Below are 280,007 nucleotides of genomic sequence, written 5' to 3'. Positions count from 1 at the left end.
TCACTCCTGTTTCCAAAGGCCTTTTATCACTCCCATCACTCCTGTGTTCTAATGGCACATTGTGTTCGCTGATCCAAGTTTAAGTTTAAAAGGCTAGAAATGTTCTTATTTTCCATGAAAACAGCTGAGTGACTTTAAACTTTAGTTTTAGTTAGTGTACAGATATATATATTCATAAGTAGATGAATCCCCTCTATGATGCTTGTTGGGATCCAGTTTGCTCCAACTTCCCACTTTACTGTCATTAGACGCACTTCTTGTTGAGGAAAATAGGTTGGTCTGAGAAAATCTCATGGACGCGGGGATAACACCTGTATTAATAAACGGCTATTTAAATATATTGATTCCTTAGGACCCACTACCTCACTAAAATTCCCTAAACAATTTAACTATTTCATCTTAAATTCATCTCAAATTCCTCTCTCAGAGGATTATTCATGTTTTTTGTTCTCCTTTTACTTACTGATTCAAGATGTGAGATTTTTGGCATGATTTCAAGAGCGTTCTTTTGTTTTCCTTAAAAGCCCTGTTCCACCTGCTTGCCGAATAAAACAACTTTTAAAATGAAACAAAGCACCATAGACCTCATTCTTATACCCGTTTAATGCTCCGGACGGCCAAGAATTCATTACTTAGAATTGTTAAGCTCAGTCATGACATATCCTGATTCATTGTGTTCTTCCAGCCTCCATTGCTTCATACGTGGTACACGCACGGACAAATTATCGGCATTCCCGGAACCTAGGACCCTTCATACAAGAGACCGTGGGGCTCGCTAACGATGGCAGCATGCCATATTGTGGGTTGCACCAAAAATATTAAACATGTGAACATGTGTACTTTCATGTACATTGTAAATTTAAACGTATCTCTTATTCTAGTGCATTTAAACACAATTCATTAAAAAAAATATATAACAAAAAAACACACACAAAAAAAAGATAAAATTGCATACTTCAAACAAACAAACAAAATGGCGGCCATACATGCTTATATCCATTTTTTCATTAAACAAATTTACAATTTACATGGACGGTTTATGCAGTTCAGCCCACAATATCAAATCACCTTTATGTGGAGCGTCCGATGAATACTTTAGGTTGTGACCATGCTTTTTATCTGATATTTGATCCGTGGAAGACACTCCACATAATTCTTCATGAAAAAAATAACTACGTAGGAGAGAATGACATTTTTAATGAAGTCAATGGTGTGAACCATCAGTAAAAATAATAGGGTACTCTGCCGTTAGTAGACCGGCCATCTGGCAAACGCTTGGTGGGTTGGTGGCCGAAAAGGGCCGCATACTTACTGATATCGCTGCTCCGGGGACAGATCGGGTCCTGCATACCCAGCGAATGCATTCAACAAACAGCTAAGGCAAAGTGCAGAGCGGTCCCGCTGATTCAGCTCCTTGGTTAGCGATGTAGCCATGAAATATTATATAGGGCTGTCCAATATATGGCCATACGGTGTAACGGAATCCTCAATAGTTTTCTGAATGGTATTCGCTGGGTATCTTGCTTTGTTTTGAGTATTTATCGGCCATTATTATTCTAGCAGCAGCCCAGGAATCTGAATGTGTATTCCTTTTATGCTCTTTAGGTTGTGCGCGCCCCTGTTTTGTATATCTCATTGAATTATACCTGCGTATTTTTTTACTTCCAAACTCTAATGCCTTCTGACATCCAAAGAGAAATCCATACATTTCGTATTCCAAGGGCTGCTTTATGCATCAGAGAAAGGTCTGGAAATCCCATTGGCCGCCGTCTGTGAGTGGTTGTGTAAGCATAGAATAGGATTACATTGTATCGGGTGCCAACAAGCAGATCTCGCTGTGAAGCCAAAAGCTTTTTCCATCCCGCTGATTATTGAAGGGGAGGATGCATAGACACAGTATTAAAGAATACTATTTGTATTGACATATTGTTCCTTGGCATTATTAGGCAACATTTTTATATCAGGTTATTGATTGAAACTGGCTTTTTTTGCTGAATACAGAAATGTAAAGCACATAATTGAAGTCATGAAAGTTGTAGTCCACAAAAACTCAACTGTCCCAAACGTGCTCCCCGCCGTCAGTGGATCCCCAATCTACTGCTTTTGGGGCTGCACATCCTCCTGTGGAAGAAGCCCCATGGTACAACCACGCATGTGCTGAACACCCTGGTGCACCAGACCAGGGGCCCCAATCCATCCATCGGACTTTGTGAAGCCTGCTTGGCCTTAAAGCCAAAGACCAAGCTTTCCTTCTCACGACTACTCACTTGACCTTAGCCACAAGGCAGAGAATCGATTAAGTGACCGATGACGGCGAGCGTGCAGGGACAGTTACTCTTCACCCATCGACATCTCAATGTGTGCTGAATGAATCCATGCACTTGATGTGTTGGTCAAGTGAAAATTTACCGATCGCGATAAAAAGCAAATATTTCCATCGAAATAAAATGATTCTTGAATTTGTGTGTACCGTCTCCTATTGATGACATCACCATTAGCCACATAAACATGACAATGTCAAAAGTGAGGGGACACAAATGTAAATTTTTCCTTTCAATTTTTTTCTTTTTTTTGCTACGGTAATGTGATTTCTATTATTATATTAATGTTCACGATAATTTTTAGGATAAATATATTTAAAAATATCTGAGTGCTCCTTCTGGGATCTCTACTCAACGGCACTTTATTTGCAATTAAACCGTAGATGTCTTTGTAGAAATAGCACTCGGCTCAACGGCGAGTGCAGAGAATTCGGATCAATAAAAAGTTGGACGAGCATACTTATTTTATGAACGAAAAAACATTTCGATGGCATTTTTAATTTTTTTTTTTGTTTTAAAGAATCTGGCATAGTGCTTTTTTTCCCGGCATGCCAGAGATTAATTTTACGGTTATGGTCCCAGAGCTATTGTAACCATGCCTTTTCAATCTCCTTCTCAGTCACTTCCCCTCGTGTGACATATCTCTACGCTAAGTGACCTACAGAGAGTTTTTTTTTCGTTTGCTGGACCGAGCGCATGGAGCGCTTAAAGCCCCCGACGTATAGATTTATCATGTACTTAGCACTTGATTTCTGAGCCATGCCCGATTCTGCAAAAGCGTTTTAATGGAATACAGTCGCTCTAAACTGCCACCTGCGTGGCAAAAAAAAAAAAAAAAAAATCTCACGGATCCTATAATTTGCTCGACATTCTTTATTTTTTGGTGATCTGCCAAACCGAAAAATTCAGATTTTCATCACTCACCAAAGCTTCTTGAACTTATAACAATGAAATAATAAGCAGGGAACTTTGGTCGATTTTTCCAGGACATTTTGCAACTAATATAAACCAACTGCAGAAATCAAAGACTTGTGGATTTCTTTTAAGGACTTGCCCATTTATTTTAGTTTATTTTATGATTTGTCTAGTGTACGTGTGCTATTTTCTTTGACATCACTGACAAGGTTCACCAAAAGAGCTGTTTCATTTGTGAGGCCACGTTTCCGTTTCGTTCCGAGTCGTGCGTAGCGCTCGGTTTCAGCAGGTTATAAAGGCTTTAATTGTTCGTAGGAAAGACATGATATTCTGGTCCGAGGGATGTCTACCCTAATAATCATCTGTGAGCCGCTCTCCTCGCACTTAAAAGGGATCTAGCAGGAAAAAAATAATAATCAAGGGCTATTTTAAAACAAAAAAACAGTCAAAGTCAAGCTGTGTAGTGTTTCTAAAAATGGAGCCGTTCCTAAATGTTCAGATTCCCGTGAATTATCAACTTGTTCCCCTTCCTGATCTCTCCGTTGGTGACCTATTGGTTGTCTGATCTCAAGACCTTGTCATAATAGCATGACGATATAAGCTAGATAATTTTAAGATTATCTGTCCTATCAGCAGATATTAAATTATGTCCATGTAGCATGGCTCTTGGGTGCAATTACCTGGCTTACTTACTTGCCTGTCAATAAAACTCTCCAAAATCAGCTTAGACATCAAGGCCATACATATAAATGCAGATATTTTACTGGGTGGGATATATTAAAGTGTACCTTTTTACCCAAAGACTTTTACCAAACTTGCAACAGGTGGGCCAAAACTAGTATTCTGGGAACGTTTTCTTTAAATCACGTGGATGGCCCGGCGCTTGTGCGTCGCTTACCTGGAGAACGCAAGCTTTTGTCAACGTTCTGCTGGTCCTGCCGTTGATGTGGCTGTTACTTTGACACGCACCACCTACCTAAACATGTACCTTTTCATGGACACCCTGATGGACCCTTTCAGCGGGATAATGCCACAAAGCAATAGTGGCTCAGGAATGGTTTGAGGAACACAACAATGAGTTCAAGGTGTTGACTTGGCCTCCAAATTCCCCAGATCTCAATCCAATGGAGCATCTGCGGCATGTGCTGGACAAACAAGTCTGACCCATGGAGGCCGCACCTCGCGACTTACAGGACTTAAAGGATCTGCTGCTACCGCCGGATACCACAGCACAGCTTCAGAGGTCTCGTGTACATAATGTTACAGTTTCTGTGTATTAAATAGTTTCTTTGCATAGATGGCATAATAAATACCACAAGACAAAAAATCATATCGAATTTGGCCACACTATACTTTTTAGAAGAATGTACATCTATTTTTTTACTGCTAGGTATGATATGGGATGATTAACGGGTACGTACAGAACAACTCAGAAACATGAATCCTAGATGTTTGGATCTGTAGGAATTACATTGAGCTACAGTTTAGAAGTGCAATCATGTTAAATTAATAGCCTTAATATTCATCATATTATACGTCTTAAAACGTAGCAAGTAGCACATACACTTAAAGCTGAGAAGTTAAGTGACATAAACAGAGTAACATGTTCTGGGGAAACTAAATACGGTTGATCTACACGCACAGAAGGTCTCTTGTAAGGGAAACCATACTGACGAGTTTCGGTTTTCTCTAGTTTTAGCATCCGAATGTATACTAACACCTCCCCACAACTTCTCATCACTCTACTCCAGCGGAATATAAGAAGCTTGTTTTCGATTGCAGCCTCATTAATGTATGGGCAAAATTAACATCTGAGCAGTCATGGGTAAACTCTAGAACACCAACTGTGGACATTAACGCTCATCATGCTCAGCCAACCAGGGCTAGTGGACCTTAAGTCACTACGTTCCATTGTGCTCTAGCTATTCCCCACTAGACATTGTGTGTGGCCCTGGATGTCCTCATGCGCTGGTGGAAAATGTAACCTATAGAGTTGCTTCCAGATAAGACGGCAGCACAAAGCATTGTCCATCTGCCAGGGCCAGAGTGGCGATCGAGAGGCGACCCTGGCACGCTATGTGTTTAAGCCCACCTGGCGTGCGGCCGGGCATTTGCCTGGTGTGCCAGATGGCCCAGTCTGGGCCTGCCATCTGCCAATTCAAAATAAAAGAAAGCTAATCATATTATAGAAAAGATGTAGTGCTGAGATATAGCAAGTCAAGGTAGATATAAGTAATGGTGATTGGTGAATAGCAAGTGCAAAATCCAAGAAATTGTCAAGAAAATTACCACCATGTCTGAAGTGGGGGGAACTCAGCAGACGTTTGTATCAGTTCCTTAAAACACATGCTAGAACATCAGTAGCAACTATCATAGTTCCGAAATCATCACTTGCCTGCCCCATCCCTACCCTGCTCGAGGAAAGTGTCCACATCTATTAAGTCATCAAACAAAAGGTGACCTTGTAAAAATTAGCACTGCCCTTGTTTGAAGGTCAATGCTTGTTACCCTATTAAGACAATAGCTTGCAAGCACAAATATTCATATTTATAATCTAGTTTTAATGAAAGGGAGGTGTACGACTAAAAACCACTAGTTTTTTTCCCTAAATAAAGCATATTTTACTTTTGAAATATAAAATACGATCCAAGCATTACTAATTGTACATTAAGAATCTGATGTTGCAAACGCAAGTGAAACATCCAACTCCGGGAGAGATATAATACAGGGAAATGTCTAAAGACCATAATGAATAATGAGTAATTTGACTTTGCTGTCAGCTGTTAACCATGGAAAGGTGATTTCCAATTAACGTCCATTTAACTATGTGCTAATTGGAAGAGCTTTAGATTGGAAAGCAGGATAATTCTGTACATATGGAGCATTCCCAACACAACGTCCTTTGACCTCTTCACACTTTTTCAGAACACTGAAAAGGGCTTTTTTTGGTGCTTAAGGAGTTAATCTGTGTTTAGACTAGAAGAATCCGTTTGCCATATGAAGTTATGGAGTGTCAAATGGCACTAAGAGCATAGCAGCTGGCTCAGACCCTTGGGTTGTACGAGGAACTCATCAAGGTTGCGCTGGCTCCATTGCTTTGTTTTGCAACATGCGCTGACCTCTACTGACCAAAGACCCACCTGAGATTCTCCACGACAGATTCCAAAGGTCCTCTCTCCAGCACGCACAGCTGCTTCCACTAAACACCAACCACAGACCGTAACATATCGAGCAGCAGATGAAATTATTGTACAGCTGCTACGTCGGAGGAGGCCAAAAGCATTGCCAACCAATAACCAGTGACCTCTCTTGGTGGCCCAAAATGCTGATGCCTTAGGGGCTTCTAAATCTCCCCTTGGCTTTGTTATCCATTGACATTGAAGACTCCAAATTTCACAGAAACAATAGCAGATTTTGTGATGTAAGATAGACCAATATCAGTTATTGGAGGATTCAGAGAAAAATAAAATAAATGTTTAAAAATGCATCCAATGTAATTTTGTTTTTAAAATTACTAAGCATGTAAGAAGGACTAAATAGATTTCTTTTGCCGTGCACATATCAAAAACTTTAAGGATTGTAAAAAAAATCCATCATTGCTTATAAGAAATGGGGGTGCATATTTATTTTACTCCTTCCAGAAACATGGTGGAGCTTGGGGGCGCGTTGGTACATTGGAACATACAGTTACTAATTTTCACAGACCATTAATGTTACACGTATGCTAACAAGTGCCAAATGAGGCTATACACAACAATTCAGGTAACTAGTGGGTACATCCCTTACCTAGTCCCTCTGTTTCCAGGATAGTTTACATAATGTACTTTAGAAGCCATAAATCTTCTTAAACATGCTTTTGCTACGCACACTTACAGCATATGGACAAAAGTATTGGGACACCTGACCATTACACCAACAGGGACTTTTATGACATCTCATTCTAAATACATTAATATGAAGTTTGTCGCCCCTTTGCAGCTATAACAGCTTCCACTCTTCTGGGAAGACTTTCCACAAGATTTTGGAGAGTTTCTGTGGGACTTTTTGCCCATTCATCCAGTAGAGCGTTTGTGAGGTCAGGCATTGATGTCCGAGGAGGAGGTCTGGCTCGCAATCTCCGTTCCAGGTCATCCCAAAGGTGTTCGATGGTTTTAAGGTCAGAGCTCTGCGCGGCCGGTCAAGTTCCTCTGCACCAAACTCATCCAACCTTGTCTTTATGGAGCTTGCTTTGCGCCCTAGGAACAATCATGCTGGAATAGAAAAGAATCTTCCCCAAACTGTTCCCACAAAGTTGGAAGCAGAGCATTGTCCAAAATATCTTGGTATTCTGAAGGGGATAACCTTTTTATGTGCCATACAAGTCCGTGACTTTAAAACATAGCAAGTCCAAATTACACATATATATAAATACATATATAAGTATCAATAACACCGTTCTTAGTACATGAACCGATCTGCTGTCTGCATCATTTCACTGTAATATGTTGTGCTATGTACGGGTAAAATGAAGCCTGGTCCATCTGTACCGTATTTATACCAATGGGTTACATAAAGAAACAGTCTATTTGTATCACTTTAAAATGTAGCATATTCATTTTTGGCCAGTGCTTCATATTTTTTTTTTCTCTTTGAACATCTGCAGCTTTAAAAAAAAATGCTTTTTTTTTCTGGAATAGGAGGAGAAGAGAAACTTGATCTACTGTAATCGAATCATCTATAATATAAGATTTAACCTCGACAATGAAAACAGTTAAACATGTCACAACTGCTGTGTCCCAGCAGAATTATTTTGACTACATTTTTATAATAAAGAATATCTGAACGAATATGCCTATAAAGCCACATAATATGTTCTCTCCTTCTACTGTAGACTGTAAGCTCTTAAGAGCAAAGAACATCAAATTCATTCTTTCCACATTTCTATATTTTTTCCGTAATTGCCTGATTTTTAAATAAATTATAATGATGATAAAATAATTTAAAAATGCAATAAATTCCAAATATAAATGTTTACATCCATGCTTTATTAGCTATTTTTTTTAAAAAAAAACTAAAAAGAAAAATAAATTAAATCATTTTCTAGCCAGTGCTGTGTATAAAAAGTAAAGCTGCTAATTTGAAGTGTTAAATAAGTTGACCTTCCTCCGGGAATCCCCCCAGGATAAAAGTGACAGTGCTGTGCTAATTAGATTAACAAATTTATATTCTATGCAAGGGAGGGGTGGCTGATCCTGAATTACAGGCCAGTAAAATTCATACAGAGGTTAAATGCGGCTCAAACCTTTTTCTAGGACCAGAGGAAGTAATTATGTCTGTAAGTGACAGTATGTTTGTAGTTTATTGTATTATTTGATGATCTCCGCCGCCTGAAATGAAAAGGACTTCATGTCCATTTAAATATCCTGTATTCCCAAATGGTGCCAGTAAAATCCTTGTATCTCTATAACAAAGACCCCATGAACGTAACCAGGCTAAACGTCCGTCGAGCAACGAGTGACCATGTAGATAGAGCAGTTCAGTGGTCAACAATGACCCATGGGCTTTCTCCGTGTCCAAATGATCCGGCTTAGCTGTGTAATCCCCAGACGTCGGCCGAATTGGGGGATTCCAAGTCAAGCATATTCACGCAATCAGCGAGCATTAAAAAAAATCAAGTCCGTCAAGTTGAGTTTTCCAGGATATTCACGTGTTGACCTAGATGATGGCAAAGAAAAAAAATCCCCTAAACCATTGTCTGAATCCAGAAATAGGGAGACGACCCATCCATTATTCCAAGGGTATTGGAATGAATTTCATGATTACTATTCACTATTTAAAAGGGAAGTCCCACCTGAAGAATATTTTCTTCTCCGTGAGCAATATTGTCCGTCATGCGATATTTTTGGTAACCGCCGCAGCTCAAACAGCATAGACCTTCATAAGTCAGAGTGTCCAGTTGGGTGATTAAGACTTAGCTATTCTGTTGTTCACCACAGGCATTGTTATAAGGAGTCGGGGGTGTTAGTAGATAGTGCTAAGATAAGAGAGAGAGAACTCACTCAAATGGCTAATATGCAGCGTTATATTATTTCAAAGCATATATATATTGATTCTACTGGTGGGTACCACTTTAAACTAAAAAATGTGTCCTTCAGATCATATTGATCACCACCTCCACAAGCAGGGGCTTTATCTTCATCATTCAAAAATAAAGACAGGAGGGCATCGGTATCTGGAGACTTTTTGATGAAGGTGGAGGCATGCTCTTCATCCAACACCGCGGCCAAATACAATTCAATATGGTTGCTTCAGATCGTTGGAAGGACTTGGCAACTACCCAGCCTAACCATTAAAAGAATGGCCACATAGCCAGGATTTCTTAGACCGCTTATTACAAACTTATAAAACCTAAACCGCATAATTGCTGTGGGATTAGAGCCCTCTCTGTTTTTCTTTTCACAGAGTCTGTTCCACCCACTTAACCGATTATCCCGGTTACTGCATACATTATTTTACGAAGGTGCAAGGATATTGCACGGTTCTCTACAACGCTCAGGGGTAGAAGGTTTAGGACAGTTTTTTGCAAAAATGTACTAAATAAATTAGTCTTGCACACCCTGGCTTGAAATCTTTAAAAAGCACACAATCCAGCACCTTTAACTCCTTGCCTGCCAGAATAACACACAGCAATATGTTGTCCTCCTTGTGCAACCCTCGAAGGATTGAGTACGATGATCCTTGGACCTGTGACTTCCCACTTGGAGGAACAGACCTGTGTCTTGTTATTTGGAGACAGTCATGCCCTGATACCTTTATTCCCTAAATAAATATACTGATTTAACGGAATTCCATGCATATTAACTATTTAACAAGGCAGAAATACATACAATCTTTTATTTCCAGAGGGATTTCAGTTTGTCTTTCTCCTAAGAAGATCCAAAGCACCGTGTTGTATATAACTTTTTTTTCCCCTGGACTATTTTAATGGCAGATACAGACATGCATAGTTATGTGGCCCCAGGGAATATCTGGACTCACATGTCAGAATCATTAATGGATTTGTATAACAAACCAGACACTTAGGGCTGTAGCCTCACTGATTGTAGTGTTTAAGGATTTAACCTACCAGAATCACACCGTTTACCGCTGAACCATCTACTGTGTGGCAGATAGCACTACTGTTATCATATTGTGATGTCCATACCCCCCAAGTGACCCTCTTCAGGAGGGACAGTCACTCTTTGGGATCCAGTTCCCCCTGTCCCTCTTTCCTCCTCTGTCTTTTCTAGGGGCTCAGAATGTTTGCCAGGTATGAGTGTATCACAGTGTTCTATGGCCCCTTAAGGACAATGGGCGGTCCCTAAACCCATTGAAAACAATGAATTTTGAGCCCGTACATGTACAGGCTTTGTCATTAAGGGGATAGTTTGAAACATCTCGATACTGAGTATAGAAACAGCATAAAATGTTTATAAATGAAATTGTGTAAACGAAACGCATTGTTCTTCTACAAAATACATGAACACCTATTAAAAGGTCACAAAGTCCTATAAAAAGTATAGGTAAAGCCCCACCATGTAGCCACGCCTCTAACCACACCCCCTAAAACAAAAGTGTCTCCCGTTTGCCGTTTTAAGTCTTGGGAGGTATTCTCAAAACCATTTGATATGTGTAATGCTTCATTAAAGATGAAAATAGTTGGTATTGCTCTTTATCACTTAGTAGAAGTAGATGTTTATCCAACTTGTCTCTTAGCAAAAGAAATACTGAGACCCGCTAATCTGTAACAAACTTTTTGTAAACAAAAATATACAAAGCGTAGCGCTTTTCGCAAAAATATCACCAATTAAAATACATTTTATAACATAAATCACCAATTATAAATTGCTAGAAATAACACATTTTCCCTGTAGAGTAAAAACAATAATAAAATAATAAAATAAATAAAAGTTTTTGAGCATTGCATAGACGGAAAGTTATGAGCGCAAAAGCAAATTTATTGTGACCATCGGGTATATAAACAGCAGAAAATGTTTTTAAAAATTAAAAAAAAAATGAAAAAACATATACATTCTTAAGTCGCAAAGGCACTTAAATGTCTTGGTAACGCCCTTGACCACACCCATAGCCACGCCCCTTAAGATAAAATTGCCCATTTACAAGGAGGTGTCCCCGACTACAAACTTTTGTATGGTGTTTGGTATGGTCAGAAAAGCAACTGTAGGCTTTATTCTATTAAATGAATCTTCTATTACTTTCATGCCACTAGTCTATCAGTTTTAACAGATTACATAAAAATACCTACTTCCAGGAAAACCGCAATCAGCTAGGTTTCGAGTATCTAATGATTGCTGGCTCGCTTCTAGAATGCACATAAATAGATAAATGGGTATATTCTTAACTCCTCTTTCATAAGATGAATCTCTATTCAAAATCCATACAGTAAGCCCTTATGATGTAATTTATTGCATGCTACCCATCCGTGGTATGTCTGCGGATTAGTAACTTCATCCCCATTAAAAGAAATTTCTGCCGGGTTAACCCTTTCTACGTCGATATGATATAACCATATAACAAGCAGCGGCGGTAATGCGAGATGGTCCTCAGGACAGTGAGTTATTCAACATACAACACGAATATTAAATTCAAGACAAACAGAGCAGATGTATGTTCCTAAAAATGTATAACTGTGATTGATTTTTTTTGGGATATATGAGTCTCTAAACCAAATTATAGATTCATACACCACTGGTGATTTTTTTCGATTTGTCTATAAAGCCCGCTTGTCTCTAAAATCAATGTGCGCCATTTAGTTAAGCATTCGATCCGATGTCCTCTATCTGGATGTCTTTTTGCTAAGCCTGCCTGGGCTGTTCAGAAGATGGACCAAGAATAAGCGTTTGCTGTTCCTAGCTGTAAAGGGCTGCTTTGGATGGTAAATGAATTAGCGGCTTCTTTGAAGACAATCCTGCCTAGAGATTCAGATGATAGCTCACAAGTCACTTTCTTTTGGCCTATTATAGTTCTCTATTTCTACCATATTTCTTAGCGGGTTCTGTTTTTTTTTTTTTTCGGCTTGTGTTTCATAGAATGACTCCGTTTCATGAAATTATTAAGTGAACGGTCGCTCGTAGGCTGCGGAAAGTATGCCCTGTGTTTTCTGTAAGCCAATGAAATGTATCACGTGTGTTGAGTTCAAACGTACAGGTCCTGCTACTTACTGAAGATGAGTGAAACTCTCAAGTTTTGGGTTTCCTTTCCTAAACAGCTAAACTTCTATTAGTTTCAGAGAACTGAAGAAGATGTAGCATGTCATTTTGGATGACCAAAAACAAAGCAAGAATCGTTTCATTGAGCTAAGTCAAAAATGTCCGCATTACTGGGGACCCTGTGGGTAAAATATGGCTCACAAAACAAAATAGACTTACAATTGCCCCGATATCCATATTCTACTATGTCCATATGCTATGTATTTAAAGGAGGCTCAAAATGCATTGTTTTCAATGGGTTTAGGGACCACCCATTGTCCTTAAGGGGTTAAAGTTCTAATGTGCTTGACTTATTTGCAAGAAAAATAATAACACATTCTATCCCACCTGCTTCTGGTTCCAGCACCTTGTAGCCCCTTCATTAAAATGAAATGAGCTCTAGGGGGTATTCTTCGAAAAAAATAGCTCCTTCATTCTATTGAGGCAATAACTTGAACTAGGTGAATACTCCGATCCCTCACCCACCATATTTTTGGCCGCTGTAAAACATCTGCGGTAAAATATTTATGGATGCGACCCTAGCGGCCGCTGAAACTTCAGTAACTAGAAAATAGAGACAACGTTCTTCAAAACCATAACGGCATTGAAATAGTGTTTGCTTAGTAAATAGCTCTTTAAATATCTCTGTAGTGTGAGCTGTGAATCTGTGCATCTGTTTTCACCATCTACCCCGACAATGGATTCTACATGTAAAATAAAAAGTGTGTTAATCTACTCTTACCTTCATCCCCTTCAATTAAAATAATAGTATGGCAGATACCGGTAGTATCATGTGACCGGCCATGTACCCGTATGATGATGATTATAGATTTATTCATCCATCGTAATACGGTGGGAGTTCTATTTTTTTCTCATATAGGCACGCATTGTTTAGTCTATGCTGTGTACCATTTTTTCCTTCTGTTTTCCGTTGGATGTCATCCGTCGGTCACTTTGGTGACAGACTTGTAACCTTTTATTTTGTTTTTGATACCCGCCCTGCCGTGCCACACTCACTGTTTCCACTGATCCCAGTCCAAACAGCTGCACAGCAGGGGAGTAAGACCACTGTCTCTTTTGAAGCCTTGTCATTGCAGTAACTGTTACATGGTGGTCCTCTCAAGAGACGACTGGCTTTAAGATCTCAGGCTGACCCGGCTTTATTAAATGGCTGAATTACATCTTCTCTTTCTAAAAATCCATGACACCGTTCTTTCGGAATAATGTAGAATTATTACAAATGTATGCATGCAAATTATATATATGCATTCGTATCATACCTTTGTAGTGCTTGTTTTACCCATGTGGTGTTATATTTATTATTTTTTTAAGCTCTGATCTGGCTGATTTGGGTAAGAATGGCATCATGGAAGATGGTTACCGTATTCCACAGAAATTAACTATGACAGTATTTTACTCAACTTGAACATAAGTCCACCCAGTTACATATCCACCATTCCTTCTTATGCTTCCTCTAACTTAGGATGTTACTTTTATTATTATTACAATGTGGTTATGGAGAATTCAACCTCTAGGGCTGATCCTGAAAGAACAGCAGAAATGTTGTAAGTGGGCAGCTAACGGGATTGAAGCAACACGTCTGTCATAGGTAGCCCAGAGACCAAGAGATAAGAGATTAGAGGACATAACAAGCAGACCAAGAAAAATAACATATCGGGAAGACATAGCCCTTCTGGAAAGGCTAGAGTTCTATTAAGCCTGAGGTTGTCATCCTTCTCTGTAGATAGGTGAGGAAAGTCGAGGTGATCATGTCCGTTCATAAGGCCACAGTGGCCCACTGGGTCCTAAATCTTTCTCTTCTGGTGCCGCGCTGCCCCATGGGGATATGCGATCCCTTCCTTCTTATCTCAGCCAGAAAAAAACAGCAGGAGGCCAAGATCCTCTCGGCCTAACCCTGAAAAGCAAGCAGGGCTCTCTCCACCTAATGTATCGATTTGTCTTAGTCTGTCAATTCTTGTCTTGTCAGACCCCTTGAATTTATGTATTGTATTAAGCGCTGCGTAAACTGTTGGCGCTATATAAATAAAAGATAATAATGATATTAATAAAAGGCAAACCAGTGACATCTTCAAGCAGAGATGGTGGCCAAAAGTCCAGACTACCTCCTCCACTAAAGCCAAGTCTTAAGGGACCTGGCTGCGCTGTGGAGTCATCAACGCACGCACATCCAAATCAAAAATATAAATGAATTAATTCAATCAAAAAGTGTTTTACGCATGTGTAATGTGTGGCGCAAAAGGGACAAATAAAATAAAGGGCCCCAGTGGACAGACAAACCATGCCAAAGCGTTTCGCACTAATTTACCGCTTGCTCATGAGTAAACATTGTCTATCTGCTAACGTTATGTTATTTTTATTTTATTGTCTAAGCTTAAACACTTTGCTGTGGAAATGTTCTCCAGAACATACTTGAAAATGAGATTCTGAAAATTCCCATATATTGTTGATGGTTAAAACAACAAACATTCTTAATAAATGAATAAAATCACCACGCGTTCCGCTTCATAACATATACAGACAAGGTCAGGAGCCAAGGACACTGGTTTCAGTGCAAATGTCTCATGGACAATCATATCTTTCCCGTTGGAAACCTCGCATCGATGGCTCCTCGACTCCCTGCCCGCAAAATTCCCATTAAAAATGGACAGATATGGTGATATAACTATACAGTTGTAGTGCGGAGACTTACGGGGCTCTATCAGGTCTAACGTGTGCCATAAATGTATTATTACATGTTAACTTTCATTTCTGTAACATGTATAGGTCATTTACATGTCGTGGTTCCCTGTTATTTTGATTTTCAATGCATTCATTGATTTCTAAAGATCTAAACTTGTTTAAACTGGAAATACCCCTAAGGGAAATATCGTGGTGTGTCCTATATATTTGGCATCATGACAATGCATACAGCATCATATATTTTATGGGATTATTTATAACCTGGAACCCGGCCACATTTAAATGCTTAATCGCTTTGTTAATGATAGAAATACGCTACTTTTCAAGTTTATATAATCTTTAATATGTATCTGATTGTGTTATCGTATACCGGTACATTTTCTCTCTCCACCTAATGTATCGGTTTATCTTAGTCTCTCTATTCTCGTCTTGTCAGACCCCTTGACTATATGTATTGTAAGAAGCGCTGTGTAAATTGTAGGCGCTATATTAATAAGACATTAATAATAATAATATACATTTTTAGATGGTCCTCTACTATTTTTACCAAGATTAATTTGTGTTAGAAGATAATAATAATGTAATTAAGAAATAAATAAAGGAAAATATGCCATTCGTAAATTTTCTTTATGAATTTAATTTTGACAATTCAAATATATTCATACATGATATCAAGAACCTAGCCTTATATTCAGGACTTATTTCCGACATTCCGAACAGCATAAATCGCCCTACTGTCGCTCTACAGCGCTGCTAAACTGCCGTGATTCAAGAGACCCAAGAGGTCAAAGACTGGGATATACTAAACTTCAGTGAGGGTGTGAAAATAAGTATGCGATAACGCAAGTGAACCATCACGCCGTATGTTGTAAAGTGTTATTGCCTACTTAACGCCCACTTATCTCCATGTTATGTCCTGCTTGAGACGCCTATTGCCAGCCGAGAGCAGTGCAAAGTAAACCAAGCCTAATTAGCTCATCATTAAGCGTTCTGTCGAGATTTATTATCTGCATACATAATTCCTGATGAGACGCCTAACACTTTTCACCCTGATAAGCAAACGGTTTCTTTAAATACCCCCCCCCCATATCTAGATCTAGGTTTAATGGAATGTATGTAAGCGTGTGTGTGTGACTGTGTGTGTGTGTGCGTGTGAGTGTGTGTGTGTGCGTGTGAGTGTGTGTGTGTGTGTGTGTGAGTGTGTGTGTGTGTGTGTGTGTGTGTGTGTGTGCGTGTGAGTGTGTGTGTGTGTGTGTGTGTGAGTGTGTGTGTGTGTGTGTGTGTGTGTGTGTGTAAGCCTGTCCTACCTTAATGATATTTGGAATGGAAATCCTGGGCATTACTGATGCCTGAATTATATTTCCAGCAATATGATCAAATTGTAGGGTCTGTTTTTTTTCTGAATTACTTTCAATTATATTCAGTGATGTTATTTTCTTAATGAATGTTCTTAATGTTTAAAGTGAATGATTTTGTGAATGTTGATACTAGAATGATCGTGGCACATTCTGCCTGGCATCTTGTATGCTCGTGATCAGTGAATAACGGATTTTTGCTTGAGCGTTAGCCCCATGTCCATGGGCTTACACTGGCCAAGGCCGATTAGGCCGAGACTTAGGGCCACAAGTCTTGTGGATGCGGACGTCCTTTTCTACCATTACCAGGAGCAGATCACCCCTTTTGGGGTAGGACCCTGCTTATTGACTGCAGTGGGTCCTGTTGGTGGGATAAGAGGTTCCCTTTATAGCTGGCCAACCATGGCGCTGTAAATGACTCTCATGTGGAGTGATGGAATAAGAAGAAATGGCAATCAAGCCCCGAGGGGTGGTTGGGAGTGCCGCCCTGGGTTAGGCCTTAAGGCAAGGCCTCACCTAGATAACCCACTCTCCTTGTGAGTTTAAATAAATAATTTCTTCACGTGCAATCAGTATTAACTGATGTATAGAGAGCTAACGCGCGGTGCTCATTCCAACAACGTTCTCTATGCCTCTGTACTCAGAAGTATTTGACTTGCGGTGTTTAAAATTTATACGAACTACTGCAGAAAGAGACTCCCTTTAACTGGGGTCACCACCTGTTCAGTTTAAAGTCAGTCTGCCAGTTTTATCTCCCAGTCCCAGAATCTCCCTGGAAATCCCTTGAATCAATATAAATAATATTCCTATCCCAGAGCTGGCTCGGATCTATTACAGCCAACATCAGAAACCCCCGCGCTGCACGACAATACGGAAAACCACAGCTATTTAAATCACTGGAAAAAAAAGGTACATACATTAAATCTGAATTGTCATGACTAATCAGAAATTCCTTTTTTTACATTTACTTGATGGCTACATTTTGGATATGAGCCTTCCATCTGATTCCTCGTTCCTAGGTACAGAGTTCCCTTTCCCAAATAAATCAGTGGGGAAACAGCCATTATGAACCTATATGATGTTTTTTGTCCCCATAAAGAAATACAGAAAGAAATGTACATATATAAATACATCCATACTTGGAGTAACTGGGGTTGGAGTACCCTACACTGAATGTAGGACCCCAAAAATGTATGTCCATCATGGTAACAGTATTCTTACCCAATATGGAACATGCCACGATAGCCACTCTGCCAATTAATGGCCAATTAGGGGGACACATTCCCTTGTTAATGGCAAAATGTTTAATGTTGCTAAATGTTTGCAGAATAGATCTGATACCCAACAAATATCTAACACAGAAGTCCCCGGTGCAATCAAGAAGACAATTATGGTATATAATGGCTTTTTTGACACCTGATATGTTTTTATTATCTTATTTAATGTAGTGGATTGGAGAACAGTAGCTGAGAGGTTTGGGGACAATGTTTGTACACCCACCACCAAGATAAACTCATTGTTGAATTTTATATGAAGGGAGTAGATGTTAGGTGAGATTTGTCAAGTGTGTTTATTCGTGGAACCCATTCTCACACTCTTTATCTGGAAAGGCTGATTTGGGAATTTCGTTGTCTTGATATAGGTGATGGTGTAATAAGTTGTATCTCATGATCTAGAATAAAATCAAGATAAAACTAATGACTTCACATTATTACTGCAAAAAAGAATCCATGTGTGAAAACAATTTGCTCCTGTATTTTTATTTACCAGCGTTCCAATGTATTTTTTCTGTTGTATTTTGTTAAACATGGTTGTGCCGTTTCGGGGCATGCTACTTTATTATACATTTTACAATTGAACAATTTGACATGGCTCTGAAATGGGTTCCATGGCCAAAAGGCCTCAGCTTTGGTTTCAGATGAAACCACCATCACTGCTTACTTCTACAAATGGCAAAAAAACCATTCTGTGTTGTTTTGGGGGTAAATTCCACCATCTATATAAAAAAAAATGAAAAATCTTTCTTGGAGTCAGTCCTAAGTCCCCGTTACCCTGTATCTCTCCTCAATCCCCAGGTATCTGTCAACAGGCGTGGGATCTCTCAGCACCGCATTGTATACCCATTTGTCCATCACCCACCCCCTGTGGATCTGAAGCCTCACAATTAGCAGACGGTGAGAAGATACAGTAACACTCGGAGTCACTAGTTTGATTTCCCTATAATTATTGGATCTGTCAGCGCTATACCAAACCGTTTCGACATCAAACATGTTACGTTTTACATTAAACGTATACAGCCGGAATATCATTGTGCGGCACATTCTATATGTTTACTGGTTACTTCTGAAGACACTGTTGTGTTTCAATGCAATAGTTTGATGTCCAAGTGCGCTATTCTGGTGCGTAGTAGGGATCAGCCGCTTAACACGTGTGAAAGTGACCCAGAAGGGTGGAAATCGCCGTGATCGAGCAGAGTCGGAATGAGCTACCTTCACCTGATACTATAAGCTGCACATCAGCCACTATATGGGTGGGAAGTCAGAAAGGTCACAGCGAGGTCACTGAGAAAGGCAACACTTCAATGGAACATAACTGACCCCCTGAGACTCATTGATAGAAAGCTTCACCTTACCTGCCAGACATTGATTGATGAGAATGATGACTTATAATGAACATCAAACCTATCCTCGTTTCACAGGTAGATTAATCCATTCCTGTAGTTACGTGACGTCTGGAGAATTCTTGATGATAATTGAAGCAGCGTGCTCACAAGTGGATCTAAAGATTGTTTCTACTAGGAGAGCAATAATATTACTTTCTGTCCATCATGTCTTGCAGACGTTAGGCTACTGAGGAATTCTTCTCGGCAGCCAGAAGACAAACCTTATACTATAACTATAAATATAAAAATGTAAATAAGTACCCTCAAAAGAAAAGTTCTAAACTATTATTCTGATTTATTAATAATGATGGGTTTCTTACTGAGTTTGACAGAAATTATGGCGTCTCCACAGCTACTTGAAGTCCCTAATTACTCACCGAAATATTAATTTAAGATGAACACATCTGTGCTCGCATACAGCCTTCAAGTTAATGAACATTAGAAGGGCCAAAAGGGCCATCAGGCAACTTCCCAGCGAGCCGGTGCCTTATGACGCCCTCTCTATATTTATTGCCACTCATATCCATTGATACATTGTTTTGTGTGGGCCCACCGGCTGGATACACCTGGCTGCACACTTTAAAAGTATAAGAGCGCGAGTAATTTATCGGCCATTGGCCTTAAAGTGCCAGGATCCATTTTAATCCCCAGTCTGGTCTTGCACATCAGCCACTTTAGTCCTTACTATTACAAAAGTATTCAAGGACATCAGAAATCCCTTTTCTTTTTCTGTTTGTTTTGGTAACAACGGTCAACAGAATCTAAACTTGTGAGCCGGGCCCTCTTTACCCAATGGTAATGGTTCATCTCGGTCTGTCAATTCGAGTTTTGTCATACCCTTTGAATGTATGGATTGTAAGAAGTGTTGTGTGCATTGTTGGCGCTATATAAAAAAAAGACAATAATAATAGTACATTTTGTGACATTGCGGGGTTCACATGTACAATTCTGTCAGTAGAACACGGTATAATCCAGTATTATGGCCTCATATAGTCCATTATCCATGTAAATTCCACATACAGTGCCCTAGACCTGGTTCACTAAACCCTATGCAGACCATTAACATTGCTGCTTAATTTTATTAGTATATATGTATATATCTTCGCAATTACCTGTGTTTGTAACAGGTGTTAATCCATGTACTGTTTTCTTTAGTACAATGCTATATGTTTCAGAATATATTTAGAATAGAAATTTTGCATTACTGTCATCATTTTTAATATCGTTTGGCAAGAATCGAGGAGCGTGCCTCGTGCTGCATTTATCCATTGTTTGTCTTTAAGCAGACTGGAATCCGGGCTGAATAGATTGCATGCGGTCTGTACCTACATGGAGCTGGAAACATGATATATCAATGCCTCTCACGTGAAATAATGGCGAGATGGAAAAATACGAAATATGTTAAAAGAAGCTTTTGGTCTGCGTTGTGATTGACATGGGGAGCTTCTGGGACAGAGCTCCTGTCCATCACACCAAGCCCGTCACACTAGGGAACTCGAGTGAATACAGAAAGACCATCAGCAAACACCCCTTCTCAGGCATGGAATGTAAAAAACCTATTAGGATCTTCCTGACAGCCACACACTGGATACAATGTTACTACTTTAACTAAACTACTTAAGATATCACTATAGGACCCTTTTGTTGTCTCTAAAATGTAAAATGTGTTTAATCCTTTAAGCCTACACATATTCTGTGACCTGTGGGTCCAGCTGGCTCCCTCCTGACAGCTAAAACAATGAAGTTTAGAGACTGGCAATAAATCCGTAGATTAACAGTTTCTAATCTGGACCGAGGAGCAACCTTTTTTTTTTTTTTATACTTGTTTTTGAGGGTCTTTGATCTACCCTCTAAGTGTTGCCGGTTATCTAGCGAGAAGATACCCAAGAATAGGAAGGGCAAGGAAGCTCAAAAGAAGGATGAGGGACAGAGATCATTTTTTAATTATGGTGTACCTCTTATAACAAATTGTCCAGCGGTGCTTGGTTACCTTCTACTATAAGATTCGGTTGGCCCCCCAGTCATAGCACGATATGGCGCAATGCAGACCGTAACTGACTTATGGGGTCCTCACCAAAGGATGAGAGGATCAATGCACATAAATTTATCCTGATTATTAAATCACTAGAATTAGCAAATACTTTGTAAAGAAACTGTTCTGATAAATGAACTTAATAATGCTAATAGCTGTGAAGGTTACCATTTCCCATTAATAAAATATTTTTATAAAAAGAAAAAAGTGCATGCTAAATATATATATATATATATATATATATATATATATAAAAATTAAAATTCTCCATTACAAAAATATATGTTTTATACTATGTTCTACAGAATAGTGCTTTTTTATGGAGTAGACCTAAAAAAAAATAATACTAATAATAAAATTAGTAAAATAATATTTTTTTAATAATTATTTAGTGAATTTGCTTTTGTAAAAAAAGACAGTTATTGCACATGGGCAGGGAGCGATAAGCTTGTTCAAAATGTCACCCCCTTACTCAAGAGAAAATTGACCAAGGAGCTCTAGTATTATAAATAATCTTGGGATTTTCTGTTATCATCTTCTTATCAGTTTTTGGCATTTTTTGGTGTGATTGTGATGAACCTATCACCCGTTTGTATTTGTGGACAGGTATCAAGTTATCATGAAACTACTGACCAGCTAGATGAAGGTAGAAAAATGGGCAGACTAGATGGGGAGAATGCTTCTCATCTGTCATCAGTTTAGGACTTAAAAAGGCCTGTCTCCTCTGGTTTTCTCCTCTATTGTTTTTTTAAGATACCTTCAATGCATGATTTTTTTCTTTGCTGTTTTAAACCAGAAAATGTGAAACCCAAGGACTCTGTCCAACCTCAATGTCCCAAGCCTTGGATTTTCATCATCATCATCAAATACAGTGATGTATTTAGGCTGGGCGCTTTCCTAGACCTGACCCAAGGCAGCACCCCAGCCTCTCCAATTACTTACCCCCGTGGCTGTTATCCTGCATGCTAAGCAGCAGTATATAACATTATTATTATCTGGCTCGCAAGCTTACAATCTTCAGGGAACATCAGTAGGTTCGCTATGAAGCCTGTGCTCTATATTTTACGGAGACCTCTGATCTCCCCAACCAGCCAATGGAGCGGTGAGGTCCTGCGGAGCCAGATCACCCAACAGGATGATCTGCTCCCAGTTGTGTGGGAGAGGAGCTGCCTCACCCCTGGAACAGCCACCCCATGTCAGCCTAGGCCATAATACTCCACTAAAAATATGATTCATTAAATCTTTGACATTAGATCTAAATAATTAAATATCCCATACACAATGTTCTCATCTTTTGACATTCGGGTCCTTGCCTAGGTGGCAAGGAGCGGGGGAGAGAGAGGGGCAGGTTCGTAAAAAAAGTTTTCAGTAAATGCTCTGCGCCTCTCTCTCTCCTCCGCTCCCTGCCATCACCCGCCTCGGCGCGGCCCTGATTCCCGAGTTTCCCAATTATTATATACGCGTTCTATTCTGAATGAAATAATACGTTGCCGTTGACTGCATTCCTTTTGAATAGTATTAAGTAAGCCAAGCAAGCTTAATTATGTTTATGTTCTGCAACAATAAAATACAATCATAATACTTCATTCAGCTTTGGGTAACTCTTTTCAGACGCTTGTTCGTGTGATTCCATTTGGACCTGGAGAATTAAACTGAATTGTGTCAATAGTGTATACACTGTATAAAAACAATTATTTTGGGTTAAGTTTTTACAGTGTCAACTTTATTAAATATTATTTTAAAACAAAAAAATATTAAAAATAGTTATTTTTTTGATTGATATACTATAACAAGATGTGAGGAAGGATTTCCCCACGAAGGTTTTTTTTAAAAGATTTTTTTAAATGTATTAATTGCATTAGTTATGTCTTTAAAGAAATTCTTCAGATTGTGAGCAGAGATAATGATATTAGGGGTTGCCGATGGTGGGATGGCTGGGAGGGGTAAATAAGATAAGTGCGAGGATGGAGCATAATATGATTGAAGGATAGGGTATTAAGGCTAAGAGGTTTCAAAGTAATTTTTTTTAAAACTTGCATGCCTTTGTATACAGTCCCATCCTTAAATCCCACCCTTACTCCCCTACCAGTTAATAAACATTTGAGCAAACAGATGAATAAATATATATATATATATATATATATATATATATATATAGAGTCCAGAACCTCTATACAAAAAATTGCAGAAATAAATACTGGAATGTATGTTAAAAATTCTACCCTATATATTATATTATTTCCCTTATTTACAATGAAGGCACTCATTTTGCTCATATCATAGATAAGTTTAGTAGGCCAATTTTTGCATAGTCTAGATAAAATATTCTACAATGTATTATTCGAGAATACTAGATATATTAAATAAACCATTCTACCACCTTTTCGGTGAAAATACCTTATATATATATTACAATGAAATTCAAAATTCTACCCTTATATTCTATTTTCAATGAATATTTAACACGTGCCTACCCACCCCATAGTAATAGAGTAAGTTATCTAATGAATGTAGCGTTTTGTTTTGATTCATTTCTTTTTAGTATGCTCAAGACCAAAAATAACAAAAACTCGAAGTAAACTTTTGTTTTTATTAAAAAGTTCATAAAACAAAAAAAAAATATGATATTTATTACGACGAATTGCAAAAAGTTACCAATATTTGTTGTTTTTTTTCCAGATGATGCTCGATGCTTGGTCCCAAGGCGATGTGGTCTCAAGGGTAACTATGTAACTAGTGCTTATAGTGATATATACTATAGAATTCTATCATTTCGTACATGCGTACAAGTAAAAGTGGGATAAGAAAGGCACCGGGGCCAGCCAGCGTGGTGCACTTAGCGTGACCTACTAAGCCGTAGCACATCAGTAGGAACGGGAGTATGGGATTCCCCACTTTACATTGTGTGCATTAGGGTTTTGGTACTTGTGCCCTTGAGGAGGTATTAGCCAGCTCCAATGACCCAGGGACAGACATCCTGATCACAGATGTGGGAACACTTTGGTTTGGCTGATACACATAATCCATACTTGTCTGTTTGCCACTGGTATTTAAAATTAAAAGGAATCTGTTTTGAACTCCTTTAGCTCCTCCTGGTTTCTAAACAAGGTGACATTGGAAACCCTCCGCGACCTACTAATCCCCTACTCCCCATCATTGTGTGTGTATGTGTCCCTGTTCTCTCACACACAGCTCGCTGATTGTAATCTGAGCATTTAGCCTTTTAATCCATGTGTTTTTAAGATTAGTGGCCAGAAATAAGGTAAACACGGAAACGGCTACAGGTGATTAAATACCTTTTTCGTATTTTTTTTTATTTTTTTTTTTAAATAAAACTTGAAATTAAAGAAAGAAAGGAGAATATTGTTCGTCGGTGCTGTGTGGCTGAGACGACTTGCTTTGGTCGATATTGCAGCCGGAGAAATACAGATCCCGAAAATTCCTCGCATAGTTTCTGAGCTGTTTCCAGGAACATAGGAAAATCCACAAGTCTGGTTCAAATAGATTTGAACTCTTATAGTTTTATTAGCTTGTTGTGTTTGGTGTGGCTTCTAGCACAGCGCTAGGGTGGTTACCGGTTAAATATTCAAGAATTAGCCATGATTTTATCATTACTAAAAGAGAAAAATCCGTGTTTTTTTTTTGTTTTTAGAAAAAAAAAAAAAAGAAATACGCAATGGAAGAGACAAATGTAAAATAAATAGTATAATGTAGATGAACTGTCTGACTTTTGTTTTTTCACATAGGTTCCGAAGTTATGGGAATTTACCAGATTCCTAAGAAAATGTTAAAAGATACAGACAGCGTTCAGAATTGACCTGTTTGCTTTTCCCTTCATACATGTTTCTATTTCGAGTTCCACACATCTGGTATGCGGGTAACAACGTAACAAAAAGAAATGCACTTTTTTTATAATTCAAGTTGCTATTACTATTTACTATAGAAGCAATGGAGTTATTACATTCTAGTTTGAGAACGTTGTTTAATCCCATACTTTAAAAGATGTTTTACAATATTTTTATATTATGGGTGTTAACCCTGTAAAATGCATCTATCTAACCACGTATGTTACCTATCCACGATGGCCACTTTATCCTTTAGGGTTGTTGGCACTGCCCTCAGTGGTGGGGGTAGGGCAAGCCCAGCCAAAAGAGCAGGAAATGTAGTGGTCCAAAATACATTTGGCAGACACCACAATCAATAAACATTATTCAGTACTGGCCAACACACGGTTAGTAAAAGCCCAGACAAGGAGTGCAGAGAGGTCCCGGGTCTAAATGTTGCCGAATGTTTTAGTGAGGGCGTCCCGGTGGCTGTATGTGGAACTGCAACTAAAACATGAAAAAGGGAAAATGGTTCAACGGCCAAACCAGAGAACCCCAGGGGTAGTTTTCCCAAGCCTGCATTGCCATACTATCCTTCCACCCCATCTTAAGAAAATGTAGGAAAAGAGTCATCAAAAGGCTTTGTAGGCAATATATTCTGGAGACCGCAAGAGGAAGAAACATGCATAAAATATCTACGCTCTGATCTAAAAAGCTCGGAATATGAGTTATCAGATACCATCTGTGAGCCCCTGTGCCCAGGAAAAAGCTGTTCTCTTTGTAAATGCCTAGGCTAACGCAAGTCTAAACTCTCGCCACTAAGAATCATAGCAGTCTGATGGTTTTTCATAATTGTCACAGACAAAGGGGACTAGTAAAATAATTTCCAATCTTTAGATAAGGTAGATAGATAGATAGATAGATAGATAGATAGATAGATAGATAGATAGATAGATAGATAGATAATGCAATCATTTCCCTTTGTCTAAAACAATATACACATAGAAAAGTATGTTTTTAATAGCCCAAAAATTAAATTTTGCATATTATCATTATTATTGTTGTTTTTATTATTATTATTGTTATTGATACTTTTTAATATTAAACATATTTTCATTGGGAGATCTCTCTCTCTCTCTCTCTCTCTCTACATATATATAGATATAAATTTACTAAAAAAGAACACACACACACTAAAGCAAGGTGTTGTTTTTTTATCGTTGTCTTATTTTTGTGCAAAAGCCTCACCTTGTGTTTATTTTCTCCATACCGACTTCACGCGCGGATACAAGGGAATGGTAGCGGAATCGTGGCCTCGGAGAATCATCGGAAAATACATGAGTTTGGCTCAAAAATCTCTTGGTATCGGTTATATCAGTTTTATTCAGGCTGTGTGTGTTTGGCTTGAGCCAAGTATGCAGTAAACACTCTAAAGGCAATACATTGCTATACAGATCTTATCAGCCCATATTCAATGGCTAAATTGACTGCCTTTAAGGCACGTTGTGTATTTGGGCTTAGAAATCGATCTTCATTCTTTAGCCTCTCAGAATCACCATATCAAAGGCAGGTAAAAACATTACTTAGCTGCCGAGATGTACATGTGTTTATGCTGCATACAAACCATTCGACTGGGCATTTGTAACATTTTACGGCTCGGTAGCTCTGCTGCTGCCCGGAGACTTTCAATGCCTTGTTGTCAAGTTAGCAATTCTTAAGTCTGCGAAATATTTTATCAGCCAGCCCCTGGGCCTCCCCGGCCTCAATAGACCCTTCCCCTGCCTTCGCAGAAAAAAACAAGAAAAGGGGTAAATAAACAATAAAAACAAACAAAAAAAATTAGAAACACCTAACAGAATATACACCAAAGCAGAATAATTAGCTAAAAAAAAACAACCAGGACCGACCGCTATAAGAGTGATGATATACTCTAAGAGCTGTCATCTTTTGTGACGAAACAATTTTTATTATGTGATCAGTGAAAAAGAAAAATCCCTATCATTATTATTATTTATTGATTTATATAGAATCATCATATTGGCAGCTTTTTTCATGAATTACTCATTTTAAGCAAAGATGGAGTTTATACGAAATATGTACGGCTTGGTACTATTACTGCCTTTATGGATCAGCCACGTAAGTATAACCACTAGTTGAATAAATAACTACCATTTTTAAAAGGCAGAATAATATGGAAACAGGTGATTTTGATGATACAGCACTATTTTTAGACCTTTATTAACATATATTTCAAACATATAATATGCAGTAGTATATGTATATATTTATATATATATATATATATATATATATTTATATATATATTAGAGATATAAAATTCCAAAAACCAAACTGTGTATGTATCTATTTCGCCTGAGTTGTACAATTTTTGGAATTTACCTTGCGTGCAAAAGCACATTACTCATCTAACACCCACCCACCTTGTACCCTATCTGTCCGAGTCTCAATAAATTACACAAATAGTTTCATGCAGCCCTGTTTTATGTATTTCAAACACCTGACTTTCTGCTTTTGTAAATCATAAAACAGACTTAGTCAATATCATTTCTATGCAGTGAACCTTGACTGTCTGTACCTGACCCTGTAAACATAAGGACAAGTTTAGGCAGATTTAAGGTAAACTATTGAATATATTAGTAAATCAATATAAATTACAGACCCCTGGTGCCAGCCACCAGAGCTAAGATTTTAAATTTACACACGACTTCATCAGACACTTAAATAAATTCCGAATTCTTTCGTTCTGCGTAACAGATGCTCTGATGTCACTTCCCCTTCCGAAACATCTGTGAACCAAGAGGATATTGTTCTAATATGCCAATATATCATTTAACTAGGTATTTTTTTCTTGCATTCGGTATCATAAAAAATGTATCACTTAAGGCTGATGCTCAATAATATATATAGGGCGCTGGTTATTTTTATTATAACATTGGTTGTACTGAATATCTTGCTTATGGCATTTAAAGGGAGCGATCATGTTAGAAATATACTTTTATACCTTGGGATATTTTATTGTCAAGAAATATATATATATATATACGGTATATATATAATATTTATACATTATCTAGTGTTATGTATAGGATTGGAATGTTTCTCGTTTAATTTACACATCACGGGTAAGTGTGTATGAACATTCCAAAAAGAGATATTCATTTTGTATCCCTGGGCCCAATAGACAAGCAGGATCGCTATGGACTACAATCCAAATGATAATGGCTTCCGTCAATGGTAACCATAAGAAATACACTGGGCCCCCACTACCGACTGGAAGGTAGAATAGTAAGTTTATTTAGGCTCACCTTGCGGGCTTGTTGGAAAGCTTGTGGTGCATCCGTCCAAGGCACTCCGGGAAACGCTTGTGTGTTTAACTAAAAAAAAAGAAGATAAGGCAGGCACTCTTCCAATCCTCGTGATTTTATTTACAATCCAGTAATGGGTACATCAGTTGATTCCAAAGCCCATAGAGAAACGAAATGATGGGTGGCAAACAAACACAAGCTTTATGCGTTTCGCCCCTTCATCTGGAGATTACTCATAATCTCATTCCCTCAACAGTAGGCCACTCTAACTGAAGTGCCATGGATGGACTATCCCTAATCCTGAACCCAAAAGCATTACCACAAGACGCAGGAGAACCAGCCAGTGGCACGGTGCAAGCCGAGCCAATCAGATACGGCACTGCGGAATGTGATATAAATCATTAAATAATGACAATAACTCGCCTTATGCAATAAGAGACTGAAGAGGAGAAACCGTTTGAGTTGGCTTGGCTCCCGCCTGCACTCCTCCACATTTCACAAGCCAAGCTAAGCCAGACGTTGGTCTTTATTCTGTCTCCAGCCTGTGCTGCCTTGTAGAACTATAGCAATAACTTTATGCTTTAGGAAATGCACTTATATGCTATTTCTTTATACTTCACCCAATTCCCGAATGCCCCACTTCGATGGCCTGCAAGCCTATGATGGGTTTAGCTCAGAAGTCCCAGAGGTGTACATTTGGCCCCGGGAAATGCATGTACAGTCCAGCAATACAAAAATCTCAATGTAAAAATGTTCTAAAGACTCTGATATTCTTTGATAAGATCCGTTTCATTGTAAGTTCAGATCACAGTATAGTTCATTGCCTCTTGGAAATTAGTTCAAAATTCCAGTTTAAGGGATAATTCTACTCACTTGACAAAATAATAGGGATTGTCTTTGCTACAAGCTCATGTAACATATGCAGGAGGAATGAATCCCACAGATGTCAAATAGCTGCACTTATTAGGAATGAGCAATAAACCATTCCTAGAAACCTTGCTTTTGGTGTCATATTTAACATAATATTCATAAGGCTATATCCAGCGACTCCAAAGTAAACAGCCAATACATAATACGTGAAAGTTACAGAAAGGGGCTTTCTTCTGAAATAAAGACTGGCATTTATTAATAAGGTATGTTTCTGGATTTAACAGGCGGCCCACTCTCTGGACGGAAGGGGTTCCTGATACAATAGAAATGAACCAATGTCTTATTTTTTTGTAACAAACCCCAGTTAAAAAATAGAACCGAGGAACTTTTGGGAAATATAGCCCAAAAACTTTCGAATATAAAGAGTTGCTCCTGCGCCGGCAGTAGAAAAAGAATAGTTCTAATTCCACTAGAAAGATGACTGGCGAGGCGTGTTTTGGTGTCTAATCATGTTTCAACCCTTCTACATCTTGGTGAAGCTCCACACGAAGGTCTATCATGAAAACCAAAGGCTTAAAAGTCTACTGTGCCTTGCGTAGAACATCATGGACAAGTAGTGTTGAGCCATCCAGAACTCTTCTTCTTGAGAGTTCTTGGAACAGAGAACCAATAGGATCTTTCCCAGGTGACGTGATTACAAATAAAAGTAGTCATGCGCCATGATGTCACCTTTTGTGATCTCTGATACAGTACAAAGTGGTTCAGCACAGGAGAACATATATTTAATTATAAGAAAAGTTTGGGGTAGCTTTTGCCAGCTTCCATCATTGGGGTTCTCAGGAATCCGCACGTTTTATGAGAGATGCACCCACTGACTATAAAGAGAAACTTTTCCTTTGTGCAGAACCTCTCTTGCGTAATTGTGTAGTTGTGTAATTGTGTATTTTGCTGAACCATAAAAACAACAATTCAATAACCAAACAGCATTTTTGGAACTGGGAAAGAGATCACATGAATGGCTGGTTCATGCACGCCTCCGGAAACCAAAAATGTTGCATTATATGAAAGAAACATCAAATTACACACAGTAGCATCTGGGATGATATATAAATCATATGAACATATAATAATAACAAAGCCTGTCTTTTTCTTTGCAACCTCAGGTTCTTGGGTGATAAACTACTTTATTGAATGAGCTTTGGCCAAAAGGTTGAAAAAGATTATTTTTTTTTTTTAGAATTTGAAGGTTTTCCCCACATTTAGAAGAAAACCTTCTTTCTTCTTAGACCAATTAATGATTTTGTGAGTGTAGCAAAACTTGAAACAAAAACTCACCCAGCAGGCAACAAACATGAGTCTGGCTTGGTTTGGCCTGAGGAGAATGACTACTAATTACCACTTCGGTTAATTGGAAAACTAGATAAACGATCACATAAATTACTTTCCCCCCTCCCTTTTGTTTTCCATTAGGGTAGCTCATTAAAAATGATATACAACATGTTATCTACCTTGGGACAGACTTCTAGAACAAAAAAAAACAAAAAAAAGAACCCAGGCACTTAATCTTAAGCCAGAGGGCAGTAGATAAATCAAAACACCATTTTTAAATGCCTTATTGCTTTGTGATGTTGATAGAAATATTTTAATTAGATGAGGAATTTTGCCACACTCTTACACCTAATTGGTCTGAGACCAGCACCCGACGAAAAGTTTCTTCCTTTCAAGTGAAGTTCTAAATAGCAATCTTCTGTTGGATATTAATTGATGACCACGGCTGATTGGTTTGACAAAAAAGGACAACCTATATGTATAGAATTTTCGTCTGTGTCAAACTTAAATAATCGACACCAATTACACGCTATTTATTGCTTGTGTTTGCATATCCATGGCTTTTTAGTGCCCAGTAAAGGCCTGGCAAGCGGGCAAGTGATATCCCATCGCATGATATCTTCATGACATATTTTATTTCTATTGTCTGGAATATATATCAGCAGAACGGCCCAAAGAGCTATCTGCAAACCCCACGGTTAGGCGATTATGTTACACGCGAGTGATATCGCTTGCATATATATGACTCGCAATCAGCTTTTGGCGGCACAGTGATTATCCTCAGCATTGACGAATGGTGTTAGATAGGCGACAGGAGGCCACTTTCCAAACACCTGCCGCTTAAACAGAGACTATCTTTCTAACTGGTGGAATGCAAATACATGGGGACGGACGTCAACACATACTGTAACAAATAATATGCACCTATGTGCAACATATACACTCTATATAAAATGTTATTTATGCCTGTACACTCTCTGAACGTACTAAAGTAGGGTGAAAAATGCAAGCATTATTCAAGAAGAACTGTCACATGCGTATTTACCCAAAATTCTAACTCTAATGCCTACATGGAGTGTGTTTAGTACATTTTTCCTCCTATCGATACAAAATTGGGCGCTAGTCGTAAAAGCAACTGTATAACTGCAGCTTTGCACTTGGATAATAACGATGATTTTATCCTACTGAGTAAAGTTTGCCTCCACATAATGAACTCAAGCTGTTTGTAGCTGTAACGCTGCCGGCCGGCACCGATGCTCATGGCTGTCCAGGAGGCAAGTGCGGCGTTTGAGAAGATCTTCATGGCGATGGCCCGCTAGCTTGTTACACAAACTCTATCGAACTGCTAGCAGCCCAAGCAGTTATTTCAAATTGAGACTGCAGAGTTTCCAGAACATGGGGAGGCCGCGGCAACTGATCCACCGTAAACTGTCAAAAAAGTTTTTGCAAAGTATTTCGAAAGTAACCTTTTTATGTTCCTACAGAGTGGAAGCCTGATAACACAATGTGATGCTATTATCATTAAGAAATTAAGAAATAATTTCTCCTAATCTCCTAACTCCTAATCAAATTATTAAAACTACAAAAAAATTGTAAGAAGAAGCAAGAAAATCAGCCAATAAAATCCAGCCGCCAATCGGTCACTTGTGACTTTCCCTAGAATGTTCTACTTCCTAACTCAAGTAGGTTGCCCTGACTTTTCTCGCATGACCAGTCTTATCAATCTTTGTAGTACAGGCTTCTTCCAGTACCAATCTGCCATTATCATCCTTTTGGCCTGAACCTTTATCTTTTACAATCTCTTCGTAGCACTCTTGAGCGTCCTTGCATATAATCCACGTCTTGTTTTCACGACAATGACTATCTTACCTGTAATTAACTAGTAATGTATATTTTATTATTCATTCGCAAAGAGGGAACCTCTTCTCAAGGGTTATAGGTGTCATTGGCAGAGTATTGCTTTGATGCCCTCATAGGACCTTTTTTTTTTACCCTTGGAATTAGAAAACAAAATCTGCTTGAGTAAATGTTGACCAAATCTGCACCAACCCCACTTGTACATCAAACCTCCACCCGCCACCTTGGTGATATTTAGCTCTCAAAAAGCCAAAGTCATACACATGGAATCAAAATTCAAAACAAACACCCAAAGTATCAGATAATATGGCTCTTTGGTTTCTGCAAAGTCGTCCGAATTGCCTACAAGAAACAGAATAGTTCCAATTATCCTACAGAATTAAATGTGAAGGTAAATTGAAATATATTATAAATGCACTCAATTGAGAAAAGGTAATATTAAAATTAGAGAATCAAAACTATACACCATGATCCAATTTCATATTATTTTAGAAAAACAACAATGTGAATGATGTAATCTGATAGATGCAAATAATGTTTTTTCTTCATTGACCCCTAGGGAGAACCGAGATCTTCACTTCAAGCTCATCAAATTAAGATCAAGACATCAACGTGTAGTCACCCAAATAAACAGACTGTCACAATGTCCCAGCCTTTAACAGCTAGCTCACAGCAGGTCTCTGGAGGACAGCATCGTTTATTTCTGTCTTCACCTCAACTAAACCTCCTCCAGAATTTATTAATACAATTAACACCGTGAGCTAAGTGGTTTCGATTTTAACCATTTTCTTTAACTCCCAGATATTCCAATTATATGACTTTCATTTCGATTTTCAAGAAGAATTAGACTGCACATTTTCATAGATGTCATCAGTTGGGTTGCAAACTTTACAAAAACTCTACATTTCAATACAAAAATTCATGTTACATGACCCTGCTGGGCGCTGCAGTTACTGGGCACCGGGGTGCCATGCACCCACGGCACCTGCCTCAACACAACCCTGTGGTCAAGCAGGAGGTCCCGGCCTCCCTGGTCTTTCTGGTGCCCCTTTCCCTACTCGTTGCTAATCAATAACCTGGCTGACACCCGGTGTGTCAGGGTGTGAATAGAGGCAGCAAAGCTATAGGAAACATTAGGTAAAACTGAGAAAACTATATTAACCCCCCCCCTCAAGTGGTTGGCTCCATGGGCACTTCCTGTCTGGAGAGTGAGCAGGGAGTGCATCCTATCTGACACTAGAGGCTGCCTGCTTTGTGGTAAGTGAGAGACGACAGTAAACTCTGTAAGTAAATGAGGGCTTTATGCTTGCCATATTATAAATCTGTTAGTTGGTATTGTCTGTGCTGGCGATATCTGTTCGGTTCTGGATACTTCAGGATGGTTACAACAAATAGAAGTGTTGAACTGAATCAATGTATAAGTAACAAAAATATCCCCAAATACAATTTAAAGCTATAAGTTAGGAAGATTCTATTATAGACGCACTAGAATAGCTAGATGTATGCGTTTATTACATGTGTGGCGTCTATCAGGATGAACGAGGTTGAGTTGTCCAGTTGGGTTTTATGTGATCACATTGATGTGTGTTGTACACCAAAATGTATAGAATATACAGTATGTATTGGGCACAACAACAGAGGTTTTCACGGGGGGCTCCATAAGAATTAAACATGACCCTATGACCGTTGGCCTCAAAGGGCCAGGGGGGATTTTCAATCCCAGTCCAGTCCTGCTCAATATCCGCTTGAACCTATGGTCTGCCTACTTCTGTCAGCGTCTTAATCAATATATTTTCCTTTACTTTTTTTACAAAGGAGGAGCTGGGGTACCTGTAACATGTGTCTCAGCGTAAATAAAAACCAAGTATCATGTACGGAAACTCTCTGTATCATAAATGTTTTAGTTGTTGAGATAGGATTTGTTTGAATGGAGCTATTCCCTAACCAGAATTCACAGACAAGCTTAGATTCATTAAAACAATCGGCAACATTAATACTGCAGGGAGAAAAAAATCACTAAAACTAGGAGTATTCCGAGAAACCCCCAGGTATGATAATTAACTTTACCGTAATATTGTGAGCTTAGCAAAGGTTATTATCGATTTGTCTCCCCAAGCATTATACTTGCAAAAATAAACTCCAGTCCTTTCCCAGCTACTGAAAAACAGTTCAGAAAAGTGCTAAGACAGGTGCGTCCTGGGCAGATCTGAATAAACACGTCGAATTTGCTGCATGGTTTATTTTACTTAGATAATTTTGAATATTAATAGAGGCATTGCAGGCGGCAAGATGGACATGAATTAGATTGTTGGTGAACAACATGACTACAAGCTACAGAAAACCTTAAGGAGGACGTCCCATGAAAAAAACTTTTTTTTTACTAGAGCATAAAACTCTGTATATAACCTTTGTTCCAATAAAGTTCCTGTATCTGCAGACCTGGAGGCCGCCATTGTAGCCAGTCGTGATATTTTGGGTGGCTTTCCCTGTTTAGACACCACACTGAGCTTTGTTGCCCAGTGGATTGGGGTGAGATAACAGAGCTGGAACACATACAAATAGATAATGAAAACATATTATACAGAGCCTACAACAGTGTGAGCTCCACTTCAATGTTCAATTGGTTCTACTAGTTACTTGCTACTGACGACAGGCAGTTGATCCAACATGTTCCCAATCAGCTGTGAAATCTGGTATCATGGGCCATGATCACAAATCTTAGGGCCCAGTATAGACCAAAAGCCTGGGCCCCCATGGCCATACCATCAACCAGTCCCATGTCCATGCCATTGTCTCTCCCATTGTTCAACGTATGTTCCACCCATCACCTCACCTTATGCTCCTGTTGCTGCTGTTCTCCCATCGTCCTGACTTAGTTGGTGTTTTCAAATCCTCCTTCTGGCCGTCCACGAGGAACAACCTGATGGGATATGAGGTCTCGGCACCCGTATAGGAATAGCAGATATACTGACAGGTCATCAGCGCTGCCCGTAACTCCTGCTTGGTCATCAGGTCGGAAGAGATGACCTCTCTACACACCATGTAGAGGAAAATCTCATTCACTGGTGTCAGGAATGGTTCTGTGAGCCATTTGTCTAGCAACAGAACTCTGTCCACACTTAGAAGCCAGCGCACAGGGTCCTCAGGAGTAAAACATATTAACCTGGTAGCTGCCTGCCATTTAGGTGACACACTGTTGGGACTGGACAGGGTTCTGGCTGCTTCTTGAAGAAGGGAGCCACAAACCGCTTCAAGGGCAAGCCTGATGTGAATAAAGAGTGCCTATTGAGTGATTTCTTCTTGTTCTGGACATTAAATCCAATTAAAAAACACATTGCACCAAAACCACAAGTTGCACTATAGATATAAAGGAGAATGTCAGCTCTTAGGCATAGACTTGACTGCTGACAGTCCAGATAGCCTCATTGCTGCTCCAGTATATGTAGCTTCATAGACTTCAGTGTAATACACATGCGCGGTCATTTGATTAGTGAAAAAGCAGCAGGCGCGCCAGGAACCCACAATATATATCACAGGGAACATGGGGGAGAAAGTGATCTAAACCACCACTTGGGGGTGAAACATTCAAGGGTATGATCACTCATGCTCAGAATCGCTGGTTCCAGGTCCTGACAACCACAATCACAAAAAAACTGTAATTGGGTTAATTATTAACTGTAATAATTAGTTTAAATGTAAATAAATAATTAATAAAAATTAGAAAAGCAGTGGGATGTTCCAAATTTAAAAAGATCATGTGTTTCATTCAATTTTATATGATAAGCACAATATAATATGTAGAGGATCATCAAAATTAAATAAAATATATATATATATTTTATTAAGATTAGAAGCACAATCGAGTGTGCACCTTAAAAACATACATGTAACATTTCAATATATAAAAATATGCATTAATTCACAATTATTTATTGTTATTATTTACAACTTTCTATTTAATAAATTATTTTGGCAAAACATGTGTCACTATTTCAGTGCCTTCAGGGTTGGTCTGATACCTGATGCCAGTTAATCAACGTGCGAACCCCGGCGGCACCAAACCGGGGCATATTGTAGATGAAGTTCATTGAATTGAGAGACCATGATGAAAACGGAATGTCTCCATAATCCAATGTTCTGTGCAGTGGGGTGACAATGGGGGGTGCAGGTCAACAGTTATATTCAGAATATATGTTGTATCAGCTATTTTGTAAGGAATAAAATACAACTATGTAACAAGTAAAGTCACAACTATGGATCCTCAAGATGTGTAAATAATATTTTACTTTAAGGGAAGCTGCAGTCCCTGGGTGCTCCCCGGGAACTCGTGCATGAATCCCTCAATGCATTTGAAGCGGGGACCACAAAATAATATGCATCAAACTGTCCCTTCAATGAAATTATTGTACATTTTGAATAATTTTTTTTCTGTCCTCATACACATTATTGCGAGTTTGGCTGTGATACACACACACATACTCAGCCTTATTTCCTAAAAAAGAGGATCAACAGGGGAGGAAAAAAGAGTCGAACAGATCCCAAAGAGGGACTGTCCCTCCTAAAAATGGGCACCTGGGGGGTATGCCAAGTGCGTTATTAAAATATCTTAACGCTGCTGATTGTTTTAGACATTAGATTTTACACAGCAATTACTCGTTCTTACGTGTTTGTTTTTCACAAGACCGCTGTATAAACAAGACTGGGAGCAGTTGTTGTGAACGGAGTGTGTGTGTATGTGTGTGTGTGTATGTGTGTGTGTGTGTGTGTGTGTGTGTGTGTGTTTATGTATGTGTGTGTGTGTGTGTTATGTGTGTGTGTGTGTGTATGTGTATGTGTGTGTATGTGTGTGTATGTGTGTGTGTGTGTGTTTGTATGTATGTGTGTGTGCATGTGTGTGTGTGTTTATGTGTGTGTATGTGTGTGTGTGTGTGAATGTGTGTGTGTATGTGTGTGTGATTTATGTCCTCGTGTGAAGCAGCATTCTTAAATTATCAGTGAATTCCTTTGCCAGACTCCTTTTCCATGCCTATGAGGATTGAGTTAGAAGCATGAAAAAGCCCTTTTTTCCCACCCTCGTGTGCTTCACGTGCCCAGATTTTACAGGCCTAACAACATGAAAAAAAGAATCCCCCACAGAGCTATTACCAAGCACTTGGGGACTCTGCAAACAGATGTGCCGGGGCCACACAGAACACACAGCGTGCGGACATGCAAGCCTGGCCTTTTCTTCTCGGCGCTCTCTGTTCCGTTAGTCTTCCAGCGATACGCAGGACAGGCCATCGCTTTGTCGGCTGCTTCTATATATAAATATATTTAAGTGGGAAACTACAAAGCCTTTAGCGCCATTAAATTAACGTATTAACACCTTGAGTTCTTTTTATTTTCCAATGAGTGTATTTTTTCTGATATATATAGTTTAAGGGGTTAATTTACCTATTAAAGGTCTTTGGCCAAAGGTAGCAGGACTGGCATATCCATTAATTTCGGGTCCATATATCTGCTGCTTTTCCTCCACCCAACCATGCAAAGGTCTACCCATGCCAATGGCCACCACACGGAGACGGTTCACTCCGGCACTGATAAGTTGGTACTATAAGAACTGAAAAGGGTTTGCACAGGTTTCGCTGGTTTTATGGGATTAAATAAAATGAGAGCTATTCTAAGCTTTATTTGCTGAACATTGTAGAGAGTGAAATAATTTTTTTGCTTAACAAATATTGTTATTGTATATTCAACTCTTTCTAGACCAGTCGTAGATATTCCGGATTGAATTCCAGAAAATCCACCAATGTATTCTAGCCATTTGTTGCAATCATATGTTTTGCTTTTATATTAGTTATTAGGGAAAAATTTGAGATATAGGAATAGTAAAAAGCTCTGTTAAAGGTATATGAAAACCGAGAAGCGATATATGATTGTGTAACGGTATTGGTATAATGGTGGCAAGGTGGGCACCATCACTTAGCTACCTGCTGCCTGGGTATCCTATTTTGTTCACAAAAATATGACATTCCAAGTATTTGGAAGGTTTTCTGGTGCTCGTTTGTCTGATCCTCATCCCATCATCGTGGGAGTCAGGCACAATTGTGAAGTCTGAGATGAAGTGAATCGGGCTTCTGCCGAGGGTCCCTGGACATTGGGTGATACATAAGCTGCCATCTTCCCATTCTTTCAATCACTTGAAAAGATGCAAGGATTATGAACGTAGTTTGCTACCCTTAATGAGGCCAGTTCTTCATTATAATAATAATAAATCTCTTCAGCTGACTCTCGTGGTTATAGGTGTATTTTTATCTTTAATGGCTCCTGTTTCTTTACATATGGCCAAAAAGTGGTCAACCTGTTTCCCGTAATGCTTTTTACCGGTGATACATACATTTCTCAAATCAACAATGTGGATGATCACTGCTGGCAGGTAGGAGGCAAAAACACTGCCTGCTATCTGGAGGCGATTAACGATTGTGCCGTATGGATACAGCTGTGTATTGAAATCAGAACCTGCTGTTGGCTTATCAGCCGCTGAGATAAACCTAAGTACCTGCTAAAGTTGAATGCATAAGAGTTAAGAAGTTTTTTTAAATAACTTTTAAAAAATAGAGGCTAGACTGCTTACCACATGGGGGAATGCTAATGAAGTAATGATAATAAGGATGATGTGGATGATGTCATAGGGGTGTGTGGGAGGGATGAGACTTGAAACATTTGCATGGGATTCACCATATAATAGGAATTTGAATCTGAAGGGAGTATACTCGTGGAATTTTTATTCATACATTATTTTTTATCTCTAAATTTGACTCCCAGGCAATCAGATTATTTATTTTCTTATTATTTCCCAATTATTATTATTTATTTTTTATATAGCGCCATCATATTCCATAGCGCTGTACCATGGGTGGACAGGACATAACAAGTAGTATATAACATAACAATTTGACTTACAGAGACAACAGGTGAGGAGAGCCCTGAATTGGGCACGTTGGGCGCTCCTATCTCCTGTGTCCTGTATCAGAAATAAAGCATGTTAGAAAGGACCAATCAGGAAGCAGGTGGCCTGCAGAATGCTGGGATATGTTTTCAGCAGAAGAGATAGAAAATGTATTTTTCATAGCAAATATATTTAAACTACTATATGATATGTTTATGATAAAATTTTAAAGTTGTGTTCATTAAAAGGAACTTTCACCTTTGTATATTATAAGTATCATAATAAAAATACATTTTCAAAAAGATTCTGCTTGGGTTTTTTAGACGGTTCTAGTTATTGATTAATATTTTTTCCATTTTTATGTGCGTCTATGTCTGTTATCTTAGACCAGTCTACTAGACCAAAAACCAGACTCACCTAATACTAATCCTAATACTGCCTGATGGCAACCATTAGAATACCTCAGTCTTAACAGCCCAGGAATAACAGACTTCACTAGCATTGCCATAAAGAATCAGCTCAGTGTGGTGTCGGAGCAGAGAAAGTCACCCAAGATATCACATGACCGACAACAATGGCCGCCTCCAGTTCTACAGATAAAGGGTCTTCAATCCATCATTTCTATAGTGATTCCCACTTCCCATTCCTCCAAGAAGCATAAACAGGTGATTTGTATACAAATGCAAACAGATACAATGAATCATAAACTGGAACTAGAAAAAGATAAGCAAACGGCCAACCCAAGCGTTAGGTATTAGGTGTCCGTGTAAACAAGGTGATCATTTGGCTCTTATTGGACACTTGGGTTTCAGCGCAAGGTATTTACCTTCCAGCTATTTCTAGTTTCGGAACTTTTCAATAACTGTCTCATCCCTTCAGTACATGGTGTGACAGCTCTATTTAGTCTGTCTTCCTACGTATGATGTATGTAGGACATGAGGATGTGTATTGGCCTGGGGCTTCCGTTGGGAGTTGAGTTGTCGGAGCAGCGCTGCTGTTATTTAATGATTGTTTCCTGTACTGGGGGACGTACCTGATTTCTGAACTCCATTCTTACCCCACGTAATTCTGGACAGTTCATCTTTCTGTAACGCTCGCCAGAATTTAGTCAAACACTAAGATTTCGTGTACATCGTGAAATCTTGAAATATGTAGCATATGAGCCAATACATTGGGTTTTTTTACAAATAGATGATACGGTGTGTACTTTTTCTTCACTTATTATTCTGGTAAATCCTAAGCATATCACTAATTATTACCCATGAAGAAGGGGGTTCTATGGTACTTTCTAAATGCTACATCGAGTTATTAAGGGCATGGACATAAATGTGCGTACGGTTGTTGTCCTGAAGGGTAGCTATCGGTTTGGCAGCAAAAATTAATTAATTAACAGCTATCTTAGTCTATATCTTTTTGTTTAAAAGCAACAAACTTCTTTACCGCAAGGAAGATAAGATATGTGGAACAATGTGATAAAACTAGCATATCTAATGAACCCCATTAACCAATCAGAGTGAAGGGATAACCAAATAGGAAGAAATGAACATGCAGATCCTGAAGATGGCTGCTCCAATGGTATACAAATCAGGTGTGTTTTATATATATATATATACTGTAAACGCTATTATAGGGACTTACAGAGCGTATGGATCCATTAAAGGTAGGATTTAGGAAAAAATGACACATAAGCTTTAAGAGTAATAGGAAAAGACTAACATAATCTGACCTGCCGAGCCTAGGTTTAGTGACCCTAATGGACATTTGCCACTTGTATGCTGGGTTGTAGTCATGAGTAGAGTTGTTTTGCTCTCTTATTTGTCATTGCTACACCATGTTTTTAAAGTGGCGCACCGGCATATGACACCCAGAAGAAGATGACATCACATTCTAAATACATAGACAGTAATATGTAGCTGGTCCCCCCTTTGCAGCCATAACGGCTTCCACTCTTCTGGGAAGACTTTCCACAAGATTTTGGGGACTTTCTGTGGGAGTTTTCCCCATTAATCCAGTAGAGCGTTGTGAGGTCAGCCACTGATGTTGGACGAGACGCCCCGGCTCGCAATCTACCTTCCAGTTCATCCCGAAGGTGTTCAATGGGTTTGAGGCCAAGTTCTTCCTCACCAACCTCATCCAACCATGTCTTTATGGAACTTCATAGCGATGGGGCCTCTGTACACCTATAAAGATTTTCCATTAAAAATCTGTCATTTATAACATTAACAAAGTCTGTGCTGTATTTCTGATCAATTTCATATTAATTTAATAGACAAATTTTGCCTTTCTTTAAAAAATAAGGACATTTCTAAGTGATCTCAAACTTAAATGATAGATAGATAGATAGACAGACAGATGGTGCTATATAAAACAATAAATAATAATAATGATAGATAGATAGATAGATAGATAGATAGATAGACAGACAGATGGTGCTATATAAAACAATAAATAATAATAATGTTAGATAGATAGATAGATAGATAGATAGATAGATAGATAGATAGATAGATAGATAGATAGATTTGGTTACAAGGTTTTTATAATAGTCCGACCTGCATTACATTTAATAATAATAATATCCTGTCATTGTCTTGTGTTTTTGAAGTCACGCCAGACTACAGGATTTTTTTGCATATGAATAGTGCCGCTTGCGATACTCATTTAACTAGAGAATATATTATGTAACTAAAAAGAAGTACAGACCAATGTGTCACCAAATGCTTTGAGTTGTATTGTATTCCGCTCCTACGCTGCAATAATAGCCCCTCTGATCTGTCCTACGGGGCCAATAAACCGAATACAAAAAGGAGTGCTTCACTCCAGGAGCGCTTGCTCCATGCAATCTCTTTCCACCTTCTTAGATGCAGACGGAAGAATCCGCAGTAGTAGTTTTAATTATAACTTTAATGTTTCTGATGTGATAAAGGTGAAACTCTGCGTGAAGCAACGTCATGAAACAAATGCGGTCGTTTTAACTTCAGCGAGTAGCATCCAAGACTTGTGGCAAAGGAGAAATCGGGGCCTCATGCGGCTGAAATGCATTCTTCCTTCTCCCTGCATCACGCTATTACACACCATAAAATATGTCCGGTCTCATTAACAAAGGTGACTGTAGGCCTCCAATGGAGAACGTTAGGGTCCTGTCGCTTTTTGTGATACCTTCTACTTGCTTTCATCTGGTTGACCACCCATTACAGACATCCTTTTCATGCCATGGCCTCTGTAACACTGCCCCCTGCTGGATCATACGCTGCTTTATAACGAGGTATTTCCAGTTACTACTGCATTTTACCCCGATTTGTACCTAGATATCCGCTCTTCTCACCATACCTACACAATGTGCAAATGACTATATCCCTCTCGTTATTCATCGCCACTTATATTCTGTCTCACCTTCCTGATATCGAATGTTATCTAGCCCTGTGTCTACTGCAATTAGCCAAAAAAACAATCATATTAACTCTCTAATTGCCAAAATGAAGGAAGGAATACTCTGTTGTCATTTATGGATCATGGAAGACTCTTACCTGGAGGTCTACATTAGTTCTTCCTCCTTCCAGCATATCATTATTTTAGAGGGGGTATCTGCAAGGGGTGGATTTGTTTAAAACCAGAATTGAAGATGCCTTCTCTGGCACACATGTGGTTAACTTGATCCAACCTTCTGATAAATGGGCACTTGTTCCCCAAACCAGAAACTTCACCTTCACCTTCCACCGTACTTTGTTCCCCTTTTTTAGTTTCATTCTGCTATCAACTTCAAAGTTTCTTCCAAGAATTCCGCATCCTCTTTTCTAATGCCGTTAATGACATTAGGTACCCATTTCTCAGTACAATAATTAGGGGGGGGGGAGTAGAAAGATTTACAAAGATCAATTACATCTGAATTGGAAGGAGTAACCCGTGGTTGACCTGGAAGTTAGTCTTTTGTAGTTTGGTACTGATGCATACAAGGCCAGCTGGAAAACATAAACTCATTTGTGATACACAGTATCCTGGCCTCGTCTGCCTTCACACTCCAAAAAGTAATCTACCTGCTTCAACACCATCTTGTTAATTACAGTTTTAAAAATAAAATGTCATTGATGCACCGCTATTAGTAATAAACGACAATTTCCCCCCAAAAAATCACTTATTTGATTAGCAACAAATCAGATTACTTAAAGGGACAGTATTCTGTCCCAGGCAGTCTTATGAAGGAAGAATGTATATTATCTTAACTGCTCTAACTGTAAAAAAAAATAATTTGCTTGGTGGCCATGAGACACCTTTGCCGTTAGGGCTAGCCCAGGGGAGACGAGGCGGCCCTGGCACTTTATGGCCGGCGGCTGGCTATAAGATGGTTTTCTGCTCAGTATTTAATCACACATTTCCAGCCGGTAGCTGCACCCTGGAGCGGCAGATCCGTTGTGTATGGAACAACATGGCCAGAGGCCCACTGGGCATTTGCCTGGTGTGCAAGATGGTCAGTCCGGGCCTGCTTGCCATATAGGAACCTAATAAAAGGATTTAGATACTGGAGGCAGAAAATCAAAAGTTTCCCATATGATACATTTCGTAACATGTAATGTGCTTATATTTAAACAAGTTTATGTAGAATATGCACTCCACTGTTGCAGGAAAGGAATGGGTTAAAATCAGAGAAAATTAAAGATGCGCAATTGATCTTCCTCGTCGTCATCATCATCATCACTGATTATTTTTAAATGTAGCAGCTTTTGAAGAATCCAGAACTCCTCACAATTCCTCCTGGGGGTAATGCCAACCACAGCTTTCCAAATCAGTCATGAACCAGAGAACGGCTGTTGGGCTGCAGACTGTTGGACAATGCGCTGGAAATGGTTTAAAGATGTCTGATATACAATACTTGATGGGTACATTTGGTTACAATACTGCGTAGCTATACCCAGAGATAGGCACCAATATTTCTCATGGTGGACATTTACTGGGGGTCTGTGGTGGACACTTTTATGATGTTCTATGGATCATCACAGACACTGGTCTCCTTGCACAGACACTTTGCCTATCCCTGGCTATACCGGCAAGAATTATGGTTGAATATGAACATTTGTTCGTGCTCTGGTTAAAGGCTTCCATAAACTCTTATGGAGTTTCTATTATTCTTTTTTATAGAATCTGTCTCTGCTGCCGTAAGAGTCATTTTTGATCTGCCCTATTGCTTAGCGAGTCTCCTAATGCCTTTTTCCTCTTTCATTGTACCCATTCAGGTTGATGAAAGGAGACAAAAGACAATTAACAATGTATCACTTTCCACATTCCTAAACGTATATGCATTGTCTGGCTCTGGGAGAGGATTTGAATGTCTCAGAACTTTCTCCTTCTTCTCTGATCCATATAATTATTGCTCCTGTGCAGCTGGTTTCTGCAATGCAACAATTGCAGCAAAGTGTCGAGACACCAGATCACAGCTCAAAAACCAGCTTGGAACAATACGACGAGAGGATTTGAGAGGAGCTAAGAGTTGTATAGAGATGAGACAACAATCAGTGTGTTTGGCTTTTTTTGTAGGTTGATGGCCCTTCAAATATTAACTATTTATACTAATACTTAAGTGTCATTAAAAAGGTACTACAGCAGGTTCCATCAAATCATCAGTACCACATCTTAAATTTCAATAATCAAGAGAAAGTACCTTATACATGCTGATCAATATAGTAAGGGTCTTGCTGTCTTATGATCACCTCCTTCATATGTTATAATCTGTTACTGAAAACACAAAGCGCAGTTGTTCCCCCCAGACTTGAATATTTCATGCACCGTATTCAATTGTAGACTTTACACATTGTGGCATCAGCTTCTTATGCGGTTGTCTTCTCACAGGAACTTTGTGATCTCCACCTAACCGCTACTCTAACTTGTAGCCCACATTATGACATCAAGTCATCTTTTGACAGTACTTTCGCTTACTGGGGTAGGAAGTTCCTGGTTGAGCTGGGCTTGAGTTGTGGATGTAAATGTTCTTCATGATGATGTTAGCTCGATATACTGGTCTTCTGATGGTGCTCACTTTAGATCTGCCTGGTAAAACTGAATCGTTATAGCAATGCTAATGAAGTTTTTTCCTCCATAGACATTCATTAGTGAGAGTGTCAGGCTCGTCGATTAACCTCGAGCCAATGACAGATCCAAAGCCTGACCTCGAGACGGGTACTCACGCTAACACACACATCAAGACACCAACACTAACACACATGCACAGACACTAATACGCAAACCCAGACACACTCATACATCCAGACACTCACGTTAACACAACTAGACATTCAACACTAACACACACCCAAGTATTTTTCATAACTAATTGTTAATCTGATACTAGTCATCCAAAAAATGATGCAAGATCCTCTTTAACTGATGGCAGATGTACAGGGGACACAGAAGAAGACATGTTTTACGTGGCAAGAAGCTAAGCTGGGATCGTAGTCCGCTGTTGCTGGAAACTCAGACGTTGTCTGTCTGCGTTCACAGCCAAACTGATGCCACGAGCAATGGAAGATTAAACATTGAAGAGATATATGCATTACAATAAGAGAAACAGGTGCTTAGCAGCACTGGACCCAATTAAGTAGAAACGAAGACTGGAATTATTTCAACAAGTTCTATTCATAGCATGTTTCACATTTAAGAAGCAATTGCAAGCTGAGATCTAGAACTTGCGATGGAATCTCGACAAGTCTTAGAAAAGCTCGGTGCCAGCTTAGAGGCACTTTCTGTGCTGGATATGAAAGATTTTTTTTTCTTCTTTTCTTGAGGGGGCCTGAAATATTTTTAACACCTGGGATTTCTGGCGTCTGATCTAGTCAGATGTTACATAAATAGAATAGAGTTTAAGGATGCAAGAACTTTAGTGAAAATGAGAAGGAGAATATTGTATCCACCTCTACAAACATTTCCACTCTGCTTCTTTCAACACCCTCTGTTTGATCTTAACCTCAAAACATGTTATTAAAATAGTGCCGTTTTTTCCATTTAAAAAATGGGAGTGTTGATTTTCGGGAATGTAGTTAGGTCTCGTGTTGAAATGCAGCTGCCCATATCTGAACTAATATTACCCAAAGTCAAACGTGATCTAAGCTTAAGTCATTAAATCTGAACCCATTATTTTGTAGCCATTTAAGACGTCACGTTTGCATCCATTGTTTCCTTTTGTTAATAGACCTTAAAGTGGAACTGTCACAACTATTAGAATAACTAAGATCATTTATGGAAATTACCTATAACTTTTTTTATTTGTGGAGATATTTGGTTTAAAAGAAAGTCCAAAATTAGGACTTCTTAGTGGAGCACCATTCATGGTAAGAAAGCATACAAGCTTTGAAGAACATGGAGGTAACCTTCAGCTGTAGAAGGGACCTTGGAGATCTCTGAGTTCCCTGGAACCAGTATAGCAATACCCTTGTTTGTATTAAGGGACTATTTCACCTTATAGAAGCTGATATGTATCCAAAGGTGCCAGAAGTAGCATTGTAATTATGTTATTTTGTCACCTTCGCTCCCCCTTCATTGTCTAATCAGGCCAGCTGTCTCCAAAGAAGGATGACAAATTAACAAAAGATCCTGAGAACAGGAAGTGAAGATGGTTGATACACAAATAAAGCCGGCGTTTGATACACGTATATTGCTTTGTTTAATCTGTGAACACAGTTACAAGGATTACTTTGAAGTACGAAATATCATATTTTGGTGTCAATGTAGGTGAAGAACCCAAAAGTCACAGAACGCAACTGTTACTTGATTTATGGATTCCAAACGCTGACAGATTGTTTTATGGGGTTCCAATGATGGGAAAGTATTACATGTAATGATAATACTCAATGTCACATATTACCCTAGTAAAAATATGCATTTAGTTATGTAGTGATTTGATGGGATGAGATGGGATGGGATTAATCCAGGCCTTCCCAATATCATCTAATAATCAAGATTTCAGGGAATAATTTTATATTTAGGATACATATAAATTCATTAGAATAAAATGTGATGAATCCGAATCCAAGCGCCAGATTACCTGTAAGGAATCCTGGATCTCTGCCCACCCTAAATTGTTAAAAGCTACAGGGTGTAAATTTATTTACATTTCTTACTAAAACAACATTTTATGATGCTACTTTTTCTAAATATGACAATATCCACAAATCCGCACAATGTTGAGCTCAACCTTAGAAGAACAGGTATTTCCGGGATGGGCCTATGATGGACCGTTTGCTGCCTACCCCTGATTTATACTCCCTTTTTAGTTAATGGATATATAGATATACATGTAATTATTGCACAAGAAACTAATTTGTAATCCTAAAGTAAAAAGTAGCATATATGACAGATTTCGGGTTTATCCGCTAATCTTCTACACCAAAATACGTTCAAATCCATAGTCTATGTTCATATCTTGCAAACTAGCTCGTACTTTGATAAATAGCTTCCAACAAACAATAACAAACACGTTACCTTATGAAGCCGGTGGGCAAGGCAGAACTCCACTCCTTGACATAATATTCGTTCAGTCGCAGCCATGTAGCGTTTCTCGAGAATGTCCTTTCCGGTTTCAATGAGTCTGGAACTTGGGCTGATTCTAGATGATCAGAAGCGGAGGAGAGTGTTTCACATGCAAGTTGCACGAGTGTATTACCAATTATGCATTACATGAAGTAATGTATACATTACACAAGTAGCCAACGAGAGAAGACAATTAATTTCCCGTACTCTTTAATGTTTTGTGCCACCAATGATATAGCTGGACAACTTGGTGGCAAATAACAGCCAAGTGCAATATGCTTTGACATACACGGAAGGTTGAATTGTCCATTGGTTTGGCCAAAATTGCACCAAAATCTACATACGCAGCACAGTCCACATCAGAATATCGTTCAGAAGTCATCTCCTTGATCACGGTCCCATCTCACCAAAAAAGTTGAAATCTTTTTGCAGTTGTTTCCAGAGACTTTCAAATAAAACGCATCTGCAGACAAAACGTCCGACAGAACACTGACTTTTGATGTGGATATGTTATCCAACACTAAATAAAGATCCTTAGTATGCAAATGTTCCCAAAGTTGTCGATTCGTTTTTTTTTCCTTAAAATTTTTTTCTCCACATATTTGTTTTAAAAACCTCCTTAAAAACATTTTTTTTACTCATCTCCCAGTATGTTCCAACAGAGAATTTTCCGGTTCAAATCCAGCAAAGAGCACATACAGGCTACACGCTAATAAAATATTTGAAATAACGGATTACGGTGGAGCAGCGGTCTTCTCGTGTGATATCCGGTATGGTTCCAGCATCAATGATTTTGTTTATGTTCTCCTGAACTACTGGTGTTAAGTAATCAGTTCTATAATTGAATTAGCTGTAATTGCTCTGCCCTCTCCAAATTTAGATATTCAACATTTTTCCAACTCCACCCCAAGATTACATATTCTTTCAAAAACTTTAGAGGTTCACGAGAAGAAGAGAACCTTCTAAAGAGCTCCAGACCCAACCAAATGTTTTGGAACATGTTAGAATGTCTAGATTGCCCTCCAGCAAATTCCATTTTAGCAAATTACTTTGGAAATGTACAAAATTCACCCCGTTGGTCCTGTCCCCGCCACCTGTTTTTGGGAGCAGGCATTTTATATTAATTTGGGCCTTGAAACCTGAAATGGCAGATAGCTTTGTGCTTCAAAATGTACTAAAGTCCAATAAATGACCTGAAAAGTCTCACTTTAATGATACTTGGCATTGTGATTTTTTATGTTGTTTATAAGATAAAAAACCTAACTTGTATACAGACTGAAAAAAACTCAATGTGGAGGTTTATCTACTAAGGACCAAGCTGTCTCCGACATAACCTTGACGTTATAATTCTCTGGTAACAAAATAGGATTTATCACCTAACGAAGACACGTCGTTTCACTCAGGTCCAGCTGGACACAATCCATCTGCTGAACTTGGCCGTGTCCATTGGCACTCGGGACTTTGAAGTTTTCAATGGAAATAGGAAGTTGCTTTTAATAACACTTAAGGAGATAGCCACCAGTCGACAGAGTCAAGCGCTCCTTAACGTTTGCAGGGACTTCATTCTTGGCCCAGGGGAAGCAGGGATGCCCATTGAGTATTATTTAAGTAATGGTCACACCTTGGGACTGACCTTGAGATATAAACCCTTTATTAGCCCATCTATATAGTGACTCGCCAAATGCTTTAACCAAATGGCTCTAATAGCGGCCCTCGTGGAAACCTTGACTTGTCATTATATAAAGATACGGCTTAGTGTGTCACCTGCATTCAAGCAGGGATCTCAACCATAACATGCGGGTAGCAGTAGCACCAACGGGAAGTCTTATGATCAAAGCAGTGTAGAATAGGAAGGAGTCAGACTGTGTCACCCTGAATATCTGCCCCTTCATCCTGAGATTGGGTCAAAAAGCATGAGACTCAGGGGGCAAACCCTGAGAGTTCCCAGGTTTGGTCAAACATTTTACCCGAGTACCCGGCTACAGCTATGATAATCCATAGATTCCATTGCAGAATTTATTGTCAACCAATTGTATTTGGGCTAAATCTTAACATATTACTCCCCTGTTTAAAATGTGTTGGTAATAAAATGAATGATAAATCTTCTTACATGATGTAAAATGTGCAGAAACCTCAGGGTGAAAACACACAAAAAGCGCTGATAACTCATAATTACATATTAAAAATGAATATAAAACCAATATAGAACCAAACAGAAAATACAGAATTGCCAGAATACAAAGATTAACCTAAAAATCCTAAATCTGCTAATTTTATGGACAGAATCTTCCACTGTTACAATCCAACGTTTCCACCAACAACACAGAGCGGGTCTTCATCAGGTTATTGGGGGGGGGGGACGTAGTAAAAAATGACTCTGAAAATATGGCGCCCGCGTCCCATGAGGACTTAAACACTCTTTAACAATTCTTCTAATATGTCCAAAGGGGCCGAATATTTGTATATAGCTCCCTATTGTAGACTTCTGTGAAACGTGCAGATGCTTTACATTTCCACACATAATAAAAGCGACCTCTGTCTGCCTCCCGAAGAGGCTACAAAAGAGCCAGATAATCAAATTATCTCTTTTTATTCATTTTTTTTAACACCTACACACATCCTACAAATCCCCACTTCAGCCTGCGGCCAATCACCCCAAACGCCGGCTCAGTTGCATGTGAATGTACTCGGTGCATACATTGTCCGTACCGTACATAATAAAGTTGGTGTGAGGGGAAACTGGATGTTTGTCATTAACTCTCTTTCAGTTGCGATATCGCCGTAAGCAATTGGTATAGACGTGTGAATTCAAGCAAAAGAATCACCCTTCTTTTCTCCAAGGGTCTGATGTGAAGGTCGAAAGGTTATTTATTATTACCTGGCGTTATAAAGAAGAAAGCATGTTGTGTTTCATCTTTTTTTGCAAAGGATAAAAAAAAAAAAAAAAACACCAAACAGTATATAATATATAAAGAAAAGAAAAAAAAAAAAGATAAAGAAAGAAAACGAGGGAGGTTGATGGGGCAATTAGTAAAGACTTGCAAAGAGTCTGGGCCAATCTCGGCGAAGACTTATGGAGTCAGCATAAACACGTAAGGTTAAAAGGGAGGACGAGTGAAGCCCATTCAAATTCCTTTATTGTTATTCACTGTTTTTTTATTTGCCTTCATTGTTGCCCGGAGGACATTTCATTTACCCTCCATGTTTCAGGTAATTGTGAATTAGTCCCCCATTGTCGTGTATTTCGCGGCTTCCCCGAGCGAATTTCGCGGCTTCCGCGGCTTTTTTTTTTTTGCTTTTTTTCTTTGTTTTAACCTTCTGTTTCAAAAAAAAAAAAGGTCTTAAGATCACCCCGTCTTTATTTCCACCTGCGGAGGTGCAACATATTTCTGAAATCCCTTATGTTTTATGTTTTGAGAAATTCAAGATGTCCAGACACACAACAATGAAAATTCTTTTCGGTTATAATGCTGATCGGGTGGCCTCGCCAATGGCCAAATCTGCCACATGCGTTAGATCTTTTTCCTTCTCTTTCTAATGCTAAATGTTATGGTTTGCATAGAAAAGGCTAATGCCCACACAGATTCATTGCCTATTTATGCTATTTAAACAACAATAACAAAAAGGTCTATTTGGCAAAACCTAGACAGCAGAGGGCCCTGCGTGACCATTCAGGGCTCCGCTGGCACTCAGATCAAGTACATACTACCTTTTTGAAACACAATTAACAGTCATTTATAGTGCGAAAGACTTTGATGTCTGTGATTTCAATGGTTTTTGTATATTTTTTGTGCTGTGCATATTCTGATCAAATGTCCTTTTATCATTTCTGTTCTGTTCTTGGGGTGAAGTCCCCCCTCATAAGTATCGTATATGTATCTCAAATATATTGGTACATCTTGATGAGGTCACTACAGATGCTACATTTGGAAAGTAAATAAACTCGTTATAGCTAAACGCAGCCAAAATGCCCCATTTCCCATATAAAGTTTGTAACGCTTCTACAAAGGTAGTTATGAAAACTTTGCGGATCGTGGGTCAGATCATGGAGACATAAACTCTTTAAGGATTCAGGCATTCTGTATGAGTTCAGGAGCACGTTATCGCCTGCAGCACAAAAGTCAAGAGGCACTTAGAAATCTCAGCATATATATATCTGATGAAAGAGGGGAAATAAAGGGCATAAAGGGCCGCCGGACACACTTACACTACCATTCAAAAGTTTGGGGTCACTCAGCTGTTTTCACGGAAAGCAAAGAGATTTCTGGCTGTAACATAATCGCAAAAGGCTTTTCTAAAGATCAATTAGCCTTTTACACTTAAACTTGGATCAGCGAACATGACGTGCCATCGGAACACAGGAGTGATGGGAGTGATAAAGGGCCATTGGAACACAGGAGTGATGGGAGTGCTAAAGGGCCATCAGAACACAGGAGTGATGGGAGTGATAAAGGGCCATCGGAACACAGGAGTGATGGGAGTGATAAAGGGCCATTGGAACACAGGAGTGATGGGAGTGATAAAGGGCCATTGGAACACAGGAGTGATGGGAGTGATAAAGGGCCTCTGTACGCCTATGAAGATATTTAATAAAAAAATCACCCATTTCCAGCTATAACAGTCATTTACAACATTAACCCTGTCTGCACTGGATTTCTGATCCATTTCATGTTATTTTAATGGACAAAATGTTTTCTTTCAAAAACAAGGAAATTTCTAATTGACCTTAAACTTTTAAATGGTGGTCTACGTCATCCGGCGGCCACTGGCCATAAAGTGCAAGGGCTGCCCTGTCATCAATAATATAAATCAATAAATAATTCTAAGCATAAAAATACTCATTCTGGTCCTAAGACGATCCCAGGAACCAAGCAAAGTTCGGGGTCTTACAGCGGATAGTAAATGGGCCGTTTTATTCCACCGCGAAATGTGAGACGGGACGTGGAGAATACGCGCAAATAGTACCGCCATCTCTGCCTTTTTCTCTATTGGAAAAAGGCAGGGATGGCGGTACTATTTTAATTGTAAATACTGATGGCGTAAGAATTATTGTAAAAAATGTTTTTTAGTGAAGCGGGCTTTCCTGTTCAAATGTTAGCGCAGGACGTCGTCAATCAATTCGTTCGCAGCCGAGACTGTGAAATATCAGGCTTGTTTTTAACAAGATGCTAAGTAGCGCACTAATAGGTGTTAATCTCCAGATTACACGGGGTGAGACGTGTTCCCCAGGTCACCACGGAGCTTAGAAGATGCTCTATGCGCATAAACCAAGTGAGGAATCCAGCACCGGCCAAATCTCTTTGCTATGCCGGATGAGCTTCCCTCCATTTCAAAATCATACTTAATTCTGCTCTTCATGGGAGAGGAAAACCAGAGGAACGGTGTAGATTTTTTTTTTTATTCTGTGATGATTATGTGATGATTAAGCGGGTGTTTAGGTGTGAAATGCTCTGAGTATCAGCAACATATTCTGGCCTAGGCCAACATTTTTGGAAATCCCATTGGGCCGTCCAGTTGCCCTGGAAACAAGAAATAAACATGTAAAAGAATGTGATTGAAAATGGCGAGATTCTCCTCCTCTTAGTGTAGTTAAAATGGCGTCCGTGGCCGTATTGCGCACATTTATTTTATCTTTCTTTCATCCGATGTTGCATTCGTTTGTTATTCGGGCGAATGGACGAAACTTTAAAATTGGGCACGAAAACGCATTTGTATGAAGTCTACATAAAACTAGAGGGCAGATTTGGTCCCCCGGTCATTTTTATCATTTTTTTATGAAGCTTGTTCAGCGTTTATGGCAACAACCTATCCGTGCCTGCCTTAATGTCACATGACAGTTAAGCGTTCCCAATAAAAATTAGGCAAAACTTTACACAATCAAATAATTATTTCTAGCAACAGTACTATGAAAGACATTTGTAAGGCTGCCATTAGTGACAAAAGTGGGTTAATATGCCTGATTTTATGATATATTTTTACAAACGTCGGGGTGTGTGTTACAGATGAACTCATACCATCAAATAATGTTTGTTTTTAACACATGAGGTTTTAAAAATTGCTCTAAATGTCAAATTATTTAACCTCGAGAGCGCTGCAGGCTTTTGTTAAGTGGTTTCGTAGCGCCATCTACTGGCTTTCTGTGATATGTCATTCGTCATTTTATTTTTAATTAAAGAATTATGAAAACCTCAGCGTACAAATGTAATCCTTCTCATGGTATTAGGAATGCTGTTCCTCCTCTCATAGATTTAATAATTCTATAAATAAAAACAGGCATGGGAACATTTGTCCTATTCATTTAGAACGATCAAACCAGGACAGGAAAAACAGGCGAGTGAATTCATAAGAAATAAGCCAGATTCAAATTATTATAAATGAAAAGTGCTTACAAAGTACTTTAATATACATTCTTTATTGAAGTGGGTGCATTGAACAGACTGTCCCTTTAAGGCTGCCATGTAGGCTTTGTATATTTGGGTCTGAACCCGACTAACATGTAAAGAAGTGCAGGCCTCGCTTGCTGCAGTTAAGGTCGGAGTAAAGTATCCACAATAACCAGACTGCAAAAAATGGAATCCGTAGGAGTTGTGAAAACCACTGCTGACTTCAAAAGAACACAAAGCTCATCTCATATTTACCAAAACAAACATCTTGATGGCCCCCAAGACTTTTGGGATAATATTCTGTGGACCGATGAGTCAAAAATAGAACTTTTTAGAAGACATGGGTCTCGTCACATCAGGCTTAAGCAGCATTCCTCAATAAGAACATCACACCAACAGTCAAACATGGCGGTGGTGGACGCGTGATGGTCTTTGGCTGCTTCGCCGCTTCAGGACCTGGTGGATTTGCCGTCATATATGGAACCATGAATTCAGCTATCCTGGAAGGAGAACGTCCGGCCGTCAGTTTGTGACCTAAAGCTCAGGCGCAGTTGGGTTATGCAGCAGGACAACGATCCGAAGAACACAAGCAAGTCCACCTCTGAATAGATTAAAAGAAACCAAATGGTTTTGGAGACCGAGTCAAAGTCCTGACCTGAATCTGACTGAGATGCCGTGGCAGGACCCGAAAAAGGCAGTTTATGCCTTCAGTAAATTAAATGATCATTTTAAGGCTGAATTTTACTGTTTACACTCACATTATGTTTGTCTTATATTAAAAATAGATGGATGATCTGAAGCATTTAAATGCACTGTACACGCCAAGCTTCCTGAACTAATTCAGCCACGCGGGCTCCCGCAATATCAATAAAGCTGTTATTTTATATGCCCCCCGTCCGGCTTTCACATATAGGTGACCTGCATTAATCTACAGAATTAGGATTCGTTTTCACCGGGGCTTTAATCCAACATTTAATCCAGCACGGCTAACAACGCATTATTTATAATATCTATAACCCATCTAGTGGTAACATTGAATGCAGATCTTCTGTAAAGGTTTACCGTCCCTGTCAGCCTCACTAAAGACAAATGTATATGAAAGTATTTTCTCTCCCCAGAGGAATTCATGCTAAAGTAGAAGCTGCAGTTCCAGCAATTTTTAGGAGCAGCTTCCTGCAGAGTTTGCAGAGCCAGCACTGAAGCTGATGTACAATAAATATATTACGTGCACCGAAAAGCGTTCCACCGAGTACTTCTCCTGGAAGGAAAATAGTTTGGGGCAGACATAGCACCCCCCCATTCATTTACAAAGGGGGGACACCATGAAAACTTTTAAGGGCCTACACAACTACTAAAGCGCATGCGCTGGCTGGAGATTCCTTCTAAATTCCGATTGTCGGCAGAGGCTGCTCTGGAACCCTGCGGCCTTCCGGGTAACTCACTCCCCAAACGCTACCCGTGTTAGTCGGAAGCACCGCCAGCGCCTCTTGCCCCAGAGATCGGTTGCAATCGTCCATTGCCTCTCTAAGGCTCTCATCTCAAGCACACCAGGTCCTAATAATTAGGACAACACAATTTTCAAGAAAGCAGCAAGATATTTAATTAGAAATGTCGCACGCGTCAACGTGATGGCTTCCATAGGCGATAAAATGTAAGAATACCCTAAATACCGCTGAAAAAGATTTAAATGCGATATACAGGCAGTTTCACCCCGGTAGCGGTGGCCTTCCAGTGTGGAGGTCTACTTTAAAACATGTGGAATATGCCTATTGAGGGAGAAATCTGAACTTCATGATATCATGAATAGATCTTCTGCGATGAGCAATGGCGACAAATCGAGTGCGGAAAGACTTTACTATGTTTTCAGTGTTAAAATCCAACCGTTTGTAACCAATATGCAACGGATAAAATCATCCCCGTTCACAATGATTGTGTAGGACAAATAATGTTTCGTAGTAATAATTCACTTATTCTTCTGTATAGAAAATGTTTTAATATTTAGTATTAATATTTAAAATTTTTCTTTTTGTAACAATTTCCAATTCACTCAAAGGCTAGGTGATTTCATAAAGTTTGAAATAGGAATATATATTTATAAGGAGTCATAATAGTTTGATTTTTGAGAATATCTATATAGGTCTATCTATCTATCTATCTATATATATATATATATACACCCCATACCTTCCCCAGTTAGTTATTTCCATACATTAATTTAATGTCATTAAAACGGTATCCCGGTATTATATTAACTGTATTATAACTCGAAACCCTCCGCATGGCAGCTTTCACAGCTCGACATGTTACACATACTAACAGACTCGCCCGCCATAGGGGTCAATCTTGAACCGGACGAGAAAGCGCTGGATTTGCCTGAATGCGTTATACAGCCAGACCGGCGGCCGCTAAGAACATAGCCAAGCAACGTTAAGCATCAGCCCTTCTCACACACAACTTCTGGAGCCAATTGATGACACCAAAAAGCACTAGAGTATCCAGGAACAGAATCATACCCAAGCCGTTCTACATATTTCCTTTAATCGTTCTAAGAGCCAGGTTTTAAAATGTTACCCTGATAACGTTATTACATAAAGCCTTTGATATGCTGCATGGTACTTGGTATTGATTGTTATATCACAATAAGAACAGCAAGATTTTAAAATATAACTATTTTACGAACACTGCCCTCTTTAAAACTGTAAAAATACAAACCATAGAAAACGTGTAAAAATACATTTGTTAATAATCAGGCACTGTCTTCTCATTGTCAGAGTTACGCGTAAAAGGGAGCAGCAGCAAACCGTGTATAAATCAGTCCCGCACAGCGCTGTGTACACATTGGTCCATATCGCCCATTGCGATCCCGGGAACATGGCTGCAAAATAACACAGCTTGTTCCTTCCACCGGTCCGCAATGATGAAGTCATGTGTGGGCTCCTGAGGTCAGACTCCCAGGGCACTGAATCATTTTCTCATTTTTTTGTTGGCTGGCTTAATAGGGGTGATTTCTTCATCATCATCATCCTCATCCTCCATCTCTTCATCATCATCATCGTCGTCATCTTCATCATCATCTTCGTCATCCTCCTCTTCAGAATCTATCTGGTCTTCGCTGGTCACTGGAGTGAGTAGAATATAAAGACATAGAATTAATGCCAAGGAACTGCAGACCATTATTTCCCATCTCTACCCAGTCTCTCTCCTGCCATTGACCATCCTCATGATTTCCTAGCCTGTGAAGTCCATCTCTACCCACCAGTAAATATTCATATTTTTCTTGGGTTAATAGTCATAAAACCAACCACTACTTACTGTTAGACATCACATAAGAACAGACTGTATGCACACAGGTATATGAATATGGCTGTATAGGGCGAAGAGACCGCAGACTCTTTATTGGGCCAACACACAGTGACCCAAGCCAATCTTTGCCTATGCCGGCCCCCAAACAACAGCACCACATGACTAAACACATGCACTTCCCTGCTTCTATCTTACCAATCACATGGCGGCCGGAAAGAAGTACTGGTCCGGAGCCTGACTTCAGACGAAACGTCACTGGAGGCTGGAGTTCAAAGTTATCAACGTTCACCTGGAAGACAAAAGTGGGGAGAAAAGGGGTCAGCGGGCAAGATAAGCCTCAAAATACCCATGAATGGCATCAAACCGTAACAAAGGGAGTTACAGGAAACTCGAGACAGATGCAGCCATCGATCCCGATAAAAGACGACACTAACCATTGTCTGGCAAGACAGCTTCAGATTAGCGACCTGTACGGCAACCTCTTTATCCTCGTGATTCCGGCCAACCACTTCCACAACGTTATTCTCATCTTTGGCCTCCCCTCCGAGAGTGATCTGCAGAAAGGTTAAAATGAAATGTAGTTACCTGCACACCACAGGGAGAGAGGCTGCGATTTCTTAGGACGGTAAATCAAGCACATTCTTACAAACATGGAAATTGACAGGGGTAAAATTCTATCACTGTAATAGGATGGAGATTTCAGTTAGATATTATCGGTAAGCCATCCAGCTTACTGCCCTTTTAACCCTTAAGAGTGCCAGCTTTGCACAAACATATGTAGCTGGCCAAAAAGAGAAAGCGGCCTGTTCACAGACCAATCAGCAGCTTCTATGGCCATAAAATAAATTATGTGAAAGAATGGATGAACCGTAAACTAGCTATGAACATCCTAACGAGTCCTGAAAAAAATCAATATATAGGTCCCTGGCGAGTCCGAACACTGGCCTCGACCCTCAGAGGGTTAAACTATGGATAATACGAAAAAGAAATGGCATCGGCAGACTTACGGTGTGCAAACAGAAGGTGTGTTCACAATCATCGTCTTCGTCTACCTGAAACGTGTACTGGCGGGATTTGGAAGATAATTCACAGCCTGTTTTGAGGGGGAAACGGAAAAAATCATATTGCAAATTAATTTTTTTTTTTTTTTGGTTTGAAACGCATCTATTTGGGCAGTAATTGGTTTTAACAATGTTGACCTCTGCTTACCGAGTTCACCCAAGCCACTCGTGTGTTGAGCGTAAGCCTGCAAGCCTAGTATAGCCTGTCCATTCTGGTATTATCAGACCCTTCCAATGTATGGACTGTAAGAAGTGGTGCAGGAATGATTTCCTCTATAGAAAGTTATATTATATATACACACGCAATAATAACGTGTATATTTCATTTAGCGCTAATAGATGCTCATGCCACATACTCTGTACAGGGACAGTCTGGTGTCCCAGAGCCCCCAAATGAAGAAAGCCTATTAAAGTATTTAGCTAGCATTAGAATGGCGAGAATACACCAATTCATTCATTCACTCACGTGGAAACTTTTCATGGACAATATCTGGAGGGGGGGGCAAGCGGAACACCACGTGCGTTTAAAGAGCTTGTTTCTGGAAGGCCCGGCAGCACTCTCCGGTAGGATTCGCACACACCGGGGTTAGTAGCCGGCTGGCTCCGGGTAATACAGGGAAGGGAAGCAGATTACCCGGGGTTATAGGAGTGAGCAGCAGCCCTGCTCTGACCGTGCGCTGGCTGATGGTCCTATAAACACGTGCTAGCAAGACTGGGACGACCCGGATCCCGCTCGTCTCTCATAAAATAAATCCCGGGATAAATAATTTAAATCCCCAAAGTAACCAAATCCACGTTCTCTCAGCCACCCCCCGGTTACTAGCTCCCGGTAAAGCCCCGATCAGCACAACGCAGCGTTACTGAAGGCAGGGCGCGAACTCACCGAATAGAAAACTATCCATTGCAGGCTGCGGCATGTCCTCGACACTTTCGTCCATTAAAGAGCTCATGATGGTCGGCAACCGGTTGGGACTGTGATCGTGCAGGCACACCGCTCACCCACGTGTTGGTCTCTGAGCTCAACTACCGGCTTAGCAGGAAGGGGCGGAGAAGTCGCTGCGCACCCTAGCGGCAGCAGAGCGCAGGCGCAGCCCGAACACAATCAGGCGTGTTTAGGCGAAGCACGCTCTACCTTCTACGGCAGGAAGTGAGTGCCAGAGCATCATGGGAGTCGTAGTTCGTATCAACTTCCGTTTCTGCCAGATGTCTGTAACAGGATGTGGGGGTAATTGTGTATTTTCCAAGCACTGTATTTGGCTGCCAAACATCTCTGTAGCGGTTCAGGTGATTTGACGGGGCTCATATCACGTGGAAGCAGCCGTGCTTAATGTAATGGGAGTTTTTACCTCTGTAATGGCGCCAGACAGCTAAAACACGAGATGGTCCCTAGCAGGACGTCTCGGAAGCCGCTGTCTGTTCTTGGTTCTCATGCTCTTTTTGTATGGAATCTCCGATCGTCCCTGAATACCCCCAAAAACCAATGGCAGCGTTTTTGGATCAGTCCTGCCCCCTCTTGCCGCACCCATTTGCCCCAACAGGGACATCAGAAATATAAGCAGCGTAACCGATAGCTGGGGACAGATCACCCCCTCGGACAATCAGGTCCCCCCCGCTGCTCGATGGGCCGGTTACAGGGAGATATTTGGTCTCCTCCACGATGGAGGGAGCATTATGTATGGTCTGCGTTAGAAGGCACTGCGTGCCTTTAAGTCATGAAGCACAGGGATATGATGTCATATCCAGGCCCACCACGTCTTAAAGGACCGCAGCACCTTTTAAAGCAGTCCAGACTCAAACAAGGAAGCAGCCGTGATTGCTGGCAAAAAATAAACGCATCACTGCCAACAATCACGCTTACACGAAACATAGTACGTAAAAGCAACGGCATTCATAGTAAAAATAACACAAACCTTAATTACGAGGCGCTGTGGATGCTTTTTGGACACAAAGCCTCTGGTATCACTAACTCTATCAACAGGTCCACCTTCTTGCAGACAACTACAATCTGATGGCAAGGATTCGTAGCAAGCAGGTCCGACCCGGCCAGATAGCGTACAGAGGTCTTCAGGTGCCTGCTTTCACAAAGTTGAGTTTGCTGGGTGGGGGAATAACTCACGATAATATCTTACGATCTCAAGTTTGATTACGCCGAACGATAAAAGCACCGAACGATAAAAGCACCAAACACTGGTGTCACTTCCAAGACCTCTTTTATCCAACCCGGAAAAGAATTCACCCAAAATCTGCAGCAATGCACGCCAAATGTACATGCCCTCTACCGTCTACATACAAAACAACCAATGGTCTTAAAGAGAGAAGAATAAAGGAGATGGAGCCTACATGCCATAGTCTTGGCACCAGAGCCCAGCGAACTCTATGGTACAAATTAACTCACACGTAGTGTTTTCAGAACAGGTTTTATTAAAAAAAAAAACAAAAAAAACTTACATGATACCAAAAGTGTGCAACTGTAATGAAGCGTTTTCATTTATAGCATTACCAAGTAATACAAGTCTAAGGGATTCAATGAAGACGAAGCGTTAACTATTCAGGGTGAAGGGGGCAATCCAGCCCATCCCGAAAAAACGTAGATATCCATCACACCCCCAGGTCATCAGGTTCGTTCACTAAAACAGGAGTAAGGGGGAGTTTGTGGAAGAGCCGCGGTTCCAGCTCGCAGACTTCACTATGAAGAGCCAACCCCATCAAACTTACAAGGAACGGTCAGGAAACCTCCGTGATTTAATTTTGCATTGTGCAGGGCCTACCGAGCTCTTCATGCAGTCGGTGATGTAGGACGTTCATAACGTGAAGTCTGGGAGTTGGGCAGCAACTCTGAGAAACTCGCCCGCAAGCTCCCACTAATGAAAGAACGCGCATGACCCATTTATCCTGTGAGAAAGGCAGAGCAAACCCTTAAAGAGCGTAAAGCAGTGAAGTTAGCCTTTTCCATCCCAAATCACACAATTTAGTAAATGCATCCCTAATAGCAAACACGGCTATCATTCAGTTTTTGTACGTTCCATGAGCCTTAAATAGCCGAAGGATAGTGGGAGACGTAGTCAAGCGACAGCTGGAGATGGAGCTCTCGGCCGCTGCGGCAATAAGCTTTATGCATTTGGTGCAATTCATGTTATCTTCCAAAACGTTCAACCGAGCGCCTGAATTACCAGAGATGAGAAAAGCTACTACTGCTCACAATAAGTGCGATATAAACGGTTAAAGGGGAGACGGATTTGAAAAACCTCGGGTAACAAACTCGGTACAGAAATACCCCAGCGCTGCGGCGACTCACAAGACGGCAGGGAAAAAAAATCATAGCAGCAAAAATGTAAACTTTCAAAAGCAGTACCCTTTTCACACAGATTTAAAGGAACTTTCGAGGATATCTAGACTGGTGCTAGTCAATGGTTAACTCTTTGCAGCCCGCGTAAGACAACCTATCACAAGCAGTGGGAATGATGTCTGATCACCAGGAGCCCTTATTCGCATGCACAAAGGTACTCGGACCTGCGGCATTATATATGGTACGGCATGCAGGTGTCACTGCTTGGGATGATGCACTGGAGGTGATGTGAGTTGTAGTACGAGAGAGACTGGAGGGCCGTGTAGCTCTTATTTAGAGAAATTATTAGGGGAGATGGTTTCTAAGCAAAATCATAATGAGAACGTTCACTCGCCACATGACTTGCTAAATCTAATCATTGGCTACTAGATTATGGGATCCCACAACGGCCTCATATGTCTGATGCAGTCTGGAGATAGGAAAAAAAAAAATATATATATTTCTTTTGCATATAAGTACACAGTTACTGCATGCAAAGTGCAGGGTGCCGCAGCAAAGCACAATACTTCACTTCTAGACTTCAAAATCAAGCCGATGTACTTCTAAAAGCTCTATAGCGATAGTTGTCTTTCTATCCATTGGAGCCGTTAGCACCTGTTTTGTAAACAGCAATTCTGCAAGTTGCTTAAATCATTATTATGAGAAACAGGATTATGTATCTTCTAAATCTTGACTGTTAGAAAAAAAAAAAAAAATCAGCTTTTTGCCAAACTGAGCGTAAGCTTGGCGGCCGGCAGTCTTTAGGATCTCCCTATTTCACCATAAGCAAGAGAGGAGCAATCAATGAGGCTTCCCGGTCAAAGACCCTCAAAATGAAATTCTTTACCTTGGAATAAAAAAGGGAAGGGGGGGGGGGTTTACTGAAATCTGCTGTATTTGTGCTTTTCTTCCCAGGGATTTTAGGATGATGTAAAGCAAAAATCCGATTGTTATGTGTCTTGCGGTCAGGACGTCACGTAATGTGATAAACTGAAGTGCAGCCCTCCGTCATACATCTGTACCATCAGTTTGCTTTTTTTACCTGTCGTAATAAAAATGTGTTCCTGGCGCATGCAAAAGGAAAACGCAAAGGCTTCACGGGGTTCACAATGCAACTAAGAACTAAAAATAAGAACTAAAAAAAGGAAAACAAAGAGCTCCTGTCAGAAGCATGACTTCCCGGGAGAAGAACCCTAACACAGAAACAAAAGGCAGGTGAAACCCTTGGCCAGCAACATGTGCGTCGTGTAGCCGTTGCCGGCCATTCAAAGGGTTAAAGAGCACAAACCATTAATCTATAATCGACATGCTTAATCAAAACCTTTATAAAGAAATAACATCATAAAAATGGTAAACACTTAGACTGTACATACAATTTTCTACATAAACATTTACAGAAAAGTTGTCTCTTTTGTCGAAGACGAGCTTCTTGCGCCATCGCTAGCCTCGTTCTAACCCGCTAGCCGCCGGAGCAGTCCCCAAAACTCTCAAACCCCTCGCAGACCTTAAAGGAGTGCCAATTCTGTGACTTTCCTTATATTCTCCAAAACCGATAAAAAATCCCTAATTCTGGGGAAAAAAAAGAAAAGCCTAAAACGGAAGCAAAGCAAAGTTTTTTTTTTTTTTTTTTAACCTTTTCCCTGTACAGAAGCCGTTCTGTACGTTCCTTAACGATCTGCTTTGACTACATAATTCTTTACCGACCAAAGGGGTGGGCAAAGCATGGCTCTGCCGCCGTCCCTTTCTTCTGTAAAGGGATTAATGCATGAAAAGCTATGAAATGTCAAATGTTTAACTCAACTATACATAAAACGCTCAGGTACGTTTCCTTCTATATGGTACCCGGAGCACACGTTCTTCCGAGGGTGCAGCTCATGCAAGTAACCGGTAGCATCTCATATAAGCATTTGCCTTAATACCCTCGCTGGTTGGTTTTTTTTCAGCATTATATTGAAGACATAATATTCATTGGGGTAGTTTTTACCAAAAAAAAAAAAAAAACAACCTGGAGGTAAAATCTACAGTCATGATTACAAAAAAAAAACATAACCAGTTTAACCAGCTAGCAATCTTCTAGAAAATATTTTCACGTAAGAAAGCTTCAAAGGCTCCTTCCGAGGATAATTATATCTTTTGGAAAGCCTTCCATTTTGGCAATTTCAAAGCAGCCCAATTTGCTGTAAAAATCCAGGATTCTCTTGTCGTCGGGCCTGGCTTCGCAGAACGCACCTCGAGAACCTGCAAGAAAATCGCACAACAATACGTCAGCTTTTACTACGCAAGCAGCACCCAATAGCTGGAATTTAAGGACGTTTGAAAAATAGGAACACTTTATTATATTTTGTTTATTATAGGTATTTTGGGGTTACCCTATTAGTGTTTGCAGCATTATTTATATTCACTTATATATATATATTTATTTACATAATTTTTTTTTTTTTTTATAATTATTCATTTAGCGCCTGATCACTACTATTTTTATCACTATTAGAAAAATAGGAAGGAACAGATAAATAACATCAAAGCGCCATGCAATAACTATAGTTTGCCATGTCCTGCTGCTCATCGGTATTATGGGTTCTGAATCCTACATCATAATTCTTCCCTTTTCATTCTTGCTTTCCATTACTGGATCCATTAAAGCTCCCTCCAGGTCAAACAACATGGAAAACACTTATATCTGAGGAAATCATTTCTTTGACTTAAGAAACATAGGTCACAAATCACACAATGTTTAGAAGACGTCGTATGTTTCTTCATCCAAGCCCCCCCCTTACCGTTGGCTTTTAGAGAAGACAGGAGACACGCCATCATCCCTTTGGCCACGCTAGGATCGGTTACTTTTTTGTGAATGTCCACTTTTATTAGCGATGGGAAGCTGGCAAGGAATGTATCTGGCAAGATTTCCTGCTCTTCGTGAAAACTCAGCATAATTTTCTAATGAAACAAAAAACGTTGGAATCAGCACTCATCACGTCGCGCACACCGAAGCATTCTGTTATTCTAACCAAACCAGTAAAACGGCTCAATTTACATCTGGTCGCAAAGATCCCGAGCAATAAATTCACACCGGCACAAAATCATCAGCATCGTCACAGAACATCGTGCCATGAAATACCAGTCATACCAGTTCATTTCACTGAAAGTGGAGAAATTCTACAAAAATGTGTTATGACAGCAAAAAAACTAAATCAATGAAGTGATTCTGCAGCCAGGGGTGAATGTCTGGCAAATATTAAGTATGGGAGTGAAGATAAGCCTTAAGAAGAAATATCAGCAGTCTCAAGAGCTTGCCGTCAATTGAAATTCAGTTGGCAAAATAATCATCTTTACCAAACGTGAATCCCTGAACGTGAATGCTCCTTTTCTTTTCACGGCTCACACAGTACAATCCTATATGTCTCGTAGGAATACATGAGCCTTATGCTAATACTTGCGTTGGCCAGCAGTAAGTCTGCAGAAGCTCGTGCTCGCTCACGATTTGAATTTGGCTGCTGAATCAGAGTTGCATCCGACAACCTGAATCTACACCGACAGGGTTGGGCAAACCATGAAGAATTAGACTTGGCTGGCGAACGAGGTGACGGCTGCCAGGGGTCAGTTTGGGAGATCCGAGGACCTCCCCCGACTGTGCTGCGTAAATGTGAGGTCTGGGCTGCTCCTGGCACAGACTTTTGTAATGCGGCACCCTTGCAGTACTGACACGGGCTGAGAATGCAAATCTAACATATGATGTCATATCCGGGTGTCCCAGAGGCAGCAGATGAAAAGCCTCCACCGAAACGGTCCCTTCCAATGCTAAAGTAGGTAAACAGAAGGGCCGTACAGGAGCCTAAAAGGACTGAGGAATATGCAAACCCATATAATATGTCATTTTAGACCTACACTGACTACACCTGGTGGAATATACGTTAGTAATCAATATTGCTTGCATAACTACGGGAAACAAAGCCAATCCAGCACAATGGATACCGCTTCGTTTCTTACCTCGGCCGCAGAGAGTTCTTTGTCACTTTTTGGTTTGGTATATTTCTCCTGCATGAAAGGAATCCAGGTATTTTTGCATTTCTTAAGATAAGGTGCAACATCCACAGTGCCCACGGCATAGCCACAGATTCCATCCTCATCTTCAAGAACAAAACAGTAGTCGAGGCTATGAGAGAGAAGTCCGCCAACCAACCTAAAGATGCGGAAGAGAAATATTTTCATTATATATCTCATATATATATATATATATATTCAACGCTCATTGAATTGTGTCATTTTTGCTCACAAGTAAAACATTTCGAACCATGATTTAGTACATAATGCAATACCATAGAAAAGTATAAATCAAATCATAATTGGGTATTTGGCATATATAGCTATTTGTTCTGGTAAATAAGGCGATTGGAACTCTTACTTGTCTCCTATTAGGTCAGGTTGGCTTTCAAATGGTAGGTCGTCCATCGCATCATCATACATTTCTCTACAGATCTTGTACACAGAGGCCTTAAAAAGAATTACAGGACAGCTGTCAGTATCTGCTGAACTTTCCCTTAACTGAGACAGAAGTAATCTAACGTTGCCCATACTCACCTCATCTTTGGGATAATAAGGTCGAATTGTGTAGACTTTGGATGTAGGCGTAAGAGGCGGTGGCTGAAAAAAGAGGTCATTTGCTCCCTCAATCGGAAGCAAACGCTGTGGAAAAAAAGGGGGAAGAATATGCAATCAGGAAGAGAAATCTAAACGAAGTGCGATGAACAATGTCAATAAAATAATAAAGGAAAAAATGCCGCTGCTGAGATTTTGCCAATACGAAACGTATTGCGACTAAAGCGGCTACGCAGCAACTCTAAAAGGCTTTGGTTCTCTGCTTCTGGTTAATCTTTTACCAGTCACCATTGCAGGTCGGCACTCGAAACAACGTTAACACATGAAGGTTTGGTCTGAAGAGGGTTTACTGTAGACAAAAAGGAGACGTGTCCAACTTGGAAAGCAATATAAGGCAACATGCCGCGCAAACCTGCGGCACCTGTGAAGGGGAAAAAAAGTGCAGCGCCTGAAAATCCATGAGCAAATAGCACTTTACGCAAGAGTGATGTCAGCCATACGGACAGCTTTGTCTTCTGTAGGCTTTCATGCTCTTAACTTTCTATCACCATTTTTTTGCTTTAACTTCCAGCAGTGTTTTCTTTGGTCATGGAGCTTCAATTTGCAGCCAAGCCTGCGCATGCCGCGCGCGCGCCAGCGAAGGGGGAAAAAAACGCTGCGCAACCTGCAAAGGAATATAATGTGAAATGCAACTCAATTCGCAGCGCTACGCGGGCGCTTGGGAACAGCATCTCCTCCTCCACCTGAAAAACAGGAGGTTTAGTTAATATAAGTGATTTCATAAAAAAAGTCTTTACAGTCAAAGCCTTCAGCAGACCAAGCCTTCCAGACCTCAGATGTATGGAAATGTTGGCGGAAAATAAAGTACACAAATAAAGTCATTTAATTTGGAATTCATATTGATACCTGGAACTCTCCTGCTAGACCTCCTCTAAAGGCCCAGGGTTCTTGGTCTCCACTTAAGAACTGTGCTGAAGATTGACTACGACACCCTGTTGAGATCAGATCCAAGCGGAGAACGTTACAAGAAGGGCGTTTGAGAGTCTACATTTCCAACAAACTTTATTAAACGTGGAAAAGGCTCTCTAAACTCAAATTCTGTACCTTCTACCAAAGGAAGTGTACCCCTGGACGCAAAAACCTTTATAAGCCTGGGAAAATATAATTAAAGCCCCTTTTAAAGCGATTGAAGAATTTCGAAGTCACATTTATACACATTTCGTCAGACGATATAAAACCATATTGGAAACAAACAAGCGTTTCTTGACATGGCCATCGTCTAGATTTTATAGATCCAGCTCAAGGAGCCAAAAATGAACCGTATTCACGCAGCGCGGACCACTTTTATATTAAAGTCGCACGCTGGGTAAAAACCTGAGAATCACCACCATGGGTGTCCACTAAGGTTAACCCGGGATTAGTCCAGGCTGTATCCACATCGGTCCCTGATCAACATTTCATTTGAAAGTCTGCTCAATTGCTACAGCATAAAACTCCGGGTTTTAAGAACAATGGATTATTAATAATAGTTAAAAAATGTCCAACGGCCATATATGGACAATGTTCCAAAATTACCCTCATACCATACTCCTAGGTAAATGTACCGACACGCGCCGCTGTCTCACCAACAAACAAAGAAATTACGACACGGTCAACAAGAAAGCACGAAGACCTTTGAACTTCTGTTCTGTGAAGTCCCACATATGTCACCAATGCAGGTATCATGTAACTTGAAGGTTGGGCTGGGTAACTTAATGTCAACATAATTTACGCCCTTAACACAAAGTCAGGGGTGTCCAGCTCCAAACTTGGTAGGAGTAGTTCAGAAACGCACAAGCATCTATCAAACTGGATTTTGGTGGCCAAAGAACACGTGGCCCCCTTACTGTGTTGACGCATTTCATAGCGTGGTTCAGTGTAAAATACACGTGGTCCTGACACGCACACGGATGTCCACTAGATGCAAGACAAGTTATACATACTAAGCTCTAGAAACATTTCTGGAAACTATAAGCAAATATCTCTGCCGGCAGGGAAGATAATACAGTGAAAGGCTGACAAAACTTCTGATGCGTAGATTTTCGGCCGGACTTACTGCCCGGAAGCTCTGGAGCCGGCTGCTTTAAGACAGCCAATCCGTGGAAAGGATTGTCAGAGCAGGAAGTTCCGAGCAGCAGTTTCTCCCTAAGGTAAGTGTTTTTAACCCTTTAAAGAATACATATTAAAAGTACTTTAATATGCATTCTTCTTTGGTTCCATCTGGGACATTAAGCTGTCCCTCTGAGTGATCCGTGTATGAATGTGACTTCAATTCTTTCACATGATTAATCTGCACTTCCTATCCACTGCCCTCGTGTGAGAAACCCTGCGGAGAGCAGTACACATCTTGCTTTGTCCGTCCAATAGCAGAAGGCACTTGTGCGGAGGTTTCTCCCATCTGTGCACAATGAGGAAGACATAATAAGTCATTAGTAAGCAGGAGAATAGGACAAACTGCCTGTCATAAGTACTGAAAGCAATATGGGCCGTTCTGTAACTCTCCAGATCATTTTGGACAAAAAAAGGGTAAATTATTGGTTTACAGTCCTATTTCACGTGCAAAAAATACTTAAGAGGGTATAAGGCATTTATACATATAAAATGACATAAAGATAAGGGGGTTGGGGACTATATGGCCACTAAGTAGCCATACTGGTTTAACCAAAACTACAGTTCTAAAAATAGGAGGTAAGAGCCAATATCATATGCTTTTTATTATTTTGCTTTTAGAATGCACAAACATATGGTTTCATGGAATGGAAGAAGTGTTTGGTTTGTTTTTTTACCCTCTTGGTGGCTTTTAATACAACCACATGAAGGTAACCAACACAAAAAAGTGGGAAGTGTGCGTATTATGGAACACAATGTTTGGTGCTCTGAACACCGCTGCCTGCTGTGTACTTTTGAAAGCAAGTTTCCAGACCGCTCCTCTTTGGAACCTGAAAATAAAACGAGGCTACGTACGTAACCCAGGCCATGCTGGTGCACAGACGTGTAACCCAAAGCCGTGAAGCTGTACCGTAACACGCAAACACAAACCGGTGCACCTTGTAATGAAGGCACGCACCTTGTGGTTGCCCGGTTTGGTTTTTTTTCCAGTAACTTAACACTTTTACTATCAGAACGGTACACAGTGTATTGCAATGCACTGTGTTCCATCTGGCAATGAAAGGGTTAAGCAACCCCCCCTTTCTAATAAGTATATATGCTTTTACAAGTCTTTCAGCACCAGAATGGCCTTGCGCAAAGCTCGCATGCGCAGTGGATCGTCTCACTTCCCCACGATTTGAATTGAAGCTCTTCAAAATGTTCTGTTAAAAACAGCAATAAGTGTTATCGCCACACAGCAAGCAGCAGGCGGCTGGGCTAGAAAAGTCGGTTTTGGTTCACTGCTCTGGATCAAAAATGGTCACAGAACAAGGCCCGATTGCTTTCAGTTCAGTCCACAGTACCACATTAAACAAAGATCACATACTGAATAAGGTTGAAAAAGCCCAAGGGGGGGAAAAAAATTTGGTTTTTATTTAGTACTCGACTGGGACTGCAAAAAAAGAGTCCTTAAAATTATTTTTAACTAACACAGCTTGTTTTTTTCATAAACTGTATATTTTTTTTTCCACCCCGGAGTTTCAGTTTGAGCACTAAGAAAAATAAAGAGGAAAAAAAAATAAAAAAATAAAAAAAAAGAACCATTAATTGCATTGTAAACACCTACCAAGCCACTGCACAAAGGACTTCACCATGGAAATGATGCTCTTGATATCCCACACATATGGGTACAGATCATAGAGTATCGTCCTGTTGGGACAGTTTGAAAGCCGCGTAAACATGGTCATAACAATGTTACACATTTCTTCAAATTTAGCTGCACGTTCTCTCCATTCATTAATCTGAATAATAGAAAAGAAAAGAAAAAATTAGGCACAATTGTCACAAAGCACTTTTTTTTTAAAGATATTTTATATGACTTACAAAAGCTTTTTTAAACAACACAGACGTTTAGGTGGCAAATTAAGACTACTTTATCTAAAATAAAGCATTTTATGAGACGCAAAAAGGTTATGGGTTGTTTTTTTTTATAAAAAGAAATGATACGCAACAGAAAAATATTGGGAAATTACAAGAACAAATTCTGGTCTTTGACTTATTTTAGAAGATGAGAGCTCAGTGGGAACATAAAAACCTGCTTACTTTCTCTGAATCTTTGCCCGAGCAGTTAACGCTAACAACACTGCTGTTAGCTCTGAGCCACTGAAACTCCTTCAACATCTGAAGCCCTTTCGGTCCGTGCTCGTAAGGCAAGTAGAACAGATCAGCGAGTAGCTGCAAATCATCTAAAGTCACTGCCTCCGCTGTATAAAGAGGCTTTTCGTTTGGGCCAGGAATAAACTGATCTCGGATTTGCTCGTCGGTCTGCATGGGTGCGATGTCATTACACGCGTCCTCTTGCATGCAGGACTCCAAAGATTTGGCTTCCACTAAGTTCTCTTTATCGGTGTCCATCGGCTTCAGCTCCTCCGACATTTTGGATTCGTTAATGTCTGTTAAGATTTGACCGACATTTTTATTCACATCTTCTATCTTTTCTACCACCATCTCCATCGGTTCCTCGTCAAGCTGCTTTTTCTCTTCCTCCTTCGCCAACATAGGGGGCTCAATGCCCAGAGCTGCCCCTTGGCTCATTATGGGCTGCTGATAAACGGTTGTAACTATAGTTCCAGCGTTAAGAGTTGGTCCAGATACCAGAGGCAACATCCCAACAACACTTGCTTTAGCTCCACTGTGAGCCACTTGTCTGCCTAGTAAGATAATAAAAAAATGCATGAAAAAACAAAAGAAATAAATTTGTAATATATTATATATATTACATACATACATACATACATATACACACTGATTAAACAAGTAGTGATGGAGTCCAGTTAAGGTATTGACAGAATTAATGAAATGGCACATTTTTAATCAATTCCCATGTTATTGCGACACATTAAGTTGCTCATACGTAATATTATGGCATTGGTACTTTATGAGCACATAATCATTTGCAGAAAATAACGTACTTGCATACTGGAGGGGTACCCCAAATTCTTGCAGCCAGTCTGTTAAAGCCATTTTCAGAGCCATATGGGGGCTGTATAACACATCGGTTTCAAGATCTTCATCGCTGCCTTCATTCTCTAACCTTATCTGAATAGAGACTGCATTGTCTTCACTGTCAGCTGAGAAAAAAATAAAAGTAAATTATAGAAGCAGAAATTTCATCTCCAAAACGGAACATTATACTATGCTGCTCCTATAAAATAAGAGCGCCGCTGCGCGGCCGTGGCCTTGGCATGTCAAAAATCATGTAAACCACGGGAGCACCTGCATAAAGAGGTTCTTATATGCGGTTCAGTTTAAATGCACATATTACATATCTCCCACGTTAATGGCATTCAAAACAATCTAGTGATATCCAACTGAGGTTCAACTGACCTCCGAATTCCCAACTTAGTGAATATACACATTTTCTCTTGATTTTGCTTCAAATCCCTAAAATTGCTTGCAGAATAGAAAACACCTAATAGCCGCTAAACACAAGCTTCGCATTTTACCTGCGTCCTTAAGGTTTTTATTTTACACTACAAAGTGATCGATCGTTTTAGAAAGTAATATGTATCAGGACTCTATCATGATATATAAAGCGCGTGTTACGTTGTTTTGGGAACTTACTCATTACAACATCTTTCCTCACGCCATTCATATTGGATTTATACCATGTCGCCAACGTGTGGATGGCAACATAGTTAGATTCAAATTCACAGTTTGGGTTGGTCAAGACTCCTTGAAGCCGAGGGATGAGCTCAGTAGACCGGCCCTTGTAAGGTCCAAGAAAGAGTCTCTTCTGGTCGTAATCATTGGCATGTATATTGTCCCAAATCAATGGAGCCCTTTTGATAATTTTGGAAACTTCTTCGATAGATTCCACAGGAATGTCTTTGGAAACAACCTTTGGCCCTTTAAAAAAAACATAATACTTGTTTAAGTAGCTCACCAAAATGCCACACAGAACACCAACGTAAGGATCCAGTTTGCTTCTAAGGGTCTCTATCATATACACACATACATAGTGAACACTTACTACAAAGGTCTTACTACCTCAATTGAGCGGGTTAACCCATCATTTAACATGTATTAGGCAGGTTATATCACACTATTGTTCTTAGTCATTAGTTCTCGTCACAATAAACATAATGAACCAGATTCTTGAGCCCCCCAGAGAAAGCAAGAATGGAACAGCAAAACAGTCAGCATAACAAGACAGTCAAAACACAAAAGGAGCTCACCTGTCCAGAGAACTTCTATACCCGGTAGCAATTTCTCTCCAACTGTATGTAGATATGGGGATTGTGCAACATTTGGGTAGCAAAAAGTGCCACAATATTCTGAAAATCAAAGTTTAAACGATAAGCAATGATTGTCACAAACGCTGGTCGCCTTCACCAACAGCGAAAGGAATACATTTAAGAAATCATTTCACTTTACATGGAAGGCAACTGCTGCCCACCCCAGCATACGAGAAATCCAATGCATGAAATAAACAATACCTCACATTTACTGTAGAAAACAAGTTAACAAGTAGCTGCTTGATATAAATCCTTACCTGTTGGACAGAACAAGAACGTTTCTGGTTCATTCAAATACTGATAAATTTCATTTGTTATCGCGATTTGTGCATGTGCGAAGGAACTGAAAACCTCTTTGTCTGCTGGGCACATGTTGTGATCAATATCATCAAACAGGAGAGCAAACGACCTGCAACCAAACTGCGAAACCTACAAAAACAGACAAAGAATTGTTTAGAAACCAGCAATCAAATCAACAAAAAATATCCCCCTCGAGTTATGGCGGCTCTGGGCCAGTTATCCGCGTCAGAGAAACCGGACCATGGAGCACGGGGTGGGATTGCTCTGCACGAGGAGGCATGGAGTAATGAAACATCATCCAGTAACGTGTATGTTTGTACGGTTACCCATAATCCTCAGCGTGAATGAAAGCGTTTCGTTAAACAGGAGGAACATCAGGTATTACTGAAGTCTTGGAGGCCAAGGAACGTAGGTCCAGCTGAAATAATCCGCAACATACCTGATCTAACTTGCGTTTTAATGTGGCTATTTCTTTCTGGTTGGAAAATGTTATGTCAAGTCCAGGTGATATGGCATAAATAAATTCAATCCCATATTCTTGAGCAGCTGATATAAGAGTCATGAGCTGATCTGGAGCCAAAAAAAAGGCAGCAAAGCAGTACGTTAAAACAAACAAAAAAAATCATTAACAAACATTATAACATGTTGTATTTTATTAAATAAGAGTTAATGTTAAAGTAGGACTCAATCACAGAAAATAATAATCATGTAAAAATATATTCCAATTGCTGCAGTTCACTAAGCAGGATTTGTACTTCTACATAGAGTTGGGAGGGAACGTTCTCTAACGTGACAAGAAAGACTAAAGCAGAAATATTTGCCGAGGAATATAGCGCGGGCGAAGATAATTACCGGCTTCCTCCACCGAGTACATTTCTCTCCAGAACATTCTATGCTTGTAATCATCTTTTGGAGCATATAGATATGTATTCAGACCCCACTTCTGAAGCCTACGGTATAAAAAAAAAAAAACAAAAGAAATACTTTGGTATCAAAGTTACTTCAACGGCGTCTAATAAGGCTTCTTTAAACAAATGTCTGGTAAAACATTCATGTATGAAACGAATGCTTTTGGGGGTTCTCGTCATAAGCCGGTTCAGTAACAGTGGGGTTTATTGACTAAAGTTGGAGCTTCCCGAAAAGAGCCGACCCCAATGAGCTCCTCCTCACCAACTGAGGCTACGCAGGGCCAGCTTAGCACTTCTTCCAGGAGAAACTGCCCTTCATACTGCAGAATATCACAATTGTGATAAACTAACAGTAATATACATATGATAGTTGAGTGGTCTAGTGCAAATGCACACCCCCCACCCCCCAAAACACACTGCCCTTCTTCCTGGTCCCCAAACCCCAAGCTTGCATGAGATGTGTTCGGCTACTAAAGCTTTACGCGCCGCAAGCACGCTTCAGGGCTGGCTTGTGTGCGTTCCAGGGGTCTAACGAGACCCTCTGTGCGCATTCACCAGCAGCGCTTCCCAGTTGACTGGCAGCTTCAGCAAGCGACACTCATAAACCAGTAACACCCAGCGGTCAGAAACCCCTGATAAACCAATGTCAAAAAAAGAGGAAGCTTTTTTTGACATCTTACCTTCTAAAAAGCTCTTTTCTTTGTTCCATAGTCCAAGGCCTTCCATAAAACCCTGTTAAAAATAAATCATTTATTCTGTAAGACACTCATTTCAGCATTTCTAAACTTAACCGGTCACCTAATTTATCCCTAGCAATAAACAACCATTTTGTCAAAATATATAAATGACTTATTTAAAAAAATATATATATATAGTGTCCCAGCTAAACCTCAAGCCCCGTCTTCCAACTCAAGGAAAATAAGACGGTATCAGACGGGTTATGAATATGCCACATCGTACAATGCTTATATCCGAGTACGGCGCTGGGCACACTGATAGTTAACACGAGGGCGATCCAATGCTATAAAGGGAGACTCACGGATTTCATTATTCGGTTATCTCCAGAGCTGATTTTCGGAGGGTGAAGGGCAGAGAAACAAAGAGTTAGGGTAAAGAAGTAGAATGCCACAATATCCGGTATCTGGAAATCTTTGACATAAACAACTCACGACATTTTAACTGCATGCTGTGGGTTTACTCCCAGCTGGACGTTCCGGCTCGTAAGACGAACAAGATGTGGACGGAAAGCCCAGCCGGACCCCCAGCTGGAAAAGCACCGCAAGCCCGAATTAAAACGCTTTCGGTTTTCCCACTAACGGCTGTTATACTTTATTCCCCGAGAAATAGGTTGATCTCCGCTCTATTAGCACGTTTACAGCAGGACTCTAGACTGTCCTTCACCTAAAACACCAGCTCGGCTTTGCCATACCGTTTTACGCAGCGCTGCGCACGTTGTTGGCGCTATATAAATAAGAGATGATAATATACACTTGGTATTCAGACAAAGCCGATGGGGATATTGTTTTGAGTAGCTTTTCTACATACAATTCACAACCAAACCCCATCCGAGCCGATGCCTACAATGCCAGCGATGGCGGATGAGTTTTGTTGAAAACCCTAAAACACGAGGTTATTCCAGAAAAAGTTACATTAATATTGATGTCCAGGAGAAATATTTACCCCGGGTGTTTCTCCTGGCCGGTAACAGGAGGCATGATATTATAATATTATTAATTTACACAGCGCTATCATATTCTGCCGCACTTCTGTATTTAATGGGAAACTCTCAACAACTTTTTTTTTATTATTATTATCAAATTCAAAATACTTTTACAAAAATATTGAGCTGTTTTATTAAATTGTTTTTTTGCATAATATAATTATTTCAGCCCATCGTGTATTAGTCATTTGTACGTTTTCGCTCGGTTATTTCAGCCCAATCTTCTAGCCAAACACCCTGACTGCTTATCATACTGCCTGTGGGAAACAATAGAATGGCTCAGTCATAATAACCCAGTTGGACACTGACTAATGAAAGCCTATGGAGGAAGGGACTTCATTAGCATTGCCATAAAGAATCAGCTCAGTGTTGTGTCAGAGCCGGGAAAGTTACTTAAAATATCACATGACCGCCAGCAACGGCCGCTTCCAGGTCTCGGGATAAATGAAGTTTATTGGAACAAAATGATAAAACCCAATGGTGATTTTATGCTAAGGGAGTTTTTTTTGTCCCACGGGACTTGCCGCTTTAAAAAAGCTAACAGACAAGAAAAGTTTACTTTAACTGATAAATCCCCTCAGGGCGCCGTCTTGTTTACTGGAAACGATTGTTTGCTGACGAGCGACGTATCCCGGTGCATACAAAACCACAACAGCGCTCTCTGCCCCCATTTCTTGCCAAATCCCTGAAACCGATCCTGCAGGTCTTGGGATTTATAGAAAAGGATAACGTATCCGCTGCAAACGGAAGAAGCCGTCACTAGATTGTAAGCTCTTTATGACAATTACCTTTCCTCCCTCCTTGTAAAGATGAAATGGGGGCCGATCTCCAACAGTAACGTAAATCACAGAAGAGATAGACGTGTCAGGGTTATGTCGGCCCCCGGGGGTATCTGTCGGCACGTGTCAGGATATTACTGAATTTTCCCCCCAAACATGGCGAGAGCTGTGCTTCAAGGTACAAGACCTGGCAGGAGGCTCATTAATCAGAGGATGGAATAATGCGAGGAAAGACAAAGCGCCACTTGTTCATTTAACAAAGACGCTTGCAATGATTCCCGCTCTCCCTCAACGGGACTTATTCACTAAAACACGAGACTAAACTGTGCCAACTCCCCGACCTGACGAAGTGTTACGAAGAGCCTCCATACCACGCAGTGTTAATACGGTCACATGACATTCAAGAAATGGCAGTGATTTTATACGGGCGACGCTCGTCCCCGCTGGCAGGAGCCAATCACAAAAGTTACAAAATATCCCAAGTCCCTTTCACAGCAAGGGTTTAGTGAATAACTCACGGGAGTTTATCCGGAGATCTTTAACATCGAATGAGTTGGGAAAGGGGGGGGGAAGATAAATCCTCGCTTATTCATGCAGTTAACATACCGCCCGACGTCCTTTTAGTGTTTCTTTCATACGAAATTAACAATAGTACTTTCCTAACTACCCATCCCCCATCACCCCAAAGAATATTTTATGTCTCAGGACATTCGGAGGGCCGAGGCCGAGCGCTCGCAGACACGCAATCCACGCCAAACACAAGAGGTCTTAACAGATGTTTAACTACACGCAGAGGGTGGCGGAAACACTTAAGGGCCCCAAGTAACGGCTGGCTGTGATGAGAGTTAGACACTGTCTCACATATACAGCAGGATGAACCTAGTTGGTAATATAATCGCCTTTACTTGACAGCACGATGTCGGCTAGAGTGATAAACCCGGCAGCGACTTGGTGCAACACACAGATATCCCACGCCTCGCATGTATATCATATAGATGTATGTATATTATATATATAGATTCCACCGGTCACACATAGTAACAGAACATAAGCGGGGTTCTCAGCAATCCTTACACATTACATGCGAGGGTCACGTATGATGGGGCAGAATGAAGTAGTGAGGCTTTGCCCGGTATTGCGCACACTGGGGCAGAACATTGAGAACACGCGTGATGCTATAACATTGTTGAAAACATTCGCGGGTTACACTAGCGCAGTCAGCCATATTTATAAAGCGCAATCCTGGGGCAAAGTACTAAATACGGAAGAACGGCTCCGACCAGGGGGCTCCACATTTAGGACTTCATGCGGGACTTGCAGTTCATTTATATGACAGTTATCACTTATGCATACAACAGTAGCGAGTATGAGTGTGCAAGTGTATGAATGTGCGAGGGGGGGGTAAGGTGCGGCAGGACACAATAACTGGGACCCTACCCTGTGTTATGTAACCAGAGGGCGATAGTCGGCTGTAAACCACTTCCACCCCAGGCCGATGCACAAAATGGGATTTATTCACTAAAAGGCGAGTTGACAGGACTATACTTCATGAAAAGCCAACCGCAGCGAGCTTCTGCTATAGAAAGCGCTTGGCTGGCCCTGTATAATGTATAGTATATTCAGTGTGATTTCTCCAGTCTATACACACGTTTAAATTATGCATTATACAGGGCCAGCTCGGCCCTTCCTGCAGGAGAAACTTGTCTATGCCGGCCCTTCACAACGAATAGCTTAGAGAGGGCGTTTAAACACCCCGGACTCCCAGCAGTCTGCGGGGCATTTACCTCTGACCCGGGATAGTGTCCCCAGCCGCCCCTCTGTGGCTGTCCTCATGGGAGTGGAAATGGGCCTTACAACCGGCCCACCGAGCAGCACAGCGGGAGACACCCCCCCCCCGGGTTTTGCCAGCGTAGGCCTGGGCCGGACAACTTTGCTGCCTTTACCGAATAACCCCCAGTGTGTGCAGGATTTGTGCAGCCCCTCCGCCGGTTCGTGTAACCGGTAGCAGGCCGTGTGTGGAGGGAGGGGGTGGCTTCCCACCAGGATGAGGTAACTATATGTTATATGTGCGGATACAGTGCGCGGGGCGCGAATCACGATCACAACCTCTCCGCCCTATCCAACCAAGCGCCCCTTCTCATACCCTCCACCACGCCACACAGGAACCTCCTAGCGCAGGCGGTCTCGGTTTCAGTGTCCGTGTCTTCCCCTGCGGGTACCGAGGGGCCCATCTCAGGAGCCAGTGGGCTGGGTCCGGCCTCCGTGTCGGGCTCGGTGATGGTGACCGCTGCCTGTCCCTCTTTCTGCACCATTTTCGCCACACGGCTGTGGGGAGCCGGACTCGGATGACAGGGAGTGCTGGGGATGCCCGACTCGAAGCGCCTTGTCAGCGCCTGTCGGAGGGCTCTTCCTGCTCGGAGATCACTGCGCAGGCGCCTGGAACCGGATGAAACCGGTCGCTGCAGAACCGAGAACAACAGCCCCACCGACCGAGGCCTACGAGGCTGCCGCGAGTCACCTCCTGCTGCAACTGATCTAAACCGTCCCCGGCGCACCCACAGCCGCCCGCAGAATCGGTCACGGAAGGAGCGGAAAATACTGCAGAGCGCCCGTAAAGTCGCCTTGTGTTTACTTCACAGTGCGCATGCGCGGTGACGCCAGAGGGCGGTGCTTGCTTAACGCTTTACCCTCCGGACGAAGGCTAGTAGGTACTAGGTATGGCTGCGCTATGCAGTGCTTACCGCCTACCGACAGGCAACGGGTTGGACTGCAGAGGCGCCCTTCAGCCTGCCCCGCCGGGCACACGTGGGGGCGGAAGCAGGACGGCGACGGAAATTCCGTCCAGTCTGCCCGTTATTCCTGATGTAAAGACTCAAACCTTAATCAGGCTTTGGCCTTGTCTCAGATTCAGGAATCATATGCTTACCGCATACATGTTTAAATTATGTAACTGTATTAGCCTCTACCACCTCTGCTGGGAAGCTGTTCCATTTATCTACCACTCTCTCAGTAAAGTAAAATCTCCTTACATTACATCTAAGCCTCCGACCATCTAGTTTTAGATTATCACCTCTCGTTCTCCTTTGGAATAAACGTTCTGTACTCTGTTAAATCCCTTTTAAGTATTTAAATGTTTCTATCGCATCCTCTCTCTCTTCTCCTCCTCCAAGCCGTATATATATTGAGAACGCTCGCCTTCTGTGGCCGTGGATGTGATCTCGAATCCTGTGGTCTTACCGCTGCTCATATACATTCGTGTAAGCGTGTGTGTGAGTGTAAGTGTGTGAGTGTAAGCGTGTGTATGTGTGCTAGCGTGTATGTTAGTTACTGGCGGGGGATACATTCAGTAAGGGGCCCAGCTCGTGAATTTACAGCGTGGAATGTGTTCGGTGCTGATAAGCCCTGGCAGTCCGTTCGGAGCAATCCCACTTCGGAAAGAAGCACTTCACGCGCAGGCACGTGGCTGATGGAAGACATGAAATAGCTGAGAGCAGAAATTCCGCTCTGCAGCGCTTAACGCCTTCGCTGCCGTTGCAGACCATATAAACCCACACGCCAGATCAAATACTCTTTATTAACGGTTCTCCCTGTACCAACCCCACCTGGGCCACCCTTCCCCACACCAAGGTCATCCCTCGCCAGGCCAGAGGAGAGGTTTACCCTGCTGGATAAACCGTCACAATTTTATACTTAATAGCTTTATACTTCACACTGAATGCTCCTTAACCGTGTAGCGTTGCATGCGCTGCACCCGTGGGGGGGGGGCACAGTGACCTTGTATGGCCCCGTACTCTGCACAAAAGCACCCTGTGTTCTACTTCTATAGACTTTACACAAATCACAAATCTGCTGCACTAAATACATCATTGAGGGTAGAGTGATGATTATTCCCGGGGGGGGGGGGGGGGTTGCTTTGCAGGTTCCAGATTCTGTTACTGAACCTCCAGAGGGCCAGAGCAGCAGGCACCTCTATTTTGTTATAATCACAGTTACATAGTACATAAGGTTGAAAAAAGACCTAAGTCCATCAAGTTTTCCCCAAGAATATTCCATTCATAGTAAAGTTTGCATTTTTATTATTTTTACCATAATGCATAACTTTGCATTTATCTACGTTGAACCCCGTTGTTCCATTCATGCGCGATGCATTTAACCTGCATTCCCCCAGTCCCACTGGCCAGTGTCTCCTCCGTGGGGACCATTCAGCCATTACAGATGGACCTCAAAGCATACACCCTATGGTTTCATACGAATAACAGGTACTCAAACAGTGACAATTACTGTTTAACTCTTTTCATGCTGGGCTGCTCACCTTGGCAGGAACACTGCTTTTAGCCACAAGGTATTGGGGTCCTTGGGTGTTTCATGATACCATCATGTTATTTGCTCCATCCGTGGGCTCCATTAGAAGTCCACTCTTGTCTGATAGCTGGGAATTATGGTGGGCTTGATATATAACATCTGATTAGACCCCTGCAGCGTTTGCCAAGCCAGAGCTGGAGGCAAGTGGCGGTAAGTTAGTATATCACGTGCAAGGGGACGTGTTTGGCTGACAATGCATATGGGGGCTTCATTGTACATTTGCACGCAGTTATCGTATTTATTAAAATGCTTGTGATGGATGGAGTGTCTCTTTAACCAAAGTAACATCAAAGAGTGTATGAATATGAGTAAGCATTAAGTATAGTTAAATGCTAATATACTCATTTAAAATGTGAATTTTAAAGCTCCCTCTAGAACATGTAATATCAGTTGTAAAAAAAAACCCATTAATCTTGAATGCAGGCTGCCCTTTTTAACCAAAATCCCTTGTTCTGTATTGATTTCTTAAGTAGTTACCGTGTAGTTCCTTGATCTGTCACTAGAGGTCAGTCAAAGTAAACAGATCCAGTTGTGTGGGTTTTCTGGATGTAAGATTATTGATATTATTTATTATTGATATTATTGATAATATAGGATGATATAATCTGAAGGAGGTCTTCATAGATGATGTAACTAAATGATTGGGACATGTTGGTCCACTAAAAGTACTCACCTCAAGATTATAAGCTTGCGAGCCGGGCTCTCTCCCCCTCATGTATCGGTTTGTTTTAGTCTGTCAATCCTCGTCTTGTCAGACCCCTTGAATATATGTATTGTATGAGGCGCTGCGTAAACTCCGGAGTCCGGAGATGTGTTATTCCAGCCTCGTAGATCGGACAGAGTGAAGGGCAGTGTTAGTAATTACAGAGGAACTTCACAATAACACATTTCCAAAAGCGACAGGGGCATTTTAAAGTCTGCAGTGGTAGGATATACATGACAAGGACACGAATCAGAGCTTCCTCGATCTCAGGATCGCTGGTTCAGATGCTGGGGGTTCGTGGCAGCCACATTCACAAAAATAATCCATATGAGTTTACACTATAGAGGACGGCGCTGAGCTGGCAGAGCCTCCATAGCGCGCTGTTCCCGGGGCGCCGCGTATCTTCATAGCTGGAGCATAGAATATAACGTCATATCCGGACACTCAGCAGTAAGAAGCGGCGGCTGAGAAAATACATCATAGTATTCATGGTGATAAGTGCAGAGGAGCCCACCCCACCTAGAGCATTAACTAAACTGGCCTTGGGTCAGCATTCCCTCCACCCCGCCACTTTTTTCTTGTACAGTTGCAGTTGGTTCTTGGGCCGGCATGGAGAAAGGGTTAACCACCTTCCCGTCTGGTTCAACTCGTGGTGCACAGGCCCTCGGCCTAAGTGCAGGACACTCCTTGGGCTGGTGCCTTGGTGAATCCGGTGGCGACATGGGCTGCCGTGCATGGGACGCCGGTGGTTGTAACAGTGTTACGGTTTTACGCCTGTGCCAGCTCGGTCGGTGTCGGTAACGTTTAAGTAAGTGGTTGGTTTTAACAATTTAAGGTGTTGGCACTTAGTAGCCTTTCGGGATTTATAGTGAACATTTAACAGTTATTTCAAAGCTTGCACGTGTTCCAAGTGGGTCATGTGCTACGGCACATGCATTGTCACATTATGTCATGTTTTATCATGTGTTGCAATGTTAAAGATAACGATTGTGTTTGTCATTATTTGGGGGGAAGGAACGGCACCACATTGACGCTGCCTCGGTCATGATCTTTACCTTCACCCTGATCATTGCAATCAGGAGTCTCTTGATAAGACTGATAGTCACTGACCTCGCCAACCATGTAACTTTGTCCCGAATCCCCGCTGTCCGAGACACACGTTACATTATGTACATATTATTTTTATGTATTATGTACTTATTATAAATATTAAAACACACAATGCCGTGGGAAAACACCCTTTCTTGTGCATAGCTATATTTGTTTTTATTGTTGTTTTTTTTTGTACAAAATATACATATCTGAAATGCAAAGCAGCTATTATATATACTAACAAACTAGACACATTTAAATACAGTGGGTTAATGATATATATACAGCATACATGCGATTATAAGTGAGTAGTTGGTTTTTTTTTTTAGGTCAGTGCTGGATTATTTTCATATTTAAGATGAAACAGGCATTCAGTCAACAAAAACACCATAAATAAGTTATGATAAAACATTCCTTCAAATCAAGTCGTTTAGAAATCGATACAAACTTTCAATCCATATCTGTCATGCTGTGAAAGTCGACATTCCACTGCTCACGACTGAGGCAATCCTAATGTGACATCATGGAAGCCAGCTGTGACGGTGATGTCATTTTTAAGTAGACTCCAGCACTGGATATTGCTAATTGTGTATCTCAGCTTCAATATACATAGGCTGAGGTATAAGCAGCCGTAATAATCTCTGTAGTCCTAAAGCATGCTATTAGTTTGTTTCCTTCGCCGTCTCTATATAAAAACAGATCTCACGTTTATCTCTATGTCGCGTGCTGAGGTTATTGCACTAACCGAGAGAAAAAAAGTGCATAGGAACTATGACCCTCGCAAGTTCATTCTCACTATCCCTCTTATTATGGGTCCTAGGGAAATAGTGTGTGTGTGTGATTTCTTTTTATACATTAGATCTTATTGTACATTAAGTATATCCAAAACGGGTAAATAAATAGCCAATGCCATCAGGGGCAAGGAGCTTAACCGTTACAGAGGAGAACTAATAACCAGTATGGAGATTTACTGTCTCTATATATTACTTATGACTTTAAAAAATATATGGTTTGTCCATAGAATGTTTTTTTCCCGGTGAGGTGAAAATAATGATGCCATTTATAGTGTGCCACGTGGATCCTTCCTTTTAGATTAGTAGATATAGACCAGTATCCAGTAATAAGCGCTGGAATATAATTTAATCGAAAATAAAAAACAATATATATGATTTAAAAATATATGATTAAGTGCATGCCCATCATATTCTTATTTCTCTACTTAATCCCCAAAACAGATTCCTTTTCTCTTTTAGTCTCTTGGATAATTACCTCTGGATTGAGAACTTTCCTATTCTGTGTGGATTTTATGAGTGTCCCTTCAACAGGCTTTTTTTACCCAAGTATTCCTTTTGATGAATGTTAGTGTGTGCTGTGGGTCTCTTCGAAGCACAAGCCTCAATCACAGCTCCCATGTGGCTTCTTCATGACCTACTGATGCAGGGCACTGGGTTATGATGTCATATCCTGACATTTCTGTCTTATTAGGTCATGAGGTTGATGCAGACACAAAGTTCTGCCCCTACCCTGTCTATAACCAACTCCTCATGTCCCAGTTTGGCTGGTATTGACTTTTTTAAAATACATTTTAGACAACAAACTGAAATCTATACCTGTAAAAAATATCTTGACATTTAAAGAAATGTTTGACATCAAACAAAAGGTGGAAACACAGGAAAACAGAAATCAAGATAAAAAAAACAGCAACAGTAATCGAGTTATTTGGAATCACATGGTCGTCACTATTAATCAGTTTAGTATTAAGGTTGGGTGAGTCGATCGCTAAAGCTTTTCGAAAACTAGTTGCTTGGGGGTCACGTTTTCACGGAATTGAGGTATTTAGCAATTATTGTCGGCTTACCCCTGATAGGTAAATCACAAAAAGTACACTAATTAACAGTAAGAAAACGAAAAAAACAATAATATTTAAAGGTACAAAACAATGAGTTCCCCTTGGTTTTTTAGACTTTAGTCCAATTTTGGTTTCACACCATGAAAAGCAAGCAACGTCTCCAAAGACCTCCAAAAACCGCTGTCCAGGTTGTCCCCATGTTGTATCGTGACGAGACGCATTCTTGAGTTGACAAAGGTCTCTTGAAAACTATCCAAGACCCAAGGCTGGGTCCAGTTGGTGGCAGCGTGCCAACGTCACATGGAATTGTTTTTGAACCTTCGAGAGGGCGATCTACTTCTTAAGCCTTTTGATTTTACAATAGCCAGAAAAACAAAAACATACAGAGATTATAGTTGCATCTTAATTCTCTTTAAACACACTATTCTGTATTTGTGCAGTCAGAAGGAAGTCTGTTTGAAAGTTTGATCTTCAAGTAACGTTGGTGATTCAAACGGTCGCTAAATTACATTGTCAAATAGTTGCATTGACCTCATGATATTTTCATCCTGGGAGAAAATAAAGAATTTTTTAATTATTATTTTTTTTATAACAAGTGATATAAAGGAAATGCGATATTTACAATGCGATCTATTATTTATTTATTACAAATGCATGTGTAAAGTTTGAATAGAGGGCAAGATTTACTACCAAGAAGCCCAATTTATTAATGAAATTTATACATTCATAAATTAGTACTAGAAGGGAGAGTAGATTGTAGAAGTAGGCAACCTATTGTTTGAACTGTGGGGTAACAGTGGACAAGCTGGCTGTAGAGGGAAACAAATTAAGCCTGAGCCAAACCCAACCCCATGCTTGCCACACAAGGATTCGACAAAATGGCGGGCTTGGCTCTGGCTTGCACTTTTCTGCCACCGAGGAGCGAGCATCAACCTGCTTACCTGCCTCTAACCTTGCTCGGTATCTCTCTAGTCATAGCATTGGAAGATTTCCCCCCTTGGCCAGCGCTTAATGGTGGATACATGAAGGTTGCACCCGAATGGGCTTGGGGAGACAGGTCTCGCTGGTGGCTTATGGCACCCACTGGGGCAGAGCTCTTGGTTTGTCGTGCCGGGTCGTTCAGGTTTATGCATAGTTGTATGGTTTCATTGGAATGGGGGAAATCAACAAAGCTGTGGCCAACGTCATTAGCCACATCAACGTCTCCTGTCCTAAGTACAATGTGGCTGGGTAAAAAGGTTGAGGGTATCGAGGCTCTAAGCCTAAGCAGCCATATTAGAAATAGCTTCCAATTAGCATGTGATCCTTCCAGGGGCCACATTTGTACACCTTAGAAACGCTATCCAACACCTGTGTAGACTCAGGTACAGAAAGAAACCTATTGCATTATAGTAATGTAGTATTACTCACCTTTTGACAAGATTCAACAAACTCCTCAATCGTAACTACGCCATCCTTATTTCTATCCATTTTCTGAAAACACACACAGAAAACGCAGATGATTTTTTGGGTTATGTCTCAAAATCACATTTCCAGCGATTGGCGCATTTAACACACTGTAATCTTCATGGCATACGAGCGAACATGGCACAGCTTTCATTACCCCAATCCTAAAGCTTTATATTCCTCAGCATGCACCCGGCCCCCTATTCCCGGTTGAAAAGAATCAATGAATAACTGGTGTGAATAATAAAAAAAAACATGTGAGGTGGCTCACCTGAAAAAAGTTTTCCACGTGTTCCCTCGGGGCTTCCTCTCTCATATTTGGGTACGTATACTTGCCCATCATGTCATAAATGGACTTCATAATATCCATCATTTCCTGCAGAACGGACATCGGGGTAAGCGTGGTTATCTGTGTGTCTGTGTCTGTGTCTGTTTTTTTCATTCAGACATAATTTCACAATAAATGTATGGCGTTACAAGTAAAAATATTTTATGCGCTCTGGACGTGTCTGTGTGCACTTTCTTCTTTTATTAGGTCGGAAATATTTTTTATTTGAAGGATAGCATCAGATAAAATGGTCGGTTTAATGTTAAAACCCATTAACATTAGGTAAAGAGGCTCTGCTCGCAAGCTTACGCTCTAGAGCAGCGATGGCAAAGTGATGGCACGCGTACCACAACGTGCTAGGTTGACGACTGGCTGGTTACGTTTTTAAATGGACTTAAAATAAGGGGGTATGAAACAGACCTTACGCTCTCTTTATTTTGGGGCAATTTGGAAAATTAACCGGTTAATGCTGCATCATGAGATGTCAGCTATACATGTTATGATGTCATATCCCGCCGTTCAACACGGAAGTCGCGCGCACCAGGGAGCCTTGAGCCCTGCAGGAACAGACCTCTGACCTCAGGAATAAAGAAAGGTGAAGGAGAATGAGAGAACGATACAGGGGAGAGATAGAAGGAGGGAGGTAGGAAGAGACATGGGAAGAAAGAGGAAATATAATAAGAAGATGGCGAGAACGTTATGTTTAACATTTCTTTTTCTATTATGGAAGAAAATGTTAATTATATATGTGGGCAAACACCTTGCACCCACCCTGTTTAATCTAAATATATTTACATATGTAGGAGGATGTACGTAATATCATAATGCAGATTATTCTTCAAATGGCTGTATTTACCCCCAGCAGTATTTCTATGTAATTCCGTTGGAAGATAAGTGCAGCGATTTGAAGTGTCATGCGGAACTTGGTGTCATGCGGGAAAAATGGGCACTGGGGCTCAGAATCGTTCGCCATCGCTGCTCAAGTGCATACTGTATATGCGAGAAATTAAACACTGAATGCTCTTCATTTAATAGTAAGAAGCTGGTGCTAATTACACTGCATGCGCCATTGAAAAGGATGTCACTTCGTAGGAAGTTAACCTTCCACGAATACATTGTGGCTACCAAATATATAGGTGTAAAGTTGACTCATTAGCCACCCCAACAGCTGTCTACGGCCCCGGGGCCACTGGGGTCCGAGTCTGACATTCTAGAATGCAAAGAGAGCGCCGTTATCACAGAGCTCTCCATCTTAAATCATACCTCCTTAGTGATGCAGCCATCTTTGTTTAAGTCGTACAAGTTGAATGCCCAGTTGAGTTTATCATCGATGCTCCCTCTGAGGATAACAGATAACCCTGCTACGAAATCCTGCGCATGTAGACAGAAACAAACGCACATATATAAAAATGTAACCAACAGGATACATTAAATGGCTGAACAATATCTGATTTTGGTAATTTAACATTCCATAGTAGTATGAATACAATGTGATGCTCACACATTTGCTCTTATTCAGTTAAAGGAACAATGTAGCGTAATCAAATTTGTTTTTAGTTTTTGTCATTTTTTTATGCTTATTGGAGTTTACTTTTTATGTAAGCAAGAAACATTCCTCATACCCCCCACCAGTAAGAGACTCGCGTAAGAGGGTGCAGCAAGAAGCCCAAGCGCAGGGCCGGGGTTGGAAGTAGGTTAGTCTGGTGCCAGAAGTAGGACCAGAATGTCCTGTGAAAAGCTGGACTGTTGGGAGCAGACCTGGGAACCTTTCCGGGTTTGAAGCACCAATTCTCCGGGTCTCGGGGTGACGGCAGAAAATCTCCGGGTCGTGGGAGCGGCTCTTAGGCATGTCCACTCTCTGCCCATTTCCCATCCCCCACCTTAGAATGTATTATGATTTATTGTTTTATATAGCGCCATCATATTCTGCAGCGCTGTACAATGGCCAAACCTGGATATAACAAGTAGTGCATCACACAACAATTCGACCGGGAGAAACAAGAGGTACAATTTAAATGCATTTGGAACTGGTCCGGCCCGCAATGTCATTGGCCCTGCCCACTCCTATCAGCAGGCCCGCCAATTAATGTCACCAGCCCGCCCACTGATGGGAGCAGACCCGCCCACTGACATCAACGGACCTGGCCACAAGATAAGAGTGTCCGTGAAACTGGCTGCTGTTACTCCCACTGTGTAAAGTAAGAGTGTACGAGCGAATGTATGCGAACAGATTTCAGTAGAGACCGAAGTCCAGTAACTAATGAATGCATGCACCAAAAGTAGGGCTGGAGCGCTCTTCCGGGGGGGGTGAGGCAATTTCGTTTAAATTGGTTACACCCCAGTTACGGTTTCTAAACCTAGCATGTAAAAGCAAAGCGTATATGCGAGAGGGTGTCCAACGCTTCAAAGGATAAAATAAGTTGAGCATTCACTAGTTCTAGAAACCTCCAGAGACAAGTATGTCAGTCTAATTATAAAGCTTCTTCGTGCCCGGTGGATGTGAGGCGGACTTTTTTTTTTCTTAACACTTCAGGAACAGTTATACGTTTAAAATAGAAATGTTCCAGTTAACTTGACACAACCCAGTCTCACCTCAAAGCTGATGGAGCCATTGTGGTCGGTGTCGAATGCGTTGAACAGAAAATGTGCATACATGCTGGAGTCTAGAACACAGGCAGAACAGGAGTCCGTATTTAATGACAATACAGTAATAAGTGAATCGTTAACCCCAAGATATTTACCCTAAACAAATACTGGTCACTGTATATGCAATTCAATGGCTGTTTTAGAAGGTTTGTGCAATTTCCAGTAGAACCAAAAAGTTATATTTTTAGATTTATATGAAAGCTGTACATTTTCAGTCAGTTATTCTGTGACGTAGGGAAACAAAACACATTATTGACAAAAATGTTGTTATATGCAAAACCTGATCTAACACAGACCAGAGAATATCCTGTTCTCCACGTTATCTGAAGAGTTAATGTTTCATTTTTTTTAATATGTATTTTGTAACGATTACGCTGCAGAGTAAATGTTTTTTCTCCAGCTGGCAGAAGTCTCATTTAAAGATTATTACAGCTCAGAATGCTATTCAAAATAACCCGGGGATGTTTCACTGAATTCCCAAAGTGACAAACAGCCACATACGGTGTTTTCTTTATCTAAATTTAGGGCATTCAGTAAAAACACATCGGCTCTACTCAGCAGCAAAGTGTTTTGAAATCAGTTTTCGGTACATAGAGAAAACAGCATCTAGTCAGCAATGTATTCCGGCCTCGGCTGACTAGGGGGCAGGTCCTGGGGAGGAAGCAACCCGTCTTGGGCGATCTGCATACCCGGGAACTTTTAAGCTCCGGCTACTCGGAGCCCCCCTTGCGGGATGCAGCCAGGACTACCCACTGACATCAGTGGGTGGTCCCGCTTAACTCAGTGGGTGGTCCCGCTTAACTCAGTGGGTGGTCCTGCTTAACTCAGTGGGTGGTTCTGCTGACTTCAGTGGGTGTTCCCGCTGACTTCAGTGGGTGTCCCTGCTGACGTTGTGGGACACGCCCCCATTGAAAGGGGAAAGAGGTCGGGAGTGGGGCATTGTCGTGTAAACAATGCCATCCGTCCTTGCTAACTTTCATTGAGAATCAAAGGGACACTTCACGATCCCAAGGACTTATTTCAAAGATTAACACTTTTCCGAGTACGTATACCGCACGTCAAGAGATATGTTGGATCAAACAGATCTCCTACAGTAGCAAGTAGCTAGGGGCAAAAGCAGAATCCCCCTATGTATTTGCAAGGGGGATTTCATAAAAATGTAAAAGGGACACTCAGCTATCATTGGCATTAAAGTGTATATGATGAATGGAGATTACCCTGACCTCAAGATGTTTCTATCAGGCTTTCCCTAACATGAGAAGGTTTGACTTGGGCCTTAGAACTCTTTGGCACTCTACTGGTAGGCATTCTTGACTCTTACAGAATAGAACTCCAAGTAGAGTTACTCGGTTAAGGAGTGATAAAGCTCTTGGTTTCCCCTTTAATGCTGCTATACATCACAATATACTTACAGAATGTCTTGTTATAGTTTGAGCAACAGTAACTTACCTCCTTGTGGAAAAAACTGGGAGTAAATTTGTTTGAAATTATCTTCATTAACAAGACCGCTTGGACATTCCTGTTCCGATAAATCAAAATGCGTATTTTAATTGCGTTACCTTAATACCAATAAGGCGGTAAATTCAAAACATGAATACTAATATATTTTTTAAAAAAACATTTAGCTGTTGCACCTAACGTTAAAAAATTTCCCCACTTTTACACCTAAACACAGCATAGTAACCACCATTCTTTGTACTTTTGAAAGTCCAAACAAATATTTTAATTGTGTAAAGTTTTGCCCCCTTCACAGTTTTTCAGGGGTTGCTTAATTGTCATCTAACACATAAAACAGGCACTGATATGTTGTTGCTATAGAAACCACAGAATCTTCTTGTGTTATCTTAAGTGATTAAACCTTCAGAGTATAGAATAAAGCTACAGATTCGCTCAGGTATATTATGCTAGAGCCTTTAATTAAATTTGTGTGAAAGGAATAGAATTTATGAGTCATTTTGAAATCTCTGTATCTCCCGATTGGCTTTAACCCTTTGAAGGATGAGTTATTGCAGGACTGATTCTCAGATCATTTGAATGTAAAAACGGTCACAGAATTAGAGAAATGTGATAATCTGTAATAATTTACCCGATTATTTGACACTTACATTTTTAAAGCCTCGATAAAGAACCTGAAGTTCTTTTTTGGTGAATTTGGTTTGTTGTTGAAGCTGTTCCAATCCCTCTGGACGGTGACAAACTGTAGAGAGCTCAAATTCATCTTCCACGCTATCTGGAAAAAAAACAAAACAAATAGATCACATTAAAATGCAAAAATTATAAAACATCCACCACGCAACAAAAAGGTTCATTGTTTTATATACAAGAGCTGATAAAAAAAAGACTGCTTATTGCAGGTGCTGGTGCAGGGGTGGCGAGCTACTCAGAGGTGTGCGCAAAGCAGAAATATTAAGCAATCCCGGGAATAATCATTTTCCCCATACTATATACCAGATTTATAAAAAAGGCAAACGTCTTTTACTACATCATAATAAAAATGGACATGCCATCGAGCTCTGCTTGGTCTCGCTTTTCAGGACAGAGGTAGCACTTGGTGGGACACCAGGATTCGGGACTACAATCCCACGGTCATGCTCCCAATCTCTGCCGCCCAGCGCCCCAATTCATCGGGGGGTAGAAGATGGGATTTATGGAAGTTTTAATCCCTTTAATCCCTATGCGTGATCTCTTTATTTTTTTCTGCTTAAAAATATGCATTCACCCCTTCCCTCGCCCCAAGTTCGGCCCAACACATCTCCCGGCACATGATATACTTATCTCCAGCACTGACTCGGTGGACATTGCGGACGGGGTCTTCTCAGACCCCTATGCTCGTGAGCGGAAAACGTTCCCATTGATTTCAAGGGGAGCTCTTTCCTGCCAATAATTGGCTGTTTCAAGCAGCCAATCTGTGGCAAGAATCTTTGGAGCAAGAAGTAGGAGGGTAGCTGCAGAAGCAGGCCTGCAGCTTCTACCTCAGGGAATTTTTTATTGTTTCTTTTACTTTATTATGCATTCTCTTTAGAAGGGTGTCAGTGACCCCAAACCCTCTCTGTAAGAATTCCCATAGGCAATGATTGCTTCTGTAATGCTGGTGTTACTCAGTGGATATAACATTTCTGAAATGGACTAGAAAGAGTCAAAAAGACAACCTTTAACATCAAGTAACGATGAGTTTGTTGCTAAGGTGAAAGAAATAAATGAAAAATGTTTAACGATTAACCAGCCGAGAAATTGTTGATGAACAAGAAATTGCCTTTGTCAGGCAGGTCTGACCAAAGACCTTACATTTGTTGCGTTCAGAATGTGTTCTTAGATTGTTAATGGATCATCAAACATTACTTTTTTTTCGTTTTCAGAAATCAAAACGGGAAGGTGAAAAGAAGTCGCTTTTATAACATTCCAATAATTCACAAGAAAATGCTTATTATCGAGGCGACAGTACATAATAATGGTATCTGTACCAAATTCTTTCAAATAAGTGCCAAGTCTTACAACGTTCTCATTGCTCCCCAAAGCTTAATCTACACTAACATAATAAAAATAAAATATTTAAGATTTCTTATGTGAACAGAATATGGCATTTAGAAGAATATTAGATTTTATTTATATATTTTAACTGATAAACTCATTTCCTGCTGTTTCTATACATGATTGAGACTTTTAGGGCTTCCACAGGAAAATAAATACAGATAATTCATACATAATACATTTGGTAATTTCATATGGCCCCGGTGAAGAAAAACATATTCAAGACGAAATTGAGGAAATAAATCCATATTAACCACTTTCCATGTAAAGTTTCTCCAGCCTCGACTAATCTACTTGTTAAGAAAAATAGATATAGCCTATTAGTCCAAGAGAAAATGGATTGATGCCATCTACTGGTCCAACACAGAACAGATGTAAAGTTATCTCAGCTTCCGGGACTTCAGAGGTCTCTTCTTCAGATGGAAGCATTCTTCATTTCATCTAAAGAAGACACCTCTGAGGTCCAAAAAGCCTATGGAACGTCATATTTTCTTCTACGTTCATCCAATAAAATGAATCAACTTCAACTAAAGACTCCATAATCTGCTTGTGCAACCAATTTAGATGTAACAGTTGGGTCTAATCACTAATGGATGAGTAAATGTGAATTGGCAGTCAAAGTTAGTTGGCAGCAGAAGTCTACATCATGTGAATGCAGAATGCTTATTGTAAGCGTGTGTGCTGAGTTTCATTAGTTCATTCTATTACAGATCATGTACTGTGGGATTAAACCTTATCGGACACGTGTTACAGCGTGTAACATGACCACATTGACCCAGAATTCTACACCAGGAATTAAATGTGATTGGAGTGTCTTCTAGTTTCATGTCAGTTAATTTGTAAACTAGCACACTATTGTTAAGTATTAGCCAATTCCATTTTAATTAAATTAACAGATGGGCTATTTATAGTAATGAGAGCGACTTACCCCATTCTAAATGTTGTAGCTCATCTTATGAATATGTATTTTTTTTACACATATCAATTCCTTTTAGTTGTATCATTACAAGAACGTTTCTTTGTTTAAAACATCTTCTGTCACTTGTAATTATCTACTTGGCTTGGAAAGACTGGTTGTAACTGGACAAGGAGCCGGTGTAATCTAACAAACATATCTGGAAACTCTTCTGGTTGGACTCGGAGTCTCTGGCTGAAACACTGCTTCCCAGGGTCTTTGGGTCACTGTCCTCTTTCTCCAGGGAACGGTGTTTAGCCTCGTCTACTCCCTGCCCAATTCCGCTTCCACTCCCGTTCCAGGCCCCCTTCCCTCACATGGTTAACCACAGCTTCATATGTAACTAGCCTTGGCCCTTGTGAAGTCACTTCTTTAAAAGAGGATGAAATTTCCAGTTATGCTACGCTGTCCTTATTTTTTCAAGCACATACTTTATTCCAAAAACCTCACCTTTGTCACATGTCAAATTAAAGGCACTCACGATACCTGATTACACACAATCTACAGCAGTGGTGTTCAGCCTCAAGCCCCAAGGGCCAGTGGCCTTTGTGTAAATGTAGGAACATTGCAGACATTTTGGAACAGGCAATGCATTTCAGTATTGGTTTTTCCCGCCGTGGTGAAACGAAAGAAAAATGTACCGCATAATAGCTGACAATGGGTACCTTGCCTTCTCTCTGTAGTTACCAGTTAAACCAGTAGGTACCAGTTAAACATGTCAAAGTTAATATTCAAATACATCAGAGATGTCATGAATAAAATATCATCACATACTCAGCTTAGACCATTGCTAAAGACAATCAGTACCTTCTACCACGGTAAATTTATAGATGAGTATCAGTTCCTGCCTCCATTCAAAATGTAACAATGTCTACCTATAATCAACTTTCATTCTGCTTCATTTTAACTGGTACACCCCGTCCATTACTACTGTAATATGATCAGTATATATTATGCTAGCAAGTGTACAGATCATATACAAAGCTTTTCATTCCTTTATATTGAGGAGCATCTTGAATGGAGCTCCAGGTGATGGTCATAGCTGGGAACTTCCCAGGGTAGGCTCCCTCTTCTGGTAGAGTGGCTTAGTGGGAGGGAACTGGGCAGAAAATGGGTGGGGAGTAGGCATAACATGGGCAGGGTCACAAGCCGCTCTCCTGCCTATTGAAAGAAGAGATTGAACCAGAGACCTGGGTAAACCAGGCTTCATCTGGAGACTCTGGGTCAAACCTGAAAGATCCTACGTACGGCGATGTTATCCAATGTAAAAAGGAGACCTATGCGTTTGCTAGCATTTTAGGTGAATTTAACACAATAAAGAAATCATACAAGCATTTCTTAACATGAAATAAATAACATAATTCAGAAAAGTAAATTCACTTGCTTTCACTTATTGAGGGAGTGGATGTAGTGCCGCAGCAAGGCAAGAGTTTGAGGATGCGTTGTTTAAAAGCTTTTTTAGTTTGACTGGGCAGGTTGCCTGAAAATCATTAGAACAAAGCATATCATTAAGAAAAAGAACAACATTCCAAAATGTGTTAGAAATAAAATAAAGCAGCGTACCCGAAATAAAAATGTTGGGCTAAAAATGATTTGGACGTATAGGAAATACAATATTTTAGTAGAAGTTGTTTTATATATATTTTCTATAACAGCAACTACCTTGAGTTAAATTGTATTATTTAACATCACAGCCCAGAGCTGCTTCTTCCAGCACGTATACTGTCCCTGAACTTTAATTTCCTTAACGTACTTAATTTAATCTACAATGTTATCAGCGCTGCGGAATACGATGATTATATAAATCAATAAATATTAATAACGATAGTATTAATATATATTAGTGGATAATGTCCTATATGCTCCTAACACGGTACTTTGGCCATAAATATTTTAAGCAAACCTTTTTTTTCTATTACATTCCAAATCATTTAAAACCCAACATTTTATGGAACAGTTCACAACTTGTCATGAATCTGAAAGCTGATCATACATCGACTTTTATCAATAGTCGACATCAAAGTATCAATATTTAATTGTTTAATGGTCCCAAGGAGTGGAGGGAGGCACCCCAAGAAATCGGTGTTAAACAAGCCAATTTTTGAACCATCACGTATTAAAAGTGCAATGAAGAATAAAAAACATAAACAATAATATAAATGAATATTTACATTTCGCATATTTCTTTCATATATTTTTATTATATGTAACTCAAATATGAAACTTAAACTTCTTTATTACGTAGAAGGTCTTTTTTTTTTACTGTATGACAGTAATTAACCCCAATGCTTGCTAATTTATTTTAATAAAGCATACAGTGGCTGTAGCGTATAACAATGTGCATGTCGGGATGTGACAGCCCATTATAGAATAAGACGCACGGACTGAGCCCTTCAATTGCTTTCGTGTTCAAAGTCCCAGCAGCCCTGGACCCATTGGCAATTCGGAATACAGCATCAATGGCGACCTTCATCTGACCGTGGCAACACCTGACATATGACTTTCAATTCTGATATATTTATGCTCGAGGGCAACTTTGTCCTTATTAGCCAGGTTTTGCTAGCTGAAAATAACTCGCCTACCGTGGGTACTTTCTTACTGCGGGCTGTGAAAGTGCCTTCTCAATTTTACATTAGATATACGTAGAGTTCTTTAATTTGCTTCTGTTTCGTAGCTACAGCCCTGTATGCATGTGCGCCATTCTTCCTCGCCTTAAGATACCACACTGCGGAAGATAGGTTATCACTGGTTACGAAACCAATAGTGGTGCGCACATATTTAGAACAAAAATGAATTAGAACAGATTTAAGTCCATTGGTCAGTATCTTGTTTTTACATGTAATAAAAAATATATCATAAGTATATCTTGTAAAGTATTTCTTTAACGGCCAGGGTATGGAGGAATTATTTCCCTGAAGAACCAGCTGTGACATCATAGTATGTGATGTCAGATTAGTTTGTATAGATATAAAATATTCATAAACATAACATTTATTTTGTCCCTAAAGACCTCGCAGTATAATGTTTATTTTTACACCTACCATTTTTTCAAGCGTGACACTCGTCCCAAATGTTTCAGTGGCCCAGATATGTCTCTTAAAACAGCTTAATGAAACTTGAAGAAACTTTGTACCTGGTTTGACCAGAATAATACATGCTACTCAGTGGAGGGTTCCTAAAATAACATTCATGACAAGTTGTTTCCTGGTCTTCTCACACACGTGTGCGTGTGCAGTGCACAGTACAAAAGGCAAACGGTCAAGCAAAACAAAATCCAACATGCAATTTATTACTACAGGGGCATGGGCGGCAAACAAGGTTTGAAAGATGATTTGAGACAGCAAAACAATGACAACTATGATCCAGGTTTGTGTGATTATCAACAGCAAGCAAAACAGCCCATCTTTGACATGTTTCAAAATAATTAAGCATTTGTATACAGGCAAATGTAATCTCTCTCTCTTTTACCCCCATTGGTTTCCTTTACTTCCTTCATTCCTTTCCTTTTTTCCCTTCATTCCCTCCCCTTCCTTCCTTCATTCCCTCCCTTTTCATCCTTTCTTCCTTCACTCCTTCTTTCCTCCTCTTTTTGTCTTTCCTCACTTCCTATATATTTTTCCTACCCATTACTTCCTAGTCTTTCATTTCTTCCTTAATTGCTTATCTTTCCTTCCTTTACCTTTATTCTATATGTTTTACCTGTATTAAAACTTCTCACATGTTGATCACCGGGTTATGAGGGCCATGGGACACAAAATGTATTCTCCCGTTAGGCTGAAAGTTATCAACCCTCCCTAGGGAGATCAGATTAGAAAGTGTAATTAACGTTGCAAGCACGCTCACCATTCTCCATTTAGTTCAATTTACAGAGGGATTCATCTACCCTACATACAAACTTTCACCATACGCCGCCTATTTTTGCTTATGAACAAACACCGTCTTTGGGGCTTATGCGGTTTCATATGCCAGACTTCACTTTACATTATGAAATGCCAACCCCAGTGGACCTCTGCTCTAATATTAGCTTGGATCGCCCTGTACAAAGCATATTTAAATCTGTCTGTAATTACATCAAAGGAATCTTGTATTCATTGAGTTCTTCAAAGGTATGACATAAAACGTCGCCAGTGAATAAATAATAACCAAGTTAGTTACTTTATTTGTGATTTAAGGAACTCTAATAAATAGCTAGTGTTTTATTACTGCTAAGTATCTTATTTTCAATGGCTAAGGTTCATGGGTATAAGGTAACTCTCACCAGGGCATCTGAAACAGGAGTCAGGTGAACCACTTTAGGCTTTCTTAGAAGTCTTTGTAACTCATCCTCCATTAACGGTGTCTTTAGCTAATTAGTAATTACTATGCTTCCGTAAGATGTTAAAATATGTATTTTATAATATAAAGTAGCAGTTACTACATTGATGTGTTAGTAGCATACATTTTCCCTGCTAGTAGTATTTTAATTAACTCTGAAGGAAGGTCCTCTGTGGTCTTCATAATGTATCTGACCCTACATCTCATCGTATGAATGTTGACTCACTAATAATATTATGGTGCTATATAAAACAATAAATAATAATAATATTGTGCTATATAAAACAATAAATAATAATATTATGTGTAATATTAATAATATTATGTGTATTATTATTAATTTTACACATAATATTATTATTTATTGTTTTATATAGCACCATAATGGAAGGGTAGCAAGGATACAGCAGACATCATAATATTATTATTTAATATAACTGGCTTATTGCATTTTATCAGTTCCACATATATTGCCGTTTGGTTCTACGCTGTCACCTTGTACTATTTTAATATATTTTCGGCGCTGTGATATTATGTCGGTTGGTCAGTGGTAATGAGCAGTAATAACATCCATCCATGTGGCAGCTGTAGATCTGGGTCATTTAATGCTATATTACATTTAAGGATATTTAATGTAAAGTTAACGATATTTTGTTATTGGCCTTGATATTTCAAATGGCAACACCTTACATTCTAGCGCCATTCATTAATGCAAAGTAGCGTCATAAACTTATTATCCATCTATGTTCTAAAGAACATAGAAGGATAATACTGATGGCTAGAAGCGAATTAGCTTCTGTGAGTTTATGCGTCCCACATAGTGCTGAGTGGAAATTTATGATGTGAAAATTATACGAGTCCTTGAAAAAAGATGTTTAATGTGCCAAACGTAGGCGCTCAATACTACTGTGTCATATGGGAAACGATGGCCCGCTGTACTATAATTGTAACACGATTGTAATCAAATATGTAGTGTCTCTTCACTACATGGAGAGCTTGGAGGAGAGTTGTGTTTCAGCTCCTTGGCATCGCTATACATTATGAAGGTCCGTCCCCAGAGAGCGTCTGCTGCAGGAAGAGCTTGGCTGTCATTAAATCTGTGATTTTCACTTATACATTATACAGGGTCAGCTCAGAAGACCTTCTTGCTGGAGCAACCTGACTGTGTTGGCCCTTCATAATGCATAGTGAAGCGAGAGAGTTGAAACCAAAATTCTCCTGCAAACTCGCTATTTAGTGAATAATCCCCAATGTTGTCATTTTAGATATGGGGATGCATTAAGGTAGCAACGTCATAAACTGTGTTGTTTTATATATATTGCTTTAAGGTATTTAAGCGGTGGGTGCCAGTAGGTTAGGCGCCATGTTTTTGTTGTCACCAAGCCTCGTGTTGTTTGTTCCATCCTCCCTCCCTGTTGTGCTGGGTTTCACGTGGAGTTTGTTTTTTGTCACAGTTGTGGGGGGAGTATATCATGTGTCTAAGGGGTTAATGCTGCGGGGAGAAAATGTGGTGGTACTCCTGGTTGGAGGTTCCGTGTATGTCCTTCCCTGAGTGTTGTGGTACCTGGTAACTTGGTAACCTGGGGGGGGGGGTGTTATGTTAATTGTTTATGTTAATTTATGTTATTTATTGGTTTTCAGTTTGGTGGTTATTGCCCTTGGTAACGCACCTATTTTTGGTTTAGGTTTGCATGGAAAGGTTGGGAGGCCTAGAGCGGGAATCGAGGCTACATCAATCAAGACTGAATCACTCTGCACTGGCACACAGAGGGGCTTATTCCTTGAAATGTTAATTTTTAGTTTTCTTAAATATTTCTTAAGACATGGGTGAGGCATGTGGGAGGGAGGGAGATATCGGCAGGAAAGATGTATGGCTGACAAGGGAGGGTATGACAAAAATTAGGTAAGTATAGTATTTGAACATGCGCATTTGGCTGCATGTCCTTAAAAACATCCCTCTATGCAATGGCCTTGAATCCTGTCTTGAATGTGTTAAATGATTTGATTTTAAGTGTTTGTTTCGCTCGTATAATTAGCTCGCTTATTGTGTTCTATAATTTTGTATAGGCATGCATTCTGCAGAGAAGCACAGATCCTTTTAACAACGTGCAGCCCTCGGTGATTTATTACAGAATGCTAGTAGAAAAGGTAGCAATCATTAATAACTCCTTGTAATTTGTTTCTTGACATACATATTCATTTTGTGCCGCCAACTTGTCTTGTGCTTAGCTGTTCTTTAGGTCATTTGAAAGTGTTTTCTTTAAACCAAATTAACCAGCTAACATTCAGAGGTGCACTTGAGTGCACTTTGTGCAATACTTTGGTCATCTCTGGTCCACTAATTATGGTATACTGGGCCAACTCTGGTCAATAAACCCATTAATAATCATTACTGTTACTGTGATCCGCTGGATACTGTTATCAGAGAAAGATACTGAGTTTGGAGCTAACACCTGTCATGCCAATAAAGGCAAAACATCATCCACATACCGAGGAACTTCCCAGAGATGGCTCCTCTGCGCTGTCCTCTCCTAGTTCTTATAGGATATAGAAAGGGGCGTGGTCACGGTAATGGGTGTGGTTAGTCAGGGTTAGGGGCAGGGCTAGCTCTAGTTAGACTGGGATGTTCGAAGGGATGGGAACTGGTGGAACCTGAGACTGGAGTGACCAAAGACCACACGCTCGTCCTGTCTGTGTCTAGTGCTCTGCGTAAGCCCACCGAATCTCACCCAATGTGTCTTTGCAGTAATCCTCTACTTCAGACGAAGGATATTTCTTTTAAACAATGAGCTAATGTCATGGTTTGTGATGCTTTTTCTGTTTTTAGAATTGTAGAATATATAATGTTTTTTTGAAACACGGAATGAATAGTTTGAATATAAAAACACGCAAAACAAAAAAAAAAACAAAGCAAACAAACTGATACAAACATTATGAGGTGATGTGTCACATCAGAACTTTGAAAATGATATTAATTACCTTAATAAAGTAGTCTGTGTTTGCATTAAAAGTATCCCCATCACCAAGTGATCTCAGACAGTCCTTGCCTAACCAGAAGAGAGAGACGGAATTGCAGATTTTAGAATTGTGGGAATGTAAGAAGTTAAAACCACAGCTTTTTAATGTCTTATTGACTATTATCAGGCCACCTGAGGCATGACTGTTAATATATAAAGTTTGAGATTAAATTGTTAAGATCTTGTGTAGGAATTATTAATATTATTAGTATTATTAGTATTATCTTTTATATAGCACCGATAATTTACGCAGTGCTTTGTATTGGCATATGTATGTTAATTACTGATTCAGCTACACTAAGTTAAGGATTTAAATACAATTTAAGCAAGGAACCTTCGTAACACCGACCTGTACACCTACAGTAGCGTATGTAAAAAAGGCTATAGTCTTGCATTGTTTTGAGTATGTAACCCAGTGCAGTTATTTTGTCTAATAACATTACAGCTGGGTTGTCATGGATACTGACCTTTCCTTCCAGCACCAGGTTACTTGTCTCCTCTGAGCCAATCAGTATCTCAATGGGACATATGTCAGTTTGCCTAAGCTAGGGAATGTTTCTCAGCCTATCAGAGGAGAGGGTCTAGGAAGAAACTTCTGGAAGAGCAGAGCTAAGCAGGGGAGTGAAGGAGGAAGAGAGACAGACTGTCCTCCCTGTAAGTAGGCCTGAAATAAGCCTGCTGCCTTTAGTGTGTGTACTGCTGACATCCAAACAGTACATTGAAGTAGAAGTGTGCAGCGAATACAGCATGGTGCTGTATGCTTCCTGAGTGAGAGTGAGAGACTGCAAGTACCCAGAGCGTCCAAGTCCTGCATCCTGTACCAGTGAGGTGAAAGCAGAGCTGCAGACAGACATCTGTGTGGGAAGACAGTTATACTCTCAGCCAGGAGGTTAAAGGGGCAGCATCCCAGAGCTGCTTGAAGACACTAAGGAGAGGTACTTAACTAATATATATCAACATATATATATACTTTTCTCCCCGGGTAGCGCTACCTGCATCAAGGGCCCCAACAGTGCACCAACACTGGGACATCTGGGTGGGAAGAATACCTACATTTGGGGTGGGGGAGCGGGTGTTGGCAGTTATCTGTGTTAAATATATATATATTCTCAGGACTGTTCACCCACTGCTAGAACTGAACTGCATAGGCACAGCAGCTGGGTCTTCATATTATAATTCCTGTTTATTTCAATATAGTCTATAAATAATTTGCATTTTAGTTGTGTGTGTTATTTTCTTGTGTGAAAGGGGCCATTTCTCAGTGGGTGGGTTCCCCTACTCAACATAGTACAAATCACTGAGTGGAGGCACTGCATAAAGAAAGAAGATGTCCCGATCTCCCAGCAATTGCGGAGGCTCAGGTTTCCTGTCACCAGCGTCACTGAAATTTGTAACTACCAGCCTGACAACGGAGCAAGGTAAAAAAAGGGTTACAGATGGAGGCACTGCTGAGATCAGTTGGGACGTTAATAGAGTTATTAGTAGCATTTCGTACCCCAACTCCCTAGAAGTTCGGGAATGGGCACTGCGAAAATCTATTCCACCTAACCAGGCTGTGGCTATATGCAATATACCTCTTGCATTAAAAAGAAAAAGTTTTGATGATGCCATTCGACAGATACAAGGATTAGAGCATTTTCGTCTAGTACAGACCCGGAAGGATGAAACAGCAGGATTGGCTGTGGCTCTAGTAAGAGGCTATGGACCTCTGAACAAGGAAGATGGTCCTATGTGTATACAGTTGCCAGGGACACATATACCTGGCAGTCCTTTGATTTACGCTTATGAAAATAGCGACGATGACGGTGAAGTCAACGATGGGGACAACGACAACATTTTCAGCCCCGACTCTGATACCGAAATCCATAGTGACAGTGAGAGCGGTTGTGAAACTGTAAGGAAGCATCTTAAGCTGCCCTCGCGAGACAGATCTCGAAAGAAGTATCATACCACCCCTGTTACTCAGAGAAATGAGAAAAGTCCATCCTTAACTGAAGTACTGGCTCAGCTGTCTAAAAGTGTTGTACAAGCATCTCATGAACAGCACTACAGGAAGTTGAAAACCTTTTCCGGTGTTATGCCTGTGCCCACAGGTGAGGAGGATTTCTCTACCTGGAAAAGTAATGCAGTCCAGATGTTAGAAGAGTGGACCTGTGTTGAGAATGTTAAACGTCAACGAATCATTGAAGGTTTGAAAACTCCAGCATTGGAATTAGTGAGACATCATCTCTTGCTATACCCTGACTCAACAGCCAATGATATTATCGAGGTGTTGAATGAAGTCTATGGAGATGATGATACAGAGGATGAACTACGTACTCAGTACTATAATACCATCCAGAAAGAAAAGGAGAAACTCCCTGCTTATTTGGTTCGCTTAGAGTTGATATTAGGTAAGCTGTTTGAAAAGAAGATAATTTCTCGAGGTGAAATTGATGCATACAGAAGAAAACAAGTACTTAGAGGGACTCGTTCACAGGATAATAGAGTTATGTCCTTAACTGCTCTGTTGCGATCTAGAGGTCCCCTTAGCTTTTCAGATCTAATAAAGGAGGCTAAAGCCATTGAGAAGGAATTCTCCTATGCAGCTAGCCAAAAGGGAATTGACACCAAAGCCTCTGGAAAGGAAGAACGGAAAACTGAGTTCAAGGAAAAGAAAGTGGATGCTCAACCCAAAGACTCAGAGAAGACTCCTAGAGCGTGGCCACAGCCCGAGATGAGGAGAGAATTTAAGTGTTTCAACTGTGGACAAAAGGGACATCTGCTAAGTAAATGCCCTCTTAAGGCTGGTTCTGCTAATGTAGAAGTCCTAACTATTGAACAGAGTCCTGCAGAGCTTAAATATCAGAGGAAGAAGAAGCAAAGGAAGCAAAGGAAAAAGCTACCTAGTAAAAGTAATGATGAACTGTCTACAGATATTAGGATAGGCCCAAAGTCTCTCATATCTCTTATGGTTGAAGGGATTCATGCCTCAGCATTGCTGGACACAGGCTCCCAAGTAACTATAATTTTCCGTCCATTCTACGATGAGCATCTAAGCCATTTACCTATCTTGCCAGCAGATGATGTCAAGTTGTGGGGGTTGAGTTCCCAGGCTTATCCTGTCGAAGGAGTCGTCAAGGTGCAGATTGTGATTCCTCAGCTGGACACTGGAATGGTGTATCCTATGGATGTTGAAGCCTTAGTGTGTCCAAACCTAGGTCGGCCTGGTATTCCCATTATACTTGGGACGAACACTCACATGGTTCGAGGTCTGTTGCAAACCTACCTTAAGGAAGTGGGAGATGTCTATATGAAAAGGATGGAAGAACTAGAACCAGCCCTGAGACAGGAATGTCATAAATTGGCTCTTGAGACCCAAACTGGACAGTTTCATTATTGGGGTCCCCAACCTGTTTCTCTAAAGCCTGGAGAAATGAAGTCTGTTACAGCTGTTGCAGTCTTGGGAGAAGGTATGTTTTCTGGGGATTGTCAGTTCTGCCTGGAATCCCTTCCTGAGGAAGACTCCATTAAAGGTTGGACTATTATGCCAGAAGTGAAAGACTGGAGAAGTCAGAAGATCGACATATTTGCAGTAACTGTCTTCAATCGATCTGCTACTGATATTCGTATAGATCATTGTCAGCAGTTGGGAGTTATCCACCTTCTGGAAGAGATAACCCCTCTTACTATGCTTACAGTAAATTGTGAAGAAAATTCTTCCAGAGACCTAAAGTTCAATCTGGATGGGTCTCACCTATCCCCAGAATGGACAGAGAGACTGTTGAAGGCTCTTAGATCCCGAGAAGGGGCCTTCTCTACAGGAGATATGGATGTGGGCTGTGCCAAAAGTGCCCAGCATAGCATTAGACTGAATGATCCTGCTCCCTTTCGTGAGAGATCCCGACGAATTGCTCCTCGAGATATTGAAGATGTGAGAAACATACTTCAAGAAATGGAAGAGGCTGGAATTATTTGTGAGTCCAGAAGTCAGTATGCCTCTCCCATAGTCGTGGTGAGAAAGAAGAATGGTTCAGTGCGCTTGTGCATTGATTATCGCACATTGAACAAGAGAACTATCCCTGATCAGTATACACTGCCAAGGATAGAAGACCTCCTGAATGCCTTAACTGGGAGCAGGTGGTTTAGTGTCTTGGATCTACGGTCTGGATACTATCAAGTGCCTATGAGAGAAGAAGATCAGCAGAAGACTGCATTCATTTGTCCCTTGGGGTTTTTCCAATTTACCCGTATGCCACAAGGTGTAACCGGAGCTCCAGCCACTTTCCAACGACTAATGGAGAAGACATTAGGGGATCTGAATCCAAGGGAGTGTCTGGTCTACTTGGATGACATAATTGTATTTGGAAAGAATCCCGAAGAGCATGAAAAGCGGCTGCTGAAAGTGTTAGATCGTTTACAGGCTGAAGGTCTCAAACTTTCATTAGATAAGTGCAAATTTGCTCAGAATTCAGTTACATATGTTGGACACATCGTATCCGCTGAAGGAGTGGCCACAGACCCTGCCAAAATTGAAGCAGTTGTTAACTGGCCCAAACCAAGTAACATTGAGGAGTTGCGTTCTTTCTTGGGATTTTGTGGCTATTACCGGCGTTTTGTGGAAGGCTACTCCAAGATAGCCCGAAGTCTCCACAATCTTCTGCAAGTGGAACCTGTTAGAAAGGGGCGGAAAATTCTTCACCCCAAAGACCCTATTGGGGAAAAGTGGACTTCAGAGTGTGAAGAGGCTTTTCAGCTTCTTAAACAGAAGATGACTGAGGCGCCCGTTCTAGCTTATGCTGATCCTGACAAGCCATATGTTTTACACGTGGATGCGAGTTTGGAAGGACTTGGGGGTGTCCTACACCAACCATATCCTGAAGGGCTTAGGCCAGTGGCCTATATCAGTCGGAGTTTAACCGGAAGTGAGAAGAATTATCCAGTACATAAATTAGAGTTCCTTGCCCTTAAGTGGGCTATTGTGGAGAAGTTGCATGATTACTTGTATGGTGTTAAGTTTGAGGTGCGAACTGACAACAATCCTCTCACTTACATTTTGACTACAGCCAAGTTGGATGCTACAGGTCATCGGTGGTTAGCTGCGTTATCCAATTATGAGTTTTCATTGAAATACAAGGCAGGACCAACGAATGTGGGGGCTGATGCTCTATCTAGACGACCTGGATTGCCTGCAGTGAGAGATGAAGAGGAGTGGGTTGAGATCCCTGGCCCAGGAGTCAGAGCCCTTTGCCAAACCTCAACAGTGGAAAATGAGTGGGTAAATTTCTCAGAGTTGCGGTGTATAGACTCTCTCAGCTGTACGCCTGAAGCCATTCCAGAGGCTATGTGCCTTCCAGCCACAATTCCCCTGTGGTCCATGATTCGAATAGAGGAAAAGCAAAAAGCCCAGAAACAAGATCCTGTAGTTGGTCGTTTGTTAAGAGCTGTGAAGACTAATAATCTTAAGCTTTTGAATGATTTACCCGCTGAGCTACAACAACAGTTTAAGAAGGAGTGGCGTCGATTCCATATTGAAAATAAACTCCTGTATCGTATTATACAATACCATGATCATCCTGGCAGGAAACAATTAGTCCTACCTCAAAGGTATAGAGGGATGGTCCTGAGGTCTCTTCATGACCACCATGGCCACTTAGGAGTAGACAAAACCTTTGGGTTGATACGAGATCGCTTCTACTGGCCTGGAATGAGAGAATCTGTAGAGCTGTATTGCCGGAGGTGCAGAAGATGCATCCAGAGGAAGACCCTACCTACCAGAGCTGCACCCATGGGCCACCTTAGGAGTTTGGGCCCCATGGATTTAGTCTGCATGGATTTTCTCTGCATAGAAGCCGATTCTACTGGCACCAGCAATGTTTTGGTGATTACTGATCATTTCACCAGGTACGCCCAAGCATACCCAACAAAAGATCAGAAAGCTGCCACTGTTGCTAAAGTATTATGGCAAAAGTTCTTTGTACATTATGGGTTCCCAAACCGGCTGCACTCCGATCAAGGTAGAGATTTTGAAAGTAAGCTTATTCATGAGATGTTGAAGCTACTTCAGATTGAAAAGTCTAGAACGACCCCATACCACCCTGAGGGAGATGCTCTTCCTGAGAGGTTCAACCGAACGCTGCTTAATATGTTAGGGACACTTAAAGATTGTGAGAAAAGGTCCTGGAGTCGGCATGTAGAAGCGATGGTTCATGCATACAATTGTACACGGCATGAATCCACTGGCTTCTCCCCGTATTTTTTGATGTTTGGAAGAGAAGCAAGATTGCCCATTGACATCCGTCTGGGAGTGTCCTCAGATGGAATGAACCATGGATCTCACTACCGATATGTCAGGCAATTAAAGGAGAACTTACAAAAGGCTTATGGGTTGGCTGAGCAGGCCACAGCCAAGCTGAATGAAGATAACAAGCAAAGGTATGATACTAAAGTACGTTATAAGGACATTCAGCCTGGAGACAAAGTCCTACTGAGAAATTTAGGCATTCCAGGAAAACACAAGTTGGCTGACCGTTGGAAAGACATCTTGTTTGAAGTTGTTTCCAAGATCCCAGGGATTCCCGTGTACAGAATCAAGGGGCCTGAAGGCCGGATAAAGGCATGGCACAGGAATCACTTATTACCTGTGGCTTTTCCTGAAAATAGTCAGAGTAATGGAAATGAGGGCCCTAGTATGCAACCTCCATCAACAATTGACCCTGGAGAAGGTTCTAGTGGAGTTGTTCCTGTTAGCAGAGGAGCTGCTGAATCTGGCTGTGAACAAGACTGGTGGACTTTACCCCAACCTTCTGTCCACGATTCTCCTCCAAATTGTCTGAATCCTGAAAGCCCTAGCTTTGTCCCAGGTTCCTCTGAAAGAGACTTAAGTACTATGGGAGAACCAGAGCCTCAAGCGACTGGACCCCTCCCCAACAGTGCAAGGGGAAGACCTTGTGCTGAAGATACCAGAGGACTTCCTCAGAGGAATCTGGGTCGCAGCAGGAGAAATAGAAGGCCACCGAGGTTTCTAACATATGACAACATTGGGGAACCCACCTACTTTCAGTCCCAACCCATGTACAATAAATTGATAAATGTGTTGCACGCCCTAACCGAAATTCTTGGTGAGAGTGCTTTACTGTTCTAAGTCGCTGTTCGTGTATCACGTACCATGTTGTGTTTTACTGTTTTATACTTTGCTAGGATGTTCTGTTCCTGCCAGTGGGAGGCAGGATATTTTTTTTCGAGGCGGAGGGTGTAACCCAGTGCAGTTATTTTGTCTAATAACATTACAGCTGGGTTGTCATGGATACTGACCTTTCCTTCCAGCACCAGGTTACTTGTCTCCTCTGAGCCAATCAGTATCTCAATGGGACATATGTCAGTTTGCCTAAGCTAGGGAATGTTTCTCAGCCTATCAGAGGAGAGGGTCTAGGAAGAAACTTCTGGAAGAGCAGAGCTAAGCAGGGGAGTGAAGGAGGAAGAGAGACAGACTGTCCTCCCTGTAAGTAGGCCTGAAATAAGCCTGCTGCCTTTAGTGTGTGTACTGCTGACATCCAAACAGTACATTGAAGTAGAAGTGTGCAGCGAATACAGCATGGTGCTGTATGCTTCCTGAGTGAGAGTGAGAGACTGCAAGTACCCAGAGCGTCCAAGTCCTGCATCCTGTACCAGTGAGGTGAAAGCAGAGCTGCAGACAGACATCTGTGTGGGAAGACAGTTATACTCTCAGCCAGGAGGTTAAAGGGGCAGCATCCCAGAGCTGCTTGAAGACACTAAGGAGAGGTACTTAACTAATATATATCAACATATATATATACTTTTCTCCCCGGGTAGCGCTACCTGCATCAAGGGCCCCAACAGTGCACCAACACTGGGACATCTGGGTGGGAAGAATACCTACATTTGGGGTGGGGGAGCGGGTGTTGGCAGTTATCTGTGTTAAATATATATATATTCTCAGGACTGTTCACCCACTGCTAGAACTGAACTGCATAGGCACAGCAGCTGGGTCTTCATATTATAATTCCTGTTTATTTCAATATAGTCTATAAATAATTTGCATTTTAGTTGTGTGTGTTATTTTCTTGTGTGAAAGGGGCCATTTCTCAGTGGGTGGGTTCCCCTACTCAACATAGTACAAATCACTGAGTGGAGGCACTGCATAAAGAAAGAAGATGTCCCGATCTCCCAGCAATTGCGGAGGCTCAGGTTTCCTGTCACCAGCGTCACTGAAATTTGTAACTACCAGCCTGACAACGGAGCAAGGTAAAAAAAGGGTTACAAGTATTATAAAGAAAATGTACATTTACGGGCCCGCAGCCAGCGCTCGTCCTACATTTAAGACGACTCACCCTAGTTTTAGCTTCCTAACTAAGAATCTTTAAGTAAAGGCATCTGTGCATTGTATGGAAGTAATAAAGTCACCTAAAAATGTACAGCGTTGCTCCACGTATCTGTGTGAATATACAAAAAAAGCTCAGACATTTACCAAATAACCAAGATCTTTCTAACGCTTTGGTAAATTGCTGGGAAAAAACAGTGAAAGATGCTGCTCTTCTTCCTTAGAATTCGTTGGCTGACAAACTAACGGAGCAGCAGTTTGAGATATTTCTCTATAGCATTATTTAACTTTAAAAACATAGCTTATAGGCTATTGTAACTACACTGGATGTTTGTAAAGGAGCAATACAGATAATGATACTTTCCGTAGAGTATAATAATAGTAATAAAATAATTATAATAATAATATGTTAATATTCATATAATAATACTTCATTTACATATTGTTGGAAGCATTGCTGTATATAGAGTATACCTAAAAGTAACTTACACTAACACCTTGCGCTTATCAAATCTGGACACAAGAAGTGGAACAGTCTCTCAGCAGAAGTGGTAGAGATTTACTGAAACATGCATTGGATAGGCATATGGTCATACCTGGGAACATCAAGACTCCGGCGACCCGGAGTCTTCCCTTGCGGGACGGGACCAGGACCACCCATTGATGTCAGTGGCCGGTCCCGTGACGTCGGTGGGAGCTCCCACTGACATCAGTGGGACTTCCCTCTAGCGTCAGGGGGGTCCCACTGACAGTAGCGGGAAACACCCCCATTTAAAGGGAATCCTCCCTGCGACCCGGAGGATTCAGGTCTTGACCCGGATAGTTCCCAGGTATGCATATGGTTCCTAAATCTAAGGCCAACAACTGATTAAGGCCTCTACATCAGGAAAATGAGAAGACCAGACAGGTGAGCGGTTCTTATCTGACGTCACATTCTCTGTATCTGTTAGCCAGTCCAGTATTAACCGCTAATAATTAGAAAAGTGTTGACCTAGCGTTACATTATAGTTTGTTCTATCCTTCTGGTCTCACCTGTCAAGACAGTCCTTGGTCTCTCTATACAATTGCCAAAGCTCTAGATAGAAATATTCTTTTGAATAGCGAGGATTATAAGGTTGGTAAAGTAGCATCTTAGCCCCCTGTGTAATGTTTGAGTCTCTATAACATTTGAGTGTTTCCTTATATCTTATATCTACACACAAATAAATATTTTATTTCACAGTTTAAGGGCCATCAGTTCTACACAAGATTGCTGTTTCTTCCCCTATCCTACTCTTATAGTTATTACAGGATTATGTCACTCGTCCCAAAAATATTATTATTAATTATTTATATTTTTAATCAGTCAATCACAAAATTGCTTACACGTTGTGTTAACATTTTAAATACACAGTGGGGTGGTTTATAAGATATTTCTTTTAAATATTTTATAAGGGTTGTAAAAACTGCAACGCAAGCAGGCTGATTACAATTTCTAAAACCCTTGGTCAGGCTCAATACTATTCACCTTATTTATAATGCAACTCGCTGTTATGGCCAAAAAAAAATCATATTAATATATATAGATATATATATATATATATATATATCTATATATATTAATATATATAATATTTTTAAAAATGTGTTTTTAAAAAAATATATAATTTGAAACCCAATACCATCTGAAACTAATTAATGGAGGATGGAATAACAAAACTGTACGGAATTACTGGACCAATTACACATGGAAACAATCAAGTAATAATCATAATAATAACAAAATAAATTAAAATTAAAACCAAAAACAAGAAAGACCAACAAGAAACTAATGTACACACATAATCGGGGAAAGAACAATTAAGAAAGGACCAAACAATTAATAAATTGCATGTTGTTTAACAATAAACATATTCTCAAGTCATCACATTGGCATGCGACATTTAAAAATGTATATTTAAATAGCAGTACATTTTTCATGCATAAAAAAACAATGGATATATTTGATATTTTTGCTGTCCTGGCTTTTTTCATGTTAAAAAGTCGTATTTTGTACCCGCTATGTAGTTTGTCCACATTTGCATTGGAAATCATTGCAACACATGACAGATTCCTCTTGCACGGAAAGGGTTAATTCCACGATATTAATTATAGTTTGATTTTTAGAATGCCAAATGAAATATTAAGCGTATTTTCCATGGTAATCAGACCGAAAGAAGATCCAGACGTAAAAATCGATGCTATTGTTGTCTGTACAGTTTCTCATATCCTAAATGATGATTATTATTATTTATTTACAAAGAGCTGAAATACGAGAGCACTAAGTAAGTTTCTACTTTCAAGCCTTAGACTCGATGAAGGCAAATCGATAGCGTAGGTTGTGATCATTATGATAGATAAAAATATGTCTCAACTAATCTGCCCACTTAATTCTTTTTTAAGAAAAACAATATATCTCATAATACTTGGAATTCCTTAACCATGTGATACCCATTTCTCTTCTGTGTATCCGCTGGATTTTCTGGATTTACTAAAATTTGGGGAAAAACGTAAAGGGAACCCCATTTGAATACATACATGGCTGTTATTAACACATATTTACTATTTAAAGGGACAGTAAATTCTCATGACAAGCCCTATATAGATAGATGGCGGTTCCTTATAAGACCTAAATTAATAAATGGTTAATAAATTCATAGATGGAGGAATTTTGGAGTAAAATTCCAACCTACGCTGAGGAAGGAACTTAGGAAAGGTGCTGGTTTCTGCCTTGTATTACGATTTGGTTAAGCGGACACTCCAGCCATTGTATGCACCTTAATTCATACGATAGCTGAGTGTCAGCTCATGTAGAAAGCTCGTTCCTCACCACCTGCTTCTTGGCTTGCAGTTGATGCGTTTGGCACACTATACTCACGACCAAACCAGTGCTGGCTTGGACAAGAGTTTCAGGGGGTTCCAATGAGACCCCCATTGCCTGCGCATTGATTTCAGTGGAAGCACTTTCCTGCCAGTAGGCAGCCAGAACGGAAGTGAAAATAGTGAAATTGTGGCAAATGTGCAGCTTCTCATAAAGGTGCATTTCAATATTTTTTTTCACAATTATGCATTTTATACTTGGTATACTACATACACTTACAAAGTACCTTAATATGCATTCTTCATTAGTGGGGTTGAACGAGGGCGCTGAAAGGTCCCTTAAAGGTAGAAGAGCAGTAAGTTGGTCTCAGCTCTTTGGGACACAGGCAGCATTAAGGATCAGTTCTGTCGGACGTGTAACAGGTACGTGCTCCGGTTTCTAGCGATTCCGAATTTACTGTCCTTTTAAAGACTTGCATATATTGTCCTAATTGGAATTTTGAAATGACAAAATGCCACAGATCAATGTGCGGGCATATCTACCTCTCAAGTGGAACTGAAAACTCAGCATCTTACACAAAGAATAACTAACACACATTACGTTAACTTTTTTATTATTTTGTATTGTCCAAAGTGCTGAAAATTCAAACCACTGCAGGGTACATCACTCATTCCCATTTGGATTTGTAGTCATTCCCTATACAACACAACAGCCAGACACAACTACACATTGGAAAATCAAACATGGTGCCAAAAGACACCCCAACATATATTTTGTTGCACTTGAATAAGGTAACATAGTTCATAAGGTTGAAAAAAAGACCAAAGTCCATCAAGTTCAACCTATATACATATTGTGTCCCTACCGTGTTGATCCAGAGGAAGGCAAAAAACCCTTATGAAGCAGATGCCAATTGCCCCATACCAGGGGGAAAATTCCTTCCCGACTCCAAATATGGCAATCAGAATAAATCCCTGGATCAACGTTCTGTCCCTATTAATCTACTATCCATAACTTGTGATATTATTGCTTTCAAGAAACACGTCCAGGCTCCTTTTAAACTCTTTTATTGAGTTTACCATTACCACTTCCTCTGGCAGAGAGTTCCATAGTCTCACCGCTCTTACTGTAAAGAACCCCCGTCTGTGCTGGTGTAGAAACCTTCTTTCCTCCAGCCGTAGAGGATGTCCCCTTGTTATAGATACAGTCCTGGGTATAAATAGGTCCTGGGAGTGATTTCTGTACTGCCCCCTTATATATTTATACATAGTTATTAAGTCCCCCCTAAGCCGTCTTTTCTCCAAACTAAATAACCCTAATTCTGATAATCTTTCTGGGTACTGCAGTCCTTCCATTCCCCTTAGGTATTCCCTAACTATCCTAAAATCCTTCTTTTATTCTGCGGGTAATTCTAAATTCTTATATTCCCCGAAGCGGACGCCGGATAAGAACCAGTAGGTAACAATGTGACTGCTCACTATAATACATCGGTTCCGAGGAGCAGCGTTATTAAAAGATGAATCAATAAACATCAATAACGACAAGATGTTACAACTTACTGTGCCTTTTCTTTGCAGATTTCACAGGAATGAGGATGGTTATGGATTTTAGAATAGGGCAGGCTGTTTGGGGAACAAATGCCATAATACAACAGAAAATCCTATCAGATCTAACCAGCTGCTTCAATAATAATAATAATAATGATCCAATTCTTCAAATGCCTGTAGTGGATTCACTGCAGATGTTCTCTGGCAACTTAGTATTAGGCATCTATTTTTTTTAAACTTGGATTTTCAATGAGAAATCCCAGAATCTAATCTCTCCAATTCATCCAGCAAACCCCGCCAGCCATACAAGTGCTGGAAGCATCAGAAGCCTGCCGGCTGGGATTAGAGTTTATCCTACAAGGTTCATTTTCTCTGATAGTTTATAGCAATAACCTTCAAACTAATTGAAATGCATCAAACGTCAGCCGCGTTGCATTGTGAAAGCCCACCTTCTACAGAGAAAGCCCTTTCATTAGGTAAATGAAATCACGCTGTCATCCGTGCATTTTGTTGTAAAGCAGAGTAAACTTCATTTTCCAAGGACGGAATTGCATTTAAAGCATGGTGATCTTGAGTTGTGTGTCTTCATATTAATCATTTGGGTAACACAGAGTAGGGGAGTCTTTGGGGACACAGAAGGTTAAGGGGTCGATGTTAATGGACCTTTTAAAGACACTTCTTAAAATATTACGTGGCGCTTTACACTTTAATTAAATTATGTACTGAATTATACCATTAAAAAGACATTTTGATTACATCTATATGCTGTTGGCTACTTCCCAACTTTAAAATGTCCCAGGACAGTGGAGTCACTTAGATGACCCATGCAGCTTCGCTAGGTGGCAGCATGATTGTGTAAAATATATCCGAGGAAAAGGTTTTAGGAATATTTCACTTGGAAGAGTTAGGAATGGGCATACTCCTGGGTTTCACCTGGAGTCTCTGGGTTAAAAGCTGTTTTTGCTGGTCTCCGGGTCACTTTCCTCTTTGTCATGGAAGGGAAGCCCACAAAATCGTGTGGAAAGCCTTCCCAAAGGGCTGAAAGCTGCTATAGCTGCAAAACGGGACTAACTACATATTAATGTCTATGTATTTAAAATGTGAGGTCATAAAAGTCCCTGTAGGTATAATGGTCAGGGGTCACAATGCTTTTGCCCATATATATATATAATATGTCATACTCACCTGTGGTGGATCACGTCATCTACACTTTTTTGGCCCAATTTCCTATGCCATTTATACTTTTGTTAACCCTCCAAATCACATTAAAATCATATATTATTTAATCTCAAAAATATACTTTTTTTTTCTTCCAAAAAGAAATCAGATTAGAGAAGTGTTAGCAATGAAAAAAGTTTGCAATTCACAGTCAAGGCTAATCGCTGCATTGTGAGATCATGTTTTAATTTACTAATTAACAAATATGTGAAAGCGTGAAATTACTTTCCAAAAATATCACGCTATTTTAACACAACTAAACCCATTTTCAGAGTATTTCCTATTCTTATGTACCTATTTGTCCTATTTGACCTAAATACAAAATAGTAAAAAAGTAATAGACTGGAAAGTGTGGCAAAAAAAGATCATTTATTGTATGGTAGCCAGATTTTACTAATTTTGGCTACCAAGGGACCCCATTTGACTAAGGTCAGTTAAGTGGTGACATAATGGCTGATGATCCTTTAGCCAACCAAAACGTCCTTATAGTTATGTCCCAAAATCAGTTCAGTATTAATATAATATATTAAACTAAGGTGAGCTAGCCAACAAAGAAATATATGAGAGAGGAGAACTATTGTATAATATTACCGTGTGCCAGGGCTGTATCAACATTACTGCCGCCTTCACAATACATTTTTAATAAGCATTTACTTTTAGAAGAGAAAGAACCTTGGGGAAAAAAACTACGATAGCAAAAATGTTGGGTTTTTTGCTACTTAAATAATGGATCTTCTAATTGTCATCATGACTGGGCCCTTTATATCAAAATGTATAATGAGTTACAGCCCAATTTTGCCAGTAATGGTTTTGCAAATGGCTCCAACAGACCAGACAATGTATCCTGTTACGCAGGATGAAGCGGTCCAAGGACGCTTACCCTGTCTGCTCATAACAATAAATAATGGTTCTTTTTTGATAATTTCCTACAGTCGTCAAAGGCATCTGAATTTCCATCATCCCCTGTAATTTTTAATAATTAATGCTAGACTCTAAAAACTCCACTGCAGGCTTACGCCTTATTTCAACAGAAGTAAACTTATTTTTTTTATTTTTAACCCTAAATCTGTTGTTCTCCACAGAAGAGCCGTCCAGGACTGAAACAAATCACAAAGGGCATTTTGTAAGGTACGGACCATGAAAGTGGCATTGGAACAGCATGTGCCGAAAGCAATCACGCACAGACGGGAAGAGATTATGTTTGTGTTCGATCCCGCTGAGGGCAAAACCCCTGCTTTTATTTAATAAAGAAGGAAAACTCAGAGCTCGATATGAAACCTATAAAAGTCTCCCAATTTAGCACTTCCGTAGCCACTGATGTACTTATACGGGCCACCAAAGGTTCCTCTTGGCCAGAAGTTGGCAATTGTTTTGGTACAGACATGAAATGATACATTTATTTCCATGTTAAAACAATAAAACAATATGCTTTGTGGATTGAGATTCGTACGAAAACGAGGAAGGGCCCAACGCAACAAAAGAAAACAAAGCTGAAAGCTCAGAACTGTTTGAATTTTGTTTTCCGCGCTCATTTTCCATCACGCTCTCACATTCTCTCTCAATGTCTCCCTACCTACTCTGTCTCCTTTTTCACAGCTTCTTGTTCTCCGCTTCTTCTCCTTCTCTGTGTTCTCAGTATCAACGTTCTTTCTTCTCCAGAGATCTGCTTCCCCCAGCAATGTGTTGCGTTACCCCCGCCTTCTGGGCCACTTCTGCATCATGGTGGATCCTCAGCGCACACCATGGGGACGAACTCTCCCGCAGATTGGAGGAATAGGGAGAAGTTATCCCTGTGGTGTGTAGCGTGGCTCAGCGCTGATGTGGAAGTGGTCCAGAAGGCCACGGTAACACAGCGAATCACCAGGAGAAGCGGATCATGGAGCAGAAAGAAGAATGAGGAAGAGGAGAACAGGAAAGAAGAAGAATTGGCCACTCCGACATGATGAAACCTTTACCAACCTATCTTCATCGCAGTGGTGAAACGTAGAACAATATCGGGGAACACAACAATTACAGTGAGGCCACAAAGAGCCCTAAAGTTGGCCCTGCATCGCAAGTTACACACCTTTGATAACAGATTTTGTTGCCCGATATATACTATAAGTTGTAAGTACTTGTTCCAGTTTATAGTTGACAAAAAAATTTGTAACTCACAATCCAACAGACGCATAAAATTATTTTTAAAAACATATTTTTTAACTTTACAACAAAGTGGGCGATCTATACTATTTATAGTCTTTTTTTCTCAAAAACACGACACAGCAGATATAGAATTTCTTTCCTCTGACCCTACAGGCTTTCCAACTAGCTAAATGTTTCATTTGCATCCGGAAACGTTAGAAGTAGCAGCATTAGCAGTAGATAGTCTGGTCACTGTTGCTAAATAATAAAGCAGATGAGAAAACATATCCCAGTAATCACGAAAAAAGCAGTCAATGAGTTCCTGGACATCAGGAAATCTGAACTGAATGGGGGAAAAAGTTCAAAGGATGGAAGGAACACAATAGTCCATGCCATTAGATCAACCAATGCACAGGAACATAGAGTTTAAAGGAGTCTACCAATATAAACCCATATTTACACGGATAAGTAAAACAAAACACCAGGTTCCATGTTTTAAAGTCTAAGAAACATCCTCTATGACTTCACACATTCAATGAATGGTTGACCTGAGTACACGTACATGCAAACCATTGTACCCAGTCAACACCCCCCACAAAAAACGAGACCATGTCATCTTCTTCTTAGAAACCCTTACAATGTTAAATAAAAATTACTGGTGAGTCAATGGTAAATTATTATGGTGGTCTGGGACATTTATCGGACGTGTGATATAATGTTATATAACTTTTTCGGATTCTCTGAGACCGCACCATTCCAGAACAAGTGTGATCATGGCTTATGGGATCTGGGATAACTATAAATCAAAGTGATCGAATTAACTTTTGTTTAATTTGTGGCTATTGAGATAAAACCAAATTTTGCCCCCAAATCACTTTTTTATAGACCATAATGTCTTATGCTGCCTAAGCTCATCTTGCAGGGGCACCTCTGTCCCAGTTGTCTGACTGGTATAGTTACTGGTATAGTTATACGATATTAACTGGGAATATACACCCTCTGTCCCACAAGAGTGCAAGCAACATAATTATACATAGGAACCTCCCAAGGTAGGCTACCTGGAGCTCTCCCTCTTCTGGAAGACTGGCTTCATGAAGGGGAGGGGCTAACAATCGATGGAGGTTGGGATAGACATGTGTGGGTGGGGCTAGCCCCAGAAAGTCTTAAGTGGGCAAGGATGGGGTGTGACCAAACACCAATTCCCTGCCCAGAGAAAGAGACAAAAGAATGAGGGCTTTACCCGGAGACTCCAGGTTAAACCTAGACAATTCCCAGGTATGATCACAATGCTTGGAAAAAAGATACGTTTTTTTTTGCCATTATCCCAAACACCATGGCCTATGAAACACATGTGCATTTCCATCATACTGGCTTGACATATGACATAGACATTAGATCACATTAATTTACAGAGCACCATCAGATTCCATAGCTTTATTACAATACCCCTCACTGTAATAGCGAAATGGGGGGGGGTCAGTGAAAATGAATAACATTCAAACTGATTACATACAATTTTACAAAAAAATTAATGCAAGTTATGACATTCTGGTACAGAAAGAGAAGAGCCCTGCTCTTGTGAGCTTACAATCTCTCAAACATCCTTTCAGACATATTAAAAGTTTGGAGTTATCCGAATTCTTCTAGCAGCGGGCTGCATGCTCGCTATGTAATCTTCCATTCACAGATGGGGTTACAACAAGAACAGGACGCAACAAAAGCAATTTTGAGTCGCTCTTAAATATTTAATTAACCATTGAGGCAGCGGATTCACAAAGAATCACAGGAGGAGGGAAATACAAGCTCTTTAGGTTTAAATACTGATAGTTTCTCCAGTGTAACTAGTGGTCAAAACAACTTGGAAAACAGAGGCTGGTGACTGTTCAAAATATCCTACTGCTTCAATTGTCAAGACTGGTCTCCTGGTGTAAAACTCTAGAGACAGTCTATAGAGAGTTTAAGCTATAGATTTAATAAAAAAAAGGAGATATAGGGCTTGAGATTTAAAAAATGGGAAAACAATGCAAGGATTCAGCAAGCAGTGGTCCACACAACATACTACAGACGGGCGGCCACAGGTCAAAGGCTTTAGTTGACACAAGATAAAGAAAACACAAGCTTTATCCTTGCCACCAAACAGCTTGTCAGTGCCCCCAAACAGCCTGCCTGTGCCCCTGCCCACACCACTTACCCGCATGAGTGGTGTGTCTCCCTCCCTCCAGGCTGTGTGCAGACTGATCCAGCATGCTGGACGTGGATGTGATGTCACTTCCTGCACGCTGGATCAGTCAGACACAGCATGCAGGGAGAGAGATCAGCCAATCAGATGACGGCTACCCTCACCATTGTGCTAGCTGCGGGTATTACCCACACCTAGCGGCTTTAAAGGGAGTAGTTGTGAGTGCCGGGCTCGGTTGCAGTTGCGACTCCTGTGACCATGATTGTTACGTCCCTGTCCTTGCTTATCTTTATAATTCATAGTCTGCAAGAGGCAGCATACCATTACATGCTAATTCAAACTGGTCCCTCTGTGATAGAAGGTCCCTAGCCAGACCTTTTGGTACGAAGAAGGGTAATCACTTGCATCGGTTCCTATTACTGTACTATATAGATACAGTAGCTATGCAGATAAGTGGAACAGCCTCCCAGAAGAAGTGGCAGATGGTACAGTGAGGGAATTTACATATGCAATACATAGGCATAAACTTAACCAATAATTGATTAAAGTTCGAGTCTTTACAGCACAAAACATGTCCAAATAGTTCTTATCTGCAGTCAAATTCTGATTCTATAGAAAATGTCCATTTTACATACATTAGACAGTTCAGGGAGTGGCAGCGTACAGTCTGCTTTACACTCATGAGAGATCACAATACAGTCTAGCATTACGCTACAGAGGTTCTAGCACAGAACTTTAGCTGACACCTGTCTCTTCTAACGTTTCAACATTCCTTTTAAACGATGGAAAGCCTTTGCCAAGGGCAACAACGCAAATAACCGATGGTTTGTTTGTGAGGGTCACCGACACAGGACGAAGGCTAGAACGCTATTCTAACCCAAACTCAGATTCCTTAATCTACAATTTACAAAGAGCCGGCATAACAATATGCTGTGAAGCCCAAATGCATTGCCTTAGACTGTACTGATACTAACTCCCACCGCATTAGATCCTTCAGATCTTACCTTCCTCGGAGAAGTCAATAATCCCAAGAATGTGCAATAATTTAAGTGAGCTGAAGACCAAGAAGACAATGCCCAGAGTTTGGACCCCCTCTGACTGCCACACCTCCTCAAGTATCATTCTGGGCAGACACCTGAGGGTGCAGAGTGGTCACCAGCACCTTGTGCTTCACCATGCGCTGTCCAGCGGTGTGCAGCTTGTAAGTGGAGATACTTGCAGGAATGCGATCCCCTTACCCAGGGTTCCGCACAGCCTCCTTCAACATGCACCCCACATCCTATGTTATTAAATGTCCAGCCGCAAGTTGCACCTTGAGTAATCAGGAGCTGCTGGATGGATCTACTGTTCCCAGTGAGATTTTTGGAATCTTCTCACTTTTTTATCAATGATCAGTTCCTTTTATCTTTTCATTCACATTCCTGAGCTCCTTGGATACCCAGCCTGAGATCTTAATGGACAGTTAGGATGTTCTTCTGCTGAGTACCACTCTTTCCTCTGCCACCTGCGAAAGGCTGTGACCTGAGGCTGCTCACCTGTAGCATGTTGTACAGCCTATAAATCTCTAAAACCTTGCAAGCAATCCTCTGTGCTCCAAATATCTCTTATGATCTTCCGCATCTCCTTATTACTGCAATCAGTGGATTGTCCTTATTTTTCTTATTCCGCTGAAATATCTTGTCCTTTGTAAAGCACCTCATACCATATCATGTTCTAGGCTCATCAAATGTTTTCTTTCCATTGGCTCCTGAGTGGTCTGGAAAACATCCTTGGGACCTCAAAACGTCCAGAGTGATTGCAGGATGAAGGTCCTACCAGCACCTCCTCACCACCGCAACTTACTAAAAGCAGCTTTCAAGCTATTATGTGCTTCTGTGCAGCTACAGAACTTCATCCACAACTGCTTCTCACGCTGGAGATCTCAAGTAGCCGAAGCGCAGTCACTCATTAAAGAGCCCAGTATGTGGCTTCTGTTTCCCTAGAGTTGCCTGCTTTGTCTTGTGTGAGCTCCACTCCTCCCTGCTCGGGCTCTGCTGTCAGTGTTATGCAAAACTGGTCAAACAACTGATTTCTCCCTCGCAGCTCTATCTATCCAACAGTGTTTAAATTAGCTCATTTCTCAAGTGCTGGGGAAAAAAAAGGCATCAGCACCTTTTATATAGAACGATGTAATAACATGCAGTGGGGTTACAGCCGGGAGAACAGTAGTTCCCTATGACTTTTATTTAGACTAGCTAAAGAAGTCCTCATGCCTTGGGACTGTGGATTTGCTTTGTCTTCTGACATGGGAATTGGGTGAATGTGGCCGATAATGGTACTAAATGTCAAAACTTGGTGAGCAGACCCAGAAAGTATAGATGTTGCAATAAAATATAATAATAATAAATATAATAATAATAATCATAATAATGAAACAAATAATAATAATAAAACAATGTTGCCTTGGCTTGCAACAATGTATAACATTGTTCAGTCTATTATTTGCATGATTCCTTTATTCTCTTTTTGTTTTATATCCTCTAATAATCTTGAGTATACTGGCATTGTCTGTATTTGGGTACCGTGCTCCCAATGCGATAGCCAACTGACTTCTTAAGGTGTTGTAATCTGATGCACGGGTGCCCCATACATCGATTTGGGACCGATATGAACTCAAATTTCAGGATGGAAGTTTTTCCTTACTGAGAGGGTGGTGGATAAGTGGAACAGCTTTCAAGTGGCAGAGGTTAACACATTGAGGGACTTTAAACATGCATGGACTAAGCATGAGAGATCACAATACAGTCTAGCATTACGCTACAGAGGTTCTAGCACAGAACTTTAGCTGACACCTGTCTCTTCTAACGTTTCAACATTCCTTTTAAACGATGGAAAGCCTTTGCCAAGGGCAACAACGCAAATAACCGATGGTTTGTTTGTGAGGGTCACCGACACAGGACGAAGGCTAGAACGCTATTCTAACCCAAACTCAGATTCCTTAATCTACAATTTACAAAGAGCCGGCATAACAATATGCTGTGAAGCCCAAATGCATTGCCTTAGACTGTACTGATACTAACTCCCACCGCATTAGATCCTTCAGATCTTACCTTCCTCGGAGAAGTCAATAATCCCAAGAATGTGCAATAATTTAAGTGAGCTGAAGACCAAGAAGACAATGCCCAGAGTTTGGACCCCCTCTGACTGCCACACCTCCTCAAGTATCATTCTGGGCAGACACCTGAGGGTGCAGAGTGGTCACCAGCACCTTGTGCTTCACCATGCGCTGTCCAGCGGTGTGCAGCTTGTAAGTGGAGATACTTGCAGGAATGCGATCCCCTTACCCAGGGTTCCGCACAGCCTCCTTCAACATGCACCCCACATCCTATGTTATTAAATGTCCAGCCGCAAGTTGCACCTTGAGTAATCAGGAGCTGCTGGATGGATCTACTGTTCCCAGTGAGATTTTTGGAATCTTCTCACTTTTTTATCAATGATCAGTTCCTTTTATCTTTTCATTCACATTCCTGAGCTCCTTGGATACCCAGCCTGAGATCTTAATGGACAGTTAGGATGTTCTTCTGCTGAGTACCACTCTTTCCTCTGCCACCTGCGAAAGGCTGTGACCTGAGGCTGCTCACCTGTAGCATGTTGTACAGCCTATAAATCTCTAAAACCTTGCAAGCAATCCTCTGTGCTCCAAATATCTCTTATGATCTTCCGCATCTCCTTATTACTGCAATCAGTGGATTGTCCTTATTTTTCTTATTCCGCTGAAATATCTTGTCCTTTGTAAAGCACCTCATACCATATCATGTTCTAGGCTCATCAAATGTTTTCTTTCCATTGGCTCCTGAGTGGTCTGGAAAACATCCTTGGGACCTCAAAACGTCCAGAGTGATTGCAGGATGAAGGTCCTACCAGCACCTCCTCACCACCGCAACTTACTAAAAGCAGCTTTCAAGCTATTATGTGCTTCTGTGCAGCTACAGAACTTCATCCACAACTGCTTCTCACGCTGGAGATCTCAAGTAGCCGAAGCGCAGTCACTCATTAAAGAGCCCAGTATGTGGCTTCTGTTTCCCTAGAGTTGCCTGCTTTGTCTTGTGTGAGCTCCACTCCTCCCTGCTCGGGCTCTGCTGTCAGTGTTATGCAAAACTGGTCAAACAACTGATTTCTCCCTCGCAGCTCTATCTATCCAACAGTGTTTAAATTAGCTCATTTCTCAAGTGCTGGGGAAAAAAAAGGCATCAGCACCTTTTATATAGAACGATGTAATAACATGCAGTGGGGTTACAGCCGGGAGAACAGTAGTTCCCTATGACTTTTATTTAGACTAGCTAAAGAAGTCCTCATGCCTTGGGACTGTGGATTTGCTTTGTCTTCTGACATGGGAATTGGGTGAATGTGGCCGATAATGGTACTAAATGTCAAAACTTGGTGAGCAGACCCAGAAAGTATAGATGTTGCAATAAAATATAATAATAATAAATATAATAATAATAATCATAATAATGAAACAAATAATAATAATAAAACAATGTTGCCTTGGCTTGCAACAATGTATAACATTGTTCAGTCTATTATTTGCATGATTCCTTTATTCTCTTTTTGTTTTATATCCTCTAATAATCTTGAGTATACTGGCATTGTCTGTATTTGGGTACCGTGCTCCCAATGCGATAGCCAACTGACTTCTTAAGGTGTTGTAATCTGATGCACGGGTGCCCCATACATCGATTTGGGACCGATATGAACTCAAATTTCAGGATGGAAGTTTTTCCTTACTGAGAGGGTGGTGGATAAGTGGAACAGCTTTCAAGTGGCAGAGGTTAACACATTGAGGGACTTTAAACATGCATGGACTAAGCATAAAGCTAACCTAAATTTAAGATGAGACCAAGGACTAGTTAAGGCTTGAATCAGGAATAAAAATGGGCAGAAATTAAGTGAAAAAAAAGTATATATTTTTGGTAGTTTTAATTTAGGGCACACATGAAGCCCCTTCGCTCTGTGTCCTAATTCTTGTTCCAGATAAAATACAAGTTACAAAGATAAAAAAAAGTAAATGATAACCCTGAGGGAACTATGGATTCAGCTGCACGGCGCCTGGTGGTAGGAGGCGTATGATATCGGCTGAACACGCGTTTTATACCGATTAACGTACACTTTCGTCCACAGGATGGGTTTACTATAAAGAAATCTACAAGTTAAAATGTAATATGATAAAAATACACATGCATATAGCTCCCTTCTGCAGTCTGACATTTAGATAATGGCCTTAATAGCCTAGTGATGACATCATAAATGCCATACTCACCGCAGGTTCCTGACAGTGAGCAATTGAATTAAAAACCAATCCATTTTTAATAAAATACGTCATGGCATTTAAACCTATCTTATTTTTCCTGCGTCGTGTTATTAAAGGCGCATCACAAACCTCTCATGGAAATGATTTAGTGATATGACATCAGAGACAACCTTAACCCATCACATGCCAAGAGACCTGTTGCCTGATGTACGGTTTTGAATCGCTCTTCCTGGCCAAAGGGTTAAAACGATAAGTTCCTTTGAATGTCATAAAACCATTACGGAGCAAAACAGCTCTTAGAGGAAAATGGCATTTAGCTGTTGATTTCAGCTACAAATGTAGCCGTGACCACAAATAATTAGTGGAAAGCACTTTCTGTCAACAAGTCCTTGGCTAATTTCCTTGTGATGTCATCTCTTTCTGTGTGTGCTATTAGGGGTGCATTAATATGAAATCACATTTCTGCTACAGAATGTGTATTTTGTTTATGCAGAGGGTGGTAGATAAGCGGAACAGCCTCCCAGCGGATGTGCAGAGTGGCTTTTATCTGCCGTCACCTTTTGTGTATCATTGTTTACTGGTATAATTATCTTAGAGGTATTCAGTTTAAGGGACCACCTTGGAGAAACCCATCAGTGCTGTTCCTATAGTCAGGATGGGCCAGGTTGTATTCACAATTTGGCACATCTCTACACAAATGTAGGGTTTTAGGTTCCTTACCTACCAGCCTTCACATCCAATTATCGATCATTTTAAGGCATGAAATGTAAGGAAGTTTTATTTAGAGGGTGGTAGATAAGTGGAACAGCTTCCCAGCAGGAGTGGCAGGAGCTAATACAGTTAGGAAATGCAAACAAGCATTAGATAGGCATATCAAAGCCAAGACTGATTAAGGTTTGGGTGTTGACCCGGAGAAGCACCTGGTGAGTTCCCAGGTAGGTTCATTATGAAGGGCCAACGGTTGCAAGCTTCCCTAGCATTAAGGATTTAGCTGGCCCTGGATAATGTATTGCTGAATCAGTGCCATTCCTTCAAAGTCTCCTCACCCATTGAATTATGCATTATACAGGGCCAGCTCAGACCTTCTTGTTGGAGAAACCTGCTAGCGTTGGTCCTTTATAATGAATAGTGAAGAGAGGGAGTCGAAATCAAACTCTCCCTTTAGTGAATAGACACTGGGGCGGTTTGGAGGCTCAGAAGAAGCCCAAAGAGATAAAGACCTTGAGGGACGAAGCATTTAAAGTTCCGTTTTAATTTCAGAGTCATCACTTATTTGCGAAACGATAATTTCCTGGAAGACACAGAACTTCACTTTAGGGATCAGCTAACAGAATTCAGACGGCGCTTTTGTTATCGGCATCGGCCTGCGATGTTTACCGCGTTTAATTGGAAGACTTGTAAGGAATTATTTTGCACGTTGAACGAAGGGTGTCTGAGTAATCGATTACAAGTGAGAACTTCTGCCGCGGAAGATTCCATCCCCGTAGATATTTTTAACCAAAGACACACATAAAGACCATAGAAATTAGAATCTGATAATGATGTCATAAAAGATCATATATGCTGGTAATTCAACAATATTGCCCAGTTATGTAAATGCAAAGCAATGTTTTTTTCATGGAAAATGTATATCTATAGTAACGCTTCTGCCATATTAAGGTTTTAGTAAATTATAATGCGGCTGTGAATGTACCGAGGGGATGCAGCTTAAATATTTTAAATTTACCAATTTTAATTTTACTAAACAGCTCCCTACCCTGTCGTACTACCTGCCCTCGTGTCATATTTGGACAAATTAACATCCAAGCGTACTGCCCCGGCCCACACCTGCCATCTGGAGCACCAAGCAACTGCCAGGTGGGCATACCTGGGAACTCCTAGGCCCCGGCTACCTGGGGCCCTGGCTACCTGTTTGTGGGTAGGTCTGGTGGGCAGGGATAGCCCCAAACTCATGAACTTTGCATAGGAGTGCGAGGCGAAACGAGCAGAGAGTGTGGCGATATACATGTACCCTTCTATACATCAAAAAAATCTGCTTCTATGGAGCATCTATCAGTGTATATTTAAAAAAAACCGCAAAAATGGCGTGATATTAAATGGAAGACTACGTGTCATAAATGGCTACCAGTAAAGTAATGGCGGATACCATAAATTGTGCCTGCGTTACTTGGAGATGCGTGCTTTTAACGAACCGTCCACTAGAGGGCAGACTTTGAAAAGAAACCAAACTGCTTTCTGCAATAACCAGACTTTGCCTCCCTGCATTCTCATTAAAATGTATTCGTTCACAGTGATAAGAAGCCGCTCTCCACATAGCGTCTCTGAACCAAGCACAGCACCGATTATGCTCAATCTTCCATAGTACAGATATATCTACTCTAAAGTGTTTGTCTCCGAAAGATGAAATAGTCGCTTTCAGCAGAGGGACACTTTTACTTACAGTTATATTTAGACTCTCAAACTTCAAGCAGATCCCCCAAAAAATTACAGAAGAAAATCTATGGAGATGGTGATTGTTAAACAAGATTTTCTCCGGGGGACTGAAAAAGCACCTCTGCTTTGTACAGTTATTCATACAGCGCCAGCAGATTCTAGAGTGCAAATTATAATTGACAATAACATTAATATGTTAAGACTTTTTGGTACATAAGCAACTTTACAATCTGTAAACTTTTATAGAAAGTTATAGGTAAAGGTTAAATGAACTGCACACAGGGCCGGCATTGTGTCGAAAAGGTTAAATATCACATAGCAATAGAATTCAAAATGCTGTTGCCATGTGAACACGAGAACGTTATTCCTACCTTCCTTTGGACATCTGGTAACTAAACCTTCGTTAGTAGCAATTATATAATACTGAATCATCTTTAACGTACCAGATTCCAATATGTAATAAATGTCAGGTCAGGCAGACATGGTCACTTCATACACAGACCCTGAATCCCAGATTGCTCTTTATTATCTGCATCTTTTGTGATTATGAGATCGGAGGAATAAAATCTGCGCCCCCCCCCCTTTGGAAAGGGTGGGAGGCTATGACATCATTACCACTTAATATTTATATATTCTCCCCATGACTTATAACTCTCCACTTGTCTCTCAAGCATTTGCTTGATTTTTTTTCCAAGATGCCCTTCAATCTCTGGAACATACTTCATGTAATATATCGTTCATCCTTGATATCACTTTCTGAAAATGCCGTGAAGCCTCGTCTCCACAAGGAAGGTCACAATATAATTAAGTTGCACCTAAGAACGTCCTCCTTTAAGACCTTCAACATGCAGTCTTAGTGGCCCTATCTGCCCCTCGAGTTTCAGTTGTCTCTCGCTCCTTCTAGGTTACCATTTCTAAGTTGCCCTCTCTTCCTACTGTTTTGTGGTTTGCCTGCCTAAGAAGCCACAATAATACTCTCTTTATTTAATTATCTAGTAAGTTTGTGTCAGTCATTGCTGTCTACCATCGGGGACTCGAGTCTTACTGCTCCATGACAACGGTCCACCAGTGACTGGTCCACCTCGTTATGGTCTAAACGATTAATTAGGTATATGGAGTTGGTATCGGCTTCGTCATTTACTCTCCACAGTTCAAATGTCCCCAGAGAGAGACTTGTTTTTAGTGGATGTGGTCTTTAATGTTACTTTAATGTTTAATGTGGTCTTTAATGTTACTTTAATGTTTAATGTGGTCTTTAATGTTACTTTAATGTTTAATGTTGGTCTTTAATGTTACTTTGTGACCATTGCTAGTTATCAACTTGAGTATTAATGAAGAATAAGAATTACTGACCAATTAATCGTGTAAAATACGTTCTTCTGTTACATTATTGTGACTTTTAAAGCTACAGAACGCTGTAATCCGAAGAAACATAGAAAGTGACGGCAGATAAGAACCAGTAGGCCCATCCAGTCTGCCCAACCTCTGAGTACTTTCCTTTAGTACCTGCCCTTATCCTATATCTAGCTTGGCCTTATGCCTATCCCATGCTTGCTTAAATGCCTTTACTGTATAAACTGCTGGAAGGCTATTCCATGCGTCCACTACCCTTTCCGTAAAGTAATATTTTCTGATGTTACCATTAAACCTTTGCCCCTCTAGCTTATGACTATGTCCTCTTGTTGTGGTAGTATTTCTCATTTTAAATAAACTTCCTTTATCTTGTTGATTCCCTTTAAGTATTTAAATGTTTCTATCATATCCCTCCTGTCCCGTCTTTCTTCCAGGCTAGATAGGTTAAGATACTTTAACCTGCCCTGGTAAGGTTTATCTTGTAATCCATAAACCATTTTAGTAGCCCTTCTCTGAACTTCCGCCAACATTTCTATATCCTTCCGGAGGAATGCTGTCCAATTATCCCTTTTAAGGGTTAAAAGCAGATGTTATTAAGAAGCGTAGGTTGCCTTCACTTAGCTTTTTGTTTTGGAATCCACTGTGTAGGCTTTCGCATGCCATATTGTGCAAATATAAACACGCAGAGATTTGCTTTGGAGACACAAGCTGTTTTCTGACACAGATAAACAGTTGGCAGAGATATATATATATATATAAATATATATAAATATATATATATAAAATCAATCCACTTAAGAACAAAGCAAAGTGTATTCGGCTGGTGGATTGCTCTGCCACGGCCAGGGTTTGCAAAGCGATTTCCGACATTGCGCAGGAGGTAGAGATTATGAGATATTGGGAACCACTGCTACATCTCTCGCCCCACAGCCAACAAAATATGGGTGGCTGCTGAACATACCTGGGAACTCTCCGGGTTTGACCCGGAGATTGCCGAGTGAAGCACCGCTTCTCCGGGTTCTCCTGGTCAAGACCCGAATCCTCTTGGCACGCCCCGCTCCTCACCTTTTTTTCCTTGAAATGGGGGAATTCCCACCGATGTCATGAGACCGCCCCTTGACGTCAGTGGGCAGTCCTGCCCGGGTCCCGGGTAGCCGGAGCCCAGAAGTTCCCAGGTATGCTGTAGACACTAAGGAGATGTTCAGTGTTCTTCTTACGGAAGTTTCTGTACATTCGTTTTAAAAAGGCTACAATGTCAGTTATATCCCATAAATGAGTAAGAATTCCACCGCTAGTCATGTTCTGACGAATATTTACTGCTGGCGCGTGCCAAGCCTTATAAAGATAAATGTCTCGGATGATCTTGGACACTCATAATCAACATTTTTGTGACTTGGTGAAAGCAAAAAGATATCAATTATCCAGAAAATATCTAAGCGGGATATCTTTCAACAGTTTTTTGTTTCCACTGCGACTTATCTTTGTACTATTGATAAATGTCATATCCTATCAGCAATTACATGTGGGTTGAATGCATCAATATTAACATTAACCCCTTAATGACAAAGCCTGTACATGTACGGGCTCAAAATGCATTGCTTTCAATGGGTTTAGGGACTGCCCATTGTCCTTAAGGGGTTAAAAAACTTGTATGGTATGCTATTCTACGCTGTACCATAATCTCATTTATCTTATTTGGATGTTGCTGATGTTCCATCAATGTTGATGTAGCCTGTTCTTGAAATGATATAGCCAGCGAATGAAAGGTCTATGTCCTAAACAATAACGATTAATGTTTTAGAGCGTGAAATACAAGAGAATAATAGAATATATAATAAACACGGTGTTAGGATCATAGAAAAAAAAATCAATTGACGGTAATTAAGTGAAGAAGGTGAAAGAAGCAGGTTTTTTGTTTGCATTGAAACTGTTTCACTCGTTGAACAAATTACATTATTACAAATTACGTATTTATTGGAGATTTTTTCAGCATTTTGTTTTTTTAAAGACTGCAATACAAACACCGGGGCTTGAACTTGTGACCAATGCTGTAAAAATCTCTGAGGAATATCTTAAAGAGAGCCGTAGGCGTCACAGCATTTTAACCAAATACATTCATTAAAATTGCCTTTAGTTGGCATTACGGTGTTATTGTTTTTGAGTTATGAAGTTGAAAAGTGAGTTTAATGTGATATGTGTTCAACCGGGTCCAGACGGGTCATTTGGCACAATTGGCAGAGCCGGCATTATCTAATAAATGTCTTATCCTTTTATTCTACTCACCCACCCTTACAAAGGCTGCCTGCACCAACCGGCAACAACCAGCAACTTAACAGGTGAGAGATACTTTAATAGGGAGGAATAAAAAGAATAAAAAAAACGAGATTGAGATATTTTGGTGTACTCAGGTTGTGGTTTCTATCTGACCCTAAGTGGTCAGCTGCCCTATGTGAAAAATGCCAGCTGAGCTGCCCGCTGACAGTGCCACACACTCACCCGATCTGCCACTCCAGACATGACGAGCCACACGCTACATGAGAATGTAACCTGCGGCCGTGGCCTTAAAGTGCGTTTCTGATATATATATATATATATATATATATATATATATATATATATATATGTTAAACTTTATTTGATGTATAGAATTCTAGCCCCACTCAGGTCTCCCCATGCCCCATGTTTTTTTTATAACTCAGTGTTACTATGTATCTGAGACTTACTTAGCTCTGGGTTGACCTGAGCAGAGATTAGAACCTGATCAAATCTGAATTATGAATGTGCAATACAGAAACTTATAATACAGAAGTTGTTTTTGCTGCTAAAGCATCAGGGCTTTGGAAAGGTCTATGGGAAGTGATGTTGAATGTGAAACACATCCATACACAATGCGGCGCTCACGACAACAAAATCTATGGAAGTCACTTTGCTTCGGTAATTCGGAACGCTCGAATATTGACAAAAATACCTTTCTAAAAATCAGAACAAGATTCGGAGTCATATAAATAAACGGATTCAGCCGTTCTTCACTCTGCACGACAACGCATCCAGAGGGACTCGTACTAACGCGTTTTACATAACAAGTGGAATAATGGAAGCTGCCAACCTTCACATTGCAATTGGCTTGAATTCCTGGCAGTTCGGAGCAGTGCAGTGGGCTGTGACTTTATGAATCACATTGTGGTTTTTAACGTTTATGCTTTGTTAGAGTCTGGCTTCAGAATGCGATCCTAAATGTCCTCTTTATTGTTTTTCTCCATTGGTTCTGAAATTAGCTCTAATTCATTTGAATCTAAACTGGAAGAAATCCCCTCATTTAGCAAAGGAGGGGCTAAAAGAGGCCAGCAGCGTTAATTTTTCTTTTAAATGCTACATAATTATCAAAAAAGCCCCGAAAAACTCCCTTTCCCCCCCTAATCATTATGTGGAATGGTGTATGGGGTCAACTTACTCAAGGGACCCATAAAGCATCATGTCTTCCCATATGCCTTTACAATACGAGGATCATGCATATGACCAGGAGCTTCATCTATCAGAGTATCTTTCCCATTACCATTAACTTTCAGGTATATAATAAGAAAAAAAAAATATTTTTCTATTAGCCCAACTGAAAATTAAGACATGTCTTTTTGTATGGAAGGGTTATAAAACTTATTTAAGTCTAGGAGTATCCAGAAGACCCTATCTTCCATCTATCAATGCAACTCCCTGCCCATGACAATGAAGGAACCATATTCGCCCTCATGATATTCACCAAATTCAGGGAAACCTCTCATTAAATGTAGGTAGCACTAGAACTGTTGGCTACAGGTGCTGGGGGACCTGACGTTTATAATGCATGGGGTCCCCTGCTAAACTATTGTCTCCAAACTACTAACTGCACCTCACAGATAAGATTTATTAAAGATGGTGGCTTCTTTGTGTTTTGGCCAAGATCAAGCGGGTACCTGTGAGTGGAGGAAGCTTTAGAAAAGTAGTTTGGAGCCTCTGAGTGAGGGGTGCACTGTGGAGTAGGGTCCCTGTAGATCTACCGTATTGGCTCGAATATAGGCCGCACTTTTTTCCCCCACTTTAAGTTTTTAAAGTGGGGGTGCGGCCTATATTCGAGGTCTAGCGCCCGACGCCCGGGACATGCAGTCCCGGGCGCCGGGCAGGCAGCGGGGTTAGGATACAGATCCCCCGCAGTGGTGCAGGGGACCTGCATCCTTCTCCCCGATACGCTCAGACAGCCTCCCCTGCCAGCACTTCACACGGGGGGGGGGGGGTGCCGGCACGGGAGGTTATCTAAGCGTTTTACCTCTGCCCACCCCCGACTTACCGGAGCAGACTCCCGGGTGTCTTGCGGGGCCGGCGGGAGACATTTACGCAATACGCAAATGCAACTTCCGGTAACGGTACCGGAAGTTGCATACGCGTATTGCGTAGATGTCCCTCGCCGGCCCTGAAGACACCCGGGAGTCTGCTCCGGTAAGTCGAGGAGGGGGGGCAGAGGAGGACAGCGGCAGCGTATCGCGGGGAGGGAGGACAGCGGCAGCGTATCGCGGGGAGGGAGGGCAGCGGATCTCGGGGAGGGAGGGCAGCGGATCTCGGGGAGGGAGGGCAGCGGATCTCGGGGAGGGAGGGCAGCGGATCTCGGGGAGGGAGCGCAGCGGATCGCGGGGAGGGAGGACAGCGGCAGCGTATCGCGGGGAGGGAGGACAGTGGCAGCGTATCGCGGGGAGGGAGGACAGTGGCAGCATATCTCGGGGAGGGAGGACAGTGGCAGCGTATCTCGGGGAGGGAGGACAGTGGCAGCGTATCTCGGGGGGGAGGACAGTGGCAGCATGTTTTTTTTGGTGCTTTTTTAAAGAAAAAAAACTTTTTCTTTAAAAAAGCACCAAACTTTTAGGGTGCGGCCTATATACGGGGGCGGCCTATATCCGAGCCAATACGGTATTTAGTTGGTGGGGGGAGGTTGGTCAACCTTTTGCCCACCACCTGTCTTGAAGACTCCAATGGTTCCCCTCTTTGAATGGGACAATGGACATCTGACCTGGGGGGGGGGGCCTGGCTTCTTAGGACACCGGTGTTCGAATTTTTCATGCGCTGAATGAAAGCACAACACTCAAGTTCTTAGAAAGAAGACAACAATCTGTCTCAAACCTCTGTTTCGGTAAAGCGACTGAAACTTGCATTACATAAAGATTACCGATTTCACTTTATTAACATTGACCAAACGCAGATTAAAAAGGCATTAGCATATTCACTGTGTCCAAAAATAGCCGCTGTGCTATTTATACCCCGCTTATCTCAGCTGTAGAGGCAGACACTGAATAATAAATAGACCACTCTAGCAAATGTTCTTTAAATCGTATTGTTTAATGACTTAACCCCCGGAGGAACTGAAAAAACCCCAAAATAACACGTGTGTGAATCAATATAATGTAATACCTCCCTCAAGACTGCAGCTTCCAAAAACACTCTTCCTTATAGTGTAGAGACAACCAAATAGCACAAGATGGAGCGCATGTACATGAGGGAGAAAACAAAAATACAACACAATAGTGCAATATGTATGTTCAAAAATATAAAATATAAAAATAAGTACCACTCACAAGTGGACTGCAAATGTGTGCTCGTCAAAAATTCCTATTTTCAGGTCTTTAGTGCTGCAGAAAAATAGAAGTGGACAAATGGTGCAATATCTTCAGTGATCGGATGTAAGTAAAACGAATTTACACTTACAATTGCGGTGGCACCACTCAAATAGAATAGTGCATATGCATATAAATCAAACTCCACCGGAATCTTGTAAAAAATGGTTTATTAGATCCCTCGACGCGTTTCGCCGATCGCACGTCGGCTTCTTCAGGAGTAGATTAAAATCAAATACAATAAAATATATAAACCAGGTTTATATATTTTATTGTATTTGATTTTAATCTACTCCTGAAGAAGCCGACGTGCGATCGGCGAAACGCGTCGAGGGATCTAATAAACCATTTTTTACAAGATTCCGGTGGAGTTTGATTTATATGCATATGCACTATTCTATTTGAGTGGTGCCACCGCAATTGTAAGTGTAAATTCGTTTTACTTACATCCGATCACTGAAGATATTGCACCATTTGTCCACTTCTATTTTTCTGCAGCACTAAAGACCTGAAAATAGGAATTTTTGACGAGCACACATTTGCAGTCCACTTGTGAGTGGTACTTATTTTTATATTTTATATTTTTGAACATACATATTGCACTATTGTGTTGTATTTTTGTTTTCTCCCTCATGTACATGCGCTCCATCTTGTGCTATTTGGTTAACCCCCGGAGGATCAGATAACATTTACAGTTAAACCAAAACCCCCTTTGGCCCTAAAAAACTATAATAATAATATAACTTGCTACAAAAAAAATAATAAAAAAAATAAGAAGAATCTAATAATTCAATGAAAACTATTATATAATTATATTATATATTATATGTATATTATACACTATAATATATTATATTATATGAAGCTGTAAGGGTTAACATAGATCCCAGGTAAGTTAGAGGTCAGTGATTCTTGTTGATAAAGTGCTTGGACTGCGGAAAAAAAGGCGCGACCGCCCCATTAACTCTAGAATTATATATAAAGTGCGGAATATAAAAATGAATTCTGATCTTAAAAATGTATTATAGTCGAGGAGGCCTGGATTGGCAAATGCCCGGTGGGCCGCCGGCCGGACACTCCGGTCCGGTGGCAGATCAGGTGCTGCAGTATCCCGCACACAAACGTTACAGGGGTGATTGAAGCAGTGAGTTATTTATTTGCATTGTTAATCTGTTATTTTTATTTTATTTATTAAGGATCAGGATGTAACCGAAGATGCTCTTGTATAACAGTAACGGAAGAAAATGAAATGTTCTACATCATGGAATAGAAACCGCATCTTCGATCAGTAACACGTGATCCGCAATTATTTATATCGCATTTTCTGGAAATGTTTGTAATGTTTCTGAGTTTAGTTTTTTGTGTTTGTGAATCTATTTTTATATCTTGGGTTTAATTGAGCAGTAAAGCAGTTTTTGGATGAGGAAACACATAAAGTAGTTATTTTGTTGGCACAAGCACTGGTTTTAGCTTTGGGAAATTATCAGTAATGCAAAATGACACATAACAGTGGTTTGTATGGCGTAGGTGGTATTGATGAATTATTTGTAGTTTCATGCAAACCTGAGTAAATTACATAAAAACTAGAAGCCCAGGAATTACTGGCACCAGGATTTGAAACCAAACCTTGCCGGGAACCATCAAGGCCAGGAACCCATTATCCTGCGTAACCAGTTAACATGCCATGAAATGAAATGGGGTGAGGTCAAGCATTTCTGCAGAGTGTCTCACATAGGAACAGCGCAGAGGCTGGAGATTCATGGGTTAATCAAACAGTAAAAAAATGCCAAAAATGCCAAAATTTAAAGAAGGTCCCCAAAACCTTCTTTTCAATTAGTAGGGACCTACTCCGCTCCCAGGGGACGGAGGAAGAAAGCCCTAACCAGGACCCTCGCTTGTTTACTTAATTACCCCAACCTCACCATGCATTGTATCCCAATGCTTGGAATAACACATCCCTCAACACCGCCATGCTTGCGGCCGTGTAACGGAAAGGAGCACTAACCAGCCCCTATCTGCTTTTGTAGGAATGAGGGTGTTATATGAAGGTAGGGTTGTTATTTGCATGAGTAGCCTCAGAAAATGCTCAAATTGCCAAGTTTTACTTGGTTTGCCACCTCGCTTCCACAAACTCAGGACAAACTCAGGTATCTCTTCCTGGAAATACCGAATGTCAGACACTTCTTCTCACTACGCCAAGCCTGGTTATTGCATTAGGTTATGGGAGTTTTAGAGATGCCCTAAATACCTATTTTTATGGGTTTTCTAATACTAAAACTATTCCCCACTTTCCACGGTACAGGCTATATACTTTCCCATATGAGCGGATAACAATGGGTCTCTTTTATATACTTTGTTAAATTTGTTTCAAGTGCAGAAATGATGAGACATTAGCAGAAATGACAAGAAATAAATGATGTTAGAGCGAGCCGTCTTCTTGTTTGCGGAAATAATAGGCGCTCTGCAGTGCGTTATATCAGCTGTGAACGACACACCAAGAAAAAAGCCATTAAAACCTTCGCGTATCATGATGACCTTCACTTTATCCATCGAGTGCCGTGACAGCCAGCCAAAGTGACTTCCAATGATTACGCCGCGTAAGCGTCTGATGTGAAAAAGAACAAGATCAACCAGTGTCAAGCCTAAATCCAATTTCTTCCTAGAGATGCTTTGTAACACTTACCGCTGAAGGCTTCAATACAATTAACCCTGTAAATGCTTTAGCATGGTTTGCCCACACAGTTTCATCTTGTATCACTTATAATGTCTGGCCTTAGTTCTGATCTTTAACCTTGATGGATTTTGATGAGATACCAGTATGATTTGGGAGTCCTAGGATCTGAAGAAGAGAGTGACATTGTCATTGCAGCCAATGGAATGTTCCAGACAACATGACATTCCACTGGTTGCAGTGACGATATGACCATTTTTCAAACTATGCCCAAAATTGCTTTTTATACACTTCCATTGTATGTCCAATACTCACTAAAGGGAGAGTTGGAGATCCGACTCACTTCACTATTCATTATGAAGGTCCAACTCTTATAAGCTTCTTCAGCAAGAAGGGCTAAACTGGCCCTAATTGATGCATAATTTAGTGTGGAGCAAGAGGTTGAAGGATTTTTACTGATTTAACTATACATTTTACAGGGCTGGCAACAGAAGCGTATTGGTCCTTCATAATGCATTGTAGCTGAAACACAACTCTCCTCAAACTCTACTGGCAACTCCCCCTTTAGTGAATAACCCTCTTTTGTCCTTCATGTAAAACCTTCTGAGACATCTCCTATAGTATACTCCGAGCAGGCTGTACTGTTTGTAGCTGAGTAAAAAAGAATAACTCAACCTATTACTAGCACAAACTACTTTTTCCCTCCCCAATTGTTATGTTGCTGATTGTTGCTGGCTGGTTCAGGCAGCCTTTGTAACGGTGATGAAGGAGAAGGGGGAGAACTTCAGGATGACAAACAATGGTAGAATTCTATAGGTGACAGATGCCATTTAATTAAGAAACGGATATAGCCGTAGCCGCCCAACAGATAGTTGAGTCTTTATTTGAAGATGATATATTTAATTAGGCCAACATAGGAGAAGACAGAAATTTAAATAAACCTCCAGGACCTTGGAGGTGTCTTCCTCAGATGGCCACTGATGGCTTCCACCAGTCAGTGCCTTTAAGAGATGTCTGCTTTCTCACGCATCTCAATACAGACACCAGATGCGGCCACTGAATAAATGACCACCTGTTTGATACTAAAGAACACGCCTGAGAATCGCAAAGCACTTGACAATTTCTATAAATGTTACCAGATAGACAGCAGCGCCAACAGAGAAGGAAATTCAGCTCGCCGGGGACCTATAGCTGTGCACAGCCCCAATGGCAAGTCCCTGAGTCCTGAGACTTAAGAGGCATCCTTGCTTTATTTAGTTAATGTATTTCTTTCTTTTGCTTATTTTACTCAACGCCGGATTCTACAGGCAGCCACTAAATATTCTAATGTTTCCATCAATGCTTTCCCTGCAGACTGTTGTAAGCAGATCTGGACAAGAGCAGACCCATAATCACATCTATTATTTATGCTTATAAAGAAGATCTCCGCACAAGAAGGTGGGGGATGGGAGAGGACAGAAGACCAACGCAGCGGCGTAATATATTCTTTGCACGGTTATGTAAAAAGCTATGTGAGGCTCTTTTTCAACATTGTGCCCAATGATTTGTAACAGTTACATGAACAGCTATCAATAGGTTATGAAGTCAAATCGCAACACTCTGTCCCCTGACCATGTTATTAATTGGTTTATGTAGCGCTATCATATTCCACAGCTCTGTACAATAAGCGGAAATACTAAAGCATCCCTCTTTTGGACATGTGAAGATTTGGATGATATGAATCTAAAAAAAAGAAAACACATATAAGATATATTCATACCCGGGAACTCTCTGGGTTTGCCCCGGGTTCTCCGGGTCATCATCCGAATCCCCAGGGTCGCGGGGTCCCGCCACGCTTATTACGCATTTTAATCAACAATTCACCGCATTTGCTTTCATTTGATCCCAGGCTGTGTTTAATACAATATTACCACTTTTCAGATATTATTAACCCTTTGGCTGCTAGACGGTACAGAAAACCCTTTTACAATCCACATTTTACTCAGAGGATTTACGCTTTCTACAATATTTCAAAAAGGCAACAGCTGTTCTTGAAAATGTCCCGCGATATTTTCTGTTTTTTTCTGCTGTACGCAAGAATACTTCACATCGAGATGTGCCTGACCTGCAGAAAAGTTTCCCTGGAATTAATGTTTCATTTTGGAACCTAGACACTAATTTGCTTTAAATCCCTTTCCTGTTTCCTGCACCAATTACAAAACATGTATAAAAATAAAGGATTAAAAACAAGAATTGTTCCTCCAAGTAGAAAAAAAGAGAAAGCTGGGTATATAGATGCTTGTTTTCTTGGGTTTGTGGCCTGCTACAATGGCATCCACTCTACTCTTTATAGTAACAATTCTCTTGCCACATGGTCAGGCCTATTTACTAAAAAGGAAGTTTAGTAGCTGTAGTTACTAAACTTGTAGCAGCAAACGCATGAGTTGGACAAATATCAAACTTGCAAATTCACTTAAACCAATGCGCAAAAGCCCTCATAAAAAAAAACAACTCTCATGCCCTCGCCTAGAAGTTGTAAAATTTAAAGTCACGCGGCCTCTAAAATAACACACAGATTAGTCAAATCAAGTCTGTAGATTTTGGGTCTATTTACTTACAAGTCAAGTAAGTAAGGGTTAACGCAACTGACCACTCGACTTGTGAGTAGACCCAAATAACCCAAAAGGTTAAAGAGTTTGTTAAAAAAAAAATCATAGAAGAGAGTTCTGAAATAGAAAATGCTTGCACAGGAAAATCAAAATGAATCAATAGAGATCAAAAGCATTTTCTGAACAAGGACAGTAAGACCTTGAATTATACCCACAATACACACTATCACATTTAGATCACATCTAGCTTAGACAAGGTTAGATCTGTCTACATATTAACTGTGAGATCTCCACAGATCCATTTGACATTCCCCATGCTTTAACCTTTAAACTTTAAAATTTAACTTTATTTCACTAAGCAAATCATGAAATTACCTTCTTGCATGACTGGAGTATAAAATGAGATTATTTAAATCACTATTTTCTTAAAAGTTCCATAAAACAGTTATATTTATATCATTTATATTTATATCAACTGCTTTTTGACTGGCTCACATATTCATATACAGTATAGTACTGAAAAACATATTTGTATTTAAAAAGCATAGTTTTATAATGTAAGAATGATAAGGGAAATTAGAACATAGGTGATGGTTGGCACATAAATTGCATGATAGTTATATGCATGCCCAAACGTCACAATAGTTATTAGATGTGACGTACTAATGGGTCATTTTATGAAAACATTGGAAATATAGAGGAGAAGGTTTTAAAAGAAATTAAGAGGTTTCAGCACATATTGCCCCTTCTATCGGAGTGTTTGTTTAATCCAAAGCACTGTGCAGAAAGCTCTTATATACTTATCATAGCTCTGTGTAGATTGTGGCGTGACGTAAAAAGTTGTGAATTAAAAAAAAGGTACTAGGTCATCTCTGAGAACCAGCTAAACCTCATAGATTCTCGTATCCAAGTTTGCAGTACAATGTAACAAGCTGTTACAGTGGGACCGCCCACCGATGTCAGTGGGACCGCCCAACGATGTCAGTGGGACCGCCCAACGATGTTAGTGGGACCGCCCAACGATGTCAGTGGGGACCGCCCAACGATGTCAGTGCGACTGCCCAACGATGTCAGTGGGACCGCCCACCGATGTCAGTGGGACCGCCCACCGATGTCATGGGACCGCCCGCTGACGTCAGTGGGCAGTCCTGGACGCGTCCCGCATGGGAAGGCTCCCGGTAGTTCCCAGGTATGCCTATAAGATTTTTGGCAGTAACTACGGCACAGCCTATTTAAAAAAAACAACTTTTAGTAATGCATCAAAACTCCGTACATTCATTAATATTTTAACAGAAAACAGGAGTCGAGAGATTTGGTGCTTATACGTAAAAACTGTTCTCTTTAAACAATATGAAAATGCACCTAATGCAAGCTTCATTAACTTGGATACTCTATGGCGATCCAGCTCCTCTGAAGAGCATCTTCCAAATAAAGTTTGGCTAAGCATCATGGGAGTTGTAGTGTACAAAAAAGCTTATGTATGTGCTCCAGCATCTTGTCCCTTAAGCCACTACCAAACCTCCATGTGTGTTTCTCTTTAAATGTTTTGTCTATAAATCTAAATGTTCTTACAAAATTGTGTAAAAATCTAGCAAAAAATGTGCATTTGCTTCTTTCGGTGGGATCGTATAGAAATTAGTTTTAGGAGCGCATTTTGTTGTAAGTGGTATTGTCGTAGGGAAAATATTTAATCTTAACAAAAACTTGGATCAATTTTAATGCCTGGACTACTTATTAACCTCCCTATATCATGTTCTAAGTGCTGATCCGTCAGGAATTCCATGAGGACTAATATTGTGAACTTTCACATCTGGATTCTGAAGGATTGTTATAATCAGCATTGCACTTAGACTATGAAGCTATGAGGCAACAGACATACATTTCATATATAGCACAAGGGATTTGTACCGTATATATAAACATTCCACGAAAATTATTTTAACCTGCGCATTGCACACTAATTTGATGAGATTGCAATGAGCTAACACACAATCCCCATTTCATTATAGTTATTCTGGAAATAATTATTGAGTTTGTTAATCAATATATATTATATATATATATATATATACATATATATATATATATATATATATATATATATATATATATATATATATATATTTCTTAGCAATGAATGAATATACTTGAGTACACATAGTATAGTAAACGGCACACAATGGGTTAACTTATCTTATGAAACAAGACATATGCAGATCTGTAGAGTATTAAATTGCCTTAAATTGACCTAATCAGTAGTTACGTACCATGCACAGAAAGAAAACTCTTGTCATTAGAAACAGAAATTATTCACATAATTCAACAAATACTTTATGTTCTGAGCCTAAGTCCTAATTTACCAATTTATTTAAGAATAATAATTATAATATATATATATATATATATATAGACATATTGATTATTTCAAGGTCAATTTCTAGCACAGAATCTAACGTAATTAACAAGTCTGAACATTCTATTAATTGCACCATCGTCTCTCATTAACCTTTTCAAGTTTCAAGCACTTAAATGTTTTGTTTTTTTTTACCTTCAACTGCGACAGGTTCAAACAGACCAAACTGTTCCAAAACCTTTACAAACAGAACTAAAACCACCAGAACTGCTATCATTTCAAGTCCTTCCAGGTTCATGGTGGTTTGGTATCATGGCACCTCGAGACCCAAAATTCAAGAAAGTTTAATTTCCGATGTCGCCTATAATGTTCCAGTGCTGTGGTTACCAATGCATCCTGTCTAAAGGCAAATTCATACTCGCCCCTAACATCCCGACGAACGACGGAAGAGAAAAAGAAGTATCCTACAAGCAAAGGGATGATAGTCTGATGCAGAAGCCATTTGAATCTTTGCTTTCTTCTGAGGACCACTCTATAAAAAAAAGTACCGTATAATCTGGCACGGTAGTAAAAAGATACCGGTAGCTTGCCAAACCCAAGCACTTAGAAGTGAAACTTGATGGTTTTGAAGTACAGTAAATAGAGTAAAGTGTCCACGGCTGTTTGTTCACCTTTTTTAACAAACAAGAAACAATAAAAAATATATACGGGAAAGGATTGCGAGAGGGTTTGGAAATGAAACAGGAGGAAGACGGAGAGGAGAAGAGAAAAAAGAAAGTAGAAGAGAAGACAGAGAAAGACAGGGTGGGATGGAGCGAGATAAGACCTGCCCTCTCATTCCAATGAGACCACCAACATTGATTTGCTTAATGCAGTTGCTATGGATACCAATGATAGATATTAAGTGTTCCCTCTTCACGTTTGGTGACATTAAATTCTATGCTAAGTGACTTTTTAAGATAACCAAAAGAGCAATCCATTATCCGTCTTGGAACATTTGAGAACACAACACTTAATTTTGATAATCTGATTGCTTTGGTATCTTGGCAGGTGGCTGACTCAGCGTTGTCCAGAGTGTTGCGAGCGCAATGAAAGTAAACTAAAAAGTACATGTCTCAAAAATATATATATATTTTATATAGGATAATATGTAAAATATGTTTCATTGGGTTTTAAGATATTTCTAATAATACATTTTAATCTATATGCCCAGGAACCTTTCTAAGGTCTCACCTAGAGTATTGTGTACAGTTCTGGAGACCTCATCTCCAGAAGGATATTAACATTCTAGGTGGCATTCAGAGGTGGATGACTAAAACGGCCGATGATTTGCAGAATAAAAATTATCAGAAAAGGCTAATTAATCTCAGTATTTCCGGCTTGGAGGGGAGAATAGAGAGAGAGGGGATAGGATAGAAGCATTTAAATACTTAAAGGGATTTAACCAAGTACACGGAACTTTATTTCAAAGGAGGAGAAATGTTAGATAAGTGGCCATAACCCAATAATAAAAAAACGTTGCACCATGCAGGTTGTAACCCATTGACCATAACAATATGGCGGCTCCCATCTGCAGTAAGGCGTATAGGAAGCAATCACCAATCATTCAGCAGAAAAAAATCAAAGAGCGACCACCGGTGCCATAGTGAGAGTAAAAAGTACTGAGACTGGTACTGCAATCAACCACGCAGATCAATGGAGCCCCGCTTTCCAATTACTATGTGATTAGTAAAATATACAAAAAAATTTAAAAAAAGTTAAAATATAAATAACATTTAAAAATAATGCTCCAGTGATGTCACCATGACATTATAAGGGGAACCATCCAGTTCCAATTACATTTATAAAAAAAAATCCAAAACATGTAAAACAAATCAAATAAAAAATTAAAAGCGTATGAGCAAGTCCAAAAATTGGTGCTGTATCTTCCCCAAAAATTCAACTATTGTCATGAAAGGTACAAAAAACAGTCACAAAGGGGTTAAATGGATAGATATGTGAAAGACAACTCCCATCATGATTCATCAGCATAAACAGGTAGAACCATAGATATTAATTAACATTTTATCCCACCAGGCCCTGGTGTAATCTGCGGATGTAGCTTTGACATCAGGTCATGCACCACCTACATTGGGTCATGACATCATGGTGTTAAAATCAACCTGCATTACTTGGCAGCAGTTTGACATCATGTCATGCAATGACATCGCTGCTCATGCATAAGGTGTATTTTTTTTTTTACAAAACAAGCATTGCATGCTGAGGGTTCAACTGCTTGGATATTTGTTAGGACACATTTTGGGACTTTCCCAAAAAATTAAAGCACCTCTACAGCTGAGCTACATCCTTCATAACTTAAATACTTTGCCTCACTCTCTATACCTTGCTCTTCTCTCTTGCCTTTTAGGGTCCTTTCTGTCAACTCATGTTGATTTCCCAGGGCTTCGTTCCTCCATCTGAGGCATGTATGAAAACAGATTTTACTTCACTGAGAGTGTAGTAGATTAGTGGAACCGTCTTCCAGCAGAAGTGGTAAAGAGGAATACAGTGAGGGCATTTAAACATATGGCTCCTGAATCTAAGACAAGACCAAGGACAGAGTAAGGTTTATGTTTTTTACGTATGGGTGAAATGTTTTTTATGTGTTGTAACTTGCTATGTTTCTGATATATAAGGTATACAAGAGGTTCATGACCCTTACAACATATATATATATATATATATATATATATATATATATATATATATATTTATATATAAAATATAAAAATGACTTTAAAGGGTTAAATTCCTGTATATGGCAAAACACTGTATATACACTGTATATGTAAGTATTTACCTGTTTTGGGGTATTCTACATTCCAATTTCTTGTTGCCATAAAACTAAAAAGCTTCTTACATGTTTCTGTATTGTTTTGACGCGATGAAACCTTTAGGATAAAATTAAATGACAGATCTGCTAAGTTTTATTGGTTTAACATCCTGAAGAGTGCTGCTAACTTTTCATCTAAGTGGAACTGCACCTTTTACAGCCTTGCAAAAACTTTAACTGTTTAAAAATGAGACGTTAAAAAAATTTGATCGTGTTACATATTTTGCATTAAGTCCTATTGCATGCGTTTTAAAGGAATAACCTGCCCCACGCTGCCCGCTGCCAGCCCTCGTCTCGTATTAAGTGAAGAGCGTTGTGTATCTGGAGCGTTCTGCAGCATTTCCTTGGCCGCCACGTCAACCACAAGCCCATTAGAAATGCATTTGCAGTAAAGTCAAGGCGCCTACTTGTTTGCCGGAGGTAACTTAAGATTGATTTGAAAATTCCGCTCTCTTGTGATTTAGGCACACCAAAGGATTGTATGCACACGTTCTACTGAGCTGCGCTGCTGATGTTGCCTACTCTATGTACAGACCTGAAAACTGAACTCCAGCTACCCCAGTAAAGATGGACCCTGAGACTTCATTCTATACCTTTTTACCAGTAGAAAGGGAAATGGAGCTTGGTCTCGTGGCTTCGGTAGAGTTAGTAATGCAAAGTGTGCACACTCACTGATCCTCATACCTGGGGACTTCTCAGGGTAGGTTACCCAGAGGGTTTCCACTTCTGGGGTAGCGATAGGGTGCAGGCGTAGGGGTAGGCAGGGAGCAGGCGTTGCCCAACATACTTCATTGTTTGGGGAAAGTGGAAACTAACGCAGAGACCCAGGGAAGCGGAACCTCACCCGGAGACTGGAGAGTCAATCCCGGAGAGCTCTCAGGTATGCTGATCACCAAGTGTGCCGCTAAAAAGGCAAGCAGTGGGGCTCAATCCCATGTGATAAAGTCATTGCTGATTAAATATACCCTACTAATTATTATGATAACAGCAGTTCAGAATGGGAAGGAGTCAGCCCCAGACTGAGAATCTGCCCTTTCACTCTGAGACCCTGAGATTGGGGCAAAAACCTTGAGAGGTATGACTATTTACCTGAAACTTGTCAGGCCTGAGGGTATACAAGAAGGTGGTGGAAATACATCTTTCCTGACATTAATCATAGGGGCTAAAGAATAAAGAACGCTACAAACAAAGCAAGGAATGGACCATTAATCTCTCCAAGTTTGGCTTTGGTTATAAATCTTGCAGTGTTCAGTGTGGTGACCACCATTAAGAAGCTAAAAGCGAAGAACCCGCAGGAATAGCTGTAGGGAGAATGAGACTACTGTCATGCAGTAAGATACAAAGTACGAGGGGAGACAGTTTATCGGGTTTTAAAAAGTAGCATTCCATTTTATTACATTAATCTGGTGTCCATTGAACAAGAAAGATTTTTCTGAAAAAATCCATAAAAAATAATTATTTGTCAAAATATTTCACTGGCTGTGGCCATGTTTAGTTTCTTGGGAAATGGAAAATGAGGCAGAGCGTAAGGTTCTCTGATAATATTTTTTTTTTGCGTATTTGGATCTCGACAATTTGATGTTGTTCAGTTAATACCTGCATTAATATATAATTCTTATTGGACCAAATTCAATGCAAATACCAAATATTGAATTCAATGCAAATCTCATAAGGGGTGTTCACTAGATTATCAAGGAAGGAAGAAAAAAAAAACAATAAAAAAGCTTTGATTACAGTAGTCTTCTGACATTATGTGATGACCTCTTCTTCACTATTGGTCAAAATGTGTGTGGGGGGGTCTTGAAACGAACCAATGAAAAATCAAGGGACTTACAAGTGTTCATGAAATGCTTTTCTCACCTAAAAATAATGATCGGAAGGATACTTGCAGAAAATACCTGAAAATCACTTTTCTTGCATGGCCACCAAAATACTTGGCGGGTCTGTTTTCAAGACCGCAGTTAAATGGAACCCAGATAAACAGAAGAGCGAGAGCTCTAGGAAGCTCCCCATGGAAGTCCCCTGGTATGGACATTTAGACTCAAGCCGGTTACTTCAAAGAGAATAATGACAGCTTGAGGAAAAGCATGGCCCAATTATTCTTCATAGCAATCATTATAGGACCACAACTAGGAACAACACGGTTTTTGTCCTCTAGCTATCTTTCCTTGAGGGTTGAGCTCAAAGGTGCGAGTAGTTGTGAACTTTTGGAGAAACCACAGAAGGAAAAGGGCAATAGATTAAACAGGTCTCGGACCGGGGTCAATGACGGCGGCAAAAGAGCCAAAGTCAAAAAACAATCCAAAGTCAATCCAGGCAATGAGGGAGTAATCAGGAACTTTAAATATGGTGCCAAACAGCTGAGCTTGATGATTAGCAAATCAGAGCAAGATGTTATATGGACTCTATCCAGTTCTGTCCAGCCAAAGGACGACATGGAGAAACCAGAAAAAGGCTACGGGGGCCCCAAATCATCACGACAGAACTGCCAAGGGGGCAAAAGCCTTCTGCCCCACTTGCCGGAAGAAAGTCTGCAGTGTTTCATAAGTGAAACATTATAAAATAATAATACCCACTATGTTTTATTGTTCACTGTTTTATATAGCACCACCATATTCCGCAGTGCTGTACAATGGGTAAACAGGAGGGGTATTGTGAAAACACTGTGACTACGGGTTTGACTGCTAGCTTGTTTTTCGTTAAGTGCCACTTAGCTCAATATTCAGTTATTGGCAGTTTTTGCTTAACGCGGGACCTGCAGATGCGTCTAGCTATTAATTTCGCATGTAAATTGCTCGAGAAGTAATATACCCCTTGAAAGTAGCAGCATATTGTCAGGTAACTGCACTGCGATTACTCAGAATTAGAAAAACCTTTGCTGACTTTGCTGTTTTAGACATCAATTATCCCAGACACTTATTTTCTCTTAAGTAATAAACAATTTAAATCTCCTCTGCCTTTAGAGATCTTTTTTTGTAATGTATAGTTGGAAATTGATGTTAATGGATGATCATAAACAGCGTCCCATTTGTCTACATCCCAGACCACTGACGGAGGGACATTGCCCCGCAGCGTTATCGCATACATTGTATACGTAAATAAATTAGGTGACAGTAGGGGATTTTTAGCTTATCTGGAATGTAATAAATATTTTTATGGTGTGATATTGTATTGGACATCAACACTGCAGATATCCCACAGCACACGGTGAACCTTCATTAACTACAAGGGCTCTATGTCTCTATGTCCTGGTCCTTTGGCCGATCTGCGAGTATATAACGTTAACTTCACTGTGTGTGATAAAGCCTGTCTTATAGAATCTTATGTTTTTTTTTATAGATATAGATATAGATAGCCTAAGAGGGGCAATTTGGTAACTTTCATCAAAGACTGCAGAGTTATGGGGTTGTCTCTAGAGGTCCCTTTTCAGAGCCCATGTCTACTTTCCAAAGATCTAATAGAAGTCGTCACATCATTCTAGAACATAATTTGTATCCTTTGGACTGACTATTTATTTGTTTCCATCAACCAAGTATGATAGGAAAGCCTCCCTTTTGACCTATACGTTATTTTTAACAACAAATATAAAGGATGATTCTATTAAAAGTAACTGGAGGAGCAGTTTGGGGCTTTTTCCTTTTATATCTGTCAACTGCTTGCAAAATAATTGGGCATCTATATTATATGGTGTGCGATATTACGTACCAAACGTGTGCTGTATTTTCCTGCACCAATTCTTACAAAAAGGAGGTTTGGTTTGTATAGAATTCTATGTAACTCTTATTGGGGTACAACCAGGACTGGACTGGACTGGCAATAGTGTGTTGCTAAGTCGGCCACCAGCCCACCAGGTATTAGCCCGGTACGCCAGATGGCCAGTCTCGGCACGGGTCCAACAGTCCAAGCTGCATTGATATCGTAGAAATTTGATACATTAATGGGACGCTCTTGGATCATCTCGTTGCTCGACTCCGGCTAATTTGCCAGCTTTGATACTTGTGGACTGTAATAATTAATATACGCGCGCAACTCAGCCATCATGTGCAGGACTTTGGACATGTTAACCCTATTGCCTGTCCATCGTTCTTTGTTATTATTTCATTTACATTTAGCATCATTAAAATAATTTACTAAAACACCATATAACACATGCTTTTGCTGCTGGTGGGTGTTCGACTTATCTACCAGTCTCAAAGTAAAACCTCCTATTACCCAAACATTTCTCCTATTTTGAAATAAACTTCTTGAACTTTATTAAATCCCTTTAAGTATTTAATTGTTTCTTTCTCATCCCCTCTCTCCATTCTCTCCTCCAAGCTGGACATATCGAGATCCCTTAGCCTGGCCTTAATATATAAATAGAGCTAAATCAGTAAGCACTTCGTTAAATACACTGAACTGTAAAATGCCGTGAGAGATCATCTGAAAATAAAGACGGCCAATCAACTATACAACCTCTAACGTAGGTGGATACTTTTCAAAATACTGAATTCTGTAATTATTACTCCCATTCTAGATCAGAAAATGTGTGATTTATTCACTAAAGTTGGACGCTGCATTCAAGTTTAAACTTTTTTAACTCTAAATTCTCGATAGTGAATAGTGAAACTAGTGAGCTGAAATATCAAAACTCACCCGCAAAGCCCCATATCAGTGAATAAACCCCCATGAAAATGAATAATAATAAAAAAATTATTACATGGTATAAAGAGTAATATGCCCAGCGAGTGTTTGGTAACAACCTTCCTTTAAGATACACACGAGAATACTTCAAATATATCTGAATTTAGATTTAATATCTTTTATCAATAAACCATTAATCAGGACAGCTTTTAACACAGATGTCAACAAGGAATATCTATTTATTTCATTATCAAAGCCTGTTTGGAGCTGATGTTCCTGTTAGTAAATAAATAAAAGTCTTTAATGTCCTTACAGATCTTATTGATCAGAGCAACATAAAATATTAACCATATCCCAACTCGCTAGGGGAAAGAGATTCTATGTTTGGAGTTGATGCAACATATATCGATATTTACATTATTAATGTATTTTTAGTTCAAAGCTTTATTGCCAAATAATTTAGAGACCAGGGATATATATTTAGTTACAGCCCATACTTCTCTATGTTATTTACAATTTGCATTGTTACGAAGATAGTTTTCCTCCCCATAAAGATACGCGTAATTAAAGACTGTTCTTATGGGAAGCTAAGATTTATTTGCTTAACATGTTGAGGGGCACAATTCTTTGCCTAGGTGAAAAAGTACCTTTAAAGCTGAACAAGGGTTAACAGATTAACAGTACCCTTGAATCTGTTTTAGTTCCAGGGGTTAACTATCTAACAGTACCCTCAATCTGTTTTTGTTCCAGGGGTTAATACATTAACAGTACCCTTGATCTGTTCTAGTTCCAGGGGTTAATAAATTAACAGTACCCTCAATCTGTATTAGTTACAGGGGTTAATAAGTTTACAGTACCCTTGTTCCGTTTTAGTTTTAGGGGTTAATAAATTAACAGCACCCATGATCTGTCTTAGTTCCAGGGGTTAATAAATTAACAGTACCCTTGATCCATCTATGTTCCAGGGGTTAATAAATTACCCTTGATCTGTTTTAGTTCCTGAGGTTAATACGTTAACAAGAACCCTTTTAGCCTCAGGGGGGCGCATGTGCGTTTTCACCCTTCTATGTGGCACCATAAGGGGTTCAGTATCGTGCCCCAAACCCGTTAGGCACATTTTATAGCCAGTGCCAAAGCCTATCTTGGTTATATCAGCACCATTGCAGATCATTGCTTTAAAACTAACGTAACACGGAGCTCCGTCAAAAGAAATAAAATTGGTATTTGGTAAAAGGAATGAATCCTATTTAAGTAATATTTTTGAATTGTTCATTTTTTCCACAATTTGTCTGCTGCAGCCTCACAAGAGAGTTTTAATTAAATGAAGCTCTATGTTAATTAGAGGTATGATTTCACACTAAAGAAATGGTAATTGGAAATTTACAATTAGCAAAAGAACATTGCATTTTATAATTTATCTATTTATTTCGGGTAGAGAACAGCCCATAATTACATCTGTCACTATATATATATATATATATATATATATATATATATATATATATATATATATATATATATATTATCCCAAATAGCAGTAAAAAGGGAAAACTGTAGGGTGCTAGAAGGATACAGCATCACTTAATTAAATAGCTAATTACTGATGCAAGTCATGTTCAGTTCTTTTCCATTAATTCTAAAGAAAGTAGTTAAGCATTTTAAATTAACACAAACATGAAAGTTAAGAAGGCTATATTTTAGACCAATGCTGTATAACGAGTACAGAAAAACTCACACAGGTAGGTATCCTAAAACAGAACACCATGGGTTATGTATAAAATGTGAACTGGTTTAATTACCACGGCAGCCATGCTGATTGTCCAGTACAACTGTTGCTATGGCAATAAGGCCATTCTTCAAATGCACTAGGATCACTTTATCACAATACTGTCATGGCGCCCACCACAGGGACAGCCTCTCCCTCGTTGGCAGAGAAAGTAGGGGAATGAGAGTGAGAGTGAATGAGTATTAGTGAGAGTGAATGAGTAAGAGTGAATGAGTATGAGTGAGGGTGAATGACAACAGATTTAATTTCCAAATGGAAACAGCCCCCTGAATTTTGTCCAAACCTAAAGTCTAATAATAAGACTTGTGTCCGTGGACCAAAAACCATTTGGACAACTTATTTTTGTTGTTTTTTTTTTTGCTTTTTGGACAACAAATGTCGTTTGAAATCCTTCATATATTCCCTGCGAGGCATTTATATACATTTATCACTTAGAGCTGCATCGCCCTCCTGTGGTTCATTATTAGCATTACATCCATTGCTAATAAGAAGCTATATAATGATTACCCGATACAAAGAAAGTTAGGTGCCTAAACTTGGTACGTATTTATCAGCAGAACTTAAAATACCCATCATTTATAATCTTTACACCACTGTTAATGATATTATTTAACATCATTTACAAAATAAATTTGATCACACACCAGATTATTGATATTGATGATGTGAAATGCATTCAAATTTATCCTTCCCCATGATATACACATAATCTGCAAACATAAATCTGTTTCGGGGATTTATTTGCCAAAAAGTGATAGATCTACTCAATAAGCAACCCTGGTTACCCCCCTAAAAACACAGATTGTCCGGGAACCCTTTGCTTTAGCAACAGCCTTGGTCATTTCTACAGCGATAACACTAATTACAAACTCATTATATCCGCTAAATGATTTATTGCAAAGAGAAATAAGTAAAAAAAAAAGGATTAGAGGCAGAATATGTATGCTCGGCGATTTACAAAATGTACGTCTTTAATTTCTCCCACCAGGAGTCATTTATTAATGGTATAAGTGAGGACGGCTTGCTGGGATTCCGTGAACCGCAAACCTGACAGCGTCATTAATCTGTAGCTGCCAAGCCGATCCTAATCAGGCACAAATATACTTTAATGAAAGGCCCTTTCAAAATAATATGAATTATGCATCCTTAATGTAAGCCATTACACACCTCTCTGACACTCAAAGGGTTTCGAATAAACAGAACGTTTGATGTTAGAGTTAGAGAGACGCAAGACTTAATAAAATTACAAAATAAAACAAAAATCTCGAAAACATTTCCAGTAAAAAAGAGAATAAAGAGCTCACTTAAAAAATAAGCGTACTTTAAGCTAAATAAAGCAATAGATACCCAAATAAGCCAAAAACCAAAGAAAATAACTCAAATAATTCATGCACGAGATAGGCGAGCTTTATATGGAAAATAAAGGCAACAAAGAAAGAATTGACAAAGATTAATTTCAGTTTGCGACGCATGCACGGGGGATAAATTTAGACACTATCTACGAGAAAGAAAGCTGTTGACATGGTAACGCGTTGGCAGGTAAATGATTAAAAGACATATCTTTTTGGCTTGTTGCTCTTCCGTGAATAGCACATGAACAATGAGTGATGATGGCTTTTATTAGTGAATTAGAATACTTAAGGGATCCAAACCCCACCGGAAGGCACATAGCATTGAATGGAATCATGTTCTTCAATGGGGCGATAAAAGATAGTATCCCATAAACCTTATATTTAAGGCGGTTTGTGTTCACTTGTCGTAACTCAAAATGTTGAATTAATCATTTTAACCTCATACCATAAAGTGGGAATCAAGTTTAAAATAAATGTAAATTGGGAATGGCTTTTAGGGGCACATTTACTCAGCTTGCCTTTCACGTATAGTCTGTTAAGAATCTACGTGGACACCAGGACAAACATTAAGAAAATGAAAGAGGATGAAGTGTTTTAAGTAGGATATACGTAGGTAATAGATTTAAATAAGTGGCAAGTGGGAAGGCCGGAGATATAACCATGGGAATGGACACGATGCCACTTTAATGGAGTTCTAAGTAGTCCAGATACTTTAGAACCTTCTATCTGGAGGTCAAATGGAGAGACAGATTTAATTATTCTTTTTCTCCATTTGGCCGCCGGCTACAAGGTTCTAAAGACTCCAAAGGGGTTCAAGGACCAGATATTACTGCTCTAGAGCATTTAGGAGCATTTAAGACAGGACACCCTAAAATGTTTGTCTCTCTCCACCAACCTTCTTTTTAGTTGGATACAAGAAACAAGCAACTTTACAATTTGACAAACTATCGGCAGTTTTAGACTGTATGTTTCTCATTTCTCATTCCCCTTTTTACTTTCATTGTTTTTCTCTTTCACCGAATCCACGCGGGACAATCAGTCCTCATCGGGAGCTTTCCAATGTCACCTCTTGAAAATTACAATGCATTTGCCGTCACCCACGAACAAAGCCCAGATGTTGCTGTCAAATTGTGATCCGCCATGTCCTTCACTATTACCGTTTATCTGAGGCTTCTCCTAGGGCCGCGCTTAACAGCTGTCACAAACACCAGAACACACAAAAAACTCACAAAGTCACCATTGTTAATAAGTGACAACGATCAAATAACAGTAAAGGGTTGCAAAGATGGTCGTGGGTAAGTCTTCAATGGACATAACGTTACCAGTAATATTACAGACTACCGAATTGGACTAACGGTGTGAATAGCAATAAAATACAAACCTAGACTTTGACAGCGGCCCATCTAGTTTCCTGCTTTAACGACTCAAACTTTAAAGGTACAGTCCCACCAAGGCATTTTTTCCAACTTTCCTAATACTTGAATTATCCACGACTATTATTATTATCACTTATCTGGTGATATTTTATGAAGCATCCTAGGTGGAACAGCACCTTTAATCCCTCCATGGTCTCGTTTTAGATTAGATTACCTTGTGCTGCATAACCCCCCCATTTGTACTATGGATACCCACTCGCTCAAAACAGTGATGGAGCAGGAGACCTGTGCCTACACTTGTCTACAAAACACTGCTCCCCCATGTTGCTTAGGAGGCTCTGGCGCAGCCAGGTATCTTATCAGCAGGATCATTATTGACCTACAACACTTTCGCTTTATATATTTTGTCAAAGCTTCTCTCACTTTCCACCTACGTCCACTTATAATCCGCTCGTTTTATATGTTTGACCCTTCTGCAACATTTTTCAGTGTATTATAAAAAAAAAAAAAAAGCTGGGGACTCCTGTGGTCTTTGATGTAAGAGGCACCTAGAACATAAACCTAGACTTAATATGTAATACATTGGAATATGATATCAAACACATCTGTCCCCCACCTGCCATGGGATACTATTCCTAGGACGTGTGCCCGCTAAATGTATAGGTTACGTATGTGTGCCAAAATAATGCCATTCGTTGAGCTCCTGGAGAATCATTACTCGAGCACCGGCGTAACACCCTTATTTATGCTTACATCTATAGCCCATGATTCTTCTGCATTTTAATTGTCATGAAATAACATCAGTGCTTACGTGAAACAAAGTATCGAACGTATAAAACAATGCACTTTATTGTACTTGGCTCACTATTTATAGAATGTTTATGTCATCAGCATCTGCTGCAGCAAATTAGGACAGTAAGTAAGAGCATTCAATCATACGGGGACTGTCTTACTGACGGACCCTTCATGTCACGCAGCTGACAAGGAGCACCTGTGTTTGCCTAGCGGAGAACTCATTTCACACCTGTTAATATCACCTGAGGACTATGCCACGGACTGTGATCTATTTAAACTGCTTCAGTCAGCCTATAATTAGACGCACATTTCTTCCGAAAGTTCTGAAATCAGGTCTTTCAGAAAAAGCGAAACAGAGCGGCTTGATCAGAGTAATCTTTGAAGATCTAGGTATATACACTGATAAAAGCAACATATTCTTGTGACACGGAACCTTGTTTCCAACAAGCCGTCGTGTTTTTTTTTCCTAACGAGGATCACAAAATACAGGAACATGCGGTGGAAATATATAAGATCCCAATAATTCATCGTTGCAAATATTCCAACTTGTCAACCCAAACCTTGCGGGGGTTTGAAGATCTATCCCAGCTGGGTTCTCCATCAATAACAGTGACTTTCTCTATAGACTGATCTTTGAGATACACTAGAATGTTGACTGTTCTGTGAAAGGTGCGGAGAAGACATTTTTTTACAGAATTAAATCAATTTTTAAGTAGCGAACACCTCTTATTTTTCCTGCTTTTGTTTAAAAATTGCAATTGCAAATATTTGGCCAATTAAATCTTACAGAGCTATAGCGTCAAGCAATACATTGTCCTCCACTCGTGATGGAATAGCCGCAAAGGGGTATTATTATTTCAAGCACATGTATACTACTTAGAGTGTAAGCTCTTGGGGGCAGGGACCTCCTGTCCTAATGTATTCATGCCCATTGTAACCCAATCCAAATGTCTGTAAAATCACTGTACTTATTCGATGACTGCACGTATTGGACGTCCTCTTTTATTTTACTGTAAAGCACCAAGCACTTAATAAATAAAAATATACATACAACACGTACTCTGTACAAACGTACGCCACTACAGTTCCCCTATAGACTATAGGGAATAGTTAACACAGCAAATCGCTATGACATCATTTGGTCACGTTCCTTGTATTATACGCTAAATGAGGCGGAATTCAGACAATCTTTTGTGTCATTAGCGCTTCGGAAATTCTGACACTCTGCCCTTGATAGAATGAGTAATAATTTGTCATTTGTTGCCGCTTTCGTTGTTCAGCTAGAAGAATGCTCTCTACTTCTCTGGAAGGGTTGGCATAGTTATCGCTTCTCTTACGTGCATGTGGATCCCTACAAGAGATGAACACACATAGGTTTGCACCGGATCCCCTTCAATTCTTCTTAGAAAGGACCATTTATTATTTTGATGCCTATTCGACTGACAAGACAGCTCCGGAGGAGATATACTTCTCCCCATTCTATCCCGAGAGAACCAAAACAGCACATTGAACTCATGCTAGTCTTAAGTTTTCTAATAAAGGGGGCCAGCCCTTAATGTCCAAATTAAATATAAATAAAGGCTTTGCCAGGTCTACCCAGACCAAGTATTTTCCACATATCGTATAAAGTGAAAACAAAATATATGTGTCATCCTAGTGTTATCATATACAATGTTTTATACATTGCAGACAGGTGTTATATTATCTATTTTCTATTTTTTTATCTATCTATATTTTTTTGTATTCATAAAATAAATACTGAAAGATACACACATTATACATAAAATGTATTTCAATTATTACATTATATTACGTTTCCTCTTTAAACCCCGTGACATAGAAAAGCCGCCTACAATCAACACTTAAAACATAAATATTGATGAGGAACACATAAAAAATGTACAAAAGACTGAGGATACTGCATAAAACATGCAGAATGCCATTAGTATAGGACACTAAGTTCAGCTGATTAGAAAGGCTTTTTATTATCGCTTGATGAACCGCATAAAAAAAAAGCTTCCGAAAGCTCAGCTAAAATCATTTTTTTTTGGCTTTGTTCTTCAAAGATGAGGTGTCAGATGTTACAAGGAGGTGTTTGGAGATAACAAGACTGGAGGATTATTTACTGGGGCTCTGGCAATTCAATGTGAATCGCAATACACCGATGCTGCGTTAACTGTAACATACGAGGGTGATTGCTGCTTAAAAATCCGGAATATTAATAGAAAAATCAAATCATTTGTCAGTCTCTAGAATCTTGGCTATCGATCTCCGGCCATACTCACTATCCCCAAAGCATCAGGGTGAAGAAGGTAGCTTACGATTTCCAATATATTCTTTATTTACTGTATTTTTTATGAGCATATTTTTCTCAAGATATAGGTTTTTAACTGTTAGAATGTTTAATAGATTCGGTCCAAATACACTTGAAATCTGAAGACAATACTTGATAAGCCTGAGAGTGGGTTGCAAAGACAAAAATCTCATATTTCAGTGATATTTACTAAGTTGACCCAAGATTGGCTTTGATTAGCGTTTCATGGAGGAATATTGGATTCCACCTTTTGTGTCCAACTTAACAGCTTCTGAACCGGAGCTGCACATTGGCGCCCAGCGATGAAATAGGCTCCTTGAAATGCACACAAAGATTAAAGATTGTTCCAACATTTTTCTCCACTGAATAGCAATGGAACAAAACATTATATTATGTTATATTATACTTTTCCAAATACTAATACATGGTGCATTAGTTTCCAAATGGAACCCATAAAGGGGCGCCCTATTCTCCCTGAAGAGCCACAGCCTAAGGTAGAAAAAGCACATAAAAAAGTGACGATACTTGGGAACTCTCTGGATTTTGCCCGGGTGAAGCGTCACTTCTTCGGGTCACCACAGGGAATCTCCAGGTTGGGGAGCGGTGCAGCGGTGCGCCCCACTTTCCGACCAATTCCCCTACAACAATTGCGTGTGTCCAGCGATGTCAGGGGGGACTCCCTACCCGCATCCCGCTAAGGTGGTCTCTGGGTAGACGGAGCCAGAAAGTTCCCAGGTATGGAAGTCACGTTTCCCAACACAGCGCCATGTCAAGGCCAATCAATAAATAGGGGTTATAAGAATGTACTCATTAAAGTAAGAGTTTGCAGGGGAACCAAAATAAAATAAGTCAAGTTGTTAAGCGTTAAATGTTCTTGTACTGTTTAGCTATACGCAGGGATTACGGAAAATATTTATTTATTAGCCAATGTCGCCAAGACCAAAACAGTCTGATCCATGATATGGCCTGCACAGTTTTATGAAACGCGTCCATTGCGCAATCATTCATAAATCACTTAAGCTTCTATTGTTGTAATGCATGTTTCCGCTGTCACATTAAAGCTCTACATGCATCACAAACACACACATACATCTGTTCATATATTTGCTTTCACAAAGGGTGCCTGCGCGTCTGTTTGAAGTGCTCCTTTTCTGTAGGATGGGTGATAAGTGAAAACATACTGGAAGGTAAACAAACATAGACTTGGTTCATCACCTCCACACAAAGAAAAAAAAACAACAAATCCGGGTAAACAGAGATGTATTATGCAGTCGGTAAATGTTTGGTGTGGTGTTTTTGTGCGATTAAACCTTCTGAGTAAAGAATAAAATAAGAGATCGGCTTAAATTAATTTGCATAAAGTAGCATTCCAACCATATTTTTCATGTTAAATGCATATTAGAGTCAATTTTGTATGAACTCCTGTTTGTGAGCTGAAACTGGTTGATTATGTGTTGTGTCCTCCCCAGCTGCTTCTACAGAAATCACAAAGCATTCATGTGTACACTTCTTGCACATGCTCAATAGCAGCAGCCAATCACACATATTGTATCTGATCACTGATGTTTTGCTAGCATTCATGCTATTGGTTGTTGCTAATCGAACTGGTTTCAGTTGGAGCTCCCCTCCCATTGACATCCTAATGTCAGTTACCACACTGATTTCGAATTGGGACATCCCCCTGGGGGTCCTGAAATATGCTTTTATTTCATTCTGTGATTCTAACGTTAGGGGTGTACTCTCAAATTATTTTTGAATGACATAATATGTCAAAAGTAGGGGCGTTTTAATGGATAGTTGAATGGTTTACGTATTCCCCTTCTCCACCAAGGGCTTACCATGTGTTTTGTTTATGTTGTTCATACAATAAACGTAGAACATACAGCAGAACGTCCTGTTGAGCTCAGTAGCTGTAATGAATACATATCTATAGAGGGTCACCTATATCAAAGCATATATCCAGTGCTGATGAACGCTGACCTTCAATGCCTGGGCCAGGCAGGAGAAGAAAAGCTAGAACAATGAATGTTCAACGATGAGAAATTGATGCCAAAGACCTATAGACCACTAGGTAAACCCATGTGCACTACAGAAATAATCCTACAGGTGTTTAATTCACAATGTTCCCTATAAAAAGATATATGATTGCTCCAGTAGCACGGTTGTATGAGCTGTTGTGATAACATCGGGCTATGACTTTGGGAAAGGCATACCTATTCTCGTTCGCTGACTGCTACATCTCCCCGGAATAGAATGCCAGTTAGAGCTAATTGGAAAGGAAGCTTTTTGGCTTCACAAATAGTCTTAACATTTGTCAGTCCTGTCTCCCTTGGAGATGCGAAGGCAATCGGGTTCCTTACTGGGTGCTTCTGACTCCAGATAGATGCCACATGCTAATTAGAGCTGGTGTCCTAGTTTTGGTGTCATCGCCGGGCTTTCTTTGTAGCTATCACATAGTTACGTGGTTAGGCTATTAATGTGACACATCCAGCTAAATCCGAATGTCTTCCAAACAATGCATCTGTCACTCGGATTTATAAATAGAACGTTCTGAAACTTTTTTGCTACATCCAGCGCTTCCTTCTCTCTTACCGCGTGACCTCCAGCTATTCCAGGACATCCGACAGTTAAAGGCAAGATCTAATCTCTGGCCTACCGTTCCTATATTTATTTATTTCTTCCTCGTTCCTACTGATAAGGCTAGCAATGATAGAAATATATTTTATTTATTCTTTTTATCGGCACAATATTAAATTCCTTGCCTTGTCAATCACTTCCTTAGTTGCCTTTATCCGCCAGAGGCATCAAAGTATCGTAAGTTCTGCAATATCTTCTACTCGGTCTAAGAGTAACTAAACCTTTGTTTAATTATAATCCCCACGATCTTGAAATCTATATCTGAACAACCGCTAGAAAGCTGGAGATTCCAAATATTCAGTCAACGAAATGTTGTTATTTTTTTTGAGTTGAGTAGTTAAAACACGGGAGGACACGCATGTTTTGAATACTTAAGTTGTGCAAAATGTTATAAAATCTTTACAGCTCTCCCTCAGGCTTATGACTTCTCAGATATGACATCATACGCCCGCATTCTGCTTTTCTCTGCGACGAAGAGTCTGCAAAAGCAAGGGGGTGCAGTAGCCATCCCTGTCCCTATCTGTGAACCCTCTGTGCAGCCCTGTCGTTACTAGAAGCCGATGTCTCACTTTCTCAAATGTGTAGTCTTTCACTTAAACAATATGTATACCATGGGAGTAGATATATTCTCTTCACAGGGTATGCGTTATTATTAAAAATTGTTTACAAAATATTAAAAAGTATTTTTTTTTTCTATTATGAATCTATATCTCCGGACAGCCCAAGATTTTGTGGGACAGTCCCAACTTTTGGGCACTGTTGTGCTTCCCCAGGTAGCTGTCCCACTTTCCTGCTTTTGCGGGGAAGGAGAGATCGTAGAGCATGTTGGGGACACCCTGTGATCTCCCCTGAAACTCTGGGAGCTGTAAGGTCAGTAGGGGTCTGTGTTGTTGCAGCGCAGACCACAGTTGCAGCTCCCATGTGGCCTCTTTGCGATGTTCTGTAAGGTGTCTCTCCAGGTAAGGTCGACAGGTGGCCCCTCTGTTCACCCCCAGAGCAGTCCCTGACCCTCTCATCAAATTCGGACACCTACAATGTTTGGATGTATGAATAACCCACTGTCGCTCCTTAGGTGGGATCTGAAGGGTCCTCACAGCCTTTGTTAGCGATGGGCGAGGAGGAGAAGGCGAGTTTCACATAACGTGAAACTAATTAATATGCTATTTTGCTACAGATCCCAGCACTTGGTCATGTGAAGGTGACAGTTCTCATTTAATTCATTAACACATATGCAGGTATACACATTTGCTGTTCCTTTAACACCACTTTCACAACTCCTTTGCATGCACAACGTATTAACTAGAAATGAGTCGTATTATTAGGGTAACCCAGGTATATGTACATCATCGCCCATTTAACTAAATATATTTTTATCTGATATATGATAATATACAGCTCTGCACAGAGCAAGTCAAATAAATGTCAAGCGTTGTGTATACCATCTCCCTGAGTTCTACGGTGTCCTTTGTCAGAAGTAATTGAAAAAATTCCAGTCCCGTGTACCCTTATATTAAAAGCAATCGAATAAAAATGTAATTTGTTCCCTGCTGAATGTTATTCAGAACTGAAATTTTCACCAAGTTGGAGATGATGCTGCTAGTCGTCTTTTGACTATCCAGCAAAGATTACAGATTGACAGTAAATATAATAATAATAATAATGATAATAAATGGATGTTTGATTTCTAAACGGCAACGTTTGGAGAAAACGAGTCATAATGTCAATATTTCCAGATCTACGCAAAAAGAAGCCAAAAGAGCAAAGTGTACAGTATTTTTAGAACGTTATCTGATTTTAGACTGTCTTACGTGGACAACTAAGAGCAAGATAACATCACCAGCTGCGTCATTTGACTGAAACTATGTTACGCAAGGCTATTCTTTATAAAGCTCAGGGCCACATGGTACATTAAAGAGATTGTGTGACCTGATAAACAGGAACATAGGGCAGTCAAGACTGTCTTGATCTCTTCTTTAGGCATATTACATAAATATCTTTCACACGTAAAACATTTAAACACGTGTTTTTAACAAAGTACAGAAGGGAAATTGAAAGAAGGGAGAGCGGGTCATGAAACCAAAAACCAGAGGTTCAGGGGCTCAGATGTAATGTAGGGAAGATTGACTTTACTGAGAGGGTAGTCAATAAGTGATCAAGTATCTCAGCAAAGGTGGTAAAGGTTTATACAGTAAGGGAATTTAAACATGCATTAGATAGGTATAGATAGAGCAATGAACTGATTAAGGTTAGATCTTCACAGTAGGATAAAATGGGCAGACTAGATGCTTATCTGCTGTCAAATTTCATGTTAATGAGCTGCACTACGGGAATATTAGAAAAAGACAAAATAACACAGGGAGGGTAGGAAGAGAAATTTCTGATCTGGAGTTATGTTATCTGGGGGATGTTCAGTCTTCCTCTTCCCTGCCTGATGGTAACTATGAATGGACACCATTGGAATGATGCCCAAGTGGTTTTGCCATTCTTGCTACTGAAGCAGCCAATCAGTGGCAGGAAAGTGTTCCCATTGAAATCAATGGTGGCGCTTTCCACACATGCACACTAGGGTTTGAAGAGACCCCCGCCCCAGCTTTCCCAGTGCCAGCACTGGAGATAAGGCCAGGTGCAGGGAACCGTGGTCAGACGTATGGAATTCCACGTTATGAACAAATCTCTCATGCAAGGAGCCAGTCCCACCAAGAGAGTTGGGTTGACACTAATACTTTTTACGCTAGACAGGTCTACAACACACTGCAAAGAAATAATGCAGGGACTGGCATACCTCCCAAGTGTCCCAGTTTAGGAGGGTCAGTCCGTCTTTTGGCCTCAACCCCCCCATCCCTCTTTCCTCTACCTCTTACAAAGTTACAAAGTGTTGAGAGGTATGGATTTTGTAAACATTCTACGACGGCTATCTTTAAAACTCGGCTACATCCAAACCAACAGGGCACTTTCTTCTTCCGTTGTGTCCATGATAGATCCTGCTTTGGTGGTATTCGCGTACAAAGCGCGTGTGTGTATCATTTCTAGATACAGGAAACACAACAAGGGGAATTCATTAATTAATGAGTATATTAGAACAGCGATGATTTTCTTGCCATATGCCAGGAAGATATGAGCCCATCCACCAGTACTCATTAAATCAGTGACTCATCTCGTTCATTTTGCCAGAAAATACATTATTAGCTTCATGAATTCTCATCGAAATGAAATACCACATTCCAAATCAACATCCCTTCTTGAAGCGATATAGGGCAACAAGCCAAAGGAGTGCTTCATAGTATGAACCGTAGCTGATCTGTGTGCTGCGACTGTAGCTTAATTAGGTTAGTGAATTTACTGTAATTTCTTTTTCCTGTAGGTTTTTCATTTGCTCATTGCGATAGGTGAAGGTTGCAGCCTGCAGCTTTTCAAACCGATGAGATTACTCGTACGGTCTGTCAATTATTACGTTAATACTTTTATTCATAGCAACATGGTTGTTTTTGCTTTTATATATTCCAGAAAGTTATTATAGGACAGTTTATTTTTCTTTTTTTTTAAGCAGTATGTTAGTTTTTGTTATAAATTAATCTGGAGAAACAGAGGATTTAATAGACGAGAGTCTTCGTCTTTTGTTCTACGTAGTGATGAGCGTATAGGCAGAAAGTGGGTGAGATTTTGTACAGGAAGGGGTGAACAGCTGTATATCTGGGAACTCTCTTGGTTTGAAAGGAGTCTCTGGGTGAACAGCTGCTTCCCTGGGTCAGTTTTCTTTTTCGGTGGGCAAGGGAGCAGCAGTTGGCCATGCCCATTCCACACCCACTAGGGCTAGTTATACCTCCTTGGGTCCCTGGGTGGCATCAACCAATTTGTTGATGCTAAAGGAGGCCCCTGCCGGTGACCAATAGAGTTGCTCGCATGAGCCAGCAAGCCATAAAATCCATGTAGGTCTATGCTGCAGCAGCTCCCACATGGTTTCCTTTCGATGCTCTGCAGCTGAGAGGCACAAGCTGGCTTTTCAAGTAAGGTGGGCCGGTAAGCAGGTGATCCTGCCTTTTCTGCCTTGGGCCGTACCCCAACACAGGTGTCCTGATTTGAACATCTAAAATATAGGGGAATATGAGATTTTCTGGGTCATACAGTCTCCTGATCCCTTCATACTCTCATTTTCTGGTATCTGACCATCCCAGGGGTTGCTTTTCGCTCAGGTGTATCACATTGAAACCTGCAAGTGCCTGGTGTCAGTACAAATCTGCTTATTTATGTTCTGGTACCTGTCACCTGGCAGACTATTCTGTGTTGGGCACAAAAGAAGACCCACAGTGCTGGCAGGCTTCATTATCCTTTGACTTGATCCACCTATGGTCAGACCTTGGAACCTAGGACATCTTTCACATGGTGATTCTCTAAAAGAACACAGTGCTGCATACATAGGTTTAATAATTTCAAAGCGTTTTCATTACATTTCACCAGCTGGCATTACCATCTGGTGTACTTGCTGCTGAATGTCTTGTTTATTTACTGACAAATAATGTTTTATGTATTAATCTGTCCCAACGGTGTACGCACATGGTTCTATAATGTTAGATAAGCGGCTGCATGCGCTGGGCTCTGGCATTGGCCTGTCATTGCCACGAGGAAATATTTCTGTCCCCGTCCATGGTCCTGAAACAGTGATAGATGGCATAATGTCGTCTAAAATTTTAAAATTCGTCATATTCATGGGAGTCAAATCTCTCCTTTTATTCTATTTATCATTATAAGAATGTGATGATTAGCACAGCCAGAAATACATTTGTTTTAAAGTTTTTCTGCTATGAAAATTTAATTGTAAGCTCATTGTGCTTCTTTTGGGATTCATAGGTATTTTTTATTAAGTCCAATACATTGACTGACACGCAGGGTTAACTCTAGATATTATTTAGAATGTTCATTAATTAATAGCAACAGAAAACAATGGCTCGAGGATTAGTAGGCATTGTGGCTGTAAAGTACGATGAGAAAAATAACCATGTGCAAATGAGCTTCAGAAAAAATTGAATTATGGGAATAATGCTCAAAGAATTTGCTCAAAGAATAGAAACACATTTTGTTCCGCGAGACCAAAATAAATGAGGGAAATTTGGGCACCGAAAAATCCTGAACTAGCAACTGGGAACCCGTCCAAACGTGGGATGATATATTGTATGGAAAGAATGCCTGATTGGAATCAAATGATGATGGATGCACACACAGAAGGCAAGCGTGCCATTTCTCATACGCAAGTAGGCGATCAGACACTATAGATTTTATTCATAAACTGTTAGTTTGCCAATAAGTTGAAACATTTCAGATCCCAGTTTAACGGTTCCTTTTAGTAAGACCCAAGTGCCTTAACTCCTTATAAGAGCTAGGGGTGCAAACAGCTGGATTGGTTAAGAAGGTAAGGCTCAGAGCGTCTAGGTATTTGGGGTTCTATCAAAAATATGCATTTGCACGCCGGCCTTAATTCACTGCCGGGTATTACTGGGACAATACTTTCAGGTTCCCCTATTCGTTCCAAGCTACCCTTTCTACTATCAAACAAGGTCTACTGGAGTCTATATTGTAGTTCCAGAGGCTAAATGAGGAGTAAAGGGTGATCAGAAACAAAAAGGGAGTGGGTAGAGCCAATCACCACTTTCATGCACAAAGCTGGAGATTGAAGCACCGCCCCTGAGGACCAGGAATCATCTCTAGAGCTTCCATTCCAATAATGAAAGCTCAACCCCGGTGAGCTTCTCCTGCAGGAGGGGTCACCTGAGTTCATTTTCATTCAGATTTAATGCACAGTGAGTTAAAATATAGCTCATTATTTAGTAAACAAACTTAAAGAGACTTCAAAAAGCATTTCCGTTAGAGAAAAACTGCTAATTGTAAAAACACAAGTCAATTAGTAAACCACAAAGTATCTCAATATAATTATTTTATTCCATGTTCCATAATGTGATATTTACACTGAAAACAAGTCTGGCTCAAAAATAAAATGTGTGAAGACATTCTTTTGAAATGAAAATGGATCATGCAGGAAAATAACGTTCATGAGATGCTGTTAGAGGGACAGTGAATTAAAAAAATATTGTATATGTATTTATACATGTTACATGTTTGCTGTCTATTACATGACTCTTGCATACCCCTTACACCCCACATGTCCAAATCAAGACACCTCTGTTGGGGGGTTTGGCAAAAGGCAGGGAGGGGAAGGGCATGTGCTGGAAGTGGGTGGTATCGGTCCCTGGAGTGGGTGTGGCCAGAGGCGTGGTCACCGACCCACCTTTCCCAAGTAGCCTTCTCATGGTGCTCAGCTTTAGAGCATCACCAGAAGCCCATGTTGGGCCTGCCATGGAGGTCCGTGCTGCGAAAGACCCCCATTGCTTTTAGAGTTCACTGGGCCAGTCAAGAGAGGTCAGACAGCAGCAACTCTGCCCGAAAATTGAGAAAAACAGAACAGGGAGGTATGCTGTTGTCCTAGGGTCATTGATATTATACATCTGTACACTATCTAAATCAACATTTAAATGATTGTATGTTTATTTTACTGTTCCTACACAAATATTCCAAACATTATCTTAAATTAAAGTCAATGACAACACAGAATAGCAAATATCGTATAACGCTGATAAGATCACCTTCTGATGGGGTCAAGGAATTGACACCACTCTAGAAAGCGTGTCCATCGTGATACAGGTCCATGCCCTTTACGAGCACAGTTTAAAGCATTGCAGTTTTATATGACCCCTTCCTGCTCGTAATAAAAATGGAGAATGTCAGTTTCCTTATGCAGCATCATGACTCAAGGTCCCTCAATGATGGAATACCATTCTGAAAATAACCCTTATCTGCAGGCCGCTTCGCTAATGGTCTGCGTCCTCCTTTTATCTCAATGGCCACCACCTTATTAAAATGAATGCGATGTTGTTTCAAAAAATGTGGAACAAAAAAAACAGCGGGGTTTTAAGAACAGCCGGATGACCTTGAAGAATAACAGCGAATGCAACGTGTTGAAATTCATGGTGTCTTCGGGAAGGTGAGAAAATAATCATTTGCACCTTCCACGTTTACCGTATGTAAATACACGGAACATTTTATTCCCAGTTGTATCTCATGGTTAAGTTAACTCACTAACAATAAGACGCTAGACTCATGCATATATGGATTACCCAACTTTCCGGTCTGGCCACCTCGTGTATTGTCCTTCTGCAATGAGTTTATTATTTGATTATTCGCCGTATCAGATAACAAAAAATGGGATTTAAAAAAATTCCTCAATAAAAACAATAAAATGGCACCCTTTTACATCAATTTAACAGTGGATTACTCCTCATCCATAATACATGTGTGTCATAATGAATAAAACATACCATAATATGGCTTTATGGTTTTCATACCACTTCTAAACACATCTAAATGGGGCACTGAAGTAATCCCAGTCTATTTATCACGGTTCCTGTTTGGAGAAGATCTGCGGATACATCTGAACTTCTAGTTATTCTGCAAACAAATGGATGATTTGTTGCGTTGGATCCTTATCATTCTGAAAGCGAGTGAACCACCGCTGGGCTAATTTCTCATTCTCTTTGCAGGCCAAGAAACTGCATGTTTAACTCAATAAGAGACCTCTATTGATTAAGTGTATAGTCAACGAGATTTATTAACTAAGGGTGGATTTGGCCCAGTCTCACCCAGGGGATAATGAGTCACCGGAATTAACACCTCTTGGTGTTCTCCTAACCCAGGGGTGTCCAAGTTTTTTCTGCAGTGGGCCACTTCCTCAGAATTGTATACGTGTGGGGGCCGCACTCATTTTTCACTGAGAGAAAATATGGCCTTTAATAAAACACACAGATTAAAATAAAGTAAATGACACTAAACTTCTTTACTTTTCCTCTTACTGATTTCGGAGCCTAGAAAGTTTTATCCTCTGAAGTGATTACAAATTCAGGATTCTGGTTAAGTAAAAATTAGATAGTTCTATTTATTCTAGGGATGCACCAAAATGGAAATTCTGGACCGAAACTGAAAAGTCAGGATTCACTTAGCCGAAGCCGAAAATGACCCCCCCCACACACACACACCTTTTAAAAAAACAGAAAAACACCCAGATTCCAGCATGTACTGGTTGCCTGGGCATGATAGGAGTGTGATTGCTGTTAACAACCATATATAAATTAATATTGTTATTGTATTTTTTTGTCCATTTTTGGTGTGCTACTTACTTTTAATAAAAAAAATTCCCCACTGTAACCATAAAAAAGTCTAAATATATATAGACCAAAAAGTTTTTTATGAGGAAGTCCTACAGTAAGCGCCATATCTTCACAAAAATTTGGAAAGAGTTAAAATATTGGCATTTTAAATGCCCATGATGTGTCTAAAAATCGGCCGGCTTCAAAGATGTCCCAAATACGTGACATGGGCACAGACTGACCGGATGTCCAAATGACAAAAATGTACACCTAAGAAAGGACCCGAGGATTCGGGAGTCGACCCGGAGAACTGGATAAGCGGCAAAGAGTTCCCCAGTATGTTCATACTCCATAATTCAATGGGTGAAGTGACTTTAAAATAATTGTTCCACATCAACTATTCTTTATGCAGGGCTAGCTCAGCTACTTGCCGGAGAAGCTCACTGGGTCAGGCCCTTCTTAGTGCATAGTTGTATAAGGGAGTTAAAAATGCATCTCTCACGCAAACCCCCTCGTAAATGAATAAGCCCCAAAGTGAAAGTTTACTGTGTAATAGGCATAATATATATTCCTGGATATATAATCTGTTTAAACTGCACATTATGGTTAGGCATTGTTGACAAAAATCCATCTCACATCTGGAAAGTTCACAAAATGAGAAGAGTGTTTTGAATTAAATCGTCATTAGGAACGATGGGGCGGTTAGGCTAATGGATATTCTGCGTGAACCACATATTGTGTTGCCCGTGGAAATGAAGCCGTGGCATGCTGTGCGCAGTGAGAGAGCCGCTATAGGGTCCTAGTGCTCTATACATAAAGAAGTCTGAGCTGGCATGAAATGTAGCTAACGGCTGGAACCACGAGGGCCGGAATCCTCACGGTAAGTGAGCAGTGACAGGTTTATGTCAAGGGGTATGTCTCTGATAGAAGATCCATGTCATCTCATAGTAATTATTACCCCCCAAAGATGCCCTAGTGTCACTTTCTACAGAGGGAGCTGCGTATTCAGACACCGCAATTCTGCACAGAGAGAAGAAATGCAAGTTAGAGCGAGCTTCCCGTGTCTAAGCATTACTGAACAAAGTAAAAGCTCACAGAAACTCATTCTCTATCAAGCTGCTCTTCATTAGATGGCTCTCGGTCATTAACGGCCCCCTGCCTACCCATCGCATTCAGTGATCTTTCTATATATTACACAGGAGAAAAGTAGTTATCTGAACAAGAGAGACATACAAAGGCAGGTCACATCACTGAACGGACATACAGGTCTAACAGAGGAATTCTTTTTTTGCTGCCCCTTCTCCGCATACTACTATTTATTACTTAATGGCACATTCTAGGGCCAGACTGGGGATAATGAGGCGGCCCTGGCACTTTAAGGCCGGTGGCCGCCTAATTATGTAAGCCCGGCCAACAGCTGGCCCGACATGCTCACATGGCACGGGATTATCCTGCCACTGGCCGCACGTGGCACATACACTGCGTATGGAGCGACGTTGAGCCGTGGCCCACCAGGATCTTGGATGATGTGCCAGGTGGCCAGTCTGGGCCAGTCCCTAAGTAGATCATTTTTAATGCACAATTTAAACCCCATTTTGAGGGGATTTCAGTGCGTTTTATAGCGTGTAACTTTGCACATGCATCTGTCTTTCTGGCTTGGTGGTTTTGCTGGAACTTTAGAGACAGAAGAAGTTTGGTAATGTAGTCCATGCCTACAACCTGGGCTGGAAACTGCTAAAACATGGCACAATTTCGAAGATATACTAGAAAATAAAGGAGAAACATCTTTATCCATAATTTTCATTCAGTGTCCCTAAATATCCCTAAGACTGGTTTAGCAGGACCTGATTTCCGAGGCTAAGCTTCCTAATTACGTACGGTAGTTATTATATGTACCCCTAGAATCTTGAAGACGCTTCACTTGCTGCTTCCTACCATGCATTCGTTATTTTGAACCCATCAGTCAGTAGAGACAGCCCCCCTCCCTGTGCATTCGCGCGGGGCAGACGCTGTATAGTTAAATCCCAATGGGTTCTAAAATGGTTTGCTTTATTATGAGTGTTTGACTTGTGGACTACAGGGTTCAGCGTGATATTATACCCTTGGTATAAGAAGAAATGAAATAGTCATACTGGTCCAAAAGAAGATGAGGGTTGCAGTTGAAGGTGATACTTTTTATTAAGCCTACACTGAAAAATATACAGGGTCACAAAAGCTGTTGAGACCTCAGTGGTCTCTTCTTAAGATTTAATCATTTTTCGGGAGCTCGTGAACGATAACGTCTTTAACTAATGGTATGCCTCTGTCCCATTTCCACTGTAACAATTCCACAATCAGGGTTGTTTGGGTTTGCAAATATATCTACAGAGGCACAACACCTCCCACAGAGACTGTACTAATGTTAATAACACATAATATTTTACTATTAATAATATAAAAAATAATACAAAAATTAGATTTTTAGGATGTTCATATATTTTTGGGATAAGGACCAGGAGGCACGGCTAATTTCAGTAACACTTTGTGAATATCGCCACGTTGGGTTATCGGTTACAGGGAGTACGTTAAAGTAAGCGTGACTCTTGCATACCATATGGGCAGGCGTAATAATTTCCTGCATCTTTTGGTGCAACGTCTCACTATTCTATTTGATTTGCACCTCGGCGCCGTATCTGCATTCAGCCGCGGAAGGAGAAAAGGTACTACGGTTTGAGATAGAGAGGTAGGGCAGACCTGAGTCGGGGTTAACGAACACGTTACAGCACCGAGCACACAACAGGCTCCTTAAAGCACCTTAGCCTTTCATCTGTAAACATGAATGACAACGTCAACCCATATAGTGTGTGTGTGTGCGTTTGTTTGCATTTAACCCTTTGAGTGCCAGAGAGACTAAATGCTGAAAGAATCAAGACGACAAAATCTGTTCTTTCATCATAAATCAGTAATAAGTATTCTAGAATTTCAGCAAAATGATACCACCCCATGCTGCCTGCTCACCGTGGGCATCATTTACATAACCATGCAGTGCCAGAAAAAGAAAAAAAAAAACTCAAAACATTGTCTGAAATTATTATTTTCTAAGGCAGAGGGTAATCTTGGCACTCCTTAAAGCAAACAAGGTTAATGAGTACATGGCTTTACAAATGACAGTTTAGTAAATCTAATTAAATTGCTATTCGAACCCAGGAAGGACTGATACTGTATCCAGTACACATGATTCTAATTAGTTACATTCACAATGCAGTTAGTAAATGCTAGATGCACATATAACCATAGATCATTTCAATTCCATACTGCTGTTTCATTTATACATAATACAGTAAGCCAGAAAAATGTCATTATGAATCTGTTACCCCCCCCCCACCACATATACTAGGATATAATAATAATAATAATAATAATAACAACATAAAAGTGTCAATACAGGTATCTCCTGCATATTACTGCCTCAGTCACATATTAAAAGGGATTATTTAATTAAAGTGTACCAGGGCTGACTCTAACTATGTAACCATTTAACTGCCAGTGAGAAGACCCCCTATGCAACCAGATGCTTAACAATTTAGGAATCCTTCCAAATATAACACAGAGAACAGGAAAAAAACAGCAATATATTCAGTTTTCAAGTATATACAAAAGATGATTTGAAGAGCAACTACCCCCCTACCTTGAGTAAGGGTCCCAGTGACAAATTGATAGAAATATCTTGCAACTTTACTGAGTCTCTTCTTGCATCTCCTGTGGCACCTGCTCATGGTGGCTCCTTAAAAAAGCAGTAAATGTCAAGGACAGTTCTTCTCTGCGCCTGTACAATGCAACACAACACACAGCTTGAGCTAGTATTATAATTACAGCCTCCAGAAGACCCTCCTATGACGTGTCATGAACCAACGATGACGTCATTGGCACTCGGATAAGTCTGTATCTCTGTGTCTTATGTTTTCCAAGAATTAGAAGTGTTAAGATGGATTTCTAACCATAGCATCTCCTTCTGTCACTCCACAGGTGAATTAAATCACAAAATCTCCCATCATCTTCATCTTCTGCTGATCTTCATTTTTTATTGTGATGGAGAAATATCCAGATTTCCACATTGATCATCAAGATGTGGAAATGATTGGGGGGGAAAAAATACAAGTGATGAAAAAACAAATTAAAAGTGTGTAAGATAAGGGGAAACAGTGAAGCATGGGTGGTTTAGAGCATCCTTACAGAAATTAATTTTCTAGCCTCCCCAGTTTGCTGCATGCCTGACTGATTTTTTTTTTGGTTTTCCCTTGTTTAATAAATAAATTATTCTGCAAAAAAAAGGCAATTTACACATGGGAGCTAAAAAATGTAAAAAGTGTTGTGAAAGCAGATTTAAAATGAATATATAAAAAAAATGCTTCCCCCTTTTTCTCCGCTAACAAAAAAATGCAAGTTCTCATTTCTGTAGAAGCAGCCAGATTTAGATAAATAACGTGTGATGTTTCCTCTCATTTACACAGCCTGGGAGTCTGCACTCTGCACACAGCCTCAAGTCACCGCTCCTGGGTGCTGTGAACTGGAGGTGATTACGGTTGGCATGGCAACCACAGACTCTATGGGCTTGACCAGCCAATGGCAAGTCTCGTATATTATGCTTATTTGCATGTGGGAACTGATGGCTCACCCCTTTTAAATTATGAAGGGCGAGCAAAGTTTTTTCTGGATTATTTTCTTAAAGAGAAAGGGCGTAGAACACATGAAAGCTAACGGTACAAACAGGAAAAAAGAATAATTAGTATTACAGAGCCTTAGTCGGGTATGGTCAGGCCAGCAAGTGGTTAAATTAATAATTGCATTACTGAGCAGTACATGCTGTTGACGTCTATAGAGTGCCAAGTTGCATTTAGCAGATGCTAAAAGTCTATAGATTGCAAGCTTGTGAGCCGGGTCGTCTTTACCTAATGTATCGGTTCGTATTAGATGTGTCAGACCCTTTAAATCTATGGACAGTAAGAAGCGCTGCAGAAATTATTTGCGCGATATAAATGAAAGATAATAAATAGACAAAAACCTCATCTGAAGATGTGCGTTCAGAGATAGATTGTAAGCACACAAGACCAGGACCCTCTTCTTCTTCTGCACCAGTGTGTTTTAACACGTGGAAGTTATTCTCAATTTTAAATGTCTTTGTTAAGTATTGTAACAGCGCTACGGAATCTGCGGGTGCTTTAGTAGTAAATGGAATATAGCTGTTTAGATGAGACCTGTATGCAGGAGGATCAGACCTCGTATCGCATGCTGCAGTGGCGCATTATTTTTTTTTATAAACAACCTGCATTTACTTTTTCCGCATCAGAATAGCGAGCAATGCTGCATTGCACATAAGAAGAACACCCAAAGAGTTAAATGCCTGGGGTTGGGCATCTAAACAGATATATCTCCTGCCTCCCTCCGCACCAATTCTCCGAGCTCCCTACTACAAAAAAAAAAACCCCCTGAAGCTAAAAGCTACGGTGGAAGTGCGGAGATGTGACTGGGTAATGTCATTCGAGTTCTGCAGAACAGGAAAGCGGATTTGCGTGATGGAGTGACTGCAGAATTTAGCGAGTTGGTTTAAACAGAGCCACGGAGCGGGAGGAATTTCATGAATGATTAAGGTGCCTGTGCCCTCTGTACCAGCCGGGTGCCAAAAGCAAACCAGGCAACACTGTGAGATCAGGCGTGGAATTTTAAACAAAAAGAAACCTTGCCTGTACCAAGCTGTATTGTGGTCTTGCTCTCCTGCCGTGTCCAGGTGAAACGCAGGACAAGCAGCCAGCATGGGTCTCACATCGGGAAGTCAGCCAGAGCTACACCATTAGACCTTCTTATGAAACACATTGGTGGCTTAACAATGTTCAAGGAGCCCGGCAGCTATGCAACCTTCCCTCTTACTGTCTAATACAGGGGTGTCCAACCTGCGGCCCTCCAGCTGCTGCAGGACTACATCTCCCATACTCCTCACCCAGCCCTTTAGCTGAAAGAGCATTATGGGAGATGTAGTCCTGCAGCAGCTGGAGGGCCGCAGGTTGGACACCCCTGGTCTAATACAATGTAAACCTCCCAACAGCCACAGTTTTCAAGGGACACCAAATGTTACCAGGAAGCTTAAAGCATTTCCTTCACCTAATACAAACGTATCACGGCGCGCAAACAACATGCGTGCTACAGGCAGTCAACCTTTATGCTGAAGTTAAATTGCCTCTGGATGCATGACTGTTATTAGTGAATTGGTACACTTGGCACACCAATTCTGCAGTTAAATTACATTCAGATTACCTATTTCTGCCCATTGTGATTCGTAGAACAAATGCTGTTCTGGTTGACATATACCTGCCAGGCTGATGTGATTTTAGTCATTCGGATTTTATTTTTCACTCACAGAGGCCAGCGCGATAATGTCTGTCGGAAAACCAACATCAATCACTTTCTGACATCAAGATGTAATGTGCTGACCTCCAAAAGCAAATCGGTAATTGAATGTTCTGTCCCAAGAGGCTCAGCAGAATCTGAAATCTTTCAATTTTAAAGAGTGGGCCATTAAAGTATAAAGCGGTATTAAAGCCTTGTGTCAAGAGATGAAAAGCACACTCTGTTGGAAGTCTTACTTCTACTGTGTCTTCTCCATCAACAATTGCTCTTAGCAAAGTCTTCTTCAAAGTGAATGTCTTCATGGGTCCAGACATGCCACCTCAAGGACTTTTTCATGCAACCATATGAGAGGGAGTATGGAGTGATAGTAGAATGTAGCAGCAGAGTTGTGCTCCATCTATTTACCAAATATGCAAAAGGGACCCCATGTGTCACCTGCTTACTGATCATGAGATAAGGTTCCAAAGAGAGGCTCCTCAAAGAAATAGAACTCAGATAATGCCAATGTTTCCCATACCTCCCTCTCAAGGATGGTCTGATGTACCTCCTAAAGCCGAGGGCTCGTTCGTTGCCTTTCGAGCATTTTCGAGAGTCTTTTGCTTCTCTACAAGCTGGAAAGTTTGATGTCATTTGTGAGAAAGACCATAAAGTGTGTTGACTGAGGGGATAAGGTTTGCACACTCTAGAGTATTGCAGGGTTTATACTCATTTTGCTTTCAGGCTACACTAGGTTTTACAGCAGTTTCCATAGATATGAAAGATAGAGATCTATAACTCACAGAAGGGTTTAATCTCTACTGTCAAACTGATGCCATTCTGTCCATGGTGGCAAATTGTTTATACAATTCTGCAACATAATTTTGATGGAAAGCAATGATCCCATTAAACTAGTTTCATGAATCACAGGCGAAAAAGAAAGTGTTCAACCATTTCAGATTTTAACGGATGATTATGATGACGCAGGTCTTCGAAATAAACACTTTGTTTTATTTCAGCTTCATTTGGGAATGTTTTTTTCAATTAACTCATGTTTTGGCTAAATTTGAATCTGTTCATTTATGATACCATTTCATGCTGACATCTACTGAGAGGTCTGTACTTCAAATGGTACATTATAGCGCTCTTCTTAACTCAAGTTTTAAAGTCTACTTTAACTGAGGTCAAACTCTCATTACAGCGTCTAGATTTTCTTGAAGAATGGCAAAACTGTGCCTGTTGGAGTGTGTCTTCCTTTGGTAATCAAAATGCTAATGGCAAACAAGAAAACATTAGAACTGCAAAAAAATAAGCAATTCTCCAGCAGTGCATACGAGATAAGAAGCCACAGCTATGAGGACAATATCTACCTTATTGAACAAATGTTCTGCTCAGTCAAGGTTTCGTAGAATTCTGTAGTTTTAAGGGTCCAGCTGATCATGACTACCATGACAATTGTAACAAAGGAGGTTTTGATCTCTAACTTTCACTTTAAGGCTGGTGGCCATCTATGCCATTGGTGACAGCTGCATATGAGAGGCCAGGCACGTCCAGTCAGTGGACCCACCATGTAGCACCTGATCTGCCACTTGAGCAAGTGTGTAAAGAGTGAAGTTGGACAGTGGCCCACCGGGCATTTGCCCAGTGTGCTAAATGTCCAGTCCAGCCCTGACTTCAAGGACTTTTAAGAAGTCCTGGGATTTTAGCTATTGACATATGGGGCTAAAACAGGTTCAAATCTGTCCACGACAATCTTATTCTTTGGATTCCAAATTGAACATACATCTCATTGAGCAATGAGGTGGTCCAGACTCATATTTAGCCAAACCTACTGTGAACATAGCAGCCCGCAGCAGTCTCGCTTTACCAAGCTTCCAAGCAATCCTACTAAATTCAGTTGTCAAGTTCAGGAGAACCAGAGAATACTCAACTGGTTATTGGTTGAGATGCAGATGCCAAGTTTACCTGAACCCTATGGCTTTGGACTGAGTTGACACAGCACTCAACTGGGTTGAACTCAACGCTAGTTAAGCGACTTCCACGGTTAGCTGCCGTTGCCGTTCTACTTGGTTGGTAAATAAGTCCTCAGCTAATATATTCATACATCTGAATATAACCTATGAATTTAAGATGTAACCTATAAAACATTGTTTCCGCTAATAAATAATGTCAACGTTAAGGTGGGATAACAACTGAAAATAAAGGGTGCATTGTTCTTTGTTTTCATGATGTATATTACTAAATTGCACATAACACATAAGGAGCTAATTTGGTCCACCATCTATCACACAGCAGGGCACTTTAAACTGTCCTAAAATTCTTTGCCATGGTAACAGAACCAGTACTTATCTGGAGACATAGGTTGTGCTAAAAACGCCGGTTCGTGATTTGTTTTACAATAGAAGTGACAATTCCAAAAGGGACTTTATAAAACACTGTAAAAAAACAACTGAAAAGATAATACTACATTTTAAGATAAACGCACAAGCGATACCATTAATAATAAAGATAAAGGAAGTGAAAGTAAATCATGGGTGACTGCGGAACGGAGTCTTTTACTAGCAGTATAGGCATCACTGTGAAATAAAGGGCTATTTAGCTGAATGGTGGTTTTGGCTGAAAATGTAATTGTCTGTTTATCCGCACGAGACACATTTATGTATTTATGAATGTTTCATAAGTAGAAAGCTGTGTTTAATTGAATCTATAAAAGCAATTGTGCGTTAATACGTGTGAGAGGCAACAGCATAGATGCAAATGCTTTGCAAATAAAAGGTTGAGTGTTTAGCACCCAGAGCAAAGAGCTTTATTTCCATTTTTTTGCATAAAGCCATATTTTTTTTTTAGAATGCTTTATCATACATCTCTGAAAAAGGGAAATATGGTAAATGGTTATTTAAAACTTTAGTATTAGTGCAAAAGTGGTAAAAAAGGATTTCTTGTTTTCTTATCAGCGTAAGCTTAAATGTACATCTGGATAATATCAATTGATCTACAAGCTGTCTGCGTGGTCTCTGGGCGCAGAGCTTCAATCGCACTGCAGCATCTCTACTAACCCCTTCATTTTGGGTTCAGGGCCGTGTGTGGATGACTTCATAGTCTTAATTTTTTTTTTGGTTTCCAATATAGCTGTAATAGACCAACAAAAAAGCCAACAATCTGCCCGTGGTAATGCGATACAGCGGTTCCCATCTCATACTACAGATGGGACTATGTCTGTCCAGAACACAGACCATTTGGTATATGCTTACTACCTGCTGTCAGTTTGGCATACCTCCTTTATGTCCTGTTTTTTGTGGTACAGTCCTGCTTTTCAGACACTGGACTGCTGTCCTGTCTAGCTCCTCCCACCTTTTGAGCCAGAGTGGATCATTGGCCAGTTAACATCCTCATGTCTACTCTGATCAACCCAGGGTGCTGCAAAGTCAAAGCCTCCATTGCAGCTCCCACTTGCCCACCTTGGTGGGTGGGTATGCTTCTAGCCACTCCCACATCATCCCCACCTACTTCCATTCTTGACTCCACCTTTAGCCACCCCCTCTGACACAGATATCATGATTCGGACTCCTAAGATTTTAAGGGGTATGATTTAGCATTGCCGGTTCCCAGCTGTTCATCTCTTCTTCTAATTTGCGTTTATTAGCTATACTTTACTTTTTATCATGTATTTAAAATTTATATATATACATTCATAAAAACAAAAGGAACTGGGCCATTTCTTTTTGGGCACAAAGATCTCAAGCCTGGTGATGTTCTTCAATTGCATAAGGAACCTTAATGGCAACCTGCAAAAAAACCCCAGCTGTATCGTATGGTATTTTGCTGTAATACGTCATGTGCCCCGTCTAGAGATCTTTATATAGAAACACAAATCACACAAGGTTCTTTAAGCCACTCAATCCAGAGATAGACAGTGGTTGTGGCAGCACCATGAGATTTCTGAGGGAAAAACAAGCCTTCTGGCTTGTCTGGTGTCTGTAGATGCGTGTTTAATAATACTTCTACTACCCTTTAAGTTTTAGTAGAAGGGTTTTCCATCACCTTTACCCTCCATAACTTATGTAATGGTATTTCTTGGCTACCCCAAGCCTCAACTATTAAGCCGGTATAACAACCTCATGCTGATGAGTCCCATTAAGGCCAAAACAGCTGCTCATGAGTGGTGATCTTTCTATTGCACCTCTTGCACAGCGGGCAATTACTTTCAAGGGATCCATGTATAAAGAGAATATAGAGGCAAAGGTGATAATTGTTTGCCTTATTTACATGCGCCTACCCAGGATCCCTTGTGGTTGTGGCAGCACCATGAGATTTCTGAGGGAAAAGCCTTCTGGCTTGTCTGGTGTCTGTAGATGAGTGTTTAATAATACAAATATTTACATGTTGGTAGAGACACCTTGTGGTCAAACTGCCTATTGCAAGAGCAAAGAAAATTTTCAAGATTACACATAAAATGCCAAAAGAAGGTAATCAATTTTTTTTTTTAATAGCGAGAAACTCCCCTGTCCTGAATGTCCTGCCTACTGATCACACAATAAGTGATCAACTGCAGGGGTGTCATCAGAGACCCCAGCATCAGAGTCTTACAGAGTAATCCCTACTGCTTTATCAGCCTCTCCCGGGACAGAAGTTTGGCATTTAAATCTCTTTGAATGTAACTTGGTACAAACGCTATTCCATGTGTCTGTTGCAAAGGCAGCAAGGCTGGCGTCTGCTAACGGGCGGTAATCACAATATTAACAGATGTAAACAGATGAGCCACTTAAGCACTGGAGGTCCAGTTCTGCCACAGGGCCATGTACAATGCACTAGCCTTAGCCTATTCCGATTATGATGTCACATTTTTTTTATATCCTGAAAAAGAGGGTATGCAGAAATGCAAAACTGGGAACTACCAAGACATGGTCTTCACCAAATATCCCCTTGCCTCCCCATTTGAGAGTTGGGAAGGGGTAGATGAGTCCCATTAAGGATGAAACAGCTGTCCATGAGCGGTGATCTGGCTACTGCATCTCTTCCCGAGTTTTTTTTAAAGGCTGTCCTGTACAGCAGGCGATTACTTTCAAGGGATCCATGTATAAAGTGGATATAGAGTCAAAAGGTTATAAGTGTTGACCTTGTTTGCATGTGCCTACCCAGAATCCCTTGTGGTTGTGGCAGAACCATGAGATTTCTGAGGGAAAAACAAGCCTTCTGGCTTGTCTAGTGTCTGTAGATGAGTGTTTAATAATACTCACACAGGATCTCTCACAGGATTCACGGAGCACACCCAACGAGAAGCATGACACCTCGGGTTTCCAAGAAAAAAGAAGAAGAAAAAAAAACCTCTAGGTCTGGAGGGGGAATCACTTGATCCTCTGGCCTTAGGGTCGAGGTAGCAAAGAGCCTGAGGTGCTTTTTTGCCCTGGCGTAATGCCGGGGTCAAACTTTTCACAGCTTGCACGCCCACCGTGGAATTGTGTGCACACGATATGCACTGAAGACTTTTTGTACCTATGCATGCTTTTGTCCTTATTTGCATGCGCCAACCCAGAATCCTTTGTGGTTGTGGCAGCACCATGAGATTTCTGAGGGAAAAAACAAGCCTTCTGGCTTGTCTGGTGTCTGTAGATGAGAGTTTAATAATGCTTCTACTACCCTTAATTTTAGTGGAAGGGTTTTCCATCACTTTTTTGGCAATTACTTTCAAGGGATTCACGTATAAAGTGGATATAGAGGCAAAAAGGTGATAATTGTTTACCTTATTTGCATGCGCCTACCCTAGTGATTGTGGCAGAACCATGAGATTTCTGGTTATATTGTTAAAACAGGCACAAAAATTTTGTTTTAACATAATCAGTTTTGTATAATAATCTTAAATACAAAAAAAATAGTTTTCTGGTGACTGTAGATGTGTTTTATAATGCTTCTATTACCCTATATATATATATATATATATATATATATATATATATATGCACCAACCTTATATATATATATATGAGGTTACAAACTCCAACTCCAGTCTGAAATGTTTTCTAGCAAACTCACAGCTATATGACACCTACAGCGAAGTAAGAAATCCACTAGATGGCAATGTTGACTTACTTTTTAAATATCATGCCTCTAAAGAAAAAAGTAAAGGGGTACTTTCTTTTTACATTTATTATTATTATTATTATTTTTTGCGCAATGCTTGACAATGCCAGTTTTGTATCAAACATCTAGTGTTTGTCGCATTTCCCTCAGTATAATTGTATTTTAAATGTTTATATGGTATCATATGGAGGTCAATAAGAACTGGGCAAAAAGTTAAAATAAGTTCCCGCAGGAGTTAACGTAGGGACCTCCTGTTTCTTTCCATGCTTCTGCAGTGAGTCCCATAGGAGCAAAGAGGAGTTTGACAGCAGGCAGTAAATGTTCATGCATCATGACATCGCAAGCGGTCACATAAACATCAAACAAATTGCTTTTTTTCTGGGTAAGTTTCCACAGGGCAGAAAGGGCTCGACATTCTAACTTTATAGGACATTTAAGGAAAGAAACTGCCAGAATGAAAATTACTTTTCCTTTCTATTACTACTAGTAGTAGTGCCCCCTGACTCAGATCTCTCTGTGCCACCTTTCCTGCCCCTGTGCCTCTCTTTTATAGGAGCTCAGAATGTTTGCTGGGTATGAGGGTTTCACAGGGTTCTACAGTCCTAAAAGTCACAATAATATGTAAAAAACGTAAGTTTATTTACACCTTGAACCCATACTTGGGCAATTTCCAGGTTTAAACTGGAGTCTCCGGGCAAAGCCCTGCTTCCCTAGGTCTCTGGGTAATTTTCTTCTAATTCCGTGCAGGGAAGCAGCGTTTTGCCATGCCCGCTCTCTGCTCATATTCTGGCTTCTCTATGAGCACTTTCCCCCAACTCAGTTCCACTAAAAGCTGCTACTACGTAAAGCTACCCACTCAAAAGAGTTGGGAAGTACAAATAGGAATTTCTCATTGCTCCCATTTTTAAATTACCTTAAAACATTAAATGTATAGAAGCATCAGCAGTCTTAAAGACTTTACAGAAAAAGTGAGTTGCAGAAGACCAATGCTTACCAAATAAAAAATAAATTAAATGGGGAAAAAAGGAAAATTACCTGTAATTAGTATGTGATAAATGTCTGGGCTTGATTTCAGATGTCACTGTAGGAGAGTGTTTGGGCTCCAATGATCATCAATATGTGTTGTTTAATATACGGGAAGGGGTCGCACTAAAACTAAAGTTTCATTTTTAGAAAGGCGTCTTTTTCTAAAATGGGAAGATTTATGGGTTTACTACAGGGAGAGCCTACCAAACTAACTTAAATAATCTGAAATGTTTTCTAACAAACTCACAGCAAGAGGTACAATAACCAGATCACCACTCATTGGACTCATCAGCATGAGGTTGTGATACTGGCTTAATATTTGAGGTGTGGGGTAACCAAGAAATACCATTACATAAGTTATGGTGAGTAAAGGTGATGGAAAATCCTTCCACTAAAATTAAGGGGGTAGTAGAAGCATCATTAAACATCTCATCTACATACACCAGACAAGCCAGAAGGCTGGTTTTTCCCTCAGAAATCTCATGGTGCTGCCACAACCATACGGGAATCTGGGTAGGCACATGCAAATAAGGTCAACAATTATCACCTTTTGCTTCTATATCCGCTTTATACGTGGATCCCCTGAAAGTAATTGCCCGCTGTACAGCACAGCCTTTTGATGAAGCTCAGGACAAGGCGCAATAACCAGATCACCACTCATCAGACTCGTCAGCATGAGATTGTGATACTGGCTTAATACTTGAGGATTGGGGTAGCCAGGCAATACCATTACATAAGTTATGGTGGGTTAAGGTGATGGACAATCTTCCACTAACACTAAGGGGGTAGTAGAAGCATTATCCAACACTCATCTACAGACACCAGACAAGCCAGAAGGCTTGTTTTTCCCTCAGAAATCTCATGGTGCTCCCACAACCACAAGGGATTCTGGGTAGGCACATGCAAACAAGGTTAACAATTATTACCTTTGCCTCTATACCATTTTATACATGGGTCCCTTGAAAGTAATTGCCCGCTGTACAGGCCAGCCTTTAGACAAAACTCGGGTAAGCGATGCAATAGCCAGTTTGCATGCGCCTACCCAGAATCCCTTGTGGTTGTGGCAGCACCATGAGATTTGTGATGGAAAAACGAGCCTTCTGGCTTGCCTGGAGTCTGTAGATGAGTGTTTAATAATAATAATTCTACTATCCCTTAAATTTAAGTGGAAGGGTTTTCCATCACCTTTACCCACCATAACTTGAGTAATGGTACTAAAAGTTAGAAATCAAGCATTGCGTCTGGTGCTAGTGCTTTTAATATGAACTAAACTATGATTTATTCATTGAAAAAGTTGGCATCACCTTTATAAAAAAGCACACATAAGAGTCTGTTGATTGAAGTGAGTGGTTTCAACTCCTTGACTTTATTATGCATTATGAGGGCCCATTCAGAATAAGCTTCTGCTACAAGAAGGGTTTGGTCAGCCCTGTGTAATGTATAGTTAAATGAGTAAGATTACTCTTAAATTGAATTATGTGTGATCCAGGGCCAGGCCAGCCCAGCCCTAACCAGATGAGCCTGCCATTGTTGACCCTTCATAATAAATAGCCAAGCGAGGGAGATGAAACCATAACTCTCCTTCCTACTCTCCCTTTAGTGAATGGACCCCAAAGAGTTTCCCATTCCCATTACTGCATTCCCTGCTTGGTTCCACACATACCGAAGAGCCATTTAGTGGCACCCAAGTATTCTATGCCAAGAACCCCATGTTAATGCAACTTCAAGAGCAGCATAAAGTGTATCTACCTGTGTAGATCTTAGAGCTGGTCACATCTGAACAGAGGAAAGCGTCTATACATACACCTGGGGACCAACTTATCTTTGAGTTACCTTTCTTCAAGCAAGAAGAGGTAAAAGTTATAACTGTACAACATTTGTTTTGTTTGTTCTAGAGAAGAATTATGGTTATATGGTTGTGGTTGTAGTTCAATAACAGCTGTGAGTTCATACTTGACAATGCCCATACAACCCTTTGGTATGACAAAATAGAATGAGAAAGGATCATGCTAACATTTCACAACGCTATAGCAGCTACGGGAGATCTTAGCAATTTGTCTCCATGGATACAGGAAGATTTTAAACATTCATACATACATCCAGCATACCCAAAAGGCTCAAATGATTACATCGTACCAGGGTTCATTTATTTGTGTAAGACCCCCTCAAAACTCAATTTATGTATTATGGATATACTTATTTGAGGTAGACAAGACACATTGACACTTGCTATGTTATTAAATATCGCACCGGTCAACCTCATATTGGTGAGCTACAGCTCAGTGGGGAGACTGAGGGTCACATATATTGATGTAAGAGGCCCATAGGAATCTGCAAAAAAATTCAATTTCTGCTATTATTTGATGGCTGATTAGGATGAAAAAACCGTGAACAAAACAAAAAGATATAAATGAATACCTATGTAAGTCTTAAAGGCCTATTGGGGATATCAGAGATCCCCTTGTATCTGACATTCTCGGGAGGACAATGCCCACTAGAAGGGTAAACCACAATAGGATAAACAAGGCAGGGAGCGGAGAGCGGGCAGAATCAAAAATCGAATAGGTAGAAGCAAGTGACATTCCTCCTGCCCAAGAGCCGGGTAATCAGCCATGAAAATGTGTCTTCACCATTCTCAATCCATAGCCCATCACTGCCAGGATGATTACAAAGGGGTTTGAACTCAGAAACACAACTTGCAGGAAATTTAGAGCACCCAAGTTAACAATAAAGGACAATATATTCCAACTCCTCGGAGCTTGCAATTCAGTGGTATCCCAGCACGTTCCCCCATGAAAACAACCAATATACCTCTTTCAAATTGGTTAATGGTTAACATAAAATGGAAAAAAAAGTGTCCTTTATTTTCCGGTCAACGCGCCCTCTGGTGATTTCAATGACTGAAAAATAGCAAACTGAATGGGCCAACTGTTCCATTTTCATTATCTATGTATATATATATGTATATATATATATATATATATATATATATATATATATATATGTGGCAAGTCATCTGAAAGTCTATATGCACTTATAATTGATTTACAAACTTCTGGAAACAGCAATGCTGATATTGTTAATTTCTGTACTTTGTACAAATTGTGGATTGCATAACCCAAATTGATATACATACATATCAAACAGTTCAAATATGGATATAAACCTGGTCGTTTATATATTCATTGCCTAAAAAACATTAGCGTTTCACTGCATAAACAAGATTAACATGGCTTATTTTGAACTGGGATTTCTGATCCCAGATAATGACTTAAATTCATGGCGCTATTATTAACGGAGTATTCAAGCTGTGAATATAAATGTCCCATATAGTACTTGCTTCCTTTACCTTGCAAATTCAAATTACCTGCTTTCCTTAAAATTGTTCTTACTGTGGCAATTTCCATGGCAGTTCCACATTTTGAACGTCTCTCGGTGTGCCATTTCATAGGCTTTAAATATACTTTAAATAAAAAAAGACTCGAGGAGCTTATTTCTAGCTAAAAACTCCAGTACGTAGGAGAAACCATGAAACAAAACTAGAATGGAACAGAACCATAAGATAGCAATGGCACTTGTTTTGTTTGCCCTAAAAGCATTCATACATGCAACATATATCTTTTACTTTTACCGTTCTTTTAAGAATATTCACTGCAACCCTTTAAAGAACCGTTAATGTTTAAATAAAACATTAGCTTCACTGAACAAAGCCAGACGTATTGTTAAGATTCTGTTGGAATTGCCATAATTCTCCATGTTTTCTGTAGTTGATGATTGACATCCGATCACAGCCAATCGCTTTCATATAGTAGAGCAGATCTTACAGGGCTGGCCGAAGACTTAACGCCGCCTGGGGCGAAGTTTAAAATGACGCCCCCCCCCGCCGACGCGCGGGGAGGCGACATTTTAAACTTCGCTGACGCCATTATTTCCCTCCCCCCCGGTACTTACCTTTAAAGAGTCCTGCTGGCGAGTCTCCCTGCTCTGCCACGCTGCCGGTTTGTAATGCTGAGCGCCGGAAATTGGCACCACTTCCGGCGCTCATCATTACAAGCCGGCACCGAGACTGAACAGGGAGACTCGCCGCAGAGGAGAGAGAGAGGGGCGCCGAGCGGGTAAGCGAAAACTACTCGGCGCCCCTCTCTCTCTCCTCCGCTTCAAAACAAACAACCAAAAAAAACGCTTGGGGCGGCAAGGTGCCGCCCCTTCTAAAGTGCCGCCTGGGGCAATTGCCCCAGTCGGCTCCATTGTAGGGCCGGCCCTGAGATCTTAGTAAGAAGAGACCCCAATGTACAAGATGCTTCATGAGGATCCTCACTTCCGACAGAGAGGATCCGACGGCACATTACAGACACTGCCGGCGAATGTACCATCATCAAGAGAAAGCAAGTGGCAGGAATCGATAACTGGTATAATATATAACGTTGCCTTTTCTTACTCAAACATTTAAGATACCAACTTGTTTTTCATACAAGTAAGTTTTATTTAATCATTTTTTAAGTGTTAAAAGTAAGACCTACTGACTCCTGAAGTATTTAGAACGCCTGAAGTTTATGTTACAAATTTAGTGGCTTTCATTGTGATTACAAAGAAAAAGGCTGGGAATTCAGCTTTAAGAGCCGCGAGTTAAATTCTTAGCTCCTGGTATAAATAGCACACATGATTCAGACATTATCTTCGGTGGGTTCACAGCAATTATGGACTGGTCACTGGGGGAATGTGCGAGATATTACGCTATTGCCAATCACTTTGACTGGAGCAATAGGTTATTATAGCGTCTTGTATATAAACAGCCCTTGAGTGGAGAGATTAGACCCTCTGGGGGGCAGAAGATGAAACAAATTTTTTTTTCTGTCAATAAATATATTGAAAGAACCGTTTTAATTTAGGAGGCTATAAAGTAGTCATCTAAGGGCAGGTATTTTTGGAAATTTTAGAAACCCAGTCGTTATTCTTTAGGAACAATTGTTAAATCAGCTACAAATAATACATCTAGATGTTCCTAGTTTTTTTCCATTTTAATAGATAAAAATCCCACCAGCAGTAAATATGTTTGACCTAAATGAACAAGTTTCTGCATATTATAGGTTTTAGTTATATATGTTTTTTTTATTCCACTATGATAATAATTACCATTTTGAAATAAAAGCTGTACTAGATACAGAGGTAGAAAAGTGGTCTTATCACCATGGCAACCAATGAAACCATTCAATCAGTGAGAACCTCCCCTTGGTTGCAGCACAATCACGCTTTTTTTTTTTTGTTTGTACAAATATTAAGATTTAGCATGTAACTGTTAAAAAAAAATGCCTTTAACATACATTTGCCAATTATTTATATTCTATATATATTCTATAATTATTATATTCTATAATACATAAGATCTCAGAGGGACCTAAGTTCAGGGTCACAATATGCTTGCAAATGTGGAAGAGGCACAAAAAGAAACATAAAGGTTTTATGATCTTTTTTTTGTTGTTGTAAGTTTTGTGTATTTTTCTGCAATCTTAATAACGATTATTAGGTCTTAAACGTTGGTTGCTATCCTGGTATCACAAATTAACTTTATTTCTAAAGGAAATCATTGCAGCCACACAAACTTCAGAATTGTCGATAGTTGTAAGTCGGGGTGCGATTGTAGAGAAGATGGTTTGCTAGACCAGTGCCTCATAGTGTTCCTCCGGCCTGCCAAGCACTGCCGCTCTCTGGCAACTGTATTGTCCTTTCACAAGCCTCTCCCATTTTATTTTATATCCTTCCTCACATATGTACCCCAATACTAGTTCTAGGGTCTCTTGGTCCCCGATTACTAATATTTTAATATTTTTAGTGTTTTCTCTCTCCATAACTCCATAAGCCCATCAAAATCTTCAGCTCCAGGCCTACAAATACCTTTATCCAGCACTTCTCGAGAGAATGTTCCATAAAACCATTAGCTCTATAATGAACATAAACTCCTCTCAGATTTATGGAGATTGAGTCTGTGAGTGTTTGAAATTCAGGGAAGGATTACAACATTCCCTTCCTACGCAGAGAGGCAGAATGGATTTTCAGGTTAAATACAATGCAAACCCCTGGAGCTGTGCATGGCGAGTTTAATCGTTTATGCTTCTTACGCACATACTTAATTCATGGACTTGAACAGATTTATTTTCTTATTGGCCACTGATTTGTTTGTATGATTTTGTGCAACTGGAAAACACAATATGTGATTTAATACAGGTGTGAAGACTTGAAAAGCAAAAGCTTGAAGTAGAATACTAATCAAGTGACACTTTATAGAGCAGTAGGACTTCTTGACATGGACACCAGACTCATCCAACCATGTCTTTACGGATCTTGCTTTATGCACTGGGGGGCAGTGATGCTGGAATAGAGAAATGCCTCCCCGAAAGTTTCCCGCAAAGTTGGAAGCAGAGGATTGTCCAAACTATCTTGGTATGCTTCTACTTCTAGGAGAACTATATAGGTACGAAGATATTTCCCTTCATTATGAACAGTAAATGGGATGAAGAAGGTATTATAACTCATGTTTAGTGAATAAACCCTGATATGACTTCAGATCATCATAGCATATCTTTCCTAAATTGGGAAGCAGTCTTAATAGCATTCACATCACAAACAATTATTTGTTAATTGGATATCATAAGCTTGTTCACAAAAAAAAACGTAATTAATATGAAATTAATTGAGAAGAAAAAAATGGCTCATTTGAATAGCAATTAGAAGGCAGCATATGTAATCATTGTTGTTTGGAATGTGCTGTCAGTAGCTAATTAGGCAAAATGAGTACATAGAATTGTCTTAATGATTTTTTTTTTAACAAAAGCAAATTGCAGTTGTGGATATAATCTATATAATCTAGGAAGTGCGTTATTCAGATTTGATTAACTGCTTAATTTAGCGATTAGCAATTCTGTTAATTTTTTTAAAAATAATTTAGATTATATGTAATGCATTAATACACATTTTGAAGAAACGATTGTATAAACATGTAATGATGTGTTTTTATCATATGTCAAGTTGTCAAAGATTTATTGCACAATAAAAAATATATGCCAAAAAAATTAGATCATAGGTATAAGCAATGAACAGCATTTATTGTCTTATTTTTTATGATTGTTGCACATTTTTGCATCTACATAATGTTGTGCTATAATCCCACATATTTGATGTGTCTGGAAGTCCACCACACTTTAGAAAGCATTCTGTTGGTTGCCTGATGTTACATGAAAGTAGCCAATAATATTTTTTCCTTATGCAGCAAACTGTACAAATGTCAAAAACTATACTTTCCTAAAATCTATAAACAGTAATTTCTAATAATCTTATATATAAACACTGAATAGTTGGATAGTTCTCCCTCTTTTCTTGTTCTGTTGATTAAGGGCAAGTACCATCCATCAAAAGGCTTGATCTAATTCCAAACACGAGAGCCTCTAAAAGGAAGGGGGTATTTTCTTTAGCGCCTTGGTGGCGCCACATAGTTTACTTTCTTTTGGAATAAAAAAATGGAAACAGGGGAATGTATATTTGGTTGACTGATGGAGGTTACTTTCTCAACCTTATTATTACTCAACTGTGTATTTCAATGATGGACCCTAGGAGAGCACCCAAGTCATAAATCCTAGAATGCAAATAAAAATGATACATATTGTCTGCCGTGGAAAACTTGTAACACAAAACATCAATGAAATTAATCTCATAGGTATATGATGTCATATCCAGAAGGAGGTCTTTTAGCAGAATCACAGAAGCACCTGGAAAGGCCAATGGACAAAAAATATAATGGCAGGCAGGGGACTTTGAATCGATTCAATCGATCCTGAATAGCAATCAACTCCCATTCATATCTGTTTGGTAGATTTCTTTTTGGTAGAATGTGCCACAGAGTGACTTAGTGCCCTAAGTTGATTACCTTGAGTAGGTACCCCGTTGCAGAATATATCTACCAAACAGAAATCTGATTAGGGACTCGATTTCTTTGGTGCTTTTGGAAGCCGGGATCACTTCTTCTGGCAGATGGTTCATCCTTTTCATCACCTCTTTGCTTAGGCAGCTGTTTTGACTCCGTATTGTGTTTTGTAGACTCATTTAAAACATCTCTCCTTCCCTGCTATCCATTAACATCATTATCTTATTTTAAACACACGTTATTTTTCACACGCACTTCATACTTAAAGAAACGGTAACATTAAAATACATCCAGTATACAGTATATGTTACATAATTCACAATGCTGCGTTCTGAGCTTTTATAGTGATTTCCATTTTTTCCGCTAAATATTTCATTTTAGCAAAAAAAAAAAGTTTTCATTTTCCTCGCCTTTCCTTTTGAATTCTTCCTCATTTGTGTCAGTAATGTAACAGGGAGAAGAAAGGAAACATAAATAATTCAATTATTTTGGATGCCAGGTTTTATACGTGTGAATGTTCTTTTCCCCCTGACAGTTTATATTATATGAGAAGGAACCTGCCAGCATCCCAGCTGCTCCTCTCTCTGCAGGCAGGTATTTCTACTGAACCAGAAGATAACCTGCCAATTTAGCATTGTGTCTCATTGCACTTAAGAAATATACTTTAGATTATTAGGTGACAGAAAATATTAGGCGCTCGTAAAGAAAACTAAAGCAGACAAACAATAGGCATGGTGGGACATTCATCACCATTCAAATGCTTGGAAATAATAAATATATATATATATATATATATATATATCACTGATCAAAATATGATTTTGTTTACTGGGATATTACAAATATACAAACAAGAAAATAACAGAAATCAGTAACCTAAGATAAAGAAAAGAGGTAGCCAAGGACAGGAGGTTATAAGGGCAATTCTGTGAGATCCTAGTACCCTCTTATGGCTTCGTAGACATTTTAGTTTTATTTTTTATTGAATGGTTTTTTTTCATTTTTTCCACCAAGTTCCCAATTTGGCTAATCTATTAAGTGTTGCCTCTTTTGCTTTAGACTGTCTTACATATGTTCCCTCAAATGAATATTTCTAAACGTGAAGGGTAATCCATTTTGTGGTAGGACTGTTGGTGTTGGATGACCAAGAAAACCCAAGAAGCTCTGGTCTTCAGCCTATAACAGTCACATCATCTTTGTTTGAGCTTCCAAGTGGCATGACTGCCGGGGCTGAGCAGCTTCTCTCCGAGCAACCAAAGCCTAAAGGAAACCCAAATCAGAGTTGAAAAACAATCCGAAGCCGCGGGCCAGGCCGAGCATGTGTAGTAAGGTTGAGGTCAAACACTGGAGAGACAACATCAAAATAAGTGAACTTAACATGACCCACATTAGGATCATTATACAGGGGAGAAAGTGAGGACAGAGTCTGCAAAAAAACTGATATTGTGGCCATGTTCATCATACACCATTACGAACAGAGCAGACAGAATTGTTACATTTTAGTTGAAACATTTTTCCATCTGGCAAAAGGCTGATAAGTAGGAGGAAAAGCTAGAAAAACACTCGAGTGATTAATGGTTTTGTCATAATGTCACTTGTCCTGTTTAGATTTTTTTATCATGTAAAAATGCTGCTCCTTAAGATAAGTTTGCACTGTTACACAAAGCAAGGGAAGCTCATTTAAGTGCGTTTGTCAATTTGCAATTACTAGCCTCGAATTAGCTTTTGTTTATGAAACTGTAATGGCGGGCGAAAGAGTAAAATGTATTGCAGAAAATAATAGAAGTGTTGAAAGCTTTTTAAAGTTTCGTAATTGCTCATTTGTTTTTACATCATAACATCATTATCGAGACACTCTAATATCTATTAGTGTTCATCAAGAAAATATCGCACTAAAATTCAACGCACTGTTCCTACCTACAATTTTATATTTCATTTAAAAAAAGAAAAATAAATATTTAGCATTTTGCTATTTTTACTGCAGCTTTAATGCATGATTACTTACTAAATTAATAATAAAAAATATATATTTTATGGATTTATATGTAAAAATGCTAAAAATGGGACTTATAATTCCTACTGTGTTTATATTCTTTTTTGGTTATAATATAGCTAATAAAACCTAACACGGCCATCTAACACTTAAAAGGACACTCCAGTATCCCAGACAGCCTCCTGAACAATAAATATAGAAAAAGGGGAGCGTACAACCCAAAAAGCATAAAAGGCATACACAGCCTTGTGAACAATAAATACATAGTTAAGTACTTCTATAGGCATTTATCAGATGAAATACCTTAACTTTAAGTAAATCTGCAGCTCCAGAACTCTCTCTTCGCATTGTAGCATTTCACACTACCGATTGGTTGCTTAAAACAGCCAATTAGTGGCAAGAATACATTCCCAATGAAATCAATGGGGGTCTCCTTAGATCCTCCAGAACTCTTGCCACCCTTTCCTCACTCCAAAGCTACTTGCCAAGGAAGTAAGGAAAAGGGGCAAATGCATATGAGGGGATCCTAAATTATTAAGGTTTCTTTAGGATTCTAAACATGCACCACGGTTAGTGTTTGGATTCCAGTATAAACCAGTATAGTTGACTTAACGTGTCATGATGATGGGTAGTGTATTTACATGGTGGTTGGAATTGGTATATGGCATTATAAAAGATGGTATGTTTACTTGCAGGGCCAGACTGGGGATGACTAAGTGGCCCTGGCACTATAAAGCCAGAAGTCGCCAACTGATGAATACTTTTATTCTTTCTCACATATCTAGCCAGCGGCCACAAAGTGCGAGATATGGTCTGCCTGTTGGGTGTTGGAAGGAACTCTGATATTGTTGTTTTGACTCAAATCACAGGTATTTGTGGATATTTTCACATGATTTTTTACATGTTAAAAACACTTTTTTGAGACATTGCATACAATGCAAAGCAAGTTATTGTAACGGGAACCAAGGAGTCTGGCGGAATGTCCCTGGCCATCAATGCCTTCTTCGTTATAGCGGAACCCGGCTACATGATAAGTAGCCACTTCGGTTCTCAGAGTAAGGGTGCTCCTCTAGGGGAAAAAAGGGTCTTCCAAAGAACCGTACCACTTTATTGGGAAAGGATTAACATAATTAATACAAAATCTAATGGCATGAGATTACACAGATGACATCTGAACCTGACTAATCTCACCACACTTACGATGGTAGACAATATATTATGTATTCTTAATAAATGTCAGCATTTATTAAGAGCACATGGTAGATCTCATGAGAATGATGGGAGTATTAGTCCAGCAACAGGAGAGATTTAAACTGCATTCTGCCGATGCTTTTAACATTGAGCGTTGCATTCTATTAGGCTGAACATGACCTCACTGCGGGTGATTGTGTGTTCCCATCAATGCAAATATAGTTAAAGATTCAATGCAAAACACATTTTCAAGCTGCGCAATCAAGCTTCGGACTTGGACTTGTGATGTGCTAATGTTCTACGGGTAACTTCCTAATTGAGTGGTAACAGCAGGCGTTAAGCTACACTCCTGAGTGAAATATATGTCTTACTTCGTGCCTGGCGCCCGATGCTTTATAAATGTGTGATATAGAAATTGAATGCCAATCGGGAAACCGTCATGAAAATATTTTATGGAATAAGGTTTCTGATAAAAGTAATTAACTTTTATCACGATCTCTCCAGGGACGGAACCCTCTATTAGGGAGAGTTTTTTTTATTACTCCAGCACCCATGCCCACTAACCAGCTATAACAAAACAAAGGGACCCGAGACTTGCAATGCAAAGGAAACACCGATCAGATATGTTTCTAGTTCCTTTGCTATATGTTTCACAATATATAAGTGGGGCTCTTATGCAGTGCTTGGCGTTCTGAAGGCATCATAACTTAGTTATTCCCTCTTCCCCTGACAAGGAACAGCTGTTTAGGACTTAAATACCCAACCCATGTGTCCTGTCCCTACAAATACATGTGCGAATAAAGACATGAAGACGAGGTTCCATTATACAGAGCCCTATGGAGTCTTATCTGTTTCTGTGCCATATGTTGAAAGATATAGGGAGACTTTGTATGCCTGCACATTTGGGGGGGGGGATACTTTATTAACCGCAGACCCACAATACTAAACAATAAAAGATCTATATAACAATGTGTTTGCACTTGGAGATTTGCTATGTGGTTCTTTCAGCTAATTAATTTTCTGAAAAATGTCTCGCCAAAGCAATGCGATGCTCCAGTTCACATCCATGTAAATTAATATTTAACTTTTAAAAAAAAACAATGGTGGTTTCCCTCACAGAGTGGGAATTTTTCAGTTTATACGATCTCCGCCAGTCTCTTCTTTGATGATGTTCTCCTTTGGGTCCAAATCTGTTCTTAGCCTGCTTTTGACGCCCTGATGTCTCGGGAATTATCTTTTGGGCCTACTTGTCATGGTGTCAAAAGGTAGAGTGCCCGAGGGAGTATAATGCTGTACCCTTTCAGCACTGTAATCAATTTGAGAATAACAACTCTCTATTATTTCACACCAAAAGTGCCTCTTAGTGTTTTCTTGTCTTTAGCCTCTACCAACAGCGATCAGAAGCCTAGTTGGGGTCTTATCGACACTTATCAATGGCTTTGTTGCCTCGCAATGTGGAGGAGATGGATCTCTTACACAAGACTCTGATACAGCAACCTTATAAATGGAGAGAGGAATTACTAAAATAAGTGTGGTTACCGTGGCAGTCACAGCAAACGCAAAGCACTGAACAATCCCTTACGAAAAAATTACTGCAGTTTTTCTGAAGTAATATTGCAGTTTTTTGGACATGAAAAAACTGCAATACTGCACTTTTACTGCAGTATTACTGCACATTTATTGCAGTTTTACTGCATTTGTACTTCACTGTACAGCAGTTTTACTGCAGTTATTTTTGTAAGGAAGTACAAATGCAATAAAGCTGCAGTACATTGAAGTACAACTGTAGGTTTCCAATATAAAAAAAACGGCAGTTAATGTGCAATAATACTGCAGTAAACGTGCAGTGTTGCCGTTTTTTCATGTCCAAAAAACTGCAATATTACTTCAGAAAAACTGCAGTACTTTTTTTGTAAGGGATGTATTATAAGCCCCCGACCTGCTATGACACAGGGCTATTCCTTTAAATATCCTTTAGATTGACAGAGCCAAGCCGAGGACCCCGCGCCACAGCCTTTGATTTCCCGCAGCTACGCGGCTTTGTTCTATTGTATAACGTGGCTTCGCAAATGGCTTCTTAACACGGCGTTTGGCCTGTAAAGCTCCCCATGTTTCTTTTACGCGGCATTCGGCTGTGAAAAGATCACGTATTCTTTCATGTGTAATGTAAAGGTTTCCTGCGTACAACAATAATGGCAATTAATCCGCTCCCCATACGATATGTCACGAATAGTACGCCGCAGACGGAGAAAACCAAATCTCGTGAATTATTTTTAATGATTGAGCTGCTGTACGTTCGCCCGTTATCGAGCACGGAAAGAATGTAGCAGGCACCAGCTAATCAGTAAATTCATTTTGACTGGCACATTGAGACGCAGCAGAGTAGAAGGAAATTGTTGCTGTGGGGTGTATGCAGAAAGGTTTCTGTATCCTAAAAATAGCACAACTGCACAAAAAAAGGGTAATATTGCAAAATATATTGTCTTAGCAACTGCTATGTAGTGATTGTCAAATCTCGTTTTCTAGAAAAGGGTTTTATATCAGAAAAACACATCAGAAACCTCAACGTTGGAGATATTTGTATCACCAATAATTAACATTCTTGTTTGCATATTATATTTTTTATTTAATAATCATTTTTTTTCATTAATAACAACAAAAACCCTTCTGGAACGTGAAATTACAAAATGATTCGGATTTTATTTTTTAATAAGAAATACATGGTGCATTTTCATTATCTCTTTTAGAACCTTGTTTTTCTATTTTGCAAAACAAAAACGTTCAAATTACTATTTTTTTTATTAATTTATTTTCCAGCACGAGTGTCTCTAATGCCTTGAAACACCTCGGCAACTTTGTTATCTCAAAAATCGCTGATTTATTGGGTGGAAAACAACAAAACCAGCAAGCTCCAATTTACGCTGTAGTTATTCTCATACACAGTTAAGGTTCTATTATTAAGCTTGAGCAATTTATGGTTTACCAAATGTTGCTAATTTTCATGATATTAGATAGATATTTAGCAAATGACAAATGTGGCATGTCATCGCTTGAATCTGTTTAGAATAAACACAAGGAGTAAATGTTATTCAGATCTCCGTACATGCCTTCCCCTGATAATTTGGTTTTCTAGACTCTCTTAGGTGAATATGTGCCAACCTACAGTGGCATGTTCCAGCCTAAGCCTAGGGGCCGGTTCCAGGGGCCCAGATCAGAGATGTCACAGATCAGAGATGATCACTGGCTCAATGGTGAACTTATCTTTAAAATGCAGCGCACCACACTATGACCTCATATCCCGCCAAGATGGTAATTGGTGGAGGACAACTAGGGAGCATCCCTTGGGTAGGCACCTAGCCTACGAATGCCTACCTATCCTGCCAATGATTTGCCATGAAAGTATGATCCAGTTAAAGCCGTAGAGGACAGTTGAGTTCATTTGACATAGCATGTTAAGTGGAGTGTTTTTGTATATAAATGATATCGGGTTGATAAATGTAATCCAATCAAACCCACCAAAGCACTTCTCAAAGCTTGATAATTACGCATAAAATTAGGCTTTCTCTATGAAGAATGTTCCAACGGGAAATTTGCCATTTCGGACAAACAAATCCTTTCTTGGTGGTATGAATATTGTACAGATCAGCGTAAAACACTAAGCTTTATTTCAACTATAACCTCGAGTCTCAGCAGATCGGCAGCAGAAATGAGAGAACAGAATGTCGTCAACGTTTCTCATAATTATAGCCCTAGAACCCACAGTCAAATGAACACATTTCATTAATTAATCAAGGCCATGGAGGAATGGTAATGTAGAAAAGAACTTAAAATTATTTTTTTACACTATCTACACAAGCTTTCTAATTGGGGCTCAAGCAAAGGTGGCTGAGCTTATAATATAAGCTAGAGCCAGAGCTAAGACTTTAGCTGAGCCTGGATCTTCAGGAGCGAGCCTTCAGGAGCTAAGCCCGCTAAAACATCTTGTCACTTTTTGTCTTCAGGTCATGTTGACGACCTTTCATATCAAGTGGACAGGTCTGGCTCCTCTTGTGCTAAAAAAAAAGAGCCAATTGGCACCTGCTGAATCTGTCTAAAATTATTGATCAACACATAGTTTTTTTCATTTCTGAAATTTTCTGAAGGTAATAAAAGGTAATAAATCTAAATCATCACAAAAATAAATAACACATGGAATGGGTATTGCATAGGTTTAACCCTTTTACATGTGTTTACAATGCATAGGTTTAACCCTTTAGTGTCGATTCTTTGGCTAGTGATGTGACATACAAATGGTTAAGGGTTAACTGTGAAAGATATTTAACGTTTTTTTAATAAAAATCCTTTTTTTATATTGTAATTGAACAACATACTTTTCAGTTATTTTTTTAGTGAGACAATTACTTTTCTACCAGCTTTGCATATTATTCTAAAAGTGTTAAGTCTTGAATGTCTTAATGTGACACCTGTATTTTTATCACCCACTAAGGAGGTAAAAATATACATCAATTATACGAATGCCTAAAAGAAGTCTTCTATTTTGGAGGGGAAAAAATAATTTTTCCGTTTGTATTTTTGTTCTGCAGGTGATTTTTGGATTAAATGTAAAATTAGAGTTTAACTATGTAACATATACATTAAAAAACAATAAATAGGACATTTGGAAAGGAAAAGTCTGGGGTGATGGTCCACTGGTTGGATGGCAATTAAACAATGACAAGGCTGTCAAAAGCTCACAGTCTTCAATGACAGATAATGGACGTAGGTAACCTTTGCTAGTCAAGATTCATCAAGATGGGTCTGCTCCTTTCTGCAATGTTTTAGCCATTTAACAATTAAACCCATGGGCTGTTGAAGAACATTTCACTGCACCCTTTTCCTTCACTTTTTTCACTTTATGCTTTATTGGTTTATTTACCCTGCTTTCTGGTGAGCACTGTCTTAGACGATTTATAGTGGAATAGACAAGATGTTCACAGGGCACCGCACCAGCTGCATACGCTGTTGTCTTGTAGAAGGCTTTGACAGGTACCAGGCAGGTAGAAGCAGACAGCTAGAACATCAGGTGGCACCTGCAGCTTATATTGTGATGAGCCAAGGTTATCAAAAGCTCAAGTTGTCCCCGAGGATACAATCTGTAAGACAGTATTTTATTTGATTCTGCAGCTGCTAGTTTATTACTCTTGCAGCCTCACTGGTCATCAAAAACATTCATGTAGGATCATGATGACATGCTCAAATTCTCTTAGCTCTTGAATGAATAATATTTTAAAAAATCCTAGAGCATTTTGTGTGTATATATATATATATATATTTATATTTATATATACACGATATATATATGGTCATTACATGGCTTGTTTGCTCCTCGGCAAGATCCTAAGTAGTGGGATGTAGACTTATGTCAACGTGTCTAAACAATGTTATTCACTACTCTGTGGAGCCACAATGACCAAGAGTTGCTAGTATACTCCTGGCCTTCAGTGAAGTCACATTTATGAAGCACATTTTGGGGGTAAAGATTTATATGTGGGGTAATCACCATGGAAACTAATGGAATGTTTCTGCTGATTGCTCCACATTCCACACTTCACACTAAGAGTTGTCTTATATGAAGGTGACCATAAGATTCTATAAGCTGGATATCAAGGACGACATTTAAAAAAAGTGTTTTACTTAAATGTTAACGTTTATTGTATAGTGTCTATTTTTCCTATTGTCTACGTTAAAGAAAAGGTACTCTTGATTTTTTGGCAGAGAAAATCTAGTGTTTATACCAGAAAAGTTAGCTACTGACAGACTGATAAATTACTATAATATTCAAACTGCAGAGTGACAAAGAAAAGAAAATGATTTTAGGATTACCTATGAATTGCCGTTTATTGTAGGACTCTTTTTATCATAGACCTGACCATTAAGGACTGTCATGCATGCTAGTTCACATTTGAACAACATTTTAATTCCAATATTCTTTCAGTGAACGGTCCTCAGCTGTTAGAGCAGATGGCGGCTCATGTCCTGTGCCAAATATGCCATCTTGGCAATCAGTGTGTTGAGCAAAAGGCACCAATGGTGGATATTAGGCACAGAGCCTGTGAGACTGAGATGCTTTAAATAAATTGGTAGATACAGAATTGTATAGAATTGAACTCTAAAATCCAGCTCTATAATTATCCTTCTTCTTAAATTCTAAAGTAGAATTAAATTACATTTAATTATGTACTCACATTTGCCTTGTTTACAGTAATATGTTGGTCACAGATTGGCTTAAATGTTTCCAAATGGTTATTAAGAATTTAATCAGTTCAGCCTTATTTTATTTTATTTTATTTGCACAATAGCATTAGTTTTTGTTTTAAGGAATGGCCTTTGTGGATATCTTTGTCAGTATGTGAAAGTACTACTTGGTTGGGCAGACTGGATGGGCCTAATGGTTCTTATTTACTCCAAAAGGCCAATTTTGGAAGGGTTTCACAATAGGTTGTTTAACCAATGGGGTTTAAGGGAACCATTAGAATTTGCATGATGCATATTAGCCATCATCCATATAGGTTAAAGTTAGGGTTGCTATGTTCCCATCTCCTTGTAATTTCCAGGTTGAAATACCTCTTGATACCTTTATATTGTACTTGGAAGTCAACTGACTTTATTGAGATTTTCCTTCCAACCATGTCAGAGGCCAACTGAAGAGCACATTCTCCTTGAGGCAAAGTCTCTGTCAGGCTTGCTTATGTGCTCAAAAACCACATGGTTACTCATCCACGTGTTGACCAGGATGATGTTTGCTCGGTGTCCAAGAGCTGAAATGATTGTGCCCCTTCAAACTAGGTTAGCTGTAAGCAGACACCCACCTGGTTACAATGCCCCCCATGGAAGGCAAAGTTAGCTGTAATCGCTGGTGTGGCTGATATCCATGAAAGCCTAAATAACACACTGCCGGTCAGCATTCTCGTGTTCTGCCAGTATCTTTGAGATACTTTGTTTATTGTCTCCTGACCCTACTTTTTAGTTCTCTGAGTTATTGACCTTTTGGCTCGAATATAAACTCCTGAACCACCGCCACCTGCCCTGACTGTCTTGAGAATGCTTCTATCATCACCTCTTTCCAGGACATTCCTTCTTGGATTATTGTCACTGTTGGACTTTTCTTGTGAACTTGATTACCACTTTTTCTGATACAGCTTCGGGTCTACTTTCGCAAGCACCTACTTTCCTGCTCCTGGACTAGCGACTATCTGCAGGTAAGTCCTCATTCTAACACTCTCACAGTTTGTGTTGGTTTTCAATGATCATTATTCCCCTGCAAGTCATCAAAAACCTCTTTAAAGTATTCTAATTATTTGATTCTCTAGGATCGGTGTGGCTACATCCATTTTTGGATTTTTCAAACAACAAAACGGTGAGTACAATCCACCAAAGATTCTGGACACTGCTTCTCCTACAGGGACTACGATTGTAGTCCCTTCTTCCAGAAGGCTGTGTCTGAGACCACAGTGTTCTAACATTTTATTTATAAGTGTATATTTTAAAAGTCTATTTGTGTGACAGACCGCGGTAGAATAACAATGATAAATCACAAGTTTAAAGTGACCTTATAGAAAGATTAACAATATTGTTCCGTACTTTTTGTTAAACAGAAGCAATAATAATTCACAGCAGGCGTTCCCCTTTAAAAGTAAAACTATAGTTTTGTGCCTTATTATATGTCACAGTTACAATATGGTTTAGAGGAACGCTCATAGGTTTTCTACTCTCTGTAATACAATTTGCTTTATTAGAACAGTTCCGCTGTGACAAAGATGTATCTTTTTGGTAGGATTTTGCTTATTCCAATCATAAATGCGCTTTGCTGAAATACTGTTTTACCATTTGCGTGTTTTCTTGCAAAAAAAAATAAAATCTAATAAAATATATTAAAAAAATATATTAAAAGAATAAAAAGTATTAAAAAAATACAATAAAACGTATGGATGTCTAAAGCTCTTATGTTATGCCAAAAAATTTGCTGCATCACCAACCACTGATTCACCCTAATATGTGTGGATGGAGATGGTTTATTGGCAAGGCTAACAGCTGCCGTTATTGAGGCAGGCAGATTATCCTCATGGAAGTTCAGAAAGTATTACCTAATAATGTGTTATGTCAGCCATAACAAAAATCCGTAAGCGCTTGTTTGATAGGCAACACTTTTTTCGTAGGCAGCCAAGTACCCTACATTCTTAAAATATTTTTTAAAATCAGATTGTACTCTTGAACTTGTCAAGTCCTACCATACAAAGGAAGGGTAAATGGGAGAGTCATGCCCCATTATTTACTGGAAATCGGTGAAGCAAAAGTTGTTAATATACATATGTCGGGGATCTACCAGTATTTAGATTCCACAGTATCGCATTCACTGCACGGGCAGACAATTGTTTTTACCTTTATTGAGTTTTCAGCATGTCATAGATGCACTTCAAATGGGTTTGATCTTGGCTTTTTAAGTTAAAAAAAAGGCATCAACCAATGGAATATTCTCGCTGATTGGACAATTCCATTGTTTTTCCATGGTGATAAAAACACTTTTCAGAATTTGCACCAGAATATAAATATATATCAAATATATTTTTACATAATCTCCACTGTGTGTTAATCAATCTTTAGGGACAGTTTGGGGAAGACCTTTTCTATTCCAGCACGACTGCGCCCCAGCGCACAAAGCAAGCTCCATATAGACATGGTTCGATGAGTTTGGTGAGGAAGAACTTGACCTCAAACCCATCGAACACCTTTGGAATGAACTGAAACGGAGATTGTGAGCCGGGCGTCTCATCCAACATCAGTGGCTGACCTCACAAACGCTCTACTGGATGAATGCGTAAAACTCCCACAGAAACACCCCAAAATCTTGTGGAAAGCCTTCCCAGAAGAGTGGAAGCCGTTATAGCTGCAAAGGGGGGGACCAGCCACATATTACTGTCTAAGTATTTATAATGCAATGTCATCAACATCCCTGTTAGTGTAATGGTAAGGTGTCCCAATACTTTTGTCCATATAGTGTATATATAATTACACTGGGAAATAATAGAAATGTACACATATTTATTATAGTTTTAATTTGAATTTTGCATAGTTAATTAGACATAGTCATTTCAATAACCCACATATGAATCAATATAGAAAACATGTATAAATATATATTTTTTATATTTGCAGCCAAGAGGAAACAAATGCACAAAGCACTATTACATTTAATAAATCATTTTCTAGAGTACAGTAATAGTTTTAAGGCCACAGGGGCAATTTCTCTGCGTTTCGTACTTTACAACATCTTTCCTCTCTGGATGCACTTGCGGTACCCTTGGGATATTTAAACAATTCTCAATACAATTTAGATTTTTTTATGAATTGTATCAAAAACAACCTTGTGCCCACATATCTCCTTGTGTGCTTTAATGGGACTCCAGAGCCATTTACAGCAATGTTACTGATTTATACCAGACTTTGGGATTTGATTAAGCCATTTGCTCAAGGATATGCGCTGTATTCTGTTTAAATACAATTTATAAATGGGTGTTAAAAGGGATAAAGCATGGGCAAATATAGAAATGTTAATGCATTTTATGCTTTTTTTCTGCAATTATTATATTAATATTTTAAAATGTACCTTTCTGCAAATGCTTAGTAAAAATGATTTCTTATATAACCAGAGGGATTTTTATCCGGCATTTACTACATTAATAATATAATTGTTCAAACACGACCACATCTTTTGGACAGAGCCAGAATGGGTTGGAAAACCAGCCAAAAAACTTCCGCCAATATCCGAACTCACGGGAAGCAATCCTTCTACATGTGAAGGCGGGGAGACATTATGAGACGCAAAGACTGGTGTGTGTAGAAGGCTTGAAAAAGTCTATAATAATCCTTACAGGGATTTGGCCAATTGTGTGTCACAAAGCCTCCTGTTCGACAACCTTTGGGGATCCATCAAAATACAGTGGCTTCTGTGCTTATATAACTTTACTTTACTTTATACAGCATTGCTGGTATTAATTATCACATAATAAGTTTTTTTATCATTGGTTTAGCTCAACTTGGAAGCACAACTAGAAGACCAATGGCTTGTGTTATGGTAACAACTAGAACACCAATGGCTTCTGTTGCGGTCACAACTAGAACACCAATGGCTTGTGTTATGGTCACAACTAGAACACCAATGGCTTGTGTTGTGGCGTTCCTCCTTGGCATGTAAGTAGACACATTTTATACAATAAATGCAAGGGTAATGGGGTCAACTTTCTCCAATCTCTGAATTACATATGTAGGGCAGGAAATCATTATCACTTAAGATTAATGTTTATCTCTTATTTCCAGAGGGAACAAACTAAAGTAACTGTTAGGAGGGTAATTGTGAGATATCATTCATTTACAATTCATAGGAAGCACATTTACTACCACGGTATAAAAGTTTCAAACCGTATTTAGTCCTTTGTCTTGTTGTATGTTCGGAATTGTCTTATGCCTATCCCATGCTGGTTGTGTCTTTTTAAATATAGTATATATAGGTCAACTATGAACACCTGCCCCTTGGTTATGATCCTTAACGCTCATTAACTGTTGATTACTGTAGGTTGCATGTTGCAATTTACTAATAGACTGAATTGATCGCCCAAATACTATTTATCTAATAAAACTCTGCCTTTCACTTCGGATCCAGATGTTTTATGCCGACCTTCTTTGTTTCCTTCTGTCTGTTTTGTCGCTTGTTTTTTTTTGTGCTGTATTGAGCTTAATGTTATTACGTGTCATACAATTATCCTCTGCCATATGGAGAAAAAAAATGTAGACATTTTCACCAAGCCACTCTTTTCTGACATATGCTTGCTATATACAAATCCATATGTTCAATCAACTTGATTATGTCTATATATGGACAAAAATAACCGGAATCCCTTGATTATGAGCGTTCTTATCATAATGTGCAGCTGTATGTTTATTATCTAGAGGTCATAAATGCTCTCCCCCCTATCCCCTAATTGCCAGGGTACAGTACCTTGTTACTGGCTTATATTAGCCTACAGAAAATTGTATTGATAAGGATTTTGTCTAAAAAAATGCAAAAGGTAGAAATCAATAAAGCACCAATTCATAAACTGAGCGATACCCCGTTGAATATTGCTGTAAGGTGTTCCGTAGTAAATCAAATGATTTTCAAAGAATGGCATAGTCCTAAAATTGACAGATAAGTAATTTAGATATACTATGTGGGAGTTTGCCGATAAGGAGCTGAATAAATCCTATGTTATAGAATAATTTGTCTTGTCTCAATCTAAGGAAGGTCGTCAGGTTTCAGGACTTTAACCCATGCAGATAGGAGTGAGGTGAGAACACTATCGCTTTCCAATGACCCTCTGGAGTGAATACGGTTAGTTACAGCCAAGATTTTATTTTAATTGGATTTTGTGTAGTGATGACCTGCCTGTCTCCATTCTATTGTGATTTCATGTGCTTGTGTCTTTTATCCTTAAAAAAGCACATTAAAATAGGATATCTAGCACTTAACATTTCACAGAGGAAAGACCAATATCTCTTTCATTCTGCCAGTATAAAACGTTATAAAAAATCAAGATCTTCCGACTGTTTCCAACTTCATAAAGCCAGCATAGAACACAAAAAAGGTTTATGAAAAACAAATAGTTTTGTTAGCAATCATCAAATGGCTTCCCTTCAGAGCCAAATTAGCATCCCAAGTACCCCAGAAAGATCACTACAACCCCCTTTCACTGGGTGACCCAGCTTAGCACCTTAAGAATCAGAAGCAGATCAGGATTTCTCGACATTCCTGCTTGATCACAGATGGATCCACGAAAATGATGAGATTGGATATAAATGTTATATTGGATATATCAAGGAGCACAATAAATAAATATTGAGACACGATAACAGTATTGGTTTCCAAACATAAGTAAAAGCATACAAAATGTATAGACTTAACCCTTAGATCATCAGCTTTATAAAAGGGAGTGGGTGAGCTCTCAGGACAAAGAGGGTCTAGCAGGGCTGGCCCCAGAACTTACGTGCCCAAGCCACATATATAGCAGAGCTGGCCTATTAACCCTTACAAAAAATTACTGCAGTTTTTCTGAAGTAATACTGCTATTTTTTGGACATGAAAAAACTGCAATACTGCACTTTTACTGCAGTATTACTGCACATTTACTGCAGTTTTACTGCATTTGTACTTCAATGTACTGCAGTTTTACTGCAGTTATTTTTTGTACGGAAGTACAAATGCAATAAAGTTGCAGTACATTGAAGTACAACTGTAGGTTTGCAATATAAAAAAAAAGTGCGGTAAATGTGCAGTAAATGTGCAGTAATACTGCAGTAAAAGTGCAGTATTGCAGTTTTTTCATGTCCAAAAAATAGCAGTATTACTTCAGAAAAACTGCAGTAATTTTTCGTAAGGGTTGTGCCTCATTTGGAGCTGAGCCAGATTTGCCTGCGAGGACCAAAATACGGAGAAGCGCCTAAGCCGGCACTCTTCACAATCTGTACAGAGCCTGTCACTGGGCTTGACCTGACATTGACTTGCACAGCTATTATCATTTCAAACTAAGTGACCAATAAAATGGAAATTAGATGCTCCCGTTTCGGCCAGTTTGGACACGTTTTGAACAGTTTAACTTCCAGTTGACGGCCATGTGTACGATAAAATGGGAAAATTAGAACAATTGTCCTGCCGTTGAACTGAACCTTCCATGATGCATTGGCTGGGGCCTAGAATGTGATGTAAATAGAACAATCAGTCGGCTTTTAGGAATGGTAGACGAACCTTTCTGATCATACATAATAGTGTCTTTAAGGACATGCTCAACTCCATTTATACTTCACAGCACTAGTTCCATAGAAAACAGTGTTTTATTAACTAGGAACTGACTTGTTTCAGCAATGCTGTGACAGATAAATAATTCTTATTTACAAAACCAGGACATTTCATAGACTTTTCTTACCAACAAAAGTGAGATAGAGAAAAGAAGATAAAAAGAATACTCTTCCATGGAGACATCTGTGGATGGATTTAAATATTCCAAAAACAAATCCATGATTCTTCTCATCCCACAAAAAATTAAACGTCCAAATGGTAGGCAAATCTAAATTTATATACAATTCCAGACTGTGAAGTTCTAGTAATATTGTGCCCTTCCTATGGACGGATCCTTCTGTTCTTTTGTGAGGACATCATGCTGTTTTTTCTCGAATGACAGCATTACTTTTCTAACAAGAGCTGCCTACCTTGTCAGAATCCCCCGCTGTGATAATAAATAGCCTATTTTAGACTGTTCTGGTATGTTAGCCTGGTTTCATGCCTCTTTCAATAGAAAAATGCACGGTAACTTTCAATGGACTTTAAATATAGAGCCAATATCTTCTGGCATCAAACGTAAAAAAAAAAAAAATGATAAAGCAAATAAATCATATAAAAAAATATAAAATAAAAATAAATCATCGCCAAAACAAAGTTCTAAGTTTTATTGATTTAATGGGGACACCAGTAGTTTCAGGACCGGACTGGGGACAACAAGGCGGCTCTGGCACCTGAGTTGTGTATACAAAATTAAGAAGTAGACATGTCGATTTAAAAAAACATTCCATAGTAAATTTATAACCTTAAATAAAATCTTTGTTAGAAGGCCTGTTCATTTATAACATAATATGCAAGTTTTAAGAATAGGTATAGAAATATCTCAGGAGCTCAGACTAAACACTGGAATATTTTTGTGAATGTTTTCCCTGCCTGCTTTTTATTATTAATTTATAGGAGAAAGTGTTCACAATATACGGTGGTTTAGTAACTATAACCCCTCTTGGTCTAAATGTTATCTCGCCTTTTAACAAAAAAAAATGCAATAATTTAAAGGGACACTCCAGCCATCATATGCACTTTAATGCATCTGATTCCATACAGAGATTCTGCCAAATCTTTCCATATGCATTTACCTCTTTCCCTACCCCCATGCTATTTGGGTGAGGTGTAATGAAACCCCTGTGCGTTTGGGCAGAGCTTTCATTGATTTATGGAACTAAGTTAGGGATTCTTAGAAGCATCAAAGACTACCAAGTGCATAGTGAACATTTATAAACGTGTAAAAGATAAGGTAATCTTTCTTCTATTTTGGAATTGCTGGATCCTCGATTATTATTATATGGAAAAAAAATATTAACCCCTTAAGGACAATGGGCGGTCCCTAAACCCATTGAAAACAATGCATTTTGCCACTTTGTCATTAAGGGGTTAATCATACGCATTGCTTAAATGTTTCCTTAGTATAACCTACAGAGCAATTATTCAAGTGAATAGCCATGGTATATTAATAAACTCTGTTAACCCCCATACATTTTAATAGAACTTGGAATTACATAATGTATATACTTAACATGGTATGCCCTTCAGTTTGTCATGCATTTAGACCATACAGAATATACACCTACTTAAAAGTTGTGTTTTCTTTACGATATTAATGAAATTAACTTTTTGCCTTATTTTTATACAAACGTGTTAAAAACAATGTTACTAAGTCAACTGCTTGGATTTTTTTCTGAAGGTGAGAAGAGGAGAAGTTGGCTCCGTTCCCAGACTGCTGTCGCTGCCCGAGCAACATATGTGGAATCTGTAATTGTTCATTATGGAAGTTTGTGTACTAACGGCTAATCTAAATGGATACTTTTACTAAAATGGCCGCAATTATTTATGAAAGTTTTTCGGCCAGAGATGATATGAATAATTTTGCAGTATTTCTTTTTAACATACTACAATTTCAGCATTAGCTTGCGCTGGGATTGTTCCAAAGGAACAATAATAATTTTTTGCAAAGTCATTAAGTGCAGACTTAATTAACAAGTTGTATAAGGACGCAACAATTAAGGTGTATTTTAAGGAAATCATTCCATCAATCCACATTTTCCCATAATTGCTTTGAAGTTAAGAGTCCAGCAGATTATTATTGTTAAGCGTGAAGATATTACGCAGTGCTGTACAATTTAGAGATGAGGTGCTTCACCAACACAAAGAAAAAAATATACATTTACATATATATTCAGACATGGGAGTTGCCCATGAGCATGCCACCTAGCCTAATGGTACATTCAAAGGTCCTGGTAACAATGGTGGGCTCTTGAGGACCCCGCCAGTCTAAAGGATCTGGTTTTCCTGTCAAAATGAAGCTCTTCCAGTAGTTCTTCTAATGGGGAATTTGAACTCATAGTCAAAGGATTTTGACTTCAACATGACCCAACATGTCAGCTATCCAAAGCCCCTTAAAGACATAATTTGGAATTTCTACCAAACTATATATATTTCAGACCAACTTGAAATGGTCCAACTGTGTTATTTTGGAGAATTAGGGTAACTTGGTTTTGGATGGTTTAAGGAATTAAGGTAACTTGGTTTGATGCTCACAAACAAGGACTCAGCTTGCGCTTCCCGACATCCTCGCTTCCAGCGAGTTTAAAGAACACCCTATTGATGTGCTGTCATCAAAATCCAGTTACATGGCGCTTTCCTTTTAAGTGTTAAAACTGATTTCAGCTAAGCTTGGTATTATAAAGTCAAACTAAACCTGGCAGCTCCTTTTCTAATTATCACTGACATCTGCAGGGTCCAAGGTGCGGAGATTCCACTGGGAAGTCTCTATCAGGAAATACATATTTGAGGTTAGTTAAAGGAGCGCCGTGGTGTTAATTGCAGCATTTGTACCTTATAATTAAAGGAACAAAATCAAGGTTGACCTACAGATTCTTTGGACAATCTGCGTCGGAGATGTTGTTCCATTAGGCAAGGACTTAGCAACTATGTAACTATAACACTGCTTATTTTATTATTATTTTACATTTTATTGTTCATGAAAAAGGCATTAAGACGACTATCCAAAACAGCTCTATAAAACAGAGGAGAAATACATACTAAGATCCACATTTCTGATGTTGCCATCTTGTCTAATTAGCGACAAATCTGTACGGTTTTCCCTAAGGTAGCAGTTAAGAATGTTAAAGATGCCTTCGACAGCATACAATTATAATTACTTCCATCATACCTTCCCAAAGGATCCTTTGTAAATCTCAGTATCATTTCTGCGATAGCTTCAGCAGTTAACACACACAGAAGATTTGCATTTCCGCACGATCCTTTCATCTGCGCAAAATGCATATGTAATAAGACTTGTGAAATATTTATAGAAGAAAAAGGAGAGTAGAATAAAACACAATTTCTTTATGATCATATTATATTATATTATTATATTATTATAATAGCTTTGACAAAAGCTTTTATCTCATTTTGTTCTAACTAACTTTGCTTGTCTGCAAATTGACATAGTTGTCAGTCATTTGAGATATTGGTTGACTTTATGGCAATGGTAATGAGGTCCATTTCTCCATAGAGTTAGATAGTTAGGAAGTCCAACTGGGTAATTAAGACTGAGGCATTTTATTGTTTGCCATAGTTGGTAGCTGTCTGAAAACAGTATATTATGAAAAACAGCATAATAACATAGTCAATTAAGTTAAAAAAAGACTTAGTCCATCAAGTTCAGTCATTCCACAAACCCAAATTAGCTCATCCAGAAGAAGGCAAAACCCCCCACAAAGCCAGTAATGTCATCTCCAATAACTACATATGCTTTGAAAAATAAATATTTTTTAAATATTTTTTTAAAACTTATTTTTAATTTAATGCTAGTAATAAAAAAATTGTAAACCTGATATAACTCCCTCATTTGCTACCCATGCTACATTATACATAGCTTTAAGCACTGGGTTTTCATCACTTAAGCCAGAAGCTTTCACCCACATGCGGCTGTTTTAGTACAGTATATACAGTACAGTATATACAAGAGACATGAGTCACTTTAAAGTTTTAATAATTATTTTATTTTTGTCTACATAAGACTTCTAGAGCCTATAGACCTCTTCCACCTGTTATTATTTCATGTTTTAGCGTGTGTGAGGATGCAAGGAACAAGGAAATATCGTAAAAACCTGCTCACATGGATTCATTAGGCAATGTAACAAATACTTTTCTTAAAGATAGATAGATTAGGTAGGTAGATTTCATTAAATATACCATGGAGAATAATTGTATATATATATATATATATAACTACAGTATATTTTCAGGTATTTATAGCTCCTGACATATGTCACTGCCAAACACCACCCCAAAATGTGTTCAGCAACATTGAGTACAGTGATACTATGTATGCATAGGTTTGTCAGGTTTGGGGCTAAAAAACCAACATTTGGGACATGAGCATTTCAGTTTTTCAACTTGGAATTTTGACACCTGCCCTCTAGACTCTTTCTTTGCCAGGATTTTTTGTGAAAACACACCGCTCATAAAAATAAACTCTTTTTTTGTGCACTTTTTTCTTTAGATTTTGTTGGGACTGGATGGTGCCCCTAATGGTAATACCACTGGGGAATAGTTCACATGTTACCACATTTTAATTTAAACACTGCACCTGTAAGGAAAGTTTATGCCACCATTTTCCTTGGACACCATGCCCAAATACTAGGCAGTCCGGTTTAGAACGTTTCGAATACGTGCACCGCGGTTCTTTGTCATTAATAAAATAAAAATATTATAAAGAATGAAGTAAAATGCGAACATGAGTTTAAGACTCTTTTAATGCTATCTTAACCAACTATCTTAACCAACTATCTTAACCAGCTATCTTAACCAACTACTATGAACTATGTTCAGTCCGCATCATTCCGTGATGATCTCAAATGGAATGTGCAAAGTAAAGTCATTGAGTAGGGAGTTCAGGTTCCTCAGCATCAAAATACTGGCCGTGTTCATCCGCAAAATTCTCTGCAAAATCCCCGTTTCTGGCCGCTTCATAGCCGGTCAAAGGGACGTGGAATTCATAAAATGCTGCTACGTTGGTATTTTTCAGAAGCTCTTCCAAAATTCTGTTTGCCTGAATCACATCCTCTTGGTCTTCTGGATGGCTGAAGATTTTATCTATCATCAGGATTTGTAACAACAGCAATGAAAGCACAAGTGTTGCTACCCAGAATTTGAGTTCCTTGTGCGCAGCCTCAATGCGGTTCATTCTCTCCTCCAGTTCCTGTTGCTGAATTTTGAGGTTCTCCTGTGCAGCCTCAATACAGTTCATTCTCTCCTCCAGTTGTGTATGCTGAATTATTAGGTTCTTCACATGCGCTCTGAGTATCTGTATGAGGACCTCATCAACCACAGTGTCAATGTCACTTGCGAAAAGTAATGGGTGGTTGACAATGGCGCAAACCAAAAGTGCACACACTTTAAAAATAGCGAAAAACATGCTGGACCTAGAAAGAGACCAAAAGGAGAGAAAAATTGGCCTAAATACCATAGATTCTATATCTAACACCATACAGGTGGCCACACTGGACGCTTCATTTAACAGGAAATTTAGATGAGAAATAGGTGACCTCTAATAAAAACAGGAATCATGCTGCTAAATAATGGAAGAATATCCGTATTTATCAGGTGTCACCACAGGAGGCGTAAATCCACTCATCACAGACCTTCCCCTCTGTATAAAGGGCATTACCAGGTACAAATTAGGCTGCACTTACCTTTCCCTACTACTGTAAATGTAGAATAAAAGTCAGGGAGATGCTACTCAGTGCCCCTCCGCTAGGGGGCACTAACAGGCTAATTAGCTCTGTACAATCTCCGACTCGTATCTCCTCTCGCAAGTCAATTGTTTTTCCTCTTGCAAGTAAATTGTATCTCCTCTCTCTCTAGTACTGCTCGGTAAAGTGTTGCTAGCAGTAGTGGTGAGTGGCTGTGTGCTGCTCCTGTTTAGAGCTTCCTGCCTCTGTGACATCATAGAGCATGCATGCCTCTGTGACATCACCGAGCATGCCTGTAATGGTTGCTATGATACGGAAGGAGCACAAATCCAGTAGGGTAGAAAATAAAATTCTGTGCAAGATTTTCAAAATTGGCACAATGTGGCAGAAAACAAAGTAAAGGTCAACTATGAGTGCTTTTTAGCTGCTTAGAAGACAGTGCCTTATATGTTTAAGTACAAGTAACTACATGGACATAGTCAACTAAGTTGAAAAAAGACATATAGTCCATCACAAACCCAAATTAGCTCATCCAGAAGAAGGCAAAACCCCCCACAAAGCCAGTAATGTCATCTCCAATAACTACATATGCTTTGAAAAATAAATATTTTTTAAATATTTTTTAAAAACTTATTTTTAATTTAATGCTAGTAATAAAAAAATTGTAAACCTGATATAACTCCCTCATTTGCTGCCCATGCTACATTATACATAGCTTTAAGCACTGGGTTTTCATCACTTAAGCTAGAAGCTTTCACCCACATGCGGCTGTTTTAGTACAGTATATACAGTACAGTATATACAAGAGACATGAGTCACTTTAAAGTTTTAATAATTATTTTATTTTTGTCTACATAAGACTTCTAGAGCCTATAGACCTCTTCCACCTGTTATTATTTCATGTTTTAGCGTGTGTGAGGATGCAAGGAACAAGGAAATATCGTAAAAACCTGCTCACATGGATTCATTAGGCAATGTAACAAATACTTTTCTTAAAGATAGATAGATTAGGTAGGTAGATTTCATTAAATATACCATGGAGAATAATTGTGTATATATATATATATATATATATAAAACTACAGTATATTTTCAGGTATTTATAGCTCCTGACATATGTCACTGCCAAACACCACCCCAAAATGTGTTCAGCAACATTGAGTACAGTGATGCTATGTATGCATAGGTTTGTCAGGTTTGGGGCTAAAAAACCAACATTTGGGACATGAGCATTTCAGTTTTTCAACTTGGAATTTTGACACCTGCCCTCTAGACTCTTTCTTTGCCAGGATTTTTTGTGAAAACACACTGCTCATAAAAATAAACTCTTTTTTTGTGCACTTTTTTCTTTAGATTTTGTTGGAACTGGATGGTGCCCCTAATGGTAATACCACTGGGGAATAGTTCACATGTTACCACATTTTAATTTAAACACTGCACCTGTAAGGAAAGTTTATGCCACCATTTTCCTTGGACACCATGCCCAAATACTAGGCAGTCCGGTTTAGAACGTTTCGAATACGTGTACCGCGGTTCTTTGTCATTAATAAAATAAAAATATTATAAAGAATGAAGTAAAATGCGAACATGAGTTTAAGACTCTTTTAATGCTATCTTAACCAACTATCTTAACCAACTATCTTAACCATCTATCTTAACCAACTACTATGAACTATGTTCAGTCCGCATCATTCCGTGATGATCTCAAATGGAATGTGCAAAGTAAAGTCATTGAGTAGGGAGTTCAGGTTCCTCAGCATCAAAATACTGGCCGTGTTCATCCGCAAAATTCTCTGCAAAATCCCCGTTTCTGGCCGCTTCATAGCCGGTCAAAGGGACGTGGAATTCATAAAATGCTGCTACGTTGGTATTTTTCAGAAGCTCTTCCAAAATTCTGTTTGCCTGAATCACATCCTCTTGGTCTTCTGGATGGCTGAAGATTTTATCTATCATCAGGATTTGTAACAACAGCAATGAAAGCACAAGTGTTGCTACCCAGAATTTGAGTTCCTTGTGCGCAGCCTCAATGCGGTTCATTCTCTCCTCCAGTTCCTGTTGCTGAATTTTGAGGTTCTCCTGTGCAGCCTCAATACAGTTCATTCTCTCCTCCAGTTGTGTATGCTGAATTATTAGGTTATCCACATGCGCTCTGAGTATCTGTATGAGGACCCCATCAACCACAGTGTCAATGTCACTTGCGAAAAGTAATGGGTGGTTGACAATGGCGCAAACCAAAAGTGCACACACTTTAAAAATAGCGAAAAACATGCTGGACCTAGAAAGAGACCAAAAGGAGAGAAAAATTGGCCTAAATACCATAGATTCTATATCTAACACCATACAGGTGGCCACACTGGACGCTTCATTTAACAGGAAATTTAGATGAGAAATAGGTGACCTCTAATAAAAACAGGAATCATGCTGCTAAATAATGGAAGAATATCCGTATTTATCAGGTGTCACCACAGGAGGCGTAAATCCACTCATCACAGACCTTCCCCTCTGTATAAAGGGCATTACCAGGTACAAATTAGGCTGCACTTACCTTTCCCTACTACTGTAAATGTAGAATAAAAGTCAGGGAGATGCTACTCAGTGCCCCTCCGCTAGGGGGCACTAACAGGCTAATTAGCTCTGTACAATCTCCGACTCGTATCTCCTCTCGCAAGTCAATTGTTTTTCCTCTTGCAAGTAAATTGTATCTCCTCTCTCTCTAGTACTGCTCGGTAAAGTGTTGCTAGCAGTAGTGGTGAGTGGCTGTGTGCTGCTCCTGTTTAGAGCTTCCTGCCTCTGTGACATCATAGAGCATGCATGCCTCTGTGACATCACCGAGCATGCCTGTAATGGTTGCTATGATACGGAAGGAGCACAAATCCAGTAGGGTAGAAAATAAAATTCTGTGCAAGATTTTCAAAATTGGCACAATGTGGCAGAAAACAAAGTAAAGGTCAACTATGAGTGCTTTTTAGCTGCTTAGAAGACAGTGCCTTATATGTTTAAGTACAAGTAACTACATGGACATAGTCAACTAAGTTGAAAAAAGACATATAGTCCATCACAAACCCAAATTAGCTCATCCAGAAGAAGGCAAAACCCCCCACAAAGCCAGTAATGTCATCTCCAATAACTACATATGCTTTGAAAAATAAATATTTTTTAAATATTTTTTAAAAACTTATTTTTAATTTAATGCTAGTAATAAAAAAATTGTAAACCTGATATAACTCCCTCATTTGCTGCCCATGCTACATTATACATAGCTTTAAGCACTGGGTTTTCATCACTTAAGCCAGAAGCTTTCACCCACATGCGGCTGTTTTAGTACAGTATATACAGTACAGTATATACAAGAGACATGAGTCACTTTAAAGTTTTAATAATTATTTTATTTTTGTCTACATAAGACTTCTAGAGCCTATAGACCTCTTCCACCTGTTATTATTTCATGTTTTAGCGTGTGTGAGGATGCAAGGAACAAGGAAATATCGTAAAAACCTGCTCACATGGATTCATTAGGCAATGTAACAAATACTTTTCTTAAAGATAGATAGATTAGGTAGGTAGATTTCATTAAATATACCATGGAGAATAATTGTATATATATATATATATATATATATATATATATAACTACAGTATATTTTCAGGTATTTATAGCTCCTGACATATGTCACTGCCAAACACCACCCCAAAATGTGTTCAGCAACATTGAGTACAGTGATACTATGTATGCATAGGTTTGTCAGGTTTGGGGCTAAAAAACCAACATTTGGGACATGAGCATTTCAGTTTTTCAACTTGGAATTTGGACACCTGCCCTCTAGACTCTTTCTTTGCCAGGATTTTTTGTGAAAACACACCGCTCATAAAAATAAACTCTTTTTTTGTGCACTTTTTTCTTTAGATTTTGTTGGGACTGGATGGTGCCCCTAATGGTAATACCACTGGGGAATAGTTCACATGTTACCACATTTTAATTTAAACACTGCACCTGTAAGGAAAGTTTATGCCACCATTTTCCTTGGACACCATGCCCAAATACTAGGCAGTCCGGTTTAGAACGTTTCGAATACGTGCACCGCGGTTCTTTGTCATTAATAAAATAAAAATATTATAAAGAATGAAGTAAAATGCGAACATGAGTTTAAGACTCTTTTAATGCTATCTTAACCAACTATCTTAACCAACTATCTTAACCAACTATCTTAACCAACTACTATGAACTATGTTCAGTCCGCATCATTCCGTGATGATCTCAAATGGAATGTGCAAAGTAAAGTCATTGAGTAGGGAGTTCAGGTTCCTCAGCATCAAAATACTGGCCGTGTTCATCCGCAAAATTCTCTGCAAAATCCCCGTTTCTGGCCGCTTCATAGCCGGTCAAAGGGACGTGGAATTCATAAAATGCTGCTACGTTGGTATTTTTCAGAAGCTCTTCCAAAATTCTGTTTGCCTGAATCACATCCTCTTGGTCTTCTGGATGGCTGAAGATTTTATCTATCATCAGGATTTGTAACAACAGCAATGAAAGCACAAGTGTTGCTACCCAGAATTTGAGTTCCTTGTGCGCAGCCTCAATGCGGTTCATTCTCTCCTCCAGTTCCTGTTGCTGAATTTTGAGGTTCTCCTGTGCAGCCTCAATACAGTTCATTCTCTCCTCCAGTTGTGTATGCTGAATTATTAGGTTCTTCACATGCGCTCTGAGTATCTGTATGAGGACCTCATCAACCACAGTGTCAATGTCACTTGCGAAAAGTAATGGGTGGTTGACAATGGCGCAAACCAAAAGTGCACACACTTTAAAAATAGCGAAAAACATGCTGGACCTAGAAAGAGACCAAAAGGAGAGAAAAATTGGCCTAAATACCATAGATTCTATATCTAACACCATACAGGTGGCCACACTGGACGCTTCATTTAACAGGAAATTTAGATGAGAAATAGGTGACCTCTAATAAAAACAGGAATCATGCTGCTAAATAATGGAAGAATATCCGTATTTATCAGGTGTCACCACAGGAGGCGTAAATCCACTCATCACAGACCTTCCCCTCTGTATAAAGGGCATTACCAGGTACAAATTAGGCTGCACTTACCTTTCCCTACTACTGTAAATGTAGAATAAAAGTCAGGGAGATGCTACTCAGTGCCCCCCCACTAGGGGGCACTAACAGGCTAATTAGCTCTGTACAATCTCCGACTCGTATCTCCTCTCGCAAGTCAATTGTTTTTCCTCTTGCAAGTAAATTGTATCTCCTCTCTCTCTAGTACTGCTCGGTAAAGTGTTGCTAGCAGTAGTGGTGAGTGGCTGTGTGCTGCTCCTGTTTAGAGCTTCCTGCCTCTGTGACATCATAGAGCATGCATGCCTCTGTGACATCACCGAGCATGCCTGTAATGGTTGCTATGATACGGAAGGAGCACAAATCCAGTAGGGTAGAAAATAAAATTCTGTGCAAGATTTTCAAAATTGGCACAATGTGGCAGAAAACAAAGTAAAGGTCAACTATGAGTGCTTTTTAGCTGCTTAGAAGACAGTGCCTTATATGTTTAAGTACAAGTAACTACATGGACATAGTCAACTAAGTTGAAAAAAGACATATAGTCCATCACAAACCCAAATTAGCTCATCCAGAAGAAGGCAAAACCCCCCACAAAGCCAGTAATGTCATCTCCAATAACTACATATGCTTTGAAAAATAAATATTTTTTAAATATTTTTTAAAAACTTATTTTTAATTTAATGCTAGTAATAAAAAAATTGTAAACCTGATATAACTCCCTCATTTGCTGCCCATGCTACATTATACATAGCTTTAAGCACTGGGTTTTCATCACTTAAGCTAGAAGCTTTCACCCACATGCGGCTGTTTTAGTACAGTATATACAGTACAGTATATACAAGAGACATGAGTCACTTTAAAGTTTTAATAATTATTTTATTTTTGTCTACATAAGACTTCTAGAGCCTATAGACCTCTTCCACCTGTTATTATTTCATGTTTTAGCGTGTGTGAGGATGCAAGGAACAAGGAAATATCGTAAAAACCTGCTCACATGGATTCATTAGGCAATGTAACAAATACTTTTCTTAAAGATAGATAGATTAGGTAGGTAGATTTCATTAAATATACCATGGAGAATAATTGTATATATATATATATATATATATATATATATATATAAAACTACAGTATATTTTCAGGTATTTATAGCTCCTGACATATGTCACTGCCAAACACCACCCCAAAATGTGTTCAGCAACATTGAGTACAGTGATGCTATGTATGCATAGGTTTGTCAGGTTTGGGGCTAAAAAACCAACATTTGGGACATGAGCATTTCAGTTTTTCAACTTGGAATTTTGACACCTGCCCTCTAGACTCTTTCTTTGCCAGGATTTTTTGTGAAAACACACTGCTCATAAAAATAAACTCTTTTTTTGTGCACTTTTTTCTTTAGATTTTGTTGGGACTGGATGGTGCCCCTAATGGTAATACCACTGGGGAATAGTTCACATGTTACCACATTTTAATTTAAACACTGCACCTGTAAGGAAAGTTTATGCCACCATTTTCCTTGGACACCATGCCCAAATACTAGGCAGTCCGGTTTAGAACGTTTCGAATACGTGCACCGCGGTTCTTTGTCATTAATAAAATAAAAATATTATAAAGAATGAAGTAAAATGCGAACATGAGTTTAAGACTCTTTTAATGCTATCTTAACCAACTATCTTAACCAACTATCTTAACCAACTATCTTAACCAACTACTATGAACTATGTTCAGTCCGCATCATTCCGTGATGATCTCAAATGGAATGTGCAAAGTAAAGTCATTGAGTAGGGAGTTCAGGTTCCTCAGCATCAAAATACTGGCCGTGTTCATCCGCAAAATTCTCTGCAAAATCCCCGTTTCTGGCCGCTTCATAGCTGGTCAAAGGGACGTGGAATTCATAAAATGCTGCTACGTTGGTATTTTTCAGAAGCTCTTCCAAAATTCTGTTTGCCTGAATCACATCCTCTTGGTCTTCTGGATGGCTGAAGATTTTATCTATCATCAGGATTTGTAACAACAGCAATGAAAGCACAAGTGTTGCTACCCAGAATTTGAGTTCCTTGTGCGCAGCCTCAATGCGGTTCATTCTCTCCTCCAGTTGCTGTTGCTGAATTTTGAGGTTCTCCTGTGCAGCCTCAATACAGTTCATTCTCTCCTCCAGTTGTGTATGCTGAATTATTAGGTTCTCCACATGCGCTCTGAGTATCTGTATGAGGACCTCATCAACCACAGTGTCAATGTCACTTGCGAAAAGTAATGGGTGGTTGACAGTGGCGCAAACCAAAAGTGCACACACTTTAAAAATAGCGAAAAACATGTTGGACCTAGAAAGAGACCAAAAGGAGAGAAAAATTGGCCTAAATACCATAGATTCTATATCTAACACCATACAGGTGGCCACACTGGACGCTTCATTTAACAGGAAATTTAGATGAGAAATAGGTGACCTCTAATAAAAACAGGAATCATGCTGCTAAATAATGGAAGAATATCCGTATTTATCAGGTGTCACCACAGGAGGCGTAAATCCACTCATCACAGACCTTCCCCTCTGTATAAAGGGCATTACCAGGTACAAATTAGGCTGCACTTACCTTTTCCTACTACTGTAAATGTAGAATAAAAGTCAGGGAGATGCTACTCAGTGCCCCCCCACTAGGGGGCACTAACAGGCTAATTAGCTCTGTACAATCTCCGACTCGTATCTCCTCTCGCAAGTCAATTGTTTTTCCTCTTGCAAGTAAATTGTATCTCCTCTCTCTCTAGTACTGCTCGGTAAAGTGTTGCTAGCAGTAGTGGTGAGTGGCTGTGTGCTGCTCCTGTTTAGAGCTTCCTGCCTCTGTGACATCATAGAGCATGCATGCCTCTGTGACATCACCGAGCATGCCTGTAATGGTTGCTATGATACGGAAGGAGCACAAATCCAGTAGGGTAGAAAATAAAATTCTGTGCAAGATTTTCAAAATTGGCACAATGTGGCAGAAAACAAAGTAAATGTCAACTATGAGTGCTTTTTAGCTGCTTAGAAGACAGTGCCTTATATGTTTAAGTACAAGTAACTACATGGACATAGTCAACTAAGTTGAAAAAAGACATATAGTCCATCACAAACACAAATTAGCTCATCCAGAAGAAGGCAAAAACCCCCACAAAGCCAGTAATGTCATCTCCAATAACTACATATGCTTTGAAAAATAAATATTTTTTAAATATTTTTTAAAAACTTATTTTTAATTTAATGCTAGTAATAAAAAAATTGTAAACCTGATATAACTCCCTCATTTGCTGCCCATGCTACATTATACATAGCTTTAAGCACTGGGTTTTCATCACTTAAGCCAGAAGCTTTCACCCACATGCGGCTGTTTTAGTACAGTATATACAGTACAGTATATACAAGAGACATGAGTCACTTTAAAGTTTTAATAATTATTTTATTTTTGTCTACATAAGACTTCTAGAGCCTATAGACCTCTTCCACCTGTTATTATTTCATGTTTTAGCGTGTGTGAGGATGCAAGGAACAAGGAAATATCGTAAAAACCTGCTCACATGGATTCATTAGGCAATGTAACAAATACTTTTCTTAAAGATAGATAGATTAGGTAGGTAGATTTCATTAAATATACCATGGAGAATAATTGTGTATATATATATATATATAACTACAGTATATTTTCAGGTATTTATAGCTCCTGACATATGTCACTGCCAAACACCACCCCAAAATGTGTTCAGCAACATTGAGTACAGTGATGCTATGTATGCATAGGTTTGTCAGGTTTGGGGCTAAAAAACCAACATTTGGGACATGAGCATTTCAGTTTTTCAACTTGGAATTTTGACACCTGCCCTCTAGACTCTTTCTTTGCCAGGATTTTTTGTGAAAACACACTGCTCATAAAAATAAACTCTTTTTTTGTGCACTTTTTTCTTTAGATTTTGTTGGAACTGGATGGTGCCCCTAATGGTAATACCACTGGGGAATAGTTCACATGTTACCACATTTTAATTTAAACACTGCACCTGTAAGGAAAGTTTATGCCACCATTTTCCTTGGACACCATGCCCAAATACTAGGCAGTCCGGTTTAGAACGTTTCGAATACGTGCACCGCGGTTCTTTGTCATTAATAAAATAAAAATATTATAAAGAATGAAGTAAAATGCGAACATGAGTTTAAGACTCTTTTAATGCTATCTTAACCAACTATCTTAACCAACTATCTTAACCATCTATCTTAACCAACTACTATGAACTATGTTCAGTCCGCATCATTCCGTGATGATCTCAAATGGAATGTGCAAAGTAAAGTCATTGAGTAGGGAGTTCAGGTTCCTCAGCATCAAAATACTGGCCGTGTTCATCCGCAAAATTCTCTGCAAAATCCCCGTTTCTGGCCGCTTCATAGCCGGTCAAAGGGACGTGGAATTCATAAAATGCTGCTACGTTGGTATTTTTCAGAAGCTCTTCCAAAATTCTGTTTGCCTGAATCACATCGTCTTGGTCTTCTGGATGGCTGAAGATTTTATCTATCATCAGGATTTGTAACAACAGCAATGAAAGCACAAGTGTTGCTACCCAGAATTTGAGTTCCTTGTGCGCAGCCTCAATGCGGTTCATTCTCTCCTCCAGTTCCTGTTGCTGAATTTTGAGGTTCTCCTGTGCAGCCTCAATACAGTTCATTCTCTCCTCCAGTTGTGTATGCTGAATTATTAGGTTCTTCACATGCGCTCTGAGTATCTGTATGAGGACCCCATCAATCACAGTGTCAATGTCACTTGCGAAAAGCAATGGGTGGTTGACAATGGCGCAAACCAAAAGTGCACACACTTTAAAAATAGCGAAAAACATGCTGGACCTAGAAAGAGACCAAAAGGAGAGAAAAATTGGCCTAAATACCATAGATTCTATATCTAACACCATACAGGTGGCCACACTGGACGCTTCATTTAACAGGAAATTTAGATGAGAAATAGGTGACCTCTAATAAAAACAGGAATCATGCTGCTAAATAATGGAAGAATATCCGTATTTATCAGGTGTCACCACAGGAGGCGTAAATCCACTCATCACAGACCTTCCCCTCTGTATAAAGGGCATTACCAGGTACAAATTAGGCTGCACTTACCTTTCCCTACTACTGTAAATGTAGAATAAAAGTCAGGGAGATGCTACTCAGTGCCCCTCCGCTAGGGGGCACTAACAGGCTAATTAGCTCTGTACAATCTCCGACTCGTATCTCCTCTCGCAAGTCAATTGTTTTTCCTCTTGCAAGTAAATTGTATCTCCTCTCTCTCTAGTACTGCTCGGTAAAGTGTTGCTAGCAGTAGTGGTGAGTGGCTGTGTGCTGCTCCTGTTTAGAGCTTCCTGCCTCTGTGACATCATAGAGCATGCATGCCTCTGTGACATCACCGAGCATGCCTGTAATGGTTGCTATGATACGGAAGGAGCACAAATCCAGTAGGGTAGAAAATAAAATTCTGTGCAAGATTTTCAAAATTGGCACAATGTGGCAGAAAACAAAGTAAAGGTCAACTATGAGTGCTTTTTAGCTGCTTAGAAGACAGTGCCTTATATGTTTAAGTACAAGTAACTACATGGACATAGTCAACTAAGTTGAAAAAAGACATATAGTCCATCACAAACCCAAATTAGCTCATCCAGAAGAAGGCAAAACCCCCACAAAGCCAGTAATGTCATCTCCAATAACTACATATGCTTTGAAAAATAAATATTTTTTAAATATTTTTTAAAAACTTATTTTTAATTTAATGCTAGTAATAAAAAAATTGTAAACCTGATATAACTCCCTCATTTGCTGCCCATGCTACATTATACATAGCTTTAAGCACTGGGTTTTCATCACTTAAGCTAGAAGCTTTCACCCACATGCGGCTGTTTTAGTACAGTATATACAGTACAGTATATACAAGAGACATGAGTCACTTTAAAGTTTTAATAATTATTTTATTTTTGTCTACATAAGACTTCTAGAGCCTATAGACCTCTTCCACCTGTTATTATTTCATGTTTTAGCGTGTGTGAGGATGCAAGGAACAAGGAAATATCGTAAAAACCTGCTCACATGGATTCATTAGGCAATGTAACAAATACTTTTCTTAAAGATAGATAGATTAGGTAGGTAGATTTCATTAAATATACCATGGAGAATAATTGTATATATATATATATATATATATATATATATATATATATATATATATATATATATATATATATAACTACAGTATATTTTCAGGTATTTATAGCTCCTGACATATGTCACTGCCAAACACCACCCCAAAATGTGTTCAGCAACATTGAGTACAGTGATGCTATGTATGCATAGGTTTGTCAGGTTTGGGGCTAAAAAACCAACATTTGGGACATGAGCATTTCAGTTTTTCAACTTGGAATTTGGACACCTGCCCTCTAGACTCTTTCCTTGCCAGGATTTTTTGTGAAAACACACCGCTCATAAAAATAAACTCTTTTTTGTGCACTTTTTTCTTTAGATTTTGTTGGAACTGGATGGTGCCCCTAATGGTAATACCACTGGGGAATAGTTCACATGTTACCACATTTTAATTTAAACACTGCACCTGTAAGGAAAGTTTATGCCACCATTTTCCTTGGACACCATGCCCAAATACTAGGCAGTCCGGTTTAGAACGTTTCGAATACGTGCACCGCGGTTCTTTGTCATTAATAAAATAAAAATATTATAAAGAATGAAGTAAAATGCGAACATGAGTTTAAGACTCTTTTAATGCTATCTTAACAAACTATCTTAACCAACTATCTTAACCAACTATCTTAACCAACTACTATGAACTATGTTCAGTCCGCATCATTCCGTGATGATCTCAAATGGAATGTGCAAAGTAAAGTCATTGAGTAGGGAGTTCAGGTTCCTCAGCATCAAAATACTGGCCGTGTTCATCCGCAAAATTCTCTGCAAAATCCCCGTTTCTGGCCGCTTCATAGCCGGTCAAAGGGACGTGGAATTCATAAAATGCTGCTACGTTGGTATTTTTCAGAAGCTCTTCCAAAATTCTGTTTGCCTGAATCACATCCTCTTGGTCTTCTGGATGGCTGAAGATTTTATCTATCATCAGGATTTGTAACAACAGCAATGAAAGCACAAGTGTTGCTACCCAGAATTTGAGTTCCTTGTGCGCAGCCTCAATGCGGTTCATTCTCTCCTCCAGTTCCTGTTGCTGAATTTTGAGGTTCTCCTGTGCAGCCTCAATACAGTTCATTCTCTCCTCCAGTTGTGTATGCTGAATTATTAGGTTATCCACATGCGCTCTGAGTATCTGTATGAGGACCCCATCAATCACAGTGTCAATGTCACTTGCGAAAAGTAATGGGTGGTTGACAATGGCGCAAACCAAAAGTGCACACACTTTAAAAATAGCGAAAAACATGCTGGACCTAGAAAGAGACCAAAAGGAGAGAAAAATTTGCCTAAATACCATAGATTCTATATCTAACACCATACAGGTGGCCACACTGGACGCTTCATTTAACAGGAAATTTAGATGAGAAATAGGTGACCTCTAATAAAAACAGGAATCATGCTGCTAAATAATGGAAGAATATCCGTATTTATCAGGTGTCACCACAGGAGGCGTAAATCCACTCATCACAGACCTTCCCCTCTGTATAAAGGGCATTACCAGGTACAAATTAGGCTGCACTTACCTTTCCCTACTACTGTAAATGTAGAATAAAAGTCAGGGAGATGCTACTCAGTGCCCCTCCGCTAGGGGGCACTAACAGGCTAATTAGCTCTGTACAATCTCCGACTCGTATCTCCTCTCGCAAGTCAATTGTTTTTCCTCTTGCAAGTAAATTGTATCTCCTCTCTCTCTAGTACTGCTCGGTAAAGTGTTGCTAGCAGTAGTGGTGAGTGGCTGTGTGCTGCTCCTGTTCATAGCTCCCTGCATCTGTGACATCATAGAGCATGCATGCCTCCGTGACATCACGGAGCATGCCTGTAATGGTTGCTATGATACGGAAGGAGCACAAATCCAATAGGGTAGAAAATAAAATTGTGTGCAAGATTTTCAAAATTGGCACAATGTGGCAGAAAACAAAGTAAAGGCCAACTTTGAGTGTTTTTTAGCTGCTTAGAAGACAGTGCCTTATATGTTTAAGTACAAGTAACTACATGGACATATAAATATGTTTTTGCTTTGGCTTTAGTACTTTTATCACATAATTCAAGGCAAGAATTAGACAATCCTGTTAAAAATATTAATGTGATAAAATCTGACAGGTTTAAAGGTTAGGAGAGCACAGCTAGGATTGGGATGAGTTGATAGGATCCGGATGATCTGTAGAGGTTGTTAAGATTAGGATTGATTGATTAGGATGATGTCTGAGAGTGTTAGGAGGAAAGGTTGTACACTTCTCAATATGCCTGTTCAGAGACAAACAGTACCACTTTAACGTGACATGATCGTAACACAATTTTCTATTATTCTTCGCTTCCTCTGTGAATTCAAAAATGGTCAGTTTATGAAGCGTGTGTGTGAATCTCTCTTAAAGCAAAACATGAAGACCGCGGGATATGATCATCTCATAATGTATAATATGCAGATTATGCTTAAACCATGGCCGAAATAGAGAAGAAGGTGGGGTTGCTTCGAAAGAAACCCCTCAAAGAAAAAGTGGTCTTGATGTATGATGAGATTTTTGCGGTAAGACCATGAGCAACACTAAACGTCCTTCTTTAAATTTGCCTTATAACTGCGGTAAAGCAACTTTTATCCATTTCCATGGTGATTGCCATACCAGTAATTGTGTCGTGCATTTTGTGTGAGGCTCTTAACTTTCGAATAATTTAAAATAATGTAAACTGACTTGTGTGTATAATCCCGTTATTCCCATTAATTTGTTAGTATCAGAGTTGAAAAATTAGCTCACGGGCTGCTAAATTTTCTTCTCCTTACTAACTGCTTTATTATTTATAAATATTATATATATATATATGTATATATATATATATATATATATATGGAATATTGTTCAGGGGGTAATTTGGTTGCATCTGGCCCCCTAGATGCACAGGCCCCATTGTAGCTGCCCCCTGTAGTTATGCCACTGATAACAACCATATGTGTAAATGTAAAATGGACAAAATTACAGAAAAAAATGGGATTTATAAATATGGCAAAAGGCAGGAGTCTCCAAACATACGGTATAAACATGTGAATTTTATGTTCTTACATTGTATTTAACTAAATGTGTTCCTTTTGTTACCCAAGGCCATCCCGGAAGGAGTTGTTACTGGTTTATTTTTTTACCAGAGGATATTCTATTTTTTTTCCCATAAACCGAAGGGCAGGCAGATCCCTGTAGCATTTTATGTGTTTATTATGTAAATCAATCATGTCCCATCTGGTTTAAACCACACTTGTGTTTTATCTTATGTGTTGTAAGCACGGCCGGTTTAGTGTTTACCGATCCATCATCCGGAGCTGTCTGGGTCTCTGAATATTACCTGCTTTTCTTTAAACAGTCAGAAGTTCTCTTCAGATTGTTTACAATTCATACAACAATCCCGCTCACTGATTTTAAGACATTTAGCAGCCACAAGACTCCTCTGCAAATAGAAAATAAATGTGTCTGCACGCCAGAGTTACTGTTAGCTTCTAAAGCCCAGGGTACATTTTTTATAGTATTTTTTTACAATTTTTAAAAACAAGTTTACACAATAGAGCATTTGCAAGTTTGGCAAAACATATGTAGTTGAAGACAACTAAATTTGCATTAAAATACCCAGGAACTCCAAGCCTCAGTGGTTTTACCTCAATCTCAAGGTCCCAGGACAAACGAGAAGAAGCTCAGGGTTACACAGTGTCGACTTCATAATTTATTCTGATGTAATGACACATTGTATCTGGAGTACTTTCCTTACTGGTCTTCCTTACTGGTCTTCCTTACTGGTCTTCCAGTAAGAAGGAAATTGGTTTTCCTTCTAACACGAACCATTACTAGAACCAGTTGGTTAACCCCATTAGTGGTAGGTAGGTAGGTTTCATTAAATATGCCATGAAGAATAATTGTAAAAGTAAAACAGAACAGCTCTGTATGTGAAACAGATGCAACTGCAGTTATTACTCATAAAGCTTAAAGAGTGAACTTTATGAGCAATATATAGGCATTAAATATAATGTAAATCTGTACAATAAAGCCAGGGATGGAGATGTCAAACAAACTCGGATACCTTCAAACACAAAAACCTCATGCCCCTTATAATAAAGACGAGAAATGAAATATATTATATATATAAAACACTATTATTTGTAGAATGTTCTTTTTAATGTTACATTGCTCTGTATCTTTATTCATGTTGCTGTTCTCTCTTGAACATAGAAGGATAGTTATCATTGAGGGCTTTAAAACTCTGGAAGGCACTGCCCGTGTAGGTGACGACTGTAATTACAGGGAAAGGTTGCTGACTGTGTAGGAAAAAAAAAATCAATAGCTTGGGAAAGGCACAGCAAACAACGCATAGAAAGGCAGGATACACGGAGTCGATTATAAAACATAACTTTTATTTCATCTGTAAAAATCCACGCTATAACAAACAGTCACGCGACCAATTAAGCAGCACCTGACCCGTTACGTCCGCCCCGCAGGAATCGTAGGTTTGGCTTTGATCGGCGCAGACAAAGCTAAACACCCCAGTCACAGCCAGACATACATGTGTAACTTAATTGGTTAATTAATTAAAAACCCCATCCGGATACAACAAGGTCTAAGCTCGTCTTTTCATTTTAAGGAATCTCATTGAATTAACTATTCATTTTTTGGAGGGCCAACTTCAGGAGCTCACTATGATTGGCTGTTTGTAATGTATGGTGAAATCAATGCCAAAAACTCTACAATTAATTAATAAACCCAAATATGTGGTAGACAGAAGAAGCCGGTGTGCTCCGAACTTGTTGCAAAGCATATGTACCAAATATTATTCGGGACCGAGGGTGGGCCGCCAACGGGAAGTGGTAGGCTCCTAAAACACCGGGTACGCTCTGCCCCCATACTGCATTCTGTCCTGTGCTGTTCAACACAGTACGCAATACAAAAGCACTTTATTATAGAGAAACAGAAAATGGATGAAATGGTAAAAAAATTGTGCCTATTTGGTTACAAGGTATTTTACACAATCACTGTGGCCATAAGAGGACCTTTACCACTTCTTCTCCATGTCATCCCTTCGGCCCCCGGAGGAATAATTAGCCAATTTATTATTAAATCTCATTTTGAACAAAATTAAAAAAAAAGGCTTGCAAACATCTTGAAATCACTCTGTTTGTAGGTGTGCTACAGAGAAGGCTTTAATGAGAAGTCCCCTGCCAGTAAAGCTCTGCCAAGGCTAAATCCTGTATTCATGTATCTTTTCAGGATTTAGCTGTAATGTATGCCATTTACCAGATGCATTCTGGACTTTAGAACATGGGTATTCTGACAGCTGAGTGGGCGCCTGTGTTTTACTGACTGTACCATGAGCCAGAATGCTCCATATGGCATTTAAGAATGAATCACCTGTTGTAAGGAAACAAGAGAGAGTCTGAAACGTATCATTATGGAGCACTCAATCACGCAGCAGGTCCCATTCCGCATTATTCTGCACACAAATCACAGATTTACAGAGATCCATTTAAACCGAATATAATGAAGCAAGCAGTAACACATGATATACCTGCTAACAAAATATTGATGGTACATATAAAATATCTTATGCTAGAAACCATAGGAACATTAATCTCAAGGCAACATGGTGTGGGCCACAACAAACACGATGTAGCAAAAAGAACTCTCATTTGGTATCCATATAGAGCTCCGCGACATCTGAATCAGAATCTTATACAGGCCACATTTGACCTTTTACTTTAGTTGCATCAATGACACACTGTCATGATATAGAGAAATGTATCTAGACTGATTGCATAAAAATTCACCCAATAGATATCCAATGACGTTAGTATATTGTGAAAGATTCATGTTTCCAGTTCAGGAGAGAGATATATGTATATCTCACATTGAGACAAGTGTCTTGAGAAGGACGTCAGATCACAAATCAAACCTTTTCTTCTTGGCATACATGAAAACTGGCTTTGACCCGGAGTCTCCAGGTGAAGTCCTACTTCCCCGGGTCTTCAGGTGAGTTTCTTTTACCGCTGTCCAGCGAAGCTACATTTGGCCACACCCACTTTCCGCCTACTTTCCCTTTGTCTGGCAGCCCTACATGCTACTAGCCCCACCCCTTTATAAAGCCACCACCACCCCCCGAAGTTAGCGGACGTTCCGAGGTATGGTTATTAGATTGTGAATATGAACCTTAGATGGGATGTTTATGCAGGCCGCTACTACCATTGCTCCAAAAATGTTTCTGGCTGTAATATTTAGTTTCTGAAACAAATTTTTGTCTATAGAACTGGTATTTTGGCAAATTAGCAATAATTTGCATTGAATAAAAACATGAAGTGTTTTATTTAAGCGGACACGCAGACAATGGGCCCCCTTAATCACTTATTGATCTGTTCAGGTCCATTCAGAGGTAATATGTAATGAGGTCACTTTAAGCAGAAAAATTACATTTTCGTACATTTATCATACACTTTCTGTACAAAGTGACCATATTATCCAAACCAACAAATAATAGATAATTAGAATCTTTAAATGCAGAGTATTCAATAACCACTACACATGGATTATCCCTTTTAGAAGTCTTTTGTCTCTTATTCGACCAACATAGAACAATATGTAACGGTACAAAAGCTTTTGGAACCTCATTTATCTTGGACCAGTACAGCAATATCCATTTTACCTGTTTTGAACTTAATTGTCTTAATGATCTCATAATGTCGCTAATAGATGACACAGAAGTCCACTAATGCAGGCAGCAAACATTTAGATTTTATATGTTTGACAGTCATAAAAAACATATTAGCTGGATTGGCCTGCGGCTAAAAGCTACCATGCTGAAAAAGGAAAAAGACATTTATAATATTGAGTGACCTCTCCTGATTCCTAGAGGATAAACGGAAAATGACTAAAGAACCTTAACATATTGTACATGATTCACGGATAGGGTGTATATCTGGTCTATCTATAAATTTCATGTATGTTATGTAACTACGCGGGGTTATGCGATAACAGAAGAGACGAGACAACTTTCTTATCTTTTAAAAGAATCATGCACCCGTTGTCATCGGAAAGGCTTATAGAGATCAAGGCAACCAAAAACAGTGTAAAATAAAAAAAAGCAATAATAACATTTGAACAGAATGTTACTATTTGCTGAATCACATGTTACATAAGATACAGTATTTCAATGCATTATTTACTCTAATTATATATATATATATATATATATATATATATATATATATACTTTTAAGAAATAGCCACAGCTTTATTAATCATCCAATAAGCCACATAACCTAGTAATATCTGCATTATGTCTCATAATGTATTTACATTAAAAAATAAACATTGTATTTATATTACACACGCCATTTACAGATGAAACGTTTCCCCATGCAGCATTAGCTATGCAGTATGGAGGGCCGAAATGGTGAGACTCTACCACGGATCAGTGCATGGTGCCTGGCGCTCAGCCGTAAAGCCCGTCTCGTACTGCGAAGCAGAGCATAGGCTTCAAAGGGTCTCCCAGTGCGGGGGCATAAACTGTTGCATTCAACTTAATGTTGGTTATTATGCAGGTATTTTGATTTGGCTAATAAACTATTTCATTCGTTGAGTGAAGTGGCATCCACGCAGGATTGTGGACCATCTGTAAAGTGGAGTTGTGGAGTTCTTCAATATTCCTCCCCATAAAGTTATCTCTCCCCTGTTGTTAGGTTACTCATGGCTGTTCATTGGTTTAATCAGCCCTTATAAAGGATAGAGTGAGCAGAAGGGAGATAGTTCATTTAGAGTTGATCATTTCCAAAACAATTGTACTGAAAGTCAAAATGTGAAAATATAAAGTGCAAGTTCTGATAAATGGAGGCAGTTCCCCTTTAAGAGGAAAAATGAGACTATATTAATAGTTTGTTATAATTGAATAGTCTGAGGTTTGAGCATCTGTGTGGCTTTATAGTTCTCTGCCCATAAATGCTCAGCCAACTTGTGTTTCACACTAGGCTGCAAAAGGTACTCTAGGGGTTTGCAAGCTCATAGAGTCGATTCAGGGCACCTGCGCCCAATTGAGCTTCTTTGCAAAGACGTCAAGAAGTCACATAACTTATTGTTGCGTGGCGTGTTTGGAGGTGATAAAATGGATCTGTTTATTCCAACTTTACAGGTCTCACTAATGATGACGACATTAACCGAAACTAAACAGAGGTGGATAGGGATAAAATATTTTATGTCATCTAATAAGGTTTTATGTAAAACAAAGAAATCTGAAGATTTGGGAAATGTCGCTAAACTTGCTTTAACCTTTCTGTGTTGTCCTCTTCGGCTCTTCGTTGCTTCTAGCTGCCTGAAGGTCATGAGGACCAGCTGCTGGTTCATAGCGTGACATAACTGAAAAGCTATAATATACTGGTCCATTAAACCACATAAAATGTACACTTCTAGGACATTGCCAGAAACATAGAAAATATGTTTTTCACTGTGGGGTGATCTCACTGAAGAAACAATTGGAAGCAGGGTTATGGTTTCGGCTCATTGACTTCACTTTAAATTAAGAAGGGTCAAATAGGGATTCTATGCTCATTAATACCCTGTGTGACCCTATATAATGCATATTTAAACCAGTGAGATTTCTTGGGAGGTGCATTAGTGATTGATCAATCTATTATACAGGGCCAGATCAAGCATTTTTGTAGACATTTGCTAGGAATGCCCCTTTTATGCAATGTGGATGGGTGGTGTTGAAACCAGGTCTCTCTTAAAAACTCTTCTGTCAACTCCCGCATTGGTGAATAAACGCTCACATGGGAACTCTATGGGTTTGACTCAGAGTCTCCGGGTGAAGTGCTGCTTCCCTGGGTCTCTGAGTCACTTTTTTTTCTGGCGCACAGCCCCTGCCCACTTCCCCTCCTACTTCCCACGCATTTAATACTGTTTGGCTAGCTAGACTCTGCCTCCTTGTGAAGCCCCTCCCTCAGAAGAGGAGGAGCTCCAGTTCACCTACCCTGGGAATTCCGTAGGTATGATCAGTATGTGTGATTTCACAATGGTCAGGTGTTTGTGGAAGTCAATAAAAAGGCATAATCTTTGGGAATGTTTTTTCCAGGCTTCCCCCTAAAACATTATCCTATGGGCCAGGAGAATTAAACATTGGCTCTGGAGGAAGATATAGGGCTTGAGAATGGATAATCTTCACTTCTCAAAAGATGAATGTCTAACAGGTCAATGTGTGACTTCAAGTCCCTACTCGGTACTGGGGTTCAACTGAGAAGTTATAGCACAACCACAACTTATTAAAGACATCCAGGTGTCCAACAGTGACCTTTAAAACTGGATTTCCCAATCTCTCCCACCTGTTACCAATAAAGCCGTGCCCTGTGGATCCATGTACTGAACTTTTCTAAAGATGCATAGAATTGGTCAAACCAATGATACCAATTAATCAAACCCAAACAACTTCAAGAGAAACTATTAAATCTGATATTTATAAATTTAAACAAAATGATGCACATTAAGATATCATTTGATTGGATGTTTTAAATGCTCAATAACTCCAATACTCCAATCCAATTGCTTAAAAATGTGTACATTAAGCAATATTCCATTAATGTATTCCCATTTAAATTGCATTTGGGAAACCCAAACTTCTAATGCATCACAGAAAATTCTGTATTTGTAGGATAATTTGTATTATTAATAATACATTATTTGTTCCAGATGCTTAACCTATATTAAACACTCACACACAGTAAATTAGGTTTTAAATGTAGCCTAATTTGTTCTAATTACATAATGGATGCATACAGAAGGAATGTTACTAATAATCAGATTCAGGGATAACACGAGAAACACACTCCTTCCGAACATTAAATATAATAATTCATTTGGGGCTTACTCCTACCTAATGAACTGCTAAGGGCTGAGGTTTCTCAATTCTTTAGAACATCGACTTAATTACCCAATAGAAACAAAAGAAAGCTTTGCTATCCTACTAACGGCATGATATAACTTATAATTAGAATGTACATTTCGGTAAAAAAAACAAAAACAAACAGTGACTAAATGTTTGCTAACGGAGAATGCGAGGGAGTATGAATTGAGCAGTAAGTTTATATAATCAGTCGATGGCAAAAGTTCTGTCTTCTCATTAAACTCTTAAAGCAGAGGATATATTTCATTTAACTCAGCTGCAGTTTTAGCAGGTGCTGTAGGTAGTTATGCCTCCTGAGCTTAATTATTGTTTACATGGAGTAATGTAATGATATAGAACTCTTATGGAAGGATTCACCACTCAAATCTTGTTGTACCCCTTAATTACACAGAATCTTGAAAACAACCTTGCTAAAAAATTTTACGTTCTACAAAAAGTGAAGCTGGCAGATGTACAGTGATTGTCTCTTTATGCAATGGCCACCCTCTCTAACCAATGCTGGTGTTTCCATTGTGCCAGCCTTACCAAAAGCCATAAAGTGTATATGATTTTCCAAGATAGTCTTTTATTTTGGAGGACAGTGAAGACTCGGAGGTGGCTTAATGGTTTACTTCCCCCTGTTTTGCAAGCCCCTACCCTATTGTAACCATTTACTAACTGTGCTCTGTCAATTGCCTGGCCTGCCTACACTACCTACGTTCTTTATGTATTATGTAGCTTGGAGAACACTAGTAGTTTTTTTGTGTTGGAACTTCTGTAGAGTAAATCTTGCTCTTCCTCTTAGTGTAGTTAAACTCCAGTGTTCCACATGTTACTTGTGTCCCTCTTGCCCAGCTTTGTTGCATTAATTATGGAGAATGTAGCATACAACTCCACATTATAGGTCGATTAGGACCAGGGTGAGAGGTGGAAACATGGTAGTCTGCAGCAGGAATCGCTGGATGGCTTTGCTGTGGGATCATCATGGAGGAGCCACCTAATGTGATCCCAGGGAGTCAGAGGTACAGCCTAGAGCAGCAACTCTCATAAACACATGGAGTTTGTTTCTTTTTTAAATTTCAAGTACAGTGAAAAAAATATCTTCCTATGCAAGTTGGTGAGCAACAATGGATCCAGTCTTCCCTCCTGTCTGGTCAGTTGGTGAGGCAAGAAGAAATGAGATCTATGACTCCTTTCGTTGGTGTGTCTTGGATTGCCAAAGGAATTTTCTCTCCTTCTTGGGCAAAAATTAGGATTGTGTCTTACCCAGGTAACATGGCAGGACATTTTGGAGCCCGTAGGGCTTGACTGGCCTTCCTGACTCGAGGGGATGGCTTCAACATGTGCAGCTGGACAGGAGGCTTCATATTTGTGCTTAACTCCTTAAACCCATTGTAGTATTTCCAGTAAAGAACACAAAATGTGAAAAATACCTTTTGTGATTACTTGCATCCTGGCCTGTACTGAAAGTAGGAATCTCCTAGTGTATGGATTTTCACTTAGATTGTTTCTATTTAGAATTTTTGTTTCTTTTCAGTATTGCTGCAACACATAACATTTTATTATGTGAAATTTTAGAGAAATTATATCACTGGAATTACTTAAATTATTATTGTTTTAAAAACTATAAGGAATTTGACGCACATTCTACATTATGTTTGTTTCAGCGAGTTTCACACCTCTCCGAGAATGGAAAGAGTTTAGAAGAACTTTAAAACTTAAAGCACAAAGTGATTTGCTTTAAAGGTAACCTACACCAGACACTTGAGTATCGGTGCAAACCAAAGGCTGTGTTTAATGAAGTGATATACACCATCCTTACTGCTGAGGAGGGTAAGACGCTCACTCCTTCCCTACCAGGCTTGTGTTATGATTGATTGCTACAATGTATTTAGTTTGGGTCCATAATAAAAGAAAAATAAGAAAAAACCCAGGAAATTAGAGCACAAGCTCGGGGTTTGTATCCTGTATTGACGAGTATTGATGAGTATTATATGTCCATATGTCCGTGATGGACAGATCTGTCAGTTCCAAGAACGTTGGGGAATTAAATGACATTCCTTTTTTATAAATGGAAAGTAGTGATTTATGGTATTTCATTTAGGTAGTAATACCATACCTGCTAACATTCCCAATATACGAAGTGGGACGCATCTCCCCATGGAATACTCGCTCTGACCGGCAACCAGTCCAATGCAATAAATTATCTTAGCAAAAATCATAAATAAACAAATATGAATTAAAAACAAAACAAATACTACCGCTTTTTTCACAAAAAACAAGATGGTTATTTTATTTGTGCTTAAAATACATTGAGGGAAATCTTGGTAAATTTGCATTTACATTCCTCTAAGTGAATAATATATGCTTTAAATTCTTACATGCGGTCCAGAATAGCCATTGATGTAAAGTGATAAAGCCAATGATCCATTTATCACAGGCTACAAAATACAGACCTATTTGTCTTTTACCAGATACAGTTATTTGTATTTTCTCACGAAATCGCTAAAGAACAGACAAGATGCTAATTACAGCTAATGATTACCGCCCTACAAGCCCCTCCGTTGGGTTATATAGGCAGGTATTGCGCAATAACGTTCATGCTGTCTGCATGAATCTCATTAACATCTACTCCCGTCGGCGAAGCAATCCTCTTACGTACTACAATCACAGTATCTTAATTTAATATCACTGCAAAGCCCATTGTGCAGAATGCAAAGAGAGCGCAGATAAAATTAAACTGAATAGGATGAATTAAACGCTGGGCCATAAAGATTAAATGCCTCTTGAATTACTGAACCCATAGTTAAGGACACATCTTTTTTTTTTTTTAATCATCTGATTTGTCTGTTTTATTTTAACCTCTTAAATACCAGGGACGTCTTTGTGTGTATAATTGTCCTGGATTTAAAATGATCTCTTACTGCTTCGAAAGGCTACATTAACTGGACATGGTTATCCCTTTTTTAGGTTGCTGATAGTTGTTGGTTGGTTGGTCGAGGCAGAACTGGAAAGGGTTAAGTGAGGAGAAAGGAGATTCATATTGATTAGAATTCATTATTGATTAGATAGTTGAGACACAGATCGGCTTCTATTGGAGGCATTTAAAAACAGGATAGTGATTAGATGTGCCGCCATGTTTTTCTACAGCTCTCAGATTAATTGGAGTAAAATATCATCTTACTCAAACTAAATATCTATTTGGTTCAAATACAATAGAATCGGGTAACTTGGGACCTGTAAAGGTGACAGTTCCCTTTTAAGCCATAGATTGTAAGGGCAGTATAGAACATCGTTGATCCTCAGGGGTGTGTATGGATTTTTGTCATAAGGGTGGCAGATGGCTGAGGAACGCAAAACCTGTGCATTCCTATTCAATGCCAAATAGGTTATTGGTGACAATATTTTAGACAGAAACCAGTTTTTATTATGACCATCAACCATTAACTGGTGACTCTCAGACTCTCGAGGGTCTAATACACCTTGAAGTGTGTTCCTTGATTCAAAGTAGTTCATGCCCCGGACGGTATTATCACCAGGTTGAGTAGATACTAAAAAATAGAAAATGGATTAGTTTAGATTTATGTTTCCCTTACCCGCCTGGTAGAGCTTCAGATCATTGTGAGGATATAACAGTGTGGGAGAATTTGTCCATAAATTTAGAAGACTTTCCCGTGTCTCACATGTTAAGCAAAGAAACAGATGAAATATTTCATTATTTCCCCAAACACAAAAAGATATACATAAAAAATAATATACCGTATTTGCTCGATTATAAGACGACCCTGATTATAAGACGACCCCCCAAAATCTGAATATTAACTTAGGAAAAAAAGAAAAAGCCTGAATATAAGACGACCCTAAAGAAAAAAAGTTTACCAGTAAATGTTAATTCATGTAAACTATTTTTTTTAATAAAAGCTATGATTAAGAAAAATATTTTTTTTTTGTTTTTATTTCTTGTATTTTCCAACCTGTCCCCCAGTTACGCACATCTGCCCCCAGGCTTGCCACACCAATATGGCACTGTGGCCCATGATATGCCTTTTAACCCTCTATATGCCACTGTGCCCCATGGTATGCCTTTTGACCCCCTATGTGCCACTCTGCCTCCAGAAATGCCTTATACCCCTATATCCCATTCTGGCATTTAGGGGGTTAAAATGCATATTATGGGGCAGAGTGGCATATAGGGAGGTATAAGGCATTCCAGGAAGCAGAGTGGCATTAAGGGAGTTAAAAGGCATTATATAGAGCACTCTGCCTCCAGAAATGCCTTATACCCCTATATGCCACTCTGGCATTTAGGGGGTTAAAAGGCATATTATGGGGCAGAGTGGCATATAGGGAGGTATAAGGCATTTCAGGAGGCAGAGTGCACTATTAAATGCCCCCTTAACGCCACTCTCCCTCCTGAAATGCCTTATACCTCCCTATATGCCACTCTGCCCCATAATATGCCTTTTAACCCCCTAAGTGCCAGAGTGGCATATAGGGGTGTAAGGCATTCCAGAAATGCCCTACACACACACACACACACACACACACACACACACACACACACACACACTTACTTACTTACCGGTGCTTCCAATTTCCTGCTGTATTGCCGGGGCAGCGGGTTGACGTCTCATTCCGCGGCAGCCGGAAGGAGGTGGAGTTGGCAGCGGGGGTTTGTATGCGTCCGTCGCAAATACCTTCCCCGGCTGTCAGAGATCAGGAACTCTGGAACTCTGGTCTCTGACAGTCGGGGAAGGTATTTGCGACGGACGCATACAAACCCCCGCTGCCAACTTCACCTCCGGAAGCACCGGTAAGTGTGTGTGGGGGGGGGGGGCGACGACAGGAGGATCCAGGTCCCCTGCAGCGGTGCGGGGGATCTGGATCTTAGTCTCCTAATCAGGCCTCTATTTGAGGTCTGATTAGAAGACGACCCCGATTATAAGACGAGGGGTATTTTTCAGAGCATTTGCTCTGAAAAAAACCTCGTCTTATAATCGAGCAAATACGGTATATAGAAAATAAAATATATAGAATCCCATAATATGCATACCAAAAACTACTATTCTGACGTTATCTGTAGTTAAAAAAAAATCCATATATATATATATATATATATATATATATATTAAGACTTAGAATAAAACACTTTGAATAAAAAAAAGAAGACCACTTTGGGCTTCACAACATTGTTTTAGCCTAAAAACAGATGCTGTGCGGTCTCTGATATTTCCATAAACCAAGCATATTTTGTTTGTTAAATTGACACATTCCAGCTGCTTTTATTTTACAAAATAAACTGCAAACGCTAACGAATTGTTTGCCTAATGAATAAATAACGAATTCTTCAGAAAACGATAATAGTATTTTTACAGAAACAAAGTGAGTGGTCTGAACGGCTTTAAATTCCGGTCTAAAATAATCAATAAATTAACATTTCATTTGTCCGTTATTATTATTATAACAAGATTGGACGTATAATTAGGAGCAGAGAGTACAAAGCTGACAGAACAAAAAAAGGTTTTCAAGAAAACCACCCATTTGCATCCTAGAATTTTTTCTTATACCCATAATATGTCCATATTAACATATTTTGGTTTTACTCAATATCTGAATTCTACGGCAGAAAAAAAGCATTATTAATATTAGCTATAATTCATTTTAACATTTGAAAGTAATTCATTGTTGCTTATTTGTAATTCAAAAATTCAATAAAAATTCATTACAACTCTAAAAGGTAAAATTTATACTCTGTGCTTGCTTATAGATTTCAACCAGGCTATCGGGAACTCCTCTGCATGGAAATAGTGAGGTATTAATGGCGGGTGCCATCCTATATCTGATTTAATGCACTAAATGTATTAACAGAGAAATGTAGAATTATTACTACCAACACACAGCGTTTAGGCCTATGGTGGCTTCATCAGGACGCCATTATGGTGCTGCTCACAAGGAAGGCGCCTCTCCCTAGGGCAGACGTATGTTCCATACTTCCTCTAGGGAAGGTTGACAGGATATGACATCATATATCAATGTTCTGCTCACTGCACAAATGAGCAAATCACATAGAGTTGTGCTGGAGCACAGATATCTGCTTCCATGTGGGCCATTCCATTTTGGTGCCCCCCGACCCCCCCAACCTAATCCCTTCATTGCATATTTTAATTCTAAAACAAATTTCGTACAATGTATTCTGATCTTCGCAGTACCAACATTCTTCCTAGCATTGAACTATTGTCTAAATGAAATGACAGTATATTGGCAAGTTCACCGGCGGCTTTAATTAAACTCAGAAGAATCAGATGTTGTGCGTCCTTCCTGTCAGTCAATGATGCTCCTGGGAACATAATGTGATAAAATCTTGGAAATCTTGGCATTCTCTGCCGGTAGTAGAAGACTCTTTTGGGTTTTTTCTATTTTTAATTGTAAAGGGTTTACTGTTCTTTAGTGTTAGACATAAACGAGAGAGGCAGCGTCATTTTTTACTATTAGTCTCCAGTATTTGACACCAACGATATTTCCGCTATCAGTCCTGGTCTGCTTTTGTCTTTAGCAGCACACAGCGTTTAAACCTAAAGTGGCTTCATGATCTCTCAGTTCCTGACAACCACATTCACGAAAAGAGCCTTTAATCAGGTTAATTAGTAATTATTATAATTAGTTGTAATGTAATCAAGGCATTAAATAATTAATAAAAAGTGTGAAAAATGAAGTTTTTCATTCAATTCTATAAACCCAATTATATTGGGCTCAAATATATATTATATTTAGAGGGGCATCAGACTTAATTAATTAAAACACTTAATAGTATAAAACCATTTATTACCATTACAAGCACAATCAGGCATGCACATCAATTGAATTTTGCAATTAATAAAAATATATCTATATATTTATTGTATAATTTACCATTATTTACTATGTTTTTCCACTTTTTTATGGAATAAATTAATTTATTTGCATTAAATGCTTCACTATTTCAGAGCCTTGTAATGGAGCTTTGCTGGTGTTACTGCTTAATACCCACAAATCTCTCATATCCCAAAGGATGCTTGCAGCTTAAAATAAATGAACAATTACATTTATAATAAATAAATAATGGACAGCCCTACCAGCACTACTTTAAAAAAATTGATACCATTTTTTAATAGTTGGTTTTGTATATATCGAATTACTTATAATACCGTGCGCCATGTATTGAGCAGGTTTAATTAGGTTAGTAAAATATTTCATTTTAGGGGACTTATTCATGTTTTTATCTATTTATTCATAATACATTGTTTCGCAGAGTCAGGTATTGATTACCGTGTGTTAATGTCTTCCCATTAAACTGTATGTGCTTGATTTAGGTTTAGGTTAAAGCCTTATTGGATTTGGAAACCTACATTGGGTAGGGACCTCCGTACTTCTTCATTCTCAGATTCCCAAAGGCGGATTTTATTTAAAGAAATAGACTAATTCACAATATATATATATATATATATATATATATATATATATCAATATATATATATATATATATATATATCAGAATGGAAGGCCAGACCATCACCAAGCTATGAGTACATTACTCCAACGACCCCAACAGTTGTATCAGAACTTTGTAACATGGAAACATGTGCCTTCTGTGAATCAGACAGAAGCTGGGGTAGCCCAACCTATTTTCTCCTAAATGTATCTCAGAACTTGAAAGAAATATCTACACCTCTTAGTTTCAAAAGGCAAATTCTCCCCCTCTTATAGACATAAGTGGCCTTCAATAACCAGAGCCCTTGACACCGATCAGATATTTCCATCAGAAGCTCAACCTTTTCTTTTCCGTCAAGCACGCTCAAGACCAATAAAAAAAAACCTCATGTTTCTGAAGAAAATTGTTTTTTTGTTAAATGTCCCTCAACAAACACTCCATAATCCTTTCTACTAATTACAAAAAGCATTCCAAGGCCACTAAACATACCTGTAAGCAATCATTTAATAAAAGGGTCAAGCAAGGACAAACAGATGCATTAACATTTTCTGAGTCTAGACTTCCACAACGAACTCGGTGGATTTTTTTTTTCACTATACAGCCACTTCTGGTGAGTTTGAGAGATAAAATAAACATTAGCAGAGGTGAATAAAAATGTTGGTGCTTTAATGATGTCAAATAGAGTTTCTTAAAAGGAGCAAAGCATGGATATATTCCTAATGGTCTGAGAGAAGACTGACTCTTTATTCTTTATTCAAAGGTAATATCTTTTATTGGACCAACAGAAAACCTCGCTTCTTCAGATGGAAACAAGAGGTCTGTGAAGAAGAGACCTCAGCGCTTTTGAGACTCTACATTTTTTTCTTTGTTAAGTGAATAAAATGTATCCAGTGAACAAAAATACTAAGTTATGATGCATGAATTTATAAATTCATCAATCAGTGCTTGTGTTTGAATACTTGAAGACCAAGCTGTGAACTTGTACGTGGCGCAAAGTTTTATGACTTGATGGCTGACTAAAGAACCATTAGACTCCAAATGTGCTTTTTAGGGTGCAGGGATGAGGAGGAGGAGGTCTACATGATAACGAGAACCTGCGTTGCAAAATCATTGGAAGTCAAAGTTAGAATATTCGCTTGCAGAAGATGAGGGTTTGGTGTATGACGCCAGCTGTAAAGTAATAGAATCCAACAGCGATGACTATTCATTCGAACCTTTGAAACAGAATATTATTCCCCCTAATAGCTTCAGCACTAAATAAAAGGTAAAACAGGATAAATGCATTTGGTGTTTTTATTTAGTAAATCACTTGCCAAAAATTGTACACGGCGCCGGTGAGTAATATTCTCTGAGTAATTACCTTCGCTTTCAAGAGCGCTGTCACGCAGCACCGGCGCACATTTGAATGATGATCCTACAAAGTTATTACCTTAATGCAAGTAAATTATACCGGGACTGAAACCACTGTCCACTAGATGTTATTGTCCTTGTACAAATATCGATTTGCCCTTCCGGGAAATGAGTTCAGGGTTTTCTTGTGGTGTTTAATGTCATCTCTTGAATGTACTTCAAATTTTAAGTACAAGGAAAGAGGCTGTTCAGAAGGACAGATTTATAATAATTATTATTATTATTATTATTAATAATAATAATTTGCACATATATAAACACATGTTCACAAGTTAACCGAGAGTATAACATTTAATACGGTGCAAAAGTTCTAGGCATGTGTGAAAAAATGCTGTAAAGTAAGAATGTTTTTCAAAATAGACATGTTCTGGTATTACATGAAGAGAGTGGCAGTGGTGTAACTACGGGGGTCACTTGTTCCTGTCTCCTTGTGCCACTTCAACATTGTTCAATCTGCTATCTTGAATTGTCTGCATCTCCACGGACATAACCCGGCAGGAACTTCTTCAATCTGGGGAGAGTAAGTTACCGAAACTACCGTCATTCAGCCCTAACTTGAACCCTTACTTCCGGCATTTTGGCGAAGTTCCCGTCAGAAGATGCGGACGCAGATATAAGATTGAAGATTGTAGATTGAAGATAGAGAAGAGAAGATAAAAGATAGAAGAAGAATACGTGGAAATGGAAGTGGTTGTCAGAAGCAGAAGTGGTTGGCGGAGAAGGTAGGGAAACATTTAGAGAGTCAGAGTGAATTAATTTGTCCTAATTGTTTTTTTGGTCTATTTTCACTTCTACTGGGCAGCACAGGGAGCCACAGACGCATTTTACAAATCGTCAAATCTTTCTGAGGCTTGCATTAGATCCACGACTGTGCCCCTTGTATGTGTCCAGCCAGTGGCCACACACAAATGGCGGTAAAGGTAGGTATGCGGTGCCATCAGCCACCAGCCCACTGGTCACTTGCACGGTTTGCCAAATGACTGTTCCGAGCCTGTTACATACTTACATTAATGAGATGTTTTTCTAATCTCCTGGACCAATGAATTATTCAGTATACTGGACCAGCTGAACCACTCTTCATTGAGAAACCTGCTAACGATTAGTGAAGTCAATGAGTTGAAACCACCACACTTAAGCCAACTCTACCTTCAGTGAATAAACCCATCAAAGTGATATCTCAGATGTTGGGGAGCAGATCCATATGAAGTACTTGTTGGAACCATGATCTACCTTAACAGACCTTACAGTTTCTGCGTATAAAGACTTTCAAGAACTTCTAAAGCTCGCACAAGTGACAGATATTAATTAGACAGTAAAGTGTTTTCTATCCTGTTCCATCACTGTGAGTTCATTGAAGTCTATTTTGCAACCTCCAAGGTGCAGTGGATTTGCCTCGTGGAAAAAATCGAATTGATAATTGCTTTCACGAGTTGGCCCTTGGCCCACAGACACATAGTTACTCTTCTCACTTCACTGTTTGTGCTCTGTATTGTGTTACAAGATCCTCTATAAAGATCCTGTTCACTAAGAAGAAAAATTGCTTTAAACGTAGGCATTGCTTTTATTTGGTTTTACATGGACGAGACGCGGCCTTTACTTAAAATACCCCTGAAAAAGCAATCAAGTCCATATGCTGAAGAGTTTCCTCTTTATCAGGGGAAATTATACAATCTTGGATTGCGCAGGATTTTCCAATCAGTTTTTCTAACCAAGAGATGGGCTGATAGATCTGACGAGACGTCTGCAGACTGCCAATCAGTGCATCACAACGAGAAAGTAATCACTAACTTCAAAGCGGGGTTAGAGAACGCGCAGCACATTAGAGTCACTAATCCCCTGGTATTCGGCAATATGTTGCACATTACTCGGGAGCCTACAATGTATTAAGATTATGTTTACATAAGGAGGAACAAAGCAACCTTTATTCTGCCACACAAAACGAATACAAAAAAGGGTCGTTTATGAATGATTATTTTTTTGAACATTAGCTAACTGTTGAATACTCAAAAAAATGGTAAATGGTAAAGCAATACAAATATCAATTAACAAAAAGAAAAAAGAGGCTCTTAGCCGAAACGTTGAGGGTTTGTCCCATTTTCTATATGCCGTTGTCTCTATTCTGTAAGATTTTTTGCTATTTTGATTGTGTATCTTGTTTTGTATTTGCATTTAAATGATCGGTCTACTGAGACCTGTATGCAATTGTTGACTTACTTTGACAATATTGGTTTTGGTAGGTATATATTTGGAATAAAATGTATATTTTGCATATTTTTTATGGTTGTGCTGCTCATCTTTTGTTATTAAAAACTAAAAACCAGCCTGAAGCTTTTTTCTGTAAAGGGCTATGTTGAAGAAGGCATGTGTAAATGGGCCCAGGGGAACTATTGCCCCTAAAAATAAAAAATAATAATAATATTTTTTGATATTTTCATCAATGTATTGATAAAACATGTATTTATGGTAATGCAGTTAAAGTAGGCGACCATGGTGATTCCACTAGTCATTGTCTCTTCAACTATTGTCTCCTCAACAGTACAGAGAGATCTTAGGAGACCAGACAACGGCCGGAAAAGGTAAACGAGCAGGTAGGCAAGGTGGAGACGACTTGAGCACATACAGGGCTTCATTCGAAGTGAAAGGGTGAAAATAAATGAGCCAGAAACTAAACAATTTGTCCCAAATGAATTTGGGCCTCATGCACAAGTCTAATGTATAGTTTTATATTCTGTATGCTCGTTTTAAACAGAGTCCTTTTAACTCCACGACAGAGCAGCGCTTTCCTTTTTAGTTGGTACCAATCTTTTTTAAAATGTATACGATTGCAAGAAAAAATACATAAATAAAAACGAATAGGAAGTCCGTTAGAACCATTCCTTTTATAAATGACAGAAGATATTTTTAAACTCCGTGTTTTCTCAATTCATGTGTAATTTGAATAATTATTTCCCTTTCCCGGGGTACTGCTACATCAAAGCCTCTTTCAAACACAATGTGATAAGAGTCTGCTATTACTTGAAGCACTTCTTGGCCAAGGAAAGGACATATGTGTTTTGTGCTGTGTGCTTGTTTTTAATTTTTCTCAATTAATAATTGCAGCCGGGGTGAAATGCACAGCTTATTACCCAAGCGGAAAACAAAAACACAACGTGTTACCATGCCCAGTTCTTACAAAGAAATATCTGGCTTTCCTCCCAAACACTGCAGGAAGTAATTACACTCAACAGTCATTCTCGGTCAAGATAGCTTGACTTCACGGGCATATAATTATGGTCTTTAGATTTAAAGCTCTTCTAGAATATGTTCCAAAGGACAAAAATGAAAGTATCAGCAAATGAAACATTGGTCAAAATAATTACATTTTTTTATGGGTTTACCATTTTTTTTAAAGCTATTTGCAACACTTACCATAATAGTAATTTTGGGTAGAACAGGCATAATTTAACCCCTTTTCCAAGAGACCTGAAAAGTGGTGGTTGTATTATACCTGAATAAAAAATGTATTTATGCTGCATGATCTCTTCATGTAAGAAATTGTGGAGCATTAACCCCTTGTGTCACCTGTCCCCACAAGTAAAAATAAGATTATTCTTTATTTATAATCTTCAATTGCACAAATCAAAGAAAAGTCAAAGGTGCTGCCACCTGGGGTCACCCAGATGATACGCTAAAAAACACACACAATAAAAAATTATTTTATTATATTTACATTTTTAATACATTGATTATAAGTAATATTTTAGGTCACACTTACACTTACAAGTGACAATATAGAAAGAAAAGGAAACACCTCCACAGGGGGGTAAATAGTATAAATAATATATAAATACCCTACAGACTTACAAGTGATCTGATTGCTACATATATAACCACATAGTGTTTGTTCACATATTTATTTTATTTATTAACCGCGTTTAACCTAACACATTGTTATCTGATCAATGATTAATGAATCTTTAAGGTACTGATCATTGAGCAGTCTCGCTGATTATCAGCCAAAGACCTAATCTGGCAGGTATATATTTACACTTACAGGTTTTTTATTTTTCCTACAAATTTGAGTGTTAAATAATACCTGCATATTAGACACAGGAGATTTCACAGTAATTGAAATACAAATATCTACAAATAACTTTTTCTGTTTACAAGTACACCACCCCGTTGCAACTCTTCTATTATTCTATTTCTTCTATCATTTTCCTAATTTAAGATATTTATCTAATAAGTAATGACAATTGCATCATGGAGGATCTTAGTGTCCTGTGCATGAATAATCTCACCCACCCTGCATGCCTGTCCTAATAATTGGTGATTTAGTGGAAAGCAGATGGGTTAGGTGGTCCTCGATTTACCAAATGGTTCGTATGTCTCCCAAACTATATGTTTCTATGCTTTTCATAATCGAAAACTCTTAGTAACATTTCCTGGCAGTTGTTCTATAAAGAGACAGAGCTACCGTAGGAACCTGCATAACCTATATCTAATTTCTTGTAGAAGATCATGCTTTGAGCCTCACTGAAGCCACTTGTGTTGACTTTGCTTTGGAGAAAAGGCTCAGTTAATAGACAGATGCCCTGATCATGCGGATCTTTTCCAAAATACAACATAAATGTTTAATATCAAACCATATGGGACAGTGAACCCCTATAGATTATATACTTTGTGATTAATGTTATTTCCTGAACAGTGGATATACATTCTATTCTATTCCAAGTCTTCTCGTGCTTATGAGGAAAAGCCTTGCAATGTTTGTTTGTTGGAGAAATTCTATATTTAAAAAAGGCATAGTTTTTCCCTAAAACTGCAATACTTTCACAAAAGATAAGCACAATGGGCCCTAAGGATTCATTGAAACAAAAGGGCCTGGGATACTCTGGGTTGCTCTGATTTGAGATTTTAAGTCACTGGCCGAAACCTTTTCTTTCTTTTTTTTTACCTGCAGTTCCACTTGTAGCCACCAGGTAGAGTAACAAGAACGTCGGGCTGCATTTACACCCTGGTTGTATTCTTGCTGTGCTTCTTTCAAGCAGCCCATTTGTATAGGGCAGGGCAGGATTGTGTGCATTGCTGCCTTTGCCACAGATAGCCAAATGGTTTGTGACACTTTTTTACCGGGCCTTGAGCGGGTACCAGTCACACCCTGCTACCTCAGGTCTTGTCTAAAAGAAAATATTCCCCTCATCCCTCTTCATCAATTGTTTTTTACACCCAAATCTGCTCAGAATGATCGTACGGCGTATTTCTATGAGAAGTTTACGGAACATAATTTCTTTGAATTAAGTGAGAACTGTAATCAAAGTAGAGCTATTATTGGACGATACCTCTCTCATTAATATTTAGTAGGCAAACGTCCATATCCTGCGGTAAACCATCTATTAGGGAAAGAGCTGTGGAAATAAAACTATGTTAACATTTTCATTAGTCATATATCGGACAAGATGGATTATCCCTGGCTCCAGCTGTTCTAAAACAATTCTAACAGTTTAAGCTTTAATTTTTTTTTATTTAAAAAAGAAATAATTCTTTGCTGCTTACATAATGACCACAATGGCATATTCTGGCCTAGGCCCATGTCCTATTTTGATGCCACTACGCAATGGGTCAACTAAAAGGGAGAGCACCGATCTCCCCAACCAGCCCATTAACCCTATGGAGGGCTATGCGGTGTTGGCTGCGTGTTGGCTACGCGGTGTAACTTCTTCCTCCACAGAACCAAAATTTAAATAACTAATTGAATAATAAAATTAGATTGAGGAATTTATTCTTAATAAAGCTTTTCACAGCTTCGTAACTTCACAGCGGAAACAAGACCACAAATATTAGACTTTAAACCCCATTTGTCTCGTCACAGACACACACACGCTAAACATTGTTTCTCCTGGGATATAATGATTTCGCAACATCTTTCCTGGCCTTGATTCAGTGGAAAGAACAATAGCAAGAGCTATCAATTTTGTCTTTCTATAAACGAAACATAGCGATGGAACGCTAGGCCCTACAAGGACAGACACGTTACAGTGATTTGCACGAAGGCGGCCAGGTTTCATTGTTAACACTCTTAGGAGCTGTTACGTGGACAATGCAGAAACCATGGTTATGTCTGGAACGTAGCGATTGAGAATAAAAAAAATAACTTTTACAGGGTAGTAGATACATGGAATATTATCCCAGTTAATGTAGCACGGGCAAACACCGTTAATGGATTGTAGAAAGCTGGGGATGTGCATACGGCTATCTCTGAGAATTAAAAAAGCATTAAGAAAGGAAGATTGGATGGACCTAATGGTTCTTTTCGTCTTAGAATGCTTAGCCATAGCAGCACAAGTTCTAGGTGATTTAGGGCATGTCGACTAACTGCTGCGCGCTTGGAGAAAAGTGTAATATAAATAGCACAGAGCACAGATCCATACTGTCTGTTCCACATCAAACACATCATTATTTTATTTTAACTACAGGGGTAATCATTAAAATGTAATCATCCTGAGATCTCTTTGTAACAATGAATTAGAAAGAAAGGCTGGAAAAAAAAAAAAAAAAAAAAGAAACTGGGTTATGTTGCATTTTTTATTTTTTCTTCCATGAGATCAATCACTACCATTAGCATTTTTGTAATGAAAAGCTGCAGAATGTTAAGCCGGTTGGCTATGGGACTCAATGACCCGAAAAAACCGAGCTTAGCCGGTACTGCCCATTTAAAATGTAATTTGTATAAAAATAAATGTGATTACAGTATGGTGAACAGATTGTCCAGAAAACAGTCAATTTCATTCCGTCTGAAAGTGAATTATTTTTTAGAGTATGGGAATTTGGTGCAAAAGCACCATTAGTGTAATTGCTAAAATAAATGCGTCTGCAGCCGCGAGTAAATTTATAAACAAATTATTTTATGCAATAATTTGCTTTGGTCGCCAGAGCAGCACGATAACTATATTTCTCCATCGGCAATTGATAGCATTTCTCCGCGATGATACTTTCTCTATTTCTAGTGCCTGGAAAAAAAAAATCCATAGTAAATAATGCTCTAGCAAAGCTTGGCATGCTCCTTCACTTAAATGACTACAACTCCTATTATCCTCCAGCAGTGACCTTTTTTAAAAAGGTGTTTGCGTATTTCAGTGTTATTTATGCCTCTAATTAAATTCATTGATTGCTTCAATGTCCCGTTGTATTTAGTGGAAGCCAACCAACTATAAGTTTGAACACATTTATCTTTAGCGGTACGGCATACATTTTTACATTTTTGTTCCGCCACAAATTATTTTGTAATTTAAACCCCAAAAATTAAGCCACAAAATTGCACAAATTCTATCCTTTTCGTCAGGGGCAGATTAACTCACAGAGGGTCCATCTCCAGCCCCATCAAATTCCACAAATGGAATGGCACCAGTGCCCCTTGGTTTGTGGAATTTAATTTGATCCACAATTCAGAAATATGAAAGAATACTAAGCTGTCAGCATCATTGACCGCTATGTCATCTTACCAATAGACCGAGAAAAAAAAAGCATGTTTTCAAGAAGTTCCAAGTTGGCGAGGCTGTTTAAGCAACTGTTGGTTATTTAATCGCAACCAGATATATTATAGTTCAGCCAATATTTTATTCCAAAATAAGAAAAGCCACTATTATTAAGAGACTTGCATATTAATGGCCATTGTATCATAAGTTTCATTAAGCAGAGCACCATAAGACAACACCCAAATCTGAATACAACAGCACCATTGTATAATGTCAGATGCCATAATATAAAGGAGTATTAAGTAAATTGTTACCCGCCATTGAAAACCAATTAAATGTAACCACAAAGTTATAAGACGATTGGCAGACCATCCATAAATTTCAAGCCACTCTATCTCAATTTACAGGACCCTCGTGCAGTATATGTTACCAATGATTGCTGTTGATTTACTACAAATTTACATTTTTGATATATTAGAACAATTTCGTAAAATTGCGTAACTTGGCACAATTCTGCCACTTCAAAGTGAAATAGTCTTGCAGGAGTGTTACAACCAGTAATTGAAGCTGTGAGATCCAGCGCAACACACATGTCCGCTCGTATTCCTTTTTATTCGGATAACTGTCTATTCCAACCAAAGCCTGTGTTGGAAATCATTTTTTTTCGGGTCCCAGAACAGCAGATGTAACTCAAAAAAAATTCAATAGTTCAGGACAAAGCCAGGACAGCAAAGTATAAATAACATTTCCAATATAATTCTTTAGCCATATTTCATGCATGATGGAAATAACTGCAGCATTCCTTTAACGCAAAAAGTCCTTCACGTCTCTCAGGTACAATAGGACAAGTAAAAGAATAGAAGCGTTATGGTAGAACTCATTTGAAATAATTGTTCGGCGAGTGAAAATGTATGGGTAAAGGAGCATTTGTATTGGCAATGGTCAAGGGGTGCCTGATACCTGGCCTCAAAGGAAATAAGACCTCTGACCAGCGTAGCTAATGCTGTCGACCCTTCTTCTACCGGCCATTGAGTTCCCTCATCATCCATGTATGAATGTGGTGGTTGTCCCCTTTCTCCCCTACTGGGTGTAATTCCTACCCTATAAACCAGCCATTCAAACCTCATCCCTGAATGGGAGAAATGTAACCAAAAAAACATTTAAGTCTCTTGTGTTGCAAGTTTATATCGTCTAATGAAACAATGTTGCTGCACAGCCAATGTCATGAACACACTGAATAAATGGTTAATATCTTCCGATTACAGTGCATAGTGTATACAACCATCCATTGTAGAAGCAAGTATTGGGTCAACTGGGTCTTAACGAAACATTGTGATGCACAAGGGGCCAGACGTGCTTCAGGTTAAGAAATATGGTGGAACGTTAACGCCATCGAAGTAATGATCTCATTAAAAAAAGGGTGCACCAAGAGCCCGATAATGTTTGTCATTCCCTCGTTAGAGAGTAAATTGTAGCAGTTTAATTAGTGTGTCTTTTAATAGCACCGGTTTATTATGTAGCCACAGGAGACTAGCATGTGGAATATACAATTACTCAATCTATAGACATCATACACAGAGCCATGAGATGGGTCGTATAGTAACTATATTACGGGTTTTATCACCAAATTAGAGGGGAGATACAAGAGATAGGCGTGAAATGCGGAGGAAGTTTAATCTTACAACAAAGAAGAATAATCTTACGGAAATGCAGAATATTTATTATCGTGGAAGTTGGACTCCATTGAGTAAAATTGGAATATGTGACACAAAAGACATTATTACGAGATGTAACTGTTCTTTGTGTCCCTCTTGTGTATAGCAGATGGGGGGTGAGAAATCCCTTTACAGGGCTGCTTTTGTAAACTATTGCTTTAATAGAATAATAATAGTAATAATAATAATAGTAATAATAAAAGCAAGTGTTTCACATATTTTTATATGGGTCTGTTCAAATCATGGGGTGGATGTTCCTTTAGAAAATCCGCAGATTACCAAAACATAGCAATGGTAATTAATTATATGTGAGAGACAGCATGAGATCTTAAGCTTGGGAATCCTGTCTTGGAAAAAGGTTGTAATTAAAGCGTATTTGATAGTTCTCTGCTCTGTTGATTGGGTTATATTCGCTTGGGGCGGATTAATGTGATATTTTTGAAGAGAGTAACACTTTTGGTATTGCTTATAATCTAAATATGAGTATGAGAACCGTCATCAGAACATGACTCTTCCCCAACTGCTCTACAATGTTGTTCTACTTTCTTCCCGTTTCATACTCGGAAATTTGCCACATGAAATTTGGGATGTTCCTGCGTCTAGGGTAGTTTTGGACCTCTGGGAATATCCCCAGAGAAGGCTAGACAAAAGTTGTCCCTTCATGCTTGTTAGTCAATCAATATCCAAGAAGAAAAACCTTCTGGGGCAAACCTTGACCTTAGATGAAGTTATCCGCGCAGATACTAGTATAACAAGATAGAAGGGATACGGAAAGACTCTTTCACCTGGATATTCGGACGCAGCAGTGCCTGAGCTTCTAGTAAAATCCATGGCTTGAATGGCAAGTTGAACACCTCTGTATTAGATACGTTCTAATGAGGTCAATCCTTTGGGCATTAATCATTAGTTTGTCAGTTTTGGACAATTCTTGGACTCATTCTGTTCTTGACTTGGCAATGAAGCCAATTAAATGATTAATGGAAGTCACAGCAGAAGAACGCTCCCATTATTTGAGCCTGAGAAAATATTTATTTCATTTATAAACACAAAAAAGTATTAAACTGAATTTGTGAAATGCAAATTATTGGCTTAAGCTTTTTACTTCAGTGTGTGGTGACACTGAAATATCAGCAAAATTTCAGCAAAATATTTTATATATATGTAATCTTTTTTTTTCTATTTCTGGGTAATAAGTATACATATAGGGCCATGGCGTAACGTTGTGTTTGTGCGTATTGGAAAAGGTTAATGTATATAAAACACCTTGAATAACCATCACTGGGCCAAGAAGACTCAAAGATCTAAGGTCAGTAGGTGTCAAAAACCTTTAGTTTCAGTCTAATACGTAATTACCATGATAGTAATTAAATGACTGTAGTATTAATAACGGATGATGACTTTTGACATTCAAAGGAGGAATCTTCCAGAAAAGGCTTCTATTATGTACAGAAATATATTTAGAAGCACACTGTACTGAAGTCTATTGGTCTATTTATGAAGTTATTCGTATTCACTTCTATTAATATCCTTTGCTAAAAGAATATGTTTAATCGCAGAATATTCTAATAAAGCCTAGGGTACATCGAATGGGGCAAATGGGCATTCCAATGCTAACGCATATTCAGGAACCATGATTGGAAAAAAGTTGATATAATAAACTGTGATAAAGATAAGACTGTTACATATTGGGCAATGTTCTGCTGGAAGAACCTTGGGTCCTGTCATTCATGTGGATGTTACGTTGATGGCATTGGCCTCTTTCAGCGGGATAATGCACCCGGCCACAAAGCAAAAATGGTTCAGGAATGGTTTGAGGAACACAACGAGTTCAAGGTGTCGACTTGGCCTCCAAGTGCCCCAGATCTCAATCCAATGGAGCATCTGCGGCATGTGCTGGACAAATAAGTCCGATCCATGGAGGCCGCACCTCGTGACTTACAGGACTTAAAGGAACTGCTGCTAACTTCTCGGTGACGGATACCACAGCACAGCTTCAGAGGTCAAGTGGAGTCCATGCCTCGACGGGTCAGGGCTGTTTTGGTTGTAAAAGGGAGACCTACAGATATTAGGCAGGTGGTCAGAATGTTATGGCACTGTTATTTCTCATTTTAGGGGAAAGCTGGTTCAGCAGCCCTATTAAAGAAGTAGGTCCAGTAGAGAAAATGAATAAGTTATCGGTTATTATTTTGCCCGTGTGATTCAGAATGAAGAAACACAGTGTACAAAGTACGAAGCATAGGCAGTTTAATTAAATGTGTATTAAACAAGAAGCTAAAATGTGTACAGGTGATGATCCCATTTTAAGCGAGAAGACACATTAACTCAGGTAGAGGATTGTTTGAAGCATAGAGGAAGCCAATAAGGCATATAGAAAATTGAGGAGAAAATCACAAAATGTCATTATTGTCCAAAATACGCATTTTTTTAAGAGACAGTTCTGCTTAAGCAGGGGTCATTCTAATCATATAACGATCAATGTCACTACAAATCATTTAAGACGTAAGGTTTATCATTGAATGGCTGGTATAAAAATCACCTGAAAGAGAACAATTCTCTTAGCCGTCTGCTGTATTTAGAGATAAACCAGTATCTGAAGTCACTCGCTTGTACTGGGTTAGCGTGATCCAGGTAATTATAAAGACCACTTCGCTCCGGTTGCCCTACCGTCTGGGATTATGTCATGCGTTTGGCGTGTCCGTGTGTGTTTTAGGCTTAGGTGCTTTAGTCCCGAAGCCAATTCAAGAAATGCTATTCATTTTTCAGGCCACCTAGAAGCATAAAAGGTGCACAATTTCCAGAACGTTAACGTCACATTTAAGTTCCCTGACACTTTAGTTTTTTTTGTTGTTGATGTTATGTTTTAAGTGCTGGAGGGGAGTGAATAATATTTAAATATTTATAACTTCTTTATTTCACGATGTTAGTGTCTTCCAGCGGAACAATACAGACCGACAGCTGTGTGTAGTCAATTCATTCGTAACTGTCAGTAAATAGTAAAGTTAGATGTCCCGTCCTTTGCTAAGACGTCTAAAACACTCCAGCATCCAGGGTTTCTAAACAGCGATGATATAAGAAGTGGCGAAAGGGACTCTATTTGGCACTCTGTCCTTGGGGAGGAATTATTGGGTCTCATGGTCTAGGAGGGACAAATTCACTCCACCTCGTCCCACATAGAAGTGAAAGTAAAATAAAAGTGACAGTAAATTATTATTATTTATGTACAATGGGGACATCTCAGGCACTCTCTTTCACTTGGAGAGCTGGGCAGAAAGGCAACACGGAATATAAGTCTAACCAAATAATATTTTAGAGCTTCTTGATCCAAGGAGAAATCCGATTGCCTCTTGGAGTTAAGAAGGATTTTTTTTCCCCTGATGGCAGAATTCAAAGTAGCTTAATTAGGCTTTTGGATCAAGAATAGGAAGGTTAGGTAGAAGGGTTGAACTTGATGGACTTAGGTCTTTTTCAACCTTATGAACTATGTAACTATGTAACTATGTAACCAGTGAGAAGTGATGAGGCCTCATAGGGCTTGGGCTCAGTTACAGCTGCATCTTTGCTTCCACTGTCGATTCCAAATATTAATCCTTTACCTCATCACAAGGGTTCTATCGTAGTGACTCGTTAACTATTGCAAGCCAATGCTTATAATCATCCTAAATACATCACCTGTATTTAAGCAGGGATTTTAACTGATAGAGCAATGGGAGAGGCACCAAATGGAGTGATCAGGGATCATTAAATCAGAGTAAAATGAATACACACGATTCTGTGTGACCCTGAGACCCTGAGACCTTACGGCTGATGCAGATGAGATTCAGGGTCAAATTCTGAGAGGTGTAGCTACGTTGCTGCTACAAAAATGGGAAGCCATGTTAATCCTACTCCATCTTGTCATGGTTTGTACTGCTTGGACGTATCCACCAAGCAGAGGTATAGACAAGTCATTTATCTATAGAATAACCACACTTTCCTTTCAAACAACAGGTCTGTCCAGAAACCAGACTGTATGAAGAGTGTTACTGACATGAAGAATGCTTGTTAAAAGGGAAGCCTCGTCTCTATGGCACAATACTGATGATGTCATACAGTTGTATAGATCTGTCAGGCGGTGATAAATGTGGTGAAGTCACTACAGAAATTGGGTGAATATGTACCTGCTGGTAGAATTTACTGAGAAGGTGGTAGATTAGAGGAATAGTCACTTATAAGTGATAGGCACTAATATAGTGAGGGAATATAAACATGGATGGGGTCGGCATATGGCTCCTGAATCTAAGACGAGACCAAGGCTTGCGTCTTTACATCAGGAAATATCCACAGAATGCAGGAGCCGAAAGGTTCTGATCCGCTGTCAGATTCTATGCTGCCACGTCTAATCAAACATTAATCAATATTTAAATTAAATTAGTGCTGATGTACTAAGCAGAAAACTAATACCAAATTAGCACAAAGTTCTGTTGCCTTTTCCCCCCATAGCTATTTGTATGCATTACTAAGAAAAGTGTCAGTAAAAATGATATTAACTCATAACTAGGCTTTGTCAGAAGTTTGCCTTTGAATTGGTGACACGCGAACCAACAGCAAAGTATGCGGCCGCTGCGATCGTGGCACACTTTTATCTTCGTGAGATGCATGGAATGTTCTTAGAATGAACATTATCGTGTTCTTGTAACGAATCGTATAATGCCCAACCTGCCATTCCATGGGTTTCAGCAGATTATCAGGCACAGCATCCCCAAGTCACCCAGAGAACTATGAAAGCGGTTAGTTGACCATAGATCACGTGGACACGTTGGAGAAAGAATTGGAAACAGAATCGGAATCTACAGAGGAACCGGTGTGAGTGCAGGGGATAAAATAACTTGTAACAGACTAAATGTTCAAATAGCTAAAAGATCAAATGGTAAAATGTGTTTTACGAACCCTGTGATTTCTAAATCAAATGAGCCGGTTTGATTTCCTCCTTGTCCTTTTTTATTCAATGTCACATTTTCTATTCGTAAGATCTACTGAGAAAGCCGTCCTGTGCTTAGATAAACCAGCGCTTCTTCCACCACCCATTATTTTGACAGCACCCAACTATCCGCAAACCTCAAACTTTCTGAACCACAAAATTGGCAGCCGTTTCGTATTAGCCACCAAACTTCATGTGCCCCTTCCTTACATTCTAACTTTCCGAACTCCATAGGAGGATTTAAAAAAAAATAGTAATCTGCTGTGATCTGTAATAATTCAGATTTACATTTCTTAAGCTGTCGACTAGCATATTATTCTTGTGGAAGCGCCTTTTGAATATTTTTAGTGCCACAAGGCTACCCAACCTTTCAACTCGCAAAGGGTTAACATAATCAATTAAAAAAAAAAAGAAAAATTTTAGTTGTATTTTAATTTGAGTGATTGATTCCGAATCGATCAAATTAGAGCTCGTTATACTATAACAAATTTGAATTATATTGGCATGCACGGTAAATATGCACAGAATAATGGTGAAGGAATTTGTTGTCAAGGGATGCTGCAGTTTCTCCGAGGAATAAATAATATCTGTAGGGTTTCTGCCTTACCGGTGAGTTGGTCATAAGATCCATCGAGATCCCTTGAATCAGAAAGATTCTGTGTCCTACCTTTTCCTCTCATCTCGAGGCAGACGTGCTTAAAGAGATATCTATATCAAAAGTGACAGTCTTTTAACTCTTAAACCCCTGAAAAATCCTTGGCTTCTTCAGACCCTAAAAATAAACAAAAAAAAAAGGTAAAAAAAAATATATCTCCTATCCAACCGATTGTCACTCTTCCGTGAAAATTCCAAAATCCAGGATGAGAAAAAAAAAAATCATTAAAAAAAATAGATTTAAAAAAAAAAAATTCCTTCTTCAGGCTGCTAAGCTGTCAGCTCTTCTTGTCTCCACGAAAGAGCCTGAAACCCCTCACTAGCGCTCTGTTTATGTTTTCCTTTTGTGTGAGTGATCTTTCGCTTTTACTCTACGATCTGCTGTAGTCCGGTGATGGAGGCGGAGAGAGCCCCAGAATGGGGGGGAACGGAGTGTTTTCCTTATTATTAATTTTCTCTGCCAGAAACCTGCTTTCACCTCCTGCTGTTAATCCCCAGTGCAAACCTCCTTCTCTCTCGCTGTCAATCTCCTATCTCCTCTTCTTTCTCTCCATGTGATTAGAATAAAGGCAGAGGAGGAATAGATTCTCTCTTCCCAGCGCTGGCAATTTCTAGATGGAGAATTTTTTTTTTCTTCCTTTTCCAGAGCTTGCCGGTTTTTCCTTTCCCCCTCACAGTATTGGAATAACTTTCATAGCTTGTTTTAGTCTCTCCTCTCTCTCTCAGCGAAAGGCTTTTGTAATTGTCTTCCCCTCGCTTTCGCTCAGAGTGAGTTGTCGGAAACAATGAGAAGAAACTCCTTTGGCGATAAGATCGCTTTCTTTCGCACAAATGAAATTGAACAATAAGGCTTTGAGCATTCTTTTTTTTTCTTCTTCTTCTTCTCCGGTGTCACAAAGTATCCGAGAATTTCTGCTTCCTATATTACTTTTTTATTGTGTCGAGAATGGGATCCGGAAAGCAAGTGGCTAAGACAAACACTCTCCTGTGATTCAAAAGCCAGCCTCATGGCGCGGTGTCCCCGTTGTAAGAATACAGTCACCTGCAGAGCTGTCACTTGCACAGAGAGATCCCCGCAGGCGTGGGTAATGTATACACTGTTTTTTTTGGGATATATGCTCGTGATCGTCAATACAAAGCATACTGGGAGTTGCAGCAATATAATAGCGCTCATATTGCTGGATGCTTGGTTCTGCACTTAACGAGCATCATTATGTGACGATCAGGACATTATATTAAGCAGCATCTTTTCCGAATGGCATTCTTAGAATATTATATATTTATATATCTATATAGAGTAGCCTTCAGGTCGCAATTCAGTTGACACTTGTGCTCCTCACTGAGTATTTAGGCGGCCATGGTGGAGTTGAGTTCTAGTTCAGCGTTAAGTTTACATCCTCGCGTAGGTTTCCTTGATAAATTACTGAATTTGATCTTTTTGATTTTTTTTTTACAGGATATTATGACTGAAACAAACACAAGAGTTTGTGGTTTCATCCAGTCGATACTGGAAACCAAGCCTCATGGAAGAGACTCCACTGGACTCACCACCAGGTGTCATGGTGGAATGCTGCATGACATCCGCTGCATGACATCATGATGAGGTAAGTGCTGCCTTTTATTGAACATAAAATATGGGACAGTCGCACACTCTGTGAATTTTGTTGCCAATTCACGTAAAGAACAAAAAAAGTTTGTTTGTGAGCAATTTAAACCTACTAACGTATGTGAACGGCAGCATGGGGGAGGGGCAGAACGGTTATGTTTACATGACATTATGGGTTATGGTGATGATGTGCAATTATGAAGGTCACATGAAAAAGCGGTGCTGTTCCTCAGAACATGTACATTAGAGTGACCACCTTTAAAGTAGCCTGGTAACATTACTGCTGGGGTCTTATGATTGCCTAAAGCAAAGATTCCATCAATTTATTTTTACAATTCCATTTCACATTAACAACCCCCCAAACTGCAGTAAAGTCGCTCACCATTTTGCCCAGTGCTTAGCATTGGTGGGCATGTTCTTAATTTCCAATATGGTGCTAAAAACTCTGCGTAAAACATTTTTCTATATATTGTGATAATATTTATCGTATACCACACGCATACACCATACTCATACCATATGGACGAATGATCATCATGCCAAGCTCTTGGAATCAGGTTCCCATGTTTAGTAGTCTTTTTTTTTATTTCAATTATTTTCACCCTTAAATAACCTATTAGTGATGCTAAATATAAGGTAATTAGTTTATAAATCTGGGTTGTTCCTCAATAAATACCCCAGGGCTGTGACAGTACAGAGGCAGCAAAACACCAGTTTAAAAGGTGCGACACGTGGTTACGACGATGCACTATAGCCCTAGGGAGCTCTCTGCGGGGGAACCAGAGACGCGCCAAAGGAATATCAACATGAGAACGTTCACACAAACAAAACCGTCTTTTAAATGTAGCAATAAGTTAAACGATCAGAAGTGATAAGCTTATTCTCATCCATAGCAGAGGAGAAAGGAGCCCACAAGTACAAGTTACTGAAACATTTTTAAAAAGGATATTTATTGTCCATAACTCACCAGCTGCAAATCTTTCTTTATAAATAGACACTCAACATCGGGGTGAAAAGTCCAGTTCAAGGTCATCTGAACATGCGGAGAGGTCAACCTCATCATATTAGAGCCATGAGTTGGATTGAGTGAGAGATTATGGGTGCTGACAGATCCCCTTGTTCTAGATGTGTACTCCAGGTGGATGCCATGATTTTGTCTTAGGTGAGCTCCATGACTTTTGGTGCATGTCAGGACCACCGTTACTTACTCCTTAAATCAAAATAACGGCTACTTCCTCGGAGATGATGTTATGAATATAGCAGATAAATATCCAACTGGAACTAACTTAACAATAAAACTCTTATTGAGGAAATATTTTTAAATCGCACGCGCTGTTGGTAATTGGTTAGGTAGACCAACATGCCACATCAAAAAAAGCCGAGGAGCTTAGCTGTTCTGGTGTGTATTTTACATAGAAATACGTCCTCTAAAATATATATATATATATATATTTTTTTAATACTACACATTTTGGGAGACATATCTATATTACCTACCCTGTTGAGAGGGCTTACAAACTAAAGATGTGTTTTTCTTGAAATTCGGGATAGAATGTTTTCCAAAGAAATCTATTGGATTACCAGGGGCACAATGTCTGAATGTGGCCTTTTCACAGGCGAAGATATAGGGGTAAAGTCAACCCTCTTCATCCTCCACAATCCCAGTTACTTTATTTTTTTAAGTATTCTGAACCTATAGACATAAAACTGGTAAGCATACCATGGCAGTGCATTAGAGGCTCGTTGTCTCCAGATTTAACCCCTTAATGACAAAGCCTGTACATGTACGGGCTCAAAATGCATGGTTTTCAATGGGTTTAGGGACCGCCCATTGTCCTTAAGGGGTTAATGACTTCTGGGAAGATTCCGACACACGCGTAACATTAGTTGCAATTTGAGATCGGTGGCCCAATCCACGGCATTAAAGTGTAAAGATTTCCTTTCCTAAATTCTCTAAATACAGGGAGACAAATACATTTTGTTGAACTCTGAATTTACGCGCAAGATTTAAACTTAGAATCTAGAGTAACTTTAACCTGTTAGGAAATCGTTAGACCAGCTCAAAGATGTCAAATCCATTAAAACAGCGATCACTTTAGTAAAATTGAGTCAACGTGTTTTGGGATGGCTGCCTTGATAAATTTATTATTCCTGTATGCTAGATCCTGATACATGGGTTAACTATGTAATATTTTTTCCATCCTAGAGAACTATCTGCTATGCTTTAATTCCTTTTTTTTATGTCTGCTTTTCAAATCTATTTTTATATCTAATCTTTTTTTCTTCTCCGTAGCTGGGTGAATCATCTATGCCAGAGTAATTGTGAAATGTATATTCATGACAAGTGAGGGTTATGTTTTAATTTTAGATTAAAAAAAAAAAAAAAAACTAACAAAGGGATGTCGAATTCCAGCACTCATGCTGTGGTGGACTGCAACTCTCACCATGCTTAGCCACTTTGGACTATAGGTGTTGATGGGAACTGCCACGTACATGGAATCATTTTGTGAGATCTTAATTTAGAATTTCTCTCGGGAACATAATAGGAATTTTCCTACCAGGCCAGATCATATAAGCGAAGGACTGTAGCTGAAACCAAAAGGCCGGTGCAATGCCAGGGCAAATATTTGGGGTTAAATGGGTGACTCTGTTCTGCAACAGATTTTTAAGTGGATTTATGAGAAGTACTCAATTATACCAGTTATCCATTATTTATAAAGCACCTGCATAGTCCATTGTGTGGCACAAACTGCCCCATTAACCCTATGGAGGACTGTGCTGAGTCAGCAAGGTATCCATGGTTAAAAAGAACACAATTAAAAAGAGGAACACAGGATATATTCGGAAAACTCTTGTCCAGGAGGTGTTTGAGTTGACTCGGGCTCGTGCTCTTCCATCGATTATTAGCTAAGCCGACAAGGGCCGTTGGATCCAAGTTACCACCGGCTCACTCTCTATATGAACTAGAAACAAGGTATTTCAAAAAAGAAACAAGCTTTCTGGTTCACCAGTCACCTCTCCAGAGTTTGCTTTCTTTATTAAACTGTTAACAAAGAACTCAATGGAAAGCGCTTGAGATTCTATATTGTCTGACAGCCAACAAATAAATGGACAGCGCTCTCTTAGCATAAGCATGGCTGCCAAACAAGCTAACGCTGCCGCATTTTTGCATAAATCAGTCGAGATAAAAAGGGAATGACGCACGGCCGTGTGTGAACCTCTGCAGCATGGCTGCCCAATTGAAGGTGACATGGCTCAAACCGATTTAGGCTTTAGAAGTGACAAGGTAAGGCTCAACAAGTGCATCGCACGACAAAGAATTGATTAAAGTTGATGTCAATTGGCAAGGACCCTAACCAAATAAGAAAAAAACATTTCTAATCTACTTAGATATCTATTACTACGCTGCCGGGGCAGAGCCGGCAACAATATACTGATACCCACCTTCTAGAACAACCAGTAGAGGTGATCATGTTAGTCTAGAAGAGAAATACATGGAAAAAAGCATTTCATACAGAATAATATAAACAATTATAAATAATAATGTATAGGCTAAGATAATATGTAAACTACTTAACTCACAGCTACTAAAATACTGAAATGTATTGGCATGTTGGGCACTTGTGCAAACTTCTTCCCACTTACTCCACCGGTTATGACCTCATATCCCAGTTCACCCCCCTTTAGAGTGACCTATTCAACTATCAGCACCACGGGGTGGGGGGCAATCCTCATCATGAAACAGAGCTCCTGCTCCCACTCCTCACCATCAATGGAATGATCTCCCAAAAAGTACAAAAACAGCCTCATAGAACATAAAACTATTATATTAAATTGACTTTATGTGTATGTCTATAAATATAGATTAATGTCTATAAGTGTCAATGTACATATGTGGATGCGAGTCAGTTAGTAAGAGTATATGTGCTGTAGTATACAGTAGATATATTTTTTTTTATATTTATATTTTTACACTATATATATATATATATATATATATATATATATATAGCGGCGAAACACGTCAGGTTTTGTTTTTTATATCTAAACCCAGACGCATGACTGTTGAATCATTGTATACTATTTTATATGTTATTTTAGATGTATTTTAACATTGAATATTCACCACACATGTATGTAATTTGAGATGTTATGTTTAATGTGTTCTGGAGTCATTTGACCATATTAAAACATTTTGTGTATAGCCCTTGCCAGTTGCATACATATATATATATACATATATATATACCTATATATATATTTTTTTTATATTATCCATAGCTATATATATTTGTAAGAATATTTCAATGTCAGTGTGTCTATGAGTGTGTAAGTGTATGCATGTGCTTATATGTGTCACTGTGCACATTTAATTCCCAGTGTCTACGTATGTCAGTATGTACGTTTATCTCAGTTAATAGGATAAATCAATTCGATTTTCTAGTTTATGCTAGATTTATGCTAGATTTATGCTAAAAGCTGGGAGTTCAGCAGCTGAAGAGAGCAGCTCATCTCTCTTGCACCCAAAGAGTTAATCAGAAGCTTTAGATTAGTGTTATTTAAACATGAATGGTTGGGTCTCTCGGCCAAAGTGAATACCGGTCTCCAATGTTTTTCCTCCTCCTGGCTGAATTAGATGTCAGGCAAAGAGAATTGATGCAAACTTGTTTCATTGAATCATTTCAGAATAAATCACGGATCTAACTCATCATACAGGTGCCCTTGTGTTCCGCACATGAATTTCCCGACAGCCATTAGTTTGATGACCCTCTTAAAAAATCAGAAGAAATACTTGACTTAAGAGTAAGAAGCGCCTGCAGCATTGCTTGGATTAAACTGGCTTTAAACCTTCATCAGGCGTTGGGTGGTTGAAACTGATTGAACATGGCACGCGCTTCTGCAGTGGTACAGTTTGTAGAATATGGCAGGTTTTATTACATATATCATGCTATTTATTGGAGATACCACAGAGGTCGTGAAGGTTTTGGGATACACCCATTAAACCCAATTAATACATCATCACTTTGTGTGATGCGCAGTATAACATCATAGTTTAATGACATATTAAATATGGTACCAGTCGCATTTCAGCACATCAATGGGAACATGTAGGAAGAATCACATGGACATCAACAACAGAAGCCCGTGTTCATTTCCTTAATGTTACTTATACATGGAAGCGCTGGGCACCAAGGGTAGAGTTTTCTTTACAATTATAAGATTCAAGAAACAAAAATCATATTGAAAAATGGTCCAGATAATACCTAATAATTGTCCCAAGCCATAAACAATGTATAAAGATGTAATTACTGAAGGTTCTGACCCTGCATATCCCTAAAGCCAACAAGGATCTGCTACTCATAAAACACCAAAGAGTTACAAGGTTTTAACTCATGGATCTCTAACCTTGGAACCTTTGAATGCATGATTCATCAAGAGCTTCTGCAAAACGTATTGCAATAAAGCGCTAGTTAAAAATTAGGAAAGTTTAAAAAAAAATATATTTTGTTTTTGTTTTTAAATTGTATTTCTTTTTATGGGTTAGTTGTGTTAGAACAGATACATTATTTTTATTTATTACACCATCACCCACCTACCCCTTCCACTCCAGACCATGTGCCTTTCTGGCCAAGCTCCACCCAATCCCTACAAACCACACCCTTTCCTACACAGACCCCTCCCATTGCAAGATACAATGGTCTTCAATAGCATGATGCTGTATTCAATGAGATTCCTCCAAATCATTATATAGTTTATTTTGTAGAAAGAAATAGATGTAATTTTTTTCCAGTTGTGAACAATGTGGGTTTTTAGTGCACTACATATAAGGTTCAAGTTGTTAATCTTCTTGATTTATCCTTCACGTCATTTATTCCCCGGATACTAACATGTGTCGCATGATACAAAAGCCTCTATTTTCCAAGGCTCCTGAAATATTTCTTGTGAGATCCCGTCCCTCTAATAACTATTTCACTTCCGTGGATCACACAATGTCCGTTTGTGATTACACATCACGCTCGGAACGCTCACGAGGTTTGGCATGACACATACAATCACTACTTAATGGGGCTTGGTGGAAGGTATAACAAAAAAGCATTCTTTTTTTGGTTTCTTTGCTGTTTTATGACCACAGAATGCTTGTGTGGATAGTTTTTTGGTCTATACCTAAATTCAGATGCCAGATCGCAATATTAAATTTGTACATTAATTCAGGAGCGTAACTCGTATGGTGAAGATCTAAAGAGGCCCTCAAGGCTCTTTGAAGCCTTTTGAATTTGGCCCTAACTCCCCGTTAATAAAGTCTGTAATAATTTCCCGTTCATCACCGAGCATGTAAAGGGTGTTTGTTGACGTATCGTTGTCTCATACGTTGTCAGGCAGCTGCCTGGAGTGGCTGGACCCGGGGAGCCAACAGTCACCCCAATGAGTAGGACTGGTACCTGACAGGGGTGCAACAGAATGTCCCAAAAATGCATAGGGATGAGGAAATATATCATAATATATCTTTTTAACCTTCATCTAGATTAATGCAATCAGGGCTCTCTTGAAAATATTAGGTGCTCTTTAGTCTAGGACTGACACTGTCCTTGCCCAAGCAGTCTCTCACTCCTCATCAACCATCTAATAGATGGTAAGCTCACACGATTGCCTTCTGTCCCACCATGTCTTAACGTTCATTGACCTTTTTCTCAGTTTTAGAGTTATTGTTAATTTTACTCACCCTATTAATAGCATTATTTATCTGCTGGTGCGCTATAAATAAATGCAAAAGAGAAGAGTATTGGTTCTAATCTAAAGGTTCTCAACCAGCTACTCTGCTAAATATAACAAATCCTCTTTATTTCTTATATATGTCCAGAAACTATCCAGGAATTAATCAAATGCGCCCCATTTATATTTTTCATCAGTTTTATTAATACTAGAATATAGTTATAAATCAGATCTCATCCCCTAAAAAAAGAAAGTTTCACTTGATACATTATATCAATGATAATGATAATTATATTAGACATGATAAAAAAATAGAATTATTAACATATTTTTCACTTTCGGTTTCTGTGTAGAATATAAACAGCCTGAAAGGTGGCCTTATCACCATGGCAACTATTGGAATGGTCCAAACATTGAATCTGTTGCTGTGGTGATAAGGAACTGAAAATATTCAATGTAATCAGCTGCAGATTTCGCTAAGTGTCCAACAAACTTGTTTAGCGAGCCTTGTTACTTTTACGATGCCAGCTAATCCATGCCCTTTCTTTTAGTTAAATAACTGGGATCATCACTCACCAAAAATATTACTTCAGGTGGGCAGAGTTTCAGTAGGAGTTTAAAACTTACAAAAAAAAAAAGATTTAATTTATGTTATACCGTGAGATATTTATCATCATGAAGAAGCCAGTTGTTCCTCGGAGATGGTTGTAGCCATTTATCCTAATTTTCTTTTATTATTATAAACAGCCTACAGTATCCAGAAAATGATACATTATACAGGGTACTTTATAATCATAAGACAGGGGAAAATGCAGAAGGTAAACAGGAAAGATAATAACTATTTTCTGGCGTACTCACTAAACTGAAGAGCTGAACATTTCACTTGGATAATGAAGAGCCGACGCTGCTGAGTTTCCCGTGCGTAAGGGATGAGCTTATATGTTATAATAAATGCAGCTAGAAGAGCCATATGCATTATACAAGAACACGTTCAGCCCTTTTAATACAGAGATGTATTTATTACCCTGACCGAGCTTCCCAATCCGCGGTCACCGTCCTTACAGCTGGGCGCGGGGATATAACATATGTCTACGCTTTGCCTCTTAACATAGAAACATTTAATGTCGAGTACAGAATTGAGGGATTTAAGAACAGTGACAGATACAATTTCATTTTGTCCATTTGTATCAGAAATTGAACTTTCTGAGTTTATTATTTGTTTTTCTTGCAAAGTCAACCCGGGCTCCCAGCTTTAGGCCACAGCAAGTATCATGGGGTCTAGGATTATTCACAAGACAACCTTGGATACTGCTTAGGGGCCCCTGGCCAAATAGAGTATTCTATCAGGGGCCACAGGAATTATTACGGGTCGTTGCATACTGATTTCTGCTCCATAGAGTAAATTACATTTACGTGTGATAATTTGGTATCCGTTCTCTAGGGCGTGAAGCCCGTAGTCCATTTCTGACTCCGTGTCGTCTTTACTCACAAAGGCCCCCACTGCCACCTGGGGCCCCATGGTGTTTAATCCGGCCTTAGTGTTATTTGTCTTTCTAGGGTTACATTTAAGAATATTAATTGAAGGCAATTACATCAACAATATGAGACAAATGTGCAAAACAAAGATATTATATTTTCTGTAAAATACAATACTCTAAAAGAGCCGTTTTTTAAATACTCTTATATTACTTTCTACTCCCTCAGCAGCATTGATCTATTGCTTTGCGTTCTATCAACGTCTCAAAGATTCAGTCGTTGGAGCCGGTGTGTGCCCCAGATATCTGCAAACAGATTTGTTTTGTCGTGAAGTTACATACCTACGTTCAACTAACGAGTTGCGAGAGTTTGTACAGCATTTCCCGTGTGGCATGATTAAAATAAACTTGCAAAGTAAGCTTTTTTTTTTGTTCTGTAAATAATTACATTGTGCTTGAAGATAAAAGCAAAAACCTGCTAAATCAATTAAATCTGTCATTTTAAGAAATATTTCCTAAAATATGTACCTACGAAAAACCTAATATTAATGCACCATGGTTTAGAGTTATGGGTATCTGATCTGGAACTACCAGGACCCACAAAGTCTTGGTATGTACCCTTCAGCTCAACAAGACATTTTGGACAATGCTTTGCTTCCAACGTTGTGGGAACAGTTTGGGGAAGACCTTTTTTATTCCAGCATGACTGTGTCGCCAGCACACAAAGCAAGGTCCATAAAGAGTGTGGTGTGGAAGAACGTGACCGGCCACACAGAGCCCTGACCTCAACCCCATCGAACACCTTCAGGATGAACTGGAACAGAGATTGAGAGCCGGACCTTCTCATCCAAGGTCAGCGCCTGACCTCACAAACGCTCTACTGGATGAATGGGGAAAAACTCCCACAGAAACTCTCCAAAATCTTTTCCCAGAAGAGTGGAAGCTGTTATAGCTGCAGAGGAGGGACCAACTACATATTAATGTCTATGTATTTCAAATGCTATGTCATAAAAGTCCCTGTTGGTGTAATGGTCAGGTGCCGCGATACTTTTGTTCATATAGTATAGTCCAAATGTTCTTGGTCCTCTAGGTAAGCATGAATTTTGGGGCTTTATTATCTTAGCCTCCTTCATCCAAAAACATGGTGGTTGAGAATAGCCATGACTGATGCAGTACCCCTGCAGTGTAATGACCTATTTATCAACATGCTCAGGCTTAGTCCATTGCAGTAGCACCAGAAAGAAAGAGGCATGTTTCATGCACCTTGAAGGAGCCGCGTAATTGATGTAGATATTATTGAAGGAGTGCAGAGAAGGGATATTAGTGAGTAGGTTGCAAGATTATCAGTAAAAACTAAAGGATCTCACTATGTATGGAGATATAATTAATATATTTGAATAAACTGGCACTTAGTAACATTGTGTGATTTATTTTGTGTGGTTTTTTTTATTGGTTTGAGTTTTTTGGGTAGGATTTCCACAGTTTGGAAACGCCTTTTATTCCGGGCCCCAGGGCCGACCCTACCATGGAGCAAAGAGGGGCAATTGCTCCAGGCGGCACTTTTGCCGTCCCAAGCCCTTTTTTTTTTTTTTAAAGCGGAAGAGAGAGAGGGCGCCAAGTGGTTTTTGCTTACCAAGTTGTTAGTACTTGCCATCTGGCACACCAGGCAAATGCCAAGTGGGTCACTGGCTGACAGTGCCACACATGGCAGAAAGTGGCCAGCGGCTGGATATGCCCGTCATGTGAGCATAAAAACATCCGCGGATATCCAACAGTGAGCCACACTTAGTGCCAAAGTGCTAGGGCCACCCAGTCCTGGTTATGGGGCGGTTAGGTAGATCATGGCATTAATTCTGCCTGTTGTCTCTGAAAGTAGACAACTGAAGATAGTGGGGTACACGGTCAAAGTATTAAGTTTTATTGGGCAACATAAAAGAAGATGTAGAGTGCCATAAGCTTTCGAGACCTCTGTCCTTCATCAGGAAAACTTACTGGCAAAAGGTCTGAAATGTCACACAAGCAGGGTTCAAGTAGGATGGAGAGATAAGTGAACACCCGTAGCTGGCCATTTATTAAAATTTTAGAACCCATCATTGCCTGTAGTATATAAAGTTTTGTGTTTTGGACAAGTAAATCTATTCCTTAATGAAATTCCTGTAGATCTACACTACTTTTTTTTTTTCCCTATACATGGAAACATGAAATATATTATTTTTGCACGTTATCAAGTTTTAGGCTAAATTCGACATATATCGGACAAATCTGTGAACAATAAACAAGGAATTTAGAAAAAGCATTAATTAAATGTTGTGTAGGAGGTGAGAGCTTATAAAATTGGGGACAAAAATCACACTTGGTGGAAACTGTTTGAATCTACAACTCAAGAAAGACTGCTGATGAATCTATAATTATAATGTAACATAAAACAGATTGTTTAAACTGAATTCATGCCTCTGGTAGAACTAATTTCTGAACGTTAACACTCGCAGTCCCACATTTTAAAGCAATGACGCTTAAAAAGGTTTTTTTCAATGGGACTTTCCACTTTAATCAACAAAACCATTCTGCTAGGATCTAGGATTATTACTAATATTTTACTGACTCCATGAGGTTCATGGATTGCTGCCATCAAAACCTATTTCATCATAAGTTGAGTAAATGTATTGATCACGTTATATTCGGATTGATGTGATTTGTATGGCCGGATATCTAGCCCATGTGATCCAGTTAAAAACATGGGTGGAAATCACATGTAGCCTCGTGACATTCCATAAAAAAAGCTATTATTACTAGCCGCAATGTGAAGTACCTTCATGAATTTTTATGGAAGCTACCATCTTTTAAATAAAACATAAAACATGGTAGTTTCAGAGACAGCAGGAGTTAATGTAGGGATAAATGTTTAATGTATTCTATTTAGAAGTGAACAGGAAAAAGGTAAGGGCATAGAGTATCTTGACATCAGCAAAAAAATCCCTGTGAATACTTTAAAACTATGGCGACAGGTTTCTCTCCTCAACTACAAACATCAACAATACAATTATAAATGAATTCACACAAACCCGGGTCTCTAATACAGTATTTATTGTTTATTGTTTATTTTAATCATGGTTGGGCAAGCCTACATTAACTGGCACAAGGCTCGGGTCGAATGCCTAGCTCATCCCATATACCGGTAGAGTTAAGGTGATACCTTTATTGGATAACTGAGTAGAATTTAAGGCTAAGCTTTCAAGGCGCAACTCAAACTCCTCTTCATTAGCATTTTGGACATCGCCAGCATTCGTCGTAGGCTCCGCAATGGCTTATTCCACATACTGGCTGCCTCACACATCTAGAATTTTAATCTATAAACCCTGTTACATGGTTACAATTTCACTATCCATTCACCTTCATTCACCTCTACTGTTATAAATCTACCTTCCTTCGTCCTCAATGGTTCATTGTTCTAGCCTTATTCAGAAGGTTTGATTTGATTTTTTTTTTACTTGCATGACAAAGAAGAAGACGACCCATTTTTGTATCATCTATAATCATTCCTGGACACTCCTGTGGTTTGACTTGGAGTCTCCAGGTGAAGGGCTGCTTCTCCGGGTTTCCGCATCATTTTCTCCGGGATGTAGCGGTTGGTGACGCCCATACCCTGCCCATGCCCTGCCCTGTCTGCAGCTAGCACTGCTCCTACTCGCAGCTAGCCCCACCCATATGCAAATATAGACCCACCCTTCACAAAGCCATCCCCCAGAATCACAAATTGCTCTAACAAATCTTGTCTTTTAACATTTTTTTCCCCTTTTTTTCTAGTTTTTTGATAATTGATATCCAGACATTGGCTGGGAGACTTAAACTGTGTTGTATTGGAGGGTTATGCCACAAAATGAGCTTCTCATACCTTTGGAAATCAGAGAGAGCAGGTTGGAAATTCCATGATGTTTTAATCCGCAGTAAAACCAAAGACTTTTATCTTTAATCAATAGTCTTCACATTATGAACCAATCGTTGTCCTCTTATTCACTTAATTCACAGTCAGGAGTCTACGTGCTCAGATTACATTCAAAGTTAGATCTTATCACCTCTAGAGTCATGTGTCATCACATGATACTCTTCTTGTCTTTTTATCTAATGATATTTCCGTATGTGATCATCAACATGACAACTCTTGATCATCTGATATGAAGTCTGGAGCTTAAAGAGGGTAGTTAGTTCAGGTTCACTTGTAGCAAGGCACATAAACTCCTTTTTTGTCATAATTGATGGGAAGCTTAAGTTACCTGGGCACATTTCGATGGCTTTGTCATGATCTCTATTTTGCTTGAGTTGTTATGACACCTGTGTTAAAGTTTAATTCCACCTTCACCATCTGGTCTTACGAGATATAACAAAGCACGGCCTGAAAGTGCCAAACAGCTCAGTATTGTCTGAGATGGCTTTTCTTCTTGGTTGGTTGAATACCTTTTCCACTCACTTTCTATTTACCGTCAGCAAAACATGACACTGAGCAGAGTCGAAATGTATTCTTTTTTCTTTATTAGGAATGAACCCGAAATATTCCATACTATAAGCCTGTAAAAAAATATATATATTTGAAGGGTCACGGAGTACTTTGGCCATATCTCTCTTTGTGAAAGAGAACATGAAGGACTGGGTTTCTTTTGCGTCAAGACAATATTTGACACATGCTTTGTGCAAGTAAATGTCTAGATCAAAATGTCAGTAGGATAGAAGATGTGTGTCAGTGCTTTGTGGCCAAATACTTACTTTGTCAACTTTTTAATTTCCAGGCATTATAAATGAACATCTGAGCAGAATAAATGTCATTAAATATCAATAAACTAACCAATGTATGATTATATACAATTCAGCAGCTAATAAGTAAATAAGGTGTCCTGTGTATTCTACAGACAATCTATGATGTGTATTTATTTAACCAGTTTATCACTTATTCTGCATTATAAAGAGCCGACCCCTCTGAACCTCATGGAAGACCCTGACAATCAATTTAAACGAGACAAAAATTACATTTAAACATATAATATGGCTACATATATTATATATTATTTGTGACACAACTAACTGTTATAGATGTGGTTTTAAATTGTGGTATCCAGAAAATTTAAAAAAAAAAAAAAAAAACACAATGTAACAGAAGTTGAAGAAGCAGAAATGCTAGAGAAAGGGTCAAGCAATGGTTTAATTTGGGTCTGAGAACAAGACTTTGTGCATTTGTCTTTGTCCGAATGCGTTTTCATGCCGAATTATACCGTTTCGTCCATCCGTCCGAATAACGAATGAACGAATGCAACACTGGACGAAAGAAACGTAAAAAAGGTATGTGCACAATACAAAAATCTACACATTTATTTCTTGTTTCCATGGCAACCAGACAAAAGTGAAAATGTTGGGCGAATTTTCCATTGGCACCCAAGTCCACTGAGACCCAAAGGACAATGAAATTAATGTTGTATGATATCGTAATCCTCTGGGAGATGAGGATATGTGCTCTGATGATGCACAAGTTCCAAGTACACTGGATCATTGGGGAGGAGGGCAGATCAAGGTTTTTGTCTGGATTCCCAAACCTAATCTGGGATATTGATGAACGCAGCAGCAAGTGTTCTAAATGATGCTATGTACAAGAATACACTTCAACAGATATGGATTGTGACATGAGGTACAGGTAGTTGGCACAATGGATCACTGGGGATCATCCCATCCATAATAAGTAGATCTGTGCAGACCTCCCTAGTAGCTTTCTGTGGAACCTCAACGAAAGAACATAAATGGGCACAAGAGTAGAAGATGGCAGGTCTAGGGGGCAGCTGGAGGCCATTCCCTGGGTCAGATGCATTGTGTAGCTAGTGACATCATATCTTCTCTGATGTATAGACCCACACGTGTTTGCAGCATTGTTACATGACAAGTAGATTCATGCACATACAAGTGCCAACACTGCCTTTAATAGAAGGCATATTTACCCAGAGCCATTACCGCTTAAAACATGTTTTACTGGACATATACAAATGTGACACTAAAGCACAAGCTCATTAAAAACATAGCCTTTTGACTGAAGTATGGCTTTTCACTGCTCTTAAAAGGATTAAAAAGAATAGTAATTAGTTTTGCTCTAAAAAAAATAAACATTAATAGTAATTACCTATCGCCTGATTTATATTTTGCATAGTGTCCTTTGAGAATAAATATATTTTAGACGTTTTACACATATTCAGAGCTTACTGTATAAGTAAGAGTTTAAGATCATCTATCTTTTTGATCAGTCATGATTGCTATTTTGGTAATGAACTTCAATATGCATCCCCTGAGTGAAAATACTTTAGAAAAGAGATAATTTACAATCTCTTGTCTCGGTGTAGTAAAGGGCTATCAATCACAAGGGTAAGTTTTATAACGTCTTCAGTTTTAATTTGGTACTCATAGCAGCAGCGCAATGTTCTCCATAAGATATATATACTGTATCCTACCATCCGCACTTTTACCTGTGTGGAGGTTGGGGGGGGGTGTACAAAGACATCATGGAAACAATAGTGCTGTTGTGATGTCATAACCTGGTGCAAAATTGATATAAGCAAGACGATATAGATATGGATTATGGAATTATAGATTAATGCTTCTCATTAGACAACCAAGCACAGGAGACGTAGGGTGGTGAAGCCTTCTGTGACCTAAGCACCCATCACGCCACCCAAAAAATCCATTGGTTGTGAATTCCAATGGTAATATATGAAAGACGCCCAGATACTATATGAATCGGAATATTAAATTGCCTTGGGATTCCCACTGTTGCCTTTAAATTATTTGTGATATAATGTTGTCTAATTTAATCCTTATAACTGTAGGAATCCAGTGAGGCTTCAGTGTGCAGGTGGCATCCAAATGAAGAATCCCATGAGCAATGGTACAAAAAGGCAATCCAAATGACAAAATACAAACATGAGCCAAAGATTGGGGGTCATAGGCAGTAATAGCAGAGTCCAAGGAACAGTCTAGCCGAAACCTTCACACCAACTTAGAGAGCCATGTATATCCTCTCAGGGGTTTTTATCAGGAGGGTTTAGCTCCGCTTGTTCTGAACAGCATGTGCGGCATGTTCTGGGTCTGCGTCATTGGATTTTGTTGAGTATGATGAGGTACACGCACGTGGGGATGGAGTGTAGACATGCTCAGGTGGTTGGGTCACTGGTGTAACATGCCAGTGATATGCGACCATCATGACAATATTTTATTCCATATTCAATAACCACGTCATATAATTTCAAACTTTTAATTCACATATTGTACCTTTTCTTCTTTATATGATGATATTTTGGTTGTCTGGCCCTGCATTTTTATTATTGTTAGGAAGTTTTAGTTGTAAAGTGCAAGTTTAATGAGGAAAAAACAACATAAAACATAAGACATTTTGCCCCATAATCTGAACCTGTTTTCTCTAACTTCTGAATGAAACAGAAACAAAGTGTCTCTTGAGTGTTCTTAAACAATGAGGTTAATAATACCCCGGAGTACAATCTAGTACAGCTCCTTTAAATCAGTCTAATAACTCACCGGCTCTGGGCTCCTTCGATGCGGGATCTGTTCGATCCATTTTATGTATTCCAGTTCAAGCATTACAAGAAGAGAGGATAATAAATATCCCACAAAATGAGTATTGGAATATATATATATTTATATTGTATCTATACATATATGCAGATGTGCTAGTGTACCTTGAAAAATTGATGCTGTTTTGAAGGCTTTTTTGATTTAATTCCTATTTTTTGCATTTTGTTTAATGATATAAGTAAACTATTAACACGTTAAATCAGTAGGTAGTTGTCGGTGGTGTAACTAGCCCCCCTGATTATTAAAATGAGCAGGATGGGGGCTCTAGAAGTTTCCAGGTATCATAACAGTACCTTGTTGCATCTCTTCATATCACACTAGCCATAGAGGTCATGAAGACAAAAGTCTTTGGTAGAGCGAGCCTTGAACATGTTCAGGGACAGGTCCATCTGTTGGCTCTGTGTTTAAATAATGAATGTTTAATGAAAGGTGATGTCTGCGAAAACATTGAAGCATTAACTTGGAAACAATGAAAAGAAATATGCTTTATAGAAAAATCCAAGACAGATGTTGAGAGTGTATTTGCTGCTGTCAGACACGGCTTAGAAATTCTCATTAGGAATCCCAGAAAGCACCTGCCCGCATTAATAGCTAATTCTCTCCAGTCAGACCAAGTTCCATTCTGTGTCCATAGTAAGAACAGCATAAACCTCTCACGACAAGGGCTATGATGGTGCGCTTATATAAATAACCCTGCCTGATTCAATTCTACGTCTAACTAAATTGACAGAAAACCCATAGGCGCCATTCTCAGTGTCCCCATACATATCCCTAAGTCCCATGAGCCCAGGGCTGAATTCACAGCGGAGCACATGGGCCTATTACTCCAGAGCCCCAGCTGCAGCCTACCTCACTGTACTCCACGCCGTAAATGACATCACATTCCAGTGCTCAGTGTCAACGAGGGACCATAAAGTGCTGGCTATAAAGAACTTCCAAGAGCCAAGCAGTGGTTGTGATAAATACCCCGCAGGAGAGGGACCTTTTTTCTAATTGCTCAAGGGCCCCAAGTGCCTTTTATGAGATATTGTCAAACTTAAGTATACTAATGGGTATGTGTTGGAAGCTCTCAGTTTGCATGTCCAACAAGTCTAAAGACATAAAATGATGAGAATAGGGCAAACTACAGAAGCAAAACCACCCAAAACAAAAACATTTATATTGGTCCGGAATACAAATTAAAAACGGTAAAGAAAAACTTAAAATCAGAATCCCAACAGGCATGAAGGTATATTTACCTGTTAGCAATAAAGTTGGTAGCTATGAAAAAGTCCAACAATTCGGACGAAACGCAACCACTAGAGGGGCTTTTGGTTTTTGCCCTGTATCGTGGAGAAAAAATTTTTATTTCAAATTTTTGCATTTGGTAATAAAGGTGAAGTTTTACTGCCACGGATGGTCCCTCTCACTGCCTTTTATTTCCAAAAGGTAATCTACCTTTATGCCTGTTTGAGATACTGTTTTTTCCTTTCTCTTGATCTATGTAATGGCTTGAGGCACCGTACCCAGGAGGCAACGACTACTAAAGTGTTTTGTGATTATATTATACATTCAGCAGTTTATTGCTATTATTTAAAATGTTTGATGCATCCGTGTGCATCAGCGCATCAGAGAAGGACCGTAAAGTTTCCTTCCTACGAAGGTCGTGACTGTAGGTATAAAAGATTAAGCTGACACAGGCATAGCAGAGAAGAAGACAAATTATTAATAACTTGCCCACTAAATACAAATGGAGACATGCAATGCTTTTTGGTGCTTGATGTAATATATATACTGATCCATGCATTCAAAAAACTATTTTTAAATATAAAGTGGATATAGAGGCAAAAGGTGATAATTGTTGACCTTATTTGCATAAGAGAAGGACAAAAAGATCTAGTCCCTGTATGCTTATTCATTGACTTCTGATGGTACAGTGGAAGCTTTTATGAATAAACTTTACTTCTTTATGGCAAGTTAAGTTCTTCATGGATACACGTTGTAATTTAAAAGTTGTTGATCTGGCAATTATTCCCATGGAGTCCTAAAGACATATTGAGCATGTTTTAGGCATTTCTTGGATAGGTTGAACTTGATGGATGTAATTATTTTGTGTAGCCTTACAAACTATGTAATTATGTATTTAACTTTGCAGCAGAAAAGGTTTAGGTCTTGGCCAGCTCGTCCACACAACCGTGAGCTTTGACTGTGTGAAATTTAGAAATCCTTTCACATTTCCACTGGATCTTGGCTTAAGTAAACATAAGGTGGATAACTAAATGGCAGGACAAAAGCCAATAGCCAAGGCTATTGTGTCTAAAAACACCTCTTTTTTCTTTCAAGGGAAATAGGGGGGAGAGTCAACCAAGGCTAAATTATGTCCAAGACAATTTGCTCTATAGTTGAGCTTCATACCAGTTGTATTATGATTGACACTCTTTTTTAGCCCCAGTGCAACTTTGTTAAAATCTTTCAGGACTGCCACTGACAAACATTTTGCCTTGTTGATGTCAGAGGTCAGAGGAGAATGGGCAGATTGGTTCGAGATGACAGAAAGGCAACAGTAACTCAAATAAGCACTCGTTACAAGCAAGGTATGCAGAATACCATCTCTGAACGCACAACGTGTGGAGCCTTGAAGCAGATGGGCTACAGCAGCAGAAGACCCCACCGGGTGCCGCTCCTGTCAGCTAAGAACAGGAAACTGAGGCTACAATTCGCACAGGCGCACCAAAATTGGACAACGTTGCCTGATCTGATTCCAGCTGTGACATTCAGATGGTAGGGTCAGACTTCGGAATAAACAACATTAAAGCATGGATCGATCCTGCCTTGTTTCAACGGTTCAGGCTGCTGGTGGTGTAATGGTGTGGGGGACATTTTCTTTGCATACTTTGGACCCCTTTGTACCAATTGAGCATCGTTGAAACGTGACAGCCTACCTGAGTATTGTTGCTGACCATGTCTATCCCTTTATGACCACAGTGTACCCATCTTCTGATGGCTCCTTCCAGCAGGATAATGCACCATGTCACAAAGCTCACATCATCTCAAACTGGTTTCTTGAACATGACAATGAGTTCACTGAACTCCAACGGCCTCCACAGTCACCAGATCTCAATCCAATAAAGCATGGGATGTGGTTGAACAGGGGATTCGCATCATGGATGTGCGGCCAACATCATATGGACCAAAATCTCTGAGGAATGTTTCCAGCGTCTTGTACAAAGTATGCCAGGAAGAATGAAGACAGTTCTGAAGGCAAAAGGGAGTCCAACCCGGCACTAGCAAGGTGTAACTTATAAAGTGGCCAGTATATATATATATATGTGTGTGTGAACTCAGGTCACTATGTTTAGCTATCATTTTTGTTCTATCATTTCCAAGTATGGCTTTTTTTACCCCCCCCAAAATAAAAATTGCAGGTTGCCATGGAGAACAGTTCAGCTTCTAATAGGGACGTGAAGTCACAAGCTGTCTCTTACATGAAAGCATTGACACGTTAGCTTCTTAACCGGTGGTATTTTGCATTCACAATCATTACCGTTTTTCTATCGTTCATTTTCCTCTTAAAGCAAAAATGGGACTCAAAGTTAAAAAGAATGCCGAGGCATCTTATCTCTGTAATGATGTCTTTGGCATTGTATAGAGATTTTTTACCCCGGAGTTCCCATTACAAGCTTCGGTTAGAGGACGCAGCATAAGGCAGCACAGTCAGACAGAAATAGATTGCACACAAACAAAAAGAGGTTGAAGAATGGAAGGAGTAGGTTAAGCAATCCTGTAGTTCTGATTAGACTCCGGGGTACGACGGCTGACAGAGCGCCTGACAATGACCATTAAATAAGAACCGCGGAAATGTAAAGAAAAGTAATCAGAATGATTTCCACTGCGGCTACGAGAGCGATGTGGGTCTCGTAATTTAAGAAGAATGCATTAGCATTATTCAAGCAATAATAAAAAGAAAGACCCCCCTATCCCCACTATACATAACACAATGTTCTTTAATTACAGGACAATAGTTCAACAAGCAATGCTGAATAATATAATCACAACAGTCTATGTTTGATACATTCCATATACCCGCACAGTAATATAGATAAGATAATCAAGCAACTGGGTAACACCTTCAAGCTATGGCCTGATGAAGCTCCATGTGGACCAAAATGTGGCTTCTTTATTCTGGCATAAATGACTATTTCCATCGCGCAGACCTTCCCCGGTGCGGGGAACTCTGATCTCTGACACCGGTGCAGGGAATTCTCTCTGACAGTCGGGGAATGTCTGCGCGATGGACGTAGGCAACAGCCGCTGCTAACCGCACCTCCTTCCGGCTGCAGTGGAAGTTGTCTACGCGAATCGCGTAGAGCTCTACACGCTGCCCTGGCTACACACCAGGGAATCAGAAGCACTGGTAAGTTTGGGGGGGGGAATCCAGTTTGTAGGGGATCTGGATCTTAGTCTCATAGTCAGACCTATTTGTGGTCTGATTATAAGACAACCTCGATTATAAGACGAGGGGTCTTTTTTAGAGCATTTGCTTGCGTCCTTTTAAAAGTGTTGACGTCTATGTCTGGTTTCGTATTTTGTTACAGCAGAAAAGAATGTCCTGATCATCGATTTCCATCTAACTCCTGCAGACATAATGAAGATAAAAACACAAACAGTGCAGTATCCACAGCGCGGCTTTATTAAACACAAGTATCGCACGTGAATATAGAGGATTTATCCAGAAGAAAAACATCCTAGAGCTGCAGCGGTGATTCCATTCTTGTCCAGCACCTCCCTACCACACCTTTGACCCATTACACTGCTTGCCTCTGAAGCATCCAAAAACAGTAAAAAGTAATAGAAAATTAATCTTAATTCTACTTGGCAATGCCCCCTGTAGTAGTGCTGGGCAGAAAAGCCCTAAATTTCCCTAAGTAACGCATACGTCAAGTGGATGATGAAATATAAGACAACATTTTAGGAAACATTCCATTCATCGATGCTTTTGTAATTTTGTGAATATATTTTTTTTAGGTTTTACCCCATTTTTGAAGTAGTATTAAAAATCATGCAATTGGGATGAAATCGTAGACCCTGCTTTTGAACCTGCTAGCTGTACAGATTGCTGCTTTAACTAAACCCACTATAATTTGTGATATTAATTCAAAGCTTTTTTTTTTATCCAAACCCATTATGCAGATGGATTTCCTGAACAGATCTCAGCTTTTCTCACAATAATGAAGTCTGCCAGAGATGGAACGGCTGACGCTTTTAACCGGACACATTTCTGTGAACCATCTACTATACTTCTGAGAAAGAAAAACAGTATCAAACATGGCAGCCTGTAATAATACATGAAAAATACAAAAAAAAGTATTGGTGCATCCATGGCTGGGGTGATGGATCAGGACTGATCCATTAGTAAATAGTGTTCGTATTTTTCCAATAATCAGTATAGAATATAACATTTCATTTATGATTGAGTTTATTTAAGATCGTGGCTCATCTACAGGACAATATCATGCAGAGTTAGAGATCTTTTAAGATGCAGAGAGAGGAATAAATTAAACCGTGCAATTCCCGAGCATTTATTACATAGAAATGATGGAGATATGAGTAATCCTAAAGATCGAGTCATTTGACCAAGAGGGCATAGTCTAAAAAAAATAAATTTGGCTTTTTGAGCTATATGAACTATTAGATTATACAGACAACTTTTACAGTGTAGTTTGGAAAATGAATTAAATGAAAAGAAAAAAAAACTGTAACAATGTCAATACCATCAACTTGTATTAAAATGATGGGTTTATTTTAGGGAGGCAAGAACAAGCTGACACAGTTTCCACACGATCGTCATATATAAAACTGAATTTTGTATGAGTTTTTGGGTAAAAGTATATATTTTTTTAATTTGCGTGTCGGGACTGAGGCTTCTTTTAGCCGTCTCCTCAAATATCACTTAGTGCAGAGACTCCGACTCATTCATTCACATTGCCACGTGACTTTCCTTACGTTCAGTACAGGTCTCAATGCGATTCAGAGCAATTTCTTTAAACCTCCATCATTTATCCTGTCAAGGTGGAAAAGCATTTGAATTAAGAACATCGATGCAAGATGTATTATGCTCCTTAGAATTTCCTCTATGATAAAATATCACATTTAATCTTCTCCATGAAATAGTTTATTGAGCAGCTGCTCAATCTCCCCGTTCCTTTCTATCACTTATTTTTGTGTTGGAAAGATTTTGTATTATTATTATTTTTTTTGTAAATGCCCGTTAGAAAAATATACACTTTGCTTGAATGAGCAGAAGGAAGAGTGTTACATTATTAAATAAAAAAAAAGGTTCCAGATTTCACTACTGACATAAAAAAGGCAGAATATTCTATAACGCTGCGTCTCTATTACTCACACTTGCAGTTAGCTTTGGGTTTTCTCATAAGCCTTTTATATATTCAAAGGTACGCGAAATTATACCCTGCAAATACGGGCAACATTTTCTGCAAAGAGGCTTAAGAATTAATGCCAATCTTGCAAAAAAAAAAAGATATTATAAAAAAAAGAAAAACTTCAAAAAAAACTGATCTCTTAATAGACCTCATGTTAGCAAATATTGCACAATATGAGTTAGGTAAATGCAGATTAAAATAAATAATATATTTTCTTTAGCGTGTGTATATATATATATATATATATATATATATATATATATATATATATATATATACACTACCGTTCAAAAGTTTGGGGTCACTTAGCTGTTTTCATGGAAAACAGTGAATTTTCTAGCTGTAACATAACAAGGGTTTTCTAACGATTAATTAGCCTTTTAAAACTTAAACTTGGATCAGCGAACACAACGTGCCATTAAAACATAGGAAAAAGAAGCAGAGGCTCAGCACTCAAATGATAAGGTGAGTTTATTTCACGCAGGCAACGTTTCGACACGCAGGTCTTTCTCAAGCCTTAGTGTGTCGAAACATTGCCTGCGTGAAATAAACTCACCTTATCATTTGAGTGCTGAGCCTCTGCTTCTTTATTTTGGATTTATTGAAGGACTTGGTGGTACCCTGGCTCGTGCACCATTTCATTACTGAGTGCTGCATTCCAACCTTTCTTTCTGTGTATTAAAACACAGGAGTGATGGGAGTGATAAAGGGCCTCTGTACACATATGAAGATATAAAATCTGCCGTTTCCAGCTACAATAGTCATTTACAACATTAAAACATCTGTGCTGGATTTCTAATCCATTTCAAGCCATTTTTTTCAAAAACAAGGACATTTCTA

General features: G+C 39.4%; 3 protein-coding genes across 5 annotated transcripts; all 3 read right to left on the bottom strand.

Moving 5' to 3' along the window:
* Window positions 1-56,961: 56,961 nt before the first annotated feature.
* On the bottom strand, window positions 56,962-59,648 carry NPM3 (nucleophosmin/nucleoplasmin 3). Its single transcript, XM_053450063.1, has 5 exons — window positions 59,491-59,648; window positions 58,554-58,639; window positions 57,981-58,100; window positions 57,742-57,835; window positions 56,962-57,362 (listed from the first exon to the last, which is right to left on the bottom strand). The coding sequence occupies exons 1-5, from the start codon at window positions 59,555-59,557 to the stop codon at window positions 57,208-57,210; spliced, it is 522 nt and encodes a 173-aa protein (XP_053306038.1). The 5' UTR covers window positions 59,558-59,648; the 3' UTR covers window positions 56,962-57,207.
* Window positions 59,649-63,235: 3,587 nt separating this feature from the next.
* OGA (O-GlcNAcase) lies at window positions 63,236-79,547 on the bottom strand. Its single transcript, XM_053449845.1, has 16 exons — window positions 78,804-79,547; window positions 74,842-74,893; window positions 74,106-74,203; window positions 73,693-73,823; window positions 73,211-73,382; window positions 72,894-72,992; window positions 72,280-72,564; window positions 71,628-71,786; window positions 70,759-71,366; window positions 70,283-70,457; window positions 67,435-67,520; window positions 66,511-66,615; window positions 66,335-66,423; window positions 65,920-66,112; window positions 64,710-64,869; window positions 63,236-64,170 (listed from the first exon to the last, which is right to left on the bottom strand). Exons 1-16 carry the CDS (start codon window positions 78,970-78,972, stop codon window positions 64,034-64,036), a joined length of 2,718 nt encoding a protein of 905 aa, XP_053305820.1. The 5' UTR covers window positions 78,973-79,547; the 3' UTR covers window positions 63,236-64,033.
* Window positions 79,548-84,720: 5,173 nt separating this feature from the next.
* Window positions 84,721-255,502, bottom strand: KCNIP2 (potassium voltage-gated channel interacting protein 2). Of its 3 annotated transcripts, XM_053449839.1 has the most exons (9): window positions 255,293-255,502; window positions 94,950-95,049; window positions 91,192-91,312; window positions 90,536-90,605; window positions 89,033-89,103; window positions 87,704-87,811; window positions 86,384-86,488; window positions 86,077-86,139; window positions 84,721-85,214 (listed from the first exon to the last, which is right to left on the bottom strand). In XM_053449839.1, exons 1-9 carry the CDS (start codon window positions 255,363-255,365, stop codon window positions 85,167-85,169), a joined length of 759 nt encoding a protein of 252 aa, XP_053305814.1. In that variant the 5' UTR covers window positions 255,366-255,502; the 3' UTR covers window positions 84,721-85,166. The 3 variants fall into 3 exon arrangements, with proteins under 3 accessions (XP_053305814.1, XP_053305817.1, XP_053305815.1); XM_053449842.1 differs by lacking the exons at window positions 94,950-95,049; window positions 255,293-255,502 and adding an exon at window positions 171,057-171,274 and having other exon boundaries at window positions 91,192-91,316; XM_053449840.1 differs by lacking the exons at window positions 94,950-95,049; window positions 255,293-255,502 and adding an exon at window positions 120,129-121,255 and having other exon boundaries at window positions 91,192-91,316.
* Between the last annotated feature and the right edge of the window lie 24,505 nt (window positions 255,503-280,007).

Source organism: Spea bombifrons, chromosome 11 (genome assembly GCF_027358695.1).
Source record: "Spea bombifrons isolate aSpeBom1 chromosome 11, aSpeBom1.2.pri, whole genome shotgun sequence".
Lineage (NCBI taxonomy): Eukaryota > Metazoa > Chordata > Amphibia > Anura > Pelobatidae > Spea > Spea bombifrons.
The sequence above is the reverse complement of the archived record's forward strand: the minus strand, read 5'-3'. Positions and strand labels throughout refer to the sequence as shown.

What these genes read in the sequence shown, in the direction of transcription:
- NPM3 (XM_053450063.1), bottom strand. Translation starts at nt 59,557, where the DNA reads ATGAGCTCTTTAATGGACGAAAGTGTCGAGGACATGCCGCAGCCTGCA. An exon ending in AGCTGTCTTGCCAGACAATG is followed by an intron (nt 57,836 to 57,980) that starts GTTAGTGTCGTC and finishes TTTGTCTTCCAG; the next exon opens with GTGAACGTTGATAACTTTGA. An exon ending in TTCCGGCCGCCATGTGATTG is followed by an intron (nt 57,363 to 57,741) that starts GTAAGATAGAAG and finishes TACTCACTCCAG; the next exon opens with TGACCAGCGAAGACCAGATA.
- OGA (XM_053449845.1), bottom strand. Translation starts at nt 78,972, where the DNA reads ATGGTGCAGAAAGAGGGACAGGCAGCGGTCACCATCACCGAGCCCGAC. An exon ending in GTACTCGGTGGAGGAAGCCG is followed by an intron (nt 73,824 to 74,105) that starts GTAATTATCTTC and finishes TTTTGGCTCCAG; the next exon opens with ATCAGCTCATGACTCTTATA. An exon ending in AAGAACTCTCTGCGGCCGAG is followed by an intron (nt 64,870 to 65,919) that starts GTAAGAAACGAA and finishes TTGTTTCATTAG; the next exon opens with AAAATTATGCTGAGTTTTCA.
- KCNIP2 (XM_053449839.1), bottom strand. Translation starts at nt 255,365, where the DNA reads ATGAGAGGAAAAGGTAGGACACAGAATCTTTCTGATTCAAGGGATCTC. An exon ending in CCAGTTTTTTCCACAAGGAG is followed by an intron (nt 89,104 to 90,535) that starts GTAAGTTACTGT and finishes CCTGTGTTCTAG; the next exon opens with ACTCCAGCATGTATGCACAT. An exon ending in ACGTGGAAAACTTTTTTCAG is followed by an intron (nt 86,140 to 86,383) that starts GTGAGCCACCTC and finishes GTGTGTTTTCAG; the next exon opens with AAAATGGATAGAAATAAGGA.